The 228,549-nt window shown below is 41.0% G+C and overlaps 1 protein-coding gene across 1 annotated transcript; it reads right to left on the minus strand.

The window, feature by feature from the left end:
• Positions 1–12,346: 12,346 nt before the first annotated feature.
• Positions 12,347–201,721, minus strand: MICAL2 (microtubule associated monooxygenase, calponin and LIM domain containing 2). The gene is made up of 31 exons (XM_045014371.1): positions 201,593–201,721; positions 167,954–168,311; positions 140,408–140,615; positions 135,785–135,901; positions 133,709–133,810; positions 131,320–131,475; positions 129,306–129,406; positions 125,755–126,012; positions 123,967–124,082; positions 122,626–122,752; positions 122,323–122,413; positions 122,082–122,229; positions 118,977–119,176; positions 118,328–118,440; positions 113,110–113,175; positions 112,110–112,256; positions 108,737–108,838; positions 91,691–91,877; positions 90,014–90,102; positions 88,451–88,835; positions 64,474–64,666; positions 57,183–57,355; positions 52,656–52,730; positions 45,110–45,207; positions 41,874–43,245; positions 35,429–35,523; positions 31,130–31,222; positions 28,627–28,720; positions 20,346–20,445; positions 16,184–16,257; positions 12,347–16,090 (listed from the first exon to the last, which is right to left on the minus strand). The coding sequence occupies exons 2-31, from the start codon at positions 168,215–168,217 to the stop codon at positions 15,906–15,908; spliced, it is 5,529 nt and encodes a 1,842-aa protein (XP_044870306.1). The 5' UTR covers positions 168,218–168,311; positions 201,593–201,721; the 3' UTR covers positions 12,347–15,905.
• Positions 201,722–228,549: the final 26,828 nt, after the last annotated feature.

Genomic DNA, 228,549 nt, shown 5'->3' on the forward strand with positions numbered 1-228,549 from the left:
GAGCTTTCATCTCGTAAACCAGGGGTTGGCAACCTTTCAGAAGTGGTGCGCCGAGTCTTCATTTATTCACTCTAATTTAAAGTTTTGCGTGCCAGTAATACATTTTAAAGTTTTGAGAAGGTCTCTTTCTATAAGTCTATAATATATAACTAAACTATTCTTGTATGTAAAGTAAATAAGGTTTTTAAAATGTTTAAGTAGCTTCATTTAAAATTACATTAAAATGCAGAGCCCCCCAGACCGGTGGCCAGGACCCGGGCAGTGTAAGTGCCACTGAAAATCAGCTTGCCCTAGGTTGCCTACCCGTGTCGTAAACTATATTTCTCCACACACTCCCCTCTGTTGCATCCATCACCATAGCATGTGGGTACAATATACTTCACTGATAAGAAAGAAACATATAACTGCAACATATATAGTAAGAAAAAAAACAAAAAGAAAAGTCAGTAATGTGACAAATATATGTATACGAAAAAGAAACACCGCTTTCTAGTATATTTCCCATTAGGGAGAAGCACTGGGCCTGTTTTCTTAATTGATTTGTAAACAAGTAGCCTGGAAGAAAAGTATAATAAAAACCACACCGTTTACCATGATTGGCAGTCTGTTCAGGAGAGGCCCAGGAGCGGGACAGCATTAGTGTCATCTGGATGTGCTACTTTCACTTACCACTTAATCACTTGATTAACAATTTAGGCAAAAAGCCACACACACTTCATGCAAATATCTGGCTATCCATTAGGCATAATAAGTGAAATGAAATTACCATGAGGATATTTCTAAATCAGTTAATAATTGTGTTTACAAGTCAGTAACGGTGAGTATCCGATGAGACACAGACATAAATGAGTATTTACTGTATACTGTTTGTACATGCCCTAGAGAACAACATTATACAGCCATACAGTGCCATTGTTCTAAAAGTGGCATTGGCTTGAGGGTTGGCAGGATATCACATTTCCTTATGTTTGCTCGCTCTCTGACTCATAGCATTTATTGTATTTTTGAACAGTTATCTGCATATTCTACAGGGTTTCACATGCTACTAAAATCAACTCTATTTTTCAGACGTTTTGTTTACTCAGACATTGTGTGGATCAGGTCAGCAGGTGCTTTAAATATATATTTTTAAGGATGTAGCTAGAGACTTTTCTAAAAGAGGAGAGAGAAATAAATATAGCCTCAAGACCTTCATATGAGCACATGGAGAAGGCCTGGATATTTACACATAATTACACAGCTAGATTCCAATTTATACCTAATTTATGCATGTAAATACGTGCTTATGGATGTAAATCTTATGGGCACAGGAGTTTAAAAAGATTTTTTTTAAGTGCAGGTCTGGCTGCCTTTCTGCCACCAGATTCCATCTTAAAGACAGAAAGGACAAATCAGATATTTTGCCAGCTACAATGCATACTGGGGTACATAGCCTTATAGCATGCAACATCTGAGCTAACTGTTCAATTGCCAGGTTACTTGTTCAACTAAAAAGCCCTGGAACCTTTTTTCTACCTGGTCTCTCTCTTTATTTTAAAAATATGGACATTTAATTCAAAATAATATATTATGCAACATCTTTTATGGGAGAGATTTTGGTGCCAGGAGGTGGTGGGGAAAAAAATGAATGTGCCTTTAAAATCAGTTGAATTTAATTTGAGACCACAAATATTAAATTGTCTTAATAACAATTGTTATTTCCTGGGGACGCTATAGTGGCAGAGTTATGGTTGTTGGTGCCTTAACTGTGCATTTACCTTAACATATTTGGAATTCTTTTAAGTATAACTAACTCTGAATTTCCTGGTTTGAAATTCTTAGTATTGGAATAATTACAACGTCACTGTAATGTTCTTTACCCTTAATTTACCTGCTCCATCTTAACTTAGTGTTTCTGTCTGGAAACATATAGAACATTGAATTAAAACTACATACAATAATACAACGACTACCTACATATGCATAAGGGGGAAGTTATGGGTGATGTAGAAAACAACTTTAAATTTCTCGGTTTTTATTTGTGTAAACTCTTAACCTTATATAAAGTTGCAGTAATATAGGTCTAGTGGGTTTGTCGAGGAGAGGTTGTTTTGGCTTTTTACATTCCATATCCCTAGGGCTCATACAAAAAAACCATCATATCTACACAGTCATATGCTCCTTCTTATACAGCCCTTCATATCTGGCTTTTTTTGAGGTTACCACAGGGTCATATCGCTCAGAGTGATCAAGTTAGAATGACGTACAACTGCAGTGAAGGAAGGATTTTATCCAAACTAATTTTCTCAGTTAGCTGAGAGGAACAGAATAATATACTCATAGTCTAGGCCAGTGGTTCTCAAACTGTGGTCCACGAACCACCAGTGGTCCATGAGCTCCATTCAGGTGGTCCATGGATAGTTCCCTCTAAGGTGCACGCCTGGGCGGCCGCACAGAAGAGAATGAAGGGCCATCCACCTAATTAGTGGAGCTGCGCAGGCGTGGCTCCACTAATTAGGTGCCTGGACCCTGGAGAAGATGCAAATGTAAGGTGAGGTGGTGGCCTTGGGGGGAGTAGGTGGGAGGGGGCAGTGGGGTGAGAAGGAGTGGGGGGAATTTGGGACATGCAGGGCTGAGGTGGCCAGAGAAAGAGGCGACTTTCCCCAGCTCCAAGGTTGTGGCTGCCGGGGAGAGATGGCCCTCCTTCCCAGCCCCAGCTCTGTGGCAAGGGAGAGACCCCTACTCCTTCCCAGCCCTGGTTTGGGGGCTGCTGCGGCAGGGGAGAGAGGGCACATCCATCGCGTTAGAAAGAGAAGACATCTAATATTAAGATATATGAGCTGTGCTTTTATTTGTAGAACAAAAGTTAATAAGTTTTTTTTATATATAGTGCTTTTATCCAAAGCGCTTTATAATAGTTAGCTAATGATACAAACAACATTTGGAAAGATCATTAAGTGGTCCACTGAGACCCTCAGCAATTTTCAAGTGGCCCATGGAAAAAATAAGTTTGAGAACCACTGATCTAGGCAAATAAGAAGGAGAGCTAGATTAGTGGAAAGAATACCACAGCTTATATTAATATGTGGCCTCAGATAACTGATTCACAGGAGAAAGATCAGCTTTGATATCATATCTGGTTTTCACTACATTTCTGCTATTTAACACAGGGTTCAAGTTGGGCTGACTAAGGCAAAGTCAGACAGTAAATTAGATTGGATCAGAGCTCAACATGTTTCTTCTAACTACACTTTTTCTCTAACCTTTAGACCACATGATCCTCAGACACTGAGTGGAATTTCAAGATCACTCAGTGTTGGCATACTGGTGCTCTCATTGTAGTCAGTTGTGGCATTCTCATTGGCTTCAGTGAGAGCAGAATTAGGCCAGTTCTGAATGCTTTTGAAAATCCCACCCTAAATATTTTTCTGAATATTTGCAATCAACCATCTGCTGAAGCCTTGACCTGCCAACTCTATACAGCTAATTGCTAAGCATTCATATCATTATTTCTGTAAGCTTGTTAATAGCTAACAGCAAATTAAGAGAGGATACTTAGGTGACAGTGCATATCTACCTAAGTTTTACTTGTTTCTCTCTCTGCTAATCAAAAAATGGAGACCAATACCCATAAAATAACTTGATAACATTAAAGAAAAGTTTTTGGCAACCCTCTCGTCTTTTTCCCCACTCCTCTAAGGAGCCCCCTACACCTCAACAACAAAAAATAGAACTAACAAGATTCATGCTTAGCTTCACCATTGAATCACATCCTCATTCATTTGTTTGTACATTTTCTGGTTAGCTTGTAAGCTCTTTGGCACAAGGATCTTGTCTTTATACCTTCCTAATGTACCCAGCAGTGTGGGCACTATAGAAATAAAAACAACCATTATAATATAAATTTCAAGAAAACAGTTGATCTCCAAGTAGCTCATTCATAAATATGTTGTGTGCTCATCTTACATGTTAGAACCTCTAAAGAACTAGCCCAACACTTAATAAATAAAAACTGTAGGTGAAAAAGGAGGCCTACTGTATACAATGTCATAAATAAGCTCACACAGCTTTTAGTGATATATGTCACTACTTAGTGTCAACTATAAACAATAGGCCAGAGTTACATGAGTCTAGAATCAGACCCATGCCATATTTATTTAAATCTGAACTCACTGGGACAGCCTCACTTAAATACCACTGAAAGATTTTTGGGAATAGTCCTTTGTATTTACAAATGCATATGCTTCATCTGTGTCCCAAGCCTCGTATGCCACATTTCTATTAATATTCCAGCAAGTGAATATTCCTGGCAAGAATGGTCACCAAGGGTCTGCTGCAAAGCTCATTGAAATCCATGGAAGGACTCCCCACAGTAGACTTCAGATTGGGGCTCAAAAGGGCAACATTTTCAATGTATATTTGTGCAATGTGAGTTCCTAATTTGTAGCTGAGATATTCACACTACAAACTGACAGTAAAAGGCACCCTCATTCTGTCAGTGAACGGAAACATACCACATGACCTGTGTCTCCAGTCAAAAACTACAAACCAGCTATGGACTTAGATTTATTTGCAAGAATTATTGGGTGAATAATTGTGAATAACAAATACATTTGAGGAGACCACACAATCTGTTCATGCACAATATGCAAACTAAAGTTGAGGTGAATTCCATTGAATAATTTATTCATTACAAGTTATTCACTAAATTCTAGCCATATGGGATTTGCTTGTCATGAAGGCCATAGGGATAGCTGTCACTCTATAACAATGTAAATATACTACCATACAAACAACTTCAGGGCACAGTCTAAAATGCAATGGTCACAGCTCTAGATCTTTTTAATGGTGGGAAGGCTTACTAAGGTATAAAATGGAGCCCATTTTTAATAGAAAAAGCAGCTTAATTCAGCTTTTTGGAAGTGGCTTTTGCCAAAACCTGCCTCCCATCATCAGTTTGGGGTCCAGCACAGGATGCATTTGCAGTCTATTTTGGATATAAGTGAACAAAAATGCTGGTGCCTTATTATACAATATGGTAAACTACTGTTGTCACTTTTGCTCAGAGGGACCCAGCCAGTTACCTCAAAGCAATCACAATGATATGCCCTGTGTTCATAAAAAAAGTGCAAACCTGAAGAGCTATCCAGACTGTATATTGTAACAATATATATCATTTCCAGCTCTGCAGTATCACTAGATAAGCCAACCTATACAAGCTTGCTACACACATTGTAACAAGCTTGAATGGCTGCCATATTTCCTGCTTCCTCTTTGCTTCCAAGCTGGAGAAGCACAAGATCTTGGGGGGGGGGGGGGTGGGGGGGAGGAAGAGGAGATAACCACCTCTAAGGGTTCAGGGAGCTGAGCAACATTTAGCCATGTGGAGCTAAATTCTGCCTTCATTTACTTCAATGCAACCCCACTGATTTCAGTTTGCTTAGCAGCCATTTACGGAAGTTAGTTCAATTGCCTGGGTATAAATGAGGACAGAATTTGACCCAGAACTTCCAGTAAAGCTAGAGGGTGGATAAATTCTATGGAAATCTGAGAATTTAGGAGTCACAATATCAGGAATACCACTGCTCTGAGTATCTGTCTCTGAGGCAGGTCAGAGAGAAGGAAAATGACATCACAGCAGAAGGAAAGTGAGAGCTCAAAGCTGCCAAAAACTCCCCTAACCTTTTAGAAGCAGCTTCTGTCCATCTGTCATCTGAGGAGAGGGGACCATCCATCAATTCAGAACTGATGATGTGAGGGTGGGGTGGAGAAAAGAAAATGTGCTGCCTAAGCCAGCTCTCCTCACCTTGCTCACATTCAGTATTTCAAATTCCATGTGTTAGTACCATTGATGTCAGTACAACTACTTGCAGAATAAGATACAATCTAATGTACAGGTGGCAAAGTTATGTAACCCCTTTGGGGTCTAGAGAGCATAGCCCCTTTAAATCTTTTTCCCAAGGGGGAGGGGGAGAGTAAGAAAAAGGAGGAAAACTCCAGGGGGCAGGGCTGGAGCTGGAGGGAGAGAGAGGAGAAGCAGCATGGCTGGCCCTGGAGAAGGAAGCAGAGAGAGCCTGCTGGAGGCCTGAGGAGGACAAGCCCGATCGGGGACAGCCCAGGACAGGAGCCAGGAGAAGTCCTGTGCCAGGGGGAATCGCCCGAAAAGGACAGGCCGGAGCTGGACCCAGTATCACGGCTGCCCGGAGCTGCCTGGGGCTGTGAGTACTGGGGCTTGTGACTCTGCACTGGGAATAAGGAGGGAGGCTGTTAGATAGTTAAGTGGGGAGGGGGTCGCTCTGTGTGGCTTTGCAGAGAGCGGCAGAAGAGGCACCGGAGGGGTTTGCTGGGGAAAGTTCACTGGCGCCGAAGACGACCAGGAGCACCCAAGACTCACCACCGGACTGGAACTTTGCTCAGGCCTCCTGAACTCTGTGTGCAGACACATTGCTCAGTGTCTGTCCTGTCAGACTGTGCTACCACTGGGTCTGTGGGGCCTTGGTTTGAATGCAGCCCTGTTTTCCTGCTCCCCCTATATTTCCCCTTGTTGTTTTTCTCCTCCCAGCCCTCTGTAAATAAATATCTCCGTTTGTTATATCCATTGTACTTTTCCTGTGGGTGTGTGTGTTCACTCTGGGGGGGTTGGAACAGGTGCCCCTGGGGTGGAAGGGATTTCTCCTGCTGCGTTCCTGCGCGCGCTGTCTCTTGGCCAGAGCTGCCTGCAGAGCAGACTCCATCTTGGCCACGAGGGCGCTATAGTTACACTTGGTGGCCCGTACGGGGAATTTGCAGTACACACACACACACATACCCACACCCCCACGTTGCGCACCCTGGGTTTTTTCTTCACAGAGAAAAGAAACTCCTGAGTGACTTTCATCTCAGTAAAAAAAAAAAAATTGAGAGAGGATTATTAGAAGACCTGTGCCGAGGGGCACGAATCCCAGTAACCAAAGCTGTGCTGGTGGCGGGGTTCCCAGAAGAGATGGAACCAAATGAGATTGAGGAGAGCCTAGATGCAGCTGAAATACTGGGGAGGGTAGAGGTCCACACCCGTATTTACAACCGCAAAGTGAAGGGCATGGTAGCACTATGTACTCACTCCAAGGAAGCAGATCTTGACAAAGTGCCCAAAGAGGTGAAAGTAGAAGGTATCCCCTGGACAATTCTGGGGGCAGAGCAGTCCCCTCCTAGTGTGCCTGAGTCACTTGACGTGGATTCTTTAGCACAGAAATTGCAAGCTCTAATGGTAGATGAGAAGCGGACAAGAGAAGAATTAATTTTAGCATTAGGAGGGGCTCCAACACCTGCAGCACCCAGCCTGGTGGGATGGGCCAAAGAGCTGGGAAATGCTCTCAAAGATGCATTGAAGCCAGTACATGAAAATGCTCCATACAAGCGGTTACGTTCATTCTCAGGGGTGTCACCTGTACCCTCAGGGGAGGATGATTACGAGACCTGGAGGGATTTTACGGTGCCACTTGTCCAAGAGTGGGAATGCTCTGATGCTGAGAAGCGGAAACGGGTGCTTGAGAGTCTGAGGGGACCTGCCATGCGAATTATCCGAGCCCTGAAAGACTCTCAACCAGCTGCCACAGTGCAAGACTATTTAACCGCTCTTGAAAGTGTCTACGGTGCTACTGATAGCAGTGAAGACCTGTATTATCGTTTCCGCCATACCTATAAGGAGCCCCTACGCATCGCCGATCGTCGTAGTACGAAAGAAAAGTGGAAAGGTGCGCATGTGCGTCGACTATCGCACTCTGAACCGGCGGACGATCCCTGACCAATACACAATGCCCCGGGTGGATGACGCTTTGAATAGCTTGAATGGTAGCTGCTGGTTCTCTGTCCTTGACCTCCGCAGTGGATACTATCAAGTGCCCATGGCACCTGAGGACCGGGAGAAGACAGCATTCATCTGCCCTTTAGGATTTTACCAATTTAATCGCATGCCTCAAGGAGTATCTGGAGCTCCAGCCACATTTCAGCGACTCATGGAGCGGGTGGTAGGGGACATGCACCTGTTGGAGTGTCTGGTATACCTGGATAACATTATAGTGTTCGGGCGCACTTTAGAAGAACACGAGACTCGGCTGTGCAAAGTCCTGGATCGTTTGGAACAGGCTGGCCTCAAGTTATCCTTAGACAAGTGCATCTTCTGCCAGACATCCGTGCGGTATGTGGGACACATAGTGTCTGCAGATGGTATAGCTACAGACCCAGAAAAGGTGAAGGCGGTAACTACCTGGCCGAGGCCCACAACTCTCAAGAAATTAAGGTCATTTCTGGGATTCTGTGGCTATTACCGCAAGTTTATCAAGAATTTTTCGCACATCGTACATGCACTCACAGAGCTCACCAAGGGATACCCCCCCACAAATAAAAAGAAGGGAAACTCACCTCGCCATAAATACTTCAATGTGGGTGCACCTTTTGAAAAACGGTGAACTGCTGAGTGTGAAAAAGCTTTCCATAAAATCATTCAACAGCTCACGCAAGCACCTGTTTTGGTGTACGCTGATCCCACCCAGCCGTATGAACTTCATGTTAATGCAAGCTACACTGGTTTAGGCGCTGTCCTTTATCAAGAGCGTGAGGGCAAACTCCAACCGGTAGCATTTGCAAGTCGAGGTCTCACACCGCCTAAGAAAAACTACCCTGCACATCAAGTGAAGTTCCTGGCATTAAAATGGGCCATCACAGAGAGGTTCCATAACTACCTCTATGGGGCCAAGTTCACTGTAAAAACTGATAATAACCCTTTGACATACATCAAGACAACAGCAAAATTATCCGTAGCAGGACACCGGTGGTTAGCGGCACTCTCTGCCTATGATTTCACTCTGCAGTATCGACCCGGTCGAACAAACATGGATGCAGATGCCTTGTCTCGGCAACCTCACTCTAAGAATTTATTACTCAATGATCAGATGAATGTGGGGACCTCTGAACTGAGAGCTTTATGCCAACGGGTATCCATTGTGGAGGAAAAATCCACAGCCAATGAAGAACGGGCAATTGACTGTCTGGGTGCACCACCAGAAGCCATACCCATAGCCTACTCAAGTTTTACTAGAGTACAGGACCCACAGCTGCCCAAACTAAAGAATCGAGAGGTAGAGTACGCCCAGCGAGCTGATCCATGGATGAAGGACATCCTTTATGCATTGGAAAGGGGAAAAAATCCCAGGGCTATTCGACCGAGTCACCCAGAGAAGGCCCTTTTGCTGAAAGAATGGGATCGCTTATTGGTTCGGGATGGACGACTTTACCAAGGGCAGAAGCATCCTCAGAGGCCTCACCATAAGCAGTTGGTGCTACCGCAGAAGTACCGGCAAGGCGTGTTAGAGGCCTGCCACGATCGAATGGGGCATCTGGGAATCAAGCGGTTGAAGGCCCTAGTTAAGGCAAGATTCTATTGGCCCCGAATGGGGCCTGACATCGCCCACCATATTCGCACCTGCACCAGATGTATCCAACAAAAGACTCTGCCTAAGCAGGCGGCTCCTCTTGTTAGCATCACAAGTTCTGCACCCATGGAGCTTGTCTTTATGGACTTTCTGTCATTAGAGCCTGACCGCCGGGGTACTGCAAATATCTTGGTGGTCACTGACCATTTTACTCGTTATGCCCAGGCTTATCCCACCAAAGATCAAAAAGCTTCCACGGTTGCCAAAATCCTGTGAAAAAAGTTCTTCGTCCACTATGGGTTGCCCGCCAAACTACACTCAGATCAGGAACAAAATTTTAAAAGTCGATTAATAAAAAAACTTTGTAAAATCATGGAAATAAAAACCGCACCACCCCTTATCATCCCCAAGGGGATCCACTACCAAAACAATTCAACCGCACACTACTAAACATGCTGGAAACTCTGAAGCCTCAGCAAAAAAAATACTAAAGCCAGCACGTGAAGCATTTGGTTCATGCATATAACTGCACTCAACACGATGCAACTGGGTTCACACCATACATGTTAATGTTCGGTCGAGAGGCCCGGTTGCCGATCAATCTCCGTTTTAAAGTGTCTTCAGATGGGGCACTCCCAAAAACATACTTGGGGTATGTGGCGCGCTTAAAAGATCAACTAAAAGAGGCATATCAAATAGCAACGCAAGCAGCTGGTCACCAGAATCAAAAGAATAAAACCCGATATAATCAGCGAGTAAGGCAACAGGAGATTCGGGTTGGTGACCGAGTTTTGGCCCGAAATCTCGGACTACAGGGAAAACACAAAATTGCAGATCGTTGGGAGTCACACCCGTACATTATAGAGAAGAAACTTGGGGATCTACCAGTGTATCGCATACGTCCTAAGGGCAGTCGCGGCCCCACCAAAACTCTCCACCGGAATCATCTGTTACCTATAGGACAAGTATTGTTTCCCCGTGAGGATATTTCCACAGATTCTGAGACTCCCGGACCTGCAAGTCGAACACGGTCCCAACGACGGAAATATACCCGTCCTCTGCAAACACCCAGCTCCTCAGAGAGTGAGGATGAAATAGGGTTTGGTAAACATCCAGTTGGAAATGACCTGACCCTAATGGATCCTTTTGTTGTCACGCAAAGAGATGGTGAAGGGGAGGACCCCACACTAAGCATTCCCGAGGCCTCACTGTCCCAAACTGTGAAGACCCCCCAAAAACATAATGAGGAAGGCTTAGTGCAGGCAAAGAACCCTGTACCCCAAACAGCCACTTTAAACCCAAATGCATTTAAATTCGTGCCTCAAGAACCCATCATCTTGCCTCCATGTCCAGTGGTGTCACCTCAGCCAACATCTGACAGCCAGCCTAGACGTTCCTCTAGGGAAGGGAAGCCCAGGTGTGTGCTAACGTATAATCGTTTAGGGGAACCCAGTGACCTACAGATTCCTGGGGTGCCACGGGGGGCAAGCTGCCTCATGGGAAACCTGTTCCACCCCTCGGGGTCCTGTGGGATGGATGATGGGAATGCTTCTAACGAATGGGGGCCCTGGGTCTCCTGCTGGGGATCCATGGCTTAAAGTTGCCTACCTTGATGGGGACATCAAGGATTATTTCTTTTGGGGGGGGAGAGTGTAACCCCTTTGGGGTCTAGAGAGCATAGCCCCTTTAAATCTTTTTCCCAAGGGGGAGGGGGAGAGTAAGAAAAAGGAGGAAAACTCCAGGGGGCAGGGCTGGAGCTGGAGGGAGAGAGAGGAGAAGCAGCATGGCTGGCCCTGGAGAAGGAAGCAGAGAGAGCCTGCTGGAGGCCTGAGGAGGACAAGCCCGATCGGGGACAGCCCAGGACAGGAGCCAGGAGAAGTCCTGTGCCAGGGGGAATCGCCCGAAAAGGACAGGCCGGAGCTGGACCCAGTATCACGGCTGCCCGGAGCTGCCTGGGGCTGTGAGTACTGGGGCTTGTGACTCTGCACTGGGAATAAGGAGGGAGGCTGTTAGATAGTTAAGTGGGGAGGGGGTCGCTCTGTGTGGCTTTGCAGAGAGCGGCAGAAGAGGCACCGGAGGGGTTTGCTGGGGAAAGTTCACTGGCGCCGAAGACGACCAGGAGCACCCAAGACTCACCACCGGACTGGAACTTTGCTCAGGCCTCCTGAACTCTGTGTGCAGACACATTGCTCAGTGTCTGTCCTGTCAGACTGTGCTACCACTGGGTCTGTGGGGCCTTGGTTTGAATGCAGCCCTGTTTTCCTGCTCCCCCTATATTTCCCCTTGTTGTTTTTCTCCTCCCAGCCCTCTGTAAATAAATATCTCCCTTTGTTATATCCATTGTACTTTTCCTGTGGGTGTGTGTGTTCACTCTGGGGGGTTTGGAACAGGTGCCCCTGGGGTGGAAGGGATTTCTCCTGCTGCGTTCCTGCGCGCGCTGTCTCTTGGCCAGAGCTGCCTGCAGAGCAGACTCCATCTTGGCCACGAGGGCGCTATAGTTACAGTTAGATAATTAATAACTACAGATTTTGGTCACTGCATTTTTGAAGAGAGCACAGACATCCCATATTCCTTATCAAGAGAGAATCCTTTTCTATCAAGCTTAAAGGGAGATATTATAGTTTGTGTGTCACGTTTACAGAATTTGGGGCTGAATTCCTCAGACATGCGTGTCACCAACTGCACTAGGATGAAGAATTTAACGCCATATAGCTCAGGTGTGCTTTTTTAACAATAAAACATGTAAGTGCAAGCTAAAGGGAATTTAAATTGCAGTGGGTTTTTAAAAAATGTACCTGTAATTACCAGTATGTAGAGTGAGATACTAATATACTTTCCTCTCCTCATAAAAGATTTTTCTAAAAAAAAAAAAAAACTTATTTCACCCAGAACATGGGGAGGGTGAGAGATTATTACAGTAAGGACACAGGTGCGTTAAAGAGTAAAACCATTTTAATTTTTCAGATACAAAACTGCTCACATGTAGTAAATTTAGACATAGGCATATGGTTCACCACATCACATTTTACTCAGCAGTAACAGTGCCAAAGATTTAAAGTCAATAAATTCCTTATAAGCTAGTGAGCCAATTTACAGGAAAGGCAGACTGATGGGAAAGAACATTCATAATTAAACATGAACCTTTGTGTTTAAATGTATTTCTGGAGTTTGAGATAAACAGATCATGTTGGCCTATGATCAGTGCGTGTGGATTCTCTTTCCTCCCAACCCCTACACTTCTGTGAAGACTGTTCATATACTTCACTCTTTACTTTTTTCTAAAACATCTCCAGCAACTATTTTAGAACTGCTCTTGTGAGGTACTCAGGTTCAGTGGGGGAATAGCACCAGGCAGGAGCATTCCCCCTGCCATTTGAGGGATTGCAATTAATCACAGGAGACCAGCTATTTAGAGGGGATTTGTGCACCATGCATATTACAACTAAGTCAGCACACAGAAAAATGCTGACTATCACTTTTATGGACCTTACCCTGTAAGGTGCCGAGTGCCCTCAAGTCCTGTTGTCTCAAATACCCTCAAAACCTAGTTCTTCAGAGCTAAAAGGAAAGTGTAGTGCCGAGTACATTTCCAGACCTGTGTGTTGTGCTTTCCAACAGCAGAGCAGGCATCTGTTGTAAACTGAAGTTCCAGGATCAGTGTATTAATTAGAACTGACCTGATTATTTGTAATTCATGCATCCTACTTTGGATGAGGAAGTTACGCTTTGTGAAAGGTAGGATTGCAACATCCTCATCACAACAAGCAGGGCCAGCTCCAGGCACCAGCGAAGAAAGCAGGTGCCTGGAGCGGCCAGTAGAAAGGAGCGGCACTCCATCCATTATTAGGACGGCACGTCCGGGTCTTTGGTGGTAGCTTAAGCACTCCACTGTAGTCTCCCTTCACTACGTCTCTTCCTCTTGGGCAGCAGCTCAATCGGTTTTTTTTCCTCTCTCTCTCTTTGCCACTTGGAGCTGGCCCTGACAACAAGACATATATATATTGTATATTTCTACACTCCTTATCCCTTTTCTATACTGCCACACAGAGAAAAGGAGGGTAACACAAATTAAAATGAATGGCCTCTTTTTCATAAAGGTGAACTGCAAAACAAAACTGAAGATTGATGTAATTCTGGATTTTGGGGATGAATTTCTCATCTATGCAAGGCACTGAGCTAAGTTATATGCTATAACTTTTTAAAACTCCTGTGAAGTTATGAGCACCTCCTGGTAGGCTACAGATTTCCCAGAACACATCATTCTGTGACTTCACTGAGTTGCATAAAACTTCTGGTATCAGTGATGGCAGAAGGAAAAAAAATCTAGAAAATCCTTGGCAAAGCAGGAAGTTCCAATGGATTTCAAAGGAGAAAAATTAACTTTAAAAATGTTTATTTCTGTCCTGAATGCCTCCCTCGTCCCACCGCATTCAAAACACAGGCAAGTCTGCATTGAAACCTGGGATTTATTTAATTTTGGTCTCCACTATATATGTAGTTCATCTTCAACAATAAATACCACTGAGTCCACCTTAAACAAGAGAGACAATTTAAGAAGATGACTCACAAAGATCAGGGTTACAAGCATATAACAGATAAAAAGATGCTAGAGAATAGATTCTGAATATACACAGGGATTCTGCTATGCCTCTCCCACTGATTAATGGAAGTAATGCAACTAAATCCCTGTGCATCATGTTAGAAATGTATTCCTATGTGTAATATCTGAAGATATTGTTTATGTCTTACTTAATATTTTGTTCCTATTGTATACCTTAATGATATAATCCTCTGCTCTACTATGCATGGCTTAACCAGCATGTTATTGTAGATCTCATAGCTGCCATCCAAAGCACAGAGAGAATTCACCAAACTATGTAAAATATTATTAGACATTGGTATTTCCTGTAAACAGATACATATACAAATAAATATAAATAGATAAATACTGTAGAACAATAGTATTCTTATCTCACCCCCTACAGAGGTACAATATATTGATAATCCATGGATGATGATAAAATGTGGATTTTATCTTTAAAAATATGTATTACACTGAAATTTCAGTGTAACAAAAACTAAGGTAGATTATAAATTATTTTAACAAAATCAAGTGTGTAGTGGGCTTTTATTAGCCTAAAGCTTTTACAATTACATTTAGAAGAGTTTCCTTTGCCTCTGCTGACCTGTAGGCAGAAACAGCATTTAAGCACCTTTCATTTAGTAATGAGAACAGTAAACCCTTCCAGTAAGAAAATGAGGTAAAACAATATTCAAAAACAGTCCTCCAGTTTCTCCACGTCTCTTATACTGAATTTTCAGACTATCATACATACAACTGGGAGAAACAATCAACTGTAAATTACAAAATCATCTCAGATTTAGAAGACTGCTCACAGTAAATTGAAAACATAGCCTAAGGAAATCTTTTGCACAAGATCTGTTATGTCTGTGCGTGTGCGAGAAAAGCTAGAAGGCACTTTTCTATGTTTTTAAAAGTAAAAAATGCATTAAACAGATATAACTTTGACAGTCTTATTTATGCATTCATCTTAGCAGCAATCATCAACTATCAGCATAAAAATGCAGAAAATAATTTTGCCACAGTTTTTGTTGTTATTCTGTGCCAAGTCTCTAACTAGTGATAACTTTGAGATACAATACATGCTTTTGTGAAGAATGCATATTGAAAAACCTACCATATACATGTTAATCAATTTTTTAAAATGTTCTTCAAGCATATTTCAGTGATTACTTTGGTCAGCTACAGAAAAAAGGTCTTCTGAGTCTACAACATTTTGTTAAGAATAGTAATCCCTTTGGTATTAAGTTACAGTTTTACATAATGTAAGGTTTTAATATTGTATTAAGTCCTCATTCAATACATACAGTGCACTCAAGCTTGCAAATACACCTGATAATTAAATTTGCCTGACCTTGCATTTACACTTGTTATTTACAACATGTGTAGTCAGTATTCTAAAGACTCTTCCCCTCCTCCTTTAGAAATACATTTTAAACACTAACCTGATTTTTAATTGGTGATGCTTATTTTTGACACTTGGATACAGTTCATTGTGGCTCAACCATGCCAAAATAGAAACAAAAATACACACAGATTCAGACAAATAAATGGAAAATTTTGCTGTTTCAAAAGTACCAGATCATGTAGTTATGTCTCTAGGAGCTCTATTCTCAGAATTAAAATAAAATTACAGGGAAAAGGAAAACAGTGGACAGCTCCAGTGTAATTTTCACACACTGTCCATCACACAGGTGAATTCAGTTCTTTTCCATCTCACAGGATGACTAGCCTTTTTTGCTGACAATGAGATTGCGATGTTTCTTCCTGTAATTATCTATGTGGAACTAGAGACACTGTTGTGCAAGCAAAGAGCCTGTTTAAAAGTGTTTAATACTAAAATGATATGATTCCTTCAATTTCAGCCAGATCTTTGTCAAAAGACTGTCTCCATGTTGGTTGATATAGCTGAAGTTCCAGACATTTGCATGTGGCTAAGTCCTGGTGAGTTGATAACCCTTAGATAATATAAAGCTTTCAAAGTGCTGATCTTCTGCCTTTTCCTTCAGTCTCTGCTCTTCTAAGGAAGACACAAGTTTGTCCCTTTCTTCAATCACTTTCATCATCTCAGTAAAAATTTCATGTTCCTCATTCAGTTCTCGTTCATCTTTTAGGCTATCTAGGAGATTGCAAAACGAGCAGTTAAAACACTATTGTAAATTGGGCCATTACTGCAGACCAAAACATATAATTAACTTCCCAGTTTATTTACCATCAATGGCCATTTTCTCTCTCAGTTTCTGCTCCAATCTTCTTTGGTGATCCTCCAGTTCTAGTTCTTGGGCTCTAGATACAAAAATAAGATTGGCAAAGAATCAGCTGACAGATTTCCTAAGGATTTTAGCACTCAGAAGGTAACAATCAACCTTCAGCAGACCTGCCAAAAAGATTGCTATACTGGCTCCCACGTATCTGGCCTTTTTAATAAGATTATAATTATTTTATGCTCATTTCATTGTCAATACTGCTGTCCTTTTATTATGTTGATGCTTCTTAGATCTCTGATGGATAAACTTAGTGGTACATGTACATTAAGAAGGGCATGCTTTCCCTAAAAATAGTGAGATGCAGCAGGAATATGCGATTATTATTATTATTAATAACCTAAAATAATAAGAGAAAATGGTAAGATCATTTCCTTTTCTTATTACAATCACCACCACTATAATGGACAAATGTTGTTGTTGTGCCTGTTAAAATAACTGTCAAGAAAATGATGCAACAATGCTAGTGTTCAGCATACTGAGATATTTATGGTAATGTTATTATAGACATGGACTCTAGCCATTGAGTATACTGTGTATATCCTCCATCTCCAGTATCTTCTCTATACAATCAGTGAGATTCATCCAAAAGTTTTGGCTCTTCCTACATTCTCACATTACAAACTAGATAGCATCATTACACAGAATCGTCATTTCCCTCATTCACGTGGGGCATTTGAGTATGGTGAAATTATATGCAATTATCCTTTGTTAAGATGACTAAGGGCCTGATCTTAGGAGAAAATTCAGCAAGTTGAGGGCAGCTCCTCGCAGGAGAGAGACCCTGAGGAAGGGGAAGTAACACATGAATAAAATCAGATAACATCATTTTGATGTTTGAATTGATTGATATAGTCCTATATTTGTTTTTTTTTAAATGCCCTTTTCAGACAGCAGGAAGCACTGATACCACAAGAACAAAGGGCAAATAAGAAATAAACATTTATACAGAGTCTTACATTATAAACCTTGTGATCAGGGTCTAGTGGTTGGAGGTTTCCCCAACACAGTAATATGTGGCCAGCTGCACAATGTTGGCAGTCCATCACTGATGACAATATTGTTCAATTCTCATCTGTGGCTACCCATATAACTCTGAAGTCTAAACCCTGATGTACAGAGTCAGCTGCACTGAGAGCATGGGAAGACTATCTATGATGTTTGATGATGCCACTATGCAGCACCTTTCACGTGAGACTTGGAGATGATTTTGTCAATCCTGCTCAAACCTGTTACATCCTGATTTTGTCAGAGACTGCCAGTGAGTCCTGTTCTGAGCCATTTGCTAAAGTTCTTTGAGACTCATGCCAGCCCACCGGAGACTGCTCCTCAGGTTATCTGTGAAGTGCTTATACTTCTTTCTTCTGTCCTTTGTGGCTTGGTTGGAGACACAGACAAAGAACAAGTTGAACAGCACTGGAGCAAACATGCAGCCTTGCTTTGCTCCATTCGAGATTTTAAATGCATCGGAAGAGTCACCATTGAAGAGCACTTGCACTATCATGTAATCATGGAACAGACCGATGATTTGTATGAACCTTCTTGGGCAGCCCTGTTTATGTAGAATAGCCAATAGACCCTCTCTGTTGACTGTATCAAAAGCTTTGGTCAAGTCGATGAAGATTGCATACAGGTCCATGTTCTGCTTGAAATATTTTTCCTGGACTTGCCTTATGACAAAAATCATGTCCATAGTACTACAACATGGTCTGAAACCACACTTCAACTTCTGGCAGATTCTCCTCAGGCATGCTTGCAATGAGTCTGTTCAGAAGAATGTAAGCTAGTATTTTCCCTGCTGTTCAAAGGAAGGAAATGCTTCTGTAGTTTTCAGTCAGTAAGATTTGCTGCCTTTGGTTTTGAACAGGGATACAATAATATCTTTCAAGTCTTGTGGCATTTCGTCTTCCTCTCAAATGCTACTCAAGATATCGTGAAACATCTTGATAGCCTTTGGGCCTGCTACTTTGTACACTTTGGAATACCATCCTTTCCCGAGCCTTGCCAGAGTTCAATTGTTTGATGGTTTTCATGACCTCTTCAACTGTTGGAAGGAGGTCGAGATCCTCTGATGGATTTCTTGGGTAATTGGTCAAGGATACGCCGATCAATGTGGATGATCTATTGAGTAGACTATTGAAGTGTTTAGCCTATCTCTACATGATTCCCTCCTTGTCTTTGATGAGGGTTGTGCTACCTGCCGACTTCAGGAGAGCTGTGCCAGATTTAGATGGTCCATAGACTGCTTTGAGAGAGTCAAAGAACATCTTTGTATTGTTTGTATCTCCGTAATGCTGAACTTATTCAGGTTTCCTTTCCCACCATTCATCCTCCATACTCCTCACTTCAAACTGGGCCTTACTCTGTAGGTCAGGGGTGGGCAAACTTTTTGGCCTGAGGGCCACATCGGGTTTCAGAAATTGTATGGAGGGCCACCCCATCCAACACCCCCTCTCCTTCCTGACTGCACCCTGGGATCCCTGCCCCCATTCAACCCGCCTGTTCCCTGCCCTCTGACCACCCCAACCCCTATCCACACCCACACCCCCTGATCACCACCCCAAACTCCTCTGCCCTCTATCCACCCCCACGATCCCCACCTCCTTACCGCACTGCCTGGAGCACTGGTGGCTGGCGGCACTAGAGCTGTGCTGCCCAGAGTACCGGGACAGGCAGCCACGCTGCCCGGCTGGTGCCAGCCACGCCACTGCACAGCACAGAGCACCCAGTCAGGCCGAGCTCTGTAGCTGCGCTGCCCAAGGAACTCACAGCCTCGCCTCCCAGAGTGTTGCACTGGCAGTGGGGTGAGCTGAGGCTGCGGGGAAGGAGGAACAACAGGGGAGAGGCCAGGGGTGAGCCTCCCGGGGCAGGAGCTCAGAGACTGGGCAGGAGGGTCCTGTAGGCCAGATGTGGACTGCGGGCCGTAGTTTGCCCACCTCTGCTGTAGGTACTTAAATCTATCTTTCTTTGAGATGGAAGTGAGATCGTTCTGCCATTCAACAAATGCTTTCTACTGGTCACTTAGAAGTTGAGTTTAATGAGAACAATGAGGACATTTCTAGTCTTGGTGTTTGTGGCCAGCTGCACAATATGGAACTGATAAATGCCAACCATCTACCTGCTCCCAGAGCAGAACCCAGGGATTACGAGATGCCATCTAGACCTACAGTGCACCACCCACCTAGCCCAAGCAGTAGGGGTAGGAAGCAGCTGGGAGTCGCTTGACTCTGGCTTGGCCGGTGTATATGGTACAAACATTTATGGGAGCAAAGGTGCACATTTCTAGGACAATGACCAAAGTATTCATGGATCCAAACTCCATTTTAATCCACCCCAGATTTTTACACCACTCACTCTGCCTCTGTATTCTAGTCCTAAGTACAGCAGAACGAATAACTGAATTTTTAGTCTGGTGGCCAAACCAAAATATCCAGGGGAAAAATTAATTTCGGGTCAACCCAAAATGGAAATGGTTCAGCTTTTTTCAGAATTCTTTTTCCCCAACAGAAACTATTTATCAGATTTGGCCAAAATTCAGAAATAATTTAATTTGACCTGAAACTGCATTTTTGGTGAGTAAACTATTCATCCAAAACATTTTGCCCAGCTCTACTCCCAAATCTTTCCCAAATGAGTTTAATCTTTCCTCTCATTTCCTCATGAGATATATGGAATGTTAGAAATCTCCCTCCACTCCCCACCCATTTGGTGCCTTGACCAATTTGTTTTCCAGGGGATTAGATGCCTGGGAGGTCATTAGGCCCATTAATGCATCCACAAAGAGTGCTATGTAGTAGACCTATAGGATCAAAACCACCGTACCACTGGGGAGTTCAAGTGCAAATCTGTGTTTGGAATAGAATGTAGCTTTGGGTGCATTTATTCTAACACACTTCCAACTCCAGGAAACAGTAAGGTAAAAAGGAGAAGCGTGGACTCTCTCTGTGTGCTAATAGCAATATGCTATGCAAGACACAAAGTGGCAATTTAGCTCAATAATGAGAGCCACATGTATCAAGAGGAAAATCCTATGCCTGGGACCTAAAATGAGTCCACTTCCCCACCCCCCACATCTTTACTACTGATGGCAAACTGTGTTTTCTTACTTACATGATCAAGAGCTCAGACTCATAACGCACTAATTTATTCTTCTCCAGGACCAGCTCAAACCATTCATGTAACAGCTGAGTTTCATCCTGTGTGCCTGAATCTGATTGAGATATAAAAAATAAATGTGTTATATTGGATTTCCCTCTCCATGATCAAACTGCTTTGAAGCCACTTTAAATGATCCTTGTTTGTGTGGCGAGATGTGTACCATGTAGAACCTTTGTGATGTGATATTTCTGTCACTAGTTTTCCAAGGTACCAGATATACAGTTTATTGTTATAGTTTATTGTAGTTAAGGATAAACTGAATTTTAGGCTGAAATAAATACAAGAAAAGAATCCCACTTCCATCTTGAAAATTAGCAAGCTTTTTTTTTTGTTTTAAAAATATTTGTCTACTCCTTTTTGAAATGGTTGTTATTAATTGCTCCTTATTCTGGCATAAATAATTCATTTTTTATGTTAACACAGCACCTGATTTATCTATTTTAGGTGGATACTTCCATCAGAAAGATCAGACTTAAGGGTGGGCAAGGCTGGCATATGTCAGCCGGTCTTTCCTCCTGGTGGTACCCTCACTCTTAATCAAAGTCCCTACCAAAAGGGCCCCCAGCTCATTTGCCATCTGACCTTTGTCTTTAAATCTGCATCTGTGAAATAAATGGTTTTGACTGATTAGAAAAGCTGCACTATAGAAAGTCCCTTATTATTATTAATATTATTTGTACTGTAGTAGTGTCTCAAGTCGAGGATGCCATTGTACTAGGTGCTGTAGAGTCAGATAACAAAGAGATGGCCCCCGCCCCAAAGAACTCTCAATCTGGGTGTAAGACTATAAACAATTAGTGGATACAATTATTCTGTAAAGAACAGATTCCCTAAGATTAAAGCATTCCTACACTGAGTGCCAATATTGCCCCACAAGAAGAGATGGCAATGGAAAACTGGCCTTTTCAAGCTGTCATTCAGGGTATATTGGTGGACCTGTGTTTTAAGACCTGGAATAGCCCATCATCACAGAAACATAGGGCTCAGAGGGACTCGAGAAGCCATCTAGTCCAGCCCCCAGTGCTGAGTTAGGACCAACTATACCAAGACCATCCCTGACAGGTGTTTGTCTAACCTGTTCTTAAAAACCTCCAATGGCAGGGATTCCACAACCCCTTCGGACACCTATTCCAGTGCTTAACTATCCTTATAGTTAAAAAAGTTTTTCCTAACATCTAATCTACATCTCCCTTGCTGCAGATTAAACCAATTACTCCTTGCCCTACCTTCAGTGGACTTGGAGAACAATTGATCATGGTCCTCTTTATTGTAATTTTAAATATAGTTGAAGCCTGTTTTCAGATTCCCCCTCCCCCCTCAGTTGTCTTTTCTCAAAATTCAACATGCCCAGCTTTTTTAACCTTTCCTCGTAGGTCAGATTTTCTAAACCTTATATAATTTTTGTTGCTCATCTCTGGACTCCAATTTGTCCATATCTTTCTTAAAGTGTGACACCCAGAACTAGACACAGTACCTCAGCTGAAGCCTCACCAGTGCTGAGTAGACTGGGACAATTACCTCTTATGTTTTCCATCAAACACATTTGTTAACATACTCTGGAAAGATGTTAGGTTTTTTTCTCAACTGCATGACACTGGTGACTCATATTCAATTTGTGATCCACTATGCCCCCCTGATCTTTTTTAGCAGTACAACTGCCTAGCCAGTTATTCTCCATTTTGTAGTTGTGCATATGATATTTTCTTCCTAAGTGTAGTAATTTGTACTTGTCCTTATTGCATCTTGTTGATTTCAGACAAATTCTCCAATTTATCAAGATAATTTTGAATTCTAATCCTGTCCTCCAAAGTGTTTGCAACCCCTCCCAGCTTGGTGTCATCTACATATTTTTCAAGCACCCTTTCCACTCCATTATCCAAGTAATTAATGAAAATATTGAACAGTACCGGCCCCAGGACAGATCCTTGTAGGAGCCAACTAGATACGTCCTGCCAGTTTGACACTGAGCCATTGATAACTACTCTATTCATAATCATCTATCCTTTCAATGTTCTGTTAGAAGTAGGTACTCCTCACATCAGTAGGATCCCATAGGTCATTAATACATATGGTTCAATTTTCAAAAGAGGATGCAGTGCACTGAGGAAGCCCCCTACATGGATGAATCTAAAATGGATGCTTGTGTGCCATACCCAACTACCCCTTGGTGCAGGTTGTTTGTACCTTTGAAAATCTGGCTATAAAATTAACACACTCGTCCCTAAAACTGATTCTTTGGTATTTTACCAACCATTTCCCAGCCAGACCTGCCAAAAAAAAATAAATCTCTAGGCCCAAGAGGCTTTCAAAAGATCTGAGCCCACTTGATCTATACATGTCTCTTTCCCCCTTTCTAGCTTGCCCTTCTGCCCAATTTTCCAGTTTCTTCTTTGCTAAACGAAAGAAAGAGTTATCCTGCCTAAAATGACTTTTGGGGGGAGGGGGCGCTTTTAGATTTTTAAATATTTAGGGACAGTTAAATACTCTGTAATATGGCTCCCCTGTTACTAACTACAGTAGTACTGAGGAAGCTGGAAACGTGTCTCCATAATGTCTGTTATGTCCATACTGCAGTGCACTTCCCTCTCACCTTGTACAGTGAAAAATAAAATAAATAATAAATAATAAAAGGTAGGATGTAGATGTCTTAATTTACTTCAGGATTGTCCCAACTTTGAGGGACAATTCCAATGTCCAGCCAGTTCCACCAATGTCAGGATTCTGTCCGCATTTCAATAGAATCCCAGGACATCTGATCTCTCTGGCTAGTCAACATAGTGATACCACTGTGTTGAAATCCTCCAGAGCAGTGCTTTCATCAGTCATGAAGCAGCAAATCCTCCTCTCCTGCAGTACACTATGCATTTCAGCTCTGTGCATCTTGCTCCTGGATGAAGATCTAAGAGAACCACTCACATCATGCTGAACTGCTCAGAGGCACAAAGAGATGAGCTGTCCACAAGTTCAGCAGCTCCCAACCCAGAGAATGGTAGTTGGCTCTTCAATCTGCTGCTTCCCTGGGAGGGAAGTAGGAGAAGAGTAGAACTGGAAAGGAGTATAGGACAGAAAAAGTGTGTGTGGAGGGGGGGCAGGTGAGAGAGAGACACTCAGGGGTAAAGGAATGCAGCTGTGACTTTCAAATTTTTTTTTAGGTTAAGCCACTACCTCTTTGTTTGCTAATATAACACATGCTAACATAGGGTAGCTTTTAGCCCCTTTCTAGTGGCTGGACTGCTACTGCCTCTAACTAATGGACTTGGGCCTTTAGTTCAAGCAGTTAGGGACACGTGTTTTTAGAGGTCCCTGGGTCAGACCTCACAGAGGCGACCTGTCAAAGGTGTCATTAAACTAGGTTAGAAATTGAGGCAAGGAGTAGAGAACAACCTGAGAAAAGGAATAAGTATAGACAATCTGGAAGGAGAAAGACACAGGTAACGCACCTAATCGGCCAGGAGCAGCAGCACAGGACATAATGGCATTGTCTCCCACTTTTTCAATTTGAAAATATGATGAAGCTAAATTTGTGTACTTATAGAAATCTGTCATCTTGGTTAGGCATTATCATTCCCGAAAGCCAAAGCTGTCTAACTGGAATAGCAAGGTACAGATATATGATGTCTAGAACTGTGTGGAGAAAGGTAATTCAATTTCCTGGAGGATTTTGATATTTTGAAATATGGATTCATTCAATTTAGAATGGAATCAAATAATTTAAAATTCTCCACAAAAGGGAATGGAGTCCTGGTTCTGGGGCAGTCTGTCTGGTGGGCTGTCCTGGTATCATGGACTCTGGCAGCCCTTGGGGTCCCCAACTCTGAGGCAGTCTGACAGGCAGGATACTGAGATGCTGAGCAGGTGGGCTGGCACAAAATGAGGCACAATTCCAGTTCAGCCATTCCTGGGTTCCAGCAGAACTTTGTCAAAGTCAATAGATTTGGATGAATCAGTAAATTCAGACAAAAAATGTTTTGTTGGAATTTTTCCAACCAGCTCTAATGGGGACATGTCTAGTTTAAATGCCTGTATGTAGCAGGATTTTTACACACACACACACACACACACACACACACACACACACACACACACACACACACACACACACACACCAGAAATTAAACCAGACAACACACTTACCCCATCCAGTTCTTATAAATGAAATTTGAATAGAGCATTTATTTTATTGCTAGCAAGAGAATCTGTTTTCACAGATGTGCATATGTACCACACTTGTGTAAACATTCTGTCCTTCCTCCATCTCCTTGCCAATTATGCTATATTCTTATTTTGGAAAAAATATTGCTTTTTAAATATTTCCATGCTTATAGTATGAAATATCAGTTCTCCCTCTAATAAAAGATTTGAGTTGTATTTCAACTGAAGTGAGCAAACAACAATGTGGTTTGCCAAAATGCCTCTTATTCTAGCAAAAGCACCTACTGTAGCTGTAATAATGGTAGCTTTTTGTTTTTTCTTTCTCTGTCCTACAGAGTGCCCTCTAGTGTCCTGAAGGCTGCATTGCATTTACTCACTGAACACTTTTGATTTATCATTAATAATAATGCCAATAGTTACTTAACTTGCATGGTTTATATCTTCCAAGAACAATACAACAAACTAAGTAATCCCCACAATACCCAAATGAGATAGGGAAGTTGTTAAGGTCAACTGGATGCCCGTTCCTGTGTTTTATCGAGCCTTGTTGCCTTTTTGCAAAATGTTTTTTGCAAAAAGGTGGCTTTTTATTTATCCAAATCCCTTTCATTTGAGGCTCTATTAGAAATTAAGATGTCCTTTTTTTTCTATTACAGTAACAACTTTAAGATGGCCTATTTAAAAACAGCATTTACTAAACATGGCTCTCAAACTTTCAATTTCCTGCCACCTTAGCATCTTTCTGCAGACAAAAGGTTGGAGAATAAGCAGGCTCTTCCTTCAACTTCTTCCACTTGTTCTTTTGGGAAAAAGGTATTCCTGTCCACACACACTTTCAAAGGATCTAATATTTCTGACTCTGTTTACAGTTTTAAATACTTCCCTTTTCCAAAAAGCAGTGCAAACAAACCCTGAATACACGATCTATAAAAGCACAAGCCTACAGAAAGCTATTCACTGATGTACTGAAATATGGAGAGACTAATGGTGCTTCCTCAGCACGGATTTTTTTTTTTTACTAGCAACCTTCACAACTTGTTTAATTAACATTTGAGTTATACAAATTTCAATTGAAAATGTGGTTCAAACCCTATATTACTGAATTTTGTTGTAGGCAAAAGATCTCTATAAACCCAGACAAATGTCACTAGAAAACAAAGCAGCAGAACATTAATGATTTATTCTTTGGTATTTAGCACAGAAAAAAGTAAATGAAGGGGGAAACCACCAAAAATTATTCATAGTATTGATTATTTCTAATTTTTCTTTAAATGCATGAATTATTGTCACTACAATTACGAGATCATCAAAGCCTCATTTTGTTCATCAGTCTTCATGGCAGTTTGTTTCACACCCACGCATGTTCTCTTCTAATTCAGTTCGGTAGCTAATGAATAACTCCCACTAACAAAAGAGCCTTTCATTCCATGCTCACATAATTATTAGCGGAGAGTTGCATAAATGTCACTGAAGACTAGTGTTTGCAGGCCTGTCTCTAAATGCGGTTATTCACAACCTTTGCAGCTCAATATTATTGCTTAACTGTGATCATTTTCTAATTACCTTAATAATACCTATTAAATCACTTGAGCTACATAAGCACAGCCCTACTTAAATACAACTTAACCTAATAAGCACTGGTCATTCATTAAACAATAATGCACATTTTTAAAAGGATGAATGGAATATTATCTGTCTGAATCCGGCACTGTTACACAAATGTTATTGCAAGCAACAAAGCATTAACATTTTGATGTCTAGTTTGGAGAATTTCAGCCTGAAATTTTACACAATAAGAGGTATTCAAACAGAACAGTCCTCACCCCTTTTCCTATCTGCCTGCATCTGTAGCTGGCCACCCACATGAAAACAATCAACAGGGAGAAAAAAATAGCACTCTAATCTTAATGAAAGGAATTAAATTACTAAGGATGAAAAGGGAATGAGGAGCATCAATCTCTTAGCAGATGAGCTTTCTTTAGAAAATGTGATTGTAAAAATAATGGGAACAAAAGGTGGCTCTGGGCCATCCATTCTGGTATTCTGCATGTATCCCTGTTTCCCTATTGTTAGAAGAGTTTTGATCTTCCATATTTTCAGAGACCTAGAGAGAAGAGCATAGCTTTTTTTCCCTATAACTAAGGGTATGTTTACATTACAGCTGTTACAACGGCACAGCGATTGCACTGCTGCTGTACCACTCTAGCGCCATAGGGTAGACACTTCCTACATTAGCAGGAGGGTTTTTCTCCATTGATGTAGATAATCAACGTCTCCGAGAGGAGGTAGTTAAGTTGACAGAATTATTCCATCGACTTAGCCATGTCTACCCAGGGGTGGGGGAAGGGAGAGGTCTACCCAACTAGGCCGCACAGGGACAAAAATTTTCACAACCCTGCATGACATGGCTAAGTAAGATGATCTACTTTTTAAGTGTAGACCAGGCCTAACACTAAAAACTCTTTGGGGATTCTCCTTTCAAAAAGACAGTAAGATGGGTGCCATCTTATAAATCTTTATTTTGTAAGTTAACATATGAATTGACATTAGCCTTTTAAATGACATTTGAAATAGATTAGCTTGATCAGTTGTATGGCATTTTTGTTTTATAAACCAGTGGGGTAAATACTGAAGACCTTACAGTTTTCACTTGGGCAAACATCTACTAGAGCCAATTCTTTACTTCAGTGTTTGTGCACTACAGTGATGGAGTTTATTCTCCTCCACAGAGAGAATAAAAACCTCATGGTTTTGCTGTTATTACGGTGATTTTGTAATACAGTACTAAAAAAGTACATAAAGACTTTACCATACTATGCAGCTAAGCATAAAAACAACATTTTCCAAGTGTTGGATGTTGCATCAAAAAAAATCGTAACTCCCTGGCACAAAATCACACCAGTGATTTAGGAGTTTTGGCTTGTAACAAGGAAGAATATAAAAAGCAGATTTACAATATGACTGTTGGCTTTCAGACAATCTTTTACATCTAAAATAGCTTTCAAACCTCCTCAGAAGGTAGATTGCATCAGGGCAGCCATTTATGTTCATATTTTATTTAAAAAAAAAACCCTTTAAGGTTAGATTGGGTCTTGAAATTTCATCCCTTAGAAAAGGGTGGCGTCGAGCTGTGCTGACCACAGGAGGAGCTATGAGAAGAGCTGCGTCTCCGAGAGGCACAGTCCCTCTTGTTCTCCTTGCTCTGGAGGGAAGTTATGTCATCCTTTTCTGAGGTGTAACTTGCTTCCCCCCTTGCACCCGGCCAGTTGTGCAGGGTCTTCACGCTGGGGAAGGCAGCATTATGGCTCTACTAACTCTCAACTCTTCCCTTCCACTGTCCACTTTCCCCTCCTCCTCCCTGTCCAATAGTTCATGTGGCAGAAGGGAAAGACATCACGTTAGGCATGGTCAGGGAAATCAGACTAAATGATCTAATGGTTCCTTCTGGTCTTAAAAATCTATGAATCTGCACCTCACCCTTCTGTGGCATGAACTGTAATGAATAGTCCTTATGTAGACATGTAAGGGAGACCTTATACCCTCTAACTCCCCTCCACAGCTGGGTCAGGACTAATTAAAACCTAACCTTTCATTGGAGCAGGGAAAAATCCCAATTATCTCCTGTCCATAAGAAAACAGCATTTCATAGTTCAGGTCTGTCTCACTACGCACTGCCCTTTTATATAGCTTGTCTGAGCTATTTCCACGATTCAGTCACTGACTGCAATCATATTATTGACACTCAGAGAGAAGCTGTTAAGGACCTTGTTACTAAGCATAGGCTGCTGGCTTGGTAACTGAGTTACTGGACCTAGAAACATCACTGATTCTGTAGTGTAGATGAAATAAGGCTCAGGATTTTAAACAATGGGAGGGAAGTAGATTCAGCTTCAAGTTCCAATAGTTACAAATTCACAACTGATAAAGCTGCTTGGCAAATAGAAAAAAAATAGATGAATTTTCTCTCTCATTTCTTGTTTCAGGGAAAATGTTCCAAGCACCTGTACTTTTAAAAGAGTTGTAAAACCTGCTCTGCTTTTAAAGAGGCACCGAATAATCACAAATTTCTTGCCCCACTTACCTGATTCTCCTCGCAGTTCCCTCTCCAGTTTAACACCATTTATCTCTAGGGCCCTCTGTCTTTCCTCCACTTCTTCCAGTTGACGCTGTATAGCCTGCAGAATTATAAAGATGATAAAAGATAAAAATACAGCTTTAAAATACAGAAAGGAAGGATGGCCCAGTGGTTTGGGCACTAACCTAGGACTTGGGAGACCCGCGTTCAGGTCCTGTTACTGTTAAAGTTTTCCAGTGTGATCTTGGGTAAGTTGCTTAGGGCCAGATTTACCATCAATATATAGGCACCGCATGGGATTTTTGAAAGCACTTTTGAAAAATCCCGCTAAGCGTCTATCTGCATCTTTAAGTGCTTACATACATTTAAAAATCTGGCCCTTTGTCTTGCTGTGCCTCAGTTCCCCATCTGTAAAATGGGGATAACAGCAGCTCCCTACTTCACAGCGCTGCTGTGAAGGTAAATATATTAAAGATTGTGAGGCACTCAGACACTATGGTAATGGGAGCCATATTGGTACCTAAAATAACTTAAAGGGTTTGTCTGCTATTCTGAATTGAGTAGCATAGTTCAGCTATTTTTTCTTCTCATATAACCTTTTGATATGGAAAAGAAAAGGGTATATAGCTCCAGAATTCCCATTAATTGGCACTACACAGGTAACCCTCAGATGAACTGACCCTACCATACCTTCTAAACATGTCTATGTTGTAGGCCAACTATTATCAAAAGCATCCATTGCCCAATCTGACACACCTTTAAAGGGCCACGGTAGGTGCCTCATATTTCCTTAAATTCAGGTCCTGTCAAGGTGTCCAAAGTTGGGCACCCAAAATCACTGGGCACTTTCTGAAAATGTTTATTACTGTACCGCCATAAAATAAGGGAAGACATTTACAATGTGTCCCCACTCCCCAGGGATTTTGTTTACTTGTTTAGTTTCATTTTTACTATTTCATTTTTTACAAAAAATACATTAAGCACATGTGGATTTTCTTCTTTTGTAGTTACTTCTATTTCATCATTGATTTCTCAGTAATGATTAGTCTAATATTTTCTAAAATATAAAGAAAATGTAATAGGTTCTATGTAAAATATGGAGAAAAATGTAATAGGTTCAAGCGCAAAATATCTATTCATTTAAAGTACAATAAATCAGCAGAGGAGACCCATTTAAAAATTCCAGAGATTTCAGTTCTCATTATATAGTGTGTATATATATATATATTTATTATTATAATACTTAATATATATTATTATCATCATCATCATCTCCTAGAGCTGGAAGGGACCTTGAAAGGTCATTGAGTCCAGCCCCCTGCCTTCACTAGCAGGACCAAGTACTGATTTTTGCCCCAAATCCCTAAGTGGCCTGCTCAAGGATTGAACTCACAACCCTGGGTTTAGCAGGTCAATGTTCAAACTACTGAGCTATCCCTCTCCCCCCAAATGCACATGCTAATTATATATACATATTTACTATTTGTATTACAGTAACACCTAGAGGCCCCAACTGAAACAGAGACTGTACGAACATATAGTGAGAGATGGTCCCTGCCTCAAAGAAAGGTCTGTCTGAACAGGCAAAAGTGTCCTTCGATGCTCCACATAAATTTGTAGGGCCAGAATTCAGCACCCAGCAGATCCCATTGAGAAGTTCATTTAGGAGCCAAAATGGGAGCTGAGCACTTTCAAAAAATCTAGCCTGTAATACCTGAACAATGCAAATTCAGACAGAGAATGCAACTCATATGTAGATGTGTTAAGGGAGTTAACTATGACCTGTGATTTTGGCACATTAGAATCAGCATTGAGAAGTGTGCTCACAAAACACTGCATGACAGATACTTGCAATAGGAGAGATCAAGTGCACAACTGTATGAGTCACCATGGACAGAATCTAGAGTTCCTTCTGCTTTGTCTGGAGAAAGAGCCTTTACAGAGGGCCATATTATTGCACAATTAATAAAGGAAAAATTTATATTCCCATTGTACAGGTAGGGGAACTGAGGCACAGAAAAAAATAATTTGTTTTTCCTAATCCTCTCTAGTGTATAGTAATAGGGTAGTATCCCTTTTTATCCTTTCTAAATTAGCAGTTTACTTGCAGGCCCTTTTTGTTTAAATTTCACTGGTCTTTGCAGTCACTCTCTATTCCACTGTATTCCTGAGTTAGGGGTTCATCCTCGCCACCAATTGTTACATCTTTTGCTTTTTATGTGACAATAAACATAGTATGAAGAAGCTACAGCTGGGTTCCAAATAAATCATCTTTACTAACTATAGCTAAACATGCAGGGCTAGCTGCATACATCTTGCTGCTCTGACTGCTTTCCGAGAGCTTCTGCAACATAAAACACAGTAAGCAGCACTAGAGGGCTTACAACATTATTTAAAAGGACAAATATCCTCACACTACATACTCCACCCCCATCCCTCATCACCCTTTGTTCTCCCTCACCCACAAAATACCCGTAAGTGTGACATGAGCTCAGTTTTACTTTGTCACCTGGGCTTTATGAAGTCTTTTCAGTTCCTCTTGTTTAACCAGTTGCTTTGTTTCCTTTTCTAGTTTTCTCCTTCTTCTAAGGGTCCTTTTTGCCTACAAGAGTAAGGGGAGAAAAGAAGGTAATCAATACCCTGTACTTAGTCATCTTAGATTTTCAGAGATTTTTGCCAGCTGCAAATGTTAAGTAGTTTTTGATTCACTCAGCTAGGTTTATTCTCAGCCATTAAGACATTATCAGAAAGACCCTCACTGCATCCCTAGTTAAGCATTAGCTATTTCTGTCAATGAAGGGAAAATTGAATCAATAGAGCTACACAACTACACACCTATGACCACACATCTCACAAGAACTTCTGTGAACATCATGGTTACCAGAGAACAGAAAGTACCAGCTTCCTATGAAAAACATGACCTATTTTTTTACTGTATCCGAACAGTCACTAAATACTCAGTTCCTTTGTGTAAATAATCATTTCTTTGTTTGTTAAAATTTTATACTATATGTAAAAATATGCTTTCCAAAAACCACTGGGCTTGATCCCCAGCTAGTGTGGCTCCACTGAAGTCCATGGAGCTATGCCAATTTATACCAGAAGAGGATCTGGCCCTCTGTTTATTAATCAACTCTGATGCAATTCTGAAGTCAATCATATTATACAACAGCAGTTCACTTTGAGCAGCTTGTAATGTAACAAGATTGATGTAGTTTGAAGCAGTGCAACAATCACGTTAGCATCTGAAACCAGATAATGTTTGTCTTCTCCAAAAGCAGCTTAATTATTGCCATTAAGGAGCATCCTTTTCTTTTCTGTCCCCTCTCTTCCCGGTGATAACCAACACCCTTCATTTTTCAAGTTACAGGTATGTTGCAATGGGAACATTTTTATGGACACAAATCACTGACCACTGCAACGCCCTCCAAGAAGTACAACAAAGCAATTGTTAAAGGGTTCATAGAGGGAGTGGCATGCACTGTTTAATCTTGTTCCTCACTTATATGATCTGAAAATTTTTCAAGACCAGTCATGATTTCCCACTCAAGGAAAAAGAAAGACAGGAAATAAGAGAATAATAGACAAGAAAATAGAAGTATAGAAGCCAGTTCTCTCAAAATGCTACATTTCAATTTCTCTTCAGTTTTGTCAGTGGAGAATGGCAACATCTGTAAGATACCAGGCAAAACTGGTATGTAAACTTGCACTGGGTACCAACTGAGATGAATTGATACATTTAATAGTAGATGAGACTCAAAATAGGGCAAGAAATGCCAGTCACTGCCACTGGTTTGTGCTATAGTTTGTCATTTACACCGTATTCAACCTGACATATGTTAGTGCTAGTCTTTGCTCATTACCGTATGTCCCTTTGTGCCTGCCGCTGTTTGAATTCTTGAAACTCATTCCTGTTCAATTCATGCCTGTATTTGTTTTCTTTATTCTTTTTCACCTATATGTTTTCTGTATTTCATTTAATCCACTATTATTATTTTTTTCTATTTCATTTTCTTTTTCTGGTTCTTTCTCCTCACACTGTGTTTTTTGGTTTTGTTTATTTAAAGGTCTTTATTCTTTGAAGCTTCTGGTGTTTGAGTTTAACAAGATCTGTCTCTCAACCATCACTTATTCATTTTTCTTTTACAAACAACTGATGTCTTCAACACAAAATATCCAGGAAAACTTTGAAACACTGTTATAGCCAATAATTGGTAAAAATAATAATAATAAAAAAATTATATAATATAGCTGGCAGTCTCAAACATCAAAGTGAGGGGGAAGCATTTGCTGCATCTCCATTCCAGGTAGGTGAGCCAGTACATGTGGGAGAGCCTTTGCCTCCCTGGAAATGTCTCCTCAACTCTCTGTTTGAGACATGTTTGTTGGGGAATTGTAGGTAGGAGCAGTGGGAGGAGCAGCAGTTAAAAGACAAATGTAACTTGAGAACTGAAGAAAGGGGCCACCCTTTCTACTTTTCAAGTCCTTCCCTCTAAGCCAAGTTTTTGCAAAATTAAACTGATATTTCTTGCACATCTTTTGATGAGTTTGGGAGGGAAAGATTGGGGTCAAATGGAACAGATCAGTTTACCCTTCGTTGCATTGGTTTGGAGCGTCCTTCAAAATATTAATCTGCACCTTTGAAAAATACACTAGTGGGTTTGCTGCCTTGCTTCCTCAATGCACCTTTGCCCTTTTTGACACAGACATACCCAGGCAGGTATATTACCTCTGTGCCTGACCAACTTCTCAATATTCCACTGAAGGGGGTCGTGGCTGGTTTATGCTGAAAGCTAAGAACTAGCTGATTGTCATGGTTATTGTGAGATGTTTGCATGGGAAATAGTTTAAAAGACATGCAAAATGTAGCATATTAAGTTGCAAAACTCTTGAAGTGAGACTTGTCACCTGAGGTGAGGCAGGGTCTCATGGCTAACTCAATCAATGCTGAGCACAATAAGCATCCATGGAGACAACACTTGGTCTACTGCCTGGACCAGGTGCAGACTTGACACAAAGGAACCCCAGGAGAGCTCTCTGAAGAGGGGGCCCCTGGGCTAAGAGACAATAGCCTGTAACTGCATAAGAGCAGAATAAATAGCAACAAGTTGTTATCCATTACAGAGGAGAAACTCTGCCTGTTGGTGGGTTTCATTAAAGGATTCCAGTTTTCTGAATTGGACAAGTGCTGCAAGGACTAACCACTGGGTGAGAAATACCTTATTGAAAAGTTACTTTCCTGTCTAATAAGTATAGGCTATAGATTGCGTTTTAGGGTTTTCTTTTATTTGTAACCTTGTGTCTTCAAACTCTTATACTTGCTGTTTTTTGGATATGTAGCTCAAGCTCTGTTAAATAAACTTCAATTTGGTTTCACTATAAACAAGTCTAAGTGCCTTGTGCTAAGGAGAGTGTCAAATTAAGGTGAAACCAGTGTATTGGGCTGCATTGCTTCCACAGAGGCAGCAGATAGGAGTACATTGCAGGTGTCCAGAAGATAGGGGACTGGGCTCTCCAGTGTAACAAAGTGGGGTGTGTAAACTGCTAGCCTGCAGGAGGAAAAAGTAGATCTCGTGGAGCCTGAAGCAGAGTGCCTTTGTTGCCAGCAGCTAGTAGCTAGGGAGTGTTCCCCTGGTTGGCAGAGACAGGGCTCCTTCCTGCTGTGGGCTGGGACACACTCTAGACACCTCAGGTAAGCCCGAAAAGTGACATGCCCTTGTATTTCAAAATGTTGTGATTCCTATGGAAATAGGTTATTGGATTTTGGGCCCTTCAGGTTTTGGTCACTCCAAGCCTGATTTAACCTCAGTTCATCCGTCTGGGTTGCAGCGTGCTACTGTAACGCCAACAGACCCTGGTCGTCCTCGGACAGGATCGAACCGGGGACCTCTGGAGCTTAGTGCATGAGCCTCTACAGCATAAGCTAAAAACCAGCAGGCTATTAGCTAAGGCTTTAGAGCAGACTCATTTTCTCTCTCTCTCCCCCTCTTCCTCCCCACCACTAGATGAGACAGAACACCACACCCAGGTGTGTGGGTTACACTACCAATATTAACTTGTCTAATTTAAAGAACAAAACAACTCCTCACAATGCCACCTCCTAATCAAGCAACCTCTCTAGTTAGGCCATCTACTGATGCTACTTACTGATGCCCCTCCACTTTCAGAGAAAGGGTAAACAAGTCTCTGATGAGCCATTCAGCCTACAGAATCTCTCTCTCCAAGTAAGAGATGAAGAGCAAAACCTCATTGGTATTTTAGCTCTCTTATTTCCTGTTAGATACAGAAACACAGCTAGACCTATCTGAGCCCAGTATTCAGTAGGCATTTTGAGGTATAATTTCGAGATGGGACTGCATGGCTCATTTAATATTTCTGATTAGAATAAATATAACAGTATCCATGCAATCTGCCTGTAGTTCTTTTTAAATGAAGTGGTGTTTCCCCAAGGGAAATCTGCATCTGTTTGTTTTAATGTTTTCAATGGTTTGTTTGTTGGGCTACATATTAAAACCACTTAAGAAATGCAGCTTCAAAGTGGTTTATGTAAAGCACGTCTGTTATTCAAATTAAATCCATCTCTGTCAAAGTTCTTATAACCTGGGGGGGGGCAGTTCTGACAGGTACAAGAAATTCTGGTACCTGTCTTCTGGAAAGAGACCTGATGCGGTTCAATCCGTTATATATTACAATACTAAGTTTACATATCAACACCCCCCAAAACTCTTCTATTTTAAAATCAGAATCACACACATCTTAAGTATAATTCAACAGTGAAAGCTTCCTTTTATCTCTAAGTAAAGGTTACCTTGAGTGCTATTGAAGGCTTGTGTTCAAATTCACCATCAGAGGAAGAAGAACAACACGCAGTCACTTGTTTTTTGACAGATAGGTGTTCAGAGCCTAAAATGCAGGAACAAAGTGAAGCAGGAAGTACTCTCCCTTGAGACATATGGACATTCACCCTAGCCACTTGCATAGTGCACCTGCCCTGAGCTTTATTAGTTTGCACCTAAAGGCAATTTGGAAATTTGGCTGATCATGTTAATTAAATTTTTGGCCACTGTCCAAAGCCTTTGCTGCTTGTTATTTGGAATTCTTTTTTAAACATACCAGTATTATGTACCAATCAATTCCTTAAACGCCATCTATGTAGCATGATGCTCAAAATGCATTCAGAAATGAAATTTGTTATTAAAAAGCATATCTGAAGTTACCCATATTACTTAAATGATTGTGTAAGGCTCACCATGTGGTGTAATTGAATGCAAAAAGTCTGAGCCAGCTCTTAAACAAATTACCCTTGTGGCTTCTAGCATCTGGCACCCATTTTTACTACATGACATCTGCTCAGTGTAAAATAGCTGGCGTCAGAATGTCTGGTCATATAAAAAAATCACAAATGTAATCAGAAGCAAATGGACTAAGAGAACAAGGTTTTATCACATAGTCTCATGCAACATAAATATTTCATTAATTATGTCTAAACAAATGTCACTTTTATTTTTCTGTCTTAAGACTATTATCACATCATTGAACTGTTGATTAAAATGCCATAATAAGTCAGGAAAATCCATACATCAAAACAATATACTCTGAGGGAAATTCAAAAGATATCATTGGGAAAAACATGCATTCAGGGATACAAATTAATGTATATTTAACTACAACAATTTTATTATGCCCATTTCACCGGACTCTTGTTCTAGCTGGCTGTTTTGTTCTTCTCAATTTATTTGTCTAATTCATATCTTTATTCTCTTTGTTTAAAAAAATAAAACTGCTCCAGGAACATCTGTCTCCACACTTCAACCTGCTGCACGGTTAATGATTAACATCTGCACTGGACTGCATCTCGGGAGTACACACAATTTAAAGTGATCAATGACTTCTTGCTTAGCGTTTGCCAGGTAACTGTTGATTTGCTATAATCCAGTATATGAATGCAAGTTTTATTTGGAATATGATCACTTCCCATTCCCCTCACTGTAAGTTTCCCTTCCCCTTTTCTCATTTGTTTCACTGTGAATCCAAACCCTTCAAAAGAAGAATTAATTTCTGTCTCGAAAAATACTTTAAAATTGGAGTCACTGAAACATGTTCATTCCAGAAAAGTAACTAAATGGTAGAAAACACAACAATAGAGGGCTAAATTCTGCTCTCAATAAGGCCATGTCTACACTTCCACTTAGGTCAGCAAAACTTATGTTGCTCAGGGTGTGAAAAAAACACCGCCCCCCAGAGCAACGTAAGTTACCCTGGCATGCAAAATGCTATGTCGGTGGAAGAGCTGCTCCCACAGTTCATTGGGGGTGGTTTAATTATATCGATGGGAACGCTCTCAGCAGTGCTGCTGTAAGCTCTCTAGTGTAGATATAGCCTCCGTTACATCAACATTAATCATGGAATAACTCTGTTGACTTCACACCAAACCACTGACCTTAATGAAGTTGCAGGCTTAGAAAGGTTTAACTGAGAGCAGAATGGGTCCTCATAAGATTTCTAGGAGCTACACAGGTCAAGAAAAACAGTTACTCATAAAAAGAGGAGCTGTCTAGACTCAAGAAGCCATTTTACAGTCAGCATTCTGAAAGACATGTGCCTGAGCTGTACTCTATGCATGGGAACAATGTGGAGCTTTCCACTCCCCACCCCATCTTTAAGCAGAGGACAGAGTACAAGTCAGAGTGGCTCTAACTAGCGCCTGCTGGAAGAGCCCTTTAGGGGCTGATCAGCCGATCATAATTGCCAGTGTACAGAAAGGTCACGGCTACCTCAGCATGTCCAGAACATTGTAGGGCCAGCAGTGGATGGTGTACAGCCAGTTATGCCAGCTTTATGTTATCCAGGGAAATTCTCTAAGACAGTCTTCACGCTGTCAGAATGGGTACAAAGGAATGAATTAGGGGCTAGGTTCTGGCTCGCAGCCTTGTTTCTTTTGATGGTTTAACTCATTCAAATATCATCTCTCACTTGATTTTGTTTTTCTCTGTTCTTTACCAAAAATCTCCAGTATTTGTCTTCTGATCACACTGTCATTGAAATAAAATTCCACAAAATGCAAATTTTTAAGCTTTACAAAATTTTCTGGTGGGGTTGGCAACGCAATCAATTACATGCTCCCTTTCTTCTTTCTTTAGTGGGAATAAATTATTGCCTTCCTCTGTCCTCCTCTCTGAGTTACATCAATAATTAAGAAGTGTTATAAGGTCTAGAGGATAAATAGCCTTCTGTGATACAAAAGCACCTGTCTCCTTCTCAAGGGACTCCGACTTGGGAGTTGTTTGCCTTTTTGGAACAGAGGCAGAGTCATTCACTTCCCTAAGGGTTTAGGACAAGGGCAATCACAAGAGGATGAAGAAGTCAGTGTCCTTACATAAAATGGATTAATAATATAGTTCCAACAGTGCCTGTCACCTTATGTATTCTGGAATGTCAGGCATCTGTCTCTTATTCTGCTTGGGAAACCAATTTAGATGGCCTGTAAAAAGTCCAGTCATTCAAGGGACATTGTATAAGCATTGTTAGGAGACACCTGGCAACTAATTGATAACTAGCAATGCCCCTTCATGGAAAAGTTCTTGATCAGGGCTTCTGAAGCCAGAAAGGTATTTAGGCCAAATAAAAATACTCAATCACAATTAGTGGCGATAATGTGTTTAATATGTGATCCTGTGCACAATGAAAAAATTGAGCATTTCTATAGTTTTTTTGCCCATAGATCTTAATGCACTTTGTGGTATTTATGAATATTCCCATTTTACAAATGGAGGCACATAGAATGATTTGCTCAAATGTGATGGGATATGTAAAGCCCACACTGGGGAGCAAGGGGGTTAAGGAACAGCTCTGGGCCCAGGCCTCTCTGCCCAGCCACACCTGCAAAGCCTGCACAAACTGGAAGCACAAAAGGGGAGCAGAGCAGTTCAGAGGCAGGCAGTGGAAGGGAGCAGGTGGCTGCTTGGAGGGGAGAGTACTGCCTAGGAGCTCATTGTCTAAGACCTGACAACACAGACCTGTGCAAACCCACCAAGTAGAGGTACATGACTGAGTGTGGGGGTCAGAGCCTTGACTGAAATGATTTACTCTGGGAAGCTAAAGGAGACTGCAGTAGGAAGTGGTCTAGGGTATGGGGGGGGGTAGCAGCTTAGCACCCCATGGTGTTGGATGTAGCTGCCCACCATTGGGCCCTAGAACAGACTCTGGTGGAGATGGCAGACCCAGTCTCCCCCACCCACTCAAAGAGGATGTTACGACACCAGGAGTCTTCACTTAGGTGAGAAACCAGCAGGCCCGTGTCCCTTCCCCACCCCCACTAGCCAGTGGGGGGAAGCGACCTGGAGAGTGAGGCACCCCGAAAGAGGAACTGAACTACAGAGCTGTAGCCAGGAAGCTCCAAGAGGGGAAGACATTGTCTCCAGGGAGGGAGCCCTGGGGTGCTGCTTTATCCTCAGAGAACGAGCATGTGTGCAGGCTTGCGCACTCGGCCAAGGGGGCGCTCACAAGAGGGGAATGCGCTCCGTTACATCCATGAATACCCTTTCCTCCTTAGGGACTTATAAATGAGGCCTGTGTGAGGTAAACATGTCTTGTTTCAGTGTAATGGGTGCAGTGGGTAGGAAAGAATTTGACAGAAAGCTTTCTTGCATCAGGGGTCTATTAAGTAACTTTGCTTATAATAAGGACTGTCCCTGCTGCAAGGAATGTTCCAATAGTCATCCCAATGGGTAGTTTGAATAGGAAGAATTCTAAGGGTTTACACTAGGGGCTTGATTGTGGGAGGTGCAGACAAGCAATTCTCATACTGGTTACCTGATGTGTAAAAGCTACACAAGTTCAAAAGCTATTCACTAGCGTCGCACTGGAGATAAGATTTCCAAATACTCAGTGCATTAAGGCAGGGGATAACGTGGACAAGAACCATAATAAAAGGGGACTGAGAAAAGTTGGGGTTATTTATATTGCAAGTTTCCCTAAACAGGCACTCCAGATCATGGTCTTGATGCAATAATGTCAGAACTTTCCCATATCCTTCCCTCATGCTATTATTTCTCCCAGTCGAAATGGTGTCTGCTCAGTCATTTTGCTTCTAACTAAGCACAGTGGGAAGAGGATGGAAACTTAAAAGAAACTAACAACGTAAGTGAACGTGCTGCAGTAGCCTGAGAGAAATGCAGCTAACCCAGCTTCCAAAATACTAGCATCATCAAGTTCCCAAGCTGCTCAACTTTCCCTGGCCTTAGTGACAACAGCTTCAAACCTACAGCTGAACCTTTGTCTCTTTGAACAGCAGTGAAATGCAATGTCACCACCAAGTTTCTGGATCCTAATGAGGCCATTATTACAAGCACAATTAAACAAATCAGTGTTTTATTTAAAAATTAATTGTTTTTTCCATTTTTCACACCAATTTCTCTGATCCACGCATGTAAGTTCAGAGTCATTTCTCACAATGGATATGTTTAAATCAGTTATAACAGCATGTTGTAATGATGTAACATTTCAGCATTCAGAGATTTGTTCCTACTCAAAGGGTCACAGGCATTAAAGCATCAATTGCCCTTCACCTCATTGATCCATGCAAGGATGTACTACTTACTGTTCTCCTAAGCAGTGGGTTATAATGTTTGGTAATGTAAGGCCTCAGTTCTGCAAGGTGCTGAGTGCTCTCTAGTCTACTGTCTTCCACAGGAGCAATGCGTGCTCAGCAACTCATGAGATCAGGCCCTAAAGCATTCAAACTTTCACAGACTCCATTCATATTAATCTCTCTCTGCCACCGATATGTATTCCAATTTCCTTCTTATTAGCATTTACTTGGATTGTGAGGGTTCCTTGCAGCAGCAGAGTAACTAAGTTGCTTCCCAAAAAAGAATGGTTGTTCATAATTAAGGCTAAGATTTTGTCATGGATATGTTTAGTAAAAGTCACAGACAGGTCATGGGCAATAAAGAAAAGTTCACAGAAGCCCATGACCTGTCCCTGACTTTTACTAAAAATATCCATGATAAAATGGGAAGGGACTATGCAGCTGTGCAGCAGCTGGGGGCCCAGAGCTCCAGGGTCCCTTTGCCCCGTGGCATGGTGTGGCCAGGATCCCCTTGTCCCATGGCAGGGAGCTGCGGGGATCCCTCATCTGCTGCAACAGCCAGGAGCTGCAAGGTACTCCTGCTGCCCATGGTGGCTGAGAGCTTGGGGGCCTACTGCCTCAAGCCGGGGGTGGGTACCTTACAGCTCCCTGTCGCTGCGGGAGGCAGCGAGACCCTGCAGCTCCCAGGGCTGAAGTCACGGAGGTCTTTGTAAGTCATAGATTCAGTGACCTTCGTGACAAAACCATAGCCTTATTCATAATCAGTGACTAGAGTAGCAAAATAATGAATGGGGTAAAGACAGTTAATCAGGTGCTAATGTTTACCTTCTCTCATACCACAAGAATAGAGGGACATAAATAACATTGAAAAGCAAAAACTTTAACACTAATAAGAGCCAATGCTTTATACACAACATACAATATACTTATGGAACTCGAGCTTTCATTCTCAGGGCAAAAGACAAATGAGGTTGAGGATTAGAAAAAAGCTTCCTCTATAGGCAGATTACCTCATAATTATCCTCTGTGAGGTTTTTATATCTTTTCCTGAAGTGTTTGGTGCCAGCCACTGTCATGGACAAGATACTGGACTAAATAGACCATAAGTCTGGTCCAGTATGGAAATTCCTATGTTCTTAACTGGTTGACATCATTCAATAGCAATATCAGTCAGGCCATGAGTTCACATAAATAACTGGTATTTTCCCTCTTTCCCACAGTGGGGTCTTCTTCCCTCCTCTCCTAGGCTTTTAACTTTGCCTACTTTATCCCTCTTCCATCAGAACATTTAACATCATGGCAATCATTACTCCTCAGGTAGCCTCTACAGAATTTTCCATCCCATCTGCCTTTCTATCTCAGTATTTACATTGCGCTTATCACAGTCATGTCTGAACCCAAAGAAGCAGAGAACCAGACTTGAGCCTGGACCTCTGATCCTTGGTTAACAGTATGTTTTTCTCCTGTTAAATGCTTCAATAACCTTCCAAGTTTTAATCAATATTCTTAATTAAAATTAACGTTTCTTAAATTTTTCTTAAATAGCATAACTTCAAAATAAACACACCAAAAATAAAAGGCAAAGAAATTGTTTACAATAATTAATGCATATGTATATTAAATTTAAAAAATTGTATTATTTAAAATAAACAATCCTATTTACCTGAGTCCTCATCAGTGGAAGGATTATTTAGCACTTTTTCTGGGGAAAGGTTGTTAATGAAGGACATAGATGACTTTAAGGAATCGTTCTTTTCCCTTTCATTGACTTTATTCCTCAAGTTACTAAAGAGCGCACAGATATCATTCATTTGTGCAGGATTTCCAAGGATGTCCTCGGAAGTTTTGTTCTTGAGACTTAGAGATGAAAAAAGAAGGTTCTTCTGGTTACAAATACATAAGTCATCAGTGGAAGCCCTCTGTGGAGTTTCTTTAAGAGTAAAGTTTTCTAGGAGACTGGGTACATCCTCCGTCTTTGCACCAGATGAATTTTCAGGCGTAACAGCAGCTTTGGAAGGACCTGTGTGCAAACTGTAAACCGGAAACAATACCTCTGTGGAATCACATGAAGATTTCTCTTCAAGACTACAGGAAAGACTAGGTGGGTTTGTGACTGAGCTTCTCGTTTCCAGTCTATTAGATTCTTGTGGCTGCACGTCATGTTCTCTATTACCGTTACTGTTCCTTAAATGTACAGAGCAACCAGACGTATTAGGGGAATTGAAAAAGGTGTGTTCTGAAGTAGGGTTGGCTTTACTGTCTGGGCTCTTTTTCATGCTTTCTGGATGAGACACAAGAGGTTCTAGAATGGATCTCTTTATTGCACTGGCAATTAGTCTCAATGGTGATTTCGGTTGGCTAGACAGATGTTCTTCTACAGAACTGTCTGGACTCTTTGGAATATCTTTTGTGTCTGCTGATAAAGTTGGCAAAGCATCATTTGCAAATGGAAGAAGTACAGAAAGACTGGATTGCTTGAATATGTTTTTTCCCATATTACCATGAGCATCCTTCCATTCTGAAATTTCCAGCATTCTTTGGCTTTGATGTTCTGGTTTTTTTCCACCTAGATCTGCATTGTTCAAATCAAGTAATTTGGATTGCTGCTCTGCACCAAGCATTAATTTGTTTCTTATCTGTTTTTTTATTTCATTTATTTCTAGGTCAGGCTGTACTTTCAGCTGTCTTGGATTTCTTTCATCTTTTTTTTCTGTGTCTAGAGAGGAAAAATCTATATTTTTTCTATTGAAGGCTCCTGTTCTGGTGGTACATTCTTCACTCTCATTCAAGTTACCTACATTATATTCCTCATTGTTAGCATTTTCATCTCTATGCTTATATACATTAGCAACTGAAGTAACATTTCCAGAATGCATCAATGGAGATCCAGTAGTACTGTTCTGAAGTGGGTGATGGGGCACATATTGGCGGATTTCTTCAGGTGTCTCTTTGGCTTTTGGCTTTCTTTGAAACACTGGGATGTAGGGTTTGAAAAGTCCTCTTGCAATTTCTGGTGGTTTGCTTTGAGATGTCAACTGTATGGAGTGTATGAAGTGGTTATTTAAGTGGTAGAAAATATAGCTAATAATTTTTATTTATGCAGAATTTTAAAATAAATCATACCAAAATATACTGTCCCAAATAAAGCTGAATGTGTACAGGTACATGTGTGCATGCGCACACACATACTCATGCACACACAAAAACCCATCTAGTAAGAAGAAACACTGTCTGCTCTTTTCCCTTTCCCAAGTGCTATATTTTTGTAATCTAGGATTGAGAATAGCATTGTAAATTGGTACTCTAAATTGGCCTAAAGTTAACCTATACTGAGAGTGGATGCTAACTTTACTTTCTTAAGTAGTCCTTCCTTCAATATTTTTCTTGGAAAGAATCTCTCCAGACTAAAGGACTATAAACAAAAGATGACCTACCCTCTTCTTCTGTATATTTCAGCTGCACAGTTTAAAGCAAACAGAGAACACTGTAGCACAGCTTTTATCTGGCTGCTTCAGAAATATTGCACTGTTTTTTTTGTGTAGTGCAGCCAGGAATGACTGAAGCAACCCAACAACAAATGGGAAATGCAAGATGATAGATTTACACACTATTAAATGGACATACAAATTGTGTCAGTTACAGTTCTGGATACTGAAGCCTTCACTGTACCTGCAATTCAGGCAGTACCATTGCAAGACTACTACATTGTCCAGCCAATGTGCCCAACCCCTAACCTGGAGGTTTCCTTTTAGAAGTGAAGAATGTCATTCTCCATGCTTTGAGGAGGAAAGATGTTCCTTGTGGTTAAGGCACAGGACTGGATAGTCAGGAGATCTGGGTTTCTATTCCCACCTCAGTCCCATGTGAGTTTGGGCAAGTCATTAATCTTTCCTGTGCCTCATTTTCCCATCTGTAAAATGGGAGCAATAATAATTATTACCGGACTCACAGTAGTGTTTTGATGCCTAAAATAACATTTGTGAGGATCTCAGATATTACAGTGATGAATGCCCTAGAAATGCCAATAAATAAATATGCCCATTCAATCCACTCTGCTCAGACTTCTAACAAGAATGACAGTTAGTACCAGTTATGGCAGTACAGGTTTATAATGTGGAGACGTTTCTGCTGTTATCTGAAATAAGATCACAAAAGCATTTTACTGATCAGCCCCCAGGCGGTGCTCAGTTCCTGTCCCTACTGTCCTGGACTGGGTTTGAACTAGTGCCATAGATATGGAAGGCTCTAAATCTTATGACAAAGCCTTGAAGTAAAGTATTGTTTTAAATCATGTTTAACTAATAGTCCAGTGGTTAGGACACTAACCTAGGACTTGGGAGACATGGATTCAAGTCCCTGCTGTACTACAGACTACCTGTATGACCTCGGGCAAGTTGCATATGGCAAATTTTTCATAAGTGACTAATTTAGGCACCCAAGTCCCATTGAAAGAATCTGACTTAAGTGCCCAAATCACTTAGGTTTTATCTACACAGCATTTTGGAGTGAGCCTCCCAGCCCAGATCAATAGACTCAGACACTGACCCGAAGCTCCAGCCCAAAACTACCAATTCAAATCACTTTTTACACAGCTGTTTTGGGAGCACTTGTTCAAGCCCTGCCAGACTGAGTCAATCGACCCAGGCTGGGAGGCTCAATCCAAAATGCTGTGTAGACATTCCCTCGTGTGCTTTTGAAAAAAATTACCCTTAGCCTCTCTGTGCCTCAGTTCACCACCTGTAAAATGGGTGCCCGCAGGGGTGCTCAGAGAAAAAGCGTGTTTAAAAGACTGAGGTGCTCAGATAGCACAGTAATGGGAGCCATAGAAGTATCTTAGAGAGAGAGAGAGAGACATAACTGTTGTGTTACCACTATTTTACCAAGAGTTTTCCTTCATACCTGTGATTGAGAAACATCATCATCAAGAGCACTCTGAGATCTGGCAGAGCTCTCCTGTGAATGAAGCCCAACTCTCTTGCTGTACAGTAGAGGGAAATCTGCCAAAGGAAAACAAGATTGTACATTTTGCTCAAACTACTTTAATTGCGAGTTTTATTTAGGTCAAAGAACTGCAGTAAGATGAAGTCCAAGATTCCCCAAAGACTGCATCTAAATGGCAACGTTTATATACCCACGCTGTGTGCACATGCATGTAGGCGCAGAGGAGCATACACACTCTCTGTATCTAAATTTTCAAAAAGTGGCCCTCAGTTCTTCATTGCTCAACTTAAAACATCTGAAAGGCTCATCATTTCTGAAAAAAATCAGCACTTCTTTGACACCTTGAAGCACCCTAAAAATTGAGGTACCCAAAAATCACTCGTCACTTTTGAACACGTAGGACAAGAGCTCTGTGAGGTGGAGGAAAATGCATGCCTTAAATGAGGCATGTCCATCGTAACGAGGAAGAATTGAGAAGTATGGTTGGAAGGTAAGGCTAAAAACGACCCCACAGTCCCTATTATCAGCCAATCAATAGTACAACACACTGAATGGCTACTCTGGATTGTTTAAGACCCTGAATCAGCAAGTATGGGCAAATTAGACATGGGGAAAGAAATTGCATGCCAGTTGTTTGTGCCTGCATGCAGTCAGTAGCAGGATAGCAACCTCACTGTGGACTTTAATATTTGCAAGTGTACAAAATGCAGCCTAATAAACCTATTTTTGGCACACAAAAAAAAGATATATTACACAGAGAGAGAGTGCTAAGAAATTACATGCCAAGTTTTAGCTTGGAAAGTATTTTTATAGCTGGATAAAATAAAAGTATAATGCAAATGCTGGTGCAATCTTAAACATAGTGGCACTACTAGGAGCCACTAGTACACCGTATAAGGGCAAAGCTTCAAATAAGGGATGTATAATGTGGATCAGGATAATCCATCAGTTTTCCATTAAGATCATCACATCAAACATAAGCTATTTGTCTTTACTTTCAAGGCCCCTTCCAACTTATCCCCACCCTATTCTCTCTCATTGGAGGTGGCAGTGAATGTCTCGATAGTCAATCAGCCCATAATGCTAGCCTCCATTGCTCACTTTTGATGTTTTCAAACTAGCACTTTTGTTCTTTCTTCCAGTGTGCCCCTCACAACATACTCCCCGTAATCCTCTGCAAAATATATTATCCTCCATCAGAACAAATAATAAATGATGATAATCTCCCTGGGGCATGGGCTTCCTTCTACTGTTCATACTCATGAGCCTTTGATCTAATTGTGGCCTCTATGCATTACTCTAATACAAATAATTCCGATTTCCTCATTTGTTTTAGTTCATCACAGCTGCATACATATTGATCCTGTGTCTGTGATGTTTCTGATAAAGTTTCTGAAACACTTATATCCAATGCTGTTGCTCTTGTTTATTCTTTGGAAAAGACTGTTATGATTCTGATACTTTGAAAGTACCCTTCTGGTGGTGTGAGGTTCCTTTGGTACAACTACATAAACTCAGACCTGCCAACAGCAAGGAACAAATTACAGGACAGATGACTGGGGAGAATGTTTTGTTGGGTAGAAGAGAAGATTTAGAATGCCCATTTTCCCTCCAACACTCACGGGACACTGAAAGAACCCATCGCTACACTACTATTTCTCACTGAGCCTGTGGTTCTGCTCAGACAAATCCAGGGGCAGCTCTTCCCCTCCTTGACTGAGAGGATGAGCACTGCTCCGGGAGGTGCCAATTAATCACAGCAGGGGACGGAAGCAGCAGCTGTCAAAGGGCCTTTTATTTAATGTGTAATGAGGGAAAATGTTTTTGTTCTCTGCAACCCAAGAGATGTTTATTGAAATATGGATCCTCAGATCACAGAAGTCGAACAGCAGAATATGGAATTAGGTTTGCCAACAGACTTATGAATGAAGAAAATATTCATGTCTGTACAGCTTAGAGTACATGGGGGCATTTATTAACATATGTAAGTATTACAGCTCAGTGCACTGGAGGAAATCCAGTTCTTTCAACAGGGTCTACTGTAATGCAGAGTACAGGTCATAGGCTTAGACCCTAAGGCCCTGGATCCTACATAGCTACACCCCACTGTAAAGTTCTCCCACCTGGACTCCCCCAGAATTCAGTGGATTCTGTGTGGATATAACTATGTTCAAGTAGCCTTCAAACTAGGACCCTTTAACTCTTAGGATATAGCCAGATTCTTCAGGTGGTAAAATTGAAATTTGTTGATTTAGACATCACACGTTAAAAGTGTGGAAATCCACAATGCTGAAAGACAGAAGTCTAAAGATTTAGAAGGGCAATTCCCTGCATTGGATCTTTGAGGCCATCTGAAATAGGCTTTTTAGACTATATATTTTAAGTAATTTATGAGCAAAGTATAGTTAGGGAACAAGTCTCAAAAGGGGACTAATATTTTTCTGAGATGAGTGACAAATTCTTGTAATCAGTTAGTAAATTCTACAAGGAAATGAAGTCACACAGTGTTCCTCCTAGAGAGGGACAAATGCCTTTATTTTGTGCTTAAGATATGCTGACAGTATGTTGCTGCTCATTGCAGCAGCATACTTGAAGTTTTGACAAATTCATAAATCACACTGCTTCTTTTCAAAAGACTTTTAGCTCCCTCTAGAGACTCCTTCCAGAGGTACACAGGAGGGTTTAATAAAGCAAAGCAAAATTAATAGGCAAAAATTTAATTAAGAAGGTAATGCGCTTATCGAGAACAAGCTGAAAATGAGCTGGAATTAAGAAATGCCCCCCGGCCTTTTTTCCTTTTCTTTTTTTAAAACCTGGATTAAGCATTTTTCTTTTGTGTGATTTTTAAACCAAATATCAACTGAGGCCAGTTTTTGTTTTAAGTCTTTTTAGTCAACTATGGATGCAGAACATGAATAAATCCAAAAATTTCTTTGTGGATGTTTTTCAAAGACAGTCCCAAGTCTTAAGGTAGTCAGGATTTATGTGGGAAGTGTTAGGAAGGGAGTAGGTCTTGGATAACCTCCACCAGTTTATAACAATTGCTTTATATATCTAAATTTAAAATTATGGCAATCCTACCTCTGATTTTGCCAGACTTCCTCCTGCCCCAGTCCATACTCTTTAAGAAGTTGGACCCAACTTCCTTATCAACCTGGGACATGGAAGCTTTTTCCTGCCTCAACTGTCACTACTTGGCAACTGTCACAAGCTTGTGAATCCCTCACAATAATGGGACTTAGTATTTCTAGTTAGCGTAGGTATCTAAGGTATCTGTTCAGATGGAAGGCTGGGCTAGAATGTGAATTGAAAGGTCCACTGAAGATCTGATGGTTGCCTTGTTGAATTTCCCCCTGGAGGGGCTGGTGATTCATTTGTCACGAATCTTTCTTTGGAGAACTAGAATATGTTTCAATTTGTTAACCTCCCCTGTTTGGTGGGATTATCCTATCACAACCATGAAATATTCTGATAGTTTACTCTCCTGGGATTTGCAAGCTATTCCATGGGTGGAGAACCAGATTCCTCTACATCTGGCAGGTTATGAATGAGGGCCAGCTGTTCCCACTTGTTCACTTTCCAGTGACTGCCAGATTAATTACTATTTATTGTTCAGGTTTTTTCAACACTCCCATATTTAGATATCTGGAGCTATCTAATTGGAACTATAATCTGAGGCTGGGGTACAGGGGAGAGGATAATCAGAGGTGGGCAAACTACGGCCCGCGGGCCACATCCGGCCTACGGACCCTCCTGCCTGGCCCCTGAGCTCCTGCCCCAGGAGCAGGGCCGCTGAGAGTGGGTTCGGGCCCTGGTGAAAAAAATTGTTCAGGCCCCCCCAGCAAGGGCAGACCAGCTAAACAGGACCAACGAAGCCAAGCCCTGGCCCCCCTTCTGGACTGCCAGGCCCCAGTAATTTGTACTGGCTTTCCCCCCTGGCCTTATCGGCCCTGCCAGGAGGCTAACCCCCAGCCCCTCCCCTGCAGACCTCCCTCCCCCGCAGCCTCAGCTCACTCCGCCGCCAGCACAATGCTCTGAGCGGCGGGGCTGTGAGCTCCTGGGGCAGTGCCACTGCAGAGCCTGGCCTGACCCGGTGCTCTGTGCTGCGCGGTGGCGTGGCTGGCTCCAGCCGGGTGGTGTGGCTGTAGCGCTGCCAGCCACCGGTGCTCCAGGCAGCGCGGTAAGGGGATGCCGGGGGAGGGGGGGGAGGAATAGAGGGCAGGGGAGTTCCCAGGTGGTGGTCAGGGGCGGGGCTGTGGATAGTGGTCGAGGTGGTCAGAGGGCAGGGAACAGGGGGGGTTGAATGGGGGAAGGGGTCCCAGGGGGCAGTCAGGAATGAGATAGGGGGTCGGATGGGGTGGCGGGGGGTCAGTCAGGGGACAGGGAGGGTTGGATGGGGCAGGAGTTCTGGGGGGGCTGTCAGAAGGTGAGGAGCAGGAGGGGTCGGATAGGTGGCGGGGTTGGGGCCGAGCCACGCCTGGCTGTTTAGGGAGACACAGCCTCCACTAACCGGTCCTCCATACAATTTTAGAAACCCAATGCGGCCTTCAGGCCTAAAAGTTTGCCCACCCCTGGGATAGATCCATCCTTCAGTCTGGCTGGTAGACATGTGATGTAAGAATCACAAGAATATTTCTAGGAAAGCTTCTTACTAATTTTCAAAAGCATGTTTCTGATCCCAAGCCAAAGATTCTGGTTTGCCAGTGGGGCACAAGCGTGCCCGGATACTGACTTCTAAGGGGAAACAGGGATTGTACTTGGTTTATAACTTGTTTTTATTAATTCTCTGAAGGCAACAAGCATTTGAGTACTAATGGGAGGGGTAGCACTAACCTCCACATCTAGGAAGGGGGTCAGCTAAAAGCAGAAAGTGCTACCATCATCACACACTGAAGCCAGGCCTTTTCCCATGGCTGGATAAGGCTTTGATGCTTAAGCAGAAGTTGGTCTCACTAACAGAAGTCGGTCCAGTAAAACATATTACCTCACCTACCTTGTCTCACTAAAATCCAGGTCTAACTGATTTCCTGCCTGTGGCAAGAATGTCTCCTTCAGTAGTTTGGGAAAGTAGGTAGACTCAAGCTGATTTATAATTATTGCTAAAGCTCGGTCATGATGCCTCTCATAAACAGACCAAAACTCCAGTGCCAATATTATTGATCTAGGCAGGTAACGGAAGATGCCTCACACACTGCAGACTAGTTGCAGAAAAGGGGAAGCTCACTAACTGATAGGAGAAGATGAATCATTTGATTCAGAACTGGATCCTAGAAGAATTACAATATTATTAATCCTCTTGCCACTAGTGTTGCTTGGGATTTAATCCAGGCCTGATTCAACCTCCATTAAAGTCAGTGGATCAGACTCCCTTAAATGAAATTATTTTGGGGGCAGACAAGGTAGTACCCTTCTCCCTTGCTCCTCTGCTGGTGCACTATTCCTTCCTTTGGTTACATTAACTAGCTATCAAAAGGATATGCTGTAAAATATGCAATGCTTCCCATCTAACTGGGAATGCTACACCTGTGTGCCTGGGGATAATTTCACCAGGTGGTGCTCAAAAGTATAGAACCCACTGGGAGCCTAAACAAGAGCACAGAAATAATTAGGTAGCCGTGGAGCCGCTGCCATCTAGTTGAGTGCACCAGTGTATTTGCACCCGTAAGTGTAGGGGGAGGGAATCTTCTTGTTTGGAGAATTACAAGTTATTGCAAGTACTTGTTGCTGGAAAGCATTACAACGTGTCATTTTACTCAGTGATATAACTGAGATCATATCTGTGACGTGTTTGTGCTAATACTTTTTTTTAAATATCATTTCTTTTGTATTACAGACAGTTAATAAGTCAAACCACAAAAACCCACAACTAAGTTCCATAAAATACTTATAACAAAGAAACAAAAGCAAGAGATAAAATGATCTGAATGATGGAGCATACAATAATACAGAACAATGTAAACCATCACTGGATGATTACCTGTTCTGTTCATTCCCTCTGAAGCCAGGGCCGCCCAGAGGATTCAGGGGGCCTGGGGCAAAGCAATTTCGGGGGCCCCTTCTATAAGAAAAGTTGCAATATTATAGAATACTATATTCTCGTGGGGGCCCTTGCGGGGCCCAGGGCCTGGGGCAAATTGCCCAACTTGGCCCCCCCACCTGGGCGGACCTGTCTGAAGCACCTGGCACTGGCCACTGTCAGAAGACACAATACTGGGCTAGATGGACCTTTGGTGTGACCTAGTATGACTGTTCTTATCTTATCCCTTAAAATCAGTTATAACAGAACCCCTTATCCCTGTTTCACTCACTAAATATCTTCCAGTTTGAGTGAAATTCTCTCCTGTGCGAAGGGTTAGCACAATGGACATATGTGCCACTTACGCTCTCAAAATAGTGCTCATGTGAGTCTTGAGTATTGCACAGACCTTGTGCTGGAACTCTGCCCAGTGAATTTAATTGGGAGCTGAAGGCTCTCAGCTCTTCCAGGAGATGCTCAGCTCCTGGCAGGATTGAGCTCTAACATTTGTTTCATTTCATTCAATTTGTTACTGATTCACTTGCCATAAAACAACGTGACAAGAGCAAATACATTTACACTTGTGCATATTCCTGATCCCAAACACAATCATCCAGCCTCATCATTTCTTTCCTCCGTATGTCTGCCTTATGGCTACCTTTGGGTTATAGCTAGAACTTACTCTTACCTACCTTCACCCTGTCTATGCTGAAATACTTCTTCAAACCCCTCTTCCTTGGTTTTCCTAATCCTCTGATCGAGTGCTGCAGCCACACCATAGGAACATATCACCACCACCACCACTCACCTCCAGTGGTTTCCTATCCATTTCCTAATGCTCTGCTCACGCCACACTTCCAAATCCCAACTGTATCTATGTCGATTCATCATGGCCTTCCCTAGTCTGAGGTGATGCTGTGCAGCCTTGTTTCACCAAACTGCTTCTGAGCCAGAAGCCTTAAAACCTCTTACATCTTAAAACCTTCTTTTTCTACTTCATCTGTGTAAATCATGAGAGGCTGTGGACTAAGGAGACCAACACACACAAAACACAGCCTTAAATCGTAATTATGTAACTTCAAAGGGGATTGTACAATGGTCACTGAGCTTCCCTCATACAAGCATTTAGACTATACATACAGCTAAGTCCAGAGTCCAGACTATATAAATTTAAATGACTGATCCTTTGAGTACTGGAATTGTAAAAGAATGAGTCATAATACATACTGTACAGCATGACAAAGTACATTGTTCAGTAGAATAATCCACTATCTAGGAAACAATCACCCAAGATGGGAGTCTGTTTAAAACCCCAGAAAATATAAAAATCTCCATTTCCTCCTTTATTACTAGGAAAGGCTCAAATACATACAACTTTAACCCAGTTCCTACCATAAAAGGTAACTAAACAGGCCTTTGAGTAAGAGGAATACAACCAAAGGCTACAGAACAAATAGAAAATTCAATTGATTCTAATTCTTTACTTACTAGTTTGAATTTTTCTTCTCCAATTCTGGTATTTATTCAGTGTAGAGGAGTGGAAACTATTGGCTCTTTGTAGTGCTTCAGAGAAATAGGAAAGAGACATTGTTAACAAGCTAAGCAAATAGAGTTATTACAAAACTAGACCTTGTATAAAACTAGTTGAAACATGGTAAGAGTCTCATAATGCCAGTACAGAACGTTGTAATTCTTTTATTCTGAAAGAAGCAGACCGAGTACATAGTGCATATTCCCCCTCTTCTCTGGAGCCCTGCTGCTTCTGCCCTCCAAATCACCTCCACCCTGCACCTGCCTCCTGCTGTTGTTTTGGTGAGTAAAATCCTACCCCAGGCAGAGACCTCGGTGAAAAGTAAACTGAGGGGTAGTTACTGTCTCAGCCCTTCCTCCTTCCCTCCCATGAGTACTATTTATTCCTACTGGCTCATGTACTGTGTCAGATGTGCATCCATCAGTGTGTCCTAATGCTGAACCACTGAGAAAATAATTCTCACTATTGTAAGGTAATGGGACTTGTTACATGACATTTTTTGCTCTGTAAAATCATTAGGCCTGATTTTTAACCAGTTGCTCTGAGCAGCTGGTGTGCAAGCAGCTGCGTTTAAAAAAATGCAGACTTTTGCCAATAGAGGGCAACACTCACCAACAAGTGCTAACCACAAAGCCGATCCTTAAAGCTATTTTATTTGCATTCTCCTTCACGTTACAGTTAATTTTTACCAAATTGTTTACATCACAGAAGCCCATTTGTATTGCATAGTTCATGGTCACTGTTTCTCTTACTCATGTGCTGGTATATTAACCACCAAAGAAAAAAGCCCAGCGTCCAAACAGTGGCTTATTTTTTAAAAAGTATTTAACCTTTGCATAGGGATACACAAAATGCAGTAAACTTAATTTCGGACAGCTTATCCCAGAAGGAATGTTGGCTTCACCTTGTAGCTACACAGAGAACGAGAGAGCAGGAACGAAACCTCAAGCATATTGGGGAAGAAGGCAACAAAGGGAAAGAGAAAATTGGGGTGACAGAGGGCAAAGATGCAGGTGGGGGTGACAGTATGTAGTACCTTGTATATGAGGACCATTCATGGTAGAGTGGCCTGTTGACCCCTCTGCAGTCGTAGGACAAAAAGAGGGGGTTTGTGGGTTACAGGTTGTTCTAATAAGTCATAAAACCAGTGTCTCTATTCAGTCCCTGATTTTTAGTGTCAAGCAAAGTTATGAGTTTTAGCTCCCAGGCTCGTCTTTTAAAAGTGCTGTTTCCACTGAACATGAAGACTGATGGGTCAGATATAGACTAGAGAGGAAGATGACTTTAGAAGCAGTAGTTTGGATAGAATGGAGTGGGAGAGAGGACTGCCCTCATTATATTACATGTGGACATGTTCTGGTGGGCATGTGTTGTGATTCATTGTTGCACTAAACAAGGAACTCTTTTAATAAAGAGCTAATTAACAAGATATGCAAGATTCTTTGCCTTTTGTATTAAGCATGCCTTTTTTTTTTTTAAACCAAATTACTTCCCTGAGAGTTCACTGCCACTATGTCACGTGCTGGCACTGTCCCCTCACACGAAGGAATAGTGAGAGGAGTTAATGCTACATGGTATTCCTCTCCGCAACCTCCCATTAAAGGCAGCAGAAGCTTGGAACACAGTGAAGCAGGGGTGGGGAGTGGGGGTGGACAGAGGGGGGAAATTAAAGAACCCAGCCAATTACAAACTATAAAGTGCTCCTATTTAAAAGTAAAATCTGTTAAGAATTCCAGGAACACTATTGTGTTTAACGTATCCACATATTTTAAATATACAAATTAAGTTGAAACAACATTATGACATCCAGGAGCGTTGGCAGATTTTATCCTCTTCTAACAACCTTTAGAAACTGAACACACAAAGTACAGACTAGGCCTAAAGTAAAAGCAGCTTCATAAATCTGGTTACAATACAGTCTGCACAGAGGTCAGACCGTGTTAAATCCAGGTAAAAATAGCAAAACCAGGCCTTTGCAATGGTAAATATCTGGTCCACACAGTAATGGGGCTAGTTCAGTAGTGTCTGGTGGTTATCCCTGGGACCTTTGGTAGAAAGGTGTTCTTGGGGGAGACACAGAATAGGAGGTTAGAAACAGCAAAAGCTTCCTGACATTTTGGCACTCTCTCTCTTTCATTCCTGTTTTGTGCTCTGGTTTGTTTACTCTAATACCATCCTTCTTTCCTACCTTCTTTAATCTTAAACGATGGGTTTCTTTTATTTTTCCCTCTAACAATTTATGTACCTATTCAACATTATCTCTGTCTGTTTTCTTCCCCTAGCCCAGCAGAAAAGTTTCACTCATCCCAAATCCATCCTGATTACTATCCAGCCACTGCAGCTAAACAAGTTATTGGTTCCCGCCTGCATCATCTAATCTGCAAATGAAAAAACACCTGCTGAATCATTTTCTTGCTCCATCTCCTCCACATCCCATATTTATGCTGCAGCCAAGGGTTCTATGTCATTAATTGCAGATATTTCAAGCTGAGACAAGGTGGGTGAGAGAGAGAGACAAGCTTTCAAGCTACACAGAGCTTGTTCTTGAGGTCTGACAAAGATACTCCGAGCATCACAGCAAAATGCAAGGTGGAACAGGTTGTTTAGCATAAATAGTTTAGCACATATTGTAAGGGATCATTCAGGGTGGGGTGACCTGTTAACCCCTCTAAAGTCATAGAGCAAAAAGAGGGGGTTAGTGGGTTACAGATTGTAATAAGCAGCCATAAATCCAGTGTCTGTTTCAGTCCATGATTTTAGTGTCTAGCAGAGTAATGAATTTAAGCTCCCAAGCTCGTCTTTTGGAAGTTTGTGCAGGTTTCCTTGGAGGATGAGGCCTGATAGGTCAGATATAGAGCAATCGCTCTATGAAAAGTGTTCACCCACAGGTGTTTTTGTCTTTTATCATTTTCCTATGAGAGTTCATTCGACAGTGTAGTGATTCTCTGATTTCACCTGTTATTGTGGCATTTAGTACAATGCCTACACATTGTAATAGGCATGTGTAGGATTCATGGATCTTGAAAGGTGTGTTGTGGGGGGTGTTGATCATCGTAACGGTGGAGATATATAAGTAGGTTTTGCATCTGTTGTTCTGGCAGGGCCTGGTGCAGTTTTGAGTTGGTGGGTCCTGGTCTGTGAGGAGCTTGCTTCTGATAATGAGCTTGGAGAAGTTGGGGGGTTACACATATTTCAGACTGGCTGCACTTGGCTTCCTTGTGTTAAGAGTAGGGGGATGGGGTTTGAACTTCCCTTTAAAAGCAGGACCGTATTCCTCTTCCAAGACTTGCTAGAGGCTGCTCCAGTTCTTTTCCTATTGCTGGTAGGTGGAAATGGTGCAGCAATGGAGATTTATCTACCTCTGTTCTTGTTCTGCCACAAGTCCTTGAAAAGCGCCCTCCAGATTCTAGTGTTAACCCTTCCAGGTTGCAAACACAGAACAAAACCCTGGCCAAGCCTCTTTCTTCTGCCATGACCCACAAAGGATTTTTCAAGGCCTCAGATTGTTATGACTGAACCACACAATATGATATAGCCTCTGCTAGTTGGCAACAGCTCTTCATAGACAGTTGAGTTTAAATTATTAAACCAGTTCCAGTTCTGAATTTCTCCTTTAACTCTGGCTCCAGATAGAACTGCCTATGTATACAGCTCCTGAGTGTCTAATCACCTTTGCTCTGGTTACAACCTTTCCCCCATTATATTTTCAATGGAGAAAAACTCCTAATCAGTCACAGATCTAGAAATAAATTAAACTGAGCACCCTCAGTGCTTCCCGTAAGTACTCTGACTCAGCCCTGCTATGCCTAGGCTACACAGCATGTATTGTATGGGCCTCTATCGACATTGTGTCACAAGGAAAGGATTCATCTCATGAGTTAAGCATGTGGACAGAACTGCTTTAGGTACCCTGATACCAAGGCATTGTTGTCTGTTTCTGTAGAGCCCTCTAGGGTAGATAAGATCACTCCTATTGTTGTTAATGTTGCAACAGTCTAGGATTGTCCTGGAGTTTCCAGGTATTAAAGATAAATCTTTAATTAAAGATGTCACTTGACGAAACCTCCAGGAATACGTCCAACCAAAACTGGCAACCCTAATTGTTGTGCAAACTCTCACGACACTATTTAGAATCAAGATCAGAATTAAGAATTCTGCAGTGCCCTGGACTGAACAGTTCCTTCATTATGTGAGCCTACGTTCACACTGCTGGTTCATAGGGGTTTAGTTATTTGATTGAAACAATATGTAAAGAGGGAAAAGAGGATTTTGCTGGATCCTGTTACAGTATCTAGAGGCAGTGAACCGTCACAAGAAGTCTTCCAAAGAATTAAGATAGTATTTATAGGTTATAAACTTACTGCATCACTGATAATACCAATAAGATCCTATCTGCTTTGACAACACCCTCAGAAACAGCAAACAGGCTAAGTAGCTGGAGCATGACTGGTTTGGGTTAGTTTATTTACAGTGGATTCACTTACCATCGGCAGCTTTGGACTTTTCACGGCACTCCTCTTTCTTCACAGAAGTGGTGGTCAGCGATGCACGCTCTCTTATGGGGTTTGTATAGGACACAGGCTCAGGCAATGAGATCTGTCCTTCACTAATTTCAGAGTTCGATGAGTCACCATAAAAATCAGATTCCAGCTCTGAACTAAAAATATAAAATAAAGTAAGTCAAACATTTTAGAAAACACATGCTATGGATTTAATTACAAGCATCACCTTTAATGCAATAAATCCTGACAGCAAAGTGTGTGATATAATGTGACTTTTTACAGCTGGCCTCCATCCCATTTATTTTTTGCTCCGGGAATGTAATTTGCTGATAATACAATGTGCTGAAAACTGCAATAGTCCCAATAGTTTTATAACTCTGATTAAGACCATGATAGCCATGGACAATTATATTCAAAGCCTGAAATCATGCTGCTGAGAGTCAGAGTCCCCTTCTGAATTATAGTGGGTCTTCTTTGTCCTGAAGAAGTTGTGTGTGTCTTCCTACAAGTCTGCTGTTAAACGAAGAGAGGGAAATACCTGAATGTCTAATGCCCGTCATGCTAGCAACAAGATATAATGGTAACATGAATATAATTTCTGGCTTTTTTCCTTAATAATAAATAATAATAATAATAATAGTTTATTATTATTTTTACTTTGTGATTTTAATGGTACATGCTAAATACAGCACAATGATAGACGCAATTAGACATTAGGCCAGTGTTTCACATTTGGATCGAGCATGAATACACCCAGAATTGGGGTTTTAACCTGACCTTTTCAGGATACTAATAGTTGGTTCAATTTGTATTTGGTTCAGAAAATGGTTTAGCATAAACAAAGCTGAAGTTGAGTAGAAAGGCAGGTTTTCACCATGTCTGCCTGTCCAAACAGATGAATGAAGGCAAAGTAATGTCACTAAAAAGCTTTCCAAAGTGGGGCTAACCCAAGGGTCACCATCACCCAAACTCCTCCTTAGAGTTCCCTGAGGCTGTGCCAGGGAACCCCACCCCTCCCCCTTTCATGACAAGAACCACTGCTGCATGAACCCTGGCAAATCCAGCCAGAGAGTCAGGCCCACCCAGGAAGTTTATTCCATTTCCCCAGGCAGCCACAGAGCAGGCTTTAGATATGAATGAAGTTGGTGGTTGTTGAAGTCTGTCTCATGACTGCCTGGGAACTGGCATTAACACCCTATTCGTGCAGCTAACAGCCCTGGGCTGACATGAGCTTGGTGCATTGTTATTTGTTAGGAGTAGACAGGGGGCTCAGTGAGCCCTTGTCCTGAGGAGTGGATGGTTCATGGTTGTAGCACAGATAGTGTGGGAAGAAGATGAGAAGGGGAAGGTGAGGTAGAAGAAATTTCGGAGGAGCAGAAGGCTACAACCCCACCTCACTACTCTTAAAGCAGAGGTGGGCAAACTATGGCCCCTGGGGCCACATCCGGCCTGCAGGACCCTCCTGCCCGGTCCCTGAGCTCCTGGCCGAGGAGGCTAGCCCCCAGCTCCTCCCCCACTGTTACCCCTCCCCCACAGCCTCAGCTTGCCCCGCCGCTGGCGCAATGCTCTGGGCAGCGGGGCTGTGAGCTCCTGGGGCAGTGCCGCTGCAGAGCCCGGCCTGACCTGGTGCTCTGTGCTGCATGGTGTGTGGCAGCGTGGTAAGGGGGCAGGGGAGGCTGGAGAGAGCTGGGGAGATTGGGGTGGTGGTCAGGGGGCAAGGGTGTGGATGGGGTCAGAGAGTGGGGTCAGAGAGTGGGGAGCAGGGGGGTTGAATGGGGGCAGGGCTCCAGGGGGTCAGTCAGGAAGGGTGGTTAGATGGGGCGGCGGCAGTCAGGGGCAGAGGTGGTCAGGGGACAGGGGGCATGGATGAGGCAGGAATCCCGGGGGGCCATCAGGGAACAGGGGGGGGTTGGATGGGACAGGAGTCCTGGGGATGGGCTGGCAGGGGGGAAGAAGCAAGGGGGGAGCAGATAGGGGTGGGGCTGGGCCATGCTCCCCTCCCCTAACTGGCCCTCCATACAATTTCCAAAACCCGATGCGGCCCTCAGGCCAAAAAGTTTGCCCGCCCCTGCAATAGCTGATGGATTCCTCTTAGAGCATCAGATTTGATTTCTAGTAAATGAACAAAGCCTGAAAACTATTTTTATTTAAACCCTGTTTAAGTCTTTGATAGTCAAGATAATTAACGGAGATTGATAGACCACTGTGATTGGGCACTGTGCCATAAGAAAAGAAAATGGAAATGTCACTAGTTTTGATATATATATATTTTTTTGTTTAAAAAGGACAATCTCCCCCACTGAAATATTTATTTTTCTTGGCTGGCAAAAGTATAAATACCACAGTATGAGGTTTGTCCTCTGATCTTCACTCATTAGGTGGTCATTATTCATAAGTATCTCAAGCTAGTACTAAGAAGCAATGGCCTTTGTGACACAAGTAATATTTTACCTAGCTTTTCATTTGCACCTTCCCACTGAGAATCCCATGGGCAGAATGCACCGTTAAATCATGGAATGTCATTTGTCACTTGCCATTTCATTTTGCCTCCCTTTTTAGGCAAGTGAAGTACTTACTGACTGAAGTACCCTCTCTAGTATGTCAGGCAAATGATTACAGCTTTAGTGTAATACCAGGAAAGCGATATCAGCAGAGTTGGCGCAAGCCATTCTGATGACAGATGCAACACCATCATAGGCGGCAGGTTTGTATAATTTTTGGTGGAGCCCAAAATAGTGGTGCCCCCCTGCTCCCGCCCTATAAGCCGATATAAAATGAAGCTACAACGCGTCAGTGCCACAAGATTACAAGGGTCAATTAAAAGTGGAAAGTCAGAAGCAGCACTTGCCTACTTCAATATACAGTATTATATTTTGTTGCACCTGTTGTGATGAAGTGGGAATGTTCTTAATATTTTCTCTGAATACTGTGTGGGTGCCTCAGTTTCCCCTGCAAGATGCCAACTGAAGGTGTCGGGGACAAAGAAATCAGGTGGCCTCCTTGTCCGGAAGGGACACAGAGACCAGAGGAGGGAGTGTCAGTTTGGAGCTGGCTGGGGAAATGGGGAGAGACTCAGAACTTGGTTCTGGGCTCTCCATCCCGCAAGATGGACCTGACTGAGGGGTTCTGTTTTCTGTACCAACAAGCTCTGTTTAAACTGTGTTCCCGTCATCTAATAAACCTTCTGTTTTACAGTCTGGCTGAGAGTCACATCTGACTGCGGAGTTGGGGCACAGGGACCTCTGACTGCCCCAGGACCCCGCCTGGGCGGACTCACTGCGGAAAGTGCATGGTGTGGAAGGGCATGCTGAATGCTCTGAGGTCAGACCCAGGAAGGTGTAAGCTTCTTGCCCTGGAGACAGTCTGCTCAGAGAGGAGGCTCCCCCAGAGTCCTGACTGGCTTTGAAGGAGTGGTTCCAGAGCATCCCAGCATCCCCTTCCACCCCATGCACTTCCCAGAAGTCCGCACAGGCACTAACACTCCCTCCTCTGGCCTTTGTCAAGAAGGCTAACAGCATTTTGGGCTGTATAAGTAGGGGCATTGCCAGCAGATCGAGGGACATGATCATTCTCCTCTAGATGAGGCCTCACCAATGTTGAATAGAGTACTACGTGCAGTTTTGGGCCCCACATTGCAAGAAGGATGTGGAAAAATTGGAAAATCCAGTGGAGGGCAACAAAAATGATTAGGGGGCTGGAGCACATGACTTCTGAGGAAAGGCTGAGGGAACTGGGATGGTTTAGTCTGCAGAAGAGAAGAATGAGGGAGGATTTGATAGCTGCTTTCAACTACCTGATAGGGGGTTACAAAGAGGATGGATCTAGACTGTTCTCAGTGGTAGCAGAGGACAGAACAAGGAGTAATGGTCTCAAGTTGCAGTGGGGGAGGTTTAGGTTGGATATTAAGAGAAACTTTTTCACTAGGAGGGTGGTGAAACACTGGAATGGGTTACCTAGGGAGGTGGTGGAATCTCCTTCCTTAGAGGTTTTTAAGGCCCGGCTTGACAAAGCCCTGGCTGGGATGATTTAGTTGGGAATTGGTCCTGCTTTGAGCATGAGGTTGGACCTTATGACCTCCTGAGGCCCCTTCCAACCCTGATATTCTATGATACTCTAAACTGACCACCAAATTTAAGTTGCGTGTTTTTCCCGTCAGGTGAGGACTCTGGGGCAGGGCTGGGGATAAGGAACTTGGGGTGCAGACAGGCTGCCCCAGGGCTAGGGCCAAAGAGGACTCCCCTCCACCCTCCCTGGCAGCAGCAAGCTCCAGGGGAGGGACCCCTCCTCTCCCCCGCAGTTCACTGCACATGCTCCTAGGTCCCTCTCAGGTCCAGAAAGCCCACTCGCCTCCCCTATGGTGGGTACCGAGGGGGGAGGTTGCCATCACGTGTGGCCTCCCCTGCTGCCACCCCTCACCATAGCCTCACTGGGGATGGGGCTGCCCCTTGCCCAGCATGGTGCAGGAGTGGGGACTGCAGGGTGGTAGCTGGGGAGGGGCACAGTATCACAAAATTCACCTAAGCCCCAGCTGCACAGGTCTAGGAAGCTCCCCTCCCCAGTGGTGTAGCCAGGTTCTAACATCAGGGGGAGCGAACACGTAAAAAAAGATGCCAGCCAACATATCCAATTACTAATCAGGTAGTTCTATAACAGGCTATAACAGGCTGCCCTGGACCCCATCACCCCCTGAAGCACAAGGTAGGGGTAGGCACCACCATGTTGTGCAACAAACACTTGACAAAATTACTGGACTTAGTGACGGACAATGCGGGCAGGTGGGTATTATGTCATTCAATCATTCAACCCATAAAATTGCACACATTTTGCCTCAGTGAAATTAAATATCCAGAGAATTACTGGGCCTGTGATGATGACCAGGGCTTGCTCACCTGTGGCTCCCCCTCCCTGTGCTGTGTAGGCACAGCCAGGCAGGTCTGCATCTGCAGGCAGGCACCCTGCCTCATGTGCAGCTCCCGTGGGCCCTGATAGCCACTAGACTGGGAGCCTCCCGGCCAATGGAATGGGCTGGGCTGGGGGGCGGAAGGCAAAGGGGGAGATTGTAGGGAGCTTTGGAGGAGGGGAGGCAGTGGGGGAGGGGAGTGGGCTGGCACAAAGGGGAGGGCTCTCTGGAGAGGAGTGACAGGGGCACAGGGGTCATTGGGAGTCTCTCGAGGGGGCAGAGGGTTGTGTGGGTCTCTATGGGGCAGGGGGCTGTGATGGGCGGAGCCAGCTGCAACCTGGGTCTGCTCTGCGGGGGGTGTTGCTATAGTCCCCTCAGGAAGCCCCCCCCCCATCCTGTGTATTTTATACCAGCCCGGGGTGCCCATTGCTGCTCCTTTCCCCGCCCACGGCTCCATCTGTCTGTCCCCACAACCCCCCAGCTGTGTCCGTCTGTCTGTCCTCATAACCCCCCTGGCTGTGTCCTGGTGTGTGTCTGTCCCACAACCCCCAGCTGTGTCTGGCTGGCTGCCCCCACCACCTCCGGCTGTGTGTGTCTGTCCCACAACCCCCTGGCTGTGTCTGTTTGTCCCCACCAACGCCCCCCCTCCCCCGGCTGTGTCTTTGTGTCTGTCTGTCCCCACCACCCCCGGCTGTGTGTGTCTGTCCCACAACCCCCCGGCTGTGTCTGGCTGGCTGCCCCCACCACCCCCAGCTGTGTCTGTCTGTCCCACAACCCCCTGGCTGTGTCTGTTTGTCCCCACCAAACCCCCCTCCCCGGCTGTGTGTGTGTCTGGCTGCCCCCACAGCTCACCGGCTGAGTCTGTCTGATAGGGACAGACCCTGCTGCTGCTCTGCCCAGGGCTCAGCCGCTGCCGGTGGCTCGCTCCCCCTCCCTGCTGTGGAGGCGTGGCCAGGCAGCTCCGGCACCGCCCCCGGCAGCTCCCATTGGCTGGGGTTCCCGGCCCAAACATTGCTGGAGCTGGGCCCAGCTTCTGGATTATTGGTGGGGCCTGGGCCACGGGCCCATAGAACTCGCTGCCTATGAACACCATCCTAGGCTGGGTTTCCTGCTGGGACTAAATCAAAGACCTTTGGATCTGAAAATATAAGTCTCTATTGCCTGACCAAAGGGACCGGATACATCAGGTCAGAGTCTGTGGCAGATTCAAACATCTGTATGTGGCCCAGCCACCAGAGAGGACAAACAGCCACACTGTATTATTGTATGCGGTGTTGTTGTAGCCATGTCCATCCTAGAAGATTAGAGAGCTTACACAGCTGTAGAAAACCTTGTTTCTCTCACCAACAGAAGTTAGTCCGATACAAAAATATTACCTCACCCACCTTGTCCCTCACACTGTATTATTGTCAGTTCCAAACATATAATGCACGGTAAGCCTCCATACTACAAAATGTTTTATCAAACAGGTAGGAAACTCTGAATCTCTTCCTCCCCTGAGTTATGTTTACCCTTGTGGCAGTAACAGACGAGTCCTGGAATGGATTTTTTCCCCCCCTGTCTGAAATGCACATTAAATGATATAGCCAGACATGTGACACAGTGCAGACTTATGCAAGACATTTGTAGGAGATAAGTTATTTTCTAAGACCACATTATCCAGTTTTAGCAAACGCTAAAAGAATGTTAATGGATATTTTAAAGGATTTCTATAATTTTAATAATGCTCCTTATTAACCAAAGGTTTTTGCATTTGTAACAGATTTTTTATTTTAAGTCGGCAGAATTGCTTTCACTGAAAAATGCAGATCTAGCCTTTATTGTAGAGGTGCAAGTTGACTTCTACAGGATTCTGTCAAGAGTTGAGCACAGAAGTCTAAGATGTTCTCTCCATTTTTATATAAGACTTGGGCTTCCTTATAAAAGTCTCAAAGGATGATGAGATTTCTAATTCCACAAGGATGGAAAGGCCCATCATATGACCAGAAGAACTGAGGCAGGGAAGCCTCTCTCTGAGAGGTAGGAGGCATGTCATGTGACTCACTTTTGCCATGAATGTACTCCCACTGTTCTAATTGATATACTGTCACTTCTGGAAAATGAATAGCTGAACTTGGTTAGATCAGGGATCATGTGACTCAGGCCCTTGGGTGGGATGTGAAATGCCCTGCTAAGCGGGTCATATGTCTAGGGGAGGTCAACAGCTGCAGGAAGGACTACATTGGATTTCTCTGTTGGGTTTTTTTTTGTGCTGTATTCAGTTGTTTTATGAGCACAGTCTGAAGACACCCAGGCACTGCATTTTGTGGTTAACTTGTTCCTGGAAGAAACAGACCCAGCTTTGTGGTGGTTTTTTTGTTATAGGTTATATACCTGCTCCCATCACTGGTTACCATGACTCGAATGGCCAGAAGGTTGTGCTCTGTCATTTCTTCCTCTGGGATGATTCTCACAGAAGTCCAATCAGAGGAAAGGGCCGAACACCTGCTCTCAAAGTCATAGTGCTCAGGGGCATTCTTAGGCTTCTTAGGAGAGGTAGGTTCATCTGCTATATTGAGGTAGTAGTCTAAAAAAAGCAAAGGACATGAAAACATACTTCATGATATCATAGGCAATGAAAAGCGATGGATTCAGTGGAGGAGATTCAGATCCAAAATACTTGTGATCATTTATTCATTGGCTTCTAAAAAATAATTAACATTACATTGCTTAAAATACGGTAACACTCTATTCAGGTACCAGATTGACACTGCCATAGAATGATGCTCTGTATTTAACCGCACAGCACATACATAACAGCATGAGCAGCAGCAGTACAAGCTTTCCCATAGAGTCTCACCAGTCTGCACCAACCCAGACCTGAGGGGAGCAAGTCTAAAGATGAGGGGTAGTTCAAGTCTTCATGACTGCTTGGATCTTTGCCAACAAGTTGGCTGGTTAATGCCAATTGCCACTCCAAACTCAGTTCACATAGGCTGCCACGCAGTCATTTTCACTCCATCTTATCAGTCCCCTGGGCCATCCAATGGCTCATAAATCACTCCCCAAACCGGGAGTTGGGTTGGGAGGGGACAGACAAGTGAGCATGAGTGGCGTTTGGTCATGGGCTAGGGAATCAGGGGTGCCAGAGCTGGAGTGTGGAAATGTGGAGGAGCATAAAAGATGGCTGCCGCTGATGGTTGGAGAGGTATGTATGAAAAAGGCAGTAAGAGGGTCAAACATTAGGAAGGGAGCCAGGTGGCGGGGAGAAGCAGCATTACACTCCCTTTGCCTGTAGCCTGAAAGAATTTGTGTTCTCTCTTCCCACAGCTTGTGTGGTCTCTTTAAAGTAGCTTGAAGAAAAAGGATGGATCAGGCCAAGACTTCCTTTTTGTCTGCTAGATGCATTCCCTTCAGCTGACGAGCAGCAGGTACGTAATGTGGTTTGAAGGCCCCGCATACACACAAACTATGCATCTGAGTAATTAAATGTGAAGAAGTATCTAGGGGAACCCAAGCCCTTTATTGGCAAGTATTTTGCATAGTTTTTGGTGAACCAGGACTGCTGGGCAGAGGAAAATGGGTCCGGTCTTTTTAGAACATGATTTTTTCTTGTAGAGTTAAGTATGAATACTGAGTCTGGGTAAGAGAAACCTCTATTGGCAATCAACTGACATGATCCATAGATTTCCAATGCATGCAGAATAAATGAAGACTCAAAATTAGTGCTCTTTCCTTAACAGAAGAGATTTTTCAGAAATACCTAAAGGAGATAGGTGCCCGTCACCCTCTGAAATGCCCAACTCCCTTAAGAGATGCATCATACAGCTATAACACCTTGCAAAAGTACAATGAAAATTTACTAGCAACCTCTAGTTACCCACCTATTACCACGAGGACTAGAGATAATGAACAAACACACACAAACAAAACAATTTTTTGCTTACCTGCTAAAAACCCCAGGGCTCTCCCTTGCAACATTCTACAAGCCCACTTTGCGAGAGATTGACCCATACACTAGTCTGACTCTCCTCTCACTTATACCAGCTTTACTCCATTTAACTTAAACTTGCCCCTGGTTTACTCCAGTTTCAATGAAAAGAGAATCAGACCAAATGTCTAGATCAAGGACTGTTCTCTCATGTATGAAATAAATCCATCTTAAGTTGTATCAGCACAGGTTTACTATACATGACATGAGTTAATTCATCACTCCTGCATATTATAACTAATAGTTATAACTCAAACACTAAGTACTTGTCCAGTTTAAACATGGAAAACAACCAGCTGAGGGCCTAAGTGTTATAACCAAAAGGCTGCCTCAGAAATATTATAATACAGCTCAAGTGTTTGCCTGTAGGACAGTTTTTAGCAGCTGTTCCTTGCCTATAATTATCATAGTTTTCCCTTTGCATTCTCAATCTGCAATCTTACATATCTTCTAGACTGTACACAAAAGGCACGCTCAGAAAAGCTCTCCAACTGTGGCTGGGAATGTATACTGCAGTATCATATATGCATATTCTAATCAGTATCGAGGTCTAGCCTGGAAACCTGAATATTGTTTTTCCTTCCATCCTTCTCCCCTCCCCCATCCATTATACTGAACCACAGAGTACAATCACAAACAGGCTGTGGTACAACTTCCATGTCCTTATTTTCCGTGACCTCAAGCAGCTTCCTTGTTATAGTACAGAACCTTTCAGAAGCTCACTGAAAATGAAAACCGATTCTTTTGGTTTAAGCATTTGTATTTTGCCCCTTTAGCTAAATCCAGCTGAATTCTGAAAGCAATAATAATAAAACCCAGTCCCCAATGGCAGGAGTGATTGCGGTACAGTTGTACCCTTTTGTTCCAATCTGATTAAGTGTCATTACTCAGTCTATTGCAGACTCTGAGCAATAGGATATGTGATTTTGTAGTCATTTTATGGACTACCTGGGCTCCAAAGAATCTAGGAGCACAGCATCTAACACTTCTTAAACGGACATAGTCAAGCTCTTTAAATCTAATTTTGCACATACCTTAAAATCAATACACTTTCACAGACAGAGGGCTCCGCAGCTTTCATTATTATAGTTCTATTGCTCCCATTCTTTACAACAGATGAAAGAAAAAAAATATCACTAAATACAGCTTCTGTTCATAGAATAAGATCTTCTCTTTGGCTCTTCCAATGAAGATGGAAGTGGCCGTCTTCAGAGACCTTCGATATATCAGCCTCCATCACAGCCAGAGGGGATCATTTCAGACTAATCCAAGGTATGTGGTCCAGGGCCGGAGCACACAGAACAATGAGAGCTCTGTACAACTTAATAGCACCGAGAGCTAAATTTAGACCTCCATTGCCTCCAACGTATAAAACCATGGTAAACAAACAAAATCGAAGACAGCATCTATCTTCAGACAGTGAGTACTGACAGACATCTGGCACACCCCAGCAATAGAAGCTACAGCTCATCTAAAAAAATCTGAAGTGTGATGTGATCGCCAATAACTGATCACATGACCTGCTCCTGGGATGGGTATTATCTCTGTAGGGTTCTTCTTTGGACTATACTATAGTCACAGTGAGAAACACCCACATGCTTAAAAGACAATGGAAGGGGTAGAGATAGGAAAGGACAATGAGTGTGTGGCAGGGGGTGTGGGGGTGAAGAGAACATATTTTGGTTACTTCTGTCTTATCGGCCCACTGTGGACTTCCCAACAGGATCTATTGTGCTTAGCTAAGAAAATAAAAGAGCGAATGCAAGGACCTGAGAGGCAAAGAACTCAAACTAAGGACTTAATGGCTGTGCATCTTGGGTCCAGAGCTCCGACCTCAACAGCCTGGTTGCAGCCCACAAGCCTCACCCTGGCTTTACCCAACCTTGTTACTCCTCCCAAGCTGACGTTAGTACCCTACCAGCTCTGAATTCACCCCTAAATCGTTCTTCTTCAGAGACCAGTCTCTCTGTGAGGGTGCAATGAGAGGAAGTGTTTGGTTCACGGCCTTTGCAGAGTACAAGACTCCAACCTGTCGGCTTTCTAGAAGTACACACTTAACTTACACAGCACTGAAGATTTATTATGAAAGTAAAACAAGTTCATTAACAACAGAGCAGGTATCACTCAATCCCAAGTAAAAGAGCTAAAGGTAGAGATGGTTACAAGTACATAGAAGTGAAAGCATGCATCTAAAAGTCGAAGACTTAATATAGAAATACAGTCTTTGTTCTCTCACTCACAGTCTCCTTTCCAGCCTTTTACTGCCCAGGATGCATCACAGGGATCAAATCACTTGATTTCTTTGTCCCCTAAGGTGAAGAATGAAGATGGAGTTGCGCTCTGTTCTTTATATCCCTAAGGCATGTCAAAAGAAGGCTGCTTTGGGGATTCAATCTCCTGTGTCTCCCTGGGATGCAGAAGCCATGTTAATTCTTTCTCTCTCAAGTTCAGGATAACCCATGCTGGGTTAGCTTGATGGCTTTGTTTATTGCTAATATGTAAATTGAGGTAAACCCACATTTCTCTGCCTAGGACAGACCTGTTTATCACGTATACCTAGGCTAGACTGTCTTGTCTTCAACGTGTTCTAGTAACATCATACACAGGGAATCCATAACGTCACATATAAGATTAACACATGCATTTTACAATTATATTAATAACCAGCATGTGTTAGATTTCATATGGAACCTCACAAGACAAGTTTTGTACAAATATTATTGCAGTAGTGTGTAGGTTGTGAATACAGGGGTGCCTAAGGCCACACTAACTCAGCTGTGCTTCGCACAGGGCCCAGGGGCTTTCAAAGGAGGCTACGTATGCACCTTACCAATCTTGGGGCCAGCTAGAGGAACTAGTTTGGCCCCCAGTGGAAATGAGAGCAGCCACTAGTCTGCTCCAACTTATTCCTGGCTTTAACGGCCCCAGGAGGCTGTCCTAAGAGCTGGGGATCCCTAGAGGACAGAGCTGTTACAATTCTCCCAAACACCCCCTTTTCCTAGCCAAAAGTTCAACACTACGCTAACTCTACACCATCTGTGGTTCTCATATTCCAGAGGAATAACATTTAAGCTGGCTTTCTGCCTCTTATATTGCTTGAGTGGCACACACAGCAGTTGGAACAAAGACCAGGATCTAGTCCACTGTCTTCACTCAGATGTTGACTGCAACATTAAAAGTCCACTTTGAGTAAACATTGGCCAGTTATCAAGTTAAGAACTCTACACTCACACTGGTCTGTTTCAATCTGAGAGAGAGAGAGAAAAAGAGAGAGAGAGAGAGAGAGAGAGAACTCCAGTGAATCTAGCCCCTGATGTTTATGTGGTTGCTAGCATCCATATATAGTCATGTGCTCCATGACTGCAGAGATTTCATTTAACTTGTAAGAAAATTCACACCTCTCAATTTTTTTGCCTCTCTTCTGTGTTGCGAGCCAGCTCATCTTATTTCAAAGTTGCTCCTCCATCCAGGTAACAGGTCCCCATGCATTCAGGTTGCTAGTACAACCCTTGTCTTCTTACTTTATAAGCTGAATGGAACCCAACATAGGTCCAGCCATGGTGACTCACAACAGAGGTTCCTGTTTAATGGGAAAAGCAGAACTTGGACAGGAGAGACTGGGCAAATTGTATCTGTACGGGAATGAACCTCTCTTGCCTGCGCACACAGCCTAGAGTTAAATCAGAGCCTGGCATACCATTAGACCGATCCAAATGAAAAATCAATTGTTAAAGCCTATTTTGATAAAACATGCTTTGTTTAGCATGACAAACTTTTAAAGGGACACTTCATTAAAAAATACACACACCACATTCTGCCTGAAAACTGTCTCTCTACCATTGTAATGGCTACCACCTGAAATTACTACAACTGAGAGATGAGAGAGAAGCAATTTTTTGGTCTATTATTTTGGTGTGTTTAGTTTGGCATTTGACTGCACTTTGTGTACAGTCAGTTTTTCTGTTTCTTCTGTATACTCAGTCAGTGCATTTTTTCCACACAGCAACAAGGAAGAGAAAAAACTTTTTTTAAAAAACATGGAAAATGTTAAATCACAAAAATGGACCTGGATATTCAGGGACAGATATAGTTTGTGAAACTCTTACTAACTCCTTTTTTTAAACTGACTTGATTTCAAGTTGATGAGTTCCTTTAAAATAGCCGTAACACACACTATTTAAGTACCTGGAGATCATGCTTTACAAACAACAGTGCCCTTTAAATACATGTTGGGCCGGCTCTCTCTTCTAAACAATCATGTGAAAATTTATTTAAATTCCTATTTTTTATGTAGTTGGCCCAACTTTGTAATGGGTAAATTACCACTACTAATTTTACAGATCAGGCTTGAGAGTAGTACCTAATTTTCCTCACACTTCAAAGAGCATAATCATTGCCCAACAGGATCAGAGGAAAGCCCATTACTAATAAGACATCTCTCGGCCAGAATCTGTCACAAACTTCTTTGAACAGCAGTCTTTTCAAGTTTCTATGTAACAATTGCATTGTATTCCCACCTCATCCTGAAGTAGAAAGAAATTAGTCTCGGTGTCTGTTCTACATTTAGGTGCATATTGTAACCAAACATTTGGTTACAAATGTTACAAGACATTTTAAAATATTAATTTGTAATGACTGCTGTTTCTCATAAGAACGGTTAGGAATTTCTCTAATGCCCCCAACCATGCAACGACTTACACACCCGTTGAACTTTCTGCACTGTGAACACTCCCAATGAAGTCAAGGGGACCACCCTGAGCGTGAGTTTTACAAAGACAAAACTGGCAAAACTCCCATTAAATTCAGTGGGACCAGCATTTCTCCCATAATGCAGGAAGTTAAAACACACAAGGTTTTGTGGGATGAGGGCCTAAATATACTATGCAATTTGAATGTTCTCTGCTTAAACCTGGTTCTCACTCACACTGAGCAGTACTTTACATAACAGCACCTTGATTTCAGTGACATTTGTCAGAATAAGGTACAGCTCACTGGGATTAAAGGTGGTGGAATCAGGCCCGTTAGGCACTTACCCAAGGAACATTTCTCTGAAAAAGAAACGTTATGAACCTAGTACAATGAGCAGTGACAAGCTGTTGGTAGGCTCATGTAAACACCATAGATGAAGAGCTTTGCCAGTTCAAACAAAAGACTGGATGCTATACAGATTTGCAATCCTTTTGTTAATTATTACCTACACTTTCATAGCAATGAAAACAAATCGAATCAGCTGTCAACTGGACAATGGCTGCATTCTCCTTAGAAGCCACATGGAAGAGAAGACAAGTGTTGAAAAGAAAAGACAGGAAAATGCTCTGATTTAAAGAAAGAATTGTAAATAAACTAGAAGTGACGAGACCTTCTTCTGCAAAATAAAATTTTAAAAAAGGGATGCCTGAAGTAAGCTCCCTGATCCAGCAAAGCACTGAAGCCTGTGTATAAATTTAAAAGTACATGTTAAGTGTCATGCTTGATCTGTGTCCATGTGAGGAGTCATTCTCCTGTTTGAGGAGTTGAAGGTGCTCTGCACCTCAGTTTTCTATGTATTTATAGTACTTCTATGGCTCCATTACCATAGTATCTGAAAGCTTCACAATCTTTAATCCTTTTATCCTCACAACACCCCTGTGAAACAGGGAAGAACCATTATTCCCATTTTACAGAGGGAGAACTGAGGCAGACAGGCAGGCAGACTAAGTGACTTGCCCAAAGTCACACAAGAAGTCTGTGATGCAGGGAACAGGGCCTCTCAAACACCAGGCTAGTCCTGTAACTACAGGCTCATCCTTCTTCTCTAGGACTGGGCCCTCATTTTGAAAGGTTTTCCTACTATAAATTCACAGACTGAATATGACTATTTGAACCTTAAATGATCAATATACACAATGACATAAAAGTCACTGAAATGTCCACTCTCTGGAATGGACAGATACAGAGCCAAATTTTCTGCTGGTGTCAGTTGATATCTCTCCACTGAACTCTATCAAGCAGCACCAGATTATACTGGCAGAGGACATAGCCCATAGGAAACAGCCACTTGAAATTACCTGTTGCATGCACTTAAGAACTTCCTTCATTTCCACTATAGGCTAAAACTGAATTTCCTTGTGTCTTCTGTTTGAGCATGCTAATGATCTCTACTGTAAGCATACATTTTCTGGGGCTACAGTTTGGACTGAAGTTCCTATTAATCTCTTGCCAAAATGTTTAAATAAATTTATCCTTGAGGGTATAGACATGCTGTGCAGCTGCAAGGTGTTAATCCTAATGGTAGCACTTATTCAGCCAAATCTGAAGTTTAATCGCAGCCAGTGGGTAGACAGCACACTCCAAGTATCTACTGACAGACTATGAGCCAATTAAAATGGAAATGTCCTAATGACAATCTACTACTTTTGTCAGTGTATACTAAATGTACAACAGCATCTCTTGTTCCAGAAAATTCTAAATTAGTCAGCATCATTACAATACAGTATGAAAGATTCAAGGAGCTAATATGTTAGGTCAAAACCTTTCTAGTCCTCTGATGCTTTACTGTATACAGAACTAGGAAAAAGAATAAGTTAGTGAGCAAATGTGAGTTTGTTGGCTGTACCTATTAAGGGCCAGCAGAGACCCTGGTAAAAGTCTCTCTATAACGTCAATAATGAGCGCTTCCTTTGTCTACTGTACACGGGCTACACTTACACAAAGATAATATGCTGTTATTGGAAACTGATGAGTCTAACGGCAGGTCCATACTCACCGCGCAGGTCGACGCGGTGAGTTCGACTTCTCCGAGTTCGAACTATCGCGTCTAATCAAGACGCGATAGTTCAAACTCCCCGCGTGCTCCGGTCGACTCCGGAACTCCACCAACGCGAACAGCAGTGGCGGAGTCGACCTTGGAGCCGCGGAGTTCGACCCCGCCGCGTCTGGACGGGTAAGTAAGTCGAACTAGGGTACTTTGAGTTCAACTACGCTATTCGCGTAGCTGAACTTGCGTACCCTAGTTCGACCCCCGCCCTTAGTGTAGACCAGGCCTAAGAGACCTATAAAGACTACAGCCTTACCACAAATCAGTGTTTGCCTCATGCTGATTCCATTGTTGTCTATATACAAACTATAGCTGCTCAGGGTATGTCTTATTACACTGAAGCACAACACTATGAAATTTTTCCTAGCTCATCTTTTTTCTGGTAAACAGTGTGGTGATATTGTCGGTCGTGAATGAAGAAATGACATAACATCACTATGTTACTGAGACGTAGTACTTGGAACATATGTGGTTGTAGGATTATTACTGTGCAGCTAAAAGAAAGTATGGCCAATACCACAAGTTGGCACTTTTACTGTTGAGCTTATGATGACTGGTTTTTTTTGTTGTTGTTGTTTTTGAAGGCATGCGCCTACAGCCCATGCTGAAGCCACTGAGAGCACCCTCTAAAGAACCTGAGCAGAGTTCTACAGGACAAAAGGGACAAAGGATGGTCTGTTAACTCAGGTGATCTGGTTCAATTTCCTCAGTTACAGACTTCCTGTATGATCTTGAGTGAGTCACTTTAGGTGGGATTTTCTAAGCAACCTAAGACATTTAGGCACCAACTCCCAGTAAAATTAAGGAAAATCCTAATTTTAACCACTCTGTCTTATTTTCCCATTTACAAAATGCAGATGGTATTTTCCCCACCTTGCAGGGGTACGGAGGACAAATTTATTGGCAAAGTACCCAAATACGATGGTGTGAGGAGTGCCTAAAAGACCCTGCACAGAAATAAAGATGTATTTTATCCAAAATTATAAAAACATTGTGAAATACCCTACATTTCAGGTTATCCCTAATTGGGGGATATATTAAATGGATTAGTACAGTATTTTAGAAGTTTGAAATGTTTATCCTACACTCACCACTGACAAGCTTCTGATCATACCAACTGCCAAGCTGGTTCCAAAGGTTTCATTTACTGGAATTGATTCTATGTGTTATTCAACCTAAATTTTCGGATTAGTTTCTTCATTACTCTAGTATTTCCTCATTACTCTAGCATTTCCTACTGCAGTCCCAAACTGACAATATCTTTTTACAGGAAGAGTACATATGAAATCTTTTCCTCTCTTCTTTGGTAGGTGACAGATAATCTGTTTTCAATTACATTTAAAATTGGCACCATCTTCAATGATCTAAACGAGGCCATTCTGTATTCATCCCACCCGCCCACTCAAATGTAGATGAAATCTTGGATAAACAATTCTTTTGTCTATACTTTTAACTAACTACTTCCAGAGACACACTCTGGGAGAGAAATAACTGTTTTCCTTGGAATCAAAGGATTTAGCTAAATGTACAGTGATGTGTGGAAAAGCAACCTTAAAAATTAAAAGAATGGCCTGATTTGTACAGCTCACATCCATATCAGAACTCAACCAAAGTTTAAATTAACCCATTAGAAGTAAAGTGCCAAGCCACAAAAAAGTCCATCAAGTCTAGATTTTGGATCAGGTCCATCTCTAATAGAAATAGTACCTTTATGTTTCACATTTATTCTCAACAACTACTATGTTAAATTTCCTTGGTTCATTATTTTTCTAACAATTGGCTGTGCTAATTCATCTTTGTATCTGAAAATCAGTCTGGGATAACCTTGTACCATCACCACCTGCAACAGATTCTAGAATGAATTGGCAATATGGCCAATGATGAGTGAAGCAGAGAGAATACACCTTGCTTACATTGGCTCTGTTCTTTTTGCGGATACAGACTAACACGGCTGCTACTCTGAAACCAGTCAGATAATTATCACTTAACCCCCACTTTTTTTAGACTAAATCCTGTATTGTCAGGGGATGGACTTAATATACCTCTCTAATGTATATGAAGAATGAGGTGGGGCTCACTTATAGCTCATGCTTTGATATTTCAGTCCTACCTTTAGACAATTAGGCAGTCAGGCATTTCAGTTCTTCCCCATTTCTAAGTCTTACTTATGTATGTGGATGAACAGTAGTTAGTATACTACCTGACAGAAGAGCAACTCAATAAAAGATATTACCTCACCCACCTCGTGTCTCTAATATCCTGGGACCAACATGGATACAAACAACAATTTAAGTTCAGTCATTTGTTGCTAAGGCTTGATCTACACTGCAGGGTTTGGTAGACGTCAGGCAGCTTATGTCGACCTATGTCAGTGTCTACACTTCAGTCTTGTTCCCACTGATATAAGTGCCCTACTACACTAAGATAATAACTCCACCTCCACCAGAGGCATAGAGGGCTTATGTCAGTGTAGTTAGGGCAACGTAGCGTGCCTGTAGACACTGCCTTACTTACATCAGCTCCGGGCTAAAATTCTGATCAATTTCAGGGCTCCCCGCCAAAGCTGTGAAATTGACAAGAAAGGCTGGTAGGTTCCCTCCTGTGAACCCTGTGCCTGGATCACAGTTCAGGCTGTCACCCCAGGCGTGTGTGTTTGTGTGTGTGTGGGGGGGAGGCTCTAGCTAAAGCCCGGCTGCCCTTCCCCCGGACTTCTGGCTACCCACTCCCAGCAGGCTGCTGCTTGGGCTCCCCTCTCCCCACTGGGAGCCCTGCTGCTCCCCAGGCTACCGGCTCCCAGGTAGGCTGATTGCCTGGGCTCCCTGCTCCGCACTGGGAGCCCTGCTTTCCCCTGGCTCCCAGCTGGGTTGCTTGCCAGGCTCCCCACTCAATTTCAATTTTCTCAATGTCAACGTCACTGCTGGTAGGCTCGGTTGTGAAATTGAGCCAGCGCGGGGCTCACAGTGGGGGCTGTCACCCCACAATGTCCCTCTTCAGTCAGTGCAAGTGCTCCTGGTAAGTACATGCTCCACCGGCAGGAGGGTAGTGCGGACACCAACAGCCAGAGGCAGCTCTAGCAATTTCGCCGCCCCAAGCACAGCGGCATGCCACGGGGGATTCTTTGCTGGTCGCCGGTCCCGCAGCTCCGGTGGACCTCCCGCAGGCACACCTGCGGATGCTCCACTGAAGCCGCGGGACCAGCGGACCCTCTGCAGGCATGCCTGCGGGAGGTCCACCGGAGCCGCCTGCTGCCCTCCCGGCGACCGGCAGAGTGCCCCCCGTGGCATGCCACCCCAAGCACGCGCTTGGCATGCTGGGGCCTGGAGCCGCCCCTGCCAACAGCTGACTGGATTACTGAAGTGGCTTAGGTGGACTTAAATTAAGTTGACCTAATTTTGCAGTGTTGACAAGCCTTAAGATCCCAGTTCGTGCCACTTCAGTGACTCCAGTGTAGAAGAAGTTATTACATAGCTTTCCTCTCCTTTCTCCGGAGGCCTTGTTTTTGGCTTGATCCCTTTTAAGCCCTGCAAAAAGTATACAGACTAAAAGTAGCTTATATTAACAAAAAAGCCCACACAAATTAAATTGTTTTTCTGCTCATTGAAATTATGTCAGTAATTATACTCCTGCTGACGATAAGTTTAAGATAGTCGAGAAGCTTACAAAAGATTCTCCTATCCAGCAAGGCTGGAGCCATAACCTCAAATGACTTTTTTTTTTTGGCAACACCACATGCGGATTGTTTACAAGGCCTATCAGCTCTCTAGAGCAAGCACTATCCCATATGGCAGAAGTCCTTGTGGAGACAGGAGTTAAGGAAAGAGGGAGGGCAATAGAACACAATGAAACATCCAGGCACACGCCTCCCCCAGTCTATTTTGAGTGCAACACTGAAGAAGGCAGAGCAGTCTGTGGCCATGACTAAAAGGACCGTTGGAAGCTGCAGCTGAGAAATGGGGGTGTAGCATTGGAGCAGAGAACCTGAGACCAAATATATTTGCAGATGCCCTCATTGGCCCTCTACACATCTGGTGCATTAAGACAATGGTGACAGCCATGTTTAGGAGCCATCTGCACATGTCCATATATGAGAAACTTGATGTGGCAGTACTGTGTACAAGTGCTTAAAGCAGCAACTGCTTGCAATTGTTAAGAATAAAAGGATGGCCGTACTGGGTGAGACCAATGGTCTATCTAGCCCAGTATCTTGTCTTCAGACAATGGCCGGTCCAGATACTTGTTTTCTTTAGTCATTAAGTCTGCAGCTTTTGAGGGTTGCATACATGAAAAGGGTGTAGTCATGACTCCATATCTGGCTTCTTGATTTGCATCCTCAAGACAGCACATTACTTAGGCAGCATTCCCCTGCCCATTGAAGTTTTGCCTATTCTTGTAGTAAGTTACTGCAGACTGCTCCCCTCTGCAACGTGGAGCAGAAGAGAGCTTATAGGCTTTGGAATTTCTGAATCAGGTCGATGAGAGATCAAGCTCAGATTTTAAAAGGTCAGATTTATTTGTGAGTTGTTTATTAATCCTTCATGACTAATAAAAACAAATCAAAGGTCAAGGAGCCACTTATCTGATTGAACATGGGAGATAAAAGGCCCAATACATGGCACACCTTTCTACTAATTGTTACTAAACCTTGGCCTAATACGGTGAGAACAGCCTACTCCAGCCTCCTCTTCCTTTCCAGGAATTTTTTTCAGACATCTGTTTTATTTGTATTTCGTTAGTAAGGTAAAAATGCTGAGTTACATAATGGTGACAACGGATATGGTGCATATTTGACACTAAATGATGAGGTGTTGAAATACTGGACATGATAATATAGGAATTCTGATATTGCTTGGTTTTATTCCAGGCTAATGCCACATTTATAAAGGTATCTACCAAATGGAATGTAGGCATGAAGACACAGCACACTGTACAAATAGTTAGTAAACATAGACCAGCCCATTCCCTACCATGGGACCATGGACCAGCCCATTCCCTGCCAGCCCATTCCCTACCTTGCTTCTCAATTCATAAATTCCCTACACAAAGATAGAAAGTTATTTTAAACAGATACTTGTTTCATTCATCTTAAAGGTCTCCACATTGGAGTTGTGGTGAGTGGAGAGTAGGCATGAGTTCCAAGCACTATTTTATTTGATCAAGCTTGATCTTCAGACACTTATGACAGCCTTCATCCATGATCCTACATTGGCGAGAAAGGCTCACAATCACCCTCATCACTTCAGGAGAAAATTTAAGCCTAAGTGTGCAATGCACAATGAGCCTCTAACTCATTGACACAAGCATATGGAGACCAAGCTGGATTTAAAAAAAATTGGACGTTTGTATGGACAAAACCAAAAATATCCAGAATTAGAACAGCAAGAATAAAAAACAAACAAAACAAAACAAAAAAGTTGTGGAAACCCTCATGCCTCAGGGAATAAGCCAACATGACTGGGGTTAGGAAGAAACTTTCTGTGGGGAAGGGCTATTGGATCACTCCCTGCTGCAGGATTTCTTGAACATTCCTCTGAAAGTAGCTGGTCACTGTCAGAGACAGGATCCTGGACTAGATGAACCACTGACCAGTGCTCCTCACATAGATGTTAAACTGGAGGACTGACACGATGGACACCCTTGGTGCCCCATCAGAAAAGGGAAGAGATTATTCACAACTATCCCCAGATAATCCTTGAAATGAACAAATGTACTCATCTTTGCATACTCCTGTTCACTCCTGCCAGGACTTGCAAGCAAAGCACCACCAGCTAGTGTGCTCTGCTGTGTCAGAGATTCGTGAAAGTTCTAACAAGAGCAGCATAGACGTCTGGTCTTTCTTCCCCATCTCCAGAAGGAGATCAGATACCAAAGGCTCCAGGCTACATGCCAAGGATCAAATATTCAGGTGATGCTGGAGTTGGCCAGCAGCTACCAGCTTGATAACTACTCTGAGTAAGAGGGAAGGTTGAAGACTGTATAAAAGCTTGATACCAACAGAACTTCTTGGTCGTGTCTGACACCTCTTAATCAACCTGGCAAGCCACAAGTGATGCTGAACAGCCCAACCTAGGCAAAAGGAATATTTGCTTTCCACAGACTGGCCCCGGGAAGATAAAGTATCTTAGCCAAACTTTTTCACAAGCCAAAGAAGCCCTGAGTGGCTAACTGGGCTTCACACTCTGGTCTGTATCTGTGGTCGTCCAGCAACTGAACTGCAAGCATCAGACAGAAGCTGTATTTTCACTATTCTTTTTCCTTTCATCTCTTTGTCTGGTCTTGTTTTAGGTCTAAACACCTAAAATTAGCTGACTACTGACTCTGTTCCCTCTCCACCCTCCCCCAACAAGGACGTTTCAGACTATCCCAAAAAATGTTAGGCAAGGAATTTTCCCTTTGGAAGTCTGTAACCTTACAATCTGCCTTGAGTGGCACATACCACCACCGAAACAGACCTTGCTCTAAAGAGGAAAGTAAATTACTCCACCCTTTTTGTGGAGCAGCTCACTCTTACCTGTGACCCTGATCAGCTCTCTGACTGGCAAATAGGAGGGGTGGAACCAGCCAGCGCTCTTCCCACACCACATCCCACCTCCTCCCTGCCCATTAGCTCTCAGTGAGGTTTGGCAAATGAGTAGCTCATATTATAGGGCTAGAGTTGCAATCCAAACAAGGTCACACAGAAGAGTAGAGTAAATTCTGGAACATTAGCTCCCCCTTTTGCGCCTGCTAAACTGAGTAAAAGCTGTGACAATCTAGTCCAGGGTAGGCAACCTATGGCACACGTGCCGAAGACAGCACGTGAGCTGATTTTCAGTGGCACTCACACTGCCCGGGTCCTGGCCAGTGGTCTGAGGGGCTCTGCATTTTAATTTAATTTTAAATGAAGCTTCTTAAACATTTTAAAAACCTTATTTACTTGACATACAATAGTTTAGTTATATATTATAGACTTATAGAAACAGACCTTCTAAAAACGTTAAAATGTATTACCGGCCTGCGAAACCTTAAATGAGATTGAATAAATGAAGACTTGGCACACCACTTCTGAAAAGTTGCCAACCCCTGATCTAGTCCTTTGTGCCTCAGCTACAGCTCCCCAGCTCTAAATGGACAAGCTAACCTTGTGTCAAAGGGATCTTTTGTCCAACTCTAGTGTGCATGTGCACACACATATACAAGTTCTTCTCTAGCAAGTTACTTTAACAAACATTTTAAAAATCCCTTATCTACTCGGTGCACAGACACTTTGAAATTCAGCCATATAACATAACCAGACAATTCTGACTAGGAAAGCAATACAGGATTTAAAGCAGGCAATTTCTGAATGCATCCCAGGACAACATTAATACAACAAAATAAGCAAAACTTAGCAACCTGCTAAAGTAAAAGTGATTAATTGAAAAGGTATTAGAAACAAAGGCAGAGGTGAAGAAGATGGGTTTGTATATTTATGACAAAAGGTTTCTCACATAGGAGTCACTAGCATACTACAGCTTTCATTTTATAACAAACGTTACATAAAACATGTTGGAGCAATTTGTGTTAGTCTGGTATATTAATGCATGTAATCACAACAGATTCAGCATGGAGCAGCAATATTTTAAGCCATTAGAGTAATAAACATTAGTTAATGCCTGTCAAACAGTGATTTTTACAATATGCTAAAAGCAGTAAAATAATAAAACGAAGACATGAACCAATATGTGCAGAGAAATGTCAAATCAGCAAGTTCAAGGGTACTTCACTATAGTAACATGCGAATTCCTTTGTAATTTCACATTTCAAAAGAGAAATTCAAGCAATTTGAAATGAGTTCAGAGACCACCACCTGAGGAGATGAAATCAAAGCCTTTGTCCTTATTCTTCTGTTTGCAGTTCATGAAGAAAAGGATAGTGGCCCAGAGAAATATTTACATTGCTGATTTGTATATTTGGACCAAGCATGAATGCATTATGTCTTTTGAGCTTCTACAACTTTATCTTTCATACACAATCAAGTGCTTCATAAACATGTCATGCTCTCAAAAATATTCATAAATATTAAGGATGAAATCAATGCATTTCTAAATTCATCACTTTAACTGGAATGTATGGGTAGCAAGTGGAGGAAAGTCAACTAAGATAACCCTATCTGTAATGCACATTGTGGGGGCAATGCAGACCTGTGACCTAATTCTTGAGGTAGGAGTTCATACAGTGTTATCTTGCTCATATTTTTATGGCTCTCATGTACTCCAAAGTTCAGAAGGAAGAGGAAAGGTTGTTTCACAGTGGCTTTTATGAATCAAAAACATCTGAATTCATGTAGGAATTACTAAACTGGTGACTGGCAGTTTCAAGCAGCTTTTGTTTGTTTGAAAAACCAAACTTACTTCTCAGATGCTTAAAAAAATTTAAGGTCTTCTTTGAATCCTAAAGTACTAGCATGAAAGTAAAGGAAGTCTATCTTTTAGAACAACATTAAAAAGTATGGTTTCAGTAACAGATACTTAGGCAAGTAATCCTGTATTGAACTAATAACTATGAGATGCAAGCATAATCAGCCTGACTTTTCAAAAGTACAGACCAATGTGATTCTAATACCTGTATAGTAATTATATTTGAAACAATTTGAACCAAATTAAAAAAAAAAAAAGAACCATGAGTTGACATGGCTGAGATGCTTTACATCTCTAACTACTGAACCCTAATTAGGTCTGCAGCTTAGGTATAGCTTGCGTTCCTTAAAAAAATATTGAAGAACACAAAGAATGAAATGATTTAAGGAGGCATTACCAGCATCAGCTCCAAACCCGTGTTTTTTGGAAGGGCTCTGTTAAGCAAGTGCTTCAAGACTGGAGTGGCAGTAGATTTGCTTTCCCCCCCACTTCTTAAACAAACAAATACCATTGTCAATACAAAGTATAGAAAAGAAAAAGGCATCACTGTTGTATGTATGTGTTTAAAATGGCATGTGCTATGGGTGGAGATTTAGAGAGCGTGGGAGCTTTTGGAAATGGCTCGGCTGTAGGCAAGAAAAAAGGCATTCACAGTCTTCTCATCTACAGTGTGGCCTGGTCACATGGTCAGAGCACAGAGAACTCATGAGGGATGGGAGTCCTGAATTACATTTGTTAGTACATTAACATCTGTATGAGTTTATCTTCTTCTAGCAGTATTATAAGGAATAAACAAAGGGCATTTAATCTTATAAAAGCTTTATTTAACAACAATTTTGACTGAAGCATGGAACTAACATGACGTTCACACTGATCATTCTGCTTATATGTTACGTCCCTTTCCCGCATCTGTCTGGTAAATTTAGATTGTACACTATTTGAGGCAGGGACTGTCTACTATGCTGTATTTATTCAGCACCTGGGGCCCCAATGTTGGTTGGTCCCTGGGTACAGGATAAACATGATTAATAAGAATCAATTCTAATTGACTGGCTCATTTTTTTACACTCAAGCACACGCACCAATTGCAAAACATTACTTAGGAACTTCATTACTCCTAATGCGAAAGAGGATTTAGACTATTTATTGATACATTATAATGCAGGGAGTCAACAATGAATGTATCTTGTCAAATGGATCCTATAATGGGGCCAGGGTGGAAACAGCACACTGATCTCTCCAAGTATTTCAATTCCATTGCTTCTATCCCAAACCAGAAAGCACCAAGACAGCCCCCAAGCAAGATCAGTTTGCCCGAAGGGTCGATTTCATTCTTATTGGAGGTGCTTTGACCATTCTTATTAAAATGCTGCCCAACATTCATTCTTTTACATAAAAGTCACTGGTCCCTATTTTGATTTGTACATCTCTTATCCAGGCAAACTTTCCATTCCTGATGGCATTTGGACCCTGGGGATTGTGTGTCTTGCCTTTTTTAATCAGAGATGGTTGAATAATTCATTGAAAACAACATCTGTTATTCATTTTGGCAGTTCTTCATCTAACAATTCGTTGAGAATGCTTTTTATTTCCACTATTCAAGTAGCTCATACAGGTTCAGTAGTATTAATTGCTAACATATTCTGTAATAAAATTATTTGCAAGCCAATTTCTCCATTATTTTACCAACCATATTTTTTGCTGAGAGAAGCAAGGAAAGAGGTGAAAGATTAAAGAACTGCAGAGATAGGAGAAGGAGAGGAGAAAACAAGATAACCAAAAAGATAACCGAACACAATTAACTGCGGGGGAGAGGGAGGAATCACAATGTTACCACACAACAGGTTACTGTGAACTGCAGCCAAGAGTCCAACAGATTTCTGGAGTTTACAAACTGGAGTAGCAACATCTTTCTGTAAAGAGCTGGAGATAACAGAAGGATAAAGCTTATCCACAAGCATTACCTGCTTTCCCTAGAATGCAATATAGTCTTGAAAAGAACACATAGCATGTACTACACTGTGACCTTCGTAACACAATAAATATTTGAAAAAAATCCATTGGAGAGGCAGGTGAAGTTAAAGGAAAGAAGCTATATTTCATCTGAGTATACAGTTCTGTCAATCCCTGAGCTCAGAGCTATTGTTCCCACGGAGAGTAAATCCCATCACCAAACTCCTATTCCTCTTAAGTAGATGTGACAACTTGGTCGTGCAACATTAATGGTTATGGGCCTGATGCAAAGCCTTATGAAATCAGTGGAAAGGCTCCTATTAAGTTCAGTGGGCTATGGATCAGACCACAAAAGAGCTATAATATTACAGCATCTAACAGAAGCAGAACATGTAGAATCAACTTGGGTATTTGCTATTCAGTTCGCAAGAGCTGTTCTGTAGATAATCCGAATAATATTATAGCAAAATATATTGTGCTTTCCCTTTCTGTATGTAAAAGGTTATACAGTAAAAGGCTGACTATAACCTATTTTAGCTGAACTCTGTGAATAAACTAACAGGCATCCCCCCAAATATAAATTATGCCTTGTATTAAGAAATTCCAGGTATAGAGTAAAGTCTGCATATAAATGTAGTGGCAAAATATGTTCAATCAGCATAATTAATTCCATGTTTCCCCATGTTCTAGATTTGGACAACTGCTCAATAAAGCACATTAGAACGCAACAGCACTTTTTACATAAGCATCACAAGCAAAATTACTTTATGGATTTTAATCTGAACACATTTTAATTTCTACTGCTGGCAGTTATGCAGTCTACGGTATTTACAATAGACACGTATCAAAAGATGTTAGCAAAAGTCTTGAGTCTCCCTGAACAGCATGTGTGATGCTCTAAAATGTCACAATCCAGGAATATTCCAAGTCCTGTTGCAGCTATACAGAGAGATACACAACAGGTGCCAATTTCTAGTGGGAATTTGAACATCAGACTCCTAAGATAATATCTTTTAAAAAAAAAAATCTTTTCCAAAGGAAGAGTGGAAAACAGTGAGCTTTAAAAAGAACATCATTTATTTTTGTTTACAGCAAATGCCATAAATAAAGCTAAACAACTCTCAGTGTGCAAAATACAGAATTTCCATGTGACAATTTAAATACAGAATATTTAAAAAACTATTTAATAAAAAATTTGCTCAATTAAGATCATGAAGCAAAAAGAAAGCCAAAGATTTAGGAGGAGAGGGACAGAATCCTTGATGGCATTCTTTAAAGAAATGAAGACTCTGCAACAGAAGGTAAAGAAACATGGCAATGGCAAGTGATTTGAAAAAAGAGAGACCAGTCCTTCATAAACCTTACTTTAATGAAGCATGCAGAGTTTAGTTTTTTTTAAACAAAAAAAAAAAAAAAAAACAAAAAAACCACACCCCCTGAAATTATAAAAATCCATACTTGTGTCCTAGCCTTGTGGTGCAGGAATTAATAGGTCAATGCCATGCAGCGAGCTGGGGGCGTTTGTTTTTAATTTTAGGAGAATTACAAATATTTTTAAAGAGTTTAACAATATCAGCATGCTCAATTATTTTAGCACTATATACACACAGGTCTGCAATATAATGAGTTTGCACACCTGATCCTATAGTCCTCCTTCATTCTACAGTAAGACATACAGGATGAATCCTTCACCAGGGGATGTTTACAAACTCCATAATATTTTGTTCAAAGAGTTTCAGATTAATTCACTAAGATCCTGCATGTGCAATTGGATTCACAACATGGACCAGTGTCCCGGTGATTTCAATTAGAATATGCAAGAGTGCAGGGTTCCATGCTAATGGATCCATTTGCAGGATTGGTACATAGGTTCTCATTTGTAGTAATCTCTCTTTTTAGATTATCATTTTATTCAAATATACTTGGCATTTTAAAAAAAAATCCCACAAGCCCTTCATAGGAAATAAAAGTTCTCATGCACCAAGACAAATCTATCATCAGTTAATAAAACAAGCCCCAAAGTTGCTAATGGGGCATAGTTAAAACTGTTATTAGTGAAAACAATTGGAATCAAACATTCTAATTACAGAACTCTGATTGTTTATTAGAAATCGAATTGCCTTAAACATAAAAGAGCACCTCCATTTTTATTAAACTGCCTATGGAACTCCGGCTTTTCCCTCTCCCTCTTGTATAGGAATTTTTATTGCTCTGAATGTGAATTTTTGTTTTATCAGAAACTTCAACTTTTTTTCCTCCTTGAATATTGAGGAAAAATGGTTCACATTTTTATAGCACTGTTTCATCCAGATAGCTAAAAAGTGCTTTATGAAACTGGTAAGAATTACTATCCCTACTTAAACAAGACACAGAAAATCATCTGTAAGATTCTTCATGCTCTGGTTCTGAATTAGTGCAGATATAATACTTTGAAAGAAGTAGGGTTTTATTTAATTAGTATTTGAGAAACAATGGAGTTCCCTAACATTTAAAAACGTGAGAAAAGATGTACATGCAGAGGAGGAAAGAAAGAAATGTTCTTTAGAGAAACATAAGAAATGATCTTTTCTTGCATTGTGCGCTGTGCAGTTGGTTAAAAAAATGATCATGCTAAAGCTTTCATCCATTAATATACCAGACACACACAGTTTGCTCCAAAATGTTGTCAAACGATATTAGGGGTTAGTTACAATATTCTGAAACTGGCAAGCAGAACAATCACCTTACAACAGAAATGTTTCAGTCAATGAGTGGACGTAGAACTGGAATGTTGAAATGAACTAAAAGCAACACAGGATGTTGGAAAAAAGGAAAAAAGAAAGAGGAACCTTAGTTTGGCTATAGGTGTTATTCACAGATTACTAGGCAAAAAAGAAAAGTAGAAAAATCAACCAAAATTAAACTGCCTTATTCATTTATGAGTGATGGCTTTCTTCATTAATTTATAAAGATGAACAGTTATGAACCTTACTGGTAGAATTTTACGGCTAAGGATAAAACAAACATACATGGATTAATTATATAGATATCAGTGTGACATTTTCAGCAATACTAATGATTTTGAAATGCCAGCAAATATACAATTTCATATTCTTTTATGATTATACACTTTATAATCATGAATATGCCCTGAAATGTGTTTTTTTAAATTAATCTATATAAAACCTACACTTAACTTGTGTCTCACTTTCTACTAATAAGGTTCATTTTCATAAAATTCAGGTTTTCAAGCTTCTTACTACACAGTTATTCACTTGGACTACCATTATACTCAGGCTGCTAAAATTCAGAACAAGTGACAAACATTAGTGAGAAATCTTAGGGGAAAAGTATTCTGTTGGACTGTTTTAGTGTCCAACAGTCTGAATCAAAACATGTTAAACAAAATCAGAAAATGTGTTTCTTAACATTCTTTAGGATAGCTGGAGTAACATGGTAAACAACATTATGGGCTTTTTCTTTCTTTCTTTTTTTTTAAATTAAATTTTTTACTAAAGAGGAGTCCAGTATTCAAAATACTCAAGTAGTACAAAAACATTTCTCTACATCTCTATAGCTGCTTACCATATTACTGTTACGGTCACTGTGTTCTGTCAAAAGTCTAGCAAATTCTCACTGGAGTACGTTTGAGCATTAGTGGCAAGTTGCTGCAAATGGCATGCTGTACTTGAAAACCATACAAGTTCTTTGTATAAGCCTTTGAAAATATCTTCCTCATCCCCCTGAAAAAATTCTGAAATGCCTTCTCATTGAAAATTGTACATGGTTTCATTTTCTGTATTTTTTAAAATAAAGATAAAATTATCTGGAGAAAAATCTGTTTCTATTAAACCACCAGGCTAGTTTTGTTTTGTTTTTTAAAAAAAAAGACAACATACATTCTTTTTACTGCCAAACAAACATGGAAGCTTCCATTTGGTCTTTTGCAATATACATATTAAAATCAACCCACCTATGGTGATTGGCAGATGACCCCTCCTGTTTGTTTTCTACCAGCTGCTGGCAACATGTTTTCTGTGGCTTAAATTAATACCTTTTTACTAGAAAAAAATGCTACAGATGCTTTTAATTTTTTGGAGATCTGCCCATGTGTTTCTCCATCAAATACAGCTTTAAGCACTGAGATAGAGAATGTGTATATAATTAGCTAGAGGAGTCTAGACAATAGTTAGAGTCTGGGGAATTGTTCATGACTAATTGTCATCAGGTAACGCTATACATTCTAGAGAAGCTTTTGGGTTAAGATACCTCATACCGAGATCCACCACAAAAACCTCTCTTCAGAGATGATGCAACTTTATAACTATTTTGATTTTCTCCCATTAGTATCTTACATTGTAATAAAACATCTAACAGAAAATCATCAGTTTAAAAAAAAACCACATTTCTAAGTACTTCTATTTTACTCAAATATGGCTTTTTAGAAATCTGAGTGCAATATATTGCAAACTAAGGGCTTGATCCAAAGTCATTTTCAGCACCTACAACTCCAACCGACTTCAGCTAGAGCTGTGGGTATTCAACTCCCCTTTGGATCAGCCCCCAAATGAGAAAAAAATCTTAATTCTGGGAATAAATAGCAGCTATCTACACTATGTTTCTTAGATCTGACCATTTCAATTAATCGTCCACTCATCTAAGATTTGCACTTCAAATTTATTTCAGGTTTAAATAAACTAGTATTACAGAAAATACCTACTATTAACAAAGGATACCATGAGTAATAAATTTAAAAAGGCATGGCTAGAAGTAGGTGCATTAGGTACAGTAAAAAGTTTTTTTTTTCTTCAAAACATCTCCATGCAAGTAGTAAACCTTGTACCCAGAGCAAAAGATCAAAGCAAGAGAAAAGGGATGTGCCATATTCAGGTTTCAAAACCCAGTCACTTGTCACTACCACCCTGAAATGTCTGAAAGAACATGGTCTTTCTTGGTCTTTAAAACAAGCATTATAAAATGTAAACCCAGAAACATGGTTGTTCACAGCCAGAAACCCACCCCTGCAGAAATGTTTATAAAATATCCTTCATTTAGTCCCCATGTTCTGGAAATGCATCTGGACACTGAACTTCATGATACCTTTCTTGTACAGTACACGTTTTAAATTCATAGTGTGTTTTGATTGCACTTAGTCTATTGAAGTGAGCTCTTTGTTCACTTAAAGCACATATTAAATTGAAATGTTTATAAACATATTGCAAGGCTGTTAATTTTGGAAATCTGAAAGGCACAAATTAGCAAGACACTTAAGAATTTAAACCCTAAAGAACTTTTTCACCCATTCAAGCATGTTTTCAAGTGATAGCTCTGCTTCCCGGTACATATGAGTAAGTACTTCTAGCAGCGCACACAGGAATGGCACACCAAGGCTCAAGAGTTCATACAAATAGGTATAGTTGTATGCATTGTCCCTCAAATGAAGATTGGTAGCGTGCAGAAAACCATGCATCCAGTTAGACAGGCGTCTTGGAATGTCAAGCAGATCCCTCGTCACCCTAAGGGGCCAGCTTAGAGTTTTCCTAAAGAAGGAAGTCATGATACCTGGGGGCCTGTCCTCTGGACTGCTAATAGTAGAAGTAATACTTTCTGTGGTGGTTTCTGGGTGCTTGGGTTCCTCTTGCGTCCACATTTCTGTTTCCACCTTAAAAAGGGAAAATTAAAAAATTAAAAATAACTGCACAAGGGCTGAGATATAAATGTCTTTACAAGGATTAATAGATTCCATGGCAAGAAGGGATCATCTAGTCCAGTGGTTCTCAAGCAAGGGTACGCAAACCCCTGGGGGTATGCAGAGGTCTTCCAGGGGTACATCAACTTGCTTAGATATTTGCCTAGTTTTACAACAGGCTACATAAAAAGCACTAGCGAAGTCAATACAAACTAAAATTTCATACAATGCCTTGTTTATACTACTCTATATACTACACACTGAAATGTATATTTATATTCCAATTGATTTATTTTATAATTATAGGGTAAACGAGCAAGTAAGCAATGTTTCAGTAACAGCGTGCTGTGACACTTTCGTATTTTTATGTCTGATTTTGTAAGCAAGTAGTTTTTAAGTGGGGAGTACACAAGACAAATCAGACTCCTGAAAGGGGTACAGTAGTCTGGAAAGGTTGAGAGCCACTGATCTAGTCTGATCTCCTGTATAACAGGCCACAGAACTTTCCCCAAATAATTGCTAGAACATCTCTTTTAGAAAACACATCCAATCTTGTTTAAAAATCACCAGTGATGGTAAGTTGTTCCAGTGGCTATTTACTCGCACTGTTGGCACAATACTATATATTCTTGTGTCTGACACCTACAGGTGAATTATGTAATGTAGTTCCACAAATTCCCACCATCCCTATCTAAATACACAAACATGCAATCCAAGACTCAAATATTTTATCTTCATACAACCATTGTTTTTATTTGTATTATCTTAATTTGTAGAATATAATTTGTTCTGCAGTTTGCTTTAGTCTATGACAATGACACACAGCATTGGGATGGTAGCACAGGCAAGTATTTGTAAGAGTGACTTTAACTTTCTGTGATCACTGAGAGACAAACTTCAACTAAGGTTCCACTTCTGATTGATGTCAACTTCAGCCTTACCTTATCGAGTCCGAGCTCACTTTCACAATGTTAGCTTATAGCTATTGATTCTCAAACCATAAATATGCCAAATGCAAAAGAATAAAAGGTTAGCATTACTTCAGGGTACTTTTCCCCATTTTTCTGGTGGGGGGGGGGAGGAGGGGAGAAAGAAACCAAACCCCACAAAACTGCCTCAACATTTATTGCATTAGAAGTATCAATACATACTTTCTCTTGCGTTTTTAATGTAGATCGTCTCTTCCTGTGCTTATTGCTTGTTTTACAGTGTGTAAAATGAGGTTTGCAGTAAAATTTACCTGTAAAAGAAATTACATTATATTTAGCCGGTAGGTCCAAGGACTAAAAACAAGCCAATGTATCTGTAAGACAACTGAAGCAGCAAGTCTAGTGGTCAGAGGACAGCAAGAGGAATTGGGACTTCTGTTCTATTCCCAGATTTGCCACTGACACACTGAATGACCCTGAACAAGTTGCTTTCTGTGTACTGGTTCACACACAGGCGGCATTACCCCACGTCACATTTCTATCACACGTTTAACGTCAGTAAAATGCTTTGAGATCCTAGAAGTACAACCCAATTTCAGATGCTAACCAGTTAACCTGTTGAACCTGTTCCACTGTGTATAAAGAAACAGTCATTGAAGCAGGAGAACGGAAACCTGGGTCTACCCTCTTCCCTACTGAGTGCCGTAGCCCCTGGACTAGAGAGTCTTCTCACTCGGACTCTGGCCCAGTGAATATTTAGAGTGGAACAGTTTTAACATGAGAGATTGAAAGAGCCAGGCCCCAAAATACCCCAGAGGCCGGTAGTTAGGACACTTTCCTGAGAGATGAGACCCAAGTTCAAATCCCTTCTCCATATCAGGCAGAGAGAGGTATCAAACCTGGGTCTCATGCATCCTGGGCAAGTTCCCTACAACAGACTTGAAAGTGGTAAGTGGGGCATTACTATCTGCCACACACCCAAGCAGCAGGAACTCAGGTACCATGGAGACTTTAATGATGGAAATTTAGGTGCTCAGGAACTTTAGGTGCCTACAGGGTTAAGGTGGCAGCGGAGTAGGGGTTTTGAGGCTCACTGGTGCCTAAATGTTGGATTTAGGTGCCTAACTGGTACTTTAGGTGGCAAAGTTCTTTTGTGGCTCTACTCTACGTCTCTGTATACTGTGATGCACTGGTACAGTCACCGAAGTTCAGACCCTATTGTGAACATTTTGGGAAGGAAAGGGGACATTCTCGAACTTTAACATATCCCTTCTAGAAACAGGGGTCAGCCATGGAGGCCAGGTGTGGATCCCAACACTCTTAAAGTCTGGAGAGTACTAGAATAGATTGTGCCAGCAGTCTGCTAAAGTTGCTGCTTCCAACTGCCGAGCTACAGCCTCTTTGGGGATGGAAAAAAAATCCACACTTTTTCTTATTTGTTTCAAAACTGCGATTAATTCTGCCTCACTCTCACACTGTATGTTGAATAAGGAAAATGTTTTTATAAACTGGGGGGGAGGGGGGAGAATGATCAGGAGGCTGGAGTGTTACTTTGGCAAGTGAAGGTCAATGCAGGAAAACACTCCTTTTTGTCTTTACTTCAACCCACAATCAGAGAAGTGACACGTGTTTGATCTCTCAACCAAGTTTCCAGCAAACATTTCTTCATTTAAACAGAACTACCATGAGGTCAGTCATAATTAGGCTTAACTGAAAGGGTTGGGACTGCAATTGCAGTGGGAATATAAATTGTGAAAGATCAGCATGAGCAGAATTTATTAATGGGTCATGCACATCTCCTGACTGAGCTACCTGGCCTCTACGTTTTTCTGCTCTGTTCAAGCTTTAAGATGCATACATTTAAAAAAAAATTCTTTAAATAAATAGTTACTATATTACCTTCTTCTACATCAAAAGCATAGATTCCTAAGCGGAGCGTTGTAGAACATACATCACACTTAAAGCATTCCCTATGAAAGAAGTGGCCCTCTGCACTCAGGCGCTCCATGACATATACCCGTTTCTTGCAGAAATAACAGATGTCACTGCCACCTATAGTCTGAGGAAATTCTTTTCGCAGAGATCCCTGTTAAAGATAAGTAAAAGATTAAAACATAGGTAAAGTATTGTGTTGCCAATCAACTACAGTACATGCATATACTTCATCTACTACATTGCTGCTTTATTAAATATCCCATGCAGTTTTCACACACGTACTTAATATGAGTAGCTGCTGTCAACTTTTCTGCTGTCTCCTCTTTGTACTCATTTGATAGGATACTTTATGTTTATACAACACTCGAAAATACTCACTTTACTAAGACTTTTAAGGGACAAAGTTTCAGCTGGGCCTGCACCCAGCCTCCACACAAGATTGTGTGTGTGCATTCACACACACACACACACACACACACACTTACTTACTTTTGTACTTGTGCAGGTACAAGGTAATATTCACCCCCAACACCCATTTGTTAAACTACGGCGTGCTGGCTCAAATGCAAACGTTTGCATGAATATAAGTATTAGAGCTTAGGCAGATGTTTGCACTTGCAAAGCACAGACATGCCAGAGTATGAAATGCTCTGCTAGTATTTGAAAACACATTTATTTATACCTAACTGTTTTGAGGTTGGTATTTTTGTCCTTAGATTGCCTGTACACGTTTTTACATTGCTTCTTCAAGGTATATTTGGAATACACTAGAAATTGTGGTTTTAAAATATGGTATTAACTACTGAAATCTTTTTTAAAATGTTAATGACATTCTTTATTTCCCCAAGGTTTATTACTGATGGATCCTTGTGTCTGCAAGGCCCATCAGGAACCAAGCAGACCAAATTTGGTCATGCTTCAGTTTTCCCACAAAAGGGCATGTATGACGAGGCTGCAAAAGCAACCTCTATTGGATACCCTTATTCTACCTAGCTATAGACCCATGCAGAACTGTCCCCTACGTCTTACATGAGAAGAAGTAATCTGCATGGAGAGGAGGAGGTTGGGGCTTTGACAAGATACATATAAGCAACTTGCAGACTATACCACCTAACCTCCAGATCCCCATCAGAGACCATCGTTTTGTGGTACCTCACTTTTTGGTGTTAACCACAACCAAGGCGCAATGCACTTCCATCTTATGCTTCCCCTCTAGCTGTGCATTGTTTGTGTGCAAGTTCCAGTCAGCATTTGCCCCCTCCATCTCATTTGCCAAAACAGATTATTTCTACACACAAAATTTCCAAAATATGCAAGCATACAAGTGAAAAAAGCCAGTCGCAAATACTATGTTAATGGAGTGATGAACTATTCAGTGATGAATTATTGCTAAGCTGAAACAACTGCATATTAGTACTTGCTAATAACTGAGCACCACGACAACACCACCTCACTTTGCCTTTCAATACCTCACAACTCTGAACAATAGAAGCACAAGTAGGAGAAGTGGAATAGGAAGTGGGGAAAGATGTAGCTGTGTCCAATGACTGGTTCTGAATTCAACACAATATCATCATAGTTTAGAACTGCTTACTTCAAAAGGAAACATGAATTATTCAACATACATATCTGGAATGTAACTGTACAAACATGCACTTTAATAAAAACTTTCTTCAGAAACCAACTTTGATTAACAACTGTCTTTACTTACTAGTTGCACTAGCAATTACACTTAGTAGACACTCCCAAGATTTTAAGATGCAGAGGCAAGTAATAAAATATAACAGAAGCCCTGGTCTCTGACATTTACAGAATATACCCATGCATGCATAGCTTTTGCTAATAAGCACCTAGTTTTTGGAGAAAAGAAAAAGAAAAAAAAAAAGGGAGAAAAATTCCAGAATGCTTAAGGACCAGAATTGATCCAATTCTAGAATCTTAAATTGGATCGTTGGGATCCTGGAAATGTTACTCATAAAATGAAGATATTTAATTCTTTGTGGGTTTAGCCTTACCAGTTCTGGGGAGGAAAACTGTGGCTTGGGCCTGTGGTCATTCACATAGAGATTGACAAGGACTTCAGCCACAACCCCTATTCCATGTGACACCTTTCCTACAGTCATCTAACCAGCAAAGGGAGAAGATGAAGAATAGAAGAAAGAGTTTTCATTATTTCTGAGAAAAGGACACAACTTATTTGAAAACACACACACACAAGTGCAAGCAGTGATAAAAACAGGCTAGAAATGAGAAAGAAGAAAGTCTAGCACAATGTGGGTATTGCCATGCATTATCTACAACAGGGGTAGGCAACCTATGGCACGTCGACCCCTGATCTACAAACAAAAGGAATTTGCTCTTTTTTATTTTAAGTAAAATTTTTCTCCTTAATATGATGCTCATTTTCTAAAATGTACATATTCCAAAGAGGATGAGAGGAATGGAAACTACAACTTCACAACGAAGATTCATCAATCCCAGAGCTTCATAAAAACATTCCACAAAAGTTCACAGGAAGCTCTGTAAGAAAATATTCAGTTGAAATTGACAAACTATTCATTATTTTCCTGCCTAACCACTCTTATCTTATGATTTTGATATTAGAAATAAATTTGAGGGGCTTGGAACCAACTGCTTAATATAAATTTAACAACCCCTCCTCCCCCCAAAAAAACCAAAACCCCACCACCACCCTGAAGGTGATGCCAAAACAGACCACTGCAGCAAAAGCATAAATTCATATGAACAATATGAATTTATGGATTAACAGAAGATAACGAAGACTAAGTGAGGAAATGTAGGTTAGAATCTAGTAATGGGAGATTACATCTTCGTCTGCTCCTAACAGTTTTTAGTTATGACAAAATATTTCTAAGCATATTGCATCAGTTATAAATTAAATTAAATTAAAATAAAATGCACAGAACTGACACTCCCATATATTAGAGACACAAGGCAGGTCAGGTAATCTCTCTTGTTGGACCAGCCACAGAAATTGGTCCAATAAAAGATATTACCTCACCTACCTTCTCTCTCATATATCCTGGGACCCACATGGCTACAACAACAACAACAACAACAACAACACAAAGAACTAGCGTCTATTAGTATTTTATGAGGATACATTAAATAATTATTAGAAAGGAAAGAGGTTGGCAGCTGCTTAATTCCACCATTTGCACCATGGTGGTTAGGTTATTCTTAATTATATTTGTAAAATGAGCTGGACTGCAAGAACCATCCACTCCCATGCTTACATCAGACAACCTTTGTTAGCCACACTGTAGTTCTTCAGAACAATATTCTCAAAGCAAAAAAAAAAAAAATGTATAGCATCTGCTCTGAAGTCATCATTATTACAGAATTTCCAGTCTCTGCTTAAACCAACAACATTCATTTTAACCTAAGCTGAGGCAGATATTGAGTGATACCACAGAAGAAGCTATGGCTTAGGGAAGAAGCTACTCCGTTCCGGTAATAAATGAATCAGCTGCTTGAACTTTATTTCCTCTGAAAACCTTTTGTCTACTGAATTACAATTCCTCAGGGGATTAGCCTGTATTAATCTTCTGTGCTCTCAATTTTATTTATTTTTTAATTTAGACTGAGTCTCTATTAACGCACAATTTACAATGGAGATCTTACGGAAAAATTCAGTACTTCATAGGAGAAGAAAGGCACTGAAGAAATTAATCATGAGGAAGACATACAACTAAGAGCATGACATTTGATTCTGAAAGTGCTTGACCCTGCAAAGTACAGGCACTCTGGATCTGTTCCAGATAACAAAATGTGCTTAACTCAAACCATGTGAGCATTGACTTTGATGGGACTACTGGTGTTTAAACTTAATGACTAGGGCTAATGATTTGTCACAATAAAGGGCGTGTAAAATCAGTCTGGTTGTGAAAAAAGGCAATGGTCACAAACTGAAAATTAAAAACACTGAAAGTCATCTATTGCATTCTCTTAAGCCCAAATAGCTTGTATTTCACAATGAAAGGTATTTAAAAGCATTTGAGTATTTAAATATTGACCTATTAGCATTTATCCCACTAACTGACGGTCCAGTCTCTCCCCAGCAGCAGAACAGAAGGGTGGGTGGGAGAGAATTACTACTGCTTTCTAGTCCCAGCGCACGTCTACTCATACAGCGTGGCAGCTCTCCCCTGGGCATAATAAAACTACCTTCATGAACAGCGGAAGCCATGTTGGCGGCAGAAGCTCATGAGTTGCTCAAGGGGGTGGTTTATTCACCCCCGAGTGACATAAGTTACGCAGGCATAAACTGTAGTGTAGACATAGCCTAAGCCTCTACAAAGGCAGCAGTAGAATAGGGGAGCCACGAGTCTCTTAACTTGCTACTGAAGCTAGGCTAGGACTTTTTCCACCCGAACTAGGGAAGGCATAGAATCCATTTCACAACCTCAAACTACTAGCCTCAGGAACGAGCATTTCTGCTCCCTGCTAATCCCCCATGCAGCCTAGGTTTCAACAAAACAGGTCCCAAGTTCCCATCACATCCACTCTCTCAAATGGGAAAGCCCCAAAACATCAAAAAGATATTTAAAAGAAACAAACCAAAAAGGTGAACATAAACATCCATGGAATACATGATGATTGTTACAAACATTCAGCCTCAGTAATGACAAGTCACTTTGGCTACTTTGGGGTGGGGTGAAAGGAGCATAAAGGAAATTAATTTTTGTAAATTTCATAAACAAAGTGCACATCAGAACCTCTGAAATGTCCAGCAACTTATAGCTACCAAGGTGTCTTGAATGTTAATCAAATGATATGCACTTTTGGCTAGTAGATAAAAGATGAACAGCATGTATGCTATACAGACAACGCCAAATAACCTCTGTTTTTTAAAAAATGGGAGTAACTGCTGTAAAATATGTATATTCATCACCTTGTCGGGCCCAAGTAGTGTAATTCTTATGTACAAGATGGCATATTAAATCAGATCTTAGCATTAAAAGTTATGTTACTTTTCACTGAAGGTGAACCTCCCTTTCTTTCCCTTTCATTACATTTTTAAAACCACAACTTTTCTCCCAAAACTCTACATTTGTGCAAATTTAAGCAGCAATTTACTTATTGCACTATGGCTTCCTGAATAAAGAGCTCATTGAGACATCAGCTGAAGCAGGAAGTTTCAGCTTCATCTTGTTAAATAGTCATGTAATAATTTAAACAAACAAAGCTACACATAACTAGATGACTATTTGAAGGAGGGGCAAAATACTATTGACGCTAACCTACATTCCTTGTTTGGTTTCTCTTCTCCACCCATTAAAACAATTAGTGCTGATATTAAAACAACCAAAACAAGAGCTAGCAAAATTGCATACCTACGCCTACTATTAAATGCAATATTAAAAGCAAATGTATTCATTACGAAAACAAATGCAAATTCAGTGTAAAACAAAAAGTGACTTCAATTCAAGTTGGTGGTGACCAAATGACCCTCTCCATAAGCATTCCCATCCTCAAATCACAGGGTATCATTTCCATCTGATGGCTGTTCAGTGGTCTATATAAAATTATCTTGATTGTCTAATATCCCATGAACACATGCCCACATCACAGAAACCACGAATACAAAAGACACTAAACAGTAATCTTGTCAGAAGTCTCAGCAGGTGGGGTAAGAACTGAATGGGACTGAAGACTGAACTAAATCTTATTCCATGGTCCCTCCGGTGTACTGGTGCTATCCATGCTGTACATGTACTGCAGATGAATAAAAAAAGGTCAGTCTGCAAATACTTCAATATTGCACTCTCCATAAACAATGACTTCAGACATTTTTTTTTAAATAGCAAAAGTAGGAGAAAACATTACTCTTAAATTGTTGATCCCAGACCTAGCTAAATTAATACAGAAGAAATTGTGTAGGCAACAGTGTTGGAACTACATTTAAGAGGAATCAACTGAACTCTTCCTTCATAGCTACTGGCTTGATAACAGGTTTTGAAAAAGCAGTTACTAGGCCATCCCATCCTTCGTCTCTTTTTCCTTCCAAATCTGATATCAATGACCGATAGTTCTTAGAGTTTTCCCAACTCTGAGCAGATTCAATGATGATGGTAATCAAGTTTATATGTATCATGACTGCAAACTCAAAATACAAGACAAAATGGGATTGGTTATCCACAGAAAGCAAGGCAGCACAAAGAGATTCAGTCTCCAAGTAGGTTAGCTGAACAGCACAGTTTAGACTATCAACTAAAGTCTGGTCCTTCAAGTGACACAAAAGGGCCAGATTCTGGCTTCAACTCATCAGCAGTAAATTCCCCTGGTGTAGGAAAACTCCCTCTTGGCGTAAAAGATGCCACAGCAAGCTACTGTGCCAGCTGTCTCTCCCTCTTCCCCTCCAATACAGCAGGTGCGTCAACTGAGGGAGGGTAGGTGTTGTGGGGGAGAGGAGGTGCCTGGCAGAGTCATGCTCTGTTATACCTATCTTCTCTGATGTAGTGTTCACTCAAGGCTCTAGGCCCATGTCATAACTTAGAGCAGTTCCTTTGCTGCTCTAAACCTCATTGGGGCTGGAGTCAGCACAGGCAGCCCCTCAGAAATAGGGAGCTGCAAGCAGTTCAACAATCTCCCCCTCCAGTTTCCTTTGCTGAGCAGATCTCAACTACAGGAGAGAATCTGGCCCCACATTTGTATACCAGAAAGATGATCCTTTAGCAGATGGAAGTCTGCCAGCTTTCATACAGCTTAAATTAGTTACACTGCTGTGCTGCACCTTGCTTGCCTGATACTGATCATTTACTCTGAACCTACAAACACTTAAGCATAACTTGGCTCATGCACGTAATCCCCTTGTGACTACTAATAAAGTCCCAAACATGCTTAAGTCTTTGTATGATCATGGCCATAGTTATTGCTCTACGTGACATTCTGCTGCACATGACAAATATGTCTACAGAGGGCCAGCCCTACACCAAATGCTGCCCCAGGCAAGGAGTGTCTTTGGCACCCCCTCATCCGTTGGTTAAACTTCTGAATACCTTATTTTGTATTGCATTTGTAGCCCATTTCACGACTTTGCTTCACAATTTGAACGCATGGATTTATCCCTGTCAGACATTCTATTTTCCCTTTTTGTCACTTACAACAAAAACAGCACCTTGAGCCCGACACCTCAGTTGGCCGCCTTGGTCGCCTTCCCTAAATCCAGCCCAGTGTCTACAGTAGTGGTGTTGGGTATCTAGGTTTCCTAAAAAGGGTCCCTTATGTTGCTCATAGAGCAACATGCAAGGTGGCACTACGCAAATATCTAAAAAAAGCAAATAAAAATTCAGAACAACATTTTGTAAAAAAAAAATTGAGGACTGTTGAACATAATTATTAATGGTACATTGCCAAAGCTCTACAGCAGGTTTATCTGGTTGGTTAACTGCTCCAATATTAATTCATTAGCTAAGGGGTTTGGAGGAGAAGCCTGGGTTCCATAATTTTGTAGAATATTATTTATATTGCCACTGCAATCAGATGTGCTAGTAGTTTTAACACACAAAGGAAAACACGAAAACTGACCCAGGAGCATACAGTCTTTATCCCTCCTCGTTAGAGTTACTTTGTCTCCTTTCCTCACCAAATGTCCTGCTTTTAAGCACTTGCTTATTCTTTAAAAAAATTTTGACTGACTGCCCTGGCATAAATTTACTACTTAGATATTGTTTATCTGAGTAGGAAACACCCAACCCTTATTTTCAGCTGGTAATTCCAATCATATGATTCAAGGGAAGTAGTTAATCTGAGGTGTTGTAGATAGCAAAGCCAACTGATTGCAACATGTTTATAGTATGTATGACTTTTAGGGTTTAGGTAGCATAAAGCTTAGACAAGCACCGTCATTCTAAACTTTGGATCATCTTGATTTGCATTGGAGATTATTGTTTAGAGTGTGGACCACCACATTGAACTCTTCACAGAAGATTCAGGGCAGTAGGAGTATTCAACATTCATTTATACTAACCTCCCTGTGGCATCGTTTAAAAATTCTCTTCCATTCCTAACAAGATGCAATAGCTAGACACTTTAATTAAAGGAATATGCCTTTAAAAAGAAATGGGAAGGCATGTTACATTTCCTTAACCTCCCTTCTAGAGGTATCCTTGCCTCAAGCTTAAAAATAGGTTTCAACATGTAAAGCTTTTTAGCCACTATTTTGAGTAAATATGTCAACACCCTTACGATGCATTACAAATGCCTCACAAGGGTAATGCTGTAACAGTCAGCATGGATTTGTCAAAAACAAATCGTGTCAAGCCAATCTGATAGCTTTCTTTGACAATGTAACAAGCCTTGTGGTTGGGGGGAAGCAGCAGACATGGTATATCGTGATTTTAGTAAAGCTTATGAGAAGGTCATGCAAGACAGTATCAAAAACAAACTAGGGAAATGCACTCTAGTTGGAGCTGCTATAAGGTGGGTGCAAAACTGGTTGGAAAACCACTCCCAGAGAATAATCATCAGTGGTTCACAGTCACGCTAGAAGGGCATAACTAGTGGGGTCCCGCAGGGATCAGTTCTGAGTCCGGTTCTGTTCAATTTCTTCAGTGATTTAGATAATGGCATGGACAGTACACTTATCAAGTTTGCAGACAATACCAAGCTGAGAGGGGTTGCAAGTGCTTTGGAGGATAGGATTAAAATTCAAAATGATCTGGACCAACTGGAGAAATGGTCTGAAGTAAATAGGATGAAATTCAATAAGGACAAATGCAAAGTACTCCACTTAGGAAGGAACAAATCGGTTGCACACATACAAAATGGTAATTGCCTACCCAGGAAAGAGTACTGCGGAAAGCGATCCAAGAGTCATAGTGGACCACAAACAAAATACGAGTTAACAGTGTAACGCTGTTGCAAGAAAAACTAACATCTTCTGGGGTGTATTAGCAGGAGTGTTGTAAGTAAGACATGAGAAGTCAATACTCTGCACTGATTAGGCCTCAACTGGAGTATTGTGTCCAGTTCTCGGCGCCACATTTCAGGTAAGATGTGGACAAATTGGAGACAGTCCAGAGAAAAGCAACAAAAATGATTAAAGGCCTAGAAAATGACCTATGAGGGAAGATTGAAAAAAATGGGTTAGTTTAGTCTGGAAAAGAGAAGACTGAGAAGGGACATAACAGTTTTCAAGTATGTAAAAGGTTGTTACAAGGAGGAGGAAGAAATACTGTTCTTCTTAACCTCTGAGGATAGGACAAGAAACAATGGGCTTAAGTTGCAGCAAGGGAGGTTTAGGTTGGACATTAGGAAAAACTTCCAAACTGTCAGGATGGTTAAGCACTGAAATAAATTGCCTAGGGAGGTTGTGGAATCTCGATCATCGGAGATTTTTAAGACCAGGTTAGACAAACACCTGTGAGGGATGGTCTAGATAATACTTAGTCCTGCCATGAGTGCAAGGGACTAGACTAGATGCCTCTCGAGGTCCCTTTTAGACCTACGATTCTATGAAATCAGAATTCAACTGGTAGTAGGATCATCATGTCAGAGAACACAAGCAGTTCAGTATGTATTTCAAAATGAAAAATACTCAAAGATGTTAGTTGGCTGGCATTCTTACAGGGCAGGCTGTGAAGTCTCAGGAAGCTCAGAAAGACTTTTACACTCTCCATTGTTTCCCTGTAAAATAACAGTAAACTCCAGAAGTGCCACTGGCTTGATGGCCCTGGAGCACGTCCACATATTGAAGTCTGCGCTTTACTAGTGCCACCATTCGGAACAGATCACCAATGCAAATCCTGAGCCCTTTAAATCCAGTCATAACATAACACTGACACAGGCAACTTGTGGTGTATAGTTACATCCGGCAAGTTCAAATACATTGTTAAATGGCATCCAAAGTACTTGAAAATAGGCACTATGTGCCTGACACATTATTAAAATTTGTTTATATAAGGCCAGAAATTTAGACAGTGCTTTCTAGACAGAGTAAGATACATTCCCTACCCTAAAAAGTTTGCCATCTAAAATAGACCAAATACGGGACACGTTAATTGAATTGTTAATTGAAGTAAGGAAGGGCATGGAGAGATTACTGCTTAGGAAATCAAGGCTGGAAGGATTTTTGGGTGGTGGGGGTGGGGAGCTTTTAAACACAGGATTTAAAATAGGGGTGGTCTTACTGGGAGACTGTTTCAAGTATAGAGACCCATTGTTGGCATTTGGTCTTTGCTAATATTACAGTAAATTTAGCAGTAGTCTACTTCTTGGGAAAATTATTTTATTTGAAAATTAACTGGATAATCAAGAAGACTTGTGATTCAAAAAAGGAAAATAAAACTTAAGCTGATCTGCCAATTAATGGCAAGCAAAATAATGTGTCGTATTAGGAGACTGAAGTGACCTGAGAGGATACGTAGGATACACAACAATCAGCTGTAACAGTAGTAGCATGCTTGATATGATATTTCTTCAGTGAGTGGGATACCAATAGTCATGGTTTGGACTCAGCGGCAATAGAGCAAGAAAGACTTATGTTCACTTCTGTAAACAAGTTCTCCATCTCTTGAAAAAAAAACCAACAATCTAATAATATTACAGGCTCAGTCATAACTGCTTCCGTATGAATGCATCTACCTTAGAAGTGAGCATGGTGGCCCTAATCAAGAAAGGAGGTCAAAACATTTCACAAGCTCTCAGTTTTTTGTTTTTTTTTTAAATTGTGAAGCATATGCAAAAAACCTCCAATACACCATTGTCAACATGTGACATTTCTCCACATGCGCTACTTAAACAGTGTTTCATCAACCAAGCCTGCAAACTGCCAGTGGCAGGGCAAGGATTTGCAACTGGAGGGGAGAAAAGGGGCATGATGAGTCATTGGAGGTGGGATGGAGAATGAGACTGCTCCACACTCATGCTGTAGCTCAGCTCCTGTCTGCAGGGCTTGGCCCAGCTCCCCACTCCAGACATTGCAACCTGGCGCACGGGGTCACAGTCCCATTCAGGTTTCACCTGATCTTCCCTCTGTCATGAGGGGGGCAGGGCCAGGCCAAATTTGATTGAACAGCGTAACGACATGTCGCACAGGGTCACATGAAACTCCGTGCACCATCTCACAGCGCCCAGAACAGGAAGCCGGATCCAGCCCCACAAGACAGGAACAGCTGCTGCCAGGTGAGTGTGGGGCAGGCTCACTCTCCAGCCTTGCGTATATACCACACATATATCTAAAGGCTGCTGGAGGAAGGGGAAGTGGCTGCCCCCACCCCAAAGCTGGTCCCTATTAGCTCCTTCAGGTTTCTATGGAGTGGAGCACTGAGCAGCAGAATGTGTAAGCACTTGCTTACATATTGAATTTGATCTTTCTAGTCCTAAGTAGTATGTCAAATTTTTACCAAGCTCTAACAAAAAGTCACTAGGTCTTGTGCAGGTAACAGAAAAGATATTTTGAGCATGGATTATGTCAGGGGTAGGCAACCTAAGGCACATGTGCCGAAGGCGGAACATAAGCTGATTTTCAGTGGCACTCACACTGTCCAGGTCCTGGCCACCGGTCTGGGGGGCTCTGCATTTTAAGATGGGTACAAATCCACCAGGAATTTGAGTGAAACAACTAATTTATACTCCTGAATATCTTCACATTCAGCCATTAATTATCTGGGCTGGATTTTGACCATGCTCATGGGTAATTTATGACATGGGTGTTTTTTTTAAAAGAATGTTTGTTTTCATAGTGAGCAGAGACTTAAGCTGAGGAAGGATGGGTTGAAAGGTTTGAGCAGATTCTCTCTTAGCCTCCAAAACACATGGCAAACCATTTTAGGTTTTGATAAACAACCCTTCCCTAACTCCCGCTTCTTAAATGTGGTGGTAGCACCTACTGGTTCCAGATGCCTCAATGTTTGTTCCCACAGCTGCTCTTTAACATTTCTAGGAACTTTATGGCTTCCCCACTTATTCTTACTCCAAACCTGTTCAATATGCTTACTTGTTCTGAGGCCTGAAAGACAACCTGTGCTGCTGTTGCCAAAACCACTGGAGGAGAGAAAGGACACGTAGGTCCTTCCCAAAGATCTGGCCTACAAAGGAGATGGCTGAAAATACCCCAATTAAAATAGTTTCTGCATGTAGGGGAGAAGGAAGCTGAACCTTTTTAAACTTAGCCAGATCAAAGCTTGTGTTACTTCATCATTAATGGGGAACTCTATATTTGTTGGATTTTAATTGATCAAATTGTCTTCAGTTACTTTATGCCTATTTCCTATGTATCAAAGCTGCTTTTATAGAGGAAATGTGTGCTCAAGCATTTAATTCTCAAAAGAAAGAGTTCGCGATATTATTAAAAGGAAACAAAAAATCATTTAAAATTAGCTACTGCTAAGATTAAAATTCTCAAAAATGCATGACCTACTTCTTAGTTTTTAATCTGAATTACTTTTTGTTATGATATTTTACTTTTACAAACGTGCAGAAGTAAATAAAAAAAGTGAGCGGTTTAAACCTCTGCATTCAATGTGAAACAGTACGCACAGATTCTCCATGCAAAGCCAAGACCTTCAATCTGAGCCAATTCTTCTGCAGTTTTTAGAGCAAGAATGGATTTTACATGAAAATCTGTTAATAGAATACCTTGCTAGATTGAACAGCAGGGGAAGCTGAGTGAATAGATGATGAAGATGAAGTAGCAGCTGAATCATGAGCTGGAAGGCAAGAGGGAGTTGGGGGCTCATAATAGGACAGGCCTTTAATAGGTAGTTTATTCTGTATAGAGCAGAAATAGAGGAAAAATTATCAGAAAGGATAGTCACATTAACAAATGTTAAGATGATGGAATTGCACAACCATGCACAAGAAAAGGTTAGGAAGGTAGTAATAGTACAGTTACTTCAAAACTGAAACTCTGCTACTCTGGTCAAATAAACATGACTTGGCTCTTTGTTAAGGTACACATTATTAAAAAGTACAGTGAAGAGTAACAGAACACAACAATAAGCAGCTTCCAGAGAACAGTATCTGCTGCAACTCTTACAAGGGAATGCACCAGTCTAGTAGATTAACCTCTTCAGAGAGTGTGTTTTGCAATTACTTAGGTTTCTCGTTACTATGGAGTGTTTTACAGAATTCAGTCCACTATTTTAATATATTAGGAAATAGTGTCATCTCACACAATAGGTGTATGATCTTGTGCATGTACAAAACTTTGTAGTGCACATTTTCACTTAACACATACGCAATAAGGCCTATTATACTGATTAATGGAATCTGCACTCAATTTGGTGTGTGCCACACTGAAAATATTTTTAAGTGGACAATATGAATGGATGGGATAATGAGATCATTATTAATTTTAACCTTATGAATTTAATAACATTTAATTATGATCTGGTATCTACAAGTGCTTAACAATTGAAGTCAGTACAAGTGATTGAATAAATAGAAATTATTTTTCTATTGGGTCACAATTGGCTGAAAAGTTACAAGATGAGATAGTAAATTTGACCTCAGAGGTAAACGCAAAAGTTCGGTACAACATATATTCTGTTTGGCTAATCCTCAAATAAGTGCATTCCAACTTGCTACAGTTAAGTGAAATCTGCTGAGCCAATTAGCAAAAAAACCGAGGACTACTTGCGGCACCTTAGAGACTAACAAATTTATTTGGGCACAAGCTTTTGTGGGCTAAAACCCACTTCATCGGATGCATACAGTGGAAAATACAGTGCGAAGATATATATATATATACACACACACACACACACACACACACACACACACACACACAGAGAACATGAAAAAAAAATGGGATCCCACTGAGGGTTCCAAAAGAAACTACATCATCTACTCAAGAAACTCCCTGAAAAAGCACAGGAACAAAGCTGCACAGACACACCCCTAGAACCCTAACCAGGGGTAGTCTAGCTGCTACCCAGTAAATCCTGGAAATCCTGGATGTCCCATCATCTCAGGCATTGGCACCCTGACAGCAGGATTGTCTGGCTACGTAGGCGCTCTCTTTAGGCCCTATGTTACCAGCACTCCTAGCGAACTTCAAGACACCATTCACTTTCTGAGGAAACTACAATCCATCGGTGATCTTCCGGAAAACACCATCCTGGCCACTATGGATGTAGAAGCCCTCTACACCAACATTCCACACAAAGATGGACTACAAGCCATCAGGAACAGTATCCCCGATAATGTCATGGCAAACTCGGTGGCTGAACTTTGTAACTTTGTCCTCACCCACAACTATTTCACATTTGGGGGCAATGTATACCTTCAAGTCAGCGGCACTGCTATGGGTACCCGCATGGCCCCACAGTATGCCAACATTTTTATGGCAGATTTAGAACAACGCTTCCTCAGCTCTCGTCCCTTAATGCCCCTACTCTACTTGCGCTACATTGATGACATCTTCATCATCTAGACCCATGGAAAAGAAGCCCTTGAGGAATTCCACCAGGATTTCAACAATTTCCATCCCACCATCAACCTCAGCCTGGACCAGTCCACACAAGAGATCCACTTCCTGGACACTACAGTGCAAATAAGCGATGGTCACAAACACCACCCTATACCGGAAACCTACTGACCGCTATACTTACCTACATGCCTCCAGCTTTCATCCAGACCACATCACATGATCCATTGTCTACAGCCAAGCTCTAAGATACAACCACTTTTGCTCCAATCCCTCAGACAGAGACAAACACCTACACAATCTCTATCAAGCGTTCTTAAAACTAAAATACCCACCTGGTGAGGTGAAGAAACAGATTGACAGAGCCAGAAGAATACCCAGAAGTCACCTACTACAGGACAGGCCCAACAAAGAAATTAACAGAACGCCACTAGCCATCACCTTCAGCTCTCAACTAAAACCTCTCCAGCGCATCATCAAGGATCTACAACCTATCCTGAAGAAGAATCCCTCACTCTCACAGATTTTGGAAGACAGACCAGTCCTCGCTTACAGACAGCCCCCAACCTGAAGCAAATACTCACCAGTAACTACACACCACACAACAAAAACACGAATCCAGGAACCTATACTTGCAACAAAGCCTGTTGCCAACTCTGTCCACATATCTATTCAAGCGACACCATCACAGGACCTAATCACATCAGCCACACCATCAGAGGCTTGTTCACCTAAACATCTACCAATGTGAAATATGCCATCATCAGGGCCGGCTCCAAGGTTTTTGCCGCCCCCAAGCGGTGGGGAGGGGAAAAAAAAAAGCCGCTATCGGTGGCAATTCAGCGGTAACTCCACAGTGCTGCTTTCTTCATCAGCAGCAATTCGGCGGAAGGTACTTCCCTCTGAGAGGGACCAAGGGACCTGCCACTGAATTGCCGAGCTGGTGCCTGGAGCCGGCCCTGGCCATCATATGCCAGCAATGCCCCTCTGCCATGTACATTGGCCAAACCAGACAGTCTCTACGTAAGAGAATAAATGGACACAAATCAGACGTCAAGAATTATAACATTCAAAAACGAGTCGGAGAACACTTCAACCTCCCTGGTCACTCAATTACAGACCTAAAAGTCACAATTCTTCAACAACAAAACTTCAAAAACAGACTCCAACGAGAAACTGCAGAACTGGAATTAATTTGCAAACTGGACACCATTAAATAAGGCTTGAATAAAGACTGAGAGTGGATGGGTCATTACACAAAGTAAAAACTATTTCCCCATGCTAATTTTTCTTCTACTGCTATTCACACCTTCATGTCAACTGTCTGAAATGGGCCATCCTGATTATCACTACAAAAGTTGTTTTTTCTCCTGCTAATACAGGCTTGTAATTGATTAGTCTCATTAGAGTTGGTAAGGCAACACCCATTTTCTCATGTTCTCTGTGCGTGTGTGTATGTATATATCTTCCTACTGTATTTTCCACTGCATGCATCGATGAAGTTGGTTTTAGCCCACGAAAGGTTTTGCCCCAAAAAATTTGTTAGTTTCTAAGGTGCCACAAGTACTCCTCATTCTTTTTGCTGATACAGACTAACACGGCTACCACTTTGAAACCTGAGTCAATTAGATAGCATCTTTCTGCTTCATGGTAGATTAGAGGTGCAGTCAATTTTTTCTGAATCACTGACTTCCATCTCCTCTGTATCACTTAATTTCAAAGGAAAAAGTGTTACATTGGAATTCATGAACATACTGGAGAAAGTTTCCAAAATTTCTGATAGAGATTTATGGAATTACACATATACTGACTTCTTTCTTTGGAGAATATCTACGTTGCCCCTCAAGAGAAAATATTTCATCTCTGTTTCGTATCAGTCAACAAAAGCCTTAACAACAATTTCCCCCTCTCCCAATTCCCTAGTCATCCTCTATTAGGCCATTAAGTCAGCTCCTTTTCCGTTCAGCGCAGTGAAGGGTCATTAGTAGTTTACAAATAAAATTCATTCACTGCAGTGGGGCAGAGAGAGCATAAGAGAGATTCAGTAGAATCTGGGATACTGGTCTGCAACAGGATAACATACCCCAGGCCTATCTGTACATCTGACAGTGAGGAGTCATGGAAATCGTCACCCCAAAACCTCCACTTCAACCAATATCTTGACTGCACCTGGCCATTCGATCAGAAACCACACCCATGAGTAGCAACAGAAGAAGTAGAATAGTTTTTAAGATAAAACAAACCTATACAGTGAACACATTGATCAGCTGATTGAATATTCACCTTGTCAAGTCATTTCTAAAGCTACCAGCATTTGAATTCTCAAGCCACCTTTACAATGAGCTGTTTTCTTGTATGTTTCAGGTATGCTTAAATATTCTCACACTTTAAATATCTGGTTATTCTATGTTTTCACTAAAAAGAAGGTAATTATGTTATGTATTTTAACAATACAAGTCATTCTGCATGATGTACTAGGATCTGAACTCCTGACTGTTTCAGCTTCATTCAAGATGAAAAGAAGAAGTGAAAATAGAAAGTTGCTGCAAACGTTTAACTTACATCTGGTTTCTTCTAGACTATTGTTTTTGCAGCTGCAAAACCTAAATATTCACCTTTGGTAAGTCCACGTATCCAAACATTGAGGCAAGATGAGCTGCTTTCTCTTTAATGTTCTTTTTATGAAATTCCCTATTTGCTACGGACTGAGCTTTCTTCTGTAGTAAAAGTCAAAGAAGGGAAACAGAACAGAGAGACAGATTTTAGATAGCAGACATACAAGAAAAGGCAGAAATTCAATATGCACAGGGAAAGGCAATTTATGTCTTAACTATGTAACAGAAGTATGTAAGTACAGTATATATAGTGTACATAGAAGAATTAACCAGAATAAACACAGTTAAGAGAGACAGAAGTTAAAAATGAAATAGCTTGTCACCTGATTAATTTTTTCCTCCACGTGCTGAAGGCGTTTAAGCACTCCAGAAATCACAAATGCAGCAGGACAGGTAGATGCAAGAGTTTCTGAAAGCCTGGACTGCATGTCTGTTTTTTCTATAATTCTTGATCCCCTGGCCACACGATCAGAACCATGCAAAGATTGCTTTGGTTCTCTGACCACATGTTCAGTACTAGCTACTGCCTGAAACTGGGAAACACTTCAAATGAAAAAAGTTGTTCTCGGACTATCATGCAACTCATGCATGTTCTAAGACAGCACACACAACAGTGTATCATAGCCATGCACGTACCTAAGCATTTCATATAATGCAGTATTCTTCCATGTTTTAAAACACTGCATTACTATAAAACTCACGCATATTTCCATGCACTGGAGTATATTTGGACCATACAACACATGCAGGTCTTCACATCCTGTAGTCTAGCTATCTCTCAGTCTCTATGTGTAACTCTAAATAGTGTGACTAGACAGGGGTTCTCAAACTGGGGGTCGGGATCCCTCAGGTGGTCCTGAGGTTATTACATGGGGGGGTCGCGAGCTGTCAGCCTCCACCCCAAGCCCCGCTTTGCCTCTAGCATTTATAATGGTGTTAAATACATAAAAAAGTGTTTTTAATTTATAAGGGGGGGCCACACTCAGAAGCTTACTGTTTGAAAGGGGTCACCAGTACAGAAGTCTGAGAACCACTGGACTAGAGGGGGAATTCAACACATTCTCCTGTGATGTCCTGCAGTGTTGTGCATTATTACCACAGAAAACATGCATGAAACTGTGAACTATTGAAGTGTAAAAATACCTCTGAGGAACACAACTTACTTCGCATAATTCGAGATCTACTCTATTAGAGCCTAAGCAGAATACATTTCAGGTCCAAAGGTTTGGGGGGTTTGATAAAGTAAGAGGTGGCTCAAAAAAATCAGACTACAAATAGAAATGGTCTTTGAACCACACCTGTGGTTTCATACTATAATTAAAAATGATCCTCCCATTGGTATTTTCATGAAATCAGGTCTTCTATTTTATAATGGCTGATCAATTACATGAAATTAGGAAATAAAAAAATTCATATTTCTCAAAAAGACAAAACACGTCAGCCTGTAAATTTTTAATTAATGGTACACTATGCACAAGGATATCTTTCTTTAAACAATGATTCTCATCCCATTCATGCAAACCAAATCACGTTCATTGTCTGAATTATTGGCTGATCTACCCTTGCACCCATCAGATAGAGGGAAGGAGTATGGAACAAGGAGCTCACATTCTACAGCAGGCCACTCTGATTTTTCTGGCATGCCAAGAATGGTCTTCCACAAAATAGAAACAAGACAGCAACCTGAACTGCATTAGATAATATTCAGCCTTTTTAAAATTAAGTATCAACACTGTTTGATATGGGACTTTAAAAAAAAAAAAAAAAAAAAGCCAAATTTATTCAGTGTTTCATTCTGGGCTACAATGAGGTTCCTAACTTAGATCCTTACCACAAAATATCTGGGGCTCCACCCAAAAGGACTGGAAAATGGATAACTGTTTAGCTCTTAGATGCTTATCTAAATTGAATCCCAACCCTTTGTTGAGCGCTGAGTCATGAATCATTTTGAATTGTTTCATAGGGTCAAACTGAGCAAAACTCCCTTTGTCTTAGGATTCTATCAAACTACACAGCTTATTGTACATGCATATATCAACACATTGAATGTATTGCAGTATTTTTCTAGCATACAAAATTTATATATACTGCAACATATATACACAACTTCTCCACTGATGTCAATGGGAGTTTGCTTGATTTAAGCACATAGAACTTGACCCATACACATTTAGAGTGCTTTGCATGCATAAACTCATTTTTCAATCAGCTTTCTGATCTTGTCTGAAGAGTGTAATGTAACTTTAACATGGGGGGGGGGGTGTCTCTTATCATTCACCTCTTTTTTCTGTATTATTTTGGGTACTACCACACTAAATTCAAGAACCCTAAATTCAATTAATTTGAGTGTTCTGGAGTCATTTTGAAGACATTGAATCTTGCTGTACTACGTGAAAATAGTACGTTGTTTATTTATAGAAAGATTTTTCTCCTTATGAATTCCTACCTGACTCTTTGGTGGAGGTGAAGGACTTGGCTCCTTAGGCTTAGTAAAGCGAGGATTAGCAGGAGAATCAGAGGAAGAGAGCAAGGCTGGTTTATCTACTAGCTCCTTGTATAACATTTTGAGTGAAAACAAAACATAAGAGTGGAAAATCTTAGGAAAAGGTAAATAGAACAAGATATTTCGAGACAGACAGAAAAAGAAAGAAAAACTGCTTAAAGGGATCTCTAAAAGGGCTTTATCCAGATGTTCCACACAGCCCTTTTGGAGTCAAACCAAATTAATGGCCTGCTCTCCCATTACAACTATACTTGGAAGTGTGCGTGTGGAATACTAAATATTTTAAACAGACTATAGTTAACTTTAAACATGAGCAGTCCTGCTGAAGCCACTCGTGATCAACTGCAAAACATGCACAGTATATTCTGTTCATTTAATGACAATGCATGCATCAAAAGATTAGACGCATTGTCTTGTATTTTCTACATTTTCTTTCCTAGACAAGAATTACAATGAAAAGAAGATATTCCACTGGATCCTTTTGTCTTGAAAGTGACTCTATATCCTTTACTAACATCCACAAAACAAGAAAACTGAAGAGCTTTTACAAAACCTTAGTCAGCAGACCTATGACAACTTATTGTTACAAAGCTCCACTATAAAGCCATAGCTTCAGAGACAAGTTTGCAGTACGTTTCAAACCAACACAATTACACTATGTATTACTATGCAATGGGCACCTACATAGTCACCAATTAGTTTCTCCCTAAATGCAATGAAAAGGATATTTTCTATACAAATTTTAGACAAATTCTTTAAAAAAGCTTCTTCAAACTCACTACAGATGCAATTTTTATCTGAGAACTACTGTTTTGTTCATGAGGAGAGATTACTTGAATTTCAAAGGTGAATTTTACATTCGTCACTCACCTGTCTCCGGAGAGATGTGTTTGTGGCATTTTCTTCAAACTTTGCCAACAGCTGCGTTGCCATTGACTTTACTTTATTTTGATTCATTCCTTCTCTGTCGCCCTGATCTTTACCAGAATTCGTACCCCGACTAGAAAAACGTGAAGCCTGTAAAAAAAAACCAAACAGAGAATTTTTCTTCAAGTATGAAATTGAGACTTACAGTGATATTACACCAGACACTCTCAGCCTGAGAAGAATGATGTCATTTTGTGACACATCTGCTTATTTCAAAAAGTAACTCACTTTTACAGGACAGTAAAAAAAAAAAAAATCACTTATATAAACCAATAGATTACTCTCTTGGGTGACCCATCCCTCCAGTGAGAGAAAGAGGACAGGATTTACAGAGACTGAACTGACACTGCTGAACATAGAGCAAGAAGCCATAAAAAACAAAATCAGGAAGGGAATGGGACTCTTGCCGGAAGGAAATGCTGTTAGGAAGTAAGTTAAATAACTGAGCTGTGACAAGAAAAGCAACTATACACACCTACCCCGAGATAACGTGACCCGATCTAACAAAAATTTGGATATAACATGGTAAAGTACCGCAGTGGGGCGGGGCTGTGCACTCCAGCAGATCAAAGTAAGTTTGATATAACATGGTTTCACCTATAATGCGATAAGATTTTTTGGCTCCCGAGAACAGCATTTCATCAGGGTAGAGGTGTATATGTATTTCCTAAACCAGAACAGGAATTTAAAAAATGAAGATCTCTCACTTTTCCTTTATAAATAACCTGAAAAAAAATAATTTAGCTTCACTACTGTGTAGAAGATAAATTAAAGACTGCAAACTCCTTGGGACGTGGGGGGGAGGGGAAAGGAGGTATGTCTTAATCAGCACAGAACACAAAAGTTCAGATTTGGGGCCTCTGTTAAATCTGCTTCCTGCTACTTCATTAACTCTCTTCATGTGGAAGATGTGGTTAACATAGCAACAAGAATTAACACCCACCTCTTCAAAGCCACCAAGGCCCTTTCGACGCCTTTTGTTCATATCATTTTCTTCTCTCCTTTCAACCTGCAACAATAAAGCCAAACAAGTTATGTTGAGCACAACTATATTTACACAGAATTTATTAATCAGTATGTTAAAAATATTAAACTTAGCAAACAGGGAAGTGGGGCCATGGGGTAGTTTGCAGAGTGGGACTGGGCTCAGGAGTTTCAGGACTTTTGGGTACTTATCCCACCTCTATCACTGATTACAGCCCTGATTCAGCAAAGGACTTAAGCACATGCCTAACTAAGCACACAAATAGTCTCATTAACTTTAGTGGGAATACTGACATGCTTAAAGCTAGGTATGTGCATAAGTACCCTGCTGAACTGAGACTTATTACTGAACTTCAATGGGACTAATGGATATGATTGAATTCTTGGTCTCAGTTTCCCTTGTACGAAATCTCAAAGGAGTGCTTCAGGGATTAATGATTTAGGGGACAATCTTTAAAGGTATTTAGTGCTCATAAAGCACTTCAACATTCTTGGATGAAAGGTATTAAATACAAATTATATTATAATTAAACTGTAATGGATTTCAGGTAAAGTTAAAAAAATATACACAGGCACATCTCCCTCCCCTCCCACCTCTCACCACGCACCCCATCAGGTAGATTCTCAAGCACAAACATAGCTTTCCTCCCCTTCAGAAAAACTGTCTGCTTTATTCACAATTCTATCAAACTGATTATGGTCTTGATTCAGTAAGGTATTTAAGCACATGTATAACTTTAAGCATGTGAGAAGCAATTGATTTCAACTGGGCTACTCTCACGCTTAAAGTTATGCATGCGTTTAAGAAATTTACTGAATCAGAGCCTATTTGAATAGACAGACAAGTGATATTACCCTGTCAAATGACTTAGTGATTTAAAATTTACATCGGCTCTCAGTAAAATTCAGTCCTGGAACTCTGGTTCAACGTCCATAAACAGGTAAATTGTAGGAAAAAGTAATTATAACATGGACAATCTTTCTGCCTGGTAAACATGTCAGCCTATGTTGTTTCTGTATAATAGTCAATAAAAACCACAGTTCAGTCATTTGTATTTGTATGAGCGGCAACTGAGCAACCTTCCATGACAGTAATAAAAAGAAGGGGCAGGGGGAGGGAAACGGGACGACAAAAACAATGAATACAAACGTCTTTTTAATATTTTCCACAGCTTATAATAAATCATTCTAGAGTGAATTGAAGTTATCTCAACCTTAACTTCTGGGCAAATACCAAAAGAAATAGATGATGATATTTTGAATACTGTGCCTTTCAAGCATTGGCTCTCAGTAATCTAGTTTCCCGTCCTACGTAAGCATCAGTCTGCCCAGCAAGACTGAACAGTGCAATAGCACAATGTGTTCTGCAGAATAGTTTGTACATAAAAGTGGAGACCACACAAGAGAATGAAGGGCACAATATCACATTAACTTTCAAAATTTTATACAATGAACTGTGATTAAATTTTTTAAAGACCTAGACTACTAAGCAATTAATTGCACAGTGACTCCACGCCTGCAGACTGTGCTCATTATCATATAAAAGTAAACATCTACAACTCATTCTATAGTCTGGAGAAGTGCAGGAAACCTCAGTTCCTCTGGAGCACTGCAGACACTTTAATAGGAAAATGAAAAACATTATCTAGCCCAGTACATATTGGCAAACAAACTGCAGCCACATTACCCTCAGCCTGCAATTTCCTAATCTCTCACACACTAGGCAGGGTTAGAGGTCTCCCATCCAACTAATGACCAGCTCTAAGGAAAAGCCAGACAGTGCAGGAAGCAGTGCTGGCAATTCAGTTGGTGGCAGTCTCCCCTTGTGGTCAGTGCTGAATCAAACCCACATAACATTGTAAGGGCATACCATTGTGTTGGAAGTGCCACCTCTCCAACAAGACAACACTAAGCACCTGACTATTTGTACTTGTTAATAGGTCCTATATCAATTTTTAAGTCTGTTTTCCTGCAAAGCTAAGGTTAAGTTCTGCCTTGCTACATTTCCACCGCCTCTTCAGATAGCTATAGTTTGGGTAACTTCCTGCCCCAAACTGAGGGTGTGCCCACGCAGCAGCTGGGAGGTGTCATTCCCAGCTCTGGTAGATGAAAACATGCTAGCTCTGCTGGAGCTAGTATGCTAAAATTAGCGGTGTAGCTACAGCTACTCTGGTACATACTCAGGTGGCTAGCCCAAGATGCCGCTTGTGCCACCATGTCAACAATGCTATTTTTTAGGTGCTATTGAGGACAGCTAACACATGTAGGTCTACCCCAGCTGGGATTCACCTTCCAGCTGCTGTGAAAATGCACACTACAAGGTAACACTTTTGAAACACAGAAGCTACACATCACAGAGGAAGCTGTGAAGGTCTGTGGCACTTCCTGCAAAAGAAGTGACCTTGACATTCTTGCTCCCTGAGCCATTTCTAGATGGACAACATTGCACACACACTATATTGGATCTGGGGTTGGAGATGAAAGGCGTCTGAAGGGAAAGCATTATTTCTTCTTTCCATGGAGCATTGTGATGGTGGTGCCAACAGGAGGCCACAAAGCAAATTCCCTCTCATCGTTTATCTCATCTGTAAACTTTTTTGAGGAAGGGAAGCAGTTATTGTTTTATCAAATGCTGTGTACATATGCAACTGTACTCCAAGATTTAATGTAAAGAACTCCCAAAAGCTGTTGCTCTCACTGGACAATGCAAAGTGCTGAACTATTGTATTAATTCCTACTTCTGCTGCTCGCAGAGGTCAAGAAGTACCAGTATCTCTTTTGTCTACCAGTTAATGAGAGAGGACTAAACACCTTAGTAGTGGGGAAAGATTTCCACTACTGAAAGTCTGTTTACTTTTGTAAGTAACTAAGGAAAAAACAACATGGCAATAAGAAGAGCTCCTCTCCAAAGGAAATCATCTGTTTTAATAGAGCACAATGTTTATTTTGCCTATTGGCTTGTCTCTAGTTTGGCTGGTTGGTAAGTGTGTCACTCTGGTTTTGTTTGTGGGTGTTTGATGGGTAAAAGTTGTTACCTAATAAGGATATATGAGATAACTAGTGAGTGGCTGACTGGTCACATGCTTTAAAAATGTGTTTATGGAATTAGCAACATGTAAGACTCAAGGAAACCTAGGAAATATCTGTAGGCTCTGAAGCACTTTCTGGGTTAAGAAAATCTTGTTTAGGTAGCTGGTTTACACCAGAATTGAAAAGACAAGGTGGAAGCAGATTTATAGCCAATAAGGAAAACTATGAACATTATATTTTAATATATACATACATATACACATACACACACACAGGCAGTCCTGTTAAGATCTTTGGACTAGGAATGAAGGAGTGGGAGAGCTGCCTTCTGTTAATTTTGCAAGTTAACATGTGAGGCAATGAAAAACTAAAAGTAAAAAAATCTGAAGTGCTTGTACTGGCAGATATTTTTTCTTTTACTATGCAACAGACTAAAGTTACAACAGAGCAGCAAGTTAGGTCTGTTACAAACATGGCTTCTTTGCAACAGCTGGAATTATTGAAAAAAATAAGGTTACAGAACGGTGCAGGAAACACAACCTCACACGAGTTTGCATTAGATTGTATTTTCAGGAAACAACCATGGAGGTTAACGAACTATGCTGTTATCACAGCTTTACAGAGCAGCAGCCACGTTCTGGTGTGGGTTGGCTAGCACTTCATAGCAATTAGATCTGAACAATCACAGAGGGACATTGTCTTTCACCCCCAATCCCACTCTCATCTTCCCTTTTTAAAAGGGAGCCTGCACAGTCTGGCTCAAAGTCAACAAACAGCCTCTCCAAGTTCCTGTCAATTTAGAGATAGGATTGCATTTGGGGTGGGGAGAAGGGTAAATACATAGGACAGCAAAGTTATTTAACAGGAAAATATGTAACTGAATGTATCTCCAAAGTCATTGTCTTGGAAAAGCTTCTATTTATTTAAGGAAAAATAAAAACACTCTCACCAGCCCCAATCCTGCATCAGGCTCTGCTAGCCCAGATCCCTGTGCCCTGCACAGTTTCACTGACTTCAACAGGCACAGGGTGCTTTATGAAGCACAGGGAATTGCGTACTTACTAGCAATTCTCCATTACTCAGCAGCACTTATGATAAAGTAGGAGAGAGAAAAAATAAGGGGACATGTGAATGGATTATTGCCTAGGGGCCAGATCCTCCAAACACTTACAACAGTAGATGTTACTCTTGGTAGTGAACTTTCCCATTGATTTCAAGGTCGTAGGCATTATACTTCTGTAAGTTTGGAGGATTGGCCCCTAAAATGTTTTGGAGAATGGAACCTGAAAATGTGGTATCAGTAGTATTAACCTCAACTATGGCTTTTTTCCAGGTCATTAATTTCATTGCTATAAATAAAAGATATTTAATAATTGAAAAATTCTCCCAGAATCACAACTATTATTTGAGTGTACATGTGGTATGGTCATATAAAAGAGTGAAATCTATATTAAGTACTGCAAGACTACAGTACAACTTTGATAAAGGCATGGTTAACTGATGCAGGGAAAAATTCAAGATTTTCTCCAGTCTTTTCGCAAGTCTATAAAACTTTATAGACTATTTTTCATTATATGTTAACTGTGGAAAAACTGGCCAGAAATATCAAAAAGTTTTTTAAATGATTTGCAAAAACAGGCCATCTTTTTATGTTGCTCACAAATGAACAATCCGGAATTGAACAAAGCCAAAATAGAAAATGTTTTAAGAAAGGACACTGGCAAGTTGAAAAATCTTATATCTTTTTAAAAAAAGATATTTATTTACCTATGTCAAATAATACCACAGTAGACTGGACAGTTAAAGTAAACTAGTTAGATAAGTTTTTGCTTTCTACTTTTTCATTGTTCGCACACTCAAAATTCCCGTTGAACATTAACAGGAATTTAGGATTTGCAAGGATTGCATTATAAGAACTAGTTGGTTTCTAGATAATTTCATTGATGACTAACATAATGTTGCAATGCTTAGAGTCACAAACATCATAACGAATATTTTTTTTAATAAGACAACACATCCTTGTCTGCATTGGAATTATTTTCATATAACCATGAATATATTCTACTGGTTTACATTATGTAGAAGTATGATAGTATATCATTAACCTACTAATATGAGGTAAAGTAGTAGAGGGCAAAGAACCTTACTTTTGGTACTCGCTTCCTTGGTAACGTTAAATTGATGTAGTTATTAAATATGAAGTTTGATGATTTTGCTGAGCAAAGGTCATTATTTTCTCCATTTTGCTTATCCACAGCATCTGTTAAAATGAAGATATTGCACTCTTAAGATATTGTATTCACATAAGAGTCACTTTTCAAAGCATTGTCTCTGTAGAAACAATATTTTTGCAGTCTACTAGTAGTAGCATTTATACATGAGTGTGTTGGAGCCCATTCTCCCCGCAGAACGAATGAATGAATAAATAAAATCTACATATGTTTTTTAAAAATTGGAAGAGAATCCCATATGAATAAATATGGAGAGAACAACATCCTTAGCAAGTTACTATAATGTTTGACAGTATTATCTTAATGATAGTGGCAGTTACTCAGTGCTCTCCTGCTTTCCGAGACCATTTAGGAATTGAAAGCCTTGATCCAAATCAAATATTTTTTCCCTTTCCGTTTTAAGCATGAGATAACTACTACAGACAGCAAAAGGCGTCAAACATTCCAGAGTGGTTATACTGTAGCTGTGAGAAACGGACTTTGGCCCAACATCGGGGTAATTAGGCATCTTAGGTGAAATGATCATTCCAATTTCTGTAAAAATGAAGAACAATGGTTTGCTTACCAACTGCTCTCAGAGGGGTTCCTCTAAATAGCTCATAGAATTTTGAGAGGTACATGACCATGCTAAGTTTATCAGGCTCTCCAGCAGACGCCATCTCTTTCCCAGTGGTTACTGGAGGAATTCCAAACTCTCGTTCAGCAATGTCAAACACCAGCTGGTTGTTTTCAACAACATTTTCTTCATTCAAAGAGTCAAAGTCACTGAGGAATAAAGCATTAATATCGGGTGGGTTTGGGGGAGAGCTGCCTTCTGTCATTTTCACAAAAACAATAAAAGCACTCATTTGCCTCATTTGGGAATGTCATGACTGAAGTCACGATTCAAGACTGCCTGCACGTTTCACAGGGTTGCATTTGTGAACTGTATCCAAATTTACAGACAAGGCATACGACCCAAAGCACTTCCCTACAATGTTTGATGTTCACTTTTCAAATTAAATTTCAAAAACGTCACTGAACCTAATTTTTCAAAACTAGTTGTAGAGAAAGAATTTCCTGATCTACCATGTGAAAAATGTAACCATACCACAAACAGTACAAACAATCCTTCCCTTCCAGAATATAGCTGCACTGCTACATGTTCCAACCGCTGCAAGTGATGCACTTTGCCTTTAAACACTGGAATAATCCCAATTCATTTAGAATGAAAAGTAATCCAATTCATGACCACATAGATTGGTGAATTGTGAGCTCAGACTAGCACCACATTCTCTTATAAAAAAGTCTCTCTCTCTCACACACACACACACCCCACACACACAAATTGTTGTCCTTGCGATAAATTTATCACATGACTGTCCAATTTATCACACACTTTTGACCGCACTACCTGCCCCCAATCCATTTTCTCTGGGACTCAATAAAATTACAATTCCAAGTAGTTTCAAGCAGACATTTTTTTAAAAAAATAAAGCTGCTAGCAAAGATGTTTCCTCCACCTCATGCCAAACATGAAATTCTACGCCCCAAAAGAGTGATCTCTTCCTGATGCCCAAGATGGCTGAAATTCAGTCATGGGCCAGTAGCTGCTTTTATGAATCCAAAAGCATCAATTCTAAAATCTGATGGTAGAAGTCTGTACAGCGCTCTGGATCTCATTACTGGGTTTAGTGCTTCATATTGATGCCCTCCGGCCAATGAGATTAGCCAGTATTTGGGGCCTTGCCAGGTTGTTTCCTTTAGGAGGAGAAATTGATGCTGGAGTCGGATATTTCTTAGGTGGAATCCTCTTTAGTTACAAAGAAAGCATGCAAAGTCCTGTTTCCCTAAACACAGTAGAAACAAAACAGCAGGGAATTTTCTTGCTCAGGAATCTGAATTTCCCTGTCCAGCAAGTACTGTGCCCAAAAGAAGGTCTCCGTGCTCCTTCTCACTCTACATTCATGACAGATTCTCTTGCTTTCTGTCTCTCTCATGCTTAAGGCTACAATTATGTCATGGAGTTCACGGAATCCTTGATTTCAGAGACTTCTGTGACATTTTCTGCTTCAGCCCCAGTGCAGTTCTTAGCTGCTGCTGGTGGCAGGACCCCTCACAGCTCCCAGCCGCCGCAGGCACCCCCCCCTGCAGCTCCCAGCCAGTGAGGAGGGACCCCACAGCTGCCCATTTTGTCAGGGATATTTTTAGTAAAAGTCAGGGACAGGTCATGGGTTTCTGTGAATTTTTGGTTATTGCCTATGACTTGTCCATGACTTACTAAAAATATCCACGACAAAAATCTCAGGCTTACTCATGCCCACACAGCTTGTCAACCCGTCCCTTGGTCGTTGTGTTTTCAGTCAGTCCCAGTCCCAGGGAAACCCCTCTTATTCTCCTGAGTTACGCCTTGCCATGTGGCCCACCTTGCATGGTGGCTTCTACGGTTTCCAGTTTCACAAGGCAAAAGGGGCCCAACTGCACCTCCTATTTAGCTGAATAATTAGCATTTAGCAAGCCCATCAGCTTTAACCATGTCGAAAACCACTAACATTTCCATTTATACTAGCTCTTATTTTGGTGCATGTGCCATTTTTTTCCCATTCTGGAGTTTCCAGTTAGGTCTTCTTTTCAAATTTCTGCCACAGTGTCATTGTGGATTTAAAAGTCTGTGTGCATTGGGTAGCCCAGCATGCCTGTGTGCACTTTCCAGTGCCAGAGAGGATACAGGAGTCATTCCTACCACAGATTTCAACAGAGATGACCATTAAAAGACTGATTACAGCTTCTCTGGATGTAGGAAGATCACAGGTCTCAATAAGTAGCTGGGACAGAGGACACACACTAAGGGTATGTCTACACTGCAACTAGACACCCGTGGCTGGCCCATGCCAGCTGACTCAGGCTTGCAGGACTCAGGCTAAGGGGCTGTATAATTGCAGTGGAGACTTTCAAGTTTGGGTTGCAGCCTGAGCTCTGGGACCTTGCCACCTTGCAGAGTCCTGGAGCCTGGAAGTTTATGCTGCAATTGAACACCCCTATAGCCTGAGCCCCGCAAACCCAAGTCAGCTGGTACGGGCTGGCCGCTGGTGTCTAGGTGCATTGTAGACATACCCTAAAAGTTTCTGTGTAATTAGTTAGGTCCAGTGGGATATGGTGTGGTTAAGGGATCCCAGAATTAAGACCGAAGAAGGGGGTTAGGGCAGATGAGAGAGTTAATTTGACAGGACTACCTCGGGCATCTGTTACTCGATTTTTGGTGTTCATAATGCAGCTAATATGAAAGGGTGTCGGATTGCTCTGGACAGAGCACATACAGAAACAGTCTAAAGCTGCAAAATTCCCCTGAACTTGCCTCTCTTTTCCAAGAATGTGCTTCGAGGAACACATGGACATAAACCCTCACATTAAAAAAAAAAATAGGCATGTGATTTCCACTAAAGTCAACAAGGATCATACAGCTAAAAGCCACGCAGCTCTTTGAAAATGTATACCGTCAGTTTTAAATGCTGGGCCAAGGACATCTGGGAAAAAACCTAACTCAGCAATGGCATGCACCCGGTTGCAAAAACAAATGTTAAAAGGGGACTCTAAACCACCAGCATTGTTTTGGTTGGCATTACACTAGTCTACACTTTTATAAACTACTTAGAGTATCCTACAATTAGCAAACTCTACCCACATAACTTACATGAGGTCAGGTCTGAAGCGGTGCATAATTGCACACAGCGCAAGGCCACTCCTCCAAGAAGTAGTGAGATCAGTGACATTAACGTTCCTGTAGCCTTCTGTCTGTTTCTGACACCAGGTTAAAAGCTTATTAGGTCGAATATCGGATTCTGCAGGTGTAATATAGGGAGAACATTTCAGTCACTTGCATGCTCTGAACATGAAATGTAAAAGAATCATACCAGGCAGAAAATTTCACATACCATGCCTTGAGACATTCACTGATCTTCTAATAGAGCTGATCCTTTCAAGAGGGCATTGTTGTAGCTCATTTGTAACATACAAATGTCTAACCTAAAGCAAAAACAATTTGAACATGAGTATATGAACCACTGCAAGTGATTTTAATATAATATTTTCTTTTCATGTGAACTTTATCGGATAACTTGACCTCATCCAGAGAATCTCATGAAAGTTTTATTTATGCAGCATTTCAACTGCAACCATATGACTCTTGGGACAAAATTGAATTGTGATCTTGTAAAGTGAGCCTTTAAAGAACTGACCTGATGAGGTCGAACACAGCTGGAGTTCAAGTTGGGATAGCGTGTTCCTGGGTCAATGGTATACTGGTCAAAGTTCTTGTTGATATTTTCGGGTGTAGTCTGGGGCAATAGTCGATAAATGCTCTCTCTGACAGACAATAATAAAGAAGTGTCAGTTGAAGACCGAGTGCAACCATTTTTTTCCTACATTGCTTTTGTAATTACCTTCACCTTTATTTAGAATCTGTCAATGATTAGCACCCTGCACTAAACCTGCATCTGCACCAACTGCCAATACTGTCTCAGCATGAGACATTTTCCATCCCAAACCAGAGACAGACACTTACGTGATGCCTGTATCTTCCTGAGGCAGGAAGAGAGCAAGAAAAAGTAAGATTACGTCATGCAAAGACATCTGGTTTTGCTTTAATCTCCACCCAAGGGGTAATGTCTCCTTTTACCACAAAACAGCAATGTATCCAGTCATTCTGCAATTCACCCAACCACTAGGCCCTTCCTTTGTTACTCCATTCAATTTTCCATTTGGGATTGCGCTGTGTTTCTGAGTCATCCACAAACATATGCTCTCTCATTCCTCACACAGCACTACACTTATAGTCCTGATCCCATAATTACCACAAACAATACTGCTCCCAAACAGCTACCATACATCAGTTTCTAAAACATCCTGACTAGCTGTAACAGTATCAAATCTTTGCCACTGGAACCACTAAACAAGGTCAGCAAATTCAGGCCATCGCCATTCAAAAAAAATTTTTGTTGGTGCCTTTAATAACAGTTTTTAGGAGAGTGAATAATAGATTATAGAAAAGAACTTGTGATTAAAAGCTATGCAGATTCTTACTTGCTGCACATTTAACAGAGTCCATAAAAGTCACATCACGGTCCCAGCATGAACTAAAAGGCTCAGCTAAAAAATGGAGGAGCCAATTCTGAAGACTACTGCTGCTAAGACATTGTTTGTGTGTTCTTTGACTAAAAGCAGATTATTTCACAAAAGTGCTTGGGGACCAGAAGATCTGCAGGGCTGGTCATTTGATACTAAGCCTTACATCTCTTCCTCAAAGTTTCAATCTGGTTCAGGTCAATAGTCACTTAGGCCCTAACCCTTCAGATTACTCCATATCAGTGGACCTTTGCACCAGCAGAGTGTAACTTGCAGGACCAGGCCTAGAAGTGTCTGCCATCTGAAAACTGTTCAGTAGCCTAAATGAATTGACTGCCACCGCAGGCAAGCAGAATACTTCTGTTACTTGCGCTGCTCCTTGAACATCTTCTACCATCACCGTATTCCCTTAAAATTTGCTTAAACGGTAGGGGAAGAAGAAAGGGAGTGTTTACCGTTCAGCAAGGATCTCTAGTGGGGGCTTTCCTTGATCCCAGCTCTTCACCATCCATGCTGTATCAAAAGCAGCTAGGAAGCCTCTTGCACAGCCGGTACCCATCGGCCAGAAGGGCTGTAAAGAGTATTTACAGTTTAGCCATATTTATCCCTCATCTTTCTTAAAAAGAGACTTATCACCAAAGCAGTTGCCAGATGGGCTTGCAGACTAGGTTTTCACACATTCCGAGATGGTAGGCCAGAGAAAGTTCTAGTATACAGTATTGTCAGCTCTCACAATATTTGGTGTTTTTTCTCAAAGCCTCAGCTCCTGGAGTCATGAGAATCTCAGCTTTCATTTTTTATTTGTATATTCATTGTCCAAAGAAAATTTCCAGCACTTATGCAGAGAACAGCTGGAAAATGTGAACCCTAAAACATTCAAAAACCAAAAGGGAAGCAGAAAGATCGAACATTCCTTAATATTTAAAACACCTCCTGATTTTTAAGCCAATCTCACAATGTTTTGGGGAATCTGACAGATGATTTCTGAACATCGGGGGTTGGCAATACGGAGTACACTGCTTGTTGACTCTAACTACACTTCTAGCATCAAAAGTACAAAGCAGGACAGTCTGACTAACTGGGATTGCAATCCAGGGAACTATGCCATTTACACCAACCGAGGACTTGGCTCCCTGTTTTCAGCTGTGAAACACAACTTGTGTCATATACACAAGTGGAATCCGCATCAGAGATCATTAGCCAGGCATTAGTTACTGACAAGTTATAGTATGAAAGTGAGAGAAAATTTCAGTGTAAAGAGAAAAGCACCAACATTTCACAACATTTATTGTAAGTAAGACAAAAGTATAGAGGGTCCACTGACATTCTGAGGCCATCCCTAATGGCAATGCAAGTGTATATGTCAGCCAAGTAATCAACACATACTCCATTTCGTACGAGACATGCTGAAGAAAGCCCATAAGGCCACAATACTCTGACACAGACATTTACAAGCATGAATAATAATGAGTAACTTAAACATTTACACACACAAGCAATTCCTTTGAAGATTTCCCTGGAATTACTCATGTAGGTAAACTTACACATATGAGCAAGTGTCTGCAGTATTGGGCCCACAGTACAGCTGACATGACCAACAATGAGTCACTCCCCCTCCAACTTTAGAGTTAAAAAAAAAATTGTCTGTCAAAATGTTGTACCTAATCACACTGTAGTTTAAAGTGGCACCTAAAGGTTATTATAATTAAAGAAGTCAGCATGTAACAAAATATTTCTCTGAATTTTTTGTTTCTTTATACTTTAGGCATTTGCCAGTGTTTTATGTAGAAGCAGCCTCACTGTTTCCCCCTTATTTCCTGTTTCTCCTTAAAGAATCTTATAGGAATGGAAGAAAAAAAATTAAATCTGGCCATTCTATTTAATGGTATTCTATGAGAAATTGCAGCTTTTAAAAGATAAGTCATTTCAAAAGTTCAAAACTTTTCAGTGCCCCTTGAAACAAATAGAAATTATAAACAAGCTTAATAACTAAGTAAAAATGCTGTCTGTTACTAGATATTATTAAGTATGTGGCCAGCTCAGCTGGTTTCTGAATCATCTTAATTTTATTCTTTTCGGGAAAGATTTATGATTACGATGTCAAAATAAGCAATCTGAATGCATTTACTAAAGTACCTGAAACTGGGGTTTAACAAAACCAAACCAAACTCCTCTTCCAGTATAAAAACATATTTTTACTTTAAGGAATTCAAAATGCTTTTTGTTGTTACTGCTAGGTATACCTCAAGTAAACTATCTCCAACAAGGGCAACTAAGAGCTGATGTCTGTGCCTTTCTCTTACTAGCGCAGCATTTTCAGAGGCATACATGGAAGTAAAATCAAACATAGCCACGTCTGGCTGCCCATAGTGATTAATCGCAAAATCCAAGGAAGGCAGCTGGTAATTGGTTGCAAAGTCTGCAGCTTCCCTTGAATAAGACAGCAGATTGTCCTGGTTTACGTTTTCCCCACAGAGAAGCATCTCGGTATCAATATAGTCCTGAAGAGACAAAAACACCGGCAATATGAGAGATTTTAAAATATTCTGATGCAGGGACAGAAAACAGAATAGCACATAGCGGATGGCAACATCACATCTTAGTGGCAAAGTACTGAGAGAAATTTGGCTGCTACTTAAATATTTAGAAAGCTTGTTAATATATAAACACATTGCTTAATATTTTAAACTATATACTAAACCCAATCCAGAAACAACTCCTCTCTATGAAGCAAGCCGAATAAGCATTACTACTTACAATGGAAGATGGTGCTTTCCTCACCCTCCTCCCCATAGCTACATGTTATTTTGGTAAATTTACTACCCTCCTATTGAGAAGGTATCACCACCACTGGTTATCAGTATGCAATGCATTCCGTCTTTCGTGTCCCATCACTATTGAGAATATTGCACTTTAGGACTTGCGAGTCACCGTACTGAGTGACGAGTAATCTGGCATATATGACCAGATATCGATGAGCCTATGGCTTAGAACTGTATATACATGGACACTGTGTAAGACATAACAGACAAATCTACAAATTGGGCAAGGAAAGAATTTGAGGAAAACTGCTCAACTTCACAGAGACTCCTTTATGGGTCATGCTGCTTGCCAACTTAATCATGGATGAGACCCCTGACCTGGCACATTCTAGATGGATGGTGCTGCAGAACTGATATTAGCCCAGTTATCTTTAGACAGGTTGTGTTTAGCACGAGACACAAATGGATCGAAGAAATGGTGTGGATGTGCCAATTGCCTGTGACCTTGGTTAAGTGGCTCCAGCTCCACAACAGGATTTGTTTGAACATGTACATATTGTGAGAGAGTCCTGGGAATAGGATTAAGATGAGAAAAGCAATGGTGACTGCTGTGCAAATGCCCTCACAACAGCTGCATGCAGTGTTGCCCCTATAAGAGGATCCCTCTGCAATTGATGGCAGAGAGGGAGGAAGGGGAAAGTTTACCTGGCTGGAGCAGTTTGAACAGGAAGTGGCTGGATCAGGTGGGGAGGAGGGGGGTATTGCCCTTCCAGGTGACCAGAGAAGGTGATGTTCCAGAGAAACCCGCTTCATCTGGACATATTTTATTGGGTGCCCAACTTCAGGGAGAATGGGGTACACACATCCGAATGGGGAAGAAACAGTCTTTCCCTAATGTTAGATAAAAATATCAGCAAATATCTGGGAACCCAGCTAGGGTAGCAGTATGGCAGCCAAGGTAGTGTCTCTTTGTGGCAGATGTCCAGTGCAGATACTCAGTATGGAAAGGATACAGTTATTGGATAAAATGGATTGGAAGGGGATTTCGAGGAAAGCAGCACTTAAGAAAGCTAAGTGGAGGGTTCAGGGCTTGTAGTGTCTGGCTCTTCCTTTTCAGGCCCCTTAATTCTTATATGAGGGAAGGGAGGCAAGGTCCCAGCAATGCGCTGGCTTGGACCAGGTTGGGAAGGGGGAGGACTGACAGTACCTCTCCCAAAGAGGTAAAATTTAATTATATCCTGCACTGCACAAATTTATTGCCAGGTACTCCCAGATATTTTAAGTGAATCAAGTTGTAGCCTGCTCAAACCACATCCATTGCCTCCTGTTTTAATTCCTGCATGGCCAGACAATGGGACAGTGCTTTTAGAATAGAATTCCTTTGACGATATTGTGCTAGTTTTGTGACAATATGAAAGGAACAGAAATTTGTATGGCTCTGTTGACAAGAATTTGGTTTTGCTTGTTGTACATCTAACACCTCCCACAAAATTTAAAAAACAAAAAACCTAAAACATTTGAAACCCGGGACAATTTCTGGCATTATTTCCAATGGGGAACAATCTACTTGTCAGTCTCTAAAATGATACTAAATGTTCTTGTTGGGGAGATCAGGTTTTATTGTTGAAGTCTGATCCTGTCTATAAGGGACAGAAAAAAGATTAGCTCAAGATTGGGCGATGCAGCTTCTGTCACTTGGTTGCAGTACAGTTGCTGGAAAGGCACAGTCACAGCACATGGCACATGATCCAATTAGCCATTCCAGTATCTCAGCTTTGCCCACCTGGGTAGGGAAAGGGGTTTGGCTAGATTGCCCTGTTGTCCTCTGGGCAGTCCATGGAAGGCATTTAAACAAAAACTAACCAGCCCAACCCTGAAGTCAGGCTGCACAAAAAATTGCTTTTAGTTCAAAAGTGGTCATGGCAAAGCATTGCAAAGTTAGATTTGTCCTGGTGACTAAGATGGACTCTTCAGACAAAATGAAAGACAGGAAAGAGGAGTCTTAGATTCACATCGCAGGAGTCATCTGGGTCACAGTCCTGGAGACCGTGATGTCATTTTGTTCCATCGACTGGTCCGTTCTGAACATCTTTCAGGATTGGGAGGGATGGGGTGGCCCACTGGTGTGACGGTAAGTCCCAGAGTCCCAGCCTGTGGCAAGTCATGAAGGGGAGGCTGCTCAAAGTGGGAGTGTGGTGACAATGGTGAGAATACTCCAATCTCCCTGCCTCGCTGAACTCTCTTCTACACTCTAAGCTGAAAATAATTACCAAGGACTGATCAGAGAGGCAGTTTCGAAAAAGGGTGGCAACTGTCTCATCAATAGTACCAACAAGCCAAAGAAGATTCTGATAGCCCACATAAAGGTACTTCCTTTCCTCCCAGGAAGATTCTCATCTGTTATGACTATTCCAGCAAGGTTACAAAATGACAAGTGATTTTTGGATGCCTAACAGGAAACATCCTGAAGGGGCCTGATTTTCCAAAAGCTCAGTTTCTGAAAATTAAGGCCTTTTAAACCATTTCAGTTTGGACACCCAAGAATTACTAGATACTTTGAAACTTGTTTATAAAACCAATTTGTTTAGAAGCGACCTTCCTGTTGCCTTTCATCCATTTTGGACAATTTAATATTTCAGTGTTGGACTCTATCCTAGGCTCTCTCAGTTTGCTGACTGAGCATACACAGTTTTCCCTAATTGGATTTTTGAGTCACTGAGGTTTATTGTCTTCAGTGATATCAATGCCTGCGTAGCCAATGACTCTTCCAGGGTGACTCAAGATCATATTACAACCAGTTTCTGAACTGACACATTTAAGCAGTACCATTTTCAGTTCTCTCTGAGTTTTGTGTTCTCACTGTAAAAATCAACCAAACACGGGTAAACCACCATCTAAGTGATTCATATTCTAATCATAAAATGATTAAATGAGTCAATTAAAACCTTCTGTTCAGCTGCTCTCATGTAGTCTCAACCAACTAAATAAAGGAACAAATAAAATAGAGAGCTTTGCCCTGCAGCTATACATACATTGATAATCACTCCTTTGTCCAGAAGACTCTGCTTTTTTGCTGTCATTACAAAATAGTGAGTGCTATCTTTGTAGTAAACAATATTCTCCAGGTCAATTCCTGAAAAGACAACAAGACATTTGTGAAGAAAACCTAACTTAAAGGAATGTTTTCATTAGTTTAGCCATTTACCATCAATAATGGATATAGTCCCCACAAATATCTTTCATTTAAGTTTAGTTCAGGCACCTCCCAAATATAAATACTTGGAGTCCCCAACTGAGATTGCAGAGTGCATAGAACAAAGGGGTCCCAAAACACAGAATACAAGAAAGTCCTTGACCAGCTGTAAAATATTTGTAGCTATTATTAGCACTCTAAATAATCTTCTAAGAAAGGGAAAATGTGATCCATATTTGACACAAAATGTGTAAGTTGCCATAGGCCTAGCTACGGCTCCAATAAAATGCTCATTGGTTTAAACTGGACTAGGATCAAGCGCATGGTGCCCAAAATGTTAATTTAAAATACAGACTGCAATGTGGGAATCCCCGAAACCAGGGAATGGAAGTATATACCCTTAGTATACTTCTAGTGGATGTTGCTCTATTCTGGGCCCTTTTTGCACACACTCAAGGATGAAGGTTTAATCCAAGATACAGTTTATATAATTTACGATGAATGGCTTTGTCATAAACAGATAGTTAAGGGTTAAGGTCTCTTTTACCTGTAAAGGGTTAACAAGCTCAGTGGACCTGGCTAACACCTGACCAGAGGACAAGATACTTTCAAATCTCTGTGGAGGGAAGTCTTTGTTTGTGTTCTTTGTTTTTGGGGGGTGTTCTCTCTTTGGATCTAAGAGGGGCCAGACGTATATCCAGGCTCTCCAAGCTTCCTGAAATATTCTCTTCTATTCAGTATAGTGAGTATTAGAAAGGCGGATTAGTCTTTTGATTAATTTCTGTATTTGCAAATGTGTGTTGCTGGAACAATATTTTACCTCTTTGCTGTACCTGTACTTAAGTTAGAGTCCCTCTAGTTTTTATAAGCTGTACCCTGTAAACTTTCATTCTGATTTTACAGAGATAGTTTTTTACTTTTTCTTTCTTTAATTAAAAGCTTTCCTTTTTAAGAACCTGTTTGATTTTTCCCTTGTTTGAGACCAGGGGATTAGTCTGACTCACCAGGGATAGGTGGGGGGAAGAGAGGAGAGGGAAAGGTGAATCCCTCTTTGTTTTAGATTCAAGGAGTTTGAATCAGTGTGGAGTCTCTCAAGGCAACCCAGGGAGGGGAAAGGAGGGGGGGAATGGTTAAGTTTCCCTTGTGTTAAGATCCAAGGAGTTTGGATCTGTGTTCCCCAGGGAAAGTTTTGGGGGAACAGAAAGTGTGCCAGACTCTAATCTCTGGCTGGTGGCAACATTACCAGATCTAAGCTAGGATTTAAGCTTAGAAGGATCCATGCAGGTCCCCATCTTTTGGACGCTAAAGTTCAAAGTGGGGAATAAACCTATGACAGGCTTTAAATCCAACTATTTATATTTTATTTTAAAGTGATATAAAAGCCTATTGACAGCAAACCAACATGCACTTCAAAAAGTACTTTCTTAGCAAATAGACAATGACACTTCCAAGAAAGCAAGTGAGCATATTTTATGAGGTGCTTAAAACATACAATACGTGAACTAATACAAAGAAATCAAAGCATGCTCTCCTTATGGGAAATCTTTAGGTATTGAGAATGTTCTCACAAAAAGTTATAGTTTGTATCAAAAATATTTTTTTTTTACAGTTGAGAAAAATGAAAACACCAAAAGATCTAGGATGTGGTAACACCCATGATAAAAAAAAAATCCATTGTATGAACACCTCCCTCCCTAAGACTTTGAAATCAACAGAATTTTATTACTTGATGTTAATTAATACATTATAAAGTATTTTTGGAGGGGGGTAGGTGGGTGGTCCTGTATATATCGAGTTGCCCTACTGTATATTTTGTTTGGTCATGAAAAAAAAATATGAGAATGAGGACCTACCCGTTTCCTCTTTAAGGTCCTGGAAGAATTTTTGATTGAAGATGAAAGCGACACCACTAATTTCCTCTACCTTGGCTTCTGCAGTTGTGTTTCTGTTGATAAAGTTGGCTGTGATAGCTATAGCCAGCTTTCCACGAAACTCCTTCCTTCTAAAACCTGGAGAACAAGGGAAAGAATTAACACTACAGCAACAGTGAGGTTCATTTGTTGAGGCTGACCCACGTATCTTGAGAAGTTTAAGGCTGCTAATTTCAAACGCTCTGAAATACTGTATTACTACTTAGCTTTTGCAGCCTTATTAAACAAAGCTGGGTTACATCCCTCCAACAATACCTCTTCAGTGAGGATTAAGACTGGCAATCCAGAGAGAAGTTCTTGTAACCCTGGCTGGTGTGTAAAACCAGCCAAAATTTTTACACCATGCTCTGGGATGGGGAAAACCTTCAAGGCAACATTCTCTTTCACAAAGAAATACCAATCCAGCCCCAAGTTTATGGCCAGTAGATTCCTCCTTTTTTCCAAAATCCCACGCATTTCATTTCAAGGTGTCTGCATATCCCCATCCCCAAAACACCTGCAGATACATGCATGGTACTGTAATTAAGATATACAACATTAAGCTGAAGGTTGGATTTTCGTTTGGTTGTTTATATTTTATTCTGGGGTGGGAGAAAGAGGGAAGTGTAGAGCAAAAACAAACCCATGAATTCATTACTTGAAAATTTTAAAACCATGAGGGAGAACATTTGTAAAAGCTACAGTACTTAGCCAAAAAGCCAGAGTTTTGGTAGCACTTACTATTTGGTAAGTTTTAAAAATAATAAATAAATAAATCAATCAAGTTGTCAACAATCAAGAGGAGGAACACAGAAAATATGAAAAATATTTGGCTCCTACAACTATGAGAAAGATAGAAAGAAAGCGTGTGTGAGAGTGAGATAGTAGGTCATGATCCAGCAAATATGCATCTGCTTATGTTTATGCATTTGAGCAGTCCATTAAAACTGTGTGTGTGTGTGTGTGTGTGTGTGTGTGTGTGTGTGTGTGTGTGTATATATATATATATATATATATATATATATATATAAACTTAAGCAGACTCATGTTTGCAATATCAGGATCGTAGGGAGTAGTTTAAACCAATGGCAAAAATTATGACTTTCAGCTAGTGTATTTCATAGTCAGTATCAGGGAAAATGAAGAAATTCACAATATGTAGTATTTGTCTGTAGGTGGTCATGCATCCGACGAAGTGGGTATTCACCCACGAAAGCTCATGCTCCACTACGTCTGTTAGTCTATAAGGTGCCACAGGACTCTTTGCTGCGTCTGTAGGTGTGTGTGTTTCGGTTCCAGTGTCCCTGTGCTTGGGATAGGTATAATGTGCAAATTATCACTATTTTATGAATGGTCTTTAGTCTGATAAACTATCGTGTTCATCAAATACTTTCTCTTAGCCAGATTATTTCTTTAAAGGGGCCACCAAGATTTTTTGCTAGTGTCTGCAACCCCCAACAGGTTACACTGGCAGCAATTTTGTTTTGCTGATGTGTGAATCCTGCAATAGACTTTCTGCAAAGACACCCAAGGAAGCGTGACCAAAATTTTCTTTTGAAAAGTTAGAGGGGGGGGGGGAAATCTATAAAGAAAACTAAGACTAATAAAAAGGGAAATCAGGAACTTGGTGAGTTGAAACTAACATGAGTATAATTAAAGTTATCAGAAGAACATGTAATTAAGTAACAGGTTTGCTCATGTGACGCCAGAGCTGCTTAGCTAATGTCTCACTCACAAAAGCAACTCAGGGGGTTGGAATTCTGTTTGATGACTGTAAGAGACATAGCAGCAGGACCTTCCTTTCCTTCCAGTTATTTATTATCTCTTACATCTGTTACTGAAATGACTGCTTCTGATATTAATCACCACCGTCCAAGAACAACTCCTCTGCTGTGTTCATTAAATACCTGGCAGTCACCATATGATCATTATTTCAAGTATATTCAGCTGACTTATGAGACAACGACATGAAGAATGTGCAGTTCCCAACACATTTTTGTCAATTACCATAAAATTAAACCAGCATGTTATTCCTTAACCTTGCAGTAGGGACTTATGGTACTGACCACCACAATATGATCCCTACAAACGGGCAGAGATGGCCCTAATAATCAGCAATTAAGTAAATGTCTCACTTGTTGGGGGTACAGCTGAAAACACTATAATAAAGGCAGGAGACATGCCATAAAGGAATTTCCACTGTCATATACGCAAACACACTTATGCATTGAGGGATAGAGAGAGAACCCATTCCCTTCTGTTCTCCTTAGCTCTTAGCCTTTCCACTGTACTTTAAGACAGTTATTGAGCTTAAGAATATCTTTTTACCCACCTTCTAAAGTGTTCCTGCGACCATCTGCACCAATAACAACATCAAATTCAAACGCTGACAGAGGGTGATCCATTGGGAGAAATTCAGCCCGCCAACCTATCTCTAAAGAAACAAGTAATACAACTTATTCAGATATTGCACTGTTACAGAAGAAACATTGTTACAATGTGAAGGAAAGCAATCAGGATAAAAAAAAGGAGAGAGTCTATTTTCCTTTCAAACTGAACCAAATTCTGCCCTCAGACATCTGCATACAACTTCCACTGACGTCAAAGCTGCATGTAACTCCTATGAACGTTAATGAGATTTAAGCTTTCAAGCTGAGGGCAGAAAGGAACGCCTTCATTTGGATCATATAAAACATTATCTTGACTATGGGCCCAATCTTGTGAATACAAACACAAGTGATTTTACTCACGTGGGTAGTTCCAGCTTGAACTCAATGCGACAACTCACTCACATGTGTAAGTGTTTGCAGAATTGGACCTTAGTAGTTTTATTTTAAAAACTGTTTAGCAGATTCCAATTAATCTAACACAAAGAGAGGGGAAAATAAAATCTAGCCAAAATGCTACAACCTTTTAGAGAAAGATGCATCACTTTCATTAACCTAAAACAGAATCTGAAAATGTTTGTATTACCTGTACTTATATTAATGACAAATATTCTAAATACAAATACGGACAATCATAACTAGTATCCCTTTATCTCATTTCATCTACTCACAGTCAGTTAAAAACAACACAGAAGTAGTATTAGCTACCAAGATATAAAATGGAAAACTTGCTCACTCTATATTAAATTTTGCACCACATGTTACAAACTAAGGCTATGTTTTAGTCACAGGTATTTTTAGTAAAAGTCATGGACAGGTCATGGGCAGTAAACAAAAATTCACGGCCCATGACCTGTCCATGACTTGTACTATACGTACACCCGATGAAATCTTTTTTTTGGGGGGGGGGGGGGAGGAGGAGAAGAAGAGCCATAGGTGCTCATGGGCCGGGGGCGGGCAGCCCAGGAACCCCCGCCCCCAGTGCTGGGTGAGGGGGATGGCAGTGCTCCACTGGTGCTAGGGGGCAGAAGTTGGCGGGGCTGGCAGGCTCCCTACCCAGCTCCTTGCGGCTCCCTGGGAGTGGGGACATGTTCCCTCCCTCAGCTCCTAGCTCCACACACTGCCCCCAACCCAAGAGCCAGCTCCACAGCTCCCATTGTCTGGGAACCATGGCGAAATGGGAGCTGCGGAGGTGGTGCCTGCAGGTGGAGGCAGTGCACAGAGCTAGGAGCTGAGGGAGGGAGGGTCATGTTGCACCTTTTCTGGGGAGCCCCCTCAAGGAAAGTGCTGCCCAGAGCCCCCTCACTACCTCCAGTGCTCCAACCCCCAGTCCCGAGCCCCGTCCCACACCCAAAACTCCTCCTGCTGCTGCTGTGGGGGAGGCAGTGGCCTGAGACTGCCCCAGCAGCGGCTAGTGCGGCTGGCCCAGGGGCTGCCTGAACTGGTCAGGTGGCCCCCTGGCCAGCCACACCGGCTACTACAGAAGTCCTGGAAAGTCACGGAATCCATGACATCCATGACAGACTCGCAGCCTTATTTATACATACTGGCAAATACTATTCAATGAGAATGACTAACTTCTGATAGGGTACTAACTGTCAATGGGAGTCGCATACAATGGAAGAAAGAGCAACATTGGCTCATGGGGCTTAAAGACATCCTCAAAATTCATATTTATCTATCGAAAATTCTCATGCCAAGAATACAGCAGCTGGCCATACTAGCCTCCCTACAAAACCTCAAGCACATGCCAGCAGGCATAGTGAGAAACCTCTACTTTTCTGGCCAGGGCATATTTTTTAAATGGATCAGTGTATTGATACAATGACAGTTATGCTTGCGATTCTATACACCGTTTCATAAGAAAGGCACAAGTTTCTTTACGAGGAAGTGTGCTACCTTGGCTGGATTAGAAATTATTTCACAAATGATAACAGTTATTTCATACAATGAGAGTAATTCAATAGGACAAAGTTACTGGCTTCTTAATTCTATTATTTGAAGTCACAAATCAGTTGTACTTTGGTTTTCCTGATCTTCAGGAGGTTCCAGAACTTTCACAAACTCTACGTTCACGTGGATTTCAATTCCCAGCATAAGTGCAACTTTGAAGAGGATAAGCTGAAGTTGTCGAATACCTGTGAACAGTGATAACACATTTGTCATTTTAGGCTATGCAACAGCATTTCCTTTATTAAGTTAATATTGTGGTAGTACCTGGGGCCCTCATATTGTGCTAGGCACTGTACAGATACATAACATGTTTTCAGTTTCTCTGCTGGAGTCCCTAGAGACTAGGCAAGTCACTTGAGCCTAACTTTTCACAGGTGGTCATTAACTGTGTTCTCCTCATTTTCTGGGTGCCTCACTTGAGACCCTGAGACCTGATTTGCAGAAGTGTTGAGCGCTCGCAACTGAAGACAGTGGGAACTGTGTTTTGAAGCTATTGAGTATTAAAACAATGCTAAGCACTCTGAAAGAATCAGGTTCTTAGCATGTCAAACTGGGTATCCAAAATTAGTGGATTTTTTTTTTTTAACCTTAATCTTTCTTTGTCTCAGTTCCCCATTTGTAAAATGGGGCCCAGGGTCTCAAGACAGGCACCCAGAAAATGAGGCACATACACACAATTTACGACCACCTGTGAAAAGTTCAGTTTAAGTGACTTGCCCAGAATCACTCTGTGGCAGGGCAGGAGTACTTCCCAGGGCAGCATTCCACTGCCTGAACCAAGAGATCATCCTTTCTCTTCCTGCAATCCCCTGCCTCATTCACTACATGCCTTCCAACTTATGCAACTGAAGTAGCAGTTCTACAGACACTCTCCTTTACTACACGACTGATTCATCACATAACAGGTCCAGCCTGTGCACTGAATGAAGGGGTCCTGTGGAAAAAAATAGTATGTTACGTAGTTAAAGACTGTACCATAATGCATATGCCCAAGGCAGCTCAATTAAGATTGCATAGGCAACCTTAATACTAAATACCTTTGTATCTCCTAACTTTACTGAGTGCTTGAGTCTGCAACCTTAATCATATTCTTTTAACATAGTTTTGATCCAACACACAGCCCTCTGCCATGTGAGCTAATGGAGTAAATGACAGCAGCAGTAAGTTGTCGTCCCCTGTGTGGGCTAGCAGTAGAGGGGATGAGACATGGACACAGGATTTCACAGATATTTGCAGAAAGCAGAGGAATTTTCAGTTCCATTTCAAGCTCTGGAGGGGACAGTGCTCTATTCCAAGCTCTAGTGGGCACAGATTTTTCTGGCCATTCCCCAAGCTCGACCCTTTTGCCCCTTTCCCCCAACTTTGCCCTACTCTAGTCACATCTCTTCCCAACCTCTGGCTCCTCATACCAGTCCCATTCTTCTCACCTAGCCAACCTCAGCCCCCATTCCTCAGGATTCTCATCCCAGTCTCTTAGTCCAGCCATTTCTACACCCCAAAGGCTCCTTTTCCCATTTTTTGCTCCCCCTGCTGCTGCCCCAAGTTTGGCTCTTGTCCCCTCTGCAGTTGATTCAGGCAGTTTTCTCCTCCACACTGCTAGAATGCCAGCAAGAAAAGCACTAAGAGCACAGGAGAGAGACTCAGATCTAGTAAATACCTATAGAGAAGGCCCTACTGCAATTTTTCAAAGCCTTGTACTTCAGCCAAATTTGGGCAGATTTTCAGGGGGAAAGCAAACATCCCTGACACAATAGCCACTTCCCTGCCAAATTTCAAGTCTCTGCTCCAAACTATGGAGACGCTAGAGAGCTTCTCATAGAAAAGGTCACCAGAGTCTTTATCCCTAACCTCATTCTAGGAAACAGCTGAACCATTTTGTCTGAAAATTTCCAAATAAAATTCATCCTGACACAGACACCTACCATAGAAAATTGCAGCCCGAAGAGATAAAATTTGGTAAAGTTATAAGCAACTGAAAACAGGGTCTTAAAATGGGAAGTGTCAGGCACTCTTATTAATAGGTAGTTCTGTCAGCCCCACCTATAATAAGAGAGTTGGAAAGCACATTTTGGTTTCTACAAACTTTTTGATTTATTGTAAAAAGAACAAGGAGCACTAACAAATTTATTTGGGCACAAGCTTTCATGGGCTAAACCCCACTTCATCGGATGCATGGAGTGGAAGATACAGTAGGAAGATTTTATATATATATATATATATCTTCCTACTGTATCTTCCACTCCATGCATCCGATGAAGTGGGGTTTAGCCCATGAAAGCTTGTATATATATATATCTCACACACACACACACACACACACACACACACACACACACACACACACACAGAACATGGGTGTTTCCATACCAACTCTAACGAGGTGGGCTATTAGCAGGAGAAAAACAAACTTTTGTAGTGATAATCAGGATGGCCCATTTCAAACAGTTGACAGGAAGGTGTGAGTAACAGTAGGGGAAAAATTAGCAAAATAGTTTTTACTTTGTGTAATGACCCATCCACTCCCAGTCTTTATTCAAGCCTAATTTAATGGTGTCAAGTTTGCAAATTAATTCCAGTTCTGAAGTTTCTCATTGCAGTCTGTTTTTGAAGTTTTGTTGTTGAAGAATTGCGACTTTTAGGTCTATAATTGAGTGACCAGAAAGGCTGAAGTGCTCTCCAACTGGTCTTTGAATGTTCTAATTCTTGACGTCTGATTTGTGTCCATTTATTCTTTTGCGTAGAGACTGTCTGGTCTGGCCAATGTACATGGCAGAGGGGCATTGCTGGCACATGATGGCATATATCACATTGGTAGATGTGCAGGTGAACGAGCCCCTGATGATGTGGCTGTGATTAGGTCCTATGATGGTGTCCCTTGAATAGATATGTGGACAGGGTTGGAAACAGGCTTTCTTGCAAGGATAGGTTCCTGGATTCGTGTTTTTGTTGTGTGGTGTGTGGTTGCTGGTGAGTATTTGCTTCAGGTTGGGGGTCTGTTTATAAGTGAGGACTGGCCTGTCTCCCAAGATCTATGAGAGTGAGGGATCCTCCTTCAGGATAGGTTGTAGATTCTTGATGATGCGCTGGACAGGTTTTAGTTGGGGGCTGAAGGTGACAGCTAGTGGCATTCTGTTACTTTCTTTGTAGGGCCTATCCTGTAGTAGGTGACTTCTGGGTATTCTTCTGGCTCAGTCAGTTTGTTTCTTCACTTCACCAGGTGGGTATTTTAGTTTTAAGAATGCTTGATAGAGAACTTGTAGGTGTTTGTCTCTGTCTGAGGGATTGGTTGTATCTTAGAGCTTGGCTGTAGACAATGGATCGTGCCATGTGGTCTGGATGAAAGCTGGAGGCATGTAGGCAAGTATAGCGTCCGTAAGTTTCCGGTATAGGGTAGTGTTTATATGATCATCGCTTATTAGCACTGTAGCGTCCAGGAAGTGGATCTCTTGTGTGGATCGATCCAGGCTGAGGTTGATGGTGGGAAGGAAATTGTTGGGATCATGATGGAATTCCTCAAGGGCTTCTTTTCCATGGGTCCAGATGATGAAGATGTCATTAATGTAGCGCAAGTAGAGTAGGGGCGTTAGGGGACGAGAGCTCAGGAAACGTTCTAAGTCAGCCATAAAAATGTTGGCATACTGTGGAGCCATGCAGGTACCCATAGCAGTGCCCTGACTTGAAGGTATACATTGTCCCCAAAATGTGAAATAGTTGCGAGTGAGGACAAAGTCACAAAGTTCAGCCACCAGGTCTGCCTACTTGTTCAGGATGCTAATCAGTGTAAAAGTATGTTCTGTTATCCTTATGTTTGGATATTATGGGTGAAATCCTGTCCCACAGAAGTAAGTGACGAAACTCCCATTGACTTCTCTGGGGCCAGGCTTTCAACCTTCATATATAAGGACATTTGTTTATCAACCCACTATCTAACACATATCAGTCAACAAATATACAACGAAATTACAGCTAGTTATACTGTGATGAATACACATTCAAATGAAAACAGATAGCCACACAATCAGATATCACTCTCCTCCATCCCACCTGCTTTTTAAGAAAAAGCAGATTGCGCCCCTCCCACCCCCACCCAAGGTGATCAAAACTCATTTCCATGGGTTTTGTTAAGACATTTGGTTTACTACTTTTGGTACCATTTTCTCTAGAAGTTTTCCTCCTCAATAATATCTGCAAACACTCCCACAGTCAAGATGCTGTCCAAGAGGGTTGTTTTTGTCCAAGTTAAGTTAAAATCCATTTTGGGTAGGCACCATCCCCTTTTCAGTATTTTGTAAGGCACATAGTACAATTAAGGCACTAGATATAAAGCAGCACTATCATTCATACAACTGTAAAACCTTTTATTTTTAGAGTACACTTTTAAAGGCAGCCTAAAATGAAGTCTGTTAAACTGGTTCTGGACACCAATTAAAAAAACGTCCACACGAGGTTTCTCTTAAAGATGAGGAGCGTAGGTTATCGTTCAAATAAGATTATGCAATTTTGGCAAATCAGAAGTGCTTGACTTTTGGGGTGTGGGTGTGGGTGTGTTCAGGATGTATCATTACTATCTTGGTAAACAAACACTACACAGCAAGTCCAGAAAAGATCTCTATTAATATTTCTGAAGCAAGTCTTCTGCATAGCAAGCATTCAACAAAATTGTACATTTGCATGTAGTCACTGGTACTTACTGATATGGTCAATAGATCCTCCGCAGAATTTTCCATAAAATTTTTTCGCTCCCAAACCCCGGAGGTCATGGATTGTAAAAGGCCAGAGATGCAGCACATTGTTTCTTGAGAAAGTGTCCCGCTTCTCCACAACTACAACCTTGGCTCCCAGAAAGGCAAGTTCTATGGCAGTCCGCAAACCACATGGACCACCTCCAATAATCAAACACTGAGGGAGGAAAGAAGAAGTTTGTTCAAGCAAATGGAAGTCAATATAAAATTGCCAAGTCACCTCAAGGGTGTAAACTGTCAACTGAAGTAATGCTACTGTATCAAGAGCTGATCATATACCTCCAGAAATATTCAAATACACTATTGACAAAATGAAGCAGTCACATTCATCAAATATTTTACTTAATGGAAGGTATTCAACTATTTATAGACTTTGGCAAATGTCTCGTACACAGACATCAAAAGCAGCAAAGAATCCTGTGGCACCTTATAGACTAACAGACGTTTTGCAGCATGAGCTTTCGTGGGTGAATACCCACTTCTTCGGATGCAAGAAGTGTCTTGCATCCGAAGAAGTGGGTATTCACCCACGAAAGCTCATGCTGCAAAACGTCTGTTAGTCTATAAGGTGCCACAGGATTCTTTGCTGCTTTTACAGATCCAGACTAACACGGCTACCCCTCTGATACTTGACAGACAACAAAGTAAGTACCCAATGAAAAACTGATGGAAAAAATATAGTAAAAATTAGTCAAAATGATTTCATCCAGCTCTAAGTAGATGTAAATAAGTTTTAAGGATATAACAGTTATTTCAGAATTACTCGCAGTAGACAGCAGGAGACACTTGGAAATGAATAAACGGTCTCAAAGCAGATTAAAAAAAAAAAAAAAGAGGCACATCAACATGCTATTGCAATCTTCTGTAGCATAGCCAGTGTTCTGAATTCAATGGATGAGATCGTAAGCTGGTGTAAATCAACATACCTCCAGTGACGTCATTAGACCTACCCTGATTTACAGTACTTGTGAACTGGGCCTGTTCTACTTTGTTTTAACACTGACCAACATATTCAAAAATGGGATTTTAAAATTAGGCTCTTATGTCCACATTTAGGTCCTAAGGGTGGGATTTTCAAAGTGCCTAAGCACAAATCTCATCTATATATATGTATGGACTTCAGTTTTGGCCTGCAGCTTTGTTTCTACAAGCCAGAAAGCTGTGATTTCTGGAAAACTACATGTACATCAGATGCTTACATTTTCTGACTTGGTTACCAGAAATTGTTTGATTAGAAACAGCCCTTCTTGATTATATATATATATATATATATAACTTCAAATTATTAGAGAAGCAAAACAGTTCAGGTAACAAATGAAGCCTGCTGACCGCTGAGGTGTGCGGAGAGTTCTGACTATGAGGTAGATGTTGTCCTATGCTATAAGTACAACTGCATTATCTCACAATCAAAACATGCTCCTTTGGTTCTCTCACACATAGCCAGACAGTGATTACAGTTTCAAAAGCAAGGACTTTAAACCTAGTTGAATGTGTTTACAGAAAGTCTGGTTCTAATTACATTTCTTTTTCATAATAGTAGGGTTATTTATTTATTTTGGTCTGTCCATTTATTTTACAGTTTTACATTTTAGATTAAAATTATTTGGCACAGGCTTTAATGTAAACCAATGATGAGAAGAGCTACAGTTATCTTTTTCAAAAGTAAAATATTCTAAAAATTCAATAATAGTGGAATTTCCACAGAATGAACAGGTACTGTAGATTTAAAAAAATAATGCTACAGATATTCAAGTATCATTAATTAAAGCTAATCAGTTCCATCAGCCATTTCCCAGGCTTGCTTACTCCTAAAATACATTTTTAGCTTGTACTTCCAGAGTAACATACCACATTGTATGCTAAATACCAAGAAAACATCAATGGATCTAATTATATAAAGGAAGAAAATCCAGCACAGATGTTACCAGGATCAGAGAGTGGGATTACTGACAGAGGCTGGGTCAGTTCCTCTCTGCACATACTTGTTATGAGATTAACATGGGAACTCTGAGTTCTGACAAGTAAGTGAATGCATTTACAGCTATGCAGTTTTCCAGTAATGTTGAGCAAGCAGCTAGCAGCACTTTGCAAATACAGACCATACATGGATTGATCAGAATTTTTCTGGCGGACAAGAAATATTATATATAAATACATGCATTTTTTTTAAAGTAGTCTTTTGAGATTTAGTCATAGTGGCTGTTGCCAACTAATAAAACCTCACACACTGACATTTCCTCATGGTGCTGTAGGAATGAATGTATTCAAATTTGAGAGAGAGAGAAAATGAGAATTCTTCCTCCCCCCCTCCCCCCCACCAACCCCACAAGATATCTTCCAACTTGCTTGGGGGCACTGTGAAAAGTAATTGTATTTTTGCCACCATCCATGGTTACCATCTATAAACATAGATATTTGCATGTCTTAGAGTTATTTGCTCTTTGGTTTATCGGGAGAGCTTTTCCAGTGATGTATAGCTCACTCCTCCTGACAATTTATCATCCATTTGGAAACTTCTGGAGCCAAGAACAGCAAGAATCTATTGCAAAGATAATTTTTTACAATGTTGAGGCTTCTACCTTAATTAAGTAGTGAAAGAGACAACCCATGGAAAAAAACAAGCTCCCTGTTTATATGCAAAAACCGAAACAGTACTGCAAACATTCTAGCAAGACCTGTGAAACCCTTAGCTCTATATTTTTTCCGCTAATAAACCAGACTTTTTGCTCATTATTGGTCATTCAGAATGTTATGAATTTATCGCTGCTGTCACACAGTCAGGTGAAGCCATTTCTTCCATGGTGAGTAACTACTGCCTACAAACAAAACTGGTGAAACTGACCTCTGAGCTGTAGCGACTTGCATTGTGGAAATCAAAGGAGTCTTAGCACATAGACACTACTCATGGCTGAAAGGCTTTGTTCTGCTCCCATTCAAGCCAATGGGAAAAACTCCCTTTACTTTTATGATCCAGGATCACTTTGCTCTTCAAAGGCCCTCTATCAGCTGAGGGAAACCACAGTAACTGAAGATAACTTTGGAGAAGAATTATAGAATCGCAGAACTGGAAGGGATCTCCAGAAGCATCTAGTCCAGTCCCCTGCGCTCAAGTCAGGACTAAGACTATATCTACACTACACAGCTTTTAGCGACATGGCTGTACCGCAACAGCCGTGCCACTAAAAGTCTTGCAGTGTAGCCACTATCTGTTGGATTTCCTGCTGATAGAAAAAAACAAAAACAAAAAAACGTCCACACCCAATGAGCGGCTCTCCTGCTGACAATGCGCTGTTCACACTGGCACTTGTTGTAGCAAAACTTTTGTCTTTCACGGACCAGGGCAGGAGGAGGAGGAAGGGTTTAAAACCTCTGAAAGACAGAAGTTATGTCATTCAATTGCCAGTGTAGACGTAGTATTATCTAGACCATACCTATAGCTGACAGGTGTTTGTCTAACCTGCTCCTAAAAATCTCCAATGATCTCCAAAACCTCCCTAGGCAATTTATCCAGTGCTTAACCACCCCTGACAGTTCGGAAGTTTTTCCTAATGTCCAACCTAAATTGCAGCAAGGGCAGTTTAAGCCCATTGCTTCTTGTCCTATCCTCAGCGGTTAAGAACAAAAATTTTTCTCCCTCCTCCTTGTAACAACCTTTTATGTACTTGAAAACTGTTATGTCCCCTCTCAGTCTTCTCCAGACTAAATAAATCCAATTTTCTCAAGCTTCCCTCAGAAGTCATGTTCTTTAGATAGACCTTTAATCATTTTTGTTGTTCTTCTCTGGACTTTCTCCAATTTGTCCACATCCATCCTGAAATGTGGCGCCCAGAACTGGACAGAGTACTCCTGTTGAGACTTAATCAGCGTGCAGTATAGAGCAGAAGAATTACTTCTTGTGTCTTGCTTACAACATTCCTGCTAATACATCCCAGAATGATGTGTGCTTTCTTTGCAAGTCTTATACTGTTGACTCATATTTAGCTTGTGATCCACTATGACTCCCAAAATTGCCCATATTTCTCTTGCAAAGTGGAGGAAGTGAGTGTATTTGGTTAGGAAAGCAAGGGGCCACATAGAGGACTAAAGAGTAGCAGTAAGATAATGGCTACACTTCAGTGAAGTCCACAACAAAGAATGAACACTGCATCCTTTTTCTCCTCTGGCTAAGGTGATACACTTTTTTATTGCTCACTTAGGGCCGTATATGGTGTATGGTATTTCATAACGCAGATAAAAACAGATCTTCTCTAAGGAATTTACAGTCTAGAGGTCTGATCCTGCAAACACTTACATGTGAGTAATTTCTCTCACTTAAGGAATTTAATTGAATTTCATGGGCCTAACAAGTGAGCATTTCTAGAATCAGGTCCTAAACTAAAATGAGAACAGAACAGAAGACAAGAATACAGGGAGGAAAAGTGAACAAGGAAGAGAATAATATGGTTATCTGTCACTTTGCAAGCTAATGTACAGGTCATTATTACAATTACACTACTTAAAAGTGTATTTTATAGGTATAAGAAGCTATAATTAAGACTTGCTTACAATTAGGGCTTTGTCCTTTATTAAAATAATTAATACTTTATATTCAGAACCTTTCATCCACAGATCTAAATGCACTTTAAGTACTATATAAGTATTGTACAGATGGAGAAACTGAAGTACTGTGAGGCTAAATGACTTGATCAGAGCCAGAGAGCCTGTGGCATTGCCATGAATAGAATTCTGAGCTCCTGATTCACATGTCAGCTTTAACCACTAGGTCACACACCACACCCTAGGAAAAAAGTGACAGTTGAAATTACAAGATTCTTATGAAGACTGTAAATACTCATTAAACAGACAAATTTTAAATACCAAAGGCTAATACATCTTCATACAAAGACGACTGATCACCTTGTCTATAATGGGAATTACAGGGATCAAATCACATTTTGTTTGCCAGTTGTACAGTAATTGCTAAAGTAATTGATTTACCATAAACAGTTTATCTATAACCAGATTTACTAAAGTAATCATCAAGGTACCGTTACTTTTCATAATAATTTAATCCAATTACTTGTCTTGCCATTCTTGTCCTGAACACGAATGACACCATTCTGGTTATCAGTACAGCAGCCCTTTCATTGCGAGATCTCATATTCATGACACAAAATCATCAATAAGAAGTGGATTTACTCAACTGAGTTACTTTTTAAAGTAATTTTAACATTCCTAGTTATATACATCTTGCTGAAGCACTCTTTCATAAACAGGTCACTTTAAACTGCAGTATGGTTTTAAATTTGTCATCAGGACATTTTTTTCTTCTCATAAAACTTAACTATTCTATGTAATAGTTATTTTATATTTTAAACAATATTAATAAAATCATGCATATCTTATAAATCTTAGATGCTTCAGATATTAATGGAGCAAATATGGTGTTTTTACGGTACCTGTAGAGAGCTGACATTGAGGACATTGTTTCTGAAGTATAAATCTGTTTCCATACAACTCTTACCCCAGACAGTAACATGCCAAGCTCTATTGCTGTTTAAAGTTGGAGAAAGCAGTGGGTACTGGCGTCAGTAATGGTTTTGAACTAAAATTAATTTATATACATATATGAAAGCTTCGTTTCCCAATATGGCCTGTGTTTCTGTAGTTTAGTGAAGCCATAGTATTAATTACCTTAAAAATGGGCCCCTCTCAAAGATAAACTACTGAGTTCTTGCCGATCAGGCATTTGAGAAATGTAGCACCTGACCTAGATAAACCCCTTTGCATGTTTCTGTACCATTGGTAGGATATAACTGGCATCAGTTTACTGAGCCAAATAAGAACACAAGTTAACTCTGCAAAGCCAGAATTATTTTGTGCCTCTCCTTTCTGGACATGGATTTTCAACAATCTGAGCAGATTCCTCCTGCTAGGAGGCAGGAATTGGGGAGAGGACAGAAGCAGGCACACCAGGAATCCACAAGACTTGTACCCTACCCTGGAAAAGCCTAATGTGGCTTAATGTACTGTAGATCTGCAGGTGAATAATTCCATCAATTTGGGGGGTGCTGTGGTTAGGTTAAAAAGGACACTATAATTATCAGCAAGTTAAAAGGAGAAAACTATCTGATCTGGTGACAAAAATCCTGTTTGCTCACTTTAATTACAGGAATAACAGAATTACTCATTTACCTTGCAAATATAGAACAAGCACCCTTTACACTCCTGAACTCAAGGAATCTACTCCTTGAAAATAGGGTAAAAAAAATTCTCTCTCTCTCTCTCTCTCCCCCTCCATATTTAAAAATAAACAAAAAGCCTATAACTCAGCATGTTAAGAATAATAATTTTCTTATTATTATATTTTAAGTGCAATGCCATTCTCTTACCTAAGAGATCCAGGCATTATACAAAAGAATACTGGAATATATAAAAATATTTTAAATTCAGCAAAAAAATACTGTTCTGCAACATTAAAACTGAAAATCAGAAAGGTTCCAACGCTGGGGGGGGGGGGGGAACAAAACACCACAATGGAAATGAAAGATACATCGACTTTTTGGCAGGGGGAAGGAGTGGTAGGTTTCAGGCCCTGATCCAGCAATCAGATCAATCATGGCAGACCCTGGCTTGTGTGGGGGTGCTCCACCCAGGAACAAGAATCCACCCAGGGATCCTATTTGTGGGTCAGGACATTTCCATTTATACATAAAGAGGAGTAAGAGCTGAGAGAACATCAGTGCATCACCCATTTGTGACAAATTAAATGAGAGGAACTCAACCCAGAAGAGAGATTCCTGCCTGCAAGACACAACCCTTAACCCAGCCACAAAAAACAATATTTCCAAACACGTACGTGCTCAAAAGACTCCAGATAAGGTTGTCTTCAGAAATGAAGTAATCTCCTTCATCAAACTCTGATTCTGAAAACAAAGTTTTGCCTACAGGAATGACTGTGCCATTAAGGAGGTGGAGCATTAGCCTCATGCACCCCACACCAGCTAAAAGTCATGTCTGTCTCATATGAAGACTATCACATATGCATGCCATTGCACCCTTCTCCCTAAGGGAGATTTATCTTAGTTGATGGATCCATTGGCACTGCTCTTGGCCCATAACGATGCCCTTCCAACCTCACTGAGATGAGAAGTGGATGCCTGGTGGATACCTTCATGGTATGCAGGAAATAACGGAATCCCTACTGCTTCGCCTTTGCCACTCCCCCCCACCCCTACCCCAAACACACACAGAGCTGACCCTCTTCTTTAAACCGCAGTTAAGGACACTATTAGAGACTACACAGTGGGCCAGATCAATCATTGGTGTAACTCCACTGTCTGCAACAGAATCATAACCAGCATGAAACTGGGCCAATGTTTACATGCAATATAACTAAACACGAGGCCATGAGTGATAACCACAACATATAATAAAACAACAATAAATTTTCTGTATCAGCAATGACCCTTTCCCTGGAACAGTTTCAAGGAAAAACAGCTGCATGAGCATCTAAAGCAGACAGCTAACAGAAGCTTTGATGGGAAATTCTCCTCAGCACCAGTCTCCTTATTTTATCTTTAAGTAAAAATTGAAGCACTTCTGGCAAGTACATGGGTGCTCTGAAGGAGATTCATGACATAATTTCTGGCTGCTTATTTTAGCACATAAGCTCACTGTCAGTCATAGGATGTAAAAGTGCAGTCAGATGGGAAATGTGCCCCTGATTCAACAGACCAGAATAACCAATATAGATTAAACTGTATAATGTGACAGAAAATGGTAATATCCAATTTTCAAAAAGATAGAATCCTACATGCAATTTCAGTCAAAATAAGATACCCACACTCAAAACTTTCCTTTACAAAAAACAAGCTAATTAGTGTGACAAGAACTAGCAATATGTAATAATAATATATAATATTATGATTCGAGCCCTGGCTAACCTATGGCCCCAGTCTAACAATCACTTAACATGCATAGCCCCATTGGATTTAATGGAACTACATATGTGCTTAAGTGTTCTGCTAGATCAGGGCCTACATATGAGGGAGATTTGGCTCCCCGTGAACCACCATGTCAGCGGATGTCAGTCGAGGAGCGGTCATCAAGAGTCCCTAGGGCTACACACGAGAGTAATGGAAGGCAGAGCATCTTTGTGGACAGCCCTTGACTCTAATTCACTCTCTCACTGAGCATGGTGCTCTATCCTGGTAGGGCCTTACAACCACCCTTAGGTGAGAGTACCTTGCTACACAAGAAGTCCCATTAAAAGGTGACAATATAAGACACTGAGCCCAGGTCTACCCTACAAAAACATGTCAGTATAACTATGTTGCTCAGAGGTGTGGAAAAGCCACATGTCTGAGTGATGCAGTTATATCGACCGAACTCCCAGTGTAGACAGTGCTATGTAGACGGGAGGGTTTCTCCCATCAACATGGCTACTGCCTCTCGGGGAGGGGGGAGTACCTACACCGTCAGGAGAAGCTCTGCTGTCGGTGTAGATAGCGTCTTCACTAAGTGCTATTGTGGCTGCAGCACTGTAAGTGTAGACAAGCCTTTAGGCTTTTGCTTGATGGAGGTGGCAGTAAGTTTAGGAAGGGTCTGATGCCATGTTGTGGAAGGTTAATATTAAAAAGAATCACTGCCAACCTGAAATCTAGTAAAGATTAACAGATGTTTCAGATACTAGATCTGCCTCCAAATGCCCCTGACAATTTTTGTGGGTTTATAGAGGTTCTCTTAAAATATGTTCCCCTCCCGCCCCACCAACACACACACACACACACACACACACACACACACACACACACACACTTCCCTCTCTAATGTTGCTGACCCATACAGACATGGGAGGAAGCTGACCAATGACTATATAAGATTCCAGTGAAACTGACTGTACATAAAGTAAGGTAAAGAAAGTTGTTTATTTCCTGTTACAGGAATAGGTGTCATACGTGTTCCTTATAACCACAATAGATTAAAAAACAAATCTCAGAGAAAAAAGAAGTGTGAATTTTCAGTTAACTGTGTCTCTTTAACGAGACATGATCCAATCTTACAAAGACTTGTGTGTGCTTAACTTGACACACTGAAAGTCATTCCATACATTACTCCACTTCATATTGTCTCAAATGTTTGTAAACTTACTTACAGCTTGTTGGATGTGCATTTTTAAAATCAAGGAGTACAGAAATAAGATGCTGGTGAAGTTTAACAACAGAAGAGGTAAGCATGTAAGCTTATGGGTCTCTAATCACTATATGTGGCAAAAGACACTCAGATTTGAATCATTTTTCACAGACTTCCAATTATGTGAAGTTGTGTGCTGTGTTGTCACGTGGGCAACTGACCACAGGAGAGTAGAGTGTTGTCACCAAAACAGACTTTTGCTTATGACCGAAGCAGCATTTGACTATACATCTCCAAGGATAAAAGGCTAAATGAACCAGCCAACTCTGCTATTTTCTGACTTCCAAGTTCTTGGAGATAGGTGACAAAGATACAGAAACTCTCATATTGGCTTTTAAAAAGGCATGTGCCAAGGATTTAAAGTTTACAAATTTGGCCTAATTCCAAATTTGGCATTCCTTCAGCTGTTGTGTTGCAACAAATTTGCAAATCCTTCAGCTGTTGTATCCACAGCTGAACTCTCCAGCTACTTGCCAGTCAAGAATCTATAGAGTGCTTATGCAAAAATAATTTCTTAACAAAGAGCACTTATCTTTATTGTGTCTTTTTTTTGGCACATATGGTCAGAGGTGAAACACAAGTATTAATGTATTGAATCAGTTGGCCCTTTTTTAAATCAGGATTTTCTGTGAGTGGACAGAGATTCTAAATCAGGGCATTGTTGTTTCTAGTTGGAAAAATGCAGACACTTTTCAGTTTTTTAAAAAATAATTCCAAATATCCCTATATTTATGTCTCTTGGATGTATGTATTGGCATTAGGCTCACATACAAGGGTTTGTCATACAACTCAAAATTAAAAAAACACCACCACATCATATGCAAGAGATCCAGAATTTATGCTCCATTATACAAGAAATGTGTGTTTCCAGTTACACACTGAAACATTCAATTTATAGGGCTTTTGAGATACACTGAGTATCTTCATTTTTAAAACTGGAGAACGGAACCATGCTAAGCTATTTAATTTACTTTGGATTTTAGCTTTTTAGTACAATACAGCTCTCTTATTAGAATTAAATGTGACAAAATGCTGTCAGCTTCCAAAGAGCTTTAAGAGTTTTTAGCTTATAAAAAAAATAATTGTAAATTGGTAATTGGTAGACATCACACAGAATATACACAAGTGTCTCTAGAAACTTTAAATTCTTCATTGTCACACTTGTGAGCCAAAAATGGCTGAAAAGGTAGAAAGCTAAACCCCTAGGGAAGAGAGAGTGCCTCACCCATTTCAAGTGTAACCTGTTTGTCTGCCTATTTATCTATAGTACCATAGTATCTGAGCATCTCACAATTTGAGTATTGATCCTCCCAACATCCCTGGGAGATACAAGTGCTGTAGTCTCTCCCTGACCTCAGCCTGCACAAATACCTACACACAGATGGGAAACTGAGGCACAGAGAAGCTAAAATACTTACCCAAGATCACAGAGGAATTACATGGCAGAGTATGGACTTGAACCCAAGTCTCCTAAATCCTAATGCTGGTGCCCTAACCACTTGACCACACTTCAGATCCAGATTGGAGCACCAAATGTGGATTATGTCAACCTCATTAAAGTCAATGGGACTAGTTACATGAGAAAGGACAGTGTGATTACAGATAAGGTTAATAGGTCCTGAAGGAAGTCAGTTCTGGCTTGAGGAATGGAAGTCACACTGTGTCTCCTTAAATGAAAGTGGTGGTGGGGGGGGAGAAATATGGGGTTAAAGGCAGCTCTGGCAAGCTGGTCAACAGACACAGTCTTTTTCAAGGAGGGGAGGAGGAGGACTTGGTAATATACAGTAAGAATATTACTATTGTACACAGCCATAATATCTGTTTGCAGAGACAGCATATTACACTGTACCAGTGCTTGCTTATCTGGATGTCCTTAGAGTCTTGTAATGAAAATAATGCCATAAGTCTTTTAATTGTATCAGTATAGCTAGGAACATACTGTACAATGAACATTTCCAAGAAGAGAAACAGTATTCTTGTTTTAGATATTTAAAATAAATCTAGTAACTATATACTGCTGATGCATGCTGAAGACAAGGTTGAAATGAAGCTCCCTGGGCTAACACTTTATACAGAGCACAGCAGATGCAGCATCTCCACTCAGTATTAGCAGGTAAAGTATATATTTAAAACAAGAAGTTTACACGGTTTAAAAATAAAAAAATCACATGGTATGTTTTTAAGTCATGGCAAGTCACTTTCTCAGGATATTTCACAAAATAGTTTAATTTGCCGTTTTAATTAAATATTGGTTATTCTATTAAAAGGCAAATTCCAAGAGATATGATTCTTTAGAAGCTAACCTATGACGCCCAAGCTCACGCAGTAACAAACAAACAATCACCTTTGAAGTGGAATGCAGGTTTGTAAAGGAGCAGACCATTTCCTCTCATCAAGCCTAATCATCATAAGCATAGCAACTGTATAACAAGTGGCAGTTATAGTTAAATGTGGGAGGTAATACTTCATAAGTAATAACTCTAGGTTCCTGAGGTCATTTCCCTTCCAATCCACCTCTCCCATATTTCAAAAGAACAACAACAAAAAAATGCCTCTGATCAAGGATGTATTTTGCTCTTCAGTATCATCATTAACTCTCATCTTAACTAGCAGTGTTGAAGGTCACTCCCTAGAGTGGGAAGTTGAGCTTTTCCAAGGCAATCTCACACTTGAACATTCAAGATCATTGATATCTAAATAAAAATTTATTTCTTGAATTTTGCGATTCTAGATACAATGTACAGATTGGCCACTCAGCACTGTTAGTGCCATTGCTTTCTAGTGTCAACAGGCAGAGAAACCCAGAACAGTTATAAATTCTAATCAGAATTAGAGCATGTACCTTTACTCTAGCAATTATTGGGAATGTTTCCAACAGTACAGTGTGTTAACATAACACTCCCTCACAGGGCCAGCATACTAGTCTGGTGATAGCCTAAGACACTGTAGGGAATTGGAGTTCAGGGACCTCAGTTGTCCTGGACAAAAAAGTCTTTCAGAAATATTAACAGGCTGAGAGGTCAAGGGGCAGCTAGTGCCTTTGTTGCCAGAAGGAAGGCCTTTGGAAAAGGAAAGAAAAAATTAAGTGTGCATGTACGAGGCAGGGAGAATTCGGAGGAAGTATTGTTCAGCAGTGAACAGAAGACCACAAGCTACATGAAGTGCCAATTTATGTCAATGCACAAGACAACAGAAAGGAAACATGGCTTTTCTATATGTAAGTTTATATGTACATGGCTTTGTAATTGTAACTCTGTTTTCACATTCCAAATACATGCAATTCTGATACAAAGATCAACGCTTGTGATTGTTCTGTCACCGTGATCTCTATATCCAGACTGACAAACAATGAACTTCCTAAATTGGATAAATTCACAGAAGCAAAATGTGGGCGTTGTGAGGACAGAGCAAGTTCTACGAGACATGTGCCAAGGCAGGTCAGTCAGGTTATAACTGGGTAAGACTGGCACTCCTACAGGTTGTGCCATTCTTTACGTGCACGCAAATACCTCTTAATGTCGCACCTTAAATCAGAAGTTACTTCCAGTTTTCTTCTTATGACTAAAGACTCACTAATGGGCATAAATTATTATTCAATTATTTGGGAGTGGACAGTGCTTTGCAGGACACTGAACTGACATCCCTTGCAACATTTCTTTGATCTGGATTGTGAATTGCCCGAAGGACTGTCTCTCATCTAAACTGTACAGCAAGGGTAGGCAACCTTTCAGAAGTGGTGTGCCGAGTCTTCATTTATTCACTCTAATTTAAGGTTTCGCGTGCCAGTAATACATTTTTAGAAGGTCTCTTTCTATAAGTCCATAATATATAACTAAACTATTGTTGTATGTAAAGTAAATAAGGTTTTTAAAATGTTTAAGAAGCTTCATTTAAAATTAAATTAAAATGCAGAACCCCCCCGGACCGGTGGCCAGGATCCGGGCAGTGTGAGTGCCACTGAAAATCAGCTCGCACGCGTGCCATAGGTTGCCTACCCCTGCTGTACAGTTTGTTAGGGATGATAAAGTGTAAAGGTTGGGAGGAAGGGGCAAACGACAGAGGGCCAATGGTTACACCAGTGAAAGATTAAGAGAAGCATGTATTGCAACACAAGCTTTTTTAATACCTCTTATTTATTTAAATGCGGTAGTGCAAATTAGTGATGGAAGTGCAGGCAAAGCCACCTGCATCCAATAGTTAGCATCTTTGGTTCATGTACCTGAATAATCATTACAAGCAGCATCCACTAAAAGTGAAATTCTATTGTAGGTAAAAAAGGAAACCATCTGATAGGAGAAGATGGTTACCAGGGACATGACAGCTCAATGGAATGGATTCAGAAGCTCTTACCTCTAACAATATGTCTACACTGCAGTTAAACACTCCTGGCTGACCTGTGTCAGCTGACTCAGGCTCTCGGGGCTCAGGCTGCAAGGCTGTAAAGTTGCAGTGTAAACATTTGGGCTCAGGCAGAGCCCAGGCTCTGGGATCCTCCCCACCGCATAGTGTCCCAAAGTTCAGGCTCCAGCACAAGCGTCTATACCAGGGGTCGGCAACCTTTGGCGCAGAGCCCAAAAGCAGGCTGCAAGATATTTTATTTACATTGACTGTCTGCAGGCTCAGTCCCCCACAGCCGCAGTTCACAGCGGCCCACCACTTCCTGCAGAATTACAAATTCTGAATACAGTTAACTTATCAGGAAAGCTCTTAGGTGGCACTGCTGGTGTTCATGATATCTTTTACATGCACGCGCGCGCACACACACACACACACCCCTACCTTGTAAGCAGAAAAAACCTATTACTACAAATGATTTTTTTGTAAACAAAATGTTTCCCAATTCTTAATTACTCATAAGCAGTAAGTAGAAGAGACAGTAAGTTTCTACAGTACAGATCTTTTACTCAGTAAAAGGCTGCATCATCATCATCCTCTCCCATCCACCCCCGACTCCTAAATGGTTCATCAGTCGTGAAAATCAGAGGTCCAGAGCACTTATTGATTTCCAGATGTAATTGTCAGAGGCTGTAAAATCACCTCAGATAACCTGTGAAAAACGAGAATAAGGTATTCCTCTTCAGATAGCTGAAGGTGATGCAAAGTTCGCCCTTCCATTTGCCATAATTAAAATAAAAAAAAAAAAAAAAGCCAACACACCTCATCAGAAGTCCTGCCAGTACAGAAACATTCTGGTGCCAATAGACTACTTGCCAGTTCAGAGACAGAGCTGAAACTGCAGTGTTGCGAGCCATTGGAAACATAGGCTTTAGGTTATGGTTTCCTGTCTACAGCACTTCTCGTTTTGAAGATCTGTTCAGAAATACAGCTTGCACCAACTGTAACATCTCAGAGATAATAAAGGGAGGTCCAGGAAAAAAAAAAATCAATAGCAAACCTTTTTACATCAACTCTGTCTCAGCAAGGCCAGAAGGAACCACCAGATCGTCTAGTCTAACCTCTTCTATATCACAGGCCACAAATACAATCAGCATTCACACACTAAACCCAATCAGGGCTTTGGAGCAGAGCCCGGAGCTGGAGTGAGGATCAGTAGGTTTTTGCCCGGAGCTGGAGCATAGCAATTCAAAAATTTGATTGCTCCAAATCCCTAAACCCAATAAACTGAAATTCATAGATTCACAGACTCTAGGACTGGAAGGTACCTTGAGAGGTTATCGAGTCCAGTCCCCTGCCCTCATGGCAGGGCCAAATACTGTCTAGACCATCCCTGATAGACATTTATCTAACCTACTCTTAAATATCTCCAGAGATGGAGATTCCAAAACCTCCCTAGGCAATTTATTCCAGTGCTTAACCACCCTGACTGTTAGGAAGTTTTTCCTAATGTCCAACCTAAACTGCCCTTGCTGCAGTTTAAGCCCATAGCTTCTTGTTCTATCCTTAGAGGCTAAGGTGAACAAGTTTTCTCCCACCTCCTTATGACATCCTTTTAAATACCTGAAAACTGCTATATGTCCCCTCTCAGTCTTCTCTTTTCCAAACTAAACAAACCCAATTCTTTCAGCCTTCCTTCATAGGTCATGTTCTCAAGACCTTTAATCATTCTTGTTGCTCTTCTCTGGACCCTCTCCAATTTCTCCACATCTTTCTAGAAATGCAGTGTCCAGAACTGGACACAATACTCCAGTTGAGGCCTAACCAGCGCAGAGCAGTGCTTAAGAATGACTTCTCGTGTCTTGCTCAGAACACACCTGTTAATGCATCCCAGAATCACATTTGCTTTTTTTGCAACAGCATCACACTGTTGACTCATATTTAGCTTGTGGTCCACTATAACCCCTAGATCCCTTTCCGCTGTACTTCTTCCTGAGTACCAAAGTATTGTGAGTTCACAGAAGACTAGACCATTATGTGTCAGAAGCTGAGGTGCACCAGTGCCTGCGGCCTCCCGCAATGCCAGGGAAACAAGGTCTTACCTTTTAACACAAATAGTTTAGAAAACAATTATCTACGGGAGCTGTTACCTTGGTCACAAAATCAAAAGAAAATAAGCGTCAAATGCATTCTTCTCTGAAGAAAAGGGTTTGTTAGTGTTTAAAAAAACAAACAAACAAACACACACACCTAAAAGCCCACTGCTAATTACAAGAGCTCTGAAGCCGTTTATTACAGTGCTTCACCATGTGGTGACTGCATCCTCCTCCTACTTGTTCAGCCAGAACAAGGGTAACCACAAAGCAGAAAGCCATTTAATCAAAATAAACCCACACATGGAGAGAGTGATGTTGCAAAAACATCTGGAAGGATCAATCCTTTTGGGGAACTCAGCTCTAATAACTAGTTATTCTTCCTTATTTAATTTTGTGTCAAAAAAGATGTTTGGCAAGTTGGTTTTGATGGTTTGCTTTTAAATAGTCTCCATTTGAAATGGACTCAGCTGTAAACAAATTGGATATGGGTTTGCATAACTGTTAAACCTAAATATGAAATGTTAAAAACGTCATCCTCATCAATATTTTATTGAGACAAAGTTACCAAAAGACGTAGTTAAAATAGAATAAATTAAACTGGATTATTATTCATTGTTTCTATTAAGGCTTTTCTTCTACCACAAAAACAACAAGATTTTACATTACAGATTAAGAACATAAAACCCTACATAACACATCTGAATGTCAGGGAGTTAGGCCCAGAAATGGGAAAACACGGCAATATGGAGTTACCATAAATAATCCTGACCTACTATAACTCTGCTCATATATTCCCACCATCTTGTGGGCATTTTGATTTATACAAAGTTTATATCATAGCTAGTGACATGTCAAAACCAGGTTAATTTGCTAGTTTGGCCAGGAACCTGGCTACCTATGTACACCATGTATTTTGGTGTTTGGGGAATATGCAAACATGTTAATATATATCAGTCTCCCACTCTAGAGCCAAGTCTTCTATCACTCTCTGCATCGGAAGTGTATAGAATAAAAGCTTTAAAGTGTTGTGGGAGAGGGAGACAACTATCATTTCCCTCAACTTTCAGACTATTCACTGCATTAAACACACACACTACACACACACCCACACACACACACACACACACACTCTAGTGAGTTCTTTGTCTATGCCACAACTCTGACTATAGGTATTAAAATTGTTTGGGAAAAAAAAATCAAGGTTTTGTGTCTGACAAAAAAAATGTGACAAAATGTATCCATGTGCTACAGTGCCTCATGTATATACAGAAAAGCTACAGAATGTGTGTCTTAATAAACGCACATCATGTTTTTTCTTGATAAAATACATGTTTCTCAAAACAGCAAAATAACATACCCTATGTTATGTCAACAGAAAAAAAAACTGGGTGGTTCTCAAAACAGGCCTGGGAACTTACATAAGAGACACACCTGTTCTACAGAAGACAGGAAACTGCCTTATATCTGGAACCTATTCTGTTCTCAGCCAAATGTATAATCCATTCTTGGTACCAAAATTCCTCACTTATCTGTACAAAAATAAAAACAAAAAAAAAAGAAGCAGTCTGTAATGTAACTAACAATAAAGCTGTATCAGAGCTCAGTTTGGCGCGCTCTCTCTCTTCCCTAGACAGAAACAAAGATCTGTCCCCAAACCATCAACAAAGGAAAGCAACTGTCTGGCAGGCCTGTACTCCTGAGGCTGCATTGGAGAACTGTTTCCTTTGGTTTGGCACACATTAGGAACACCACCCTGTAATTTGGATGGATATCTGTCTTTACTATTTTCACACAGTTATAAATCCAAACCCCCAAAATGTCATAATAAAGTAATGTATCTCACTGTAATCTCTTGATAATCTCGAGTCAAATTTAACTAAACCATGTGACAGCAACAATATCAGTGATTTGTGTAAAAGCAAGATGAGTGTAGACACCTAGTTCAGTGGAAATCTCTACAAAAAAAAGAATATCTTGGAAATCAGTGAAATAAGAGAAGTTACTTTCTGTAGATTAATAGCAAAGACACAAAAACAAGGGGCACGGGTGTAAACCTGCCGTTATCTTGTCAACTAAACCTTAAGACTTCCAAAAACATCTAGAAAAGTTTACAAAAATATTAGTCAGGTATTCTGATTAGGTTCTCCTGGCCGTAGATTAATGTTTCTCATGAATCATAAAAAATGGAAAGTGGGTGCCTGACAAAACATCTGTAGTATAATGTATACAAGTTCTAATAAAAATAAAGTGATTTCATTATCTAAACAAATACCAAAACTTTGTCTTTGGTGATGTAATTTGGCCTGCTCTGAAAACAGAGTGATTCAGAGACTCAAACACTTAGCAGATATCATTCTCTCAAAACAAAACCATGTCCTTTCATCACCATGACTCTTTTCAGAGACAAAACACATTTCTTGAAGAAACAGTAAAAATAGTCTGAACCCGTCATCAACAATTAAAGGGCTCTGCTGTAACATGTTGTCCCTATCCACGCATTTTCTCCTTTTCCCCAGTAGATCTTCCATATGATTTCATAGATAATCCCACAGCCTTCCCTGAACTCAAAGAATTCTATACATTTTATTTATATAGATTTATAAAAGAATTAAAAGAGGACTCTCTCCAAGGCTCTAGGCACCCATGCCATAAATTACAAAAATAAAGTAACCTGGGAACTGAAGTGAGGTGATTTTTCAAGTGCACTAAACACTCACAGCTGTCATTTAAATCAGTGGATTATGTTGGTAGTAAGTACCACCAGCAGCTTCACAACTTCAGGACCAGTAGTTCAGCCTAAATTGAAGGGCTAAAGAGACAAGTGGTTTTTGCCCTCTTTTGTTTAAATAAAGAAGTTGATATCAGAATGTATTTCTGTGCACACAGGTTCCTCATCAGAACTTCCTATAATTATAGTATTTAATTCCTATTATGACATTTCATGACCTGTTGATGAATATACAGAGACCAACCTGCTTGCTACAAGATACCACAGAGAGTTGTCTTTAGTAAAACAGTAATTCGATGCAGTTTTGCACACCTTTTATATCATCTGTATCTTCAGAGGTATAAAGTACAATGATTAGTGGAATTTCCTAATTGTGGCTTCCAGTGTTGCAAAACAGGTTTTAGAATTTATGGTAACACTTCACATTAGATGGAGTTTAATGCGACGTCATCATGAAAAGAGTGTGTGATTCCATGTTATATCTGCTGTACATTAAACCCAAAAGTAGTAATGGTGATTTAAAAAAAATAAATAAAATAAAAACAAAAAAACAAAAACAACCAAACAACCAAAAAACAAAAAAGTCTCACACACAAAAAATACCCAAGGGATTAGATAGATAATCCATTAATTTAATGTTACAAACAGATGAATGCCATTTTAGTCAAATATAAAACAATACAATGGTCAGCTAGTGTAATTTTGCTCTGTTATTCTAGTAGAGTTAGATAAAATAGATGGGATTTTCATTATAAAGCTTAATTATTAAAAACTTTAAAATCTCAGCCATTTCAAACCTGGTTTTCAAGAGGTTAACCTCTATTTTGACTAAAGTGAGCTAGTCAACTCGAGTTCCAATTAAGAGCAAAATTAGGAGATTTTAAATCTTCCATCTGTAAAATATTTCAGAATGTTCACTAAAGTAAATAGAATGCAGAGTGAGGTGTCTCTGGAAGCATTAGGTGGATCACAAATGACAGTGCTTTGGGGGGAAGGTAAATCTGCCAGTGTTTCAGTTAAAACATATTGGAGGATTGGTTTAATTATGAGACAAACTTTTGTTCAGCACCTTCAGGAAAACAGGACCTCCAGAAAACAAATATATTGTCCCCTCTGTACTTAAAATGCTCCAACTTTCTGCGTGCAAGTCACAAGTTTTTGTCCATACTAAAGACCAATGAGAATGGTAGATATTTTGTACATAGCTAAAATACAAGACTGCCATTATGAGTCACCTGCCCAGTTTAGTGTCTTTGGTCCATACTACACGGTAGCACACAGCATGGGTTGGCAATAAATCTGCCATTCTCAATTCTGTGTTAAAAATAGATTTGTTTGATCTACGGTGCATTCAGTAGATGTTTTTTAGAGATGAAAAAAATCCACTTAAGTGTTATTCAATGGCATACACTGTGAAAAGGAAGAAACAAGGAGCTTGGCAGATAAAATTGTCCTATTTTATAATTAATGAATATTATGAAGATACAGCTTTGATGTTGGTATTCTGGTTAAGTCACAAGCGACTCCAACTTGACTAATAATTTGTGAGATCGGACCCTCTCAACTGATCCATATCCTGGCCCTGTTAATAACCCTGCATACATGCACAATGTTCTGCATATATCAAATTTGAAGTCATGCTGTAATAATAAGCTGAGTGTTTACTGTACCTACTTAACCAAAATAACTGACAAGTGTGATAATTCACTTGTTTCTATATTTTTTACACAGCAGCAGCAACTTCCACACATTGATAGCATATTAAATTACACAGGTTCTATACAAAAGGAATATGCAAACCTAGGAAAAATTAGTCATTAACCCAAGGAAATGGTTCAAAACAGTTTAATTTTCTAGTGTAAATAGTTAATTAGAAGATGTGAAATAAGCTCTGGCAGGTACAAGAGTACCTAGTACTGATATGTAGGCAGCACTGTTCTCTGTAAGGAAATTTTTAGTAGTAAGAGTTTGTTTTTTTAAGTATCCCTTATGTTTTAAGCAGTCAGATAATGCTTATGCGACTGACTGGGAAGATATGTCTGTGTCAGTTTATGAGTTCAATTTTGGCTTTCTGAACGCCATGTTGTACGTCAATCTTCATTTTTAATGAACACTTTAGTGACACTTTGAGCATTTATTTGGTAGCAGGAAGTTGGCACCTTGTACAGACACTATGGGCATGTCTACACTGCAGTTCGGCTGGGGATATGAATAGCAGTGTGAATGGAGTGCTGAGCTATAACTCTCCCATGTGGGTGTGCGAACTAAAAATCCTCAGTATGAGGTAGGAACATATGTTAATCCCCTGAACCCACCAAACCGAACTGAACTCCACCATATGAGGGTCATCCTATCCTCATTACTCGGCCCACTTATTTATACCTATGATTACCTGTAATTCCTGTAGGAGGGATGTACCCTGCTTGCTGACTGTACCTTGATTCATCCACTTTAAACCCCCCCATTGGGGATACTGCAGACTGTATGTGTTATGCGCTATCCAATATCAAAATACTAACATCCCCCTATACTCTGTATGGTACTCCCGATGACTAATAACTAAATTTTCAACACTCTGTATCATCTATTTTTAAACATTTCCTAATAAAATTTTAAAGGAACTTGCAACCTTTTAGTTCATGCTTGCAGTGTCCAACTGTGGGCGTTACAGAATAGCACCTTGGTGCTCAATATTGTTCAGACACCTATTGTCCTAACTGTGGAGCAGCGCAGACACACCCTAATTCTGGGAAGCTCTGGCTGGATCAAGGGCCATCAGTACTGAATAGTTCCACCCTAGTGAAACAATAGGCTTGCTATTAGCAGAGCCATTGACTGAATTACTCTCTGCCCAGAAGCTGAGGGAGCTGGCTTTGGAGCTTGGAAATTCCTCAGCTGAAACAGGGGCAGAAAAGGTGTCAGAGGCTATTTTAAAAAAAGAGGAACAAGCTCTAAGCAAGAGAACACTGCAAGCGTTGCCTGGCCTATGGATTCACAGGGGTAGAGAAGACACTGAAAGGAAGTGGTCTCAGGAGTTTGTTTTCTGTAACTCACTTGTGGTGTGTGTGTGTGCACGCACGCGTGTATATATGACTATGCTTTCCTATATTTTGGATGCCGAAAACAAGCTGTTTTTTTGTAATCCAGGTGCATTGTGTAGGACATAAGAATCAGGGTAGTAACTCCATAGTTAAAGCACTCATAACATTACAAATCTGGGAAGGGGAGAGGAGCCGTTTTTTATTTTATTAAATACACATACTTTAGCTTCTGAAAAAGGTTCCTTTATGCCTGAAATGTTGTGTGTGGGGTTTCCCTAGAGCAGAATGAGGTTTTTTTTAATTGTGGTTACTTTTGCAAATTTTAAGATTAAATGACTGTCATTTTTGAGATAAAAAGAACAGGAGTACTTGTGGCACCTTAAAGACTAACAAATTTATTTTAGCATGAGCTTTCGTGAGCTGCAGCTCACTTCTTCGGATGCATAGAATGGAACACACAGACAGGGGATATTTATACATACAGAGAACATGAAAAGGTGGAAGTATGCATACCAACAGGAAGAGTCTAATCAATTGAGATGAGCTATCGTTAGCAGGAGGAAAAAAAACTTTTTGAAGTGATAATTAAGATGGCCCATAGAAGGTGTGAGGAGAACTTAACATAGGGAAATAGATTCAATTGGTGTAATGACCCAACCATTCCGGATACAGACTAACACGGCTGCTACTCTGAAACCTGTCATTTTTGAGATAGGTGACTAAAACATGGTGTGTCTCAACTTTTTGAAAATTCTACACTTTTTTTTTTTTTAAGTCCTCTCAAACACACTTTACTGTAAAAACTTCAAAATAAAAATTGACACGATTCTTAAATAACTAATGCACAGGATTATTACTACTTAATTGTAGTGGAACAGTCTTTAGGAAATAAGCTCATTTTTTAAAATGTTTCCATGTATACTACTATACTACATAGTATAGAGCAGTGGGTCTCAAACTTTTTTTTTTTTTTTTTAAACTGGCGACCCCTTTTACATTACAAGCCTGAGTGCAACCCCCCCCCCCAATTAATATATTAAAAACATGTTTAAATTAACACCATTATAAATGCTGGAGGCAAACGGGGTTTGGGGTGGAGATTGGCAGCTCGCAACCCCCCCATGTAGTGACCCCCTAAAGGGTCCTGGCCCCCTGGTATAGAGGAAATTACAAGTCACTTAAGTGTGTCTAAAAGGTTTGTGCAGCAAATGGACCTTGTAAGCACTGTGAAAGAGATGAGAATACATCAGGTAAAGAGGCCAATTTTGATTTTGTAAAACAAGGATCAAGGCTAGTTTAGACCCTGGTTTTATCTCAGCCACCAAAGATCGCAGAAGATTTTGGGTGGTTGGATAGGTTATAAAGCAACATGTAAAAGGAACCTCAAACTATGATATTGGTCATTGTACTCACCAAGGTTAAAAGTTCAGCTAACATAACCGGCAAAGCTGCTTGGGGCCACTACGTTAAAAAAAATACCCTAAGGACATTCCCAAACCCACAAAACAACCTCTAAGGTAAATTTAAGTAAAAGCGCCCCCCCCCCATCTTCAAAAAAACATATTACAAATTAAATAGCATTCCTTAAATTCTAAATTTCACTTCAGTCAAGTATTAGTTCTTACACCTAACTTAATGTTGGCATTCTTTCATCTGCAAGAGACGGTGGGAATTGCAGTCTATGATGTAAACAGTTTGCAATGTCCCATGTGACTGAATAGTCCAATCTGAGATTTGCATGATCTTTGGCAATTATTGCAAACATAGGTGTCTCGGTTGGGAACTGCTTGCTTCCTACAGGGTCTTTAGGTTCTTCAAACAGGCAAATTTACCAAGCACAACAGCCCTGCTCAAGCAAAGATGACTGCGCTGGCTGGGCCCTCTAGTAGGTTGGAAGATGGATGCATATGGGGAGCTATCAGAGGGAAAAGAACAGCATGACATCCCAAGCTTCACCATAAAGACACATGAAAGCGAAATATGACGGAATTTGGAATCTATCCTGACCGATGGGAAACTTTGACCAATGATTGTAACAAGTGGTGCCATCGTCTCCATTAGGGCATCAAAGTCCATAAATTAATGCTGCCCTCAATATTCCTGCTCATCAAGAGACTCAAGATCCCCGGTACCACTGTCTTCCCCCCAGTGCTCCCTTTCAAAATCCAGATCTTAGATGCTCTTTGCCCACCCTTCCACAATAAAAGTTCTACAGTCAAGTCCTAACATGTGGGACCAAGAACTAATCCTCCATTACACCACTCTTCCACTAAAACCCAGCATCTTATTCCATTCCCATTTATATGCCAGACAACACCTTCTCCCCATCCACCACCCTACAGGCCACAGATCCCACTGTACCCTTCTACACCATTCTGACATGTGTACATCATGGAATCTAGCCTACCTACTTTGTCCTTACAATATAGGTCAGAAGCAGTATCCTTGACATTCAGGCCAAAGACATATCAGTGCACCTTGTCTATTCATCACTGAGAAAAGAAGCTTCCACAGTTACAGCCAATACCAACAGGCCTCAAAACCCTGGTGAAATTTATAAACTCACTACAGCTCAGCTTTGCATTTGTGTTCCAAGTGTCAAGAAATGCTAGTGCAAAAATTAAGGGTGGCCAGAATTATGAGAAGTCAAGGTATGGAGGAAATAATTTCAGTTGTGCTCATCGGAGCTTTTCTTTTTTATATATTATTTATTTTTTAAATGAACTAATGTCTTTAGCTAACTTTTTTTAAAAAGTGATGCTTTGGCAACTTTAGCTCTCAAATAAAATTATATTTTCAAATAGCCACTTGTCTAACTTTTTGGGTCTGCTGAAATATGAAACCGTTAAGATTTTCATTCCAACTGATCCATTGCAACCAGCACTTTTCCGTATATAACTGAAAGTGGAAAGTTTGGGCCACATTCTACACTGTGCAACATACAAAAGCCTACAGTGTCGCACAAGACACAAGAAGAGGGTGAATTTGGACCACCAAACTTACAATGTGCAAACAACTCCAGAGCCATTATTCAACTACAAATTCACAGCATAGATAAAAGTCACAGTGGTTTGAAGATGGCAATTTGTTGGTAGCATCAACAAAGCTAACAACATACTAGTAATGGATTGGTATATTTAACCATTAACCTTCTCTATTGTGCAGTAGTATTTTTATTGGACCATTCGTATTTCTGAAAATGACTTATCTATACTTTATCGTGATCTGTAAATAGGACTGTTGGATTGCAGCAAGGTAATGATCAGAGAGTCTGCCCTCTTGTCTCAATGTGTTTCCTACCATTCATGTGGCACAGATATGCTTTCACAAGAGACTATGATTCATATGTAAGGAATGTTTGCTAGATATCCACACTAAGCCTGTAGACCACAGTTAACATTTTCATTTGCTGAAACCTCCAGATTCATTCTTCTCACATGCAGTCAGCTCACTTTGATGAGAGAATTATAGATCTTGTTATGGTAGATAATATAAAACAACAAATGCAGATATATCTTACTCCTATATGCACCCTTTTGTCTATGATGAGTTATCCTACATTTATCCATAACATATAATACACACAAATCCATTAGTTTATACAAATATTTATGCCCCATAAATACAAATAAATCCTTATTCCAAAGCACAGAACTAATACCACAGGAGGCAGATTAGACTCTTGGGTCACAATCCTGCAAAGTTTTACACAGGTGCTTAAATGTTACAAACTGAGAGTTCCATTGACTTCAGTGTGACTTCACATAGTATGTGCATTAAGCAAATGCTTAAGGCTTTGCAGGACCAGGGCCTTGCACTGTATGGGCACCGTTCAGAGACCAGAGCCATGCTGCCTCTCCCTACACTTTACACATACCATCAACACTACCTGTTTTCTGCTGCTATTATCTCCTCTGGCTGACAACAGAAACTCGTGGTGGTGGTGGAGGGGGGGATAATGGAGTATAGTACGGGACAATTATTAACTGCCAGATGCTTCCCCCCCCCGGCCCACTCCTTCCCTTTCCTGACTGTACATTCACCATGAAGTTGCTCACTGACATACATTCAAAAACACTTTCAAAAGAACAAAGAGAGGAAGGATAGGAGAAAATGGAAGTGACAGGAGGAAGGGAAGGAAAAAAGCAAACAGAGGAAGAAGTAGGAGGCAGATAGGAAAGTGGTGAGGACAGTTTTACTAGTCTAAAAATCTCTTGGCTCTTCATTTCCCAGAGAAGCCTGTGGCAGAGATATTTCAAAACTATTTTTTTTAAAGAATAACAAAGAGCTTATCCAAAAGATAAGTTTTACAAACAAAAACAGAAGCCCTTACATGCATTCCAAGTGATTTAAGAGCCCTTTCTCCCAGCTGCTTTTGAAAAGCCCCTGTTCTTTAAGGAGAGTGAAGAAGGTAGAAAAGCCATACTTTGCAGAGATCACAACTATGAAATTCATGATGATTTCAATTTATGAAACCCTTCATGGTTTGGAATCCAGTGTATTTTTATATACCGTTTGTCCCCTGTGTTCTACTTACACAAGTGTCAATAACCCCTAGATTTGTCCATCTGAGGGCTGGGAATTCTCAATCTGGATTTTGTATAAAATTTATAGCTATAACTCAGCAATAAAACTGGGAGATTATATATATATATATATACACACACACACACACACACACACAGTTGCAAGTGAGCTACTCTAAAATGAAATATAATCGCCACACAGATGACCCCAGTGGCATGAACTGGTTAAAAATAAATCTTTAGTATAAAACTTCTATAACAGCATTTATATTTACTGGAATCCAATGGTTTCCAACAGGTCTGCACTACATCTTATTAGAAACAGAACATCACCATGCTGTTCACAATCACACAGACCGCCTCCTCTTCTACTCACAATTAGGAATGTAAAATATTCTACGGTTAACCAATAAGTATTAGTCTTACTGTAACTATATTGCAGTTAACCTTTAAAACAGATTGGTAAAATAATTTCATGACATTTCACATCCCTACTTCTGCTGTCATTCCCTCAAATTGGCTGAGCTCCCTGCCCCTACGTCCGAGCACACTGTGTATATTAACAAATCTGCCTCTTCCCTATCTGCATCCCACTCCCCAGCAGCACCCAGAGCAGGACAAGCCAATCTGCCCTCGCATGGTGATGGTTCGGGAGCCCGGAACAGCTGGGTGCCTCGCTCCCCGCCAGGAGCAAGTACAGGGACCCCAGCCGGGCACATACCCCTCCCCCACAGACACAGGCCCCCTGGCTGAGGAGCAGCTACTGCCCCGTGCTGCCCTGGCCCCCCCCAATGAGACTCCACCAAGCCCCTGGACACCATCCAGACTCCTCCCATGTGGGCAGCTGCTCAGGACCCAGGCCTCTGCTGGCTGCTGCCACTGGATGTGACAGGCCCATGGTGCGGCGCTGGGCACTCGCCACATCCTGGCCCATGGCGCGGCGCTGGGCACTCGCCAACCCCATGACCCACGGTGCGGCCAGGTTGCTGGGCAGCAAGGGGCACGTGACCAGTACTATCCAAAGTCCCACGACGCGCTGAGGGAGACTATGTTATATGATGTCACCATGACACCTCCTGGACACAACAGATTCTCCCTGCCACCATAACACTCCTGGATCACAGGATGGTCTCTACCTTCCCTCCCCCCCCCCCCCCCCCCACCCCCCCCCCCCCCCCCCCCCCCCCCCCCCCCCCCCCAGGGTATCAACTAGGGATGTAAAATGTTAAACAGTTAACAGATATAATTTTAATAATTTAAACAGGTACTTTTTAAAACAATATTTACATCCCTACTTGCAATCACATAACATCAGTGGGAAAACGACAGGAATTGTTTGTATGCAAAAGCAACAATAAGAAGGTATTTAAATATTTATGTTTACTATAGTTTAATAGCTAGAAACAAGGAGACTCAATGCAACATGACAAGCCAGATCTCCAGGTTCCAGTAAGTGCTCTGCAGACAACCACCACCCATTTGCTATGTAAGAAAATAGTTTATACTATGCAGAACTGTTTATCTTTACTGGCAAAATTTGGCAACTGAAAATTGTTCTAAACCATAAATTAGAAAAATGTAAGTTCTCAACTTACCTTAGTGTTCATACAAGATCTTCCTCGCTTATATTCTTTATGACTTACTCTTTTATCAAGCTTGTTCCACAAAGCTTTGGCCTTCCAGCTGGTTACCTTTGACTTCAATTTAGTATAGAAATTTCTGTAGTCCAATGGATCTAGTTCAAGTTGACGGGTGAGGATATTAAAGGCCTGAATGGTACCTTTGCATGTTGATGCTTGTACAAAGTTTTCAAATATCTGGCCACCTTGGCTGTGCTTTTCATCATCGTTTTCCCCCATGTTCTGAGCAGTGTGTGTAGAAAGGGCTAAACTTGAACTGTGGTGCTCTGATACAGGTGACAGACACTATCAAGTACTTCCAAGAATATTATACCTAGAAAAGAAAGTCAAATTAACATATTTTCAACATAATGAAGAAGATCAAAAACCTACAAATCATATTTAAAACCAGCTAGATACAAGCATGCAGAAATGAAAGGCTCTCTAAATGAGCCAAAGTGCAGAATAAAGTTAGTAATGGCATGAAATATATCAATTGCAGAAATTATACATAAAATTATGCCACCTCTGCAATGAGGATGTTGTGAAGGCCAAGACTGTAACAGAGTTCAAAAAAAGAACTAGATAAATTCATGGAGGAGAGGTCCATCAGTGGCTACTCGCCAGGATGGGCAGGAATGCAAAACCATGCTCTGAAGTATCCCTAGCCTCTGTTTGCCAGAAGCTGGGAATGGGCAACAGGGGATGGATCATTTGATTATTACCTGTTCTGTTATTCCCTCAAACACCTGGCATTGGCTGCTATCAGAAGACAGGATACTGGGCGAGATCGGCCTTACTGGATCAGACCAATGGCCATTCTTATGTTCTTAATGCTAGGCATCAGTTTATTTCATAATGACCATTATGAACATCCTTAAACACTCTAATTTCAAGTTCAAGGACAACTCATTCTCCCTAAAACACTATCACATTTGTCTAATGACAATCATTTTTGGCTTTATTCTACTAGCTAGCAATCGATACCATTCTGACAACTTCACACACAGTAATTCCTCCGAAGTGTTGTCAGAGTGGTACCGGTGTGGTGCTCTGTTTTCTCCTTGTTGATATCACTCGGCTGCGTGCGTGAGTTCCCTCTGTGTGCTGCCCCAGCTCTGCGCAGATAGCTGACACAGCAGACCCGACGAGAACCCCCAATAACCACAGAGTCCAGTAAGATGCAAAGCCACGTCGGCTAGGTTTATTGCGACCTCGGACACCCTGGCAGGGTCCCCGTAGATTACTTAGTCTACCGGGCGTACTGCGACAAGATGCCTCTTGGCAATGGACTCAGCTCAGTAAGTGTCGGGACTTTCCACTGCCCCCTAGGCTGGACAAAAGGCACCTCCCCACGAATGCATTCTTATACACAGATACAAACAAGTTACACATCACACCTGACGTATTGAGGTGCAACCTTTCTACGTAGCAGGTTACAACCTTTCTATGTATTAAGGTACCGCCTTCTACCTTGTACATGTTGGTTCGAACAAAACAACTCTATCCATCATTTCACCCTTTTGCCCCTGTCATTGGGATGGGTCAGCCTGTCCTTTCATTATCTATGGAATGTTTCAGTATAATATGTTCTAATACTGTGTTTATCCTTTGGTATGCTAGGTGAATATGTATTTCTGCAGCATCAGCCCTTTTCGTGCCAGCTTCTGTGAACCAAGCCGGCCTCTGGCTCACAGCTTAACTTTGCTTTTTGTTAGCAAAGTCTTGTTCATTACTTCAGTTCAGGCCTCAGGCCTCATAATAGGCCTTTATCAGGGCCTGCACTTACTACACGAAGCATCCCTCAACCATAACTGTAGTCAGAGCCTTGTATCTCTGGGAATTGGCCATAAGTCAACACTATATTATTTTAAAGAAAGATGTCCAATTACAGCTAGGGCATTGGTATATAACTAACCCAGAACAACTTAGATTCAGCATGAAGAGCCTGTTCATCTTGTCATCAGTTGCACGCAGAAAACATTTAGGATGTCTGGAGCATCACGTCTTGTTACTCCAAAACTGAAATTCCAGGAAAAAAGGGACCTACTCCACTCTTCCAAGCCCCGTATGAACCATGCCCGAATGAAAAAGAATCTAGTACTCTCCAGTATAAGGAAGGTAATCCTACATTCTTTGCACATTGTTATTTAAAATGATTACATTCATGTAATGAGTAATTAGTGTTCCTCATGGGCAAACCACATACAGTATTTAGGACAACTACTATTGAGCTGTGAGAAGAGAAAGCTACTCTAATTAGTGTACATTTTAAAGTACTAAAATAACTTTGTAGGGCCACTTCTAGATCCTACTTTAACCCCTCATTCTGAATTTCAGACACTCCCCAGTGAAGTCATCCCAGGTCAAAAGATTTAGATTCCCAAGTTCTTATTTTTCCCCCCCAAGAGAATTAAGATGGATTATTTAGCTGCTTACAATTGGCGAGAGCTTACCTGGATTCAAGTCCCAGAGTTTTAAGTGGGGCCAGTCATATTCCCTTCTTCCTGCTATTAAGGAATTACCTACTATTCCAAACACAATACCAAACTGAGGCTTGTTTAATCTCCCACATAATTAGTTATTTTACTTGGACCCCCATCACTTGGCTTTTAGATTTAAAATAAATTGTTAGAAGGGCCTTTGCAGATACATTTTTAATTTAACATTGTTCACAAACCATTCATTCTCTACCCACGTTTGCATCAAACGGAAAGGGAAGCCAAAATAATCAATGTATTTAAATTAAGAAGAGACCCATCACATAAATCTTGCATTCTTTCAACATGAATGAATATAGGCAACCTATAAAAGCCTCCTGTGGGAAGAAACAGAGAAGCATTTGGAATGCTTACATTTTGTGGCCATGCTTAAAATAAATAACCTTTGCTTTTACATCATTCTGTTGCCATTTTAGGGTATAATAAATTTCCAGTGTTGAGAGTTTGTACCTTTTCTTGGACCTAGGGCCATGATTAAATACTTGTTGCCAAAAATAAGTTAGGCAATTTTGTTTTCCAGTCTGAGTTCCTCATTTGTGGTATGTTCCCTGTTCGTTTGTGAAGGGCTTCATGAAGCAAAAAACAACCTTTCCCTTGCTCCATCTCTCATAGGCTCTAATCTTGCCAGGAATTGAGTGCTTCCATTCCCATTCAGCATCTTTGAAGGTTCAAGCCCAAGTGATTAACTGTTAACTTCTCAAAATACATCCATGATGTATGAAAGTCAGCATAAGGAAACCAGTGAAAAGTAAAGGAGGAGTGATATAGCTATAGCCAGCCATTTAGGGCATGTCTACACTTGCCATTTAAAATGGCAAAAGTCTCCTTTTTCCCGCAAAAACCATAGGAGCATCTACAATTGCCAATGACTTTTTGCGGTGAAACTCAGAAGTTTCACTGCAAAAAGAAAACCACCTCCACAAGAGGCGTACAGCTCTTACCGGTGATGCTTTTGCGGTGAGGTGCAAGTGAAGACATGTTCTTCCTGTTTACAGCGCTTTTAGCCTTCGCAGGATATCCCACAGTGCCTACGTGACCACTCTGGCCAGCAGCTCTGCTTCTCTGACACCAGGTAAACAGACATCCACCCCTCCCCTTGTAAAGCCCCAGGAACTTTGAAACTCCCCTTCTTGTTTTCTTGGCAAGTGCTCACTTATCTGGCCAGGTAACAATGCCTGCTCCACGGAGCAAAGGATCCCCTGCTTGGAGCAATGCTGAGCTACTGGAGCTGATCAGTGTTTCAGGAGAGGAGGCTGTGCAGGGACCCAGGATGCCCTGCGATAGCTCCCCGCACCTTCCCACAAGACCTATCATCAAAATGGAGAAAGTTGCACTGTGGGATAGCTGCCCTCAGTGCACTGCTCTCATCGGTAATGGAAGTGCCAAAATATAAACTCTCTCTGATGCCTGTGGAAGTAAGTGAGTCACAAACAAGCGCTCTTCTTTTACCAGTTCACTATCACCATTGAAACGGACAGTGCAAAAAACTCTGCAAGTGTAGAAACAGCCTATTAAATCTGCTGGCCTCTGCCAGAGTTACCGTTGCCTGCAGCAAAAACCTGATAACTTCAGGAAAAAAAGTCTGTCCCTGGGGAATGGTCAATGTGCCACCATAACCACCAATAACTCCTTGTCTGAGCAGTCACCAGGATATCTGGAAGAAGCCCTTCCACAAGTCTTTATATCACACCACGCACCGCCACTTTCAGACAGCACTCCAGAACACCTAAACCATTAGTGCTTTTTGATTTTCTAGAGGGCTCAAATCAAAAGGAAAGTGGCGCTTTCCTGCCTTCCACTGACTCTTGGCTCCTAGCAAGCAGAAGACATCAGCCTCTAAGAGATATACAATAAAAGTTTGGTGTGTGGCCCAGCTAGAAAGCTTCTTTGAATTGGGGGGGGGGGGGGAAGGGCAGCTCTCTTACAGCCAAGGGAGTCTCAACCAAGTTTTGATTCCACCTGACTTTTTTAGGGTTGAGGAGGATCTTCCTACTTCCCCCACCTTTTATGCACTCGTGGGCTCTTTGTCACAGTAACACTCACTCCAGCTGAAGGGGGCAGGATTCTAGTCTGGTCTTCTAGTGCCCATCCACAGCATTGCAAAAAATAGCTGAGTTGGAATGTCAAAGGATTTTAATGTGGAGGAGGGGAAGGTGGCCGCAGGGTGGGGAGCGAGGGGTTGTTGCATCAGTCATGAGTGGTATTTAAGCATCCTTCATCCAAACACCATGTGACTACAGCATGGCTAGGGATCTTCAGGAGTAGAAAAAGAGGGGAAGGATCTCTAGCAGATGGGACTAGTCATTCTATGCAGCATGCCTCCTTCTTAATAACCACTTGGAAAACTCCCCTCTAAAAATGCCATCAGATAAGCCAACAACATTTACGTGCCCTCTGTGCTTTCTACCCTCACTTTGCAAAGGAAAGGGGAAGAGGAGGAGTGTAAGGCATTGACAGAGTAGTGGGAGCCAGTGGCAGCATGACTCAAAAAGAAACCATGCTGTTGAGAAGAGAGATAGGATATCAGAAGCAGTACAGATAGGCAGCCCCTTTATGAAGGCAGAAGGACTCCTGTCCCCTTCACATAGCCTTGAGTGGAAGTCGGGAACTCCATAAAGTGAGGCTTGTCCATTGTCCCAGCTAACTCCCTCCACCCCCTTTCTGTGGGGCTGTTTCAAAGAAGGAGAGCCTTTAGGACAGTCAGTTTCCAAAATAATCCTAAAACTATTTAATATGGACAAAGTGAAATCTCAGCAGAGACATTTGCTCACTGGCTGAATTTTTTTTTATTTTTTATTCTGTTAATTGTATCAGAGGTCAAGTTCTTCACAAAAGCCACAATTTGTGGTTTGAAGGACATGAGGCACAGGAGACTCTGGTTACTGTGAATTCCAGATTGCTACTGAAAACACCATGGCTCTAATTTTGGCAGGAGCATTATGTTGACCAATGACGATGAAGAGAGTGCATGGAAGAGGAAATGCTGATGCTCTCCAGAGAGCTTGTTCTGAGCATTCACTGCTACTTCACTGGGACACTGCACACGTTGAGCTCACCAGAAACGATGCAATGAAGTCTGTTCACTGGGGTTGAATGGAATAATTCCTAACCACAAATAAATGCATCTGATTCAGTACTATCTAAAATGCTTTTAATGATTTAAGAGGAAATAAATACAAACTCCACCAGGGTATAGGGAAATATTTGATTTCAGATTTTCCTTGTGCTTGGATTTACTGCCACTTATAAATTTATGTTTTTAAAATGCAAATCATTCTGGAGATGAAACAAAGTTGAAAGTCTCAAAGGCACATGTTGTTGCTGAAATCTTAGACTATATTATCCAAGTGATTCTGGAAACAATGAAGCACATAATTGTGTCTTTATCTAGGATAATGTAAGTGAATTTAAAGGCTTACATAAATATCATGCCCCCAAAAGATAAATTTGGGGGCATGGTAATATGTGGGAATGAAAGTTTGGGGTTTTGTCTATTTGAAGTCAGAACCTCCACTGCCTTCAGTGATTTTGGTCAAGCCAAAGACCAGGAATATTCTCCACTGTAACCCCCAACTGTCATACATTTTAAGTCTCATGCCAGGACTTGGTCTTTACTAAAAATGTTGACAGTACACTGGAAGATTCTGGAATAGTTGCAGGCAGCAGTTACAGAGGATGGAAACAGGAATGGGGGCAGTGGGGAAGAGCTGATGTTCCTTCTAGCTGCCCACCCTTCAACTCTACCTTACACTACCCCCAATTAAAAATGCTAACTTTCAGGTGAGATGCCAGCTGAAGCATCCTTTGTCATCCCTGGTGGTTATGCAGGAAGAAAGTAAAAGATGCAATTAGGTTTTTTATAAAGAAAAATAGCCTGGGTAGTGGAGGTATAAACGCCAGTTCCTTGGTAAATATTTCCTCTTTTAATGAAACAGATTCAAAAGTGGTCAGTTGTGTGAGAGAACACAAGGGACTACTTCCTTTGCTATCACAGCCATTACTAATACCAGTAGCTTGTTACTCAGAAGCACATGAATACAACAGGCACTGAACTGCATAAAAATATAGGAGCAATCCACACCAGAACTACTTTAATTTATACAGAGCAATATAAAATAGTACTTTAGTTTTATAAAGGTAGTGTGTTCAGAGTTTAAAACTTACTTGCTACTTAATTTTTCATTGGGGGAATAAAAATAATTCAAAAGCTGTCTGTTTAACATGAAAAGTTATTTCTTAGTCAGACATTATGTTGCTCTCTTTTTAATATTTGAGAACATATTTCTCGAGTGGATTGTAAAAAGATTAAATTCCAAGTATTTCAATACCATTAATCCTGATTCCAGTTTCCATAAAGCCCTAATTCTTCCATACTTACTGAGAGTAAAACTTCTGCATTGAGACTTGAGTTAGGCATGCAGAATACAATGAACTTGTTGTTTTTAACCTTAAGCAAACATCAGAAGCAAAGGAATGGATTTTGCAGCATTTGTAGTAATCATTTACTTTGGCCTTTCTCCACTTCTACTTTTTTTTTTTTTTTTTTTTTTTTTTTTTTTAAACAGGAGAAGCCACTTTATTTCTCCTCTAACTGGGCCTATATACTGTGATAAGCACAGGACCAGGGACAATCAGCAACTGTTCTGAAAAGCAATTCCTCTTGCCTGGCTCATGAAAGTCTGAAAGCTTAGTACCATTACAATTAGATTTGCAAGTGAAACTGGCAGCACTACAGGGCTTTCCAGGCTTTCCAAATTAGTTTCTACTTATATTAGACATTTTGTTTTTATAGCCACTGTTTTAAATAGAAATATTTATATTTAGAGGAAAACAATGATTTCCCCCCACTCCCCAACTGTCATAATAACCAGGTGGTTATTTTTTTTTTTTTAAGAGTTATTCTGCTAATAACAAAGCAAAATCTTTCTTCACTTCACTTAGAAAACTAGTTAAAATACATAATCCAAACTGCTTGAAATATTGTTTACTTGTGGCTCTGAATCTGTGCACAAGCCTAAAATTCAACAATAACTAAAGATGTTTCTGAACAAAGCCTCAAAGTTTTCTTCCTTTATTAACAACTGAAGCTGTTGGTTCGTTTCTTCTTTTGGTTAGGTAGGTTTGGATTTTCTTTTGTTTTTTTTCATTTTTACAAAAAGCTGACTTACACAAAACTCCTCCAAAATAATTTTTGTGGTCAAGTATGGAATTCAAAACAGTTCCTACCAAGACACTCTGTGCTTATGAACTTACAAGGTTACCGTACATGCTATCAGCTTGCTTTGTTGGAGTTATATGAGACATTTTAAACACTGACCCTTCAACAAGTGCTGCTCAGCCCAGTTATCCTGCTCCATCTGGAATCAACAAAAATAAAATATATCTAGAAGCACGTGCAAGAGTATCTACGCACCCATCAACACTTTTCAGTGTACACTTGCATATCTTCATGGGAAAGGCCTCTTCAGTCTACTAGAATTCTGCAGATTTATTAGAAGTAGCATTTTCATTTATTTTTATCTACAAAGCTAGGAACATTTCACATATTTGATATCCAGCTTACACTTTTAGTGCACACCAGTTTCTTCATACTATCAGACCAGGGTGTTTCCACTTTTATTATGGAAATACACAACCATACATGTAACCCCTGCCACCACAATCTGGTTCTTTGTCCCCTCTATTGGTTAAGTCATATAAGGATGTTGGATTCTGCTACTGCATCCAAAATATTGGATCCTGCCCAGTTAGCTCAGTCAAAGCCTGGTAGTTTACTGCTTTCGCATAAAAAGAACCTGGTCTATAAGCTCTGAGGCAGAAGCAAACTCAGAAACTGTATACATGGCTTAGCCACCTGAGGGAGACAAAACCACATGGCATTAGCATGGTTTACACATGGATACATTCTTGAAATCTGAACAAAAAACAAGAAGAACATGAACTTGCAAACCATCATTCATGCAAATAGTGCTGACCTGCACAAGAAGTCCTATCATCCTCTGATGCAGGCCCAAATATTGCAAGTGAATCCAAATGACAAAGTACTTTCCCATATCTCCCATGCAAAAGTAAAACTTAACAAGTATTCAAGTTGCTTGTATTTCAGAGCAAGTGAATGTGACACTTCATTGATCCTATTGTATTTCTGGAAAATTTAAGCTCTGTTAGCTTTAAGTTCCAGCATTAGGACAACTAAGTTCTTCAGTCTAATTACCATTTTGTGATGTGAGCACTATAGAAATAGTTACTTCTGATGAAGATCTGGTCTAGTCCTTTTTATGTTGGAACCAAGCAGTGTTACTGCCTTTGCTTCCTGGGTTTGCTTTATGCTTTATCCAAGACACTCAGCAAAGACAACTGAAGTTAATGGTAGCTGTAAAACTAATAAAAAAAAAAAAAGATTAAAAATAGCCTTGTACATTAAAATAAAGCTAACCACACCCTTAGTGAAATTTAGTCCAATTTTATTTGTCTGGTATTACGGATTCATATGGTGAAGACTTTCAAGATGAATAGTCACTCTACAGTCTACAAGAGTGGGACAATTACCTCCTGTGTCTTCCATATGACACTCCTGTTAATACACTGCATAATATTTGCTTTTTTCACAACTGCATCACATTGTTGATTCATGTTCAATTTGTGATTTACTACAATCCCCAGATCCTTTTCAGCAGGATTATCACCCAGCCAGTAATTCCCCTTTTGTAGTTGTGCATTTGATTTTTCCTAAGTGGAGTATTTGTCTTTATTAAATTTAATCTTGTTGAATTCAGACCAATTCTCCAATTTGTCACAGTTGTTTTGAATTCTAATCCTGTCCTCCAAAACATTTGCGCCCCCTTCCCAGCTTCGTGTCATCTGCACATTTTGTAAACATAGTCTCCATTCCATTATCCAAGTCATTAATGAAAATACTGAACGAATATACTGACCACTAGATACACTCTCACACTTTGACAGTGAACCATAACTACACTACGAGTAAGGTCTTGCAACCAGATGTGCGCCCACTTTACAGTAATTTAATCTAGACCACATTTCTCTAGTTTACTTATGAGACTGTCATGTGGGACTATATCAAATGCCTTACTAAAATAAAGATATATCACATCTACTGCTTCCCCCCTCCCTCATCCACTAGGCCAGTAACCCTAAAGAAGCAAATGAGGTTGGTTTTGCATGATATGTTCTTGACAAATCCATGCTGCCTATTCTTTATAACCCTATTATCCTCCAGGTGCTTACACCTTGATTGCTTAATAACTTATTCCAGTATCAAGTATTGAAATTAGGCTGGCTGACTAATTCCCTGGGTCCTCTTCCTTCCCCTTTTTAAAGATAGGTACCCAGGGGAAGGAAGGGAATGTGCCCAACTTGGCAGAATAGCAGAAATAGATTATAGGAGTTGCTACAATGGAGAAATCCATGTCAGCTGCACAACAAGTTGGGTACATTCAGGGAAGTCTAGAACTCTTTTCTAGAAAAGAGAAACTTAGCACAGGTGGATAGCCTATATTAGAGATTTTCAGGCACCTCTCTCTCATGTAAACACCACAAAGAACTCACCAGTGAAAGAGCTCTTGAACTGAAGAGAACTAAAGCTATTAAAAAACCTCACATACGTGTGAAGTACACACACACGTACAATCAAGCAGCCTTGATTAGCAGCAATTAGTAACAATTAAAATATATCCATATACATGTCAGCTTCTCTCCAAGGAGTTCCAGAAACAGCACAAGCATGTACAAGCCTGTGTAACCATGTATACCAGACTAACTTTGCCTACTACTAATGTAATTGAGTAATAACACTAATATATATCATGGCCTACTCTATATAAATTTTCTGGTAACCCAATGAAATGCAGCTAAAATCTTCAAATTTGGTTTTTAAATTAATAACTTTGAAATATTAAAACATTCCCTTTAAGTTTCTAATATATATGTACACATTTTAAAGTTAGTTAATTTTCCAGGATATTGTGTGTGTGTGTGTGTGTGTGTATATATATACACACACACACACACACACACACACACACACACACTCCTGGAAAAGTAAGTGTGTGTGTGTGTGTGTGTGTGTGTGTGTGTGTGCGTGCGTGCGTGTGATTAAAAGATTCAGTAAATTAAATAAGAATCAATACAATTTTGAAAGCCTGAATACAAAAAACTGATTAAAAAAAAATCAATAATTCTTGAAATTATTGAACATATATACAAAAATATATTGAACTTGAATGTTGTTTAGACGGGTTATAAAAGAATGAAAGTTAACATGTTTTAGATCTGCTGTAGTAGCACAATGAGATATAAACACTAAGAAGTTTATGTTGATTTTTTCTAGGTTAAAACCAAATGGGAGGAGGGAACGTGCAAAAAATATATTAAGGACCTATATTAAAGACACAAGAAGCAATTTAATAAAAAAAAAAAGTGTCCAACAAGCAAATGTACATCTTCTAGCACAATATTCCTCTTATTTAAAGTACATTATAAATATATTGTCACTGAAAACAATTAATGGGACAAACTTAAAATCTAGTGAGAATCCTGGCTTGTTTTCCCCCCCCATAAAGTATGTAATCGGTTTTTTAGATTCAAACTCAAACATACAAACCGTCAGAATGGGCGGTTTTTACAGAACACAGCTTTTGCACTTTCCTGCTGCTCTGTTGAGGTGTGATGTGTCTCAGAAAGGATTCAGACAACTGCAGAGCAGGGGTGGCTCCAGGCCCCAGCACGTCACGCATGTGCTTGGGGCAGCAAGCCGCAGGGGGCACTCTGCCGGTGCCGCGAGGGCGGCAGGCAGGCTGCCTTCGGCGGCTTGCCTGCGGAGAGTCCGCTGGCCCCGCGGCTTCGGTGGAGCTCCCGCAGGCACGCCTGCCGTGCTTGGGGCGGCAAAATCCCTAGAGCCTTTTGCAGTGCCAGTGATTTGGAGAGAGCCAACAGATCATACCAGCAATTGTTACTTCTGCATGGTGCCTCCAGTTGGGAAAGGTGTGTCAAAGAAGAAAAAGTGGACGTGCATTATCCAAACATTCCATCAGCTATACGCCCAGTAGCCCACGGAGAAGGACTGCCGGTTCCTGATGCACCAGAATCATTCTCACTTGAGTCAGACGAGGAAGAGGAAGAGGATGAAACTTCTAGTCCTGAACCATCAATGTCACATCCTCCTCCTCTGAACCACACCTCATAACACAAGGTGAACTGAATGACCTTGTCAGGGATTTGGAACTACCCAAGAGTAAGGCAGAGCTGTTGGGCTCCAGACTACAGCAGTGGAATCTCCTGATGTTAGGGTTTCCATGTTCCGTTTCCGTCAAAAGGATCTTGTCCCATTCTTCTTCATGGAAGGTGATCTTGTAGCCTGCAACAACATCGATGGTGTGATGGCAGCCCTCAACATCGTTCACGATCCAGATGAGTGGAGACTGTTCATTGATTCATCGAAGACGAGTCTTGAAGCTGTTTTACTGCATAATGGCAATGTTTTGCCATCAATTCCAGTTGGTCATGCAGTCCATATGAAGGAAACCTATGACAACATGAAACAACTTTTGAGGTGCATAAACTATGACCAACATCAGTGGCAGCTTTGTGGCCATTTGAAGGTTGTTGCTCTCTTGCTTGGTCTGCAGACTGGATACACAAAGTACTGCTGTTTTCTCTGCGAATGGGATAGTCGTGCAAGAGATTCCCACTACATCAAGAAAGATTGGCCACTACGACAGTCATTGGAGCCTGGGAGGAAAAGTGTTCAGCATCCACCACTTGTTGAATCAAGGAAGATTGTTACCACCCTTACACATCAAGCTGGGTCTGATGAAGAACTTTGACAAGGCCATTGACAAAACACAAGCAGCTTTCAAGTACCTCCGTGGAAAATTTCCAAGGTTAAGTGAAGCTAAGATAAAGGAAGGTGTCTTTGTTGGTCCTCAGATTTGTGAACTTCGAGATGATGCATTTGACCATGCACTGTGTGGCAAGGGAAAGACGGCATGGAAAGTCTTCCAGTTAGTGGCAATAAGTTTTCTCGGAAACAACAAGGCAGACAACTACAGGTTGTTGGTGGAAAACCTCCTCAAGGCATACAAAAGCCTTGGTTGCAACATGTCACTAAAGATACATTTTTTGCACTCTCATCTAGATTTTTTTCCACCGAACTGCGGAGCAGTGAGCGACGAGCACGGCAAGCGATTTCACCAGGACATTGCAACAATGGAGAAACGCTATCAGGGCAAATGGAGCCCATCAATGCTTGCAGACTATTGCTGGACAGTGACAAGAGATGCTTCATTTAATGAATACAAGAGACAAGCCAAGAAGCGCTGAGTAGACACTGAATAGGACTAAACTATGTACATAATAGTTTTTTGCCTTTTGTTTCATAATAAATTTTATTTATATAACCCTTTTGCTGATTTTTAAAGTGTTACATAAACAGGACAGGTGAAATATTATCATGTAAAGCAACCATAAACACATGAAAAGACCTAGGTTTACAATTTATTATTAAAACTCTACTATCTACACAATATACATAGACATAATGTAAAAACTTACATAACTTAGAAACAGTAGCCAAATCTGTTTTAATTGTCATATTTGAATTCAGCACATCAAAATACATAATAAACAGCACATTTTATCTCTGAAGCAGACGACTTCTCAAAAATTGTAGACCAGTGTAATAGCTCACCTTAACTGATTATTCTCATTATAGTTAGTATGGCAATACCCATTTTTTCATGTCCTCTGTGTATATATATCTTCCTACTGTATTTTCCACTGCATGCATCTGATGAAGTGGGTTTTAGCCCATGAAAGCTTAAGCTCAAATAAATTTGTTGGTCTCTAAGGTGCCACAAGTACTCCTCATTCTTTTTGCTGATACAGACTAACACAGCTACCACTCTGAAACCTGTCACCGTGCAAGCGTTTATAATGGCCTTTCCAGGGAAAGGAAACTCGAATAGGATAAGTCCGAGAACTCTTTCATGGCTCTGAACTTCACTTCTCAGACTTTGTATGTTGTGCCCCAGGGTGGCTGTGTGCAATATACTGGGAATTGTCCAGAATTTTTGAAAATAAAAAAATTTAAAATGAACATTGTTATAGTGTTTATATAGTCACTAATCAATTCATTTTCCTACAGTCAGACTTGAAAGTTTATCTGAATCAGATAGAAATGCATGGGAGTCTCAAGCATACAGGAAACGGGGAGGCTCTGATTGCTTTTTTTTTCTCCCCCGCTCCTTTTTTCTTTTTTGGAGGGAGTGTGTCTTTGGTTCAGTTGCATCCAGGTCCTATTTCATGTCAACCCACCACTGACTCCTAGCCAGAAAATGCTACGGGGGGGGGGGGGAGGGAGGGAGAGAATGGGGGGCCAGTCAAAAGACTGCTAGGGAGTTTTCAGGCAGTGGACTGCACCACAATTCTTGATGAGGGCCTCCTTTGTAAGCTGAGAGGAGAGAAATGTCACCCACCTGCATCACCCAGTGGGGGAACTCGATGGAGCCCATGTCCCTTCCCCACCAATCAATGGAAAACTGAGGCACAAAATAAAAAAAAGTCTCTAAAAAAAGTTATGATGAAATATGACACAGCCGAAGTCTGCTTCACCCTAACATTTCTCTGGAAGTAAAAGAACTAAACTATAACAAAATGCTAGTCTACTGATATTATCGCTTTCATGAGGCAGGTTGATAGACAGTTGGATTTAATCAAGTCCCCGTGCATTGTCTACAGCATGGAAAATTGTATAAGAAAAAAACATTCCAAAATGCAGACAGAACTATTACTGACTCTTGCTCATAACTGTTTATCACACACATTCTAAACGCTGATTGTAAGAGTCTGTTAAGATCTGTTAAACTTGCTGTGCTAACAATATTAAAGCCAATGAGAAAAATACAGTTTCCAAGATTTTTCAATAACTGTCTTAAGCTCTCTTATGCAAAAATCACAGGCACTTGTTTCCAATTATCCAACAGAGTGAACAAAATGTTTTTGAAGGAAACTTACAAGATGTTATCCTCAGATCTTAATAGAAAATAAACCTTGGGTCTGTTTGCAAATTCTTTTTCCACTTATTTTTGAACATTAGCTCTTATTTCCCTGAGTTTATGAAGGTACACCCACACTAGCCCTGCCTGCATTCCTGAAGTAGACATAAACCAAGGTGGTATGTAAACAACTTTTAAAAGGAGATGCTACTTTTTCCACTGTCTTTTATACCTAACATTTGCTTTAGGACACAGGTGATTTGATTTAAGGCAAAATATCTGGCTGGGAAAACTTGATTTGTAGGATGCCAATGTCAAAATATTCATAAATTCCCAGATAGCCTATGTTAAACTGGCATTAAGGCTGAGTACATATCAATAATTCAGGGCAAAAATCAAAACAAGTATTACAAACCCAGAAAGTCTGGAGCTAAGGATACCACTTAAAAGAAATGTAAACATGTTCATGTGTAGAAACATTCAGTAAAAGCAGTCTGGGTGCCTTAACTCTGCCTACTAGCAATGCCATGCAATAACAATGTAATTATAATTATTGCACAATATTGTTTGCTTATTTTTAAAAGCCATACAATTTGTTCTCGTTTCCCCCCCCCCCCCCATGGGTCACTGTAGGGCACAGTTAAGGTTGTCTGGATGCCTTAACTGCATTTCCATATCTTACTATGTTTCAATTTCTTTTGAGAATACACAAAGCTCTTTGGGGCAGGGACCACCTTTTGTTCAGTGTTTGTACAGCACCTAGCACAAAGGAGTGCCAGTCATGGACCAGGACCCCAAGGCATGCCAGCACAAATAAGCAAATAATCAATTGTCTTGGCAATCTGCACTTCTGTTGTTTGGCAAACATATTTGTCGATTATGCATTGCAGCAGAATATACCTTCTTTATCCTTGCATGGGGATGTTTTCTCTCACCGTCTCGCCAAAGCCACACTGTGACTAGAGGCACTAAGCCTCTCTTTTATATTGTAGATCTCTACTTCTCCCATATACAGAACCCACAATTTTAAAGTGCGCCTCAGGCTTGTGCACGCCACATATACCTGGCTCTAGCTCAGTGGTTCTCAACCTTTCCAGACTACTGTAACCCTTTCAGAAGTCTGATTTGTCTTGTGTACCACCAAGTTTCACCTCACCAAGGGGGGTGGAGTGGAAAACAGAGATGGACTGAGAGAGAGAGAAAAAAAAAAAGAAAAAAAGCGGCCACTTAGGATAAGCACATGAAAACACTAGAAGCCACATTCAGACGAGCCCAGATTCCTTCATCACATCCTCAGGGAAGAATACTACACACTGGTTAAAGATGTCTGCATTACTCTGTCACAAAAACAACCCAGAATGGCAATAAGACTACCTGGAAGTGTTTAAAGATGACTGGTTACTAATTTCTCCACTTTTTCATTATTATGGAAGCCAGACTTCAGACATGACACAGGATACAACTGAATTGATCTTTCCAGACAGGATTTTTATTTGAAATGTGAAATATTTCAATTCCAATAGTATAATCCCATTGCTACTGGCATTGTCGCTAGCATTACTGAAGAGAAATCGCAGTTGATAGGCAGCACAATGCAATAGGATAGCAGTGTTGCTTTCCAGCACAAAAGTTGCATCATGAGATGAATGAAATTACAAGATTTGTCTCCAACTTTTTAACTGCAGTTAAAAGCTGTTTGTTTCAATGCTCACCTCACTGTTCCACCCACCCACACAAGTGCTGTTCACCTGCAAGTTGGCAAATTAACTTCAAGGAACCAGAAATATTTTCATTCAACCTGATAATTGAACACTAGCGCTCATTATTCCAACGTGTGAATGTAATAATGATCTGAGAAGGAATAGGGAGCGAGTTTAATGGTAAAGGTCACAAGCTTTGAAAGCATTCAAAATAACTGTCTCTTTTGCATGTAGCATCAAACTACTGATCAAATCATTCTTAGAGCATCAAAATTTTATGTAGTATTACTGAGCGCTCAGGACAATAAGCAAAGCAATATATAAATAAAATAGTGCACTAACACAGAGAAAGTTTGTGTAAGTGGCAAAATTTCTGTAGTGCACTCCTCAATTGTGTGCCGTCGAAATGGAGCCAGAAGTTGTGATGCTTGCAGAAGTCAGATGTTTATTTGCCCCAGATGGTATAATAGAGGGAGTATGTAAACCTGCCCTGGGTGACCTATACTAGCTGATATGAAAAAGGACACAATTCCAAGCCTTTGCACTGGTATACCAAACCCTTGATAAAAATAGCAAAGAGTCCTGTGGCACCTTATAGACTAACAGAAGTATTGGAGCATGAGCTTTCGTGGGTCTACATGCATCCGACGAAGTGGGTATTCACCCACGAAAGCTCATGCTCCAATACTTCTGTTAGTCTATAAGGTGCCACAGGACTCTTTGCTGCTTTTACAGATCCAGACCAACACAGCTACCCCTCTGATACTTGATAAAAATAGCTTCCCAAGTATTTGAGCAATAGATTCACCATCAATTATCCTGGTCACTCATGGCTGACCAGGGTGAGTTTGCTTTTGGGCCCAACATTCAGATCAGGACTCAGCTGAATATAAATATAAATTTTAGTTGATGATATTCAAAAGATTAAAAACTCTTCAAAAGAAGGTTCATAAGAGCCCTTGCTGGCTGCCTTTAGGATATGCTACAAGTCCCATTTTTTCTTTTAACCTAATTGGGATCATATTTCGCTCTCCCACTCATTTCTGCATCTTCCATTTCCCCCTCTCCAACCACATGTATTAGATGGGATATGATCCCTTTTGTAGATGAGGTGATTTGTCAGAGAAATCTTGGCTCTTCCCCAGCACCTAGAATTTATTCTCAGACTAGACATCATAATTTCATCTCTTTAATATTTGGCAGTTAGTTTTTATTTTGTAGTAGTAAGATGCCTTGTGATAAGTGCCCTTAAAGTACACTGAAAAAACAAACTGGTTCAACAATGAAAGTGTTCTATTGGATTAAGGCGACTAAAGTAAGCAGTTAACAACCACATCATGGAAAGGGATTTATTTCTACTTTTCTAAGATTAACATAATGGCATAACATACAGATAATCAGTTTGTTGTTTTCAATTTGTAATAAACAGAAGAAGCCAAGTCTAAAAAAAGTGGGGAGAGTGGGGGAAAGAAATCAGATTCTAAGCTTCAGTCACAAGTCGCCACTACAATCTCTTCTAATGTTGCCCTGTAGAATTAGTGTGCTACTTTGAACAGATCAGAGGACACAAAAATTGGGGGAATGGCAAATAATGAAAAGGACAGGTCTGAATTGCTTGGTAAACTGAGCGTGAGCAAACAATATGCATTTTAATATATGCATTTGCATTTAGCCATATCTAGGAACAAAGAATGTAGGTCATACTTACAGGATGAAGCAGTGATTCTGAAAAAGATTTGGGGATCATGGTGGATAATCAGACTATGATGGGCTCCCAGTGCAACGCTGTGGCCAAAAGAGTTAATGCAATCCTGGAATGCATCAAAAGGAGAATCTCAAGTAGGAGTAAAGAGGTTATTTGAACTCTGTATTTGGCATTGGTCCAGCTGCTACTGGAATACTGTGTCCAGTTCTGATGCCCACAATTCAAGAAGATTATTGATAAATTGTAGAGGGTCAGAAGAATCACAAAAATGACTAAAAGATTAGAAAACATGCCTTAAAAGCGATTGATCTTCGAGTCTATTTAACTTAAAGAGAAAGTTAAGGAGTGACTTGATCAGTCTATAAGTAATATGTGGATTCTTCAATCTAGCAGAGAAAAGTAAAATACGATCCAATGTCTGGAAGTTGAAGTTAGACAAATTCAAATTGGAAATAAGGTGTAATTTTTAACAGGGGGCTTAATTAACCACTGGAATAGTTTACCAAGGGTTATGGTGATTCTCCATCACTGAATTTTTAAAATCAAGATTGGATGATTTTCCTAAAAGGTATGCACTAGGAATTATTTTGTGAAAGTTCTATGGACTGTGATATAGAAGAGGTCAGACTAGATTATCATAATGGTCCCTTCTGGCCTTAGTCTATGAACTGTTTGTACAAGAAAAAAAGATTTGTGTAGATTTTAGTCAATATAGAGTCCTGGCTTCTGATATTTCTCATGAAAAATTTAGATCTCCCAAAAGGAAAGGTGGATGTAGCTCCGCTTCCTTTGTCAATTGGTCTTTATCTGAATGGTGTTCTGTGAAGGGACTGTCACTTTTTAAAACTTTGCCTTTACTTGCTTAATCAAATCCAGTAGAGAAAAATGTGTTTACATTGTCAATGTTAGTTTCTATTGAAAACTCAGTGCTAGTCATTAAAAAAACATCAGTAAACTCCTTAGATTAGGTAGAAGACAGGAAAGCTCCCCCTTCTGGAGAGTTTTGAAAATGCTCCTTCTTAGAATCCTGATGGAATCATCAGAAGGAAAAAAACACATCTTTCCTTCCCCTCCATTGAAATCCACTCTGGATTACATTATTGCAGGCTAAGATGTCAGTTTCACAACAAAATATCAGACAACAGGCCAAACCCATGTGGGAAGGAGGAAAGTTGGATTCAAAGCATGGGTTGTTTCTTAGCATGTGACAAGAGGTATAATTTGCTCATTAGAGAAACAGTGTAATTAAAAACTAAATTGTAATGAAGGCTTTCATGAACTATCCTGTGTTGTCACCTCAAAAAGACAATTTGAAAAAAGGGTCAGATATTGTATGCCACAGGTCTAGTCTAAAGTACTGATCAAAACTGACAGGTCAGTTGATATCTGGGAGACAGACCAGATAAATGAAACAGTGAAGGTAAAAACTTATTATCCAGAAAGTTTTTATTCTTTTCTCCAAGAGTAGCAATATTTTTCTCTCTCTTACATACGTGCTTAGCAAAGTTCAAAGGAAGGAGGATAGTGTACTGGCTGCAGTGCAGCTGACCAGTCAGATCTTCTTCTGAAGTTTTAGCATTGTTTGTATACTACACTAAAAGCAGCTTGTGGCCTCTTCATCAGAGTAGTTTTAGTAACTATACTAGCACATGCAGCTGAATGAAATCTTAAATGTCAGCTGCAGATGCACATAATAGCAGGCAGTGTCTTTGTTTACCTTCGGAGGCAATAGTGTTTCATGAACTAAACAAGGATATTCTTAAAAATACTTGTACAGTTGATTAGCAGTCAGGCATATATAGATCAAAAATTTCAAAAGCTACAAATTGATTTAGGAGCCTATATCCCACTGGAAATCTCTTTGAATTAGGCTTCTTCAAGAAATTTACCTAGTATGTCACAAGACAGAAATTTGCTTGAATGGATGAAAGAAAATTGAAAATATAAATGTGTTTCATGTTGACATTACATTGTGGAATTACCTGTTTTGTCCATTTGTACATTAAAATATTCCACTGGAAAAAGCTGACTCAATAAATAGTCTGTTGAACACAGGGCTTGGGTCATGTATTTTAGTTAATGTCAAGTTGCACCTTGAACCTAGCTTTGTGAAAGTGTGTTACAACACACACAAAAAGAGAGTCTCCACTTATCTAAAATAGATATGTAGTTCTTTTTGTTCAGTATTAATGCATGATGAGTGCTCTCTAAATGGGAGATGTAAATTCTCTCCCACTACCCCACCTGAAGCTGTTCCTTTAAAGTAAATACATTAATCAGTTGCTACTCAAATTAAACACACATAATGATGGGTGGTGATGGAAATCAATGCATTCATTAAGTCAAACACTAGCTAACAAATAGTTGGCTATATGAATGCATAGTGCCATGTGTTTAAATTCAAAGTGAAAGGAAGCCTTCAGAAATTATTGACTGCTGGATTTTTAGAAAAAAGGTATTTCATATATTTGAGATATTACTGGGATGGAGACTGTTTTCTATAAAACATCTTTTCGCCTACAAATCCTGTACTACTACTTTTTCAGTCAAAAGTAGTAAAAACTCCTCTCACGGATCACAGGGCTTGGCTACACTTGAAAGTTGCAGCGCTGGGAGTTACAGCGCTGGTCGTGCAGCTGTGCAGGGCCAGCGCTGGTGTGTGGCCACATTTGCAGCATTTACAGCGCTGTTGGGAGTGCTGCATTATGGGCAGCTATCCCAGCATTCAAGTGACAACAACGTGCTTTTCAAAAGAGGGGGGTGAAGGGTGGTGTACTGTGACAGGGAGCGGGGAAGATAGAGAGAGTGAATTTTTGGAGCCAACACTGTGTGTTAGCTTCCCTGGATTGAAAAAAATCACAAAATGTTCGCAAACCCTTAGTCTTAATTGCAAACAGCCTGCATCCAACGCTGTTTCTCTGTCAAGCAAACTGCTTGCCTCTCATTTGATCATTCACAGCCAGGTACAGATAGCTCCTGTTTGCTGTGATCAGTGTTTATTTTTTAGATAAGCAGTTCAACGGAGCTCCGATCGGAGTTCACAACAAAACAAAGAGAGGCTGCATAACAAAACAAAGAGAGTAATTTAGTTAAAAGCATTCTGGGATATCTCCTTATTCCCTGGAGGCCAATAAAAGCGCTGGTGTGTGTCCACACTTGATGAGCAGCGCTGGATCACCAGCGCTGCAATCGCTACACCCCAACCTGGCCAGGTGTACAGCCAGCGCTGCAGCCAGGGAGTTGCAGCGCTGGATGTGCCTTGCAGGTGTGGACGGTTACTAACTGCAGCGCTGGAAAGCCTCTACCAGCGCTGCAACTTGCAAGTGTAGCCAAAGCATACAACTTTTACCCAAACAAGTGTAGATCAAGCTTTTGGGGGACCATTCCCTCCCATGGAAATATATGCAGGATCCACATTCTGGTGTTTCAGTCCCCATCATTCTACCAGGACATGGGGATGACCACAAGGGGAATAGCCAGTACTTTTTTTGCCCCGATCCTGCATATTCCCCATGACAGCTCCCACCACAAAGAATGGTTTCCCCAATGCAGCAAGGGCTGCAGAACAGTCATTACAGCCTCAGCTCTTCTACAAGTTTTGAAGGGTGGCCCAGGCCATGTATGCTGTTCTACCCCAGGTCTATATCACCCAAGCCCATCTCTTGGGGCAGGAGCAGGGCCGCCCAGAGGATTTAGGGGGCCCAGGGCAAAGCAATTTCAGGGGCCCCTTCCATAAGAAAAAGTTGCAATACTATAGAATACTATATTCTCGTGGGGGCCCCCGCAGGGCCCGGGATAAATTGCCCCACTTGCTCCCCCCCCCCCCCCGGGGCAGCCCTGGGCAGGAGAGGAATGGTCAGCTGCTTCCAAAGCACCAATCGCTTAACTTGTTCTAGCTGGTCCTCTGTATCAGAGCTATTTCATATTTATCTAACTAACTTACAGTTAAAATGAATGCACAGAGCATATAATGAAGGCAATATCTATTAACATGCATAATGTGGGTAAGCCTGTTGCACATTAACCTATTTTCCTATCCAAATAGCTAAGGCTCAAAATACAAAACTACATAGGCTTGACCTGCAACCTTGGTTGTCATTCACACCACACACAGCAGCCCACGGTACAACTAAGTAAAGGGAGTATTAAGTTACTCAGCCATTATAACATGTCTCTGCTTAAAATTTCAGCTCAAATACCTGCTCCCAAATTTATACCAGGTACCAAAGCCACAACACAGTGTCTTATTAAATGTTTGGCATGTTGCATCAAGTTACCATTGGTATGTGGTTATACATCATGGCACATTGTGAGCCCATGTGGCAAGGTAGCATCACATAATAGAGCATGCCAAGAATGCTGACAAGAAATTTAAAACAACCCCCACTTTTAGAGCACTTTTAATAAGAAGTATGTCAAACTGCCCAACACCGTACGTAGTCTTCATTTTCTGCATGAAAAACCTGTTAAAGTGAATACTTAAACATGTAGTGCATTGTTTTAATGGATTTACTATTAAAAACAATATGTTTTAGTTCAGCACACAGAACTTGTGTTCCTCTAATGTTTTAGTTGGTACACCTTGAGACATTATTTATTAATGCAATTATACTGAAAATCACTTAAGACTCCATTGTACTCCTTCACTGGGTCTGGCACAAAGACAATATCTCAAAGACTAATTATACCAACAGGTATTCAGTTAGGTGAGTTCCACTCAATTTTGAATCATGCACCAATAGTTCACATCTGTGGAACTTGTTTCCAGTCCTTAAACATGTGCACATTTCTGATACCTATTCAGCCACACTAATGTTCTAAACACAAATACTGTATGTAGAAGTGACAGCTGGTTATTTATAAAATTGTGTATATAGAAATGCAAACCAGCTGTTACACTGGAGGGTGTGCATCACACAGGGTGTAAAAATTCTCTCAAACCCTCGAGATGGATCTAGACTTTAAATATTCCACTCTCCCTACTTGCATACAAGAATTTTTTAGCAATACTAAAATAATGACTGTTGGTGAAAGAAAAGAAAAGATGAAATGAAAAGGTGTTACTGGCATGTAGAGAAAAGTAGAATCCTGGAGCAGATCCCCATAGCATGGTTCTGAACAAAGACACCCCCCACCCCCGCCAATGCAGCATCCAAGTTTGAATCTCAATTTTGGCTCTCCCCTGTTCAGTTTGGATGGGAAGCAGGCTAGAAAGCAGAAGACATCCTGTCTCAGCTACAGAATACTGCAGGAGCCTTGAAGAGAGAAGCAAGGATATTCTAGCTGATATGTCTGTGCAGCTCTCCGTCTCTTAAGACTGACCTCCAGTGGGAAAAGCAGCAGTGTAAAGACAAACATACATTCTGGGCCAGATCCTCAGCAAGCGCAAAGTACCAAAGATTCACTGATGTCAGGAGAGCTATGACAATTTACACAGCTGAGAACCTGGCCCTCTGTGTCAGTGGTTCTCAAATTTTTGTTTTCGTGGACCACTTGAAAATTGCTGAGAGTCTCGGCAGACCACTTAATGATGTTTCTAAATGTTGTTTGTACCGTTAGCTAACTATTGTAAAGCACTTTGGATAAAAGCGCTATTTAAAAAAAACCTTAATAATTAACTTTTTTGTTCTACAAATAAAAGCACACAACTCATATTTTAATATCAGTAGTCTGACTTTTCTAATGTGGGGGATGAGCCCTCTCTCCCCCGCCGCAGCAGCCCCCAAGCTGAGGCTGGGAAAGAAGGGCATCTCTCCCTAGCAGCCGCAGCCCTTGAGCTGGGGGAAGTTGCCTCTTTCTGTGGCCACCGCAGCCCTGCACATCCCAAATTCCCCCCACCCCCTCTTCTCACCCCACTGACCCCTCCCACCTACCCCCTATTCCCCCCAAGGCCACCACCTCACTTTACATGTGTGTCTCCTCCAGGGTCCAGGCCTGTGTGCACCTTAGAGGGAACTATCTGTAGACCACCTGAATGGAGCTCACAGACTACAGCTTGAGAACCTCTGCTCTGTGTCATGCCATTGGGCCAAATCCTTGTACTTCCCAGTGCCTAGACCCTGAATCTTACCCTGTTCTCTTCAGAACGGCAGCACATGCAGAAAATACACAGGAAACAGCTGGACAGTAGCCAAATGGGACACAAGTCCACACAAGGGGGCTGATACCCTCAGCTCCCAGTGAAGCCAAAAGACACTCAGAACTTTGAACCTCTCTCGTAATGAGTTTGATTGTACAACAACAACTGAAAAGACTTGTTCAGTTGGAAAAAAATATATAGCAAAGTTGTTGGACTACACAAAAATTTGAAAGATAAACTAGGTAAAATTAGGACAAAATGTCCTGTTTTTAATGCTGAGGCTGCATTTCACATGGACATAATATAGCATCATCCCCTGTACCAGAGTTTGACGATTTGAGGTCAGTAAGAATTATTGTTTTGCATATTACAGTTTCTTCCCTGCTTTTTAATCTCTATGCTTCCACAGACTCCCATTTACCTCTCCCTAGTCCACTGTGCTGCGCCATTTGTGTGGGGGGGGGGGGGTATCAGAGGTAACATGCTTCCCTAACAACACTAACAGATGGACTCACCTCAGCCAGTAATCAGGGCAGTTATTGTGATATGTTCCCAGCCAATTGTATATAAATGAAAATGCCATTAACTGCCAAACATAGGTCTCCCCAAAGAGACAGAGGCTTCCTCAGTCTCTGCATGAACAATCTTCCTCCCCCCACATTCCAACACCTATTTCAAAGGTTTACATAAGATTCAGAGAATAGTTTCTAAACACAGAGATTTTTAAAAAAGCCTTCCAAGTGACCACTCTGGGTGTGAAAACTACAAAATATATAGGGTGTATACTGTACAGTAGAGTAATTGACGGTGCATTCAGCCTTTTAAAGACAGCACTTTGGGGGCCAATTATTGCACATTATGTGGCTTAATTTTTTAAGAAGAAATGTTTTATTGTGGCTGTTCCAAATATTTTTAAATGGGTCACTGAAAATAAGAACAGTTCTGCATAAGCTCAAAAGCTTGTTTCTCTCAAAAATGGAAGCAAGTCCAATAAAAGATTATCTCACCAACCTTGTGTCTCTAATATCCTGGGACCCAAACAGCTAAAACACTGCATAAACACCTGCACTGAAAAAATTTACATAGTTTTCATACATTCTAATTTACTGCTCATTTATGGCACTCCTACACAGAGGAGTAAACTGGAACAGCTCTTTGGGTGTTGCAACAGCACGTCCAGTCAATAATCTGCAAGCTTAAAAAGTCTGAGAAGGGTTTATGCGGACTAAGAGCCAAAGAACTTGTTTTTTAAAAACACTAACAAACTCCATAATCACATATTTGCAATCCCAGACCAGTCATTTCAAAATTTCAGTTTAATATTAACTTGATAGCATGCAGCCAAGAAGAAAATTACTGGTGTATTTTCTAAATTTTGCTGAAGGAATAAGGCCCTGTGTACATTTGGAGTCAGATTCACAACAAAATTTAAGATTCTGTACAGTGACTGAATGATGCTGGCTGGCCTGTGTCAATTTTAATAAAATTATTTCCCCTTCATAGTCTCAAATTTTGCAACATACAAGAGGAAAGGGAAACGGGGTATAGACAGTGCTCAAATTACAGGGGGATCTGGGGAGGGCCAAGCCCCCTTACTACTTTTAGGGTCTACCTGTCTTACAGAACCCAGACTTCTTACGACGGTTTAAATTAAAGGAAGCCACTTGACATTCTCAACTCCCATACTTCTTTCTCCATAATCTGCGCACTGGCTACAGAGGGGCGAGGAAAGGAAATTCTACTCTCAGTGCAACAAAGCAAAGAAATGGACTTATATACAGCAGCGACTACTACTACTACTGATTATTATTAATTTCTATGTGCTAGCACAATACATCTCTCATTTAGTTCCCCCCGTGTTAGGCATGGTTAGGGTGACCAGAAAGCAAATGTGAAAAATCAGGATGGGGGTAGGGTGTAATAGGAGCCTATATAAGAAAAAGGCCCAAAAATCGGGACATTTGGTCACCCTAGGCATAGTACAGAAACATAACAGCACAAAATAAAATGGTTCCCTGCCTCAAAGAGCGTAGGTACTACTGGGTAAAAAGATAAATATGCTGTAAGAATCTCCACGTATTGTCTTAAACAGAGTTTCCTTCCTTTTATGGAAGTAAGAAAAAGACAAGCCCCAATGTGACTAAACTCCAGTTTTGGGGAAGCTGAGTAAAATTCTACTTACTTGCAAGGCTAAATGTAATGGTCTGGAGACAAGAGAGTTACAGTACTACTCAAGTATCAGAGGGGTAGCCGTGTTAGTCTGGTTCTGTAGAAGCAGCAAAGAATCCTGTGGCACCTTATAGACTAACAGACGTTTTGCAGCATGAGCTTTCGTGGGTGAATACCCACTTCTTGCATCCGAAGAAGTGGGTATTCACCCGCTGCAAAACGTCTGTTAGTACTACTCAACTCCTCCATGTCAAAAATAAAGTGAGCAAACTCCAACTCTAGAATGCATCACTATGCAGCATTAACTATGCAAATGCACAATTAATCTGAAAAGTAATAGACCTATCTCCAATCCATGCAACAAACCTCGATGCCAACTCTGCCCACGTATCTACACCAGTGACACCATCACAGGACCTAACCAGATCAGCCACACCATCACCGGTTCATTCACCTGCACGTCCACCAATGTAATATACGCCATCATATGCCAGCAATGCCCCTCTGCTATGTACATCGGCCAAACTGGACAGTCTCTACGGAAAAGGATAAATGGACACAAATCAGATATTAGGAATGGCAATATACAAAAACCTGTAGGTAGAACACTTCAACCTCCCTGGCCACACAATAGCAGATCTTAAGGGGGCCATCCTGCAGCAAAAAAAATTCAGGACCAGACTTCAAAGAGAAACTGCTGAGCTCCAGTTCACCTGCAAATTTGACACCATCAGCTCAGGATTAAACAAAGACTGTGAATGGCTTGCCAACTACAAAACCAGTTTCTCCTCCCTTGGTTTTCACACCTCAGCTGCAAGAAGAGGGCCTCATCCTCCCTGACTGAACTAACCTCGTTATCTCTAGCCTGCTTCTTGCTTGCTTATATATACCTGCCCCTGGAGATTTCCACTACATGCATCCGATGAAGTGGGTATTCACCCACGAAAGCTCATGCTCCAAAACGTCTGTTAGTCTATAAGGTGCCACAGGACTCTTTGCTGCTTTTACAGATCCAGACTAACACGGCTACCCCTCTGATACTAGACCTCTGATACAAGTCTTTGAATCAGTTGACAGCTCAGCTAGCATCCTTAGTTTAGAAATGAACGTATGTTTTCTGGAAGCAATATAATATACTGAAATACTAAGAATTACTAACACTGCTGGTGAATGACTCAGTCTCTAGTGTAAATACCTCCTCAGACAGTCTTAAAGAGCTGCAAACCATACATTTAAAGATGGGGCTCAACTGGTAGCCAAAATGTTCGGACCGGGAGCAGTGACAATATTTTTCGAACTAAGAAGGGATCTACAGAGAGCAGATGAAGAAAGAATAAGTGGGTCTGAAGAAACAGTGTTACACACACAATAAAATATATATTATTTTTTGCATTGCCTCTAAAAATGTGTCTCGTTAGTTTCGCATTCTACAACTTGTTAAATTTAAATTAGGCACTCATATTGTTAACTGGGGGGAGGGGGGGAGGAAAAAAAAAAGTCTTCCAATAACATATGCCTCTATTTAAAGTGACCTGACATTCTGTTTTGCAACTTGTTAATTGATAAGGTGTCACATCATAGAGTGCCTCTTAGGACCAAGTCCTGCTTCCACTGAAATCAACCAAAGTTTTGTCACTGACTTCAGGCAGATCAAGATATGACCACAAAAGCCAAAGTCAGGTGTATATATTACCAGCAGCTCACAAAAAATTCTGAAGCTGTGTGGTATTTCCCAATAATTTACAATTGAAGACTCTCAGTATCTGAGTTTCCCCTAAGGTTTTGTTTCAAGTTACTGTTTTTGAATAACAGCACTGTGATACATGTGGGGTAGATCCAAGATTTATGCCACAGGAACGGAAATATTTCATTATTTACTGACCATAAAGAATCACAGCAGTGACCCTGTTGTCCTGCTGTCTTACATTCACAGATCACCCCCCACCCCACCCCACCCCCAAAAATTAGCTTGCTCACATCCCCAGTCATGAGACCTGGCATGAAAAAAATATTCTGCAGCAGAACTAGAGAACAAACAAAAACAGTATCAGAAAGTACAGCGTGTTTTACTCAAGATGGTTCATGATTCTAGGACAGTCCCCTGCACATCTGGACTTCTAATTACTTTAACGCAAAGTCAGTCACATACAAAGAACATGTCTTATTGCTGCATGTCTTAGGGCAGCAGTAAGAATTAGAATATTTAGCACATACAGAGCTTTACATTTTCAAAGCACTATACAAATGTTAATGAACCCTCACACTTACCTACTTCACAGGTTTGTTAAGTATTACCCCATTTTATAGATGGGAGACAAAGATCAAGTTACTTGCCCACACAGCCAGACTCTAGCAGAAATTAGATTAGAATTTAGGATTTTTCCAATTTGGTTCTCATTTCTCTAGCCTATGCCATAAACTTCATTGCTTTGCAATTTTTTCAACTTTGCGGGGAGGGCATGATCATCAAAAGTCTGGAACTCTTATTTCTAAAAAGGTCTGTCCTTCAGGTGTCAAAACTTGAGGTGTCAGTTAACCTGGGGAAAAAGTGGATTACTGAGCCAGAAGGGATAGCAAATATGTTTTGCAGCAACTGAACTTGGAAAGTCCATTTGAATAAAGTGTCAGAAACATATATAAGGGGATGTAGTAACAGTTTAATCAGGTTAGTCATAAAATGTTTTAAGATGGGTATGTCAACACATCACCACGTAATACAGAAAAAGCCAAGGCTCAGACTTAGAAATGCTAGGGCAGCACAGTTGCAGCTGTGCTGATGTACCGTAAACAGTTACTACAGTGACGGAATGGGTTCTTCCATTGCTGTAGTAAATCCATCTCTCAAGAGCCAGTAGCTAGATTGATGGAAGAATTTTTCCACCGACACAGCAGTATCTACACCCGGGCTTATTTTGCACAATGGAATTAAGCCAAGGCATGACATTTTTCACAACTCTGAGCAACATATTTAAACTGACCTAACTCTGTAGTGTAGACGAGCCTTTAATCTACACTTAAAAGCTGAATTGGCATAGCTACCTTGGTCAGAAGTGTGAAAAAAGCCACACCCATGACCAACATAGCTATGCCAACAATGTAGATGCAGCTTTGATGATGGAAGAGTGCTTCAGTCAATGTAGCTAATATCTTTCAGGGAGATGGTGTTCCTACACCAACAGAAAGACCCCAGTTGGCATAGGCTGTGGCTACACTAGAGGGCTACGCCATCATAGGCTGTGTGCACATTATGAAGCCTAAGAAAAAGTATTGAGCTTTTCACTTATCCACTTACGCTGGCTGTCATATGGAGTTATTGTTCGCTGTACTTTTGGAAGGAGCTGTGTGTCACCCCATTACGCTTGCCTGAAACCACCACCACCACTTTGTTATCCAAAGAGAGAGATCAAGAAATAAGAAAGAAGAGGACTGGGCGAATAGGGAGTGGATTCAAGGCCCAGAGAATAAATACGATTTTGGGCTTTACTCCAATGGAAAAAATAGTTACAGGATCAAGGAAGCAACTGTTCTATAAAAGAAATCCCCAAGTTACAAAGCAAAGGCTTTTAAATTATTAGAGAAAACATAAGTATTTGGCCTTGATTTTCTCAAGTAAGATTAGGCCAGGAGTGAAGTGGTCAGTAATTCTCTGCATCTTTGTTTTAGTTCATAAATATGACCATCAACTCCATTATGCATGAGAGAAGTCTTTAAAAATATTCGAAGTTATCAAAAACTAGTTCAAGTGTCCACTCTCCAGTGCCCTTATTTCTAGAATACAGTGAATTGTCATGCAGGAAGAAGAAAGTATATCTAGCATATAAAGCAGGGGTGGGCAAACCACAGCCCGCAGGCTGGATCCAGCCCCTCAGGGCTTTGGATCTGGCCGGCAGGATTGCTCCCCATGGTGCCGCGGGCCCCGTGCCGCTCTCAGAAGTGGCCGGCACCACTTCTCTACAGCCCCTGGGCAGGGGGCATCGTGCGTTGCCCTTGCCTCCAGGCACCACCCCCCGCAACTCCCATTGGCCTGGAACAGGGAACCACGGCCAATGGGAGCTTCAAGGGAGGTACCTGGAGGCGCAACAAGGGCAGCGCACACGGAGCCCTCCACCCCCCCACCGCCCAGGGGCCACAGTGCTTCCTAGAGTGGCACGGCATGGGGCCAGGGCAGGCATGCAGGGAGCCTGCCGGTGCGCGCTGCTGCCACCCCGGAGCCGCTTTAGGTAAGCAGCGCTGGGCCGGAGCCCAAACCCCGCCTGCACCCCGCACCCCAACTCCCTGCCCTACACCCCCTACCTGCACCTTGCACCCCCCTACACCCCAGCCCCCTGCCCTGAGTCCCCTCCTACACACCTCACTGCTCCTGCACCCCAACCCCCTTTCCTGAGCCCCCTCATACACCCAGCACCCCTCCTCTTCCCCAATCCCTTGCCCTGAGACCCTTCCTGCACACCACACCCCGCCCCAGCCCACATACAATTTCCCCACCCAGATGTAGCCCTCGGCCCAAAAAGTTTGCCCACCTCTGGTGTAAAGTGATATCCCTTACAAAATTATTTAGATTGAAATATACTTATATAGCCTCTTTTATCCAAGATCAAGGTATTTTACAGATATTAATTGTTAACATCCCTGGGAGATAAACGTTGCAAGTCTCACTACCCCGATTTTACAAATGAGGAAATGGAGTCAGTGAGGTTAAGAGTCTTGCCCAAGGTCCACTGCAAGACTGTGGAGGAGGTGGCATTAAAACCCAAGTGTCCCAACACCCATCCCTCTGCACTATGTTCTAGGCCATACTGTTTCTCTAATGAAAAAAAGTTTGCAATACATGTCTAACAAAAAAAATCAACTTGAAACAAAACAGAGGCTCTTATATAAAATTTCCTAGCCCTGCCAACATATTTCAACTCTGATCTGCAGGGACCATCTCTGTATGCAAGAATGTAGTTCCATTTCTTTGCTCGAATTCTTTCTTGGTTGAGATTAACAGCAAGGATGCCGATTGTGAACAGAATTTTAAAATTGACTGAAGCATCCAGATCTTTTCACACTGGCCAGCAAACAGATATCAGAAAGTCACTAGCTTTCATTTATCAACAGCTGTCAGATTCAGTCCAGTGACTTTCAGGCAAGAGGATCTATATCCCATTATCAGTCTTCTGAACCCTTCCAGTCACTCGCTGCCTGCATTTTTTTAAACTCAGATTTTCAACCCATACCTAAAGTGTAATGGTTTAATAACCTAATTACTACTGTAGATTAAGCCACACTTCAAAGCCCTGAATAAAAAATGGCTGTCACATTCAATTAGGCCCAATCTGTGAGCAGGAAAGGATGTTGTGCTGGTTAATGCGCACCGAGAGCCATTCACACTTAACACCACAGAGGAGTGTTGTAGCAAGCATACACAGAAAGCGTTTCTCATATTATTTCAGGAAGTTTACAAAGAGATGCTAGCTGAAAGTTAGTATGCTGTCAAATATCTGTACTTTATTTCCATACATTCTTCTACACAAAAAAAGTTAGGAAGAGAAAGAGTCCATAAGGAAATATAATTTAAAAAAAACAAGTTATTTCAGGGCTCAAAAGCTCTAAGCTCGTCAATAAAAGAGCTATCTTTAGAGCAGACTAGGATTAAATGTCACTATATCCAAGACCAATCAAGGTGGTAGATTTGACTATAAAAGTAATCTAGCCAAGCAACTGCAGATAAATAGGATCTGCTGACTACTGAAGAAGGTTAAGTGACAGGTGTACATCGGGGACAACATACACCATATGCGTTTGTGTGCATTAAAACCTTTTCCAATAAATATATATTCTTTACTCTGCAAAGTTCATACAGGAAAGCGATATTAGCATTCAGTGAGATAATATAATTTAAAAATACAAGTATGATAAAACATTCACTCATTCAATACATATCCTATTCCAAGCGAGGCTTACATTCTTAACAGATGTAACAATTGTAATTCAGTATGAACAGTGTGGATGAAGTCAGATGCCAGGCAGTGAGTAGTTAGCAATTTTGAGTCTATTCGTACTTATTGGTTGATCTACTGACTATTGCAGCATATCAATATTCTCTCTTAATAGTTATGCCATTCCATATAGTATTACATACAAATGCAGATGAAGTTGGAGAGAGGTGTGTTAAGAAGTTTTATGATGAGCAAATCACAACAGTTAGTATTTTAAGAAATGCTGTTCACAGGGGTGGCGTGAGGATTGATTAGTTAATGTTTGTAGAGCACGTCTGAAATGCTGTGTGAATGCTAAAGCACTAATTACATATTATGGTATACATATCACACACCCACTATCATCATTCTTAGGGCATAGCAAGGCTTATGGCTGGTACCCCGTCTTCCCCAGTCTAGCCTCAGTAGAGTTTTTTCATCTCTATAGCCAAAAAGTGTTCAGACAGTTCACCTTCACCCATTACCAGGAACAACATGTTCATGTCTGTCTGTAAACAACCTCAGACTTCCCCTCCCCACCCCATCCAGCTCTTATCTATTGCACATATGGTGCACCTCACTTCTTCCCCAGTTCTACTAGTAATCTCTCTTTACAATTAGCTGTCTAACTTCAGGGAGGAAGTGTGAGCAGTTAACATGTGCTACTTTCAGCTTCAGGAAATGGTTTCTGTTAGAGGGAACAGGGATGGTACATTTCAAAAATATATACAGTTCTTATAAAGAGAACTAGTCCCTCCCCATCAACAACGCCACAAAAAACAACCCCCAAACCCTAAAACAGCTTGCTTGTTTTTTCCTTGACTGTTACTGACCAAATCAAACGCTGGTGCAATGTCAAGCCTAGCCAAAATAAAGACTGGCGCAACCTGTCAGACTCCTCTTCCCATTCAAAACGTCAGGTTTGAAGCGGCTGCTAGTCATGGGTGGGCTGCGAAAGTCCTTATAAATCCACCTGTGCCAGAGAAATCTGAAATCGCTAGTTTCAAAAGCGTCCTAATTCCTGACAAAAGACCGTTTTCTAAAACGGTTAAATTTTTAAACACACACACAGTGTCTCTCTCTCTCTCTTTCCGTGCGCTGGCATCTCACTTGTGGTTATATCACGTCCTGTTTCTTTTCAAAACCACCCGAGCCCCAGAAGCTGTAGCGATACAGCCCCGGTGTGGGGCGGGGAACCGGGCCAAACGCGGGCGGGGCGGGGTGGGGCAGGGGGCCGAGCTGGCCGGGGGTCGGGGAGGCAGGAACGGGGCTGCGGGACGGCCGCGGCCAGGTGAATTATTCAGCAGCGCTCCCGCCTCTCAGCTGAGGCCACCTGCGAAACCCCAGCCGGCAAACCGAGCCGGGCAGCCAGGAGCCGGGGGGAGCCGCAACACAGGCACGGAGGCAGGTTGGACACAATCCTATTACACAAGCCCCAAACCGCCCGCCCGGGAGCCGGGGCCAGTGAGCGCCCGGCTGTGACTTACCGGGCGCCCGGCTCAGCATGTTGGGCGGGGGGCACCAGCCGGGCTCACCACGGGGCAGGAGGGTGGGACACGCGCGCTCCTCTCCCCGGGGGACGCGGGCACCTCCGCGCACGCAGGCACCAGCTGGGGCGCAGCCCAGCGACTCTGCCCCGGCCGCCTGCCCGGGCGGAGAGCACTAGAGCTGGGCGTGGCCCCGGCCGAGCCCCGGGCCAATCAGCGGGCGGCAGGGGGCAGAGGGCTCCTGCCCCGGCCCGGCCGCTGTCACATCGCGCTGCACGTGGGAAGCCCGGCGCCCGGCCTGGGCAGCGAGTCTGCCCCCAGCCCCGGGGCGGGAGACCGCCTGGGGGGTGGGGGGCACGCGGGTAGCATAGGGTGCACGGAGCGGGCCGGCTTCCTCTCGGGGGACGAGGGCGGGTGGGGCTGGTCAGTTCCCCCAGCGGTGAGGGGGCCAGGCAGAGGGGCTGGGGTTGTGGGGCCAGGCAGAGCCTGTGGGGCAGGCTGAGGGGCTAGGAGTGGGAGGTGCTGGAGGGAGGCCGAGGGAGGTGAAGCGGAAACACTCGGGAGGGAAGGAGACGAGGAGGTGGATGGGGGGAGATGGGGTAGGACAGGACAGGGGTGAGAGCAGGGCCACCCAGAGGATTCAGAGGGCCTGGGGTCTTCCTGCTGCCAAATTGTCACCGAAGACCCGGCACTTCAGCGGTGGGTCCTGGGGCGGTAGGACCCCCCCACCGTGTGTCTTCGGGGCACTTTGGCAGTGGGTCGCGGAGTGGAAAGACCCCCCCGCCGCTGAATTGCTGCCGAAGACTCGGAGTGGAAGACGCTCCGGGGGCCCGGGCCCCGCGAGAGTTTTCTGTGGCCCCCAGAAGAGTGAAGGACCCTGCTCCAGGGACCTCAAAAAACTCTCATGGGGGCCCCTGTGGGGCCTGGGGCAAATTGCCCCACTTGCCTTCCCCCCCCCCCCAGGAGGCACTGGGTGAGAAAGGGGGCTGAGGGGGAGGGCGGAACTGGGAGGATGCATCCCTAGGGAATGGGTGGGGAGTGAAGGAGGGCAGGATATGTAGGCAGATGCAAGGTCGAAAGGCTTTTAAAGGGGGGAGCTGGGAGGAGGGGAGATTTGGAAAATGGGCATTTGAGAAGAAGGGTCTGGGTGATGGGAGAGGAGTGTTGAGGGAGGGCAGTCAGGGTGGATAGGGAGGAGAGGGGGTGAAGGATGATGGGATGGTCAGGAGAAGGATGGGGTGAGGAGAGTTGTGGGAAGAAGCTGGAGAGACTAGGAAAGACAGGAGAAAGTGGACATTTGCAGTGCGGGAAGAAGGGGCTTGGGGGGAGGAATGAGCTACTTGGGGAGAAGGAGGAGAGAATCTGGAAACTTGAGGAGAGGAAAGAGGAATGGGTGCAAGAGGAGGAGGAAGGTTAATAGAATGTGGGGGATTTGGGGATAGAGAAGAGAGACTTTGGAAGTTTGGCCAGATTGGAGAGCTGAGGGAAGGGTGAGGAATGAGGAGAGACTGGGAGAAGGAGGAGGAGGCTTTTGGAAAGGGAGAGAGGAAGTGAAGAGATTGGGGGGAAGGAAGGCAGCATTATAAATAGGGTTTTGGCCATAGGCATCAAAGAGGGTAAAGAATGGAGAGAGATACAGGGAGGAAAGAGACTTGGGCCTGGTTCTTTTTAGAGGTGCCAAGCAACTTCATTTGAAGTGAATGAGAGCTGTGAGTGTTCATTACCTACCAGCTAAAGACTGCTGCTGGTGAAGCCTGAAGGGGCATTGGAAGGGATCTGACCTAAGACTTATACTTCACACAGGATGCGTTTTTCTCTCTTTAATTTTTTTTTCTTCCAAGGATCATTTGTGCCTATCCTGTGTCATAGCTGTACACAGAAATGGCACTGCAGCCACAGAGAGTCACCTTTACACCGAGATCCAGCTTGATCGTTACACCAACGAGAGCAATGTGGAAGGCCTGGAATAGGAACCCAGAATTGGAGCATGTGCATGCTCTGATACTTTCTAATCTTCCTATAGTACCCGTATGACCCCCCCATTACTGTAGTATGCGAGTGTCTCACAATCTTTAATGTTTTTATCCTCACAACACCCCTCTCGGGTAGGAAAGTGCTTTTATCCTCATTTTACAGACAGGGAGCTGAAGACTAAGGCCCAGGTTCTTAAAGCTATTTAGGCCCTTAACTCCCAATGAAATCAATAGGTGTAAGGTGCCTAAATAATTTTGAGGACCTGTGTCTAAGTAATTTATTCAGAGTCACACAAGAAGTCTGTGGTAGAGCTTAGGAATGGAACTCCAGTTTCCCAAATGCAAGGCTATTTGGCCCCATACTGGCCTACTCTGAACCAAATTTAAAACCAGTCTGGATAACATGAGTTAAGTGTAGATGGAGCCTAATTTGTGACTATGAATGTGCACAGCTAAGTGTAATATAATATACAATGAGCTAAATGTTTAAACAGTTGTCTGAGGCAAGAAGTAAACTTTAAGGTGAACGTGTCTCATGGAATATACCTCCTGTTTGGTTTCAAAATCTGTTACTGTTGCTTGTTCCTCGCATTGTTTTACTGGAACAACCTGCTGAATCTTGGCATTTTACTCTATTAACAGTTGAGCTGTAATGCTTTTCTGTGTTTAACTTTTGAAGATGAAACCTAGTTACTTTTGAAAGTTATAAATACTATATAACATAAAGCTGTAACAGTGCATATTGTTTTTACCTGAAAAGTGTGTCTGCATCAGCAGGTTTAAGGAATGAAATAGAAGATGCTTTTATATTATCATGAAGGAAGAACAAAAAGAAAAACGCTTCTGGAATACCAGTAAATGGAAGAAAAGGGGCTGGCCTCAATATGATTTGGAGTATAGTCCTCCTAGCACGGCAGACCAGTCTAGTGTTTCAGAGAGAGATGAAAGCAAAGCTTCTTCAAAGACAACTTTAAAAATGTTATTAAAGTAATTAGAAAGAGTCTGAAAAAATTCAGGAAACACACAAAACCTTCCTCTTTCAAAAAGCCTTTCCACTAGTGACACTCAACACTAATGCCCCCTTTTATCCCTAAAGCCTTACCAACCTCCTAAACAAAGAGGAAATTAATAAAAAATCTTTAAAAATAATAATCAAATTCAGAAACATAAGAATGTAAGAATGGCCATACTGGGTCAGACCAAAGGTCCATCAAGCCCAGTATCCTGTTTACCAACAGTGGCTAATGCCAGGTGCCCCAGAGGGAGTGAACCTAACAGGTAATGATCAAGTGATCTCTCTCCTGCCATCCATCTCCACCCTCTGACAAACAGAGGCTAGGGACACGATTCCTTACCCATCCTGGCTAATAGCCATTAATGGACTTAACCTCCATGAATTTATGCAGTTCTCTTTTCAACCCTGTTCTAGTCCTAGCCTTTATAACCTCCTCAGGCAAGGAGTTCCACAGGTTGACTGTGTACTGTGTGAAGAAGAACTTCCTTTTATTTGTTTTAAACCTGCTGCCCATTAATTTCATTTTGTGGTCTCTAGTTCCTATATTATGGGAACAAATAACTTTTCCTTATACACTTTCTCCACCCACTCATGATTTTATATACCTCTATCATATCCCTCCTTAGTCTCCTCTTTTCCCAGTTGAAAAGTCCTACCCTCTTTAATTTCTCCTCATATGGGACCCATTCCAAACCCCTAATCATTTTAGTTACCCTTCTCTGAACCTTTTCTAATGCCAGTATATCTATTTTGAGATGAGGAGACCACATCTGTATGCAGTATTCAAGATGTGGGCGTACCATGGATTTATATAAGGGCAATAAGTTATTCTCTGTCTTATTCTCTATCCCATTTTTAATGGTTCCTAACATCTTGTTTGCTTTTTGACTGCCGCTGCACACTGCGTGGACATCATCAGAGAACTATCCACCATTGGGTAAACCCTACCCAAAGCAGAGTTTTGACCCTGAAAAAGCAGACATGCTAGAGAGTCCATGAAATCCACTGGGGACTCTGCTATTGCTACTTAATTTAGATGGAAGGGGCCAGATACTATGGTGATGAGCGGCAGTATAAAACCTCAAGATAGAAAACAAGGTACTTGTGCACTGGTATGTGCCACAAGGCTGTGTTGAAACAAATGCCTAACTGGGAAAGACCACTAGAGACCGTCTCTTCCTTCTTCAGCAGCATTGTGGGGAAGGCTACCAGTGGGCTCCAAGGCAAACTGCAAAATCCTTCCACTTGATAGTTATCCTAAACAGTCTTTTTTCATTCTATCACTGTACTATGCACTCATCACGGTGACCTTTATCCTGCACCATTGACCTCAATAAGCATAGGCTGAAACCCTGTAAGAGGTATACTACTCTGCAGAAATGCATATTTCAGTGCCACACAGCCACTCTAACTCTACTTCCTCCTAAAACACCATTATTTACAGAATCCAGGTAATAAAAAAAATATATTTAACAAACTCACAACAATTGGTCAGAGTTAGGTTTGCGTTGCAAAGAAATATACTTTCTGTATATGTGATAATAATAATTGCTTATTATGACTGTAGTGTAATATTTGTGATGCACTTAACTATTCATTTCCTTGTTGTTAAAACACTTGGGTTTTGTAAGTAGCTTCAAAAGTGAGTACACTGTTGTCACTTAGCAACCTGAACTGGTTTGTGAAACAGTTTTTTAATTTGTATATTATTATGCACTTTTTTAGCCAGAATCAAGAGAGAGACAGTTCAAAGGCCAACCTTTGTCTCTCCAAAGACATACAGTAATACTAATTACTTTGGGTCAAAAAGGGGAGTTCATCTTGGTAAAGACTGAACAAAAACTAAATCAGAATTCAGCATTATATACAGTTCTACTAGCCACCCCACCATGTCCTTATGTAAGGGATTGGGGATGCAGAAGCCAGAGAGGAGAAAGATTATTCCTCCTGATTGTAGTGGAACCCCCTTCCACCAAGAACATGTTACCTGGGATTGGCACAGGAACCAGTACTTCAGCCATTATATTTAACTGTGCAGCTGCTTCATAGATTCTTCTCATCCCGCCCCACCCTGTTTCTCTCCTCTTGAAGGGGAAGAGACACACCATAAAACATAAGAATAGAACTACAGAATATGAAAAATATTGCAGCCTCATCATCTAGTAAAGAGACACTAACTCATTGCCGCAGGATGCTCATCCTCTCATGTGATCATACAATATGCTGCTGCTTCTAACTTATGTAAACAGATCTTTCAAATACATATAAATGTAATATTACCTCCATGCTTGGCCTTAGTATTCTTGTGTGTTCTTGTTAGATTTTAGGTCTCTTGAAAGTTAACGGAACTTTTATATAGAGAGGAAGTATGGTCCAGTGGCAAGCGCACTAACCTGGGACTTGGGAGACAGTGTTCAATTCCCTGCTTCACCATATACTTCCTGTGTTGACTTTGGGCCAGTCACTCCATGTCACCTTTAGTAAAATGAGGATAGTAGCACTTTCTACTCATAGTGGTGTTGTGACACTAAATACATTCAATACTATGGTGTGCTCTATATTATACTAATAGTGGCCATGTATTAAGTACTATAGATATTTGCCCAATGTTGCCTAGCCTGTTGCTGAAGTATTGTGTGGTTGCCATGTTGCAGTTTAAAGAGATAATTTGTCAATTGCCATAATTTGCCATGTCCTTTTTATCCACTTTGTCTCCAAAAGACAGTTGTTTCTTTTTCAGCAGTACAGCTGTACTTGCTAAGATCACACAGACTCTTAAATCACTGGAGTGGTTTATCTAAAGGAATTTTGCAGTTTAGATCCAGTATAATAAAAATATCTCTGGTAGGGAGTTAATTTCTGGATGTGGGAATATACCATTTTCAGAAGCCTAGAACAGGGGTCAGCAACCTTTCAGAAGTGGTGTGCCGAGTCTTCATTTATTCACTCTAATTTAAGGTTTCGTGTGCCGGTAATACAGTTTAACGTTTTTAGAAGGTCTCTTTCTATAAGTCTATAATATATAACTAAACTATTTTTGTATGTAAAGTAAATAAGGTTTTTAAAATTTTTAAGAAACTTCATTTAAAATTAAATTAAAATGCAGAGCCCCCCAAACCGGTGTCCAGGACCCGGGCAGCGTGAGTGCCACTGAAAATCAGCTCGCGTGCCGCCTTCGGCACGCGTGCCATAGGTTGCCTACTCCTGGCCTAGAATATCTGGATATTCCCATCACACATGCAGGAAGTCTTTCCCAAAACACATTGCACAGAATGTGTCAGCTAATCTACTTAGTATATCAGTGAGACACATTCTAAGCAATATTTTTATTTGTCTCTCTAAATGCACTGGCACATTTGTGCATGTATGTCAAAGAAAAGCTTAGTACACTTTTGGGTCCTTGGTAAATAACGAATATTCTCTTTCTTTATTTTATTTTTAAACTAACTCTCTAGAAGACCTTTGCCCCCAGAGGTTTTCTTGTTCATTCATTGCAGAAATTGTAGGAAATGTTCTTTATTATTACTATTTTTATTATTATTAATTATGTTTATTACTGCACTGCCAACATTAGTCTAAGTCTTCCTGAACTTTTTTTTTTTAATGTTGTGGTATTTCTTTTACAAAGATCTGCCATCTTCGGGCCCATGATGATTCCTAGTTATATCATTCAGTATTGATTTAACTGACTAATTTCCTACATTTCTATGCTATTTCTGTAAACTAGAGTTCTTTTCAATGTCATCTAGAGACTGTCCATCCAGTATGGCCTCCTCAAAGTCCGCAGTTTGTGAACCCAAAAACTTCTCTCATCAAAGTCATGGGAAATATATTTAACAGCCTTGGAGAAAACTCTCATTTTAGCAGGGTATACACTTATCACCTCTGCATTTATTCTAAAATTTTTTTTTTAATTCTGTTGTTTTTAGTCAAGAAAAAGTGTTTGGTTCTGGAAAACAATAGCCAGGATCCTATTCCTTGAGAGTCATAATTGCTGTGTATTGTGTATCTGCTCAGGTATATTTGAAAATAAAAGGGGATTTGACATCTTGTCAATGAGATGCTAATGTACGTTCAGATTAAAGAATTAAAGTAAACAGCTGTAATTCTTCCTCCGTTAAATCTACTATTCTTAGTGTACATCTCTTCATGATGTTGTTCAAAGTTTTAGCCTTCCAGCTGTTTGTAGCTACATGTTTTCCTTAGTGAGATGGTAATTATTACATTAAGATCCTCTAGTTTACCACTGCTTATTACCGATGAAGCATCAGTGCCTTTGGGATTTTCTTCCACCGAGATTTAATTTTCCATTTCTGTCATTTAGATTTGTGAACCTTTTTGTCCTGCTGTGATTTGGAGCAACCTCCACTTTGAGAAGTAAACATGTAGGGATAATATCAAGGCCCAGGCCCCTGTTAAGTAAATGATACAGTCCCACTGGCTTCTGTGGGAGCAGAATTTACTGCTTAGTGTCTTTGCATTTACTTCAGTGGGCTTTGGGTCAGGCCCTTAGTCAATCCTTGCAACAGTGCTACATTAATATCCACCAACAAATGACTCACTGTAAACCAAACAAACAATCTCTACTGTGCTGGTAGTTTTACTTCCTGTATTGATGTTCTTACTCCTCCTCCTCTAAAAACTACAGTCTTAAAAATATGCAATAAAAGCAATATTACTTTCTACTGATAGTCAAACTCTGGATGTTAATGAAAAAAAGAAAAGAATGTTCTGTTTGTATTAATCACAATGAGTACTGTTAATACAATCTTATTTAACTTCAGAAAAAGACTTTGCACAGCAAAAAGACAACCCCAGTTAAATAAAATGGTAAAGAAACTTAAGTCCAATTCCGCTCATAATTTTTCAAATCAGAGGACTCCAGAATCAGTACAGCTGGTAAATTAGATTGCACCTGAGTAAGTAATCCTAGACAAAGGCAACTGTACAATTCAGTAAATACAAACCAGGTCAATTATATTGCATTATAAAATAACCAACCACATTGTTTCACATTATGTCAACACAAGAAATAAAACAGTAGTTCAAAGGTGTTTAGAAAAATAAAATTTGAGTATGGAGAATCCTACGTATGCAGCATATACACACTTTGAATTTAGTTACAAGAATATGATTGTAAACCATAAATATGTGGAATCTTCATTTAATATACATTAAGTATTCTCTTTGTATTGCCATTAGATAACGTAACTTTTTGTCTGTGTGAAACTTGCTGTCAAAGACAAGTATCAGTTTACAGTAGCTTCGATGTTAGTGTATCAAATCTGAGCTGAGCCTTTATTTTTAGTTCTCAGTCAAGGAGCTACCTATTGTATATAAGTAATTCTAAATGTTACTAAAGAATAATAGAAAGAATTGCACAAACTGAACTTTACTGTACAAGGGAAGGGATGGCCTTGCTTCTCATGCTCAGAAATGGCCAGTAAGCATTCAGATACATTTATTAAGAGTTGCATTAAACACAAATGTTGCTAATCTATCTCTAGGAAGATAATAAAAAACATTCGGTCAATTAGTAATAATGTCACCTATTATACAGCACAGTCTACCTTGACAACACTAAATAAATAAATACACGCTTTAAATAATACACATGTTGTTTCAAAAATCATTTAAGGTAGCCAAGCAACAACAATGTACTCACCTTTCATATCATTTACAAAACCCAGGCACTTGAAAACAAGGAAATGCATAAGTCCTTAACAAATATATTGTAATCATATTAAACAATTATTCTTATTAAGTAAGTATAAAGAACATGCATATTTCATCACAACACAACAATTCTAATTCTGACCAATGGATTGTTGTGAGTTTTTTTAAATTATTTTTTTTAGAGCTGTCAATTAATTGCATTTAACTCACACGATTAACTCAGAAAATTTAATTGCAATTAAAAAAATTAATCACGATAAATCACAGGTTTAATCGCACTGTTAAACAATAGAATACCAATTGAAATTTATTAAATATTTTGAATGTTTTTCTACATTTTCAAATATATTGTATTCTGTATTGTAATTGAAATCAAAGTGTATATTTTTATTACAAATATTAGCAGTGTAAAAATGATAAAAGAAATAGTATTTTTCAATTCACTTCATACAAGTACTGTAGTGCAATCTCTTTGTCATGAAAGTGCAATTTACAAATGTAGATTTTTTTTAGTTAAATAACTGCACTCAAAAACAAAACAATGTAAAACTTCAACACCTACAAGTCCATTCAGTCCTACTTCTTGTTCAGCCAATCCCTAAGATTGGTAGTGGGCAACCTACAGCCCGCGGACCACACGCGGCCTGTCATGGTAATCTGCTGGTGGGCCGCAAGACCATTGGTTTACATTTGCATGGCCATCTGCAGCTCCCAGTGGCTGAGGTTCACTGTTCCTGGCCAATGGGAGTTGCGGGAAGTGGCATGGGCCTGGCCACCACTTCCCACAGCTCCAATTGGCCGGGAACAGCGAACTGCAGCCACTGGGAGCTGCCGGCGGCTGTGCAAACGTAAACTAATGGTCTGGCGGCCCACCAGCGGATTACCCTGACGGGCTGCATGCGGCCTGCAGGCTTCAGGTTGCCCACCACTGCCTAAGGCAAACAAGTTTGTTTACATTTACAGGAGATAATGCTGCCCTCTTCTTATTTATAATGTCACCAGAAAGTTAGAACAGGCGTTTGCATGGCACTTTTCTGGCCAGCACTGCAAGATATTTATGTACCAGATATGCTAAACATTTGTATGCCCCTTCATGCTTTGGCCACCATTTCGGAGGGCATGCTTCCATGCTGATGACGCTCATTAAAAAATAATGTGTTAATGAAATTTGTGACTGAACTCCTTGGGGGAGAAGTTACACTTTCATGATAAAGATATTGTACTACAGTACTTAGGTAAATTTAAAAATGCTATTTCTTCTGTTTTTTTACAGTGCAAATACTTGTAATCAAAAATAAATACAAAGTGAGCACTGTACACTTTGTATTCTGTGTTGTAATTAAAATCAATATATTCGAAAATGTAGGAAACATCAAAAATATTTAACTAAATGGTATTCTATTATTGTTTAACAGTGTGATTAATTGCACGATTAATCACGATTAACTTTTTAAATTGTGCGATTAATCACGATTAATTTTTTAATCACTTGACAGCCCTAATTTTTTTCATTGTCTTGATTCTGCATCTAAATATTTTCTTCCTGAGATACCTCTAATGAGAAAATGTCAGTTAATATAATTATCAGTTGACAGATAATGTTGGCTGGGGTTTTCAAAGGGGACTTTTAATATGACTTGTGTACCTGGTCTCCTTAGGCCCCTATGAATAGCCAGTCATTGTGAATATATACAGTCCATTGGGAAAAGCGCATAACATTGATTTGTGCTAAAATTATGTATGTATATGGACTTGCATTTGAGGCTGGTCAGTAAATGTGAGCATATGTAATTTTTAAGTTCTAAGAGTATTGCATTGTGTCTACGATTTGATATTTTTGAATAAATAACACTATTTTAGGGGAAAGCAGAGTTAAATAGTCTATGCTGCGACGAAATATGCATTTCTCCATTGTAATAAACCACATCAGTTGTCCTTCCTCCACAGGGCATTGAAGTCAATGGCAAAGCTCCCACTGACTTTAATGGGGCGAGACAATGACAGTGAAGAGTGGGCGACAGTAAAGAGTGATGCATTGCATGGTGGAAGGAAGAAAGAAAGATTGATCAGGACATTTGTCAGGTGCAGAGATCCTGCAGATTGCACTGGAGTCCACAGGCAGCATAGCAGTATGACTACTGCAATAGATGTTCACGGTGTGATAAGACAGCCACACTGCATATATGAGAAAGGACTTTTGTCCTAAATTTATAGAGTCTTCCTAGCTATACTTGTGTGTGAGTGACTGCCTGAACCTTAGAACAGGGGTCCCCAACCTTTTCAGGACCAGGGACCGGTCATGCCTGCGGAGGGAGCGCTCGTCCCGCGGCTCAGCTGGACCGCCCGCAGGCGTGCCTGCGGGAGGTCCACCGGCTCCGGTTGAGCTGCCGCAGGCATGACTGCGGACGGTTCGCTGGTCGCGCGGCTCAGCTGGACCGCCCGCAGGCATGCCTGCGGCAGCTCAACCGGAGCCGGTGGACCGCCCGCAGGCGTGCCTGCGGGCGGTCCAGCTGAGCCGCGTGACCAGCGAACCGTCCGCAGTCATGCCTGCGGGAGGTCCACCGGAGCCCCGGGAGCAGCGGACCTCCCGCAGGCATGACTGCGGAGGGAGCGCTCGTCCCGCGGCTCGGGTAGACCTCCCGCAGGCACGCCTGCGGGAGGTCCACTGGGTCGGTTCGCGGCCCGGTTTGTAAGAGGCCACGGACCGGGGGTTGGGGACCCCTGCCTTAGAAGGTCTACCTTTAAAGAAAAATTTGACTTCGTCTGTCTGTGGATAGCAAGTGTAATGATGTATTGAGTGTTCTGTTTTGCTCTCTGAATGTGGCTGAAATACATAACCTTGAAAGTTTTTTAAAAGTATAATTTATTTAAAGCATTCGTTGCAATTGAGTTCTTCTATTCTGCATCCAGCCACAACAGCTTTAAAGATTCTGCTTTTCTATCTGATCACAGACCAAAGCAGCTTACTCTTATTTTCACCACTTCATCCCTAGTTTCTTAAAGTGGGGCCCTAAGGCATTTACTTCCTTGACCTCTGGCTATAATTAGGTTGTTCAAGCTTAGTCAGCTTCAGTTTTCCCCAATTAAAACTGGCGTCATTCCAAGATGGTCAGTTTTCCATAAACATATGAAAGAGATCTTGAGTTATATTAGGCTTCATTTCCTAAAGGGACTAAATCACAGTGCTTTACAAACTTAAATTGATATATAAACGATATACAGATATCACCACCACTAAAATGAAGCTACCTCTAAACTGAAACACAGCAAAGATTTAATATTGCATCACAGGCGTGCACAATAATTTAGAACCAAATGTAAAGAACAATGCTATATTCACCTAAGTAGGCATGATGCAATGACCAGAGTTGGAATCTGGACAAAATACGTCAAGGCTGATACTCCTCTTCTTATGAAGACAACTTTGGTAAGTTTAAAGACTGTAAGTGGTTCAGGACCTTGGTTCCACATCTATCTAAAGATTGCACATCCAGCCGCACAGGGCTCCACAACACTGTCCTGGGGCATTAGTTTAGAACTCAGAGGGACTAGTGCCATCTACGGAATTACCATCACCCCTTACTGCAATGCCAAGGTTTCTTAGGAAGTCTTCTGTTCACAGATTGGCTCTTCTTAGTTTATATGATCTGACAGGATCATAGTACAAGGCATTTAGTTCTTGAATATTGGTAGAATATTTCTATAGATTCTATAATTTAATATTTAAACGTGTCACTTAAGCAGTTTAAACAAAGGAATGTAGCTCAACAATGAGCTTGTCAGAGTCTCAGAATTCAACAAGGGGGAAGGACAATCTCATTGCAAACTACAGTCCCCAGCATAAGGGTGGTAAAACCACTTTGAACTCCCTGGGATGGTAATAACAGTGTTCTATGCAGAAACAAAGAATGGGCACAACTGCATTTTCATAATAGCTGAAATAAAGCCATCTAACAACTGCCACATTGCTATATTCCTAGAGGAAATCTTGTTGAGCAGGAACTTAGGACATTAGCTTGTTGCATTAGCACTCCATATTAATTTGTTTAAAATACCCTTCAGGGGTTATTTCAAATTTAGCTCTAAGACTGATCTGTTAAACTTAAGGGGAGACAAGGTTCGTGGGATAGTATCTTTTATTGGACCAACTTCTGATGGTGAGAGAAAGACGAGCTTTCAAGCTTACACATAGCTTGTCTCTCTCACCAACAGAAATTGGTCCAATAAAAGAGATTACCTCACCCACTTTGCCTTTCTAATGTCCTAGGACCAACAATGCTGTTGAACCTAATACATTTAAGGACCTGAACTTATTCTTCTCTTCATTTGGAGCTTAACCTTTTTTAAATGAAATATTTTTTCTACATGTGTGGTATTTTCCTGTAGCTATTCAGTAGCTCTGATTTGTATTAACTATACGGCTCACTGGGGTTTGCATTTGGCCATGGCCCATTAAGCACCACTATTTAATAAATCCTAGCAGCCAAAGACTATAAGCCAGATCCTGCTTTCTGTAAAAGAGGGTCAATTTGGAGTAACTTCACTGGCTTCAAATAGATACTCTGAATTTTTGGTGGTGTTACAGAGAGCAGAATCCAGCCCTTTACTTTCACCGTTGATAGTCAAACATTTGTCATGGATCCCTTAACATAACTTTTTATATCCATGGGTAATTTAAATTAAATCCTGATAAACTGCAAACCACACTTACTCCCTGAGTAGGGTGTGCAGGAGAACTATTTATTATCTGAAACTTTTCAAACAAAACTTCCTTGATTTTTAAAAATATCAGATTTCAGATAAGCTTTTTTATTTAATTAATTGAATGAAGGGAGTGTTTTTCTTCATGATCCCTCTTTCTGCTCTTATCATTTAAGCTGGACACTGATAGAGTTGGAATTTCTTAAATGTACGATAGTAAGTAATTAAGCCAATGTGTACATTTCCTTTTGCACTCATGGAGAGAATGTTCATGTGGACTGTATCTATTTTCTTTTCTTTTTGCACAATAAGCCCAGATTTTGGAAACCTGCCCAGTCTTGCCTTCTGCTTTACTTAAACTTGATGCTAGGAAACATCAGTTAATAGCTTTAAACCAAATAAATGTTTATGGTTCATTGCTTTTAAATATGTAGATTTTGCCTGGAACCAACAGAATCTGTAATATTCAGGGATTTTACTGGGTTTCTTTTTTGGAGGAGTTTTCCCAGAGCACTTCTCTTTCTCTTATACTTTACTTCACTAGGCTTTGGCTACACTTACACTTCAAAGCGCTGCCGCGGTAGCGCTGCTGCGGCAGCGCTTTGAAGCGCTAAGTGTAGTCAAAGGGCCAGCGCTGGGAGAAAGCTCTCCCAGCGCTGTCCGTACTCCACCTCCCTGTGGGGAATAACGGACAGTGCTGGGAGCCACGCTCCCAGCGCTGGGGCTTTGACCACACTGGCGCTTTGCAGCGCCGCAATTTGCAGCGCTGGAGAGGGTGTGTTTTCACACCCTGCTGCAGCGCTGCAAATTTTTAATGTAGCCAAGCCCCTAGAGTATTGCCACCACCCCAGAGCATTCTGCATAACAACTCTTACTCAAGGTGCTCTAGTGATGGCCAGGGGGAGGTCAGTTGAGAACAATGCAAGTAGATTGATTCACAGAGGCTGAATATGTTACACCATAAGTAGGCAACCTATGGCACGTGTGCCAAAGGCGGCATGCGAGCTGATTTTCAGTGGCACTCACACTGCCCGGGTCCTGGCCACCGGTCTGGGGGGCTCTGCATCTTAATTTAATTTTAAATGAAGTTTCTTAAAAATTTTAAAAACCTTATTTACTTTACATACAAAAATAGTTTAGTTATATATTATAGATTTATAGAAATAGATCTTCTAAAAACGTTAAACTGTATTACCGGCACGCGAAACCTTAAATTAGAGTGAATAAAGGAAGACTCATCACACCATTTCTGAAAGGTTGCTGACCCCTGCTGTGTTACACCTTCAGCTCCCCTATCTCTTAGTGACCATGGGCCAGATCCAAAGCCCACTGAAGTCAATAGAAAGACGGACTCCCATTGACATCAGTGAGCTCTGGATCAAGCTCCAGAGCAACAAAGTTCTGAGCTTCATCTCAAACACTAACCACTCATGTTGTAGTGAAATATATTTCCACTAAGCCCCCACACTTTCTTCTGTGGTAATAAAATAACTTCACCCCAAAGCAATACATTTATTCTTTTCAGTCAAATCACCAGCATGGCAGTAGCCTATGCTCCAACACAACTAGATAAGATGATCAATAAAGTGTTGAATAGGGTCTATGTGGGTGCTAAGGAGGATTTTCAATTGTGTTAAACTAACTCGATTTTTAAAAAATCAATTGGTTTCAGACTGTAGAAAGGGCCCCGGAACTACTCATGAACTTCGGACAAGGTACATGCTTAAGTACCTTGCTGAATTGCGCCTGTTTGTTAAAATACCTTTGCTTAAGAGCCAAACTAAAAACAAATGACTTTACTAGGGAAACTAAGGTCAAGGTAACATGAATTGTCAGTTTAATGACGGAGCCTGTATTAAAATTCAGTATTTCCTAGCTTCCATTCCCATCTTCCATGCTGGACTACATACTATGAGAAAGCACATATGACCCAGTTTGTTTGCAATGGAATACACAGTAAGTCAGGCTTTTAATATTTTGTAATTTAGCAGATATATTTCAAAAATATATTCCTGAAATCCTTAAAGTAAGCCTGAAAAGGTTAGCTGCCAAGGCAGGTTATTTTAAAGCTTAACAATCATTATGCTGTCCCTGGACATTTAGATTAATATGCTGAAAGCCCAAAAATATGAGCGTTATTAAGATTTCTTAAACTAATATATTTTTCAGTTTTTAAAATCAAAAGCCAATTTTTCACAGAAAATCTTGCCCCATGTAATAAATCCTGTCCATGTAGACTGTTGGTCTTGACAAGATCAATAGAATTTGCTTTTTTGTACTTTTTTTCCCCTCAGAACATGTTCTATTTATAACCCTCTTTAAACTTTTTGCAATATGTTTCCTGTTCAGACACACCATTCAGTCACCAGAAAGTGTCTCAGGCAATTTATTCACTTCCTGAACTCTTCACAAAGGATTCCAAACTCATATAAAAATTATGAGCATATTGCAAAAATCTTGAGGCTTGCATGTACAAATTGGTTCTTTACACACCAGAAATATTTGAGAAGCTGCACAATATAGTCATTAGATGTACTGGGGCACTAGTTCAACAAGAAGAGCATGTTTGACTTTAGAAATCTGGAAATGAATTTAAAGTCATTGCGTTATTATTTTTACCCATTCATTCATTTCATTGCTTTTCATTTATTTCATCGCCATGTAAGGATATTATATTTCAACAAAAACAAATACTTACACTTATGCCCTGCAAATCTGTCATCCCTCATATAGATCTCAGAGATCTCCTGAATGTTTTCTGTGCACACATAACTCAGTAGAAGCTGTTTAAATACATAGATGTTACCCAGAATATTATTTGGCAAGGAGAATTTAGAAGTGGAATGATATATAGAATGTCAGCAAACCTCGTTCCCCTGAAAAAAGCAGGAGCATAGACCTATAGTTAAGGATGGATCTATAGTCTAAAAATTCTATGTATTAGCTACCATCTGCATGATTCATCACAGAAACATAACCACAGAATTTCCTCCACATCCCACAGTAAAAGAAGGGAAACTGAAATATTTCCTTTCACTCCAGCAGCAGAAGCAACACACTGTTGTCAGACTGACTGTTCAACATGAAGACTCTGCCCTATCCATATTCATGGCAATTGGCTTTGCATTTATCTTGCATTATCTGTGCAGACCATTAAAAGATGTTCCTGTCAGATTGGGACCACTTGGGAGATACCTTAAATTAAAAAAAAATCTCAAATTTTGTAGCAATACTTAACTAAAAATAATAATAGTTATCTGCATAAACTCCTGGTAAAAAATGATGAAGAAAACTGTGAAATTATATTTAAGTAAGATATTATATTTCTATCCTATCTTAGAGATACTACTTTCTTTTCTGGTAAACACTTTCCTGTTCAGAGGCAGGATGGAGTAAATCATGAAGCTATAATAATTTACAGTCTATAGACTCAGGGCTTATCTACATTTACAGCACTGCACTGGTGCAGCTGCACCACTGTAGCGCTTAGTGAAGACGGTCCTACACCGACAGGAGAGCTTCTCCCATCAGCGTAGGTACTCCACCTCCCCAAGAGGTTGTAGCTATGTTAACAGGAGAAGCTCTGCTGAAGATATATTGCTGTCTACACCAGGGTTTAGATCAGTATAACTACGTCGCTCAGGGATTCTCCACACCCCTGAGCAATGTAATTTTACCAACATAAGTTGGTAGTGTAGCCCAAATCTCCAAGTCTTGTCAGCAAAGGAGTATTTGTAATGTATGACATGAAAATTTGCCTCGTTCTATTTTCATTTCAAACTTATTTGTTACTAAAAATTCCTTCCCTCTCTAATCCCAGTGGTTCCTATTGTCAAAAAAAATTAAAAAGGGAGGGGGGAGAGATTATTCAATATCTGCGCACAATAGAGGTATTCAAGGCCTTTGAATTAGATAATTTTATCATTTAACTCAAGAGACACCCTTGTACCCAGAAGAATCTGAGAGTCCTAAAAACAGAATATTCCAGTAAGGGTGAAGATGCAGCACTGCACTGTAAGGCAACAGACCCTAACTTTCCTGAAGTGACCTGATTCCACACCACAGGTTGTTGGAAAAATAAGAATGCCTCAATGTCTGACAGACAACATCAAAGAGATAAATGCCTACCCTGGTGGTCACATTCCAGCACTATCATTGTTGGCCTTTTACCTAGAGAAGTCGTTATCCTGCTTTCTCAGCCAGCAGTATTACAGAGTGCCTTGAAAGCAGCTGAAGGACATGGGGAGGAGAAACAGCAAAGAACCTTTAGGAAAAACAAAACCATGAAATATTGATGGACATAAATGTGTAAAATACGTTACAATTTCCTTATATTCAGTTTTGTCATTTATCCTTCTGTCTGTCAGCTGTGGGTTCCACATGGAGAGTGGATGAAGATGAAATAACCACTGAAGCATTTTTCCCAGTCTTGACTAGAACCTGAATGCTGCACTACCTGTTACGAAAGCCTTATGTGGGTATCCACATGATGCCATAATTTCTTCTCTGTCTGGGAAAGCAATTTTTGTCTCCAGTAGGATATTTGCTTCCAACGTTTCAGTTCCCTCAACAGTGCACGCTAATCTCCACCAATAGAAGAGATCAAACCATTTCTGAAGCAGGGTCTTCAAGATGACAACACAGCACTCTACTAATATCACACACCTAGGGACACATCATTGTGTGAAGGAGAGGAGACTGGGCAGGCCAGGACAGATACACATGGTCGCCCATCCAGTCACATGGAGAATCTCTAGGAAAAAAAGCCCTCTGAGGTCCACAGGGAACTGTGACAGACCCAAACCAGTGGGGTACAGGAGTCTGGTAAAGGGCAAATATACTGGTCACTGGGTGAGTAGTTTTCTGTTCCCTGAGTGACCAGAGCAGGGGCTGCACTAGAGTAATCAGGAACCTGCTAGAACCAATTAAGGCAGACAGGCTGATTAGATCACCTGCAGCCAATCAAGGCAGGCTAATCAGTGCACCTGGGTTTAAAAAGGAGCTCACTCCAGTCAGGCTGGGGGGAGCCAGAGGAGAGGAAGTGTGTGTGAGGAGCTGGGAGCAAGAGGCACAAGGAGCTGAGAGTGAGAGGGTGTGCTGCTGGAGGACTAAGGAGTACAAGTGTTATCAGACACCAGGAGGAAGGTCCTGTGGTGAGGATAAAGAAGGTGTTTGGAGGAGGCCATGGGGAAGTAACCCAGGGAGTTGTTAGCTGTCATGCAGCTGTTACAGGAGGCACTATAGACAGCTGCAATCCACAGGGCCCTGGGCTGGAACCCGGAGTAGAGGGTGGGCCCGGGTTCCCCCCAAAACATCCCAACTCCTGATCAGACACAGGAGGAGTTGACCCAGACTGTGGGGAAGATCACTGAGGTGAGCAAAATCTGCCAATAAGCGCAGGACCCACCAAGGTAGAGGAGGAACTTTGTCACAGAACACATAACCTGAGTGAGTCTAGAAGCAATACTCATCTTGAGACTTCTACTCTCCAATTCACTTGAGAGCAGATATGTCATCAATTCAGAGCCTCCTTTAGGTGTACTCAAAATAAACAGTTTCATAAGGCAATAAAGGTGGAAGGCCTGAGCTAGGTACAAATTTACTTTTTCTCATCTTGTTTGTCTTGTACAGAAAGGCACTAATCATCAGTTACATCCCCTTTAATTTTTAACACCCACTGTCTGTTGTGCTGCTTCAGTTTCTGCATTTCTTTGCCTCTGGTGTTGAACAGCTTGCACTTCCATCATGTTAATAATGCATCTGCTTATTGGTGTAGCAAAGATTAGATGCACTTCTCTTTATGTCTTTTCTATGAACTGAGGTGAAACCCTAAAGGCTTTGGGGCAGATCCTCAGCTGGTGTAAATTATCATAGACCCAAAGCCGAGGATTGGCCCCTTTTTATCTTGTTATTGAAAAGCCCAGCAAAAATTTCTTCCACTTGAGCTTATATGTTGCACTGTAATCTAGATCTCTCTGGGAAAATCAGAATCTCTATGCCTGTTTGTCTGTGTATGTGTTGTGGGGGAGGGGAAGGATGAGATGGTGTTTCCATTATCAACACAAGTTCTCTTGCTGACCCAGGGTTAGTAGTTATGACCATAGCCCAACAGTTGCAAGAAGTTTTGATCAAAAATGCTATTTTAAAATAGACTTGGACAACAGCCTAAGTTTGAATGCCTGGGGCTTTGCTCTAGAAAACAACAGAGAAAGAAATAAAGAGGGTTAAATAGCAAACCTGAATGATAAACACGAGGGGAAATACTTAAAACAAAAATTGGCAATCATCAGCTTATTGTAAAATTGGTAGGAAATAAGGATTTGGAAAGGTAAGCGAGTCAACCAGATTATAATTAAACACTTTAACTATACAACTTTTTATTCACCATAAAAGGCATTATGTTTCCGATGTCAAATACCATTTTCAGATTGCATGGAGTGAGTTCAGGCATATACAGAGCATAAAGAAAAAGGAAATTAATATAAAGCACTGACATTTCTCACTAAATTCCCTTTTGAATGATAATTTCTCAGTTTTTGAATATGTATCATTCAATATTATATAAATGATAGATCATTTCTATTCAATATATGCTTTCAATAGAAAACTCTTGCCCTTCTGGGAGAAAAACTACCATAAGGATTTGTGGTATTGAGCATTATTGCCAGGTAAGAAAACTCTAGTCACTGGGCCCCATTCTGCAAGCAGGAGCAGAATTTGGCTCACTAGCTGTTATTTTAAAAATGTACTAACTTAAGCTTCTATTCCATGTTGCTTGAAGTTACTTCTAGCCAGAATGTTTAAAAAAAAAAAAAAGACCTGCATAAGGAAGAAGCCGGGAAAGAATGCTGAAAGAATAGAATCCTGGCACGATGTGATTCCTACAAGAAAGCAAGCCTAGTGTGGGAGAGCCCAGAAATATGGGACCAGCTCCCTGAGGCCCATTCATGATGTTTTCTTTGGGAGAGAGAAAAGGAAATGGCTACAGGATGATACATTTAATGGGACAACTGAATACTGGAAGCGGTATGAAATTAACTTTGCCGTGTATAATAATAGACTTCCCAGCAAACCAGAAAAGAAAGGTGATGTCTTCAGTTTTAATCCAAAGACTTAAAGGAACACCAGCAGTTTAAACATCACACTACAGTACCAGGTTTTTGCTTGCTGTAGCTACAAATAAAAACCTAACTGAAAAAAAAATAATGAAAAAAATACATTTGTCTATATTTTTTCATTTTAATTACATTGCTCATGCACACGAACTTACACCCAGATCCTCAGAGGTATTTAGGTGCCTCACTCCCACTGAATATGCCTTCCTTTGGCTTCCAATCATTGGATCTCATTCTGCATATTTCTGCTAGATTAAAGAGCCGTCAGCTATCAGAAATCTCTTCCCCATGCAGGTACTTGTAGTCAATGACCAAGTCACCTCATAACTTTCCACCAGATAAACTAAATAGATTGAGCTTCTTTGGTCTCTCTTTGTAAGGCAGGTTTTCCAGACTTTGAGTTACTCTTGTAGCTCTTTTCTGAATCCCTTCCAAGTTTTCAACATCTTTTTAGATGTGTGTCCCTCAGAACTGGACACAATATTGCAGTAATTATCTCACTAATGCCATATACAGAGGTTATACCACTTTCTTACCCCAACTTGACTATACATCCAAGGATCCCACTCACCCTCTGAACTAGTTGAAAATGAACTCCCAGTGCTATGGTGTAGCTATCTACCATGATGTCTATGTCCTTCTCAGAGTCATTGCTTTCCAGAGTACATTGCCCCATTTTATGCATGACTGATATACTTTGTTCCTAAATATGACCTTACATTTGGCTATGTTGAAAAGCACATTGTTCAAATGAGCCAAGTGACCTAGGTCAACCTGTATCACTGACCTGTCCACATCATTATTTAGCACTACACCAATTTTTGCGTCATCTGCAAATTTGACCAGCAATGATTTTATATTTTCTTTCAGGTCACTAACAAAGATATTGAATAGCATTGGCCCAACCTGCACCCCAATAAAACATCTCCACTGACAATTCCCCCATTTACAATTACTTTCTGCTGTCTATAACTTAACCAGTTTTTAATCCACTTAACGTGGATTGTATTGACTTTGTATAGTGCTAGGTTGTTTTCTTTTTTTTATGTCATGTGGGATTAAATCAAACACCTCACAGAAGTCTAATTGTATATTATGTCAACACAAGTACCTTCCCCACAACAGAACAGAAATTTTCATTGAATACTCCAGCCTTTCCTGCACTGTGATTGATAATTTTACTATCCTTGCCTAGTGATCTCTACCATTGCTAGGCTTTCATTTGTTCCCAATATCGTTAAAGAATTTCCTCTTATTGTCCTTAACCCTACTAGTCATATATTTTTCACTGATAGGGAACAAGCAAGGATATACACATTGTAACAAATTAAAAAGCAAGAATTTAAAATCAAGAGGGGCATAAACCAGCAGACAATACAAAGATTTCAATAATACAGTAATGCAACTAGAATATTTAGAAAGGTGATAAAGCTCTAGGGTAGTATTTTGTATCTAATTAAACCTTTTTATAGAGGTGTCTGGATGACCAGTTATAAAGGAATTGCAATAATCCAGCCTACTGTCAGTATAAGTGTTGGCAAGTGTCAAAAGATCTGGGGATGACAGAAGCAAGATCCAATGCTATTCCACAAATGGTAAAAAGAAAATGTGGAAACATTTGAAATATGGTTCTCAAATGACAGATGACAAGAAGCAAAAATAACATCCACATTCTAAACCAGACAGGATACAGTAGCTGTAAATAATTCCACATAAAGAAAGAATAAAATCAGCACATTTAGGAAGGGTATATTTCAAAACCTTTACTGTCCATTCTTTTTTCCCCATAAGGAATGCTAGCCAAGCCTCCTCCAGGCAAATAGGATTGAACAGGCTGCTTCTAGCTCATGAGAAACCAACACAAATACAGTTGTGTACCATCTGCAGTAGAAAGTGAAAAGCTGCATATGATTTTGAATGATATCTCAGACAGCAAGGGAGTCAAAACTGATCTTGTGGAACACCAGCAGAGAAACGTAAATCACGTATATGGAACAGATTCTCTTCTCAGTTACACTGCTATAACTCCATTGACTTCAGCATGGCTACTCCTGCTTTACAGTGATGTGAGAGGTGATTCAAGTCTCCGGATCCAACAGGAGATAAAACAATTACAACCAGCAAATGAATTGCCAAGACCCTATTGTCATTGAGAAAGTCATTGCAATTGTCAGGAGGGCATCCTTCAGGGGATGATGAGGGGTATCCCAAAACCCAGGTCCCACAACTTCTGATTGCACAACAATCCCCCTTTTGGGAAGGCCAGGGTTAACCCCAGGGACAGACACCACATTTAGCAATAGGACAATACTTTTATCTGAAGGGAGCAAGCCCCAGTCACTACCAGGTGAAATCTCAGGGCAGACCCTAATCTGAGTTACAGCAAACCCAACTCAGTCTCAGACCCCACTAATACAATGCACCAAGTACTACATGCCTAGTTAAACAAATCAGTGCTCTCTAGACTGAATCAACTCCCCAGCAGTCCAGCTTCCACCCTCCCACTTCCCATGGCTATCCCCTCTATCCTCAGCTGGACTCTCTCCCCTTCTCCAGCCTTCGCGCTGGTGCTGATACTGCATCTCCAGCTGAAAATTCCACTTGGAGCAGGGCTTCCTCCCAGTGACCCAAGGCAGCCAGAGAGCTCTGATGTGGTAAGGCATACTCATTGGAGTGGGAGCAGCCACCTGTGGGGAAAGGATAGCTGCTTTCCTCTGCCCTAATATAATCTTGGGGGGAAAGTGCGTGAGGAGAGAGGGAGGTTGTCTGCTTCTTCAGTGACTTGGTCTCAGATGTCCCTGCTGAAACTCCCCAAATCTTGTTTGTGATGCCACTTCTTGGGTGGAGGTGGTCCCCCATGGTTTGGTGAGGGGTATCCTGAATCCCAGGTCTCCAATCTCTGACTGCACACAATCTCTGACTGCACCCTTCTGAATAATCCCAGTGCCAGTTATGAAAATCAGCTTTCAGAGTGTGCAGTGGCCTTGTGCTCTTTGATGAACTCTGGTTCTCCACCTTGTGCAAAGAGATTTGCCTTGATGGATTAAAAGTAATTAGAACTACTCACATGAAACAAGCCTACCCCATTCAAGTAAGGGTTAAGAGGATCAAGTTAGGGAGCACTTATGCAGAGATGGCAGAATTTTCTCATTGACAGCCTCAAGCACAGCAGGCAAATTCATCAGTATCAGTATGCCAGACCTGACTCCAACAAGGCACTGGGCACTCTGAGCAAGGCTTTTCCACAACTATAATTGGGACTCTAGTCTGATGGAAATCATTCATTAAAAAAACCCCCAAGGCACAAACCAACTGATCCATTGGAGGTCAAATTTTTAATCTAAGAGGCATTAGGTTTCGTATACATTAAAAATGCTAATATCTCAATATTTTATTATACCTTTAAAATGTTTTTTTGCCCCATATGTGCTACAGCTTCCTTTAAAAGGACAGGAAAGTGCCTTAGGCAAGAGCAGGATTCCTGGGTTCTAGCCTGAGCTCTGTCATTGACTGACTCACTATTTACATTTGGGCAAACAGCTTCCCGCCCTTGTGGGTCTCATTTTGCCCAATTCTGTTTAGAAATATTTTACCTCTCTGGGGAGAGGTTTACTGGGATGAGACTGGGTTGTGAAGCTTAATTAATGTTTGTTAAGCAGGTTGAAATCCTCAGATGAAAGACGCTATGTAAAAGTGATTATTATAAAGAATAAAAGTAAATATTGGTTTGTACATTTCTAGAGCATGGTTATACCACATAACCAGGAAGGAAAGATAGTCTTGTGGTAAGCACAAAACTAAATCAAGAAAACCTAGGCTGTATTCTGTCTGCAACAGATTTGCTGTGTGACATGCGCAAGTCACTCAACATCACTGTCTCTCAGCTACTTCATTTGTAAAATGGGGATAATAATATTTACCTCTATGACACTGGCCTGTGAAGCAAAATTAATCAAAGTTTGTGAAGTGTGCTGAGATCCTTGGCTGGAAGGTGCTATATAATGCATGTCACGTGATTACCATCACATAAAAGGCAACTGTATATTTCTGCACCCATGGAATAAACTGCAAATCACAGACAAAAATTCAGCTCATTGTGCCCTTGGGGGCCTCTAACCTCCACTTGTCCACTATAACTCCAACAGGCCCTGCTTCTAATGCTCCTGTCCAGTTAGCACATTTCACGCAGCAAAAGGCAAGGATCCACCACAAAAACAAATTATTTTCCTTGTCTAAGATAATATGGACCAAGCTTTAGGAGTGTTTCATAGTTGGGAAAGAGGCCCCACACAGATCATTAAATCCTGCCAGCTAACCAAGGAATGAGCACCAGTCACTCCCTGCTTCCTCACTCCAGTTCTGTTTGTCACCTGTGATGTGGGTGGAGTTAGTATTTCTTGATGGGGGAAGAGAGAGAAGGAAAGCAAAAAGGATGCACATAAAGAGCAAGGCATCAACCAAGAGAGAGTGTTGGTTGGGGAAAAAACTTCCCGGCAGTTTTCTCACCTTATTTTTAATACATAACCTAATTTACAAAAAACCTCTAGAGAGTTTTAAATTGTATTAGCCCGATTTCTCCAATGCCTCCATCTGTAAAATCAGGTTGGTCATGAAGGGCCTGATGCTGCAGTGAGCTCTGTACAGTTATGGAATGCAGTGGTGTGCCTTGAAGTTTTTATTGGCACTTGTTTGTGATGACCTGCCCTACTCATTTGTGCCTCTGCCTCTTGTAATACAGTCATCTCAGACAGATGCCTATAAAAACTTTACAGTGCACCACACCTTACCATCCCACATTGTGTAAGTGAACATGTGTCTGTGTATTCTATAGAAGATTTATATTGCTGGGCATCTGGATTGTGAATACACATGTAAAATGAAGGCTACTGCAGCCATTGTAACCTATCAGAGGCTAGTGTATTAGCTACACTTTTAGGCTAGTGTAAGTATAGTGAGTAATAACACAAAAGGTGCACAATTATACCATATCCCCATGTGCTTTGGTTGTGTTGGGAATATTGAATCACGCTTTTGTGAAGTATTTTTCTTACATCTTTTCTAAGTACAGGCAGCAGCTCAGTTTATGCAGTGGGGGGTTGATACAATGGCCATTGAAGTCTATGGGAAACTTTCCACTGATTTCAATAGGTGGTGGATCAGACCCTAATAACCATTTAAACTTTGATCCTGCAAAGACTTACATTTCCAAGTCCCTTTATTCATGTGAGTAGTTCAATGGGTCTTCACAGGATCAGGGCACAGTCAGAACCTTCAGCAGATTCCAACTTTCATTACATCTATCAAGGTGTACCATAAACAAGAGCAGAGCTCATGTGAATTGTGATATCACCAAACTTCCCCCATGAATTTGCAAAGATTTACACACATGCTCAACATTATGCACTGCATGTTGTCCCATTGACGTCAAAGGGATCTTTTTCACAGTGTGTAATGTTAAGCATATGCCGGGTATTTGCAAGCTCATGGCATTGCTCAGAGTTTTCCTGTTTCTGAGGCAAATATTCTCCTCTGATCTCTTGCCCAATGTTGCACCCCACTGCTTTTTCTCACCTATTTTTAGGCCTCTTTTCTTCCAGCCCTTACCCCCTCAGAACTACCAAGCAAATTACTCATTTTTGCTCTGCAAATACAAACTAGCTACTCCTGGCTGCATATTTTGATGGCATTTACCTATTATAGCAACTTTGGGAATTATTTTCTTAAAACCTACCATTTATTTATTCTAAAAGTTAAATTGTGAGTGTTTATAGCTCTCAGCTGAGTTATTTTGTCATAAAATGTGGTCAAGGGTTTGGCCTTTGCAGCCTGCCAGCAGCCAGCTCAGCTCAGTTAAAATTAAGTTCTATTTCTTTAACATGTTTTTGAGGCTGAGAGGTTGGGAATCAACACAAAAGGGCAGAGATGGACAAGCAAAATATATTATGAAACAGAAATATCATGTTGGTTATAAATACTCTGTGGCCACTTTCTGTGGCCACTACCAAGTTGGATTTTAAATGTTAAAAACTGACATTACAAGTTCTAATTTGCAGTTGGGATGTTGCAACCCTGGATCTGCTATCGCCGTGTGTGTCTGGGTTGCATAATTATAAAGCTTCTGCTTTCTTTATTGTAGCTTAGCTCCTTTTATTGAGATAATAGTTAATATTTTAAGAATTTTCCTTTAGGTAAAACAGAAATTGATTTTTAAAGGAGTAACAGCAAGGGAATAACTGCTTGGGACCTGGTCGCTCATTTGTCCTTCAAAGTCTATACATGCTAAGTGAATGATTATTATTACTTTTATTTTTAATGTTTTTATTGTGGGGGAGGTGGTTGTATCTTAGAAAAAGAACAATGAAAATAGCTGTGAATAATTATTATTAATAATCAAGTTTATTATGATAGTGTTTAGGGATTAACCAAGATCAAGGCCCCATTGTGCTAGATACCATAAAAACACAAAGTGTGAATGAC

The sequence above is a fragment of the Mauremys mutica genome, chromosome 4, assembly GCF_020497125.1.
Source record: "Mauremys mutica isolate MM-2020 ecotype Southern chromosome 4, ASM2049712v1, whole genome shotgun sequence".
Classification (NCBI taxonomy): domain Eukaryota; kingdom Metazoa; phylum Chordata; order Testudines; family Geoemydidae; genus Mauremys; species Mauremys mutica.

Bases quoted from the DNA above. Each gene is read 5' to 3' on its own strand.
- MICAL2 (XM_045014371.1), bottom strand. From the start codon at position 168,217: ATGGGGGAAAACGATGATGAAAAGCACAGCCAAGGTGGCCAGATATTT. The intron at 113,176-118,327 runs GTAAGGTTCTTT...TTATTGTTGCAG, and splicing joins CAAGGAAGCGAGTACCAAAA to GTTGAAAGGAGAGAAGAAAA. The intron at 28,721-31,129 runs GTGACAAAGTAA...ATAATTCTGCAG, and splicing joins AAAGACTTCATAAAGCCCAG to GCTATACAGCGTCAACTGGA.